The sequence below is a fragment of the Neofelis nebulosa genome, chromosome 10 (genome assembly GCF_028018385.1).
Source record: "Neofelis nebulosa isolate mNeoNeb1 chromosome 10, mNeoNeb1.pri, whole genome shotgun sequence".
In the NCBI taxonomy this organism is placed as follows: Eukaryota; Metazoa; Chordata; class Mammalia; order Carnivora; family Felidae; genus Neofelis; species Neofelis nebulosa.
The window spans coordinates 68,773,610-68,984,431 of NC_080791.1; the positions used below are offsets into that span (position 1 = coordinate 68,773,610).

The window sequence follows — 210,822 nt, forward strand, 5'->3', positions numbered from 1 at the left end:
GAAACCACTTCTTTGCTCTCTTGGCTTTTTCTCTACTGATCCACCAGCATGTGGCTAAAACTGGACATGTTTTCAGTATGGTGTCTTCATGATCATCTCTAAGTGCTCAACTTCTGACAACAGTCTCTAGCTTAGTTCAGATCCTTAACTGAGACTATCTGATTGGCTGCTCTCCAAACATTTGCCTCTTTGGGTCAGGTGAGCAGCCAGGGTCAACCAGCTGCAGCTACTTGGAGAAACACAGTTACCAATGGACTGTGTGAGGGGGGCTGTGAGAGACAGCCAGGAGAGTCCCAATGAAAACCTCAGGTGGGCCAGCACAATAAAATGTGTCTTTTCATCATTTCCAGCAAGAGTCCTTGAAACACTGAGGCTTGTGTCACTCCCCTGTTATCCCAAAGGAGTCTGGTTGCCATCGTGTTGCATTCAGTTAAGGCAGGAAAAGTTTGGGGGAGGGGGCTGTTTCACAGGAGCCCATGGTCGGACCTTCCCATTCGTGTTTCCACCAACATTTGGGATCCTCCTTTGTACAAGGCTTTGAGCTGCTTAGATGCGGGTGTCTGGTAAAAAATAAGAAGCCTCAGCCCTGCTGCGCTCATGAACTTCGAACTTTTCCGTCTCGAGAGGAGGTTGACAGCCATAGATCAGGGCAGGAACATGGATATACCTAAACACATTTTGGTTCACTCTTCCCGGAGCTGACTCACTCTTTCGTGGACACAAGACATGGGCCTAATAACCGTACAGGTAGAAATTCAGGGGGAGTGGAAGCTCCTCACCCAACAGCCCAGCGAAGACACTGGGGGGACAGAGTAACCGGTCGCTTTGCGTTACAAATCACTGAGCCCCCGATTCGTACCAGGATCTGTAAGGGGTGCAAAGGCCAGGGGCAATGTGTCCTCTAGGTTCGAGAGCTCCCAGGCTGGAAGGACACACACACACACACACACACACACACACACACGGAGACAAGGCCAACCGTCCCGCAAGGGGCAGATTTGGGGCGCCCTCCCTTCTCTGGGCAGCCAAGGGGCGCGGACACAGGCCCAAACGGCAAGGGCCCGAGCGCGCAGCTCCTTCCAGGGCGGAGGGCGGCGCGAGGGAGGGAGAGAGGGAAGGGAAAGGCGAGCGTGAGCTGCCTCAAATGCTTGGAATAATTCCGCTTCCGTTTGGAAAGCCGCAGCCTCAGTCCCGCCGCGCCCGCCCAGCGCCAGCTCCGCGTCCCGGCCGGCCCGCGCGCGGCTGCCCGCTCCGCCGCCATGGCTACGTCCCCGCAGAAGTCGCCCTCCGTCCCCAAGTCCCCCACTCCCAAGTCGCCCCCGTCCCGGAAGAAAGATGACTCCTTCTTGGGGAAACTCGGAGGGACGCTGGCCCGGAGGAAGAAAGCCAAGGAGGGTGAGTGCGGCCGGGCCTGGCGCGCTGCAGGGCCCGGGCTGAGGGGCCGGGACTCCGGGGCCGGGCGGGAGCGCGCCGCGGGTGCCCGACGCGGTGGGGGCGCGCGGCGGCGCGGGAGCGCGCTGCCCGAAATGCGGGCCGGGGCCGAGCGCGCCCCGCTGGTCGTCGCCGCTGTCCCGCTCCGGGTGTCTAGGGCCCGGTGGTGCCCCGGCAGGGCGTCCCCGGGACCCGGCGACGCCCGCGCTGGGCCGGGGGCGGGCGCCGCGTGGCCCGAGGGGGCGGCCGGGCCCCCAGCCGGAGGCGGCGTCCTCCCGCAGGCCCGCGCCCGTCGTTCCCCAAGTTCCTGCGGAAACTTTCCTGGGCGCCGCGCTCGCGCTCGTTGCCCTCGTTGGCCTTTCAAAGCAGCTGGGTTCCTGGACCCACGGAACTCTAGAAGCAGCATCGGCCCCTGGAGCCTGTGTCCGCCCCCAGGGACCAGCAGGGCGCTCTTAGTGATCGGGCATCATATGTTTGTGGAATGAATGAGTGGAAAAGCTGGCTTTCCTAGCGGTCGGGCCCTGTAATAAATGAGGAACTCGCAGTCAAGGAGAAAACTCGGATTAGACACACTTAGCATCACGCGCTGTGACCCTTCTGTGAACTCAGGAGTTGAGGGCTCTTGTAAAAAAACATTTTCTTTTTCCCCACCAGCGTGGACTGAGGTGATCTTCCCCCACCCAGGACAATTTGCATGTAAAATATTCTGTGTCATTGGCAGATTTCACCTCTCGGATTTTGGTCTGACAAATGAGGTGACAGTTCTGAAGAAGTTCTGGTGATAGATGTGTCGATAGAAGTTGCTTGATGAAAGTTTTTCATGGACTGCTTAGCGGTTTGGGAAATAATCCTTTTGAGGGCTGTGATGCTGAGATGTAAAATAAGGTCTGTGTTTCTGAGGTGTCTGAAAGGGTAAAAAAAAAAAAAGAACGTCAGTGCTGAGAATTATCACACTTAAAGAACTAAGCTGCTGTTTTCTATTTTGGAGTGAGCAAACATGGTTTTCCCCCAGTTTGGCTATTTTGGTAAACCACGGTCTGAGTAGTATATAGCCGGTAGCAAATCATGACATCTTGGCTTGGAAAGCCCTAAACTACCCTTCTAGGATTTTCCTACTGTGTTCCTGGTATGGGCTGCCTTGCCAAGACTAAACAACTCGGAATTTCTGAAGCCTGTGGCCTACTGAGAGTGCTCACCCCACCTTTGCCCACTCTTTAGAAAAGTTTATGGTAAAAATTCAGAGTTGGTCTCTCTGTATCTAGTACTGTTCATGGAGCCAGGAGAATGAGTCTGATAGTAGCCCTTCACTTCTTTCAAGTGGATTAGCCTGTTTTCTGGAGCCTTCCCTTCACCAGCACAAACATCCTCTGTTCCTCTAGTTGGTCCTCCTAGGCACGATTTTTTTTTTTTTTTTTGGCCTGCTGGCCTCCTACCCCTTCAGTTTCATTTGGGAGCTCTGCTGGAAACAGAAGGTCAACTCAATCGGGATTTTGAAAATACTGTAGTGAAGGGACTACTTTCGCAGGTGAGGGCAGGGGTAAGGGAACCCAGAAAGGACGATAAGGAACTTGGGAGCTAGCAACCGACAGGTGGAAGCTGTTACCACCTCTAGACCTGAAGGGACAGGGGGAGCAAGCCGGAACCCACAGAGAGCTGGAACTACAGAAGAGGGTGCCGTCTGACACTGGACAGAAACACAGCCACTGTCAGGAATGTGGAGACGGAGCAGGGAGACGTTGACGTTGGCACAAGAGATACTGTGTTCGTTCTCTCTTCTTGCCCCTGACTCCCTTGCTGGTGCTCCTGATTGGCTGCACCCAGTGGGACGTCACCAGGCAAGGAATCTGGACAATGCAACGTGTAGGGGTCAGCTTCCTCAGGGCACAGAGCAGTGCAGAGATCATAGTGGGGAGTGGGGAAAATGAAAATCATAGCAGACCCTCTCAAAGTGAGCTGCCCAGAAGTCCATGTAGTAGTGTGGTAGTCTGGTCCAGGTTAGAACAGGGCTGTCCCCTCCTTTGTTATGGTACAGACGCCAGGTTCCAGCAGTGCAGCGAAGGCTGTTCTTCCTTATTCTCTCAGCTACATCACACTGTTCTCTCTCACTGAGTTTCCTATCGGCTTACTCAAAGACTTTTTTTTTTTTAATGTGTCTTATTATTTATTTTCGAGAGCGAGAGAGTAAGCCGGGGAGGGGCAGAGAGAGAGAGGGAGACACAGAATCTGAAGCAGGCTCCAGGCTCCGAGCTGTCAGCACAGAGCCCGATGCGGGGCTCAAACTCATGAGCCTTGAGATCATAACCTGGGGCTCAGACTCATGAACCTTGAGATCATAACCTGAGCGGAAGTTGGACGCTCAACCGACTGAACCACTTAGGTGCACCGTGACTCAAAGACATTGTTACGTTTCTTGCTCCTGAACCATCCCCTTTCTTATCTCAGATGGACTCAATTGGGTTTTTGAAACCAGGTGCAAGATCTTATTTGTGTCTTTGGCTATGCTTAACTGTTAAGTCTTGGTTCTGTGACTCAGCCTATTAACTAATCCAGGGGATGTAAATGGTGAGTTGAAGAGCACACACTTCTTGTTAAGGGGCCCCCCCACACCCAGCCCCAGCTGCTTGCCCCACAGGTGGTAGTTCTGTGAGCTCAAAGAAGGCAGTGGGGTTGGTCTGAAATGACCTGCTCTTGGTGTGTGCGTGCTGGGTCTCAGTGATCATTGCTGTACCTGTTAAGGGCCCGCTAACCCTCACTTCGATACTGGTAAGGTTAGATCTTGCATAAACCTTCAGCTCTGTGCTTTGCAGAAACTGCTTTCTTCTATTTCCACCCTCCCAATTTTCTACAATATGATTCCTCAAGTTCACTGATATCAGTCTATCTACATATTATCTCAGTGCTTGAGCACTGAATTCTCCTGGGCCCAAGGACTGCCATTCATTCACTTGACACCTGTTGTCCCACTGTAGGACACAAAGATTGGAAAGACGTAATACATGTTAGATTATTGAGTCAATAATTTCATATGAAAATATGCTTTCCTAAGAATGCCTACTGCATACATCAAAGAATGACTGTAAATCTCAGAAGAATACATTAAAACTAGTCATCACTCCTGTGTCTTCAGTAAGAAAAAAATAACACCATAAAGAGAAAATAGAGGTTAAAACCATGATTTCTGGGACCGGACACCTTTGGGTTTGATTTCTGGTCCACCCCTTATTTATTGCTATGACTTAGGACAAGTTTCTTATCTCTCCAAGTGTCTGTTTTTCTTCATCTGTAAAATGGAGATATAATATGTAACATGCATAGCATGGTGTGAGTAATGAATGGCAGCTATTAAAATCGATAATTCAATTTGACATAGTCTTTAATTTGAGATAGTCTTTTCGTTATGGACTGCAGAAGATTCTATGGGTTTTGCAGATGACCAAGGAGCTCATGACACTATGAAGCCCTTATAATCCTGCTTTGGTCCCTTTGGAAATTAGGGATCTTTCCTTGCACGTCCACTATTCCTGATTCCAAAATGTCACATTTCAGCATTTTAGAATATCTGGGCCCATTTTCATGAGTTGTAGTTAACTGGCTTTGTTTTTCACTGTGGATCTTCTCCTTTGAGGTTCTGGTCCTCATTTATGCTATACACAGCCCTCTGGTGTAGGTCCTTAGACTAGCCTTTCAGAGTCCTTTGCCAAAGAGCCCCTTTTTTCCTCCAGATCTGTCCTCAAGACTTGCTCTTTCCAGGGACATCATCTTGAATTGTATTGGCCAGCTGAAGGTGCCCTGAATTGGGTCAGCAACAATGATTATTCCTATCATTTACCCATTTTTTTTTTATTATCCCTTAGAGTTTAGCATTTTGTCCAGTACCCGAAGTGTCCAATAAGGGCTTTAATCTGATAACTTTATAATAATTCTAGAGCTAACACCTTTGGTTATCATTGGCCTTCCCGTGTAACTGAGGAAAATCCCAAAAGTCTGCAACAGATTTATGGAATGGGGGGGACCCCCAGCCCTGCTGAGCAGTCCTCTTCTTCTCCCCTAAGCAGCATGCATTCTTATTTTCTAAAGTGCCGCCTCAAACCCTCACCACTCAAGCTCGAACTCAGACCTTGAGATAGAAAACTGTGTACCAGGTATGAACTTGTTCAATTTCCCTTCTTTGCCCCAGATCTACACCTCCTTTCATGCTCCTTTCCTGCCCCAGTCCCTTCAGAGAGGTTCCTTGTCCCCTTGTTTGTGAGAACCATCCATTTCCGCTTCCCCCAGACTTGGCATAGCTAAATACCCTTGCCCTTGTATCTTCAATCTCTTTCATAGCTACTCTACCCCTTAACATGCTGTAAATACGCTTGAGCCTTTCCCATTTAAAGAAAGTCTCCTGATGATGATTTCCTCTTAAGCTACTCAACCAGAGGTCTTGAAAGACTTGCCTGTACTGACTTTCTTATTTCCTAGTCACTTCCTGACCCACTATCCTCACTCTTTCAGTAATCATTTAGTGAGTGCATACCATGTGCTAGGCACCATGCTAGGCGCTGGGGTGTCGTGGGGGGAGAAAACAGACAAAAATCCCTGCCTTCATGGAGCTTACATTCTAGCATTGGAGACTGATAATAAACAAGATAAATTGGCAAATTATGTGTATTGTATTAGAGTAGTTATAGGGGCTTTAGAGCAAAATAAAGCAGGAAACAGAACATAGGGTGTTGAGGGATGAGAGATGATGGTTGGCGGTGTTAAATAGGATGGCTAAAACCTCCCTGAGAAGGGTTGTTTTTTTTTTTTTTTTTAATCTCAGAAGTGGGAGAGAGAGCACAAACTGGGGAGAAGGGCAAAGGGAGGGAGGGAGAGACAGAGAGAGAGAGAGAGAGAGAGAGAGAGAGAATATCCTAAGTAGGCTCCACACTCAGCACAAAGCCCGATGGGGATCTCAGTCCCATGACCCTAGGATCATGACCTGAGCCGAAATAGAGTTGGACGTTCAATCGACTGAGCCACCCGGTCGCCCCGAACAGAGTATTCTAATAAAGACTTGCGGGAAGTGAGGGAGAGAGTCATATGTGTATCTCGGAAAAGAGCAGTGCAGGCAGAGGGAATGGCGAATTCAAAGGCTCTGAGGCAGGAGTGGATGTGATGTGTTGAGAACCAGCATGGAGGTCACTGTGACTGGAGGAGAGAGCAAGCACTGTTGTGGAAGGTAGTGAGGTCTCAGTGATTAGACTGAGGGTGGGGGCAGGTTGCGCAGGACCCTGGAGGCGATTGTATGACTGGGGCCTTTACTCAGAATGAGATAGGAAGGTATGGGGGGGGGGTGGGTGGTGTTGCATAGAGAATAAGACGACTGCACTTCTGTTTCAGCGGGATCATTGGTGCTAAGTGACTGAGGGGGTCAAAGCAGGGACACGAGCTAGGAGGCTGCTCTGATGACCTGGGAGGGTGGTGGTGGCGCCCGGAGTGGAGGGGTGGACACCGAACCCTGGATGTAGTTTGAAGACGTGGTGGGTAGGGTTTCCTGCAAGGTTGGAGGGAAGACAAGCAGATAATTGAGAGCACTCCAGGGACTTGGGTTTGAACAACTGGATAGACAAGACTGATTTTAACTGAGCTGGACAAGTCCACCAGAAGAGCTGGTTTGGGGAGAAAGCACGTGGGGCCTGGTCAGTAGAGGTGCCCGCTGGACGTCGCAGCAGCCATGTTAGTTCTGAGAGGCCAGTTCAGGGGGGAGGTGTCTGGGCTAGAGAGTAGAAGAGGTCCAGGGCCTGAGCCCCGAGGCTTTTGAACACTGAGGACCTGTGGAGAGAGACTGAGTGGGAGTGGCTAGTGGGATGAAGGAAGGCAGTTATGCGTGGAGTCCTGGAGGCCATCGGGTCTCCACCTGTTCCCACTGTTCAGCTTCCCTGGCTGACGGCTCCAGGACCCACGGTCTCCTCTTCTGTCCTGATTGCACTTGGGCTGCTCCAGGACCCACGGTCTCCTCTTCTGTCCTGATTGCACTTGGGCTCTTGACATTTCTTTTTTAGCTCTCTTTTCCTTAAAACATCTTCTCCCTTGCCCTCATTCACTCTGAAATTGCTCCCTGTGTCTTTGCCTTGTCTTTCTCAGATTCCTTCTTGGACTTTTCTCGTCTGTGTATTCCCTCAGTAGCATTTCCTGGGTTTCTGACTTCGCCGGCTTTGCTCTCTGTTTTGGGGTGTGTTTATGTTTTTCTCTCCCATGGATTATCTCACTTCCATGGCTTCAATGACCATCTGCCCATTGATGATGCCCAAATCCACATTTAAATCCAGATCTTTCACCTGTAGTCCAGGCACATCTTTCCACTGTCTTTTGGGTATGCTACAGGTTCCTCCAATTCAGCACTGCCCTCGAGGGAATTACTACACTGCCCACTTGCCTCAATCTGCTTTTCCTCTCCCACCATCCCACCAGTTGCTTAAGGCCATGGTCATCCTATATTTCAGAAGTCAGCAACCTTTTCTTAAAGGGCAATTAGTGGGGCGCCTGGGTGGCTCAGTCAGTTGAGCGACCGACTTTGGCTCAGGTCATGATCTCACGGTCTGTGAGTTCGAGCCCCGCGTCAGGCTCTGCGCTGACAGCTCAGAGCCTGCAGCCTGCTTCAGATTCTGTGTCTCTTGCTCTCTCTGCCCCTCCCCTGCTCATGATCTCTCTAAGAAAGAAATAGACATTTAAAAAAATTTTTTAAAAAAGGGCAAACAGCTATTCAAGACTTTGCTGGCCCCCCACCTGTCCTCAGCTCTGCCCTTGTTACTGTAGATAATAGGTGAATGAACACATGTGGCCATGTTCCAATAAAACTGACTTATGGACCCTGAAATTTGAATTTCATGTAATTTTCATGTGTCGCAAAATATTCTTGTTTGTTTTCAGTCATTTAAAAATGTGAAAGCCGTTCTTAGCAGTTGGGCTGAACAGAAATAGATGCAGGCTAGCTACAGCCCGTGGGCAGAGGTGGGCCCAGCCCTGCTCCATGTGTCTCCATACACAACTGTCTCTGAGGGAGACCTGCCAATTCGACCTTCCCTCCTCGCCTCGGGTCAGGCCTCACAAGTGCTCTTTGTCTCCTTTGAGATTGTTTCATTTTATAAAATTTTACTGTTTTTATTTTCCAGCTGACATGTTGTACATCCACCCTGCTAGTCCTCTGGTACTTTTTTATTCAACCCCCCCTTCATCCTTTTGTCAATATACCGTTTTATTTAAGTGCAAGGATAATATCCCCTCCGGCAAACTTCTTAGCCTGGCGTTCAGGACCTTCTCAATTGCTCCTTGGTCTCCCCTTCTGGTCTTGCCTTTAATTCCCTTTCAGGAAGCCTCCATTTTAGCCACACCAAACCACCCTTTATTCCCCAGACACATCACGTTCTTGCACGTTTTAACCTCTCTACATGCTGTTCCAAATTTCTGGAATGACCTTTTTCCTTTCTCTATACAACAAACTTCTATTTAGTCATTAAAACCCAATTCAGAGCTCCCCTTCAGCTTGATCCCTTCCTTAGCTCGCCCAGGGAGCGAGGTGCTTCCTTCTCTGTGGTCCCACCCCACCTTGTCCGTGGCTCTGTTGTAGCACTGGCCGCATTGCACTGCGACCATCTGTGGGTGAGCCTGTCGCCCAACGTGGCAAGAGCCCCCTTCCTGTAGCCCTCCTGCCTCGCATAATATTTAACGCTTAACGATATTGGAGTTTCCGTGCAGTGAATTTCCCCATATTTACCTTGGTGAAAATAGTCCCCTGCTAACTGGTTGTGTAATCTCAGGCCTCTTCCTCTTGGCCCATTTCTAACATCGGCAGGTTAGGCTACATAACCTCCGAGAGCCCGTGCAGTTCTGGCATTCTATGATTTCTGAGCTCTCATTTCACCAGGCTTCTCTCAAATTCAGTTTTATTGTCTGTGTAGGGTGGTCTGGGAATGACATCATCACAAAGACCTCTTTCTTTCCTCCACTAATGAAGGCACCTCTGTGTCGGGAGGAGGAGATGGGAACCAGGATAAGTGGGCCCCAGCCCAAGGACACCTCCATATTAGGAATCGTGTCTCATGGAATATCTCTGTCTGGTTAACAAGCACAGTTCATAATTATGTTTTAGCCATTAGTACAGAAGAGATGAAATCCTTATGTAAACGTTTGTAAGCATCTAAAATCCTACTCTCTGTCATGGAAAAAAGAACGCATTTGGGGAAAGCTCTACAACAATTCCAATTATAACAAAGCTGAAAAAAAAAAAAACCTTGAAAAAAAGGTATAAGCGTTCTGTTAAGTTTTCAGTATGTTCTGCGGCCTGAAATCAGTTAAGAAAATCCGTATGACGGTTTTGTCTGAGGACTAGAGCCCTCAGGACAAGGAGGCCTCATCATCTAGCTTAGGCCCTGACCTCATCCCTTCTCTTCTTTTCCCTGTGGGCTCTGGGAGGGCAGGAGTCATGTCTGGTCTGCTCACATTTGCACCCCACGTGCCTTGCCTGGCACCAGGTACTAAACAGGTTCTCTGCAAAATGGCTAACTAACCGCCTGAATCATCAGTGGGCATCTGATTCCTACTGAGGGTGTCCCCAGGTTACTTCAAACTCTGCCGAACCTTGGATGACAATTCTGGTCCTCTGATTCCATCCAGGCCTCAAATGCTGGGCGTGTATGTGGGTGTGTGTGTGCGTGTGTGTGTGCGCACATGTTATAAAACTACCTCCTCCTACCAGGAATCTCTTTACCCTTTGTGGAAGGACTTTATCATTTATCCCTGTTCTTTGACAAACATACAAGGCCCCCCCTGGACCAGAGGTTTGGGTCCTAGGATCTAGGGGTAGTGATGATGCAGTGGAGGCTGGGAGCCTGCAAGGAGGCCCACTGGCCAAGGGCGGTGACCAGTCCGAGTGTAGAGGCCGGAGTTCTTCGTTTTCATCCAGAAAAGCTTGCCCTGTGGAAATGGTGTTGTGGGTATGCAGGACAGTGCGTGAATGATGGAGCACTGAGTGAAATAGCCTCTTGGCAAGGTTTGGGGGAGACCAAAGACCCAAACTCTGCAAGAGAGATTCTGAATTCCTGTAATTCCCCAAAGTCCGAAGTCTGCCTGTTCGCTCCCCTGCCCTGCTCATCCCTTCCTGAGCTTCTCAGCTTCCTTTACTCACCAGGTGCTCAGCCAGGGAAATCTGCAAAACAGCCAGAGCAGGGCCACTGTCCATGCTGCTTAACGAGAGAGCTCAATCACTACGAGACTCCCTACTCCCACCCGCCAACAGATAGAACCTACTAAAAGGGCAGACTGGCTCGCTGCGCAATCTGTTAATTGTAGATGCTGTGTCCTTGCTGTGGCCCGGGACGTGCATTTGCATGGAGTGCGGATCACTGTAGGACTCACCGAAAATCTGGTTCTACTAGTACGTGCTAAGTGATCATTCTGTCGCCGTGAACACACCAGCCTCCTAAAGCCTGAGAAAAACCATCTTTGTGGCTAGTGTCCTGGTGTTTCTTTCACACAGGCCTTAGGGAGAAGGTGGGCCATGGATGGAAGAAGCCGTCAACTTAGTTGAAACAGAAATATTCTTTTCTTTTTAATTTTTTTTGACATTTATTCATTTTTGAGAGAGAGAGAGAGACAGAACATGAGTGGGGGAGGGGCAGAGAGAGAGGGAGACAGAATCTGAAGCAGGTTCCAGGCTCTGCACTGTCAGCACAGAGCCTGATGCAGGGCTCAAATTCACGAAGCGTGACTTCATGACCTGAGCTGAATTCGGAGGCTTAATCGACTGAGCCACCCAGATGCCCCAAAACAGAAATATTCTTTACTATTGCACACTTTCTCAGGGGAACAAAGAATGAACCAAATTGCTTAGCATCTAATTTTTTAACAAAAGTGGGGTTTTTTTCCCATTATAAAATTAACCCATGCTTTTGGGATTTATGGGAAGATAGAAAACAGGCGTGCAAATTCCACCTCTCAAAGGCAATCACTATTGTAATTTTGGTTTACTTCTGTCTGTTCTTTTTCTTCATGATAACTTTTTATAATCATAAGTATGCCATGTATATTATACAGATAAAAATCCTATAACTGTATTTTTGGTTTATTATATAAATATAACTTGTGTTACAAATATTACTAAACATATTTTTATAGGTGCATAATATTCATTGAGTGAATGTTCTCTTGTTCACCCATTTCTTTCGGTCCTCTCCCATTCTTTTTTTTTTTCCCCTAGAAATAATGCTGCCTAAAGCTTTTTTAAAAATTAAGAACAGGGGCGCCTGGGTGGCGCAGTCGGTTGAGCGTCCGACTTCAGCCAGGTCACGATCTCGCGGTCCGTGAGTTTGAGCCCCGCGTCAGGCTCTGGGCTGATGGCTCGGAGCCTGGAGCCTGTTTCCGATTCTGTGTCTCCCTCTCTCTCTGCCCCTCCCCCGTTCATGCTCTGTCTCTCTCTGTCCCAAAAATAAATAAAAAATGTTGAAAAAAAAAATTTAAAAAAAATAAAAATAAAAATAAAAAAATAAAAATTAAGAACAATTTTCCTTGGATAGAACCCCAGAAGTACAGTTATAGGGTCAAAGGGTGCCAGTTGGCTTGTGTAACACTGATAGTTTATCATTGATGACCACAGAGAAATTTCTGCTTTGGGGTCTGGGTGGTCTTCCCAGTAGGCTGTTGGAAAGTAAAACCAACATTGTCAGGCCAGAAGTTTTTGTTTGCTTCCAGCTAGCAGGACCAGGGCACCTAAGTTGTGGGGTGTGGGGTAGGGTTATGGGTCAGGGGAGTGCAATTTCCCTCCTGGCCAGTAACATGTTCACGGTAAGCTGTAGTACAGGCAGGTCTTTATTTCAGAACATTCTCTTGGGCCCATCCTTCCATCCGTACGTGGCCTGGTATATCAACCCAAGTTGCCTGCTCTTCTAACAGGGCCCACGGTGCCTTTGGAATGGTTTTCCTTAAAGTTCCCCTGGGAGTCACAGCCACCCCCTGCCCTGCTGAGTTCTCCCCCGTTCATGTGAGAGCCAGTGAAGGTTTGATCAACAAGTCCCTCCTTGTCTTGGTCTCTTCCTCCCCACCTCCCGACTTCGGAATTCTTGGACTTGCCCCACACTCAATAACCACAAACAGGAGGTCATGACAAGACCGTGGGGAGTGCTATGGTGGACAAATTTGGGTTGCCAGCGTTGAGGACCCCTTAGGAGACATGGTGTTTGCAAGCAGGGTCTTGAAGCTGGAGGAAGAAACCCCTCCCCACCCCAGGCTGACAGAAGAGAAGGGATAGGATTCAGGAGCCTTCCGAGTTTCTGAGGGATCTTGACTGAGGGGGCTGGGCTGATGCTTCCAGGGCTCAGTTTCCTCAACCTGCATCAGGAGTCAGCAGTCAGGTGTCTCATCTCCTCTGCTAAGAGTGGATCTGAGCCAGATGGAGCATGGAATTATCACACCCAGCACCCCAGGGAGTGTTTCCGGGGAGTCGTTTATGGAGGCTGACTCCCTCACAGGGAGTGGTGTGTCAGGGCATTTATTTCATCCTTGAATCATGCTGCGTTCCCTTCACTCATTTCCTTATCTCTTTTAAAATCCAGAGGCCCCTCCCCTCTTCTGTGCTGGGAAAATCCCAGTCGGGCAATGAGGAGCCATGAATGATGCTCTTCATGAAAACGCAGTAGGTCTCCTGGGGATCATGATGGTGATGATGTGGGATGGCCTGGAGGCGAGGCTACTAGACTGTTTCTGCTCCCTCAGTGACATCAACCCAGGTCACGGGGCTCCCCAAAACACCAGGGTGCTCCATGGAGCAGGATCCACGCTTACTCCTCCTTTCTGGGATGTGTTCATCAGTACAACCAGTAATCTGCCAATTGCAGTATTTACATTGACTCTTCAATGCAAAACAATTCCTAGCCAACGTGGCTCTGGCCGTAGCCCCCGTGGAGAGGCAAAATTAGGGAGGGGTTCAGGAACAGGGTCTGCAAATTTGTGGGACAGGGAATTCCAGCTTCGTTGGGGCAGGCATTGAAGTGGCAGGGTGCAGAGGTTCGTTCTGTTCGCATCTGTTGGGTGCCTGCGTTCTGAATCAGGGAGGCTTATCCAAGTCCATGATGGGGTCTCAGATTCAGGGGCTTGGGGCAGACACTGGTAGAACTTAGCAGGCAAGTCAGGACTCCGGCTGAGCAGGTGAGGGGCAGGAGCAGGCTACAGCCTCAGTGTGGACTCGGGAGTCACTGACCCCACAAGCGGAGGTAAGTGAGGAGGCTCCTAATGTTTACACAGGAACCCTGGGTCTTGCCTCACTCATCCACCCCCCCCCCCCCCCCCCCCCCCCCGCTCCACGCCAGGCGTGGAAACAAACTTTCAGTGGAGAGGGGTTTTCCTTTTTGCCAGGGCTGAGCTGTCGCTGGCTCCCAGCCCTGGTGAGGTGACCTGTGGATGACAGGTAGTTCATAGTGACAGCCGGGAGAAGCAGGGGCAGCAGGAGCCAACAGTTTTTGATGCTGTTTGCAAAAACGCAAAAGGAGGGTGACACAATTCCATTGTAAAGCAACCCAGGACACAGGGAAGAGCCAAGACAACCCTTTGCAAGGAGTAGCAATTGCCTCTTGGCTGACAGTTGCAAGGCCTCTCTTGGTGGGCTCAGTAGCCCCTCCAGCACATGTCCCAAGTGCCTGGAGCACAGAACGATCCCTTCGCCTGCTTTTCCTCTGTGCCTGTCATTATGGTAAATTACAAGGCTCCCATGATAACTATGGAGAGGCAGATTGATTCGTTCCTTGTGATTGTCACCGTGCCGGGGTGATGGGCACCCAGATTTCACACCTTGTAATGGCCCTGCCAGGGGTGGATGTTAGCACAAGTGGGACCTGACACTTCAATAAATCTGAGACATTCTGCCGTGGAGATCAAAGTTCAGAATTGCTTAAATTGGTGTTGGAGCAGGTGGGAAACAGGAGCCCAGGGCCAGGGATTGGATAGATGGCAATTGTCGTTCCATTTGTAGGGCCCGAATGTCAGCTTTTCAAACGATATGACATCAATTTAAGTGATTTGGGCTCCCAGCTACCTCGCCCATTTAGTATTACTGGTTCTGGGAAGTGTGATTCGTGGTCTAGCTGATGCTCTAAAAAGGGGGACGTTGGAGAACCAACCCTGCTTGTATATCTGGGGTCAGAGACTTGCGTTTGTGGAGGGTTGGTAACATGGGGTTATTACTATTCATGGGAGCGTGGATGAGCGTTTCATCTCCTACCTGGATGTGTTGGTAACCTCCCAACTTACACTTCCAGCCATGACCTCTCTCCTGAGCTTTAGACTCATTAGCACGTATATGTCATGGCATTGTCATTTGCACACAGAGGTGAGCCTGGATTTTAACACAGGGCATGTAGTTCTCAAAGGCTTCGGATGAGGTGAGAATGTGCTCTGGCTTCTTCTTCTTCTTCTTTTTTTTAATATAATTTATTGTCAAGTTGGCTGACATACAGTGTATACAGTGAGCTCTTGATTTTGGGGGTAGATTCCTGTGATTCATCGCTTCCATACAACACCTAGTGCTCATCCCAACAAGTGCCCTCTTCAATGCCCGTCACCCGTTTGCCCCCTCTCCCCCACCCCATCCCATCAACCCTTAGTACGTTCTCTGTATTTAAGAGTCTCTTATGGTTTACCTCCCTCCCTCCCTCTCTGATTATAACCGTTTTGTCCCCCTTCCCTTCTCCCGTGGTCTTCTGTGAAGTTTCTCAGGTTCCACAGGAGCGAAAATGTATAATATCTGTCCTTCTCTGACTGACTTACTTCGCTTACCATAATACCCTCCAGTTCCATCCATGTTGCAGCAAATGGCAGGATTTCATTCTTTCTCATTGCCAACTAGTATTCCAGTGTATCTCACTGTGGTTCTCATTTGCGTTGCCCTGAAAGGTCATTGTTTCTTGTGCCGTTTGGACATTCGTAGATCTTCTTGGGTACACAGGCTTTTAAGGTCCAAGGAGGTCAGTGCACCTCCCCTCAGTCCTGAGCATGAAGAGAGCTCTGGCCACTAACCCAGAAAGGTACACGCCGGGAAAATCTCATCCTCCCATTTTTTTTTTTTTTTTTTTTTTTTTTTAAGTTGGCTGGGAGTGCCAGAGACTTGCCGCATCCTGTACGAGGTGCAACTCATCTCAACAGGATGACTGTATTCCTGAAATATTTCCTGCTGAGCAAATTGTCTTAATCCTGTTATACCACCAGCTTTCATTATTGAACTAGAAATTGACTGGAATAAAATTTTGGCCCCAAATTGTAAATGTGGAAATTCTTGATGGTATACCATTACTTTTCAAATAATGATACTAAAGACAATGATAATAACACAAATGCATCAGGGGCAAGTACTTTTGCAGAACTAAATGGGCCAGGCAATGTAGTAGATGCTTTAGATACATTAACTTATTTGATCTTCCTAACTGCCCCGTGAAATAGGTATTATTGGCAGCTTTGCCCCTTTACAAATGAGGAAAGTGAAGGGCAGGGAGACCAGGTAACTTGCCCAAAGTGAAGGTTAATGTATTAGTTAAGGTAGCACTAGCTGCTATAATAGATAAGCCCCAGATTCTCAGAAGGTTAACATAATAAAAGTTTATCTCTTATAGCAAAACCCCATGGCGTCATTCTTTTTTTTTTTTTTTTTAACTGATCTTTACAACCTACATGGGGCTTGAACTCACAACCCCAAGATCAGGAGTCCCATGCTTCACCCACTGAGCCAGCCAGACCTCCCCCACCCCCCTTGATTGGATTGCCTCCCACGTGGTCATTCAGGGATCCAAGTACCTTGCATCTTACTGCTCTTCATTTTTCTAGGTTCTTTGAGTCCTCACCGATCAACCAAGGGGGGCTGGTGAGAAAGAGCAAGACTTCAGTGGGAGGCTTTTACCTGCCAGGCGTAGACTTGATGCATATCGCTTCTGCCCGCTTGCCACCGGCCAGAAGTCAGTCAGTTATGTGGCCACACCTAAGTGCAAGAGAGGCAAAGAAACACAGTTGTCTGCCCAGAGGGAAAGGAAAGGGATTTTGACAAATAATACGCGTCGTTTTGCCATTGCTGGTGACGGGAAGCCATAGGATTTGAACCTGGGTAGTCTGGCTCCAGAGACTCAACTCTTGACTCGAACATTCTACCATCTCTCCAGGAACAATGGCTCAGAGTCTGAGAAAAATGTGGCAGGTTGCACCACTTTTTACTCCATTTCCCTCCCATCTGTAACTGTGTTTGGTTGCCTAGATGCTGTGCTTGGGAATTGTCTTTGTCTTTCCGTGAGAGGCTCGGTTCTATGCATTTAATCGCCACAATCACCCCCATGAGATAGACAGTTATTATTGTTCCCGTTTTCCAGGTGAGGAGGCTAAAGCAGGGAGCTTGGTTATGTGTCCAAGGCATAAGCAAATGGTGTCTCTGGGCTTCCGGAACCCTCACACCAAGCCACGGAGCAGGGTGGGGGCTGAAGGGAAGATGAGAGAAGGTGAGAAGGCCAAAGCCACCAAACCCCACCCAGCCAGAACCTCGTTTGGATTCTGCTTCTGCAAGTTTTTTATGGGACAGGCAGGGAAGTGTAAGCTCTCACTGGATATTTGATGACCCTAAGGAATCGCTGTTAACTTGTAGGGCGTGAGAAGGGTATCGTGGTCATGTTACAAAAGAAAGTCCTTATCTTTTCCAGGTACTACTGAAATGTGTAGCGGGTGGCATGATGAAATGTCTAGGACTTGGCGGGGCACCAGGGTGTCTCAGTTGGTGACGCCTCCGACTCTTGGTCCTCAGCTCGGGTCATGACCTCGTGGTCTTGTGAGTTCAAGCCCCGAGTCGGACTCTGCGCAGACAGCGCGGAACTTGGGATTCTCTCTCTCCTTGTCTCTCTTCCCCTCCCCCGCATGCTCGAGCACACTCTCTCTCTCAAAATAAATAAACATTTTCTTTCCACGTCTAGGAGTTGCCTCAGATAATGCAGTGGAGGGATTGAGGTATAGATGGACAGAAGGGGACCACAAACAGCTCCTTAGTGCAGAATGGTGATGGGTACATGGTGGATTGTCATTCTAGTCTCTCACTTTGGGGCGTATTTGAAATTTTCTGTAATAATGATAATAAAAAAGAAGACTTTAACGAGTGGACTCTCTGTAGCCCCCTAGACTGTAAATGAAGTGATGGGGACAGAACATGTTTGTTGAGGAACAGCTGAGCGGCCTGGAATGTTTTCTAAAGCAAGTCCTCAGGGACCCTGTTTGGGAGCTATTGGCCCGTGTGTGAATTCTGATTCTGAGATTCTCCCAGAGGTGGCGTTTAGTGCCTGGAGAACTGAGCTCGGGAAGATGAGCCTGGGGCCTCCGAAAGGCAGAAAGCACAGACTCCCGGGGTGAGAGGGATCCAGGCAAAGTCTGGGCTTTGCCCCGGCCCAGTGGCCTCAGCCCTGGCTAGCTGTGCAGCCCGTGACAAATATCTCGCTGAAAGGTACAGCACGGCCCCAGGCCCCAGCTGCACTTTAATTAAACACTGAAAATCCATCAAAGACTCGGCCTTCTCAGCCGGCCAGTTCTCGGAGTCCCAGGTGAAGCCAGCTCTGGGCTGGCTGCGGGCCAGGAGGAAGGTACGCCACGGGCCCTCCCAAGTCCCTGGGTAAAATCAACAGCCAGGGCTCTGCAGCCCAGCTTCTGACCTGATGCAAATTAAGCTTGGCATTTGGAGATGGTATTAAATTGTCCTAAATCAATATTCTAGTGGCAGGATCAGAACAATTAAAAACCCCGATTTCCTCCTCAGATCGTTGGAGTACATGTAATATGAATTGTCAGTTCACTTTTAAAACTCAGCAGGTTGAGAAAGGCGGAGGTCTGCTTGGTGATGCGCCGGGCATAGTTTATTCCAACCTCAGCATCTCTTCCTGGTTTTACATGTGTGCAACATATGTCAAGCGCACAGGGGCGTTCATATATGATATAACGTGTATGATGTAACATCTAATCCCTGCAGCAACCCCAGGAGGCTCTGTCATCCCTACTTTACAGAGGAGGAAACTGAGGCTCAGAGAGGTGAAGTCACTCGCCCAAGGTCTCAGCTACTAAGTGGTAGGGCGAGAATTTGAATTAATTTCTCCAAGCTCAAGGCCAATGCTTTGCCCTCTGTAACACAGCTGGCTTTTCCCAATATAGTGTTTATTTTTCATTCATCATGATAATTAATAGCGAGGAATGAATGGCAACAACAGTGACTGTTTAATAATTTTGTTTCTCTAGTCTTAAAAGTTGGTGGCAATTTTTCTAGTTTGTCCACTTGTTCAACAAACGTTTATTGAGAAGCAGCCTGGTAGGGAGGTTTCTGGGCTCGGGAGTCCGCCAGACTGGTCCCACCCACCACGTCCGGGCTGTGTGACCTGGTACAAGTTCATCATCGTCTCTGAGCCCCAGCTTCCTCATCTGTAAAATGGGATGTTACTAGTACTCACGGCCCAGGGTTGTCATTAAAATAAAAGGAGTTGGTACTAGCAAAGTGTTTAAAGTAAGGCCGGGCTATCAGTGGGCGTTCTGTCAACCTGAGCCCCTGGCAGATGCTGTCAGGGCCCTGGAGGAAGAGCTGTGTCTATGTGCTCTCAGAACTCCCCTCTTCTGTTTAGTCAGTTAATATTATTGCTTCTATTTTTATTAAACCAGCTAAACATGTTTAGGTTTATGGTAAAGAATTCAAAGAGTTGGGGCGCCTGGGTGGCTCAGTCAGTTGAGCATCTGACTTCGGCTCAGGTCACGATCTCACGGCTTGTGAGTTTGAGCCCCGCGTCAGGCTCTGTGCTGACAGCTCAGAGCCTGGAGCCCGCTTTGGATTCTGTGTCTCCCTCTCTCTGTGTCCCTCCCCTGCTTGCACTCTGTCTGTCTCTTTCTCTCTCTCTCAAAAATAAATAAAGATTAAAAAAAAACTTTTTTAAAAATTCAAAGAGGCCAGAAATAAAAACTTGAAAAGTAAGGGCTCCTTTCTACTTTCCTATAGTTAGGACTTAGATAGACTAGTGTAACCTGTGATCATAATAATGATGATGATGATAGTATATGATAATGTAATAATAGTGTGTCAGAAATGCTCTGTTGTACAAGCATACACACTTGTCTTGTTTTTATACAACTGGAATACCACAGTAAAGGGTGTTCAGCAGTCCATACTTTTCCACTTACCCACTTACCCATCTTAGGTACAGACATACCTCGTTTTATTACACTTTGCTTTATCGCGTGTCGTGAATATTGCTTTTTGTTTTGTTTTTGTTTTTTTTATAAATTGAAGGTTTGGGACAACCCTGTGTCAGGCAGGCCTGCCGGTGCCATTTCTCCAAGAACATTGGCTCACTTCATGTCTCTCGCAATATTTCAATATTTCAAACTTTATCATTGTTTGTTATATCATCTGCGGTCAGTGATTATGCCTCGCTGAAACTTGAGATGATGGTTAGCATTTTCTAGCGAAAAATATTTTAAATATTTTTTAAAAGAGGTCTAAACATTTTTACGACATAATGCTACTGCACACTGCATGGATTATACTACAGTGTAAACATAATTTTTATATACACCAGGAAACCAAAAAGTTCATTTGATTCACTTTATTGTGGTATCTGCTTTATTGCGGTAGTCTGGAACCGAACCTTCAATATCTCCAAGATATACCTGTGTCTTTCACATATGGATTTACCTAATTTTTAAGCAACTTTATGCATTGTCTGGATGTGCCATAGTTAAATTTAACCATCTCCCTATTGTTTTTACTAGGGTTTTGCTACTCCAAACAGTGCTGCATTAAACATGCTTGCAAACAAATAAGAGCATTCTGTATCTGTTTATCTGTATAATATAATAAACTCTTAGAGATGGAATTGCTGAGTCAAAAATGTGTTAGGTCTGAATTTTGTTGGATATTACCAAATTGCTTTCGAGAAGGAAATACTAGGGGGGAAAATGCTACCCACGCTTTAAAATTCATATTTCTTGTTAATCAGTTTTGAAAGAGAGGGTGGAAATGAGCAGTTAGCCTGATCTCTCATTTTATTGGAAATGCTTCTCTTTGGCCACAAATTTTTAGACATTACATTCTCTGGCTCCCCTCCTCAGTTCTTGATACAGAGAGAATGTTCTGGATTTCGAGGCAAAATCCCATGTGTGCTTCATTCTCTCTCCACTCCCAGGCCCCCTGCCCCCCATTCTCTGAGGGAAGGACTTCCGTTCTCTCTTTAAGTTTCAGGATAAATGGGGCTCGCAGAGGCCCAGATTTCTCACGGGAGGAGAGAGTCACACAGGAACATCTTCAAGTGGGTATCTGAAGCCAGTGTCTGGCTAAGCGTCTGCCAGCCCGGCCCAGGCCTTTCTGCCTCCTCGAATTCCTCCAGGCCCACAAACAGCTGGGTGCCGCCAGTGTCCTTCCTTCTGCGTCCGACAGACTGATTTCCTTTTAGGGATGACTGCCTCCACCCACCCCCAGCCAACCAGGAGCAGAAAACCCCATGACGAAGATAATAAATTGCATCCAGGGCCACGGAGGAGGGGAGAGAAATGACTCACAAGCCCCTACATCCTCCTGCCACATTCCAAGAGCTGCCTTCCTTGGGGCTTAAATCACTCCCTGGGAGCAACACCCTGAGCGGATGGTGGAGGAAGGCCAGCTGTTGTTGCTGGCCGGATGAGGCGGGTGGGGTGAGGGCCCTGGCTGGAAACAAGTCCTGGAATTTTTCTTTAGAATGGGCTGGTGATCCTGGCTCCCCCTGGGAACAAGGCACGGGGCATTTCTGCCCTCAAGGGGCTTGTGCTGTAGCCTCTAGAGCCCCCTGTCCTCTTGCCCAGTGCCCTGGAGGGAGACAGACCTAACAGTCTGGTGACCCTGGGCAAGTCACTTCATTTCCCTGAGCCTCAGTTCCCCCCCCCAACCCCTACAAAATGGGAAAGAATTCAGTACCAGTCTCCAGGGTTATTAATAATTAATGAGCTAATTCATGTCAAGTGCTTAGCATGGAGCCTGGCTCACCTTAAACACTTAGTATTACTTGCTATTATTGCTACTGCTACTGCTCCTCTCGACAATTCTGCAAATAAAAAATTAGGAAATGTGGTCTGGCCGTGGCTCTCACCCCTGCCCGTGATTTATAATAACGATTGTGAACATTTATATAGAGCTTATGGTGTTTTAGAGCTTTATGTATGTTGACTCATTTAATCCTGCCAACCCCATGAGTAGCTACGCTGTAGGTTCTGTTACTATCCCCATGTGTGAATATACCAAGGCACAGAGAGTTGAACCTCTAGCCCAGTTAGGAAATAGTGGAGCCAGGATTCAGACCCAGGTTGTCAGCTCTAGAAGTTACTTTCTTTAAATTTGATTCTTTTTAATGTTTGTTTATTTTTGAGAGAGAGCAGGGGAAGGGCAGAGAGAGAGGGAGACACAGAATCAGAAGCAGGCTCCAGGCCCTGAGCTGTGAGCATAGAGCTCCACGTGGGGCTCGAACTCACGGACCACGAGATCATGACCTGAGCCGAAGTTGGACACTTAACTGGCTGAGCCACCCAGTTGTACGTAAAAATTACTTTCTTAACCACTACGTCATCCTGCCTCTCAATATGTGTTTGTATATTTCTATAGGACAGTTTTCTAAAGATACAGCAGTCAAGTGATGTTTATCTTTTTTCTTTTTGCTTGCATTAAAAGAAAGTGTTGGTTTTAGAGGCTCCTGGGTGGCTTAGTAGGTTGAGTCTCCTGACTTCGGCTCAGGTCATGGTGTCGTGGTTCATGAGTTCGAGTCCTGCATCAGGCTCTGTGCTGACAGCTCAGAGCCTGGAGCCTGCTTCAGTTTCTGTGTCTCCCTCTCTCTGCCCTTCCCTGGCTTGTACTCTGTCTCTGTGTCTCTCTCAAAAATAAATAAACATTGGGGTGCCTGGGTGGCTCAGTCGGTTAAGCATCCGACTTTGGCTCAGGTCATGATCTCGCGGTCCATGAGTTCGAGCCCTGCATTGAGCTCTGTGCTGACAGCTCAGAGCCTGGAGCCTGTTTCAGATTCTGTGTCTCCCTCTCTCTCTGACCCTCCCCCGTTCATGCTGTCTCTCCCTGTCTCAAAAATAAATAAACGTTAAAAAAAAAAAATTAAAAAAATAAACATTTAAAAAGATTTTTTTTTAATTGTTGGTTTTTCTTATAATAGCAACATAGCATTACTTTTTTTTAATGGAAAATAGGAGTACCTGGGTGGCTCAGTGGGTTAAGCATCCAACTCCTGATTTCTTACAAATTGTGAGATTGAGCACCAAGTCAGGCTCTGTACTGACAGTGTGGAACCTGCTTGGGATTCTCTCTCTCTCCCTCTCTCTCTGCCCCTTTCCCGCTCATTCTCTCTCCATCACCCCCCCCCAAAATAAATAAATAAACTTACAAAAAATGGAAAATATAGAAGAGGAAGATCAACGCATTTGTCTACAGTACTACCACCTGACCAGTGGCCTAGATAAAGGGCTGGTTCTTTTTTATTTTCAGTGATAAAACTGTGATGTCCTCCCGTGTATGGCTGCTGTGTAGCTCGTGTAACCTGTAACTCTCCATCCCCGTTTGACAGCACTCGAGCTGGTCTATATCCTGTTTATCGGTACAATTCCATGGTATGCGTACTTGGATGTCACAGGAAGAACAAATTGCTAAAAGTTTCTGAATTATCTTCTTGTCGTGTTAGGTGACACCCCGTTCACTGACTGCTACTGGTCTGTGAATCATACTCTGAGCAGCACTGACCTAGACAAACACTATTTACAGTTTAGTGTATTTATTTCCAGCATTTTTCCAGCACGTTTTTTTGTTGTTGTTTATTTTTAGTCTTTATACACCTTTCTTTTGCTCACTACACTTCGTGTTACAAAATTACTGTAAGCAATTCTTGAGTGTAATTTTAATGACAATAATATCATAATATTCCATCTGGAAGAGGTACCATAGATTACCAGCGTATTCCCTTTTTCATGGACTTTGGTAGGTTTCCATTTATTTGCCATGATGAAAATATGATGGTAGTTTTAGTATAACTATTTTTCCATAGTTAATGTTATTTCCATAGGGTAGGTCTCCTACAGTGGAATGACTAGGTCAAACAATATGAAGTCTTTTAAATTGCTTGTTAGGTTTACCAAATACTTCCTAAAAGTGATGTGCCGGGGCGCCTGGGTGGCTCAGTCGGTTGAGTGTCCAACTTCGGCTCAGGTCATGATCTCACAGCTTGTGAGTTTGAGCCCCACGTTGGGCTCTGTGCTGACAGGTCAGAGCCTGGAGCCTGCTTCGGATTCTGTGTCTCCCTCTCTCTCTGCTCTTCCCCTGCTCATGCTCTCTCTCAAGAATAAATAAACATTAAAATATTTTAAAAAATAATAAAAAAATAAAAGTAATGTGCCAATATATGCTTCCCACAGTAGTTTATGAGAGTGCCTGCTTACATCCTTTTCTGCATTCACTATTATAATTTGATTAAGGGAACAATCTTAATTGTTTTGAGTTTCTTTGATTGCTGATGAGGTTGAATGTTTTCTGCGTGTGTAGCCATTTATATTTATCTTTTGCTTTGTACTCAGTTGGGCGCTAGAATCAAATGTTACTATCTTGCACAGATTTCACCCTACTTTAGATCAGAAGCTGAGTAAATCCATACATAAAGTCTGTACATATTGATGTATGGTATCTCCATTATTTAGATCCTTCCCTTTTTTCTGCTGCCAGAACTGGGGGACGCTTTTATGTGATCTTGATGGTGGTTTTTGTCTTTGCACCAATAATGTAGTAAGTATATGGTCTGAATATTTGTGAATATGTTGTGAACATGTTATTTCATACGTTGAAATCCTAAACCCCCAAGTGATGGTGTTAGTCTCTCGAGCCTTTGAGGGATAATTTGCTGGGGTGGGGGGGATTAGTGCTTTTATAAAAGAGACTCTAGAGAGCGCCCTTCCCCCATCCGCCATGGGAGGACACAGCAATGGGGGTGCCAGCTATGAACCAGGAAGCATGTTCTCGCCAGATACAACCATTCTGGTGCCTCGATCTTGAACTTCCCAGCCTCCAGAACTGTGAGAAACAAACATATTTCTGTTGTTTTTAAGCTACCCAGGGTGTTGTACTTTGTTAGAGCAGTACATGTGGACTAACACAGGGATTTTTCTTGAGTATTTCTGATATTTCCTCAGCTATATTTTCTCTGTTTTTTTTTTCCTTTCTCTCTCTCTCTCTCTCTCTCTCTCTCTCTCTCTCTCTCTTTTCTCCTTTTCTTTTTGGTATGATTTGGACCTATTTAGTAAGTATTGCATGCCAGCTTGAATTAATCAATTTTGAAACTACTGATCTGTTCGAATTCCAGACATACTTTTGTTAATTCTGGGAAAAGTAGGAAAAAACTTCTGAAATCTGGATGATTTTAGGAAATACTAGATGTCTGAACTTAAACATGTCACCATATTCCTCTGTATAATAGCCGTAGGGGCAGAGTGAAATACTGAGGAATGACAAGGACAACTTGGGCCTGTATTTCTCTCAAAGGGACTTGTTGAGGGCTTGTTTGCTTTTTAATAACATAGGAGATATTTGTCAATAAGACAGGGATGTCTCCCTGTGCCCCAAAGTGCTCCCTTTCAAAGTGTATGGTAAGAGCCACGTGTAGTGGTAATGGTGGGGGCAAAGTATTCCACTGCACTCGAGTCCCCCCTTAACAAGCCTCAGGTCCCCTCCCTGGGTCGGTAGATAGTTTTAAGCAATGCAAAAGACCATAATGAGAATCTATAGTGACCTTATAGGCAAATAATTATAAGTAGCTAAAGTATGGGTATTAACAATTTAGAATGAAAGTTTAGCTAAGTTTCTATTTAGGAAAGCTATTAGTAAGTGTCCACAAAAAAAGTACACCGTGTTCAAATTAGTTCAGAAAAGCTAGGTTAAAAGAGCTTCTTTTCCTCCTATTAAAGCTTGGTACATTCTCTGAATTTCCAAAGCAGCGACAAAGTAAAATATAGTTTTTGCAAAACTTCTTTTGCCTATGGGGTCCTATTTTTCAAGAGCTCCGTCCTCCTAACCCCTTGGCAAATAGTGTCTTGCAGCACACAACAGATCATGGAAAATTCTGGAAGCAGGCCAGCTTCTGTGGCACTGATGTTCACACTGGCTGTGAATCTTGGGGATTGTTGTACTGAAGTGCAGAATCATTTGCGAACGGGGAGTGATGGCTCATACCTTCTAAGGGTTGGTTTTTGAATTGTAATTCTTTGCCACCTTTATGTCCAATGGTAGATCAATAACCTTTGGGGAGCAATAGGATTGGGAAACCATGATCACAGGTCAAGTCTTGAATGGCACTGAAAATGTTTCTTTTTGTTACTAAAATAGACCACAGTCAAGACAGCCCAGTGCGTGGAGACATTTAATGCATTTTGAGTTAGAGGACAATATTGCACGGTCATTAAAGAGAATCCAGGCACGGGAGTACAACTCTTTGTGCCTAATCCAAAACCTTCCCATTGAGTGAGCTGTGTGGTTCTGGGCACTTAGTGAACCCGTCATAATCCTCAGGTTCCCCAGCTCTAGAAGGATAATTTCACCCACCAGGATTGATGTAGGGAATCAAAATGCACATTACAGTGCTCACGACCTCGGGTATCCATTGAGGTCCTGGTGGGAACAGTTGGTGCTCTTACAAAGTTGTAGGTTGAAAGGAAGCAGCGAGGGTCACACACCCCAGGGCTGACAATAGCAGAGAACACTTACTACCCCTAGGCCTTCAGGGACAAGGGAATGGGGTGCTGGCCAGCTGCTGGGGACAAAGCTGTGGCAGTAGGAGAAGAGTTGAACGGTCACTGCCAGCTCATGGCCCAGCAGGGAGGGGCCGGGGAATCAACATTCTGCCTCATCCACTGGCCGAACCCACCTGTGGCAGAGATGGCGTGTGGAGTAGCAAACAGCTCCGATAGGAAGAGCTCAGTACATGTTAACTAATTTTGATGGGTACTGCACAATTAATTTCCATTTTTTGCCTTGGTTACTTGCTTACCACCTGTGTAACTCTTGGAAAATTGAAAATTACTTGACCTCATCGTGCTTCCCACTCTGTCTGCAATGGACATACTGCCTTTCCCGTGACGTAAGATCGTGAATAAACTCTCCATTAATGTGAAGTGTAGAGCTCTTTCCCTTCCTCACAATTTCAAAGAGATTGCGTGCGCATGTCCGTCCCGCTTTGTTGCAGCTAATGCGCACATATGCGTAAGAAGGAACTTACTTTCCTCCTGGTGTGGCCTTCTGTCTGAAAGTTTAATACCTTCCTGATCTTGTGATTCAGTTGCTGAGTCCCCATTCTGGACCTCACAGCTCAGTCCCAGGAACCCAAACACATTTTTCTGATGCTCAGGGTAACTTTTCTGTAATGTACTTGGCACAGCTGAAGAGATATTTCTCAATCTCTCTCTATAACGCGTGGTTAGCTCTGCCCATTCAGTCTTTGTGCTAAAGTGCATGACATCAACCCCAATAGCACATTTCTCAGCTCCCCACCTCCCTCCCTGCACCTCCCCCCGCCAACAGAGGCCAATATGGGACATCTCTAAGGTCCAGTCTTCTTTTCTCTATTTTCCTTCTTTCTTTCCAAGGCTTCGTTATTAAACCCAGACTCCATCCTGCCTTCTCCTTTCCCCCCGCTTCCCCCTTCCTCTGCTATTTCTATTAATCATAATGATGCAAGGAGGGGAAGGAAGAATACTCTTGCTTTCCCAGCTTTGCCATGAGCAGCCTGAGGCTTTGGTGTTGAGGGCACCAGGGTATGGAGCGGGTGTCCCGATCAGTGTCCTGATGGGTGGTGGGATGCCACCTAACCCTCAGGAAGGCTGATTCCCAGGGTTTCCCCATGCTGATGATTGGAGCATCATCACCTTCCCAGTGCCCAGCCTGTGCTCCAAGCATTTCAGCTGTGCCTGAGGGATCCTGATGCGGGGGGACCCAGAGAGTATCAGCCACATACTTGAAGTATGATATTGTCAGTGTTTATGCAGTGGGGATAGGGAGAGCCTGATATTTATATAAATAAAGCTAATAAGCCTGTTTCTTTATATTCCACCTAAGGGATGACATGTTTTTATTTCATGTGAGTTTCTGAACTAAGCAAGATCTTGGAAAATATACTAAAGGAGTTAAAATTTAGTTACTCAAATACATTAGTTATTCCCATGAAGTGGCTCCAGTGTCTAGGGTGATTGTCATTTCAACATGTCAGCTAACCTGGGCCTGCTGACTTTAGCTTGCTTGTCAGCTGGCTGGTCTCAGGGTTGATGGCCCTGTGTGGCCTCTAGTCACACCTTGCACATCTGGCAGCCCAAACATGTCCATCCAACGTAGCTTCTTCAGTGGACTCTGCCTTTTTGCCCCCTCTCACCAAGCGCACTATCTTCTTTGTCAGAAGTGAGACCTATGGAAGAAGCAGAATGTGGACACCTGAGTTAACTGGTGCCATGTTTGCAATTTATTCCAGGGATGTTGTAGCATTTCTTCTAAACTTGCATCCCAGGCAGCAACCCAGCTAGCTCACCATTTAATATGGCTCTCCCCCCGCCCCCCCCCCACCCCCCCATTGGGAAATGCTTAGGTGTTTTGCCATGATCTCAGTTACGGCCTATGAATGGTGTGTTTATTCATTCATTCAGCAAACACTAGATGTTATTCCAGCCTGGATTACCACTGGGTCTTGGGATTGCAGGTTACAACGGGATGCCATGGGCACTGGTGCTTGAGGGTGAAGGGCTCATAATTTGGAGAGATCAGCCTATTTGTTGCAGAGATGCTAGTATAGTAAGGCCCAGTTGCCTGGACATGCCAAGGAGGGCATCAGGGTCCTAGGAAGAGGGTTCAGTCCTAAAGGGGTTCGAGAGTATGCTCCATCTGGGCAGACCCAGGAGGAGGAAAGAGGGACAGGCCTTGGTGCTAAAAGTCAGTCCAAGAACTTGGAAGTTGCCGGCAATGAGAATTGCTCCTAAGTCTTCCGCAGGGGGAACATCCTTTCATGGGCACAGAGACAGCAGCTGGCCAGGCCTTGAGCCTGTAATTAGGTGGAGACTGGAGAGGCTGCTGAGAGTGGAAAGAGAGCGCCGAACGTGGCCCTATTTGGGGCCGTGTGGGCGGCCCCGTGTGCTTCCAACTGTGGACAAGTGGCAGAGCCCAGGGCCTCTTCAGTCCTGGCCTCTGACCCTGCCATCCTCATCTTCTCTGGAGCTTAACGATGCCATTGTCCGAGGCCCCTGAGGAAGGCTGTAGAAGGCCAGGGAGAAGACACAGAGAAGGCCCCATACTGTAACCGACATGGAGGTCACACGGTCTGTGTGGGAGAGTAATGAATATCACTCACGTGGGCCCAGTTGTACTGTTCACAAAGGACAAACTTTGGCCTGTGTCAGCTACCACCTGGGCATCTGTGTACCAACCACTCAAACCCTCTTCGCCTCAGTTCCCTCATTTATAAAACAGGGATAACAAAAGTCACTGTCTTGCCCATCTAACCAGTTTTTCGTTCCTAAGAAGAAAGAAGGGGGGGCGGGAAGCGGAATTAGTTGTACAGAAAGGTGGGGCTGGGGCAGGCCTGGAGGAAAGGCCAGAATAAAATATTTGACTATGGTAGCAGGTGAGATGGTCTCTTGAAATGACTCTGTACCTTGTAGTGATGTTTTCCCTAACTACATAAAGAACACATGCTTTTAGTAAAAAATTTAGGAAAAAATATTAAGCATAGCGACCCACATTGAAACAAACCATGGTCTTTTCACAGTTAATATTTGGATTTGTTTTCTTTTTTTTCATTGTTCATATACCTCATATTTTAATAAAATTAGAACCGTGCTGTGTGTTCAGTTATGGGACCCAAGCTTTTTCAGTGTAATTTATGCATATATATGTTTTTAGCTTTGTTTTTACAAAATTGGAATTGTACTGTGTATCAGTCAAGGTTCTCTGGAGAGGCAAAATCAATAGGGGGTATATATATATGTATAGGTATTTATACTGTACACTTTTTAAATTTTTTTTTTCAACGTTTTTTATTTTTTTTTATTTTTGGGACAGAGAGAGACAGAGCATGAACGGGGGAGGGGCAGAGAGAGAGGGAGACACAGAATCGGAAACGGGCTCCAGGCTCCGAGCCGTCAGCCCAGAGCCTGACGCGGGGCTCGAACTCACGGACCGCGAGATCGCGACCTGGCTGAAGTCGGACGCTTAACCGACTGCGCCACCCAGGCGCCCCTATACTGTACACTTTTATACTCATATATGTATACATATTAAGAGATAAAAGTACTTGCACATATACATACATAGATTTATTTTAAGGGGTTGGTTCACATGAATTGAAAGTCTGGCATATCTGAAATCTGTAGGGCAGGCCAGCAACCTGGAAAGTCAGGTGGGAGTTAAGGCTGCCATCTTGAGGCAGAATTCCACTGTCTTTGGGAAATCTCAGTTTTTGCTTACCAGGCCTGCAGCTGATTAGATGAGGCCCACCTACATTACAACTTGTACCCTCCTTTACTGAAAATCAGCTGATTGTAGATGTTGACCACATTTACAAAATCCCTACACAGCAGCATTTGGCGTTTGATTAAATAACTGGGTACTATAACTGAACCACGTTGACACATAAAAATGACCGTCACGTACAATATACCCCAATTAGTATTTTGATTTTTTCACTTTGCATGTGATGAATATTTTTCCATAGTATGAAACATTTTATAAGAACTTGATCTTTGTTTTTTGTTTTTTTTTCACCAAATGGCTTTACCATGGTTTATTTGGAAATTTCCCTGTTGTCAGATATTTAGGTGTTAACAAGTTTTTACTTTAGCTTTAACATCATGATAAACATCTTTGGGTGCATTTTCTTTTTATATATTCCTAGAATATATCATTAATGGGGAATTGCTGAGTCAAAATGTTTGGAGATTTTAAGGCTTTTGATATACATTGCCGGGGCACCTGGGTGGCTCAGTCGGTTGGGTGGCCGACCACAGCTCAGGTCATGATCTCACGGTCTGTGGGTTCGTGCCCCGCGTTGGGCTCTGTCCTGAGAGCTCAGAGCCCGGAGCCTGCTTCCGATTCTGTTTCTCCCCCTCTCTCTGCCCCTTCCCTGCTTGCTGTCTCTCTCTCTCAAAAATAATAAACAATAAAAATTAAAAAAAAAAAAAGATATACATTGCTAAATTTCCTTTAGGACAATACTTCTCAAGCTATTATCCTTGCACCAATACCATCAGTATAATTGGGTAGCTCGTGCAAAAGACAGATTCTTCGGCCTCTCCCTAGACTACTGAATCAGAATCCGGATTTTCTTTAGACTCCCATGTGATGTGTATGCACGCTAACGTTTGAGAGGCACCACCCAAGAAAATCTGTACTGAATGTTTGTGTCCTCTCAAAATACATCTGTTGAACTAATGCCTGATGTGATGGTGTTAGCAGGTGGAAGCTTAGGGAGGGACTTAAGTGGATGGGATTAGTGCCTTATGAGAGGCTCCAGAGAAATCCCGGGCCCCTTCTGCCATGTGAAGACACAGGGAGAGGTGGCCAGCTATGAACCAGGAAGAAGGCGGTCATCAGAAAACTTGACCTCACCAGTGCCTTGATCTTGTACTTCCGGCTTCCAGAACTGTGACATATAAATTTCTGTTGCTTATAAAACATCCAGTCTTTGGTATTTTGTTATAGCAGCCTGAACGGACTAAAACATACCAGAAGTATATAGAGACTTGTTTTACTTCACTCTCATCAAAATGGGGCATTATGTTTTCCTCTTTGTTAATTTGCCATAAAACGATACTCTATGGATATTTTGATTTTTATTTTATAACAGATTGATCGAAGAGGCTGGCTACCGTAGGCATTCAGTCAGGAAAAAGCCTTTTGTTTTCCAAGCACAGCCTTAAAATATGCTCTGTGATATCTTAGGTGGATTGCATGACTTTCCGGTTGCCTCCGTCTGTAAGAGCAGTCTCATTTAGATCATTATGTAGGTTTGGCGTTCTAGTCCAATCTGAAATCAAAACTTCAGTTTCCCGTACAATTCCATGCCCTGCCCCTCCTCCTTGCTCAGCTTCCCCCACGACTCGGGCACCTGGGTGGGGCTAGAGGGAGTTGGGGGTGAGGGGGCGGCTAGGAGGGGTGGGCAGGGGGCCTGGTTGGGCCTTTCACACTTTCTCTACTGCCTCTTCCTGTATCTCCTCGCCATGGGCGGGGTACCAAGAAATCTGTTGAGAAGAGACAAAAGCCTTCCAATATTGGTGCCATTGTTATCATTCTCTCCTGATTACTGCTGGCTGGACTAGCTCATTGCTGATGCCCCATATTTGGCTCTTCAGAGGCCCGCATAAGGACTTTTTTTTAAAAGAGTTCTTCAGTGTGGTGAGCCGGGTTGGGATTTCAGTCTCCAGAGCCCATGATGCAATGGCCTTCCCGGTCATGCATTAAAATAATGGCACTCAGAGCGGCTGTTGCTATCACCCAGAGAAAAACATGATGACAGCCATTTAAACTCCCCCAAATGACAGCAAAGTGAACCAAAAATTCTGGTGTTTAAACTGTGCGTAGCTGATGATTAGACTATGGGAGGATCCACTCCTTTGCAGGTCGGAACCATCTTTCATTCCTGAAGCCTCAGCTGTGGGTTGGGTATCTTCAGGAAAAGTGGTGTGTCCGTCATTGTCCCTTGCGACTGCAGGTGTTGCGGGTCTAACTGACCCTAGGGAAAGGGAGGAATACAGGTTGTTATTCTCGGGCATGGCGGAGTTTATCCCCTCTAGGCGATATAAAGGGATAGTTTTCAGTGTTGCACTTAGAACATGCTTGGTGAATCAAAAATTCTTTCCAGCCACCTTTTCAAGCTGGTTTCTAAAATCAGGAAACTGTAAATATCCACTTTGGGGCTGGGAGAAGAGACGGTTGCTTCAGCTCCAGGTATAGGTCACGATTCCTAGGCTTTCCCAAGGGCGGGAAACCACTCCTCGGTTGTTTTCATACCCTCCCAGGTGTTCCCAGCTGCCCAAATGATCCCCAGCGTGATGTGCTCATGGCCTGGAAAGGTTGGGTTCTGCCTGCATCATCCTCACTCAGGGTGTCATCTCTCAGCCCCCCCTTGAAGACCCTTAGCACGAGGGCAGTGCTTAATCCAAGGGAGAGGAGCCCCAACAGAAGGCTTTGCGGTGTGGGGGTGTTAGTGGTTGGAAACTTCCTAGCACTCATGCCACCTAGTAGAGAGCAGGTCTTTGTGCTGTCCAATCCATGCTACCTTCCACTGCTAAAAGAAGTCTTCCTAAAACGCAGGTTCTCTCCTGCTCAAGAACCTGCCAGGGCTCCCCATCCTTCTAAAGATACTGTATAAATTCCTCAGTCCAGCTTTGAAGACCTGCGGAGTCTGACTTTAACTTGACTTTCCTTTCCTCCACTTCCTAATGGGCACCTTCTGCTGATTGCCTTCCACGTGTGGCCAGCCAGTGCTGGGCCTGTGCCTTTGCTTGCATGTTCCCATCTACCCCACCCACCTGGCCCTGCTAACTAAACCCAGCCACTGTGGCCTCCACTGTGCTGTCCCGTGTCTGGCCCTGCAGCCCTTCCTGTCAGAGCAGTGAACCCTGGATCATATGCCTCCTGGTGCATCTGATTGTTTCATGTTTTGGATTGGGTTCCTTGACTTGATTAGGCATTTCTGGTTTGCAGTGACCGTGTCTCTCCCTGTCTCATTGCCTTCCTGGCCAAACACACAGACCGTGCTCAGGCTCACTGATTGATTGGGGCATGGCAGCCTGGTCAGCAGGCCTGTGTCCCTGTTTAACTGAGCGGGGAACTGCTTGAGAGCTGGACCCTGTATTTCCACCCCTGCACCTCCCTGCTAAACCATGGGTTTCTGACGAGAAGCTTGGTGGGGGGTGGTTCCTTGAAAGGCTGGGGTGTGGAATATGTCCTGTGCTGGAATCCTAACTGATTACCTCTGTGCATTTGGGCATTATCACTTCATTTCCTCCTTTATGTAGTTCAGATTTATTCATTTAACGAGTATGTATTGAGTGTTTAATACATGGCAGGCCCTATTTTGGGAGGTGAGAGTATGCCCTGAATAGGGTAGAGATCTGAACAATGAGAGAGGGCCAGTTCTGTGAAGATCTTGGAAACAAATGTTCCAGAAGGAGGGGTCAGTAGGTGCAGCCACAGAAATTCAAGGAACTAGAAGGAGACCCACAATGGCTGAAGCAAGGAGGTCGGGGGAGGCTGGTGAGAGATGGGGCTGGGATTTGGGCCCAGGCTGGATTCCCCAGGGCTTCACATGGCCATCAGAAGGCTGTGAGTTTTTCCAAAGACATATCGGAAGCCATTAGAGGATTTTAGCAGGTGAGTGACATGATGTGGCTGATTAACAGAGCCTGCCTCATTGAACGTAAACTATAATTAAATGAGATAACATATGTAAGGTGCCTAGTCGTATGCCTGGTACATAGCAGGGGCTTGATAAGTAGTCATTATTATTTTCAGGTTTTGGAGAAAAATGATTATCTCTTACAGTTAGTCTGACCTTAAAAGATGAGGTTTGTGATAGGCTAAATAATGGTATCCCCAGAATGCCCATGTCCTAATCTCTGGAACCTGTAAATATGTTAGCTTACATGGCGAGGGAGAATGGAGGTTGCCGATGGAATGAACACTGTTAATCTGCTGACCTTAAAATAGGGAGAGCCTCCTGGATTATCCACGTGGGTCCATTGTAATCCCATGCTCCTTACAAGCGAAAGAGGGAGGCAGAAGAGAGTCGGAGGAAGGTCAGAGAGATGCAACATCGTTGGCTTGGAAGATAGCTTAGGGGCCCAGAATCAAGAAATGCTGGAGCCCGCTAGAAGCTGGAAATGGCGAGGAAATGGATTCTCCTCAAAAGCCTCCAGAAGGGAATGCACCCCTGCCACCATCTTGATTTTAGACCAGTGGAACCCAAGTTGACTTCTTTCTGACTGCCAGACTTGTGAGATAAGAAGTCTGTGTTTTTAGCCACTAAATATGTGGTAATTTGTTACAGCAGCAATAGGAAATGGATACAAGGATTTTGCGTCAAATACTCTCAATTCCGGGTTAGCGCACTCCCGTATGACCTATGACCCATGAGTTTTTAAATCTCTCTTGTGTTCAGTGCCCATTGATTGACATCTGTGCTTGTGGGAAGTTGACCAGCTAGGAGGAGGCTTGCTGGTGTTTTCTGTAACCTCTAGGGGTACCAAATTCCACGTGTGCCTCTAGGTGGCACGTTGTAACCTTCAAGCATGGTGGTGAAATGAGTCCTGCTTTTCATTGGTCTGGGAGGCCAAGAAACTCTGTAGAGCTCAAGGTAAGAGACTGGGCTCTCAACCCCAGTACCCTCTGGCTGGGGTACCCAGGAACACGCACTGCGAGGAGGGGTGGGATTGCCTTGTGCTGACCCTGAGCCTCTGCTTAAAGTCCATCTGCCTTTTCCCAGCCTTTAGAGCCCAGCCCGCAGGCCGCCTGCCTCCTCCATGAAGCACCCCAGGCTACCAGCCCATAGGAAGTATTTACTCTGAGACCTGGCCTCTCCGCTGGCATGGACTCTGGGCTAGACTGCTGCACTGTTCAGGTTGTGCTTATTTTCCCTTTGCTAACCATCAGGTCCTGTCTTTGGAGGTGGCAGACAGGGAGCCCCAGGCCAGACACACATTTACGGGCTTAGCAGTACCTGTGGTTTGATTGGCTGGGGCTGATTACAAAGGGTTCCTATGGAAGGGCTTTTTGCTTTATCCTTTTAAGGAAGTTCATTCTCTCCGGTTGGTTCTCCTCCTCCTTTTGGAGACAGTGTTAGAAAAATCTCAGCAACAGAGGCCCAGTCGCCTGCACCAGTCCAGCCTTCACGCTGCGGCTGCCAGAACGTTAGCTCCAAAACCTAACTCTGACCTAGTCCTTGCGCCTACTCACCCCATATATAGCTGTGGTTTCCAGTGTTTAAATAAGAACAGTAATAATAACAGTAAAATCACTACAGAATCTTCTTCTTCAATGAAATATCACTGTATAAAAATAAAAGTCGGCAGGATAGAGTCATCATTAAGTGTCTGGACCCTGTTATCAGACAGACTAGGTTCAAATTCAGGCCCTATCACTTGTTTGATAGCAGGCAAGTTGATTGAACATCCAGTGCCTCATTTTCCTCATCTGTAAAATGGGGATGCTGATAGCACCTAGCTCATGGGGTTGTTGCAGAAATGATATATCACAAGGTATATAAAGTACTTAGCAGAGTGCTTGGCCAGGCATAAGTACTGTTGTTCCTAGCATATACGTTGATTTTCTAAGTTCTCATTTATAGAACTTAATTATCATAAAGCCCATCAGGGACAATAGTTTGGCTGCTTGACTGAACACAGAAATAAAAAAACTTTTTTTTAATGTTTATTTCTTTTTGAGAGAGACAGAGAGCATGAGCAGGGGAGGGGCAGAGAGACAGGGAGACACAGAGAATCCATAGCAGCTCCAGGCTCCGAGCTGTCAGCACAGAACCCAATGTAGGGCTCGAACCCATGAACCATGAGATCATGACCTGAGCCGAAGTCGGTCACTTAACCTACTGAGCCATCCGGGTGCCCCAGAAATTTTTTAAAATAAATTTCACTTTTTAGAATAGTTTTAGATTTACAGAAAAATTGTGAAGATAGTACAGAGTTCCCATATACCCTGCACCTACTTTCCTCTATTGTTAACATCTTACGTTAGGGTGCATGTGTGTTATAAATAGTGCACCAATGTCCATACATAACCATTAACCAATATCTGTACTTTTTCAGATTTTTTTAAAGTTGTTACATAACAATACTCATCTTCTATTCCAGGATTCTATCCAGGATAGCATATTACATTTAATTGTCCCATCTCCTTATGCTCCTCTCCCCGAGTTCTTGGACCTCTCTTGTTTTTGACGACCTCGTCAGTTTCTAGGGAGTCCTGGTGTTTTGTAGATATTCTGCAGGATGCCCCTCTGTTGGAATTTGTCTGATGTTTTTCTCCTGGTCAGACAAGTTGAACGCAGACATTTGAAGTCATTGGGTCACGGATGGCTACTAGAGCTTTCTGTTAGCCTCAGCATCCATGAAATTAGAATCAAATGTCTGTGGGAAGCCTCAGGCACATTTTGGAAAATCACAATGGGGAAGATGAAGTCCACTATCCTGGGTGTGGCCTCCCAGGTCCTCTGTCCTCTCCGCCCACTTCCTCAGTCTCTTGGGCCTGCAGTGAGCACTCCAGCTTCTCCACATCCTCTGGAGAGGTCTGGGCTTTGGGGCATGTTCATTCTTCTACCTGGAATGCCTTCCCTCCTTTCTCTGCCTGGCTAATTCCTGGTCTCTAAGAAAAGACTCTAAGATCCAGTTAAACTCATACCCCCTCCCTGATGCCTGTCCCACTTTCCCTAAGAAGACGCACTGTCCCCAGGGTTTCTACAAGACTTGGCACATCTCTTTTCAAAGTTTGTTTGTTTGTTTACTTATTTATTAATTTAGAGAAAGAGAGAGTGGGGGAGGAGCAGAGAGAGAGTCCCAGGTAGGTTCTATGCTGTCAGTGTAGACCCTGACGTGGGGCTTGACCTCCAATACGATGGGGATGACCTGAGCTGAAACCAAGGGCCAGACGCTTAACCGAGCCACCCAGATGCCCCAGCACATCTCTTTTTACATTGTCCTTCTTGGGTCACATCTCTACCTCTTCCTCCAGATTGGAAGCTTCTTGAGAGCAGTGACTGAACCCTAATCCTTTTTCCTCATGCCCATTGTGGAGCCTGGCATACAATAGGTGCTCAAGAGATGCTCAACCAATGACTGACATGGGAGAGAGGTGCTGTATCGGTACTAGCCTTAACGTAGATCATGTTGCATTTGTCCTAAAAATGTGGGGTCCCCCAGTGAATGACGGATGCCTGCGATAAGCCCTTGGGTGGAAAGCTGCTTTGTCCCTGTCCCAAAGAGGTGTGAGAATGCGGTGTGAATACAGAAAGGACCACCAGGGGGCTCCAGGAAGCAGTTCAAAAGCCCTGCCCGAGAGGGAGGCTCAGGGGTGGTGGCTTCTGCTGCAAGCCTTGGGTCCGACAGAATCCACAAAGAAAGTGTGTCAAAAGAGAGGTCTGTTTTGCTACTGATGTGCCAGGCTCTGTACCAAGGACAGGATGTACCAGCCTGTTCTGAAAACATGTGTGGGCCCTGGTCGAGCTCTTTCTCCCAGAGGTCTCTGCCTGAAGAAATTGGGACAAAAGATACTGATAGCTAAGAAATAATGTTTGCAGAAGCAAATGATCTTGTTACAGCCACGAGCAGACCTGCACTTCATTCAGATTTCCCAATTTCTGCTTCCCTTCAGTGTTGATAGTTCTCCTTGGATCGGAAACTCTTAATCCTAAAAGCCAAGATTATCACTGAGAAGTTGGAACCAAAATTTCCAGGCTTTTTTTTTTTTTTTTTTTTTTTAATTCTATGAGGAGGGAAAAGAAATAGCTGAGTTAATTTGAGATAATGAAGGTTGAATTAGAAATTGCTCTCTGGGGTCACTAACATCTATTATTTTGTTCTTGTGGCTGATTATTATTAACAGTAGTAATAATGACAATAGGTCTCGCGTACTAAGTGCCTACCCCATGCCAACATTGGTGTGGAGATGTCTGCTCACGCCAGGCATTTGCCTTGAGGCATCTAAGGGGAATCAGACCAGCATAGTCCCTGCCCATTGTGCTACAGAGATATTAGCTCCATTTCATAGATGAGGCAACTGAGGATCAGGCACATTAAGTGATTTGTCAAGCCTTAAGATCTGATCCCTTATCAATCCCGTAAACACACCCCAAAAGGATCTGAAATATTGGCTAATCATAAAATGACGAGGGGCACCTGGGTGGTTCAGTCGGTTGAGCGTCCGACTTCGGCTCAGGTCATGATCTCACAGTCGGTGAGTTCGAGCCCCGTGTAGGGCTCTGTGCTGACAGCTCAGAGCCTGGAGCCTGTTTCAGATTCTGTGTCTCCCACTTTCTCTCTCCTCCCCCGCTCATGCTGTCTCTTTCTTCTCAAAAATAAATAAACGTTAAAAAAAATTTTTTTTAAATAAAATAAAATGACGAGAGGAAGGGAAGGGATAATAACACAAGACCAAAATATATAGACATTACATTACAAGTAAACCCATCGTTAATAATAATGATAAAAAGAATGATGTCTTACTCTTCTGGGACCATGAACTTCCTAGCATTCATGATAGACAAATGAGAAGATAGGGGGATGTAAGAATTTCATACTGTTTGTATTCAAAAGACTTTTATCCTTTAACAAAACGGTTTACTTTAAAAAACAAAGTTAGGATGGAACCTCTAAAATCACACTTTTTTATTGAAGTTTTTATTTTAACCACCCGGTGCTCATCACAGCAAATGCCCTCCATAATCTCCATTAGTATTTCACTCCTAGTCCCCCCACCTCCCCTCTGGTGACCGTCTGTTCTCCGTATTTAAGAGTCTATTTCTTGGTTTTTCTCTCTTTTTTTCCCCCCTTTGCTTGTTTGTTTTGTTTCTTGAAATGCACATTCGTCTTTCTCTGACGGACTTATTTCGCTTAGTATAATACTCTGTAGCTCCACGTTGTTGCATATGGCGTGATCTCACTCTTGTTTATGGCTGAATGATATTCTGTTGTATAGAAATACCACATCTTTATCCATTCATCAGTCAGTAGATACTTGGGGTGCTTCCATATCCTGGCTGTTATAAATAATGCTGCTCTAAACATTGGGGCACAAAAAAATAATAAATAAACATCAGGGTGCATGTATCCCTTTCAATTAGCGTTTTTGTATTCTTTGGGTAAATTCCCAATAGTGCGATTGCTGCATCATAAGGTAGTTCTATTTTTAATTTTTTGAGGAACTTCCATACTGTTTTCCAGAGTGGATATACCAGTTTGCATTCCCACCAACAGGGCACAAGGGTTCCTATTTCTCTACATCCTCGCCAACACCTGTTGTTTCCTGCATTGTTGGTTTTAGCCTTTCTGACAGGTGTGAGGTGAGATCTCATTGTAGTTTTGATTTGCATTTCCCTGAAAATAAGTGATTATTGGCAGGTTTCATGTGTCTGTTGGCCATCTGTATGTCCTCTTTGGAGAAATGTCTCTTCATGACTTTTCCCCATTTTTTAATTGGACTATTTGTTTCATGAGTGTTGAGTTGTATCATTTCTATGTTATATATTTTGGATACTAACCCTTTATCAGATATGGCATTTGCAAATATCTTCTCCCATTCAGTAGGTTGCCTTTCAGTTTTGTCAATTGTTTTCTTCATTATTCAGAAGCTTTTTATTTTGATGTAATGCCAATAGTTTATTATTGCTTTTGGTTCCCTTGCCACCAGAGATAGATCTAGAAAAAAGTTGCTACAGCTGATGTCAGAGAAATTACTGCCTGTGCTCTCATCTAGGATTTTTATGGTTTCAGGTCTGTTTAAGTCTTTAATCCATTTTGAATTTACTTTTGTGTATGAAGTAAGAAAGCGGTCCGGTTTCATTCATTTGCATGTTGCTGTCCAGTTTTCCCAACACCATTGGTTGAAGAGACTTTTTCCCATTGCATATTCTTACTGCTTTGTTGAGGATTAATCGACCATATATTTGTGGGTTTATTTCTGGATTTTGTATTCTGTTCTACTGATCTGTGTGTCTATTTTTCTGCCAGTACCATACTGTTTTGATCACCAGGGCTTCATAATATAACTTGAAGTCCGGAACTATGATGGCTCCAGCTTTGTTTTGCATTTCCAAGATCGCTTTGGCTATTCAAGGTCTTTTTGATTCCGTACACATTTTAGGATTGTTTGTTCTAGTTCTGTGAAAATGCTGTTGATATTTTGATGGGGACTACATTAAATGGGTACATTGCTTTGGGTAGAACTGACCTCTTAACGGCATTTGTTCTTCCAATCCATGTAAACTCACATGTTTGAAAAGGCAGACTCCTCCTTCTAAGGGTCTTGACCCAGCTACATGGGATCCTCCCACACCCCTCCTCTGCCCGGGCCCCCCCCGATGACGATTGTGCTCCTGTGAGGCACCCATCAGGAGGCTCCCAGAAGCTGGCACCCGTGGCTCGCTGTCCCATCACTTCTGAGGATGAGAATGCTAAGTGGTAAAGCCCAGAACCAAACTTGGAGAACGCTCGAGCCCCCAGCTGAAAGACATTAATCGTCCATGGACAGCTTTCTTAAACAAAGGAGAATTTGTAACCAGAGAGCAAAGCAGTTTTTGCACAAAGCCATGTCAAAAGGTGGATGCGCAGGAACCATTTGGACCTCTGTCCCACACGATAGCCTCCGTCCCTCTAGAAGCCGCTGTGGCTCCCAGGCCGAGGTGTGCATGGTGCCCTTGGCCGGCTCTGGGGGTGTGCGGGGCCACACGGTGGCCCTGCCTGGCAAGTCTGCTTCCCCTCGCTCGAGACTCATCTGTGCCAGCACGGGGCCGGTCATTATTTTCCTTTGTCAAACCTTTGTCAGCAACTTCGTCCCAAACGTAGTGGTTTATTTTCTCTTTGGCAGTGTTTGCGCCTCTAGTAAATAAGAGATAATTATACTCCGGTTTTAAAATTAAAACAGAAAAGCCAGAGATGCCAGTGAAGAATTATTTACATTTTACAGCAGCCTGCATCCCTGGCCAGAGAGTCCCCAGACTTAGTTTGCTGTGTTTCATACAGACTCTGAGGGGTCTAAGGGATTTACATTGTGAAGGTTTTATTTTTTGCTTCGAGTTAGTCTTCAGTCGTGTTTTAAATTCTTTTGTGTCTTAGGGTCTCTGGAGGAATTTAAGGTTCTAAAACTGCGATTAAAATGTAGACCTTGAGGAATTGCTAGATGCGATGAGAGCATGTATCAGCATTTGGAGATGGTTTTGTTGCACCGTGACCTTTCTGTGTGCATAATGCCCTGATGATTTGGCAGCGGGGGGGGGGGGGGGGGGGGGGAAGCCGATCTTGTCTTGTGGCTGCAGAGAATTTCCTTCCTTTTCTTTCTTTCTTTTCTTTTCTTTTTTTTTTTTTTTTTTTTTTTTTTTGGTTGCCTAGTTTGTGCTTGGAAAAGTGAAAATATATTCAAACGGGTCCTTCCAAACATTTGATCTTGTCCTAGGAAGTGAAAGGAATTTTTAAAAATGGAATTGGATTCCTCATGTTGTTTGGCCGGTGACCCCCTGTGGGGGGCGGAGAGGTGTGGGGGGCGGGGGGGGGGGGGGGGGGGGAAGGGGGAGTGGTGGAAGGGGGGATAGGGCCACCGAGGGATGGTGAGGGGGCTCTCTTCACTGGACCTCCAGCTTTGCTACGTGGAGGCTTTGAGAGAAGACACCTTCCCCGTGGGTCAGAGGAACAAATACTACAGATCCAAGGGCCGTGTTCTTTTCAGAGCCTAAGGAACCTGCCTAGACCCCGGCAGACTGGCCTCACTCCTTGCTTTTCACCTACACCCCAGTGCCACCCCCTTGATGGAGTAGACTGCTGAGGGCAGTAGGACCTCCCCACCTGGGGGAGAGTTTACTGGTGACAAGTGAGCTACTGGCCGCATGTATGCTGGAGGGCATTTGAGCCCTGGAAATCTCTGAATACTCTCAACGGAACAGCCACTGTAGGGCCCATGGGAGTGAAGATGGAACAAGAAACTGGAAAGCAGGTTTCCAATATGGCAGAGTGGGAAGAGTAAAGTTTTGTGGGCTAGGGCCTCAGCTTTCTCGGAAGCCTTTATTTCCACAAGTCATGGGAGAAAGCCGTATTTGGACAATCCTGCATTTATTTATTTTTTTTTTTTTCAACGTTTATTTTATTTTTTGGGACAGAGAGAGACAGAGCATGAACGGGGGAGGGACAGAGAGAGAGGGAGACACAGAATCGGAAACAGGCTCCAGGCTCCGAGCCATCAGCCCAGAGCCTGACGCGGGGCTCGAACTCACAGACCGTGAGATCGTGACCTGGCTGAAGTCGGACGCTTAACCGACTGCGCCACCCAGGCGCCCCATGGACAATCCTGCATTTAAAACATACCAACCCCTTTGACTGTTAAGTGGCATTTCCCTCCCCACCCCACCCCACCCCCCCCCCCGGTTGTGCTGTGCTAACCTGGTAACACTCCCTGATGTCATCGCTACTTAAATTTATTTGGAGGGATGAGGAGAGTTTTGGCCGATGAGAAACAACTCCCAGTGTTTACTCCCAAGGGGAGTCAGCCTTTACATCATCTGAACCTAAGACATTTTCTGGACCACAGTATATATTATCACAGATCTTAATTTGAGACATAGATGTTAGAATAATTTCATTTTGAAATATGGCGGTAGTAAAATTCAGCATTAACATGAGCAGTCAATAATTCAAACCTTTATTTGCTCTGATATCAAAGGGATATCTTTCTGCTGCCCTCAGCCAGAGGGCAAAAAAAGAGCGAAATCTAGCATTTTGCCAATAATAGTACTTTTTCACCCCAATTTAATTTTTTTCTTTCCTTAAAGAAGAGGCTTCATAATTGATTTGTTTGTTCTGTAAAATCCACGAGAGTCCTGTATAGCTTCCTGGGTCTTTGTGAAAAGGCTCTTGGCCTCTGCCACTCAGCTGTTGGCGCTAATCTATGCATGCCTTATTAGGGGCAGAAAGTTTGCGAACTTCGAACTGTTTATAATCTCTCTGTGTTTCTCCTTTCAGCATCTTAATGCCATGGTGAACTGGCTGCTTTGGCAAAGAGGTCTAAAGTGGAATGATTGAGGGGGAATTTTTCCCCTTGGTGAAACTGATCGAGTAGCCTGTGTAACCAGCTTTAGAAAACTTTTCATCTGTAGAATAAATTTGGCCATTATGAACCTAAATGGCTCTGTCACCCTTCAGCAGGCAGATGGAACATGTGTTTCATATTATTAATTCAAGGGAGCATTAGAGCTGGTGGAAGCAACTTTTAAGAAAGCGGAGTCTACACATCCCCATCTCGCTTCCAGTTCCCCTGCAAAAGGCACTCTTAAAATTGTCCGGGGTTGCAGAACAGCCCCTTCTGATGGGAATGCTGTGTGACATGAACCTTGCCAAAAACTAATGGATCATTTACAGGAAGTAAGAAGTTAAAGGGGAGGATGAGTCAGTAGACTTCAAAGCTAACCCAGTTCCACAGAACTTAAATAATGAATACCAAAAACTGAAGATTTCACAGACAGCTTACACAGCTCTCGGCACAGCTGGGACCCTCACCCAACTCTGGCACTGTCTGCTTGGAGGAAGGATCCCCACTGCCTCTGGAACGGAAAAAGAGATAGGGAAAAAGGAGGGACAGAAAGGGGGAGAGAGAAGGGATGGGATGGAAAAGAAAGAAGGGAAGTGATCTGGAAGGGAGACCGTGGGTAGTTAAGTCTGATTTTTGCACAAATATATTTTGTGTGGCAAGTATCCTGGGGCATCTGTCATGTGGATCTCTGTGTAGCTGATTACTAAAGTCAAATAAAATTGTGTATTTTTTAAATGCCACTGAGTCATTTCTGAGCTCATAGACAAGGAGTTTAAGGAGTTCTATTTTGGAACTACTTATAACGGAGAACTGCGTTTGAGAAAACCAAGGGCTGGTTCAGATTATAAGCACAGCGCAAAAGTCTGTCACTTGAAGGAAACTTGTATATCAACGGAATAGAACCGATTAGGGAGATTTATGCATATTACAAAAACATTTTGATTCAGCAATTCCACTTTTATGAGTTTATTCTTAAGAAATCATTGGACATCATGTATGATTGGATACCAATCATATGGTGTAGCCTATAGTAATATACTATGTCATTAAAAATACAATGCAGTTCTTGGGGCGCCTGGGTGGCTCAGTGAGTTAAGCGTCCGACTTCAGCTCAGGTCATGATCTCCTGGTTCATGGGTTCGAGCCCTGTGTAGGGCTCCATACTAACAGCTCAGAGCCTGGAGTCTGCTTTAGTTTCTGTGTGTGTCTCTCTCGCTGCCCCTCCCCCGCTCTCACTGTGTCTCTCTCAAAACTAAACATTTTTAGAAAAATTAAAATGCAGTTCTATATTACTGACATGGAATGATTTTCACAGTATATTAACTAAAACTTTTTCAGATTGTTTATACATGTTTATATAGATATATAGATATAGATATAGATATAGATCTTTTTTTTTTTTTTGCATTGAGAAGTCTGGGAATGTATACCTAAAACAGTAACAGTGATTAAATCTGGAAGGTAGGGTTTGAAGTCATTTTGATTTTTCTGCCTGCATTTTGTAATTTATTTTCTACAGTGAACATGTATTGCTTGCCTAATATAAAAAACAATTGGTAGGAGAGGAGGATTTTTCACTCTGAGATAGGATTTGTTTAATAAGCTTTTTCTCCGCAGAGAAGGGCCCAAGTTGAATTTGTTTACAGAGCCCCTCCCAATGTTGGGAGGGGAAGAAAACTTTCCCAAATGTCAAAATCCTGTTTCTGGACCTTTTTTGCTTTAAGGGCCTCCTGGTGCCAAGCCTTCCTTCCTACTTATAGCTTGACCTGAGTCTCCTCCAAGGGCTGGACCCAGCAGATACCCTTCTAGCTTGCGGGGTCAGGAGCGGGGCCGGGGGGGTGCACAGGGCACCCCGGGCCAGGCGGCACTCCTTTCTGTGGATTCAGGACCCCATCGCTACCAGGTTCTGATGGGAAGAGACTATAGGCCACGCAAGACCAGCTGGGGTGTTTTCAAAGGCTTAGGGTCGAAGTGGGGAGGAGAAAACATTTATTTGCAAGAAAAAAACAAAACAAAACGAAACACCCACCAAAGTGCAAGTCACTGAAACGTTCCTGCTGGCACACCCCTCTGGGCCCTGAGGAAAATCAGGAGCTGAATTCCTGCCCCATTGTCAGAAATTCCCCAAGGAAATTGGCCTGGGCCCAATGAGAGTCCAAAGTGGGAGCGGGCCGCCTACCTGGGCCTTTGTTCTCCGCGACAGCTGCTCCCAGTCTCTGACTGGGTGGCATGGACTCTGTTCCCTCAGTGTGGGCTTGGCGAGGCCGTCCCGGCAAACCCCAACCACAGCAGGCCTCAGAGGTCTCCCCTCTGGATCTCGTTCATCCGTGTGTTTGGGGGCTGTGGTGACCTCCGGGACCGGCTTCCCACTTTTGTCTTGTGTTCTGTTTCTTAGGTCCAGCTGGTCTTATCCCTGGGGCAGGATGGGTGTGGGCGGAGGGCGAAGACAGTTGGGATTCTTTCGCTGGTGGGTTGTTGGCCTGGAGTGGAACCGAGCTTCTCGGCCATCCCTACCACAGCGTCCGCCACCCCTACTTCATGGTCGGGACAGAAGCTCCACTTCTGACTTGATCTGGAGCCAATGTGATCATTGCTTATTCTCCGTAAGCCAACTGCACCTCATTGGAACCTAGTTTAATCTTTATCCTGCCACCCGCTGGCTTTGTGACCCAGGCTGATCACTTAACCTCTCTGAGCCTCTATTTCCTCATCTGTAAAATTTCAGCTATATTGGGGGTGGAGGTGGGGTTGTTGGATGCTAAATGCCGTGACAGGAAAATGCTTCCAGTGCTGCATCACACTCTGTAATCATAATAATTATTACTGCTGTGATAACTGACATTTATTGAAGAATGCTTTGTGCCAGGAACTCTTATAAACACTTCAGGTGTAGTAATTTACTTAATCCTCACAATGGCCTCTGAGGTAGGTACTAACAAATCCCATTTACAGATAAGGAAATTAAACCATGGAGAGACTGGCTGACTTGCCCAAGTGAGTCAATGAAGTAGTGAAGGAACCGGGCTGTGACGAAGGCGTTCTCTTTTTTATGTGTGTGTGTTAATTGTGGTGAAACACACGGAGCATAAAACTTCACCATCTTCACCGTGTTTAATTGTACAGTTCGTTAGTGTCAAATACATTCACGCTGTTGGGCAATTCCTCCCCGCGGCTCTTTTCATCTTGCAAAACTGAAACCCGATACCCATTAAGCAACAAGTTCGCATTAACCCTGCCACCCCCAGACCCTGGAAACCACCATTCTCTTTTCTGTCCCTATGAATTTGATGACTCTAGGTACCTCATACAAGTAGAATCTGGCAGTCTTTGTCTTTTTTGGTGACCGGCTTATTTCACTTAGCATACTATCCTCCAGGTTTCTCCATGCTGCAGCAGGTGCCAGAACTTCTTTTTTTAAGGCTGAATAATATTCCGTTGTGTGTATATACCACATCTTTTCTCTATTTATCTGCCAGTGAACAAATGTCTCGCTTCCACCTTTTGGCAATTGTGAGTAATGCTGTTATGAACAAAGGTGTATCTGTTTGAGTTCCTGCTTTCAATTCTTTCGGGTATAAACCCAGAAGTAAAATTCCTGGATCATAGGAGAATTCTTTTTTTTTTTTTTTTTTTGAGGAACTACCACACTGTGTTCCTCAGCTGCTACCACATTTTACGTTCCCACCAGCAGTGCACAAGTCTTCCAGTTTCTCCGCATTCTTATCAACACTTGCTTTCTGGTTTTTCGATAGTAGCCATCCCGATGGGTGTGAGGTGGTTTCTCCTTGTGGTTTTGATTTACATTTCCCTAATGGGTAGTAATTTCAGTGTCTTTTCCCGTGCTTATTGGCCGTTTGTGTATTTGCTCTGGAGAAATGTCTATTCAAGTCCTTTGCCCATTTTTTAATCAGGCTGGGTTTTTGTTATTGTTATTGAATTACCCTAGTTCTTTATATAGTCTGGATCCCAAATCCTTACCCGATGAACAGTTTGCAAATATTTTCTCTGCTTCTGTGGGTTGCCTTTTCACTCTGTTGATTGTGTCCTTGGATGCACAGAAGTTTTAAATTTTGACATGGTCTAATTCATCTGTTTTTACCGCTGTTACCGATGCTTTTGGGGTCCTGTCCAACCAAGGGGTTCTTCTGGAGTGATCTATAGTTGAAGAAAGCTGGAAGAAGCAAATTCTATCCAGTTTTTATGGAAAGTAAGACATGAAGACCGAGGCCACCACTCTGCATGGTGTTGAGCAGTACAGAGAGACTTAATAAAAAAGATAAAGTATAACTAAGGGAAGGCAATTTGAGGTTGGATCTCAGCCCAAAATCAAGAGAAAGAGCCTCAGAATACTCTATTACCAGACACTATTTGAGGCAGAAAAAAGAAAGGGTCCTAAAGGGCTGGGAGCCAAAAAGTCCAAATGAGAGTAAAAAATTAGAAGATGGGAAAATGATGGAGATTCGAGGATCTAAGGGGGGGGGGTGCACATTTGGGAAGGAATTACTGCATGAAATTCGAGCAGAGAAGTTGACACATTCTCCTGGCTGGGGAAAAGGGAGGTTCTTACAGACTGGGTTGAACTGGATGGTACAACTGTGCAGGGGAAAAAGCAGGACCGGAAGAAGCTGAGGTTGCTAATTAAGAGAGAGGGAGGGCTTTTCAGAGACCCAAGGAAATGACTGCAGAGCTAAATTCTTAGTCCCTTTCAGCCTTCCCCATCAGGGTTCCAGTAACAGTGAATCTGGCACAGCCAGAGCAGCAAGGGAGCAGGAGGAATGGGAGCCCTAAAGAGCATGCAAAGAAATATCTGGAGCCCATGCATGCCCTTTGGTTTCTGTTATTTATTTCAAAAATGAAGAGAAATGCACTGTGGCAGGAAGAACCCTGGCCATGTTTGCTGCTACCCACCCCTGAAAGTCCAGGCAAGCCCAACAGAGAGGCAAGCACATTAAAGCAGCAGCATTACTCAAGATTGGCTCCCCAAGCCCCCAAGCGGAGAGGAAGTTCAGTTACAAAGGCAGTGTGCTGGGAGGCAAGAGCCCTGGGGCCACCTGGCTTTGCCATGAATTTCCTCTGTTTCAGTGGTTCCTCACATCTTTTTTTTTTTTCTTCTTCCTTTTTAATATCCTCTCTTTTTTGAAGTGCAGTTGACATCCAATGTCATGTTAGTTTCAGATGCACAACATAGCCAATCGACAGTTCTGTGCATTACTCGGTGCTCACCAGGATAAGTGTAGTCACCATCTGCCACCATACAACGGTTTTATGGCAGTATCGATGATATTCCCGGTGCTGAACTTTCTATCTTCATCTAGAAAACAAAGGCTAGAGCAAGCTGATCTTAGTTTCAGAGAGGCAGAGAGCTTTATTCAAATGATCTCAGGTGGGATGCCTGGGGAGCTCAGTCTTTTAAGCATCTGACTTCTGCTCAGGTCATGATCTCGTGGTTCGAGAGTTGAGTCCCGCATCGGGTGAGCTCGTGCCCTGCTTCGAGTGAACACTAGCCCTACTTCGGGCAAAACGTGTGCCCTGCATGGGGTGAGCTCAAGCCCTGCTTCGGGTGAGCCCTGCTTCTCTCTCTCTCTCTCTCTCCCCACCCCTCATAGGATTCTCTCTCTCTCTCTCTGCCCCTCCCTCACTTGCACCCTCTCTCTCTCCCCCCCAAAAACAAAGATCTCAAGTAACGGGGGTTTACTTGAAAGACACCCATTGACAAGAGCTCTGAAAAAGCAGAAAAGTCAGACTGTGAGCTGAGCAATCACCATATCCCACCTGAGATCATTTGAATAAAGCTCTCTGCCTTTAAGCTCAACTGAAGGAAGAAGAAGGAACATGGAAGGTGTTCAGAACCTAAGGCAGCAGGAGAGGCTTTGCAGGTAGAAGTTTCTGGATTTCCAGGCTGGTGTGCCACCACTACAGTGACCCTGTCTACTCTAGATACTTTTTTCCGCCTGTGCTTCTACTTATCCATCCTTTCTACTTAACGTAATGATTGATCTGTGAGCTCAGATCCGGAGCCCAAATACTCATTTGTAGTGCGTGATGAAAGCAATGATAATGGCTAAACATTTATTGAGTGCATCGTATGTGCCAGGCCCTGTCCTCAGCACTTTACAGGTCTTCCGTCCCTCAGTCTTCTGACCAATCGTATGGGGCAAGAACCATCAGTATTCCCAGTTGATAGATGGAAAAAACTGAGACCAGCGAAGCATTTTGCTTACGGTCACACAGCTCAGGAAGCGGCATAACCAGTGTTCATTCAGGTCCAGAGCCTGTGCTCTTCGTACAACCCGCTGACTCCCAGCAAGGAGGGAAGGAGCTGGCTGCCAGAGATCTTAAATTCCTGCCTCCTTCAGCAGTCACCCGAGCAACTGTCAGCTGTCTATTCATATCAACCTGTCGAAGACTTTCAGTATTTTTCAATCTCTAGCAGCTCTGAGAAATGACGCCTTCCTGAATTTACTGGGTATTGTAGCTCGATGGACACAGGTGTTTGCCATTATGGATGGCTTGACACGGGACTGGCAAGGACGTGGGTTGGCAAGAGGGGCAACTACAAAGAGTAGCACAGATGAGGACATCCAAGCATGGGAACAGGGATTACAGACGTCTCAGCCCTAAGTACAAGTGTTTGCATTATATCCTATTAGAATATCCAGGCAAAGACATGGGACCGGAATTAGGGGTGGGGGTGGGCGTGTTCAGCTGTGAGAATGAATGAACTCTCCTAGAGAGAGTGTATGAGGTGGTGACTCCAGCTACATATGTCAGATTCTTTCCCTGCAAGTCTAAATACCAGATCCAACAACAGATTTTTTTTTTCTTTTAATATGCCTTTTAAAGTCGCCTACGTTTGTGGTAATTGCAGAAGAGCTTTGCTGAAATGGACTTCACGTGGTCTTAAGATCCCCACCAGGGCATATCTCCGTGCCCACCTGGTAAAGCCCACCTGCCGAGGCCATCCTTTATGGACAGGCTGGCGATGATTGCGAGGGCAGCGATAACACCAAACTCTCAGTGCCCTAATTGCAGTGCTTTTACTCATTCATGTATGTCAATAGGAGACAGTGACTTACTTAACTGGAATTGAGTTTGGACACTCCTTCCCTTCATTCACAAGACAACCAGAAAAACCACAAAAGGATGCATTCTAGAAAGGTTGGGACTAATGGTCACTTTTTCTGGTTGTGTTCTTTTGGAGCTAAACTAAGCTCTAGAAATACTGGAACAGGTCGGGCCTGGAGCGTTCTTGATTGAGTGCTTCATGACCACTTGATCGAATTCAGAGCCTTGCCAGGTGACTGTGCAAGCCAGATGCTGCAGCTGTAACCTGACTTCTCCCTGCATCGGAGGCTGTTCCAGCTGGGAAGGGCTTTGACTCACAGCTGTCAAGTTGTCATCTTCTCTGTCTCATTGGAAATGTTTTGCAATTCTTCCCCTTTTAGGATTCTCATGCTTGTTTTTTGTTTTGTTTTGTTTTTTTTATCTTAAAATCATTCCATATTTACCTCTCCATCCATAGATCCACTCACAGTTTTCAATAACTTCATAAAATCCCTGTGAATTGTTACATCAGGTTTACTTAACCTGTTTCCCTATGGTTGCACATTTAAACCTATTTGATTTTGGTTCTTATTAATCTGCCATTAGAAACTTGGTTCACATTTCTTGCTTTTCTTTCTGTTTTGTCTCTCTTTTCCTCTTGTGTACATCCTTGAGATGTAGTCCCCAAGAGGAATGAAGGATCAGAAGGTTTACGGCTCTTGTTCCATACTGTCAGCCAGCCTGCAGAAACCCCGGAGTAATTTACAATGCCCCAGCATGTTCCCTGCAACTCTGCCAATACTGTTTTATCATTGTCTCTTATATTGTTTTTAAATAGATGTACAGTTCTTTTGTTATTTCTTTACTGGTGAGACTAAACACCTTCCCAGGCGTTGGTTTGTCAGGTGCAGTTTCCAGTGTGCTCAGTGCATATATATATATAATGTGACTGGCACGGGCTGCCACTTATTAACATTCCTTCTCTCTCCTTCTTTTTCCTCTACCTTGTTAGCTCTTTGTCAAGTGGGGTCTCATTACTGATGACAATGTATGTTTATATCACAATGTAAGATTTCATTCCTATTTTGGATCTCACATAATTCACCCCTGTATTATATCTTAGAACTTCCTTTTGTCCCCTTTGTATTTCTGTGGTTACTTGTTATTAAGGAGATCTTAAAATATTTGAATTCCCCTTCCTCTGGTCTTATGATGCTATTCTGTTTTTCAGTAGTCATGAATTTATCCCACTGCTACAGCTGACATAAAATACACTTTTTTTTCAAATGCTCTTTGTGTTTAATTCGTTCATTGACCAATTTGGAAAGTATTACCGTATTTGGTAAGTTATGAATATAATCTGCTTTTCTTCATATTGATGATACCAGATTATTCTACTGGCATTTATTAAATAGTGATTCCTTCATCCATCATTACTGTGATTCTTTGTTTTGTTTTGTTTGCTGTATTCCAAGGACTTATCAGTGCTTAAATCCATTTCTGGAATCACGATTTGATTAGTCTTTGTCCTGGCTTTGATCCAGCAAAATTCAGTCTTGATGAAGATCACTTTATAATATATCGTTAAATTTGATTATTATATCCTCCTCCAATCTTCTTTGGTATTATTATGTATTTATTTTCCTTATTAATTTTGCTAGTGATTTATTACATTCTAGAACATTCTAGCAGGAATTCAATTGTTCATACGTTAATCTATTTTTTATGGACTAATGTTACAGATATTACTCTAATTATTTAGGTATTCTTTTATTTTTCCTATTATGATTTTTATCCTTTTTCCTTCACTAGATATCTTATTTACCTAGATACAGAATTCCCAAGTATTTCATTTTTCCCAGTATTGGGCCTAGCACCGTTGTTTTTTTGTCTTTTCTAGCTTCACATTGATGGTATGCGTTTGGTTGATCTTGCATTTTCTATTTGGTCTGTTGGATCACCTGCAAAGAAGTGATATTGCTAATCCTGCCTTTCCTATATTCTCCAATTCTCTTCCATCTTGTCTTGCAATATTTTCCAATATTACCTCCAACATGAGTGCCGAGAGATGCTTCTTAGGCTTCTGCCTGTATTTGCAGCTACTGGCTGCTCATGGCCATTTAAATGTAAATAAATTAAAAGGTAAAGTAAAAAATTCACTTCCTCAGTCACTTTAACCACATTTGAGTGTGCTCAGTGGACATATGTGACTGGTTACTACTATACTGGACAGCACGGAAATATTCCGTCCGTGCAGGACGTGTTAAGGGATAGCACTGATCTAGGATTTCCACATGAAGAATAATATTGAAACTCAGATTTAAATCTGTGATCTTTTTTACCTTAAGGTATGTGTCTCCTCTTCCTATTTTAAAGACTTCTTAAAAATAGTTAACGTTGAATGTTAATGATGGCCTTCTCAGCATCCACCAAACTAATTCTTAGATTTAAAAATTGATTTTTTTTATATGAACTGTCCTAATAATTTCCCCATCTAGTGCTGGTTCAGTCTTTGTAAAGTAGCTCATGCTTGTTTATTTTTGGAACTTGCCCCCTTGGTCTATAGGAAATGATTTAAGATTTATTAAACTACGTTCTTATATCAGGTAGTCCTATCACTCTCTCTTGCTCAGTGTTGTCCTCAGGTGTTTTAGATCAAGATCTCATTTACTCCCTAATATGACTTCTACGATATACAATCTTGTCTGTATTTTGAAACCTTTTATGTTACTGGTATTTGAAAATTTGGAGATGTTCTCTGGAGAACCCATTAGGGGCTTCTTTTAGAAATGTATGCATGGAGGGGACAGAGCTTTATGAGTTTTCCATTCAACATAATTAGTCCAGTAAGCACCACTGAATGTAAACCTCTCCTGTAGAACCAGGGGCAGAATGCTCTATGACAGGATGAACGTGGCCATATTCGAAAAGAATGAGGATTTTCACATCCCCTCTCCACTGGCTTCTTCAAGGTCCTCTCCCACCCCCCAGTTCCCCGCTGGTGGACTCCCCAACTTGAACCACCAGGTCAGCTCTCTCACACACACCCAGCCCCACTACATCGACCTCGTTCCCTCGCCCCAACCACGAGTTTCTCTTGCAGAGGAATGCCCTTTTCCTCCTCACCTCATTCACCCTGAGGACCCGCCCAAAGTTCCTGTCTTTATGATTTTTCTGAGTGATTTCTCTCTGCTCTCATTTTCATGTATTTCTTGAGTGTGTCATTCTTTTCGGCAAAGAACTATTCACAGCCTTGTCATTTTATCTGAGTATCTTCTGTGTTCTTATGTGCCTCTCCTGTGTCTAATATCCCTGTAAGGGTAGGAAGGGAGGAGGATTTCAGGTCTCTGGTTTTTTTTTTGTTTGTTTAGCACACACAGACCAATATATAGTATGTGGCAGACATTCAGAGATGCTTACTGAATAAGTGTGCTGACCACGTAAAGGACCATCTTCCTGATTTAATTCAGCTACGTGCTCCCACTCACTCACCAGGTAACTGCTGACTTATGCCCTCCTATGTGCCACAGGTGGGAGATACAGGGTTGAACAAAATAGACATGGTCTCTGGCCTCATGGTGTCCACAGTCCAGTAGCAGAGATTGGTGTTATAGAAGTAAACCACGAAATAAAGATGTTGTGACAAATTGTGCTAAAAGCTACAAAGGAAAGAGAAGGATGTGGATGAAGGTAGCCTGGGTGGCTGGGCTGGGCCTCAGTCAGATTAGGAAGTAACATTTAAGGCGAGAGCTGAAGGGTGAGATACATTATGTTCATGTGAATGAAGAAACAAGGCAGAGGAAACAGCATGTACAAAGGCCCTGAGGTGTGAAAGAGCTTTGTGGGTTTGAAAAACAACCAAAGGCCAGTATGTGAGTAGAACATGGTAAATAAGGGGTTGGGGGAATTGACATGGTTGAGGCAGGTCAGATCCAAAGGGCCCTTATGGTGCCGGATGGGGCATTTGGATTTTAAGCCAGTTCTAAGAAATCTGATGTACATTTTAAGAGATTTTTCTAAGCCAGTATACGTGCCTAGTGTCGCTCCAAGCAATGTACGTATATTATTCAATACAGAGAATATTCATATGATATAGGTACTTTTAATATGCCCATTTTCAGTTGAGGAAAGCAAGGCCCAGAGATCGTAAGCAACTAGCCTGTTATCGCATGGTATGTTTGTAAAGGGGCCAGTATATAACCAGGTTGTCTTGAGCCTCCAGAGCTCAAGCTGTGTCTGACTGCTAGGTGGCTTTACCACAACGTCACTTGGCCACTCTGTGGCTTGTGGAGTTGGGCAGCATAGGAGCGGGCAGATAAATTTGGGGTCTCTTGCAGCAGTGCAGGTAAAAGGTCGTAGCTTGCACCAGGGGGGTATGTCATTGGAGAGAAACCAATATTCTGGGGTGGAGCAAAGAAAGAGAAAGGGAAACAAACATGATACATGGGAATAAATAAGTATGATTTATTTAGACATTTTTATACTCTTTGAAGTCCCATTCTAAAGAATTTAGAAAAGAAACGAAGTAATCAGTGAAAGCACAGTATGAAAAGGAAATAAAAATAGGATCAGAAATGAAATGCAAATCAGACTAATAAAACAAGTTGGTTTTTCTTTAATTGGCAGTGGAAAGAAAAGGAGAAGCAAGAAAGGAAATACAGTTGTTATAAAAGAAATATGTCATTTGAATGGAATATTGTTTATAACTCCTTGCTAAGTTAGCTAACCAAGCTGAAACAGATAACTGAATTAGCGAGTAAGGAGATAATGCAGTTTGTCCATAATTTAGTGTCGTGAAATCAGATATGAAATCTGCTGCCCTCTGTGGTACCCGCTGTTTTCCTCCCCTCCCCTCCCCTCCCCTCCCCTCCCCGCCTGTTGAAGTCTGACCAGTCCTCATGACCCTGTTCAAGCCCTTCCCTAAAATAGAAAAATAAAACTATCACCACGAATATGTGGTTATTTTAGCCCAAACCAACAATTACCAGCAGTACAGATGGCTTCACAGGACTGGAAACAAAGGTTACGTGATGTTCAGCCTTTTCTATTGAAGAGAGCAAGGAAGGGTTTAATCTGCTTTAGAATTTTTTTTTTAAACTTTTTAAAATGTTTACTTATTTTTGAGAGATAGGGCATGAACAAGGGAGGGGCAAGGAGAGAGGGAGACACAGAATCCGAAGCAGGCTCCAGGCTCTGAGCTGTCAGCACAGAGCCCAACACAGGGCTCGAACTCAGGAACCTCAAGATCATGACCTGAGCCAAAGTAAGATGCTTAACTGACTGGGCCACCCAGGCGCCCATAGAAATGTTTTCTACCCCAACAGACACATTTTCTTTTTTTTTTTAATTTTTAATTTATTTTTAATTAATTTATTTTTTTAACAGACACATTTTCAAAAACCAAGTTTTGGAGCATAAAGGCATAAGAATTATCTAGAACCTTCTATCATGTGGATTACCAAGTGGGCTAAATAAAGTTCAGGTGAAGCATCTGTGGGTCAACTGAAGGTGTAAGGTTGTGGGGTAAAAACCTCAAATACAGCCGCGATGCTGTTAACTTTTATTCTCTTGAGAAAAGGTGAATGACAGCGGTGAGAAGTAAATGACCAGCAGGCCATCCAGCGGACACGGGAGGGAACCTGATGCTGGTTGGCAGTGAACAGGACTGTGTCCAGTCCAGGTGTGTGTGCCCCAGGAGCTCACACCGTGAGAGAGCCGGGGAAAGTAGAGGAGCTTCCAAGTGTGGCTGCCGTTCCTACCTCATGGCCGTCTTCTTCAGTACTCCCTCATCCTGGGAGCGGTCTCCCCAGCTGTGGAAAACCCAGGACAGGGCTCCCCACCAGCCCATGTGACCTCCCTTAGAGAGTGAGGGGCCCTTTTAAAGGGTAACAAGTGCTCTCTGTGAGGGCACTGGGGCATGCACAGAGCGGCAGTGGAAGGCGAGGAGAGAAATCAGCACTCTGCAGCCCTGTGCCTTACGCATTCCAGATGACAATCTTGGGAAAGCAGTCCTGCTGTCATAGGTCAGGTTTGCGTCACTGCACTTCCCTTTTCCATAGGGAGTCCCTCGTATGAAAGGAAGGAGGGTTAGTAAGGTGAGCAGGAGGAAGAAGAGAAGAAAGGGCGAGGGGGTGGATGATCGGATGCTAATACCAGGCCAGTCGTTCATCCATGGACTTGTGTGTGCATCTGGCCTTACTGAGACAGGACAGAGCAGTGTCCCGAGAACTGGAGTGACCACGGTACAGTCTCGAGGTAACGTCCTTAAAAAATCAAACGCGTGGGGGCGCCTGGGTGGCACAGTCGGTTAAGCGTCCGACTTCAGCCAGGTCACGATCTCGCGGTCCGTGAGTTCGAGCCCCGCGTCAGGCTCTGGGCTGATGGCTCGGAGCCTGGAGCCTGTTTCCGATTCTGTGTCTCCCTCTCTCTCTGCCCCTCCCCCGTTCATGCTCTGTCTCTCTCTGTCCCAAAAATAAAAAAAAAAAATAAAAAACGTTGAAAAAAATCAAACGCGTGACCACAAATACTGGTTCGCCCAGACACCCTACGCAAAGTCCTTGACGTGGCGTCTGGCGCATATTTGGCACTTGGCAAACCCAGGCCATCATCACAGAACCGTCTCCGTCATCATCACGAGGCTGTGAAATCCTTGAGGACAGTTGTTCATACAACTCGGTTCTCCGAATTGTTCTCCAAATGAGAACTGCATGAATGAGTTCTCCGAATCTGTGGCTTGTGTCTAGTGCAGAGGTCAGAGTCCATGAACGTTTGTTGACCTATTGACTACTGAATGAATAAACTTCTGAGCACCTATGCCCTGTAGGCACCTTTAAAAGGCATGGAAAAAGCCTCTGAGACTGACCTTTGTCCTAAAATGAGATGGGGCATAAATAAAAAATGTTGTAAATTGAAAAGCCAATGTGGAGGTGAGGTAGCATTTGCAGATGCCAAAAAAATGAAAAACAGAAGAAGCTTCAGGAATTGGTGGGGGAGGAGTACATTATGTGAGTTGGTAGGGAGAGTGTGAAATGTATTAATCCAGAGTCGAATCAAGTTCAGACGTTGGGAAAAGTAGTAACCCTTTAACCTTTTGGCAGTGGGAATGGAGAGAATAAACCCCTCCCCAAAGCATGAGTTTATAGACATCCTTATTCAGTTGGGTGCTGGTAAATATTTAACAACTAGCTTTCCAGAAAAAAAAAAAAAGTGTGTGTGTAAATGCATATATAAGCTTAAATTTTTCTGATCTATAGGATCTGTAGCACATAATTCACAAATAATAATAAAATGCCCAATACTTACTTCTAAACTCCATAAGCCAATTGGTTGTCACAGAATGTTTTTGTTGATTTTTTTTTTTTTTGAGCTCTTGTACCCACAGCTGACTTGTGGGTGCAGTTCAACCATGACTTGACTAGTAGAATTTCATCCCGATCCACTCACTCTTTCCCAATACGTTCATTGTTATTAAATCTGATAATGTGATCTGCTCAACTGGTTTTCACCCTGGTGCATATTCATTAAACTAAAACCTCTTTCCGCTTCAGCGCTTAGTATGTCAGAACTTACTCATTCACCAGTGACATGAACATCTTTGCTGAATCAGATAATAGCTTTCAAATACTGGGAGAGTATTTTCCTCTCTTAAAAAAAAAAAATACTACTCACAATGTAATGACTACGGATATGACTCACTTTTAAGGTTAATCTGCATTATTGCCATTTCTTCCATCTACATAAAGAAAGACCAGAAATCAAGCCCTGACTTGTAATGTTTGCTGATTTCCAAGATGCAGATACCCCCTCTGTGGCCCATTTTGTGATCTCCTTGAAGGTAGAATTGGAGAAAAATCTGTAATAGCACACCATTATGTGGTATTCCTACCATATAGATACTGTAAATGTAAATAATGTCAAGAGCGTGGATAAAATAAGTGATGAGTTTGAGTCTTTATTACCTCTGTTTTAAAGCATAATTTATTTAATTATAAGTTCATGTTTTAAGTCGTAATAATGGCTGTTTTTGACAACCGGCTCGATGAATTCCTAACAATTTAGTAATGGAGAGCTGGTAGGAGCTGGTTTCAGTATACCTGTTGCCCTCCTTCCTAATGAGGGTGAATGTCTCCTGTTTGGCGAGGAGCTGGGTACTTCTCTTCACCTTGCCGCTGCCTGCCATACAAGGCTCAGTGGCCCATGCTGCCTCGGGCAGAACTTACACAGGGGTTCGTTTCTTTCCTGAGTCTAACACCACAGCAGGCTGCAGGGAGGCTGACACGGACCTAGCCTAAAGCCGCATTACTCACCCTCATCGTGATGTTCAGCGGCTTCGCTATACTTCACATTTCACACTGATTTCCATTGTATCTTTCAAGACAAAAGAAGGAAGGATCTGTGTGGCTGTGACAGAGGACACTTATCAACAGCCCTGGGGCTGGTTAAGGCCCCCCGAGGTGTTCTTCAAAAGCTCCCTCCTGACCTGCCTTCAGAAAGAGACCCAAACCTGCCCGACAGGTTGGAGAAGTTCCCGACCTTCTGGTCTCTCCCACTCCTCCTATCACAAGCCCAAACTTTTATCGGCAAAGCAAACTTTTACTGAGAAATTGGACAAAAACAAGCTCCCCCTGGCCCTGCCCTCGGCCTTATTTTCCTTTCTTAAGCAATATTCCTTTCACACAGATGTGGAAAGGCTGCCAAGTGGGAGGTGGGGGTAACCTGACTGCCCCACTCCCCCTGGCTTACTCAATACAGTTTATTTTTGCACTGCTTGGTAAAGAGCCCATCTCCTGTCTGGGCCAGTGCCCCTCTCACCCCCTGCAGACTACCTTGCCCTTCCCCAGGCCCTGCTGGGCACCCCCACAGTCTGGCGGACGCAGGTGCCTCTAGACCCGCTCCCACATCTGACAGTGGGACAGTGCTTGGATTCTGCCCATTGTTAACTGTGTTGAGTATCACCTAGCCAGCATCCAATCACAGGTTCGGAGCCACAAAATACCCTCTGTGCTCAGCCTCTACCTCCAGATCCCAGCCAGAAGCCTGAGGCCCACCTCTTGGCTATGGGACCCTTTTTGTTTTTAAGAGAGAAGAACTCAATAACTTTGAATACAGTGAGCATCTTCAGAATCCAGGGTCCCTTCTCAGAGGCAACTGCCCTGCATTTCCAGGTTGTTTCACTCATTTATCCCCACATCCAAAATCCTTTAAAACCCTGGGTACTCTCCCTTGCACCAACCCCCCCCCCCCCCCCCCCCCCCCGCAACCAGAACCTTCTGCCTGTTAGACCTTCCATACATCTCTGCCCAACTGGGCCCTACCATGCCTGTGTCCAGACTCCCCATGCCACCTGGTACCCCACCTCACCCTCTACCGGCTTTCCTGACTCTTGTCACTCTGTGCCATCAGCGTTCAGTCACCCTGCCTCACTTGCCCATGGGGACTATCTCCTCTTCTGCTACGGGTTCCAAACCTCCCTGCTCATCTGAGCCTGGCAGTTGTTGGAATTCCCAGCTTTCCCTCTTCCAGGCACAGCCATGGCCCCTATAGAGATAAGGGGAACAGTTTACATTGGGGTCTTCTGTCCTTTGACCAAAATCATAAAAGAGATGGAAGGGAAAGGACTACACAAAGGAACTGTAATGTGATCAATATCCAATCATAATAAAATCGTTTTTCCATTAACATGAAATTTTTCCTACTTTGGGTTGCAAAATTACTACTGAAATTGAGTAATTAGATGGTGGATTTTTTTCTTTTCATTTTCTTTCTTGCCTGTTGCTTTAAAAACATTGCTCACAGATGTTTAAGAATTTATATTAGTGAATTCCAATAAGAGGCCTCTTAATTATTCAACCTCATTCAGTAATTCTTTTTAAAAATAATGTGCATGTTTAGAAACAGGAGTGTTTTCTAATTGTCATTTTGTGAGAGAAATGTGTTGGGAAATGAAGAGAGTATAAATAGATGTGAATGTCATTTTACCTAATTGAAGGTGAATGCTGACTTTTAGGAGCTCTTGTAGAATTGAGTCCTGGTTCAAACTTGCCTTGAAAGAGATTTATGATCATGGGATATGAAGCCTGGTCTCCCAAGGGCTGTCCCGGTGACCGTTAACTCCTTCAGCTCAGTACTGTGTGCATCCAGAGGGACCAGCTTGCAAGGTGGATGGGAGAGAAAGGAAGGATGTTGCAGACGGTGTGACAGGTCAACAGAACAAAACCTGAAAGCAACGGCTTCATCCTGGTCGTGGAACATAAAGTGGTTTGACAAACTAAGAGCCCCATTCTGTCCAGTGTTGGTTTTGCCAGTCGGCCATCCTTTGGGCTTTTGTGTCTTCTTTTTCTGTTCGTAACACGATTTTGCAGAATGTTGCTTGAAGGGGGAATTAGTAGCAGTTCTAGCACTGTTTATTGTAGACATTATTGTTGAAGCCCGGCATAGCCATTGTGTTTGAGCTCGTTTTCTACCTTGACCTCTGAAAACCTTTTTCCAGAAAACTGAGTGCTTATGTCTGATCTGTGGTTACACACAAAGGAGATCGTGGTTAGAAATGAGGGCTCCGTTGTGGCCGCGATACTGGAAGATGCTTCCCTGCTGGAATACGGCAAGGCATGGTTTAAAATATTAAAAGGTGTATTAAACTGAATTGTTTTGTTGGGTTTAATACCTTTAGAGGTTGCTAGGGAAAACTAGAGTTCTTAATGACCCACTTGAAGAATAAAATGGCCTTGAACCTGTGGGTCAAATGGTGAATTCCTTCTGCAGGTGGAAATGCTGCACCTTATGGGGGAGGCCAAGTCTCATTTTTGTGATGACCTTACCCATTTGAAACTTTCCCGGAATCTCTTATCATTAGCTCCCCACCCAAAGGATGAAAAACACCATCTGATTTCCAGTTTTTCCCATCTCTTATTTGAGTTTGCAACTTTCCTGAATAACAGATGGCCAGAAAAATGTGTAAGCCTAAATAAAAGCAAAGCATGGGCTTTACTGTCTTCACTGGTGTCAGTTGCTTTTTAAAATTAAAATTATGTAAATGATCCCTCGGCTTTGAGTAGGAGAGTCAGAAATGAAGGAAACAACCCCAGCGCTTGAGAGTGTTTTAGTTTGGGTTGTGTGTAGAGCTTTTTTTTTTTTTTTTTAAGCTTTTAATGTTTCCTTTTAAAGAGAAAGAAGAGAAGAGGCATTTGGTAGAAGCATTTTGCAAGTTGCTCATTCACAAAGCACACAGAGTTTCACCGGCAGCCAGCCTAGCATATCGGGGCTGGCAGAGACCATAGAGATCCTTGCTTTAATTGACTTGAGGAGGGAGGAAAAGACCAGAGGAGGGCCTGGCCGCCCCGGGCTTGGCATCTTTCTTACCTCAAGGAGTTAAAAGTCTGGGGCTGAGCGTGATCAACCAGATGGTCTTTAACAGTAACACGGTTCATATTGTTTAGATTATCCTGTTGCAAGCACCGTGCCTCGTTTACCTTTTATGGAATAAAGTGTGGAAAATTGACCACAGATGTAAGTAACCAAGAATGACGGGGAAGCTGTTGTTACCAGGCCTCCTCTTTTCTCTCCAACACTCCTGATCCCGCAGATAAAAATAAAGAGAGAAATGGGAGGCGGGCCGAAAAATAGCTTGCCTTACCTCTACAGCGCGGGTCTGAGCGCCGTCGGCCCCCTGTTCTACGTTTTCATAAATCCACGGTTGGCCTCGAGACTCACGCGCAGGCTGCCCTCAAATTCTGATTTTCCAAGTGCCCTCCAGTTAAAATATCCTACCACGTAAGCACTTTTTCCATCCTGCTCCGAGAGGCAGGGGGGCAAGGGCAGATCACTGACATGGAGCCGTTTTTGCAGCCCTGCCTTCCCGGCAGGAGAGAGAAGTGAGGGGCATTTTGTAGCCCGAGGGGCACAGATAAATTCTGCATTCCCACTGCTTCGATTACTATCTCAGCTGCGGGCTGGGCCACATTTATCAGAACTAGGCCCTCGTTATTCCCCAGAATGTATCTGGGAGCTTTTACGGAAGAGCTGGCTACCAGAATGGGCCCGGCACAGAAAGGAGCTTGTTGGGACAGGCCTGTGCGTTCCTTTACGGCATGCTTTTTAGGATTATAAAGGCATCTGTGCCTTTTTAAACCCTCAGAGGAATATTCTCCAACCAAAGTCGTACACTGGGTTTTATGATGCCCCTTTGTTTTTACTCCCTCTTTCCTCAGTTCTGTGTACTGTTTGCCAGGGCCACGTTGACTCTTGCCTCTCATCCTTCTCTGTGGCCCTTGTGGCACTCGTCTGGGACCATGGTCAGGTGACTGGGCATCTGCTTGCACGACTGGAGGCAGTGATGGCCACAATTAGCCACTTGGGTCACAAGGGGCTCTGGAAAACAGACTTCTCAGAGCGGTCTATTGCCTTGCCTTCCCTTTGTGTGGAGCCCGACACAAGATGGGGCCCAGTCCTCTGCTCATTTGTGTTTTCTGTCTTCTCATTCCCATCCGGTTCAGCTCCCTTTTCTCCTGCCAGGCCCTTCTGCTAATCTCTTCCACCAGGCTCTCCCTCTGGAGTCCGGGCTTTACTGTCAAGAAACTCGCCTACACGAGACACCCTTAACCTGTTCCTCACACACTCTCCCTGGAAACCCCGGCCTGTCTCCGGGACGCCACTTTCTTCCCAGGCTTCTGGTTCTCCATGCACACTTGTAGTTCACTGTCCTCCATGACCCCTTGGGCACCTCTGCTTTTAAGCCGAGGTGCCTGGTTAGCCCACTCCCATCTGTTACAGACTCCTGGGTGCTTCTTCATACCTGCTGAGGACTTGGCAGGTGGCTTTGTCACACACTCCTTCCTTACTCCCTGGTGGTCTTTGTAGTCCCCTACTGGCCTGTCCACCAGCGTGTGGTTCCTCTGTCTTCTCTGGTCCCCTGACTGTTCTGTCCACTCCCCCACATGACTTTGCTGCCATGCTCCCATCTGGAATCATGAGCGCTTGCCCTCTGAACTTCCCTTCCCTGACCACAACCTTTCATTTCACCACCCCCACTGCTCTGTAATTCCCGGAAGGACCTCTAGCTCCTGACCCTCTGTTCTTCCAGACCCTCTGTCCCCTCTCACCCCAGCCTGAGGGCTGTAGATGACTTCAGCCATGTTCTCCAACGTTCTCCATTTCCCCCACCCCCACCCCAACTCCATTTGTTCTTCCTCTGCTCCAACCGAGCAATCCCCAGCCTGAATCAATTCGCACGGCCTTTATCCTGAGCCTGCCACGGGCCTGCTAAGAGCTGCTGGAGATAATCACTTAATCTGTCTAAATGACTTGGGACAAACCCTTGGCTTCTAACATTACCCCAGCCCTCAGTGCCACCCCTGGCCCTCGTCCTCAGTTAGCTCCTTTTCTCCCCTTCTTCACCAAATGACGGGAAAACTCACCCCGAGTGCCACCTTTTTGTTTCCACTAAGGCATCAGACTGCCGTCTGGCTTCTGCTGCCACTGAAATTGCTCTAGCCTCGGTTACCTGTGACCCTCCAGTTTCCCAGTTTTCTTTCTTCATCTCACAGGGTCTCTCTTCAGCTGTCTGCTTCCTGGAGTGCTCAAGCCCTTCTTCCTCGGCTGTGACAGGCATCTCCCAAGGTTCCCCCCCCCGCCCTGGACACTTGTTGTTCCATTTTCCCATTTCTTTCTGCTCCTTAAAAAACTGTTGTTCCCTTAGCTCCCATCCTCTGCCCCCTGTCCCTTCACTCCAGCCAAGACCCTGATCCTGCAGCGTGGTAAGAAGCGAAGAGGGTTCACCATACCGAAGGCCACTTCTGAGAACGTCCTTTTGATTCAGCACAGATGGGAAGCGAAACACCCCAGATGACTGAATAGTGCATAGCAGTCTACTTCTGAGATGATGGGCATGAATCCCAGGACTGAAAGGTGTTCCTCTTGGTGGTAATAATGAGTGTCAGGGCCCATGGGCTCTGAGTGGGCAAGCCAGTGGCATTAGCAGAGGGTTTCAGCCGTGATGTTGGGTGTTCCCATTCTCACAGGCCATCAGGGACCATGAACAGGAGGTATCTGGAACCTGGAGAAGAGTTGTCATTTCACAAGTTGGGATGTATGATGGGAACAGGTGGAGTTTGGAATTAGACATTACATTTCAAATCTTGCTCTTCTCTTACCACTTGTGTGACCTTGGGCACTTACTTCTCTCCTGGCTGTACCTCAGTGTTTTCATTAGCAAAGTAGATAACATTATCTTCCTCTTCTTAGAATTAGGGATAATGCACATATTAAGCAGATATGAATTGCGAAGCTCAATTTGGTAGGATGGTTAAGCTGATGTAGACATATCCTCTGAGGCTAACCATAAACCTGACAAAACAGGCAACCCATCAGAAATCACTTGATCACCTCTTTCATGGCACTAGGCTCAAGAGTCACTGGAGAGAACGAAAAGTGATTTCTGCTCTCAGACTGGTTGAAACGACCTGAAGTCAGAGCCTGTTCAGTAACAATCTCTCATCCAGGTTTCACTGATTTGGAGTAGTAGGAGTTCTGGAGGTGGAGAGATGAGTGAGGGCCAGAGGAGGCAAGACAGGTGGCCTCGGAGAACCTTTGACTGCCTGGAACAGAAATGTCATGTTAGTACAAAGTAGGTAGTGAGTGATAGAGTCAGAGGCTTCTGCTAAACTTGGGTGGGAGAGTTAAAATTGATGCCAGAGGCCACTGGAAGCCATTGAATATTTTTGAGAACATGATGGAACAGTGTTTTAGGAAGATTTGTTTAGCTTCCTTATATAGAAGACATTTTTGATTGGGATGATGGAGCCATGGAGGCATTGGACAGATTGTTGCAGGAATCAGAACCTGATTAGAAGGCATACAGGGTTCGGTTGGGAAGGAAAAAGATGGAAATGCAAGAAAAAAAAAAACAATCAAAACTATTCTATTGTCATATTTTTAGTGGACACTGATTGGATGTCTTGCAGTTTCGCTCAGGTTCTCACACTATTTACCTGGAGATGCCATCAGATCCTACGGGTTAAAGGCTTAGTCCTATAAGACTGTTCCTGCCCGCCCCCCCCACTTTAAATGACACCTGTGTTTCTGACCGACTATAGATTGAATGCTCCTACAAAGCCTTCCTCAAGTTAAATTAATTGTTAGAGTGACTCACAGGAATCAGGAAAACAGTTTACTTACTAGACTACTGGTTTATTAAGAATATAACCCAGGAACAGCCAGATGAAAGAGATGCATAGGGCAAGGGGTGGGGGAAGGGGCACAAGGCTTCCATACCCTCCCTGGGGATACCACTCTCCCAATGCCTCCTGTGTTTACCAGTTGGAACCTATCTGAACCCTGTCGTTTTGGGGGACTTTATGGAGGCTTTATTACACAGGCATAATTGATAGATCATTGACTGTCGGTGATTGATTCAACCTTTAGCCGCTCCCCACTCCCAGAGGTCCTGGGATGGCGTTAAGTGCCAACCTCTGATTCCCTGGTTGGTTCCCCTGGCAACCAGCCCCCCATCCTTGGAGGTTTTCCAAAAGTCACCTCATTAACATAAATTCAGGTGTGGTTGAAAGGGGCTTGTTATGATACGAGAACATTGCTCTTATCACTTAGGAGATTCCAAGGCTTTTAGGAGCTCTGTGCCAGAAACGGGGAGGAAGACCAAATATCTCTTTCTTCTTATAAATCATAGCATCACAGAATTGAAAGCAAAAAATGACTTAAAAGCAACTCCAAAGTTTCCACTGGGATGTTACGAAAATGAAAGCAAAACTTTTTTGTGTGGTAAAATACAACATGAATTTTTACCATTTTTAAGTGCACAGGTTAGTGGCATCATCTCTATTCCCATTGTTGCACTACCATCCCACCAGAGAAGAAACTTGTATAGCAATTTGACATTGCTGCAGCCTCTGAGTACATGATCACTGTGCTTGTAGTTTTGTATGCTTTGTTATTGCAACATTTTCTGGTAATTTACTTTATCATAGATTACAAAATATCGGTCAGCAATGATTTGGAAATTAAAAAAAAGAAAAGAAAAGAAACTGGTCCTTTTCTTCAGATTGCTTTGATAAACACTCTTCTAGAGGAATGGGAAAGGTAAAGCGTCCCTGGGAAGAAGGAGGTGAGGTGGAGGAAGGATGTCCTCTCCTCTCCTCTGCCAGGCAAGAGTCTATTCATTCTCAAAGCTCAACTCCTCGGTCCCTCCCTCTGAAAAGCCTTCTTTTCCTGAGGAGGGGCCAACATGGCAGAGAAGTAAGGGGGAACCCATACTTTCCACGTCTCTCAAACAAAGAAGTGTAGAAGCCAAAGGACTTTGAACACCAACGCCTGGGAGGAAAAGAGATTGAATCTACTAGGAAGAAAATGGAAAAGCTGGAAAAAAGATAGGGCTACTCCAAGGAACAAATCAAAGCACACCTGGTGGAGGGTCCAAAATATTACTACGAGTAGGGTAATAAAATAACCAAAGTCATGACAACAGAGAGCAAGTAACAATCCCAGAAAAAACACCTCCTAAAGGGCCAGGCCCTGGACAGTGTATGACCCCCCCCCCCCTTTAATATAGCAGTGCTCACAGGTACAGAGCACACAACAAACTTTTAAAACGTATAAGGGACAGAAAACTAGCCAAAATGACTAAACGGAAGAATTCTCCTCAAAAGAAATTCCAGGAAGTAGCGACAGCTAACAAATTGATCAAAACCGATTTAAGCAATATAACGGAACAAGAATTCAGAATAATAGTCATAAAATTAATCGCTGGGCTCGAAAAGCCTTCTCTTTCCAACCCCCCCCCCCCCCCCACCCCACATCCCCAAACCTTACCAGAGACCAATCAGCCCTCATGTTGCCACTGTCCCAAGGACCTATTTCTATTGCTGCTGTTGTGGTACTGTATGAACTGACCATCTTGGCGGGATCCTCCACTAGAATATGAGCTCTGCATGGGAACAGTGGCCTCTTCATCTCTGTGTCCACATTGCCTTGCACACAGTAGGTCCTCAGTGAAGGTTTACTCAACATGAGTCAAACTGAATAGAAGGAGTAGACTTCGATGGTGGAAATATTTTATAGATAAAGGAGCATCAGGGCCATGCTTGGTATCCAAGAGTGCTGCAGGAAGGAGGCCATTCATCTGTTTTGAGTAAAACATGTGGGGAAGGCATGGAAGCCAAAGCCCAGAAGTGGATTTGGGCAGCCTGTGTGGGAAATGTGTGCTGGGGAGGCAAAGAGAAGAAAAGAGGGAAAGACAGCAGCATGGTCTTCCCATTCCCTCTTTGACCTTGTACTTCCGCTAAAGCAATCGTCAGAGTTTTTTCATCAATATCCAAGCATCAGATATACTTCAGATTCTCTCATTTATTCATTCATTCATTTACTCAACAGATATCCACTAAGCGCCTAGTTTGTGTCCAGCTTCATGCTACAGACTTTATTTGAATTATCTTTAACCTCTGAGCACTCTTTCAAGGTAGATATTGTCTCCATTTTGTAGAAGAGGCTCAGGAGATTGAGTTATTTGCCCAAACGAAGGCAGCTAGTCTGTGGCAGAATCAGATTATGAGCTCAGGGCTTGAAGCCCTCCTGCCTTGCACAGTGTCATGAGGCTGGTGCTCCGTAAATGTTTGTCGGATCTGCTCTAGGAAAACTTGGACCAAGATGGGAAGAAGAGGGACAGAAGAGACAGTTTGAGGTTAGGGATTAACTCTGCTAGTTCCCAGGAGAATCGACAAAGAATGAGGGTGGGGCAGGCACTGGGGAGCCTTGAATGACCCTGGAAAGAGAAGGGCTGCATGAGTAAGATCGTGTTTAGGATGGAAAATGAACAGGTTTGGGGATGTGACAGAGGAGACCCCCACTAGTTCTGGTCCTGGGGGAACAGTAACTCTTTTGAAGTCCCTATACTGATTTCTAAGCTGAATGTGTCCTAATGCCCTCTCCTCTCTTGGGACATGAGGATGAATGGGGGATGGGACCACTCCTTAGCCAGTGGTTCTGCAGATTCTTCTTCAGAACTGCATGGCAGGAGAGAGGGAAGGAGGGCCCAGCTGTGTCTGTAGGGAGCAGTCTTGGCACAGACACGTTTTACTGCATTCACCATTATTGCCTGTGGACTTCACTCTTGATTTAGTCCTCAGGCTTCCACTTAAGGAAGTGGGTGGAACGTGATTGAATTAACCAGTGTTGGTCTTAGCTATAATGGGGGCATGAATTAAGTAGTTGTCTAGTCTAAGTTACCTTCTTTGGGAATAGAAGCACCCAGAGGCTCCGCTGAAGGGGCAGGTGTGGGAGGCCATGCTTTAGACTTTGTTTGGATTTCTGACCCAAGACCAGCCAATGTCTGTCACTACCTTGCCTTCAACTCTAGTGGTTTCCAAGGTCCATATCATGACCTCTAGACGCTCTTTGTGTTGGCTCATGCTCTCTCTCCCCTCATTTCCTGTCATTTCCCCTTGTTTCCTCCACTCTACTCCACAGGCCTTCTGCCGGGTATTTGCATATCCTGCTCCTTTACTTAAATCCGTTTATTTTTTTAAATGTTTATTTATTTATTTTGAGAAAGAGAAAGAAAGAGAGCGTGTGAACATGAGGATGAGTGGAGGAGGGGGAGAGAGAGGGAGGGAGAGACTTCCAAGCAGGCTCCACACTCAGCCTGATGTGGGGCTCAAGCTCATGAAGCATGAGATCATGACCTGAGCTGAAGTCAAGAGTCAGACACTTAACTGACTGAGCCACCCAAGTGCCCTTCAAATCTGTTTAAATGCCTCCCTCCACACCAGGCCTTACCACCTACTTACAAAAAGCACTTCCCGTTTCCCTTTATCCTGTTGCCCTGCTCTGTTTTCCTTTGTAACCCATCATTGCTGGCATAACCTATGTAATTGCTTGCCTTTTCATTGTCTCTCCCCTTCACTAGAATGTGAACTCCCTGTGAGCAAGAATTTATCTTGTTCGTTGTTACATCCCCCGCCCCCACCTAGAATGATTCTTCATACATTGTATGTGCTCAGTTATTATGTGATGAAGGACTGAATGACCAGTGACCAGCTTCTGTCTCAGGAATCTGAATGAAGCACACAGTGACTTTCTTGGTTGCTGATAGATTCCGGCCAGGTGGGGTCAGTCAGACTTGGGACTGACAGCCATGTTCATCACATGTAAGCACAAGGAAGCTGGTCGAGGTCAAAGAGAAGCTGAGGAGAGAGAAGAGTCCAGGTATCCCTGGAAGGGGAAGAGCAGGTTTTGCTGGCTGGGGGGGGGGGGGGGGGGGAGGAGGGGGGAGGGGGGGGGGGCTTCTCTCTTTGCCGTTGTGTCCTGACCATATTCGTATTTGTTTTGCCCACTGACTTGTCCGAGTGTCTGTTGTGAGTTTTCTCTTACTGCTTGACAAATGATCACAAATTTAGCAGTTTCAGGCACCACCCGTTTATTAGCTCATAGTTCTGTAGGTCTGAAGTCCGGGTGGGCTGGGTTCTCTGCTCAGGGTCTCACAAGACTGAATTAAGGTACTGGTAGGGCTGGCCTCTTATCTGGAGGCCCTGGGGAAGAATTTGCTTCCAGACTCTTTCAGCTTCTTGGCAATCTTCAGTTCTTTGCAGTTGTAGGATTGAGGTACCTTTTTCCTTGCTGGCTTTTGGCAGAGGCTGCCCTCAGCTCCTTACCCTGTGGCCCCCTCCCCATCAAATCGCTCCTACAAGCTCTCTGACTTCCTCCTGTGCTACCAGCAGGAGAAAACTCCAGCCTTTTAAAAGGTTTATGTGATTAGGTTAGGCTCTAGGCTTGCCTGGGTAATCTATTGATGGACTCAAAATCCACTAACCAGTAACCTTAATTACATCTGCAAAATTCCTTTTGCCTCGTAACCTAACATTATCAGAGCGCAACATCTCATCATGCTTAGTCCTCGCATTAGGATAGAGAATCTTGATGGACCATTTTAGGATTCCGCCTACCACAATATTTATTTTTTTAATCTTCTTTAATTAATTAGCTTGAAGGGGGGGCGGGGGGGGTGTCTGTTGCTTGCAAATAAAGAGCAATGGACATAGTCCACAGAGGCCTAGCCTTGGGGAGTGGAGGTGGGGGATTGCAGTTATAAACTTTGTCTTCCTGACCTCTGCTAAATCACGGTTCTTTATTTTTCCTCTGGAATAGAGTTCAGAATATAGAGATGTGAAAGATTAGACCATCTGCCATACTTCAGATGCCAAAAATAATGAAAATAGCTCCTTGCCTCCAAACTCTGGTAGGAAACTTTTTTTTCTTTTTTTCTTTCTTTTTTTTTTTTTTTTGTAAATGCTTTTCCTTGCAGCTCACTCTCCAAGTGAGATCATTGGTGATCCCAAGCCTTTTCCCATGACTTAATTGATGAGGAGAGGGCCGCCCAGCTAAATCTCACAGAATACATTCTGAGGGTAATTGGCTTAAAGCCTCCAGGCTCTTGTTGAAATGAGTGGTTTTGGTTAATCCACACCATGAAGCTGAAAAGCTATTATGTATGTATATTTTTGTCCTGAGGTACTATCGAGAAATTCCATATAGAAGGAAATAAACTATGGTTTGGGAATGAAAAAAATTTTTAAAGAAAAATGTAAGACATAAACTCTGTTTCCTGTCCATGTAAATCAGAGCAAGTTTTAAAGCCTTTCGTGACTCACAGAGGGGTCACCGACCAAATCTGCTGAGGGAGGCAGGATGAAACAAAAATGGTTACATTTTTGTGATTTTCTTCCCCCCTGCTGCTGTTAGCTTTTCCATTTTTGTGATGTGACACAGTTTTCCAGAACTCTGTAGGAAAACGGAGATATGGAACTCCTCTCCAGGTCACTGCCTAGCTTCAAACACTGGATAGTAGTAGCTGAGTGTCAAACATAGCATGTGGCAAGTTGGGGGGAATAGAGAGGGGAGGCTTACTTGGCAGAAAATTGTGAGATTGTAGAATCAGAGAGCCTCAGAGTTGGAAGGAGCCTTCCCCCCTATGGGTGAGTCGTGTCCTCATTTGATGCACAAACCAACTCGGTAACGCAGAGACAGCAGGGCATCGGCTCTGCTTGATCCTACTCTTGAGAGTGAGTGAGAAGAAACAAGGAGGCAGTAACTGTGAATGACGATAAGGGGTCTTAGACCTCAGTGGCACCTGGTGCTGCAGCTGGGGGACCTGGCACATGCGAATCTCACTGTCAATTGGCGATCATGATACCTAGTGAGCAGGGCTATAGAATCCAATAAAATGTGTGTGTGCAAGCTTTGTAAACCATTAAGCGAATGGACGTTATGGTGCCATGTAAGTACTGTGTTAGTGTTGTTGATAGGAAGACACCGAGACTCTTGCCTCTGGGATGCTGGATGGTCAGTGTCTGAAGAGAAGGTGCATGGAGCCCAAGACAGGTCTAGGAAATGCAGTAGGAGACGTTGTGGGTTCAAGTAAGCAGAACACTAGGAGCTTGAAACTATTTTATTTATTTTGTTTATTTTTGTTTGTTTGTTTTGAAACTGCTTTTAGAAAGAGAGGAGAGGGGCACCTGGGTGGCTCAGTCAGTTGGGCGTCCGACTTCGGCTCAGGTCATGATCTCGCGGTCCGTGAGTTCGAGCCCCGCGTCGGGCTCTGTGCTGACAGCTCAGAGCCTGGAGCCTGCTTCAGATTCTGTCTCTCTCTCTCTCTCTCTCTGCCCCTCCCCCACTCATGCTCTGTCTCTCCCTATCAAAAAAATGAATAAACGTTAAAAAACAAACAAAAACCTGAACTCTTATGAGCTGCTCCCCAGGTTTCCTGAGAAAGCAGATGCCAAGCTTGAATGTCAGGACCTGAGGGGCCAAGAGCCTGCCCAGAAGCTTCCACAGCTCCTCAGTGAAGTAAAGGCAGTTTCCATAGCCTTTGGACAGCTGTATCCAAGTGTTCCGTGTTACATGTTGACTTCTTTAAAAGTGTCTGTCACAAACTGTCTCCTCTCTTGGGTGACCCTTTACCCCTGCAGACGTAGGATTCAAAGAGAGCTGAACTCTTGGCTTTTGGCAATACAGGGTCAAGTGTATTTGTTCATTTCTTTATTCAACAAGCATTTATTGATGCTGCTTTTGCCCAACCCTGTGCCAGGCCCAGGGCATCAGAGATGCAGCCTAGTGGGTGTCAGGTAGGAGCAGGAGTAGTGTAACCTCGGCTTTCCCTTCCCTGTGCCCTCTGCTGACAGTGCTGCTGATTTCTGTCCCTCAGATCTTGCTTCCAGACATACTTCCTCTCCTCTATCTTTGAGTAATAGGCTGAGGGGTGCCTGGGTGGCTCAGGTGGTTAAGTGTCTTACTTCAGCTCAGGTTATGATCTCACAGTTCGTGAGTTCAAGCCCTGCGTCGGGCTCTGTGCTGACAGCTCGGAGCCTCGAGCCTTCTTCGGAGTCTCTGTCTCCCTCTTTCTCTGCCCCTCCTCCATTCCTGTTCTGTCTCTGTCTAAAAATGAATAAACATCAAAAAAAATTTTTTTTAATTATAGGTGGAGCTCTGGTTCTCCTTCAAAGCCTTACCAAATCTTCTCATGCATGTGGATCACCGTTTGCTTGTTGTCTTGCCCTAAATTTACTGTCTCTGATCGCATTCCCTTTGGCCTCATCCTTTTCAGTATGATTTGATAGTCCTGGGGCTGGTTTCATGGGCTCTTGTCAAGCTGAACCTAAAGGCTGTCACTTCTAGCGCTGTGGGGCAGCTGCCGGGAGGCAGGTTTGAATTTCTTGCTCGCGGACTTCTCTCTGCTCATGGTTTCCCTGGAGAGAGGGCATATCAGTGTTGCCCTCACGTGGTACGGACTTGCCAGAAGTGGAATCCAGGTGGTCAGTGGGAACATGGAGGAAGGCATCGCGTAGTGCTGTGGATAAGGTGGGTCAGTAGAAAAAAGAGGCGTTGCAAGGTACTCCAGGTGGCACCATGAGCCAAAGTTCAAAGGCCAAGAAGAAATGAGTCTCCACTAATGGAGATGGGGGGGACCAGGAACAGGCAGCTCTAATTATCACCCATTCCTTGTGATGACTGATCCCATCCTTATGTATAATGACACTCAGCCCAGAGTGCCTTAAAGGCATTTTATAGTGTCTGCATTGTTGTTGTTCTGAAGAAAGAAGTCACTGGCTGTTGCCAACAAATTCCAAGACCTTGGCCCTGGCCTGGGGGAAGAGAAAGCAGCTGGGTTAGGATACAACCAGAACAGGAACTTCACAATTGTAAGATGGTGTGAGTGGAGGCTGCATCACAGTGCCTGTGGTCTGCCCCAGGGGGAGCCATCCTACCGTCAGTGGGTGGAATTGAGAGATTCTATCCTCCAAGGAAGGGTCTGGCAGAGCTGTTAAGGCCCGAGTGGTTACCGAAATCCAGAGACGGGAAAAATGGTGTGAGAAGGGCTACGGAGCAGACAGAGCATATGTCCTTTGGCCGTGGTGACTCCACAGCAAGGGAACCAGGAAATAAATGCCCCAAGTTCCTCTCTCTCCCCTGGTCTTCTTGGGGCACTTCCCATTGATCTGACTTCAGCTGAAGGCAGACAGCAAGCGTACCCATGAATGTGGCCATTCCTGGGCGGGGAGCAGGGTGGGGTATGAAGGAGGAGATGAATCTGGAGGGCTAACCATGGGCATTTGAAACCTAACTAATTCTGGATCCTTTTTTCTGGTGGGACTGACCCTACTGTCATCCTGCCAGCGCTAGGAAGGCTGGGCGCAGGACTCCCGGTGAGGTGACCCTCAGCCTAAAAATCTCTGGTGCTGCTTAGAGTTGACAGGAGCTGAGAAAAGAGGGCCTAGGATCTGTACCTTTAAAGTAACAGCTTGCTCCATACATACGGGGGCCATATGTCCTCAATTTTCCAGGACAGTCTCCATTTCAAATATTCTGTCCCATTTTGCCCATAAGAATACTGACACTTGTCAGATCACGTGCTCCAATTTTTGATTCAGAAAATATGGTCACTGTATCCTTATACCACAACAAATGCCAGATGGTTTAAAGAGCTAATTTTTTTTAATGGTATACTTATCCCGATTGTTGAGAAAAGACAATTTTCTGACGATTGAAGCAATCGAAGAAATTATCAGTGACAAGTGTGATGGGTTCAATTACATTTAAAAAAAGAAAAACACCTTTTTTGGTACAAAGAAAATCAACAAAACTAAGAGATAAAAAGAGAAGCAACAGGTTGAGGAAATAGTTGCAATAAAAGTACATAACCGCTAAAAACTTAATACCCAGACACTTTGGAGTTTTATATAGTCTTAAAGGACACAATCAAGACTTCATTGGACAGATGGTCAAAGGATATGAGTAGACGATTCATATAAGAGGAACATTCACTGCAAACAAACCCCAGGGAGGGATTTTAATAAATTGAGGTTAAAACAACTATGAGTTATCATATCACACCTATTACATTATCAAACATAAAAGCTATAAAATATAACGTGGGCAGGGCTTTGTGGAAACATACATTGCAGAAAGCATTATACATTATCTTTTCTTTTTCCTCCGAGAGAACAGTGTGATGATATGTAAAATAGATCACAAAAACAATCCACCACTCTGACCCAACAAATCCACTTTTGGAACTATGTCCTAGGGAAATAATATTAGTTAAGTAAATAAATCAATGTTTATTTTTGTAGAAATTAAATTTGTATGTATATTTAAGCTAGACCAAAACAACCCAAATCATCCACAATTATATATGTATATTCTTTGCCTACAGTGAAAAAACCCAAATTGCCAATAATTGTGTGATGATTAAAATATAAGAGTCTAGGATAAATAAGTATTATCGTTAAAATATCAAATATGTTCACTTTGTGAATATGAGGGAAGACGTATTTTAAAATGTTAAAATAGGGGCACCTGAGTAGCTCAGTAGTTTAGGCATCTGACTCTTAATTTCAGCTCATGTCATGATCTTATGGTTCACAGGATCAAGACCCGCATCGGGCTCTGCACTGCTTAAGATTCTCTCTCCCTCCCTCTCTGCCCCTCTCCCTCGCTCATGCTCTCGCTCTCTCTCTCTCTCTGTCTCTCTCAATAAATAAATAATTGATTATGGTAATGGGAAAGCTACTTTTGTCTAATTATAAGGACCTGATAAAAATGTAAGCAGTATAGTTCCTCGGTTTTCTATAGTAAAAGTGTATTCTGTGCTGTCTGGCAGATTGCTGCATTATTGTGGGTTTAGACATTTCAAATGTAGTCAGATTTTCTGCAAAAACAATGAGAAAAGTCAGAATAAGGCTCTGACTCTGGTCATCTGTAGATTTATTCAAGGGTGAATGCTGGTTGCTTCTTACTTTTTTTAAAGATATTTTAATTTTTTTAAAATTTTTTGTTTATTTTTGAGAGAGAGAGAGACAGAGCATGAGCAGGGGAAGGGCAGAGAGAGAGAGGGAGACACAGAATTCGAAGCTGGCTCCAGGCTCCACGCTGACAACACAGAGCCTAACCTGGGGCTCGAACTCACAAACTGTGAGATCATGACCTAAGCCAAAGTCAGATGCTTAGCTTAACCGACTGAGCCACCCAGGCACCCCAAGGCACCTAGTTCTAACAGGTGGTGAGCTTCCTTCTACGCGTTACTCACATCCTCAAGTGTAGTGGTACATACTGAACCATTAAATGTTGTCGGGTCCGTCCACATGAAGATCAATCTAGTTACCCCCACAACAAGGAAAAGCCAATATAATCTCTAGTGTATATTTTTTATGGTATTTTTAAAGCCTTAAGTGCTAATCTGTTATAGGAGGAGGGGCAGGGGAGAGGATTCTTTGTGCAAATGTGAAACTCTCAAATACCATACCCCGTGTCCCTCCTAAAAACATGCAGCCAATGCTTAGCCAACTCTTCGATCTCTGGCATACCTCTTGTCCCCAGCAGGAAGAGAGAGGCCAGAGCACATTGCTGAACCCCAAGCCCTGCAGACAGGTCTGTTGGAATGCATTGACTTCCTCTGGGAAATCCAGGCCCACTGGTACCTCGTCATTGGGGCAGTGGCTCCTATAAATGTACGAGTGCTTATATGTAGACCCCTTGAGAGTGTTTGAAATTCTACAGTTTGTTTTCTCTGTGATCTCAAGTCAAGTGCTTAACGCCTGAATTTTCATAGCAGAAACAAATCTGGGGGAGGAGACTGAGGACAGTTTGTGTGAGAGTGCTCTGAGTTCATTCAATAGCTCTGAGAGCAGCTGCCATGGATAGTATGAAATTTTATAAAAGGTGAAAGAGAAAATAGAAACCCTCTGGGGTTCCCGTTACCGATCACAAAGACCACTTCTGGTTGTCAGGGAATGAGCATAAGTTTTGAAGTCAGCAGGACCACTGTTCAGATGCCTTCCTGCCTCTTCCTCATATGGCAAATGTTACTGACCATGTCCACCTCTTGGGATGGTTGCGAGTTAAAATTAAATAATTCCGTAAAGCACATAAATGGGTCATACAAAATAAACCTTCAATAAGTATTAGTTTTTCTCTCCTTCCTTCACCTGATAGGGTGTCCGGCAAATGGGGGGTGCTCCATTTATCATGCATATACATTATCATAGAGTCACACATCAGAGCTGCTTTCTGATTCATCTACCACATGACAGAGATAACCAGACACAGAGAATATGATTCTGTGGATCACAGTGGGGCATAGACAGTTACCAAGAAAGGCAGAGAGGGATGAGATCTGGATCTGACTCTTCCCCAGTGATAGGATCGCCCTCAGATTGCCGGTCCACATGTGAGCAGTAAAGATGCAGTCTGTCCACCATCCCAAAACAACAGCAGCAATGAAGGGTCCAAAATGACATAGTAGGACGTCCCAGTGGGTACACTGAGCACAGCAGCATGAACTTGAAGGGAAGATGCTCAGATATACAGAAAACAGGTAGCAGCCTCAGGTAGTCTGACTCTAGGTGTGGTTACTTGTTCAGGGCTCTGGGATGGGGTGCTAAGCAGATTCTGGGACCGGGGTTGAGACAGAAGGTCAACAGTAAGAACCTGGGTAATGCACTGAGACTCTCCCGAGTACTGGAATAAAACGCCATACTGGAGTCAGACGATGATGTGGAGTCCAAGATAGCCTCAGGTCAAGTTGGATCCTGAAAACTGAGGCAAGAGTGAGTTGCAGAGGAGATCCAGTGGTCTCAGTCACGAGGATGAGATGGGATGCAGCATCTGGGACCCAGGGTGGACCAGCCATTACCCCTCTTTGAAAGCAGATTCTCTTGTTGCTACTAGATCACAATTTGGACTCATCTCCACAGATGTCCATGGACATTGCTCCGGAGTTCTTCAGGGGTGACCTTGAAGGTTCCGTTTCCCTTTTCCCTTCTCTTTCTTCCCTCCCCGGCTTATCTAAATCAATAAGAGCGTCTATCTTACTGATAGAGTAAGAACTTCTATCAGGATTTTGGTGGAAGAAGAGAACTGTATGTAATGGAAAATTGTACTTGATGTACTATAACTGCTTTAATTTGAGTTCAGTCGCGATGTTTAATTTGTTTTGAAATCTCAAATCTCAACGAAGTGATTTTTTTGTTTATCAAAAGGGACATTGGTTCACAGTGGTCATGAAGCACTATTTATGGCCCCTCTTCTAAGCAGTGTTCTCTGGCTTTCCGTTGACAGGCTCTCTCATTAACTGCCTGTTGCTTTTTTCCTCTGACCACAGATTCTAGCTCTTCATTGTCTGCCTTCGTCCTGGTACATTATACTTTTCAGCTGGACCAGGAGTTCTCTCTGGGGGCGATTTTTCCTCCTAGGTGACATTAGGCGATGTCCTGAGACATTTTTGATGGTCGTGTCATGACTAGGGCAGGGAGTGGGTGAATGCTCCTGGCATTTGGCAGGGAGAGGCCAGGGATACTCCTGAACACCCTACAATGCATAGGACCACCCTCCAAAACAAAGAATTATCCAGCCCACAACATAGTAGTGCTTCTATTGAGAAATCCTGGGATAGATGGTAAGCATATTACAAGCTGATGTCACCACTAGCAACTAACATTTATCAAAATCTTACTGTGTGTCAGGCATTGTTCCAAACATTTTCTATGTATTAACTCATTTAATCTTTCTTTGTTAGGAATTATTGTTACTCCATTTTACGAATGAGAGGACTGAAACACAAGGGAATTAGGTAACTGACCCACGGTCATGCAGCTGGTAACTGGTGAGGCCAGTCAGTAATGAGAATCGTAATAGCGGTAGCAGTAGAATTTGTATTAATTTGGTGGGGTGTTTGTCTGTCTGTCTGTTTGTTTTAGAGAGAGAGAGCTTGCGAGCCAGGGAGAGGGGCAGAGGGAGAGAGAGAGAATCTCAAGCGGGCTTCATACTCAGCTCAGAGCCAGACACGGGCTCAATCCCACAACCCTGGGATCATGACCTGAGCCGAAATCAAGATTTGGACGCTCAACTGACTGAGCCACCCAGGTGCCCCTCGGTATGTAGCAATATGTATCAAGCCAAGGACTTCATACTTATTGGCCCATTTCTTCATTGCCACAACCCTCTGGGACAGGTATCTGTAACACCCATTTCAGGCATGCAGAAACTAGGACTCTCTGGAGCTTGGCTGGTAATTGTGAATTTGTACATTTTTAAAATTAGTATTCGTCTCCCCCACTGCACCGTCATCCTAATCATGCAGGGATTTTGTTGCTTTCTTGCTCCTTGGAATAACCCCAGTCTTCGGCTCAAGATCTGCCACAAGGGATTGAAGGACAAGGGAACAAAGTGGCAAGGTGTTAGGTGCCCGTGGATGGACCTGTTGAGACCAAGCTGTGACTCGGCAGCTTTGCCATGTTTTCTCTGCCCTGGTGCTTTCCTGTGAGTCCTTCCCCCGACTGGAATTCAAAGCTACCCCCATGAAGGGTTCTGGTCCTTGTCACCACAGAGAGTCCTAAAAGTGGTGCAGACGGGTTCAGAACATCCACTCTCCCCTCTCCCGGCCTTGTCAAAACAAGCAACAGCCTCTGATTGTTTACAGCAGCAAAAAGATATCATGACCGTGTCAAACCCCCGATTTTCAGGCACCTTTGAAAATTTTTATGACCTGCTCTCAGAGGAGAGGTACGCTTTCTTGTGACTGGATACTCATGTCCCTACCTAATGAAATTTGATGACACATGACACTAGGTAGGAATACTTTTTTTTTCTTCTCTTCTGATATCTGGATATTTTCAGAAGTTAGATAATTTTATCCTATTTACATCAAACAGGCAGGTAACTCTAGACTTTTATATCTGTATTCTTTCTGGGGAGGTATAACATGATTATGAATGACAGTAATTGACATTACATGCTTTAATTAAATTTCCTTTGCTGTGAATCAAAACCTTTTAGTCCAGTCCTGCAGTGCTATTTCTAGACTCCTCTTTTACATGCCCTGATGCGTTAGGCAGCAGGTATGACATAAGTTTACTTTTATAGAGTCTGTATCCCCTAGATTAAATGAGATAATATGTGCGAGGTCAACTTTAATGCCAGCCACGCAATAATTATTAATCAAAAACTGTTAGCTACATTTGCATACTTTGTGCCTTTCAGGTTTGGGCTGTTTCAAGAATAATGTGCTTCTTCAAGGATCATTATAAAGCCGATGGTTGCAAAAAGACCCCGTTTTCAAATGATGATGGGTAGGTAGCATAGTAATTACATCCCAGGATTTGTCCTTGGAGAGCTTTTAAGTGGCCTGTAGGACTGTAAGGTCTTACTCTTCTCCAAACGGGAAAAGTACCCCACATAGCCTCCTGCTCCCCACAATCCTTCCCCTCCCCCAGACAACAAATACTCCACCATCTGGAGCTTCCAGCCTGGTAGAGGGGACCACAAAGGAGGGTCTGGGCCAGTTCGTCAAGCCTAAGCCCTCTCCCTTTACTTAGGTGCACAAAGCACCTTGCCTTGGAAAATGCACCTGCAGCCTTTTCCAGGTATCTGACCGCCCTGAGCTTTAAGGATCCTTGAGCACAGCTGCAGCACTATCTCTCTGCATGATCTATACCTTCGTCTTTGGGACCAGAGGGAGCAGGAAGCTAAGAGTCCCCTCTGCTTGATTAGCTATGGTGTCTCTTCCCAGCCCAGAGGTTTTCCCTAGAACTGACGCTTAGTAAGGCCAACTTTGTCTTCTTGCTTAGTCTCTCTCCTCCCCTAGGGCAAGGGTAGTTTTGGCACAGGGTCCTGAAGGATCAGCCACGGTAGTGGGCATCCCTCCCAAGTCTCCCAGGATCCGGCATCTTGGAAACCGGCCTGGAGTCTCTTCAGAGCTCTACCATAGCACAGATGAACTGGTCCCAGGATCTGAGGAATCCATTTAGCCCAGTGCCCCTGCCTCCCCCAGCAGGGTTTTGCATTAAATCACCCAGTCCACAAACTTGAAGGGCCACAGTGACAAATATTCAAATACAAGAGAGTTTTCTCCCAGTTCTTAACACTTGCCTATACGATGATGAGTTTCATGCCTAGAAGAAATGTGTATGTAGATACCCTCACACCTTCATTACCTAACTACACATTTATGTTCCCTCTCCTAAAATGATGGCTTCCCCACAACAACTGAGAAAAGGCTTCAGGGCACAGCATGGCCACTCTGTGTCCAGGGTGGCCTGGGGTCACCTAAGGAGATGCATATGACTTTGAGTCTATGAGTGGACTAAGAAATTCGAAATCACCCCAAATGAGACTCGCTTCTCCGCAGCCCCCAGCAGGTGACCTGTGGCAAATACACAGCCCAGCCTCCACGTGTGCCCGGCTCAGGCAGGTAGCTTGAGGTGTATCCCCAAGCTGAGCAGAAACAAGCAGGCCCTCCGGATTTCTAGTTGCCAAGAGGCGAGAAGCGGAATCCTGCTTGCTTTGCAACAAGTCTATGAGTCTCATGTGGCATGATATTAAATTATATAGGCAGCCACTTGTTTTCAACCGATGCACTGAGCCGAGAGTTGTATCCAGCAGGCAGCATTCTCCTCAGTAGACGGTTGAAAAGATTCTATAGCTCCGCAGACCTCCAAACCTCTGAAAATTGGCCTGACAACAGAGGGGTCGGTCAGCTCTGGGCAGAAGGTACCATGCTTGCAGCTGAAATCCTGGACCATGGGCTGTGGGGCACTCTGCCCTAAAGGTACGTCAGAGCTGAACAAAGTTGCACATGCCGCCGCTGGGGAAATTCTCTGTTGGGGGTGCCCTGGCCAACTCCTGGCTCCTCTGTGCAGCTGGGGCTTCTCAGATGGTAGGTGCCCCTTCCTTTTGCCTCTGAAGGTTGTTTATATCAACCTGCGCTGCATTAGCCTTGTTCTGTTGTTAGAGATAAACAGTAGAGGGATGGGCTGTGTGTGTGTGTGTGTGTGTGTGTGTGTGTGTGAGAGAGAGAGAGAGATTGATTGATTGATTGATTGATTGATTAGGGGTGGAGGGAGGAGGTGAGTATGAACAAAGAAGGGAAAAACTTAGAAAAGCTCTCCCTAATTTCACTGCTTGCTGTCTTCTGCTCCTGCATAAGGGTAAATCTAAGCATGCATTATGAACGCGTAGAAAGAAGCTTTTGGCCTCTCCGAGCAATTAGACTGCTAAATGCGTGTCCTAAGACCTAACAGCTAGCTCTATTCCGTAGCTGGAGCAGAGAGGGTGTTGTAATTCTCATTAGTGGCAGTAATATGAATAGGACACATATCTTACTTGACGAGCTCATAATCAATAATGCCTAATGGGCCTTTCCAATTCCCCAAATAGTTCGGGATAAATGTATTAAGACAGGAACTGAAATGGGTTTGACTGATGTGCATGCAAGTTCTTGGCAAGACTTCCCACTCGGTTTCCACCCAGATTAAACGTGGTTTGACAATTCAAGTGTTTGGGTTTACGGCTGGGCTGCAACGTCTCCCCATGGATTTTTGACAGGTTAAAGGTTAAATCAATTTGGGCTCCTTGATCCTGGTTCTGCGAAGACCACAATTAATAGAAGAGTGAAAAGAGTAGCCATGAGCCCCTTTTCGGCCACACGGAGACCCGAGGGACCACCATGGTGAATGAGCCTTCTTGGCTGCCCCCACCCTGCGAAGAAGGACAGGGGAGATGTGGCTCTTCCCTGGGCTCTTACGTCACAGCCTGCTTACATTAACAGCCTGCTCCCAACTGAGAAATGTATAAACCCCAAATTTCACTCATTTGCACTCTCTAGGAAGCATTTGTGTTGAAAGTCTCAGCCAGAGAGAATAGCCACTCTGGGGGGAAAGCAGGAGGTTTTGAGGGATCCAGAGGTTACAAGCAGACCCCTGAGATCCTAAGAAGAGCTGGTGTTGGCCCTTGGATTGATTGGGGTGGTACGTGGAGCAGACACAGAGGGAAGGAAGGTGCGGTGAGGGTTCTGGGAGGCCCCGATGGGTGTTTCACTGTTGCTTCGCTTCTCTGTGCAAACCAGTGGAGATGAATGTTTCTCCCAATATTTACAAGTTATTTATATTTTTTCCCTTCATATAAATTGCCACTTAATATAATTAATTAATTTTCCTTAAGGGCTTTGGTAGATTGTTATTATGGATTTTTATAATGAAGTTATTATATATGAAGAATATTGATCTCTGCTTGCCACATTAGCTGCATTTTTTTCCCAGACTGACCTCCTTCTCAGTTGTTTGCCCTGATCTGCCTCTTTATTTTACAAAACAAGCCTGTGGTTTCCTTCTGCTCCCCATACCCAGAATCCAGTTCTTAAGTGCCATGACAAAAACAAAAATAAGAGTTTCTTACTAGACATACACAAAAGTAGAAAGAATAGCATAGTGCATCCCAGGGAACACATCACCACCTTGAACAATGAAGCTTGTTTCATTTATACCTCCCCTCTGACCCTCAGCACTGCCCCCCCCCCAAGAAGGTTCCTTTGCAGTGAATCCCAGATAGATCATTTCAGTACATATATCTCATTTATAGCTCTTAAAAATAAGGATTCCTTTTAAAAATGCAATTATATTACATGAAAACGAGAATTCCTTAACATTCCCAGCTGTTCAATTTCATTTTGAGTATTTCACTTATTATTTTTCTCGGTTTGTTGGAATCAAGACTGAAATAAGGCCCGTGCATTGCAATTGAGTGATATCCTCTCACATCTCTTTTATTCCTTGATATTGAAGAAACCTAACGAGTTTCCCATTGACTGGAGATTGCCAGTTGCATCTGAATGGTGTCCGTGAACATGTTCCTCGGATCCCTGCATTGCCTGACGATTTGTGGGTAGTCTTTGCCTGACCACTTGTGGGCAGATCTAGGACTGATGGTGGCATGTGTCTTTGGAGGTCAGGGGAAGGGAGAGATTACAGCTGGTCGTGTCTCATTTGTGGAGAGCCACTGGCCATCAGTGCCTAGATACATTAATTCATTAGGGGTTTCCAGATGGTTATATTCTAATTCATGTATTCTATCATCATTTAATGTTAGAGTTTTCCCTTTATTTACTATTTTTCAAAATGAGTGGGTTTCCAAGCCTCCTCCAGAGGTGACTTGGGTGTTGCGTTGTTTTTTCTGGTATTATTATTAACTCGTGGGTGTAAATATATTTGATGCCTTTCAATCCATTGCCGTTATTATCCTTATTGGTGCCCCATTTTTTCTGTCTTTAGCCAACAGATGCTTCTTTGCTAGGACTGTACCTAGTAAAAAGTCATAGCTTATCAATTTCTAGCAACAAGATGTCTCAGGCTCGTCTAGAATCAACCATTTCTCCAAGAACCCTGCTTCCTTCTAGGGGGAAATGGAATTATTAGTTAGAGGCCACAGTCCAGATGCTGTGGGTATTGAGCGCTATTTTTTTCCACCTCTGGAAATTCATCCAAACCACAGTCACCACTATCATCAGCATCACCACCCGTTAGGGCCACCGTGGCTGCCACCCGCACTGCCATCACCAGAGAGCCTTCCTCTTTCCTAAGTGTCCCTCTTCCAGGCTCCATAACACCCATGAGATATTCCTTCTCCAACATGCCTTGGCATCACTATGCCATTTGTTCCAGAGTGCCCTTCTGTACTGCAAAGCACTCACGGGCCTTCTTCTGGTTCCTCTTTCACTATGCTGTCCCTTTTCATCTGTTTGAAACCCAGGGCAAGGGGATAGATCATAATTTCTTAGTCTTCTCCAATCTTGTTTTTGGAGCTCTTGCCAAAGTCATTCCTGTCTCACTAGATCATTTCTGAGCAGCCCTTCTCCCCCACGCTTACACACATTGCCAGCACACATTGGGAAAAGGTGGGGAAGCACTGAATGCTTACTAAGGCATGTTCTGCTATGCTGGGCATTTAGTGTGTGTTGTGATGTCACCAAAGCTTCATTACAAACTTGTGAGCTAAGTGTTATGATTCCCATTTTAGAGAGGAAGGAAAGTTAAATGAGAGACAGAGCTGGGATTAAGCCAAGGTCTGTCTTCCTCCAGTGCCCAGGCCAGCTCAGACTGCCTGGTGGTGGTGCATCCCAGGAAGACTTGTGCTTAGATGGTCCCACTCAGGAACTTTCTGCAGCCGTCCTGCAAACTTGCAGATCTCTGCTTTTCTTATCTTTCAGTGGCTCCCCATTGCCTTCAGTATTAAATCCACACTTCGTATGTTCTGGACCTTGGCTTAACTCTCTAAAACCCCACAGACACATTCATCTCCAGCAACCTTTCTGAAAATGTGCTTGTTCTCTTGTCTCCAGCTCTTTGATAAACCCTGCTCCCTCTTCACCTACTGAACCCCTACTTCTCCTTGAAGAGGCAAGTAAAGCGTCTCCTCTGAGAAGCCCTCCTGATTTGCACTTCCACATGAGTTCAATGATACTCCTGTGGCACTCACAGAGTACGATGCTGTACTCTGGGTAGCTAGGTTTTATTCATCCCTTTGACCCTAGGACCCAGCACAGCACCTGGCCTGGGGAAGTTACTGGCAACACTGTTGAATGCATATTTCAGCAAACGGGGGAGTGCGTGCTACCTGCTATCCCACTCTTGGCCATACGGGTGTAATGTTATCTTCTTTGGAATGGTCTTGACTGTTTCTTGTGGCCTCTTTCACTCTTTGCTTCTGTTGTGCATGTTTATTTTTTCCCATAAGTTAAATTATGCTCTGGGCCTGGAAGAAGCACTGGAAGGAGGCTAAGAACACATCGCCTTGCACGTAGTCAAGTCTCAATAATTATCCATGTAATTGAATCAAATGGAAGGTTGTACAAAAGGAAGCCACATTGGAAGTGTCAGGCAGGCAATCAGCAGAATGCCAGCCAGACAGTTAAAGCATCTCTGATTTACTACAATTTCTTTTAATAGGCTCTCTATACAGATTTGCTGTCAACATGTATTGTTGGTTTAGGAAAGCAAACAAACAAACAAACAAACAAACAAACAAACCCAGGAAGCCACTTCTAGCGTGATGGTCTCAGACTTCCAGTTTGGGACGGGACTTAGTCATTGATGTTGGGGAGATCTAAATGTAAGCAAAAATGCCTCCTACTAAATGTCTCGGATCCCCACACTCAGAACCAACACATACATGCCCTCTCTGCTCCCTCCCTTGCTGTATCCAGTTCCTTATCCTTCTCTTCTTGAAGACCAGACCCACCATGGGGCGCCTGGGTGGCTCAGTCGGTTAAGCATCCGACTTTGGCTCAGGTCATGGTCTTGCGGCTCGTGGGTTCAAGCCCTGCGTCAGGTTCTGTGCTGACAGCTCAGAGCCTGGAGCCTGCTTGGGATTCTGTGTCCCCTCCTTTCTCTGCCCCTCCCCTGCTCATGCTCATGCTCTCTCAATAATAAATGCTAAAAATTAAAAAAAAAAAAAAAAAAAAAGACCGGACCCACCCAATATGAATGTCTGGCTCTGATGTAGAAGATTATGAAGAGGTTTGTTTGGCTGTGGGACTCTCCTGGAAGGGAAGACTACTCAAGGACCAGCATTGCCAACTAGTTATTCACTCAGTAAATTCGCATTAGGCACTTGTTGTATGGCAGGTACTGGCAGTGCAGTGGTGGGCAAGGCCTTGGGCCTCTCGAAGCTCTCCACAGAATGGAGGAGACAGGTGTTCCACAGATACGCACACGGATGTGTAATTACAAATGGTGGTAAATGATATGGAAAGAAGAACAGAGATCTGTCCACAAAAGGGTCTGGCAGCGTTATCTTCGTGAAGCCCTCCCTTGTCCCTCCTGGCAGTGCAAGGCCAGCCTGGGGCTCCCTTGTCACCTGGAACCATGCCCGTATCGGCCCTTGGGCCACTGAGACTCTGGGTGTACATGACCGTGAGTTCCTAAGGCAAGGGTTCGTTCTGTCCTAGAATAGCATGTGGCATAAAGCGGGTGCCCAATCAGTGTTTAGGGATGGAAGGAAGGGAATGAACACTTTTACAAGTTCCCATTCCATCAGATAAAGGAGTCCTGGACTTCCCTAGCACTGTGATCATGAGTGTGATGTTGAACTGGTTCCAAAACTGCAGCTTTGTCCCCAGGAAGAAGGCATCTCTTCTTCTCCTGAGGATTGTAGAGGATGAATCATGAGTGGAACCCTCCACACAGGGCCTGGCCTGGGGCAGGAGTTCAGTTCAGGTTACATCTCCACCTCCCACAGGCTTCCTCAGTATGGTGTTCTGCTTCTGATGGAAGCCACCTGCCCACCTAGCAGAGTACACCTGAGCAAGGTCAGGGGCAGGACTCACATCCTGCTCATCTCTGAATCTCAGTGTGGGCATGTCAGAGTCAGGACTAAGGAGACCCTTACTGTGAATGGCACTGGCTTAGTGAATCTTAAGAACAGGATTCTGCAGCCCATTCATTCTTATTTGTGTCTTCCTTGGAGAAGAAGAAGAAGGGTATGTTCCCCTCTCAGATTTGTTCCTAGAAATATACTCTCTTAACTCCCCTGCCCCATCTCCTGGGATTTCTCTTCTGGGGAGAGAAGAGGGAGGACCCTGGCCCACTGTTCCCTGGGTGAGCTCAGCAGATGATCTTGTGCTGCCCATCACAGTTCTTGGCTACCTTTCATTTCAGCCAAGCTGTGATGGACTGTTTGGTGCGCACACAGCAGACCCCACCACAGTCTGGCACCTACACTTTTCTGTCCAGGGTTCTGGCTTCTGAAGCCCCTTGGCCAGCATCCAGCACAGCTTGCAGGTGCGGAGAGGTAGCGCCCTGTAGGGAACCTCAGCTACCGGGGAGGTCTCTTGGAGACGGTGTACGGGTTCCTCAGCCCATGCAGAGGATGGGGTCAGTTGCCCATAGGTGAGGGCTCAGTAACATGTGCCCCCTTCATCCCTGTGACTCTGTGTCGCTCTCCTTGCCCCCCCTCGCTCCCTTTCTCTGAGGTTCCTTTCTGCTTTCAAGAGACTCTAAACTGAGACACTGGGGAAAGGAGATGACTAACTCTTCACATCATTTTCTAGGAAACTTTTCAGGCACATCTCCTAAACTCTTCTGAACTTTAGTTTCCTTACCCATGAAAGAGAGACTAGCTTGTGCCCGGACTCACAGGGGGCCGCGCATCTAGCATCCCAAGGGCACCACACTCTATGCTTGCTCGTCCCGTGGCCTGAGCAGGCCCGCTCACCCTTCATAGCTGGCGAATGACTCAACCTTCCCAACTCAGGCGCCGCTCCCCACAATTGGAAACCACCTAAATGTCCGACAGTTATGGAATGATTAAGTAACGTGTGTGTGGACCTTCGATAGAAATTGAGAACACTGTTTAAAATGATATATTTTTTGATGTGCATTTATTTTTGAGAGAAAGAGAGTATGAGCGGGGAGGGACAGAAAGAGAGGCAGACAGGGGATCCGAAGCGAGCATTGCACTGACAGCAGCGAATCTGATATTGGGCTCGAACTCACAACCCATGAGATCGTGACCTGAGCTGAAGTTGGACGCCCAAACAACTGAACCACTCAGGTGCCCCTAAAGTGATATTTTTGATGGCATAAGGAAAGATAATGAGATTATGTGATATGATAAAAGCAGGTTATAGAACTATGTGCATTGTGTGTGTGTGTGTGTGTGTGTGTGTGTGTAAAACAAAAAAGCCGTAAGAAAATGTAATGTGTTAACAGGGTTTATCTCTGAGCAGTAGGATTATTTGCTCTCTTACTTGTTTTATATTTGCAAAGTTCTCTTAAATGAACCTGTTTTTCTTTTATAGCCAGAAATAAATCAACCTGTTATTTCAAACAAAACAAAAATAATGCTCATATGCCACCTCCTTTTGAATCTATTTTCACCGAGGCTGAGTCTCCATAGAGTGACCAGACACCCTTGTAGGGCTTAGTGTATGCAAGATGATGCCCCATGAAACTTTCTCCTAGCCTTATGTGGGAACGCAGAAGTGACCATGTTCTAGACATTCTCATATAAAAAAAAATAAATAAAAGCCATTATGTAAAACTGGGACAAAGTATCGTGTTAAGGATGTAAACTCTGCAGCCAGCTAGCTCGGGATCAGCTGGGTTCCACTTTCTAGCTGTGTGGCCTGCGGTCAAGTTCCATAACTTCTCTGGGTCTCACTGTCTTCATCTGTATAATAGGGATCATAATAGTAGCTACCCATTGGATTGTTAGGAAGATTAAATGTGTTAATATATGTAAAAAAAAAAAAAAAAAAGGGGGGGGGGTGCCACGTCTCCATGCCCGGTACGAAGGAAGTGCAGTACAACTGGGTGCATTCTCTCCCAGTCACCATCATTGTTCATTTGAGAGTTTCCATGAAACCCCTCAGGATAAACCACTGACTGACGTGCAGACCAATCCAGAATGAGCCCCCCAGAGAATCGGTCCAGTCAGGACACAACAATGCCTTGTTCACTCACTGGCCACACCCAGAGCTCCTTTCCACAGAGGCCACCACGTGGGAATTCAAGTGGACTAGTGTTGATGTGACGCTTTTTAAGCAGCATTGAGAGCCACTGCAAAAACAAATGATTGGCTGTTCAGTATTCCTGAAGAAGAAAGATACAGACATGAAGGTCCAAGAGCCACAGAGAATGAAATGAGGAAAGGAAGCTTGGCACACAAAGATGAATGCAAGTGGGGCACACAGGCTGTGAGGCGTCCTGGGGCTCTCCGGGCCCTCCCGTAGCCGCTGGGTCTCCCACACACTTCTCTGTTACTCCCTCCATTCTGAAAGGGCACTCTGCCCTCAGGACTTGGTTCCAAACCACATGGGGGCCCGTAACCATATCGCATTGCAGGTTGTATATATGTCTTTCCCCTCCCGTCCCCAACTAAAGCACCCTCCCAGCACGTACTGAATGCTTACTGCATGCCTGGCTCTGTGTTGGGCTCTGAGAACCACTGAAGGCAACTGCCCTTCAGGAACCTACTGACCCTAGAAGAGAAGTAATTGTTTATCTACACCAGAGATGCCCGCACCTGTTTAGAAATGGAAGAGATCATAGTGGTGCTGGTCCTGCACTGGCTGTCCAGGCTTGTTCATTGTACCCACACTTTACATGTCATTAGGCAATATGCCAGGTCAAGTTCTTTGGTCTCCCCCAGGCTGTTGTAAGTGCTTAGGGTGTATGGATGCTCACAGGAGCACACACATACAAAATGGCTTGGCGGTTTTCTTTATCAGCTCCCAGGCTGGCACATCCATACCACCTTCTGCTTAAGTAGGAGTAGGTTTCCTTTAAAACCAAGGAAATGGTTCTGGTTCTCTATCTAAAGACCAAACAGAACGTAGCATGGCAAAAGACAAGGAACAATGATGTATTGTTCCCCTGGACCCTCTGTGCCTGTGCAGTGTTTCCATTCCCATGACTTACTTGAGACCTCCACCAGTGTTTCAGTTCAGATGGCTTTGACCGCCCAAAGCCAGCCAATGGTGCATCCATCTCCCTCCTTGTTTGCTAGTAATTGGAAGGCAGCTGAATCACGTGCTTGACTGAACAATGAATAAATGTCCAGGGTCCATTTGCTTGGCAGACTTCCAATTCTGCAGAGACTATAAAACTGACCAAAACAAAGACTATGGTGGAAACTATAAGACTCATAAAGACTATAGATCTCCCTGTCAGCCCCCATCACAACACCAGCCTCTAAGTTCCCTTTTCTGGCTGTGCTCCAAGGGCTGGATTTCAGACCGTGGTGACTAAATAGCTGTGTCAAGTAGAGGGGAGTGTGTTGAGACCCTGACGGTCTGCTGAGGCCACCATGAGCTGGCTCCCATGTTTGCCTGATGCTTTATATTATGACTGCTGAAACAAGTATCCTTTTAGCTGAAAGTAATAAAACTCCTCTGGTTTAAGGGCTGGGATGGAAAGGTTTGGAATTCTGCATTTTCTTTTGGCAATCTCACATAGAGGGAAAGTGAACCCATATGTTGTACCCAAGGGTGAGTATGGAGAACAGAACCTGTCCCCTTAACCAAGAAAGCTGTTATAGGCAGAATAATAGTCCCCCCAAAGATGGCCATAACCTAATTTCTAGAATCTGTGAATATGTTTCCTTATGTGGCAAAGGGTAATTAAGGGTGCAGGTAGAATTTTGGTGGCTAATGAGCCCTAAAATAGGGAGATTGTCCCGGATTTTTCAGATGGACCTGGTGTAATCACAGGGTACTTAAAAGTGGAAGAGGGAGGTGGAAGGAGGCGCTAAGTCATGCAGTGTGAGAAGGATGTGGCCCCCAACCCCCATTGCTGGCTTTGAAAATGGAGGAAGCAGGCCGTAAGCCAAGGGGTGCAAGTGGCCTCTAGAAGCTTGAAAAGGCCAGAAAATAGATCATCCCCTAGAGCCTCCAGAAAGGAACACAGCCCTCCCAATGCCTTGATTTTGGCCCAGAGAGACCCATGTTGGACTGGTATCTTATAGAACCACAAGGATAAATCTGTGTTGTTTCAAGCCACCAAGGGTGTGGTCATTGGTTACTACAGCAATGGAAAACTAATACAAAAGCCCATGGTGTAAAAACAAACCCCCATCAGGGGCCATGGATAAAGGTAACTTCCAGAGCAGTTCCAGAGAAAATCATTAAAGTCGTTAAGGAGACCAATGTACTTTAGTGATGGTTGTTCTAGTGGGAAGGCAGAAATGACCTTGCCAGGCATCCTTAAGTACTGAGGAAGCTTTGTCTTCTCATCTCGGCCCTGGAAACAAACACATAAACTATGTACTTTCTTCCTGGAAACTTAGGTTCTCACTTGGGAATGAGTAGCTCTTGCACTTGTAGGGCTTTGAAGTGGTCTTTGTGCTTTGTCCCCTGTATAAATGCTTCTGTAGGGCGTAGCTACTATTGGATAAATTACCACTGTCTCATTGGTGATGAAAGGAAGCATATGTGTCCCATAATATCATGGATTTCCCCCTAGTGAACACTGTATTTGGTTGGGAAAATAGCAAATTTGGATTGATTTTTTAATAGGTTATTTTTACGGTAATTTTAGGTTTGTAGAAAAATTACCAAGGTAGTACAAAGAATTCCCCTATAGTTGACACCCACTTTCTCATCTTATTAACATCTTACGTTAGTGGGGTACATTTAAAATTCATGAACCAGTATTGATATGTTATTAACTAAAGTATATAATTTATCTTTAGTTTTTATCTAATGTTCTTATCTGTTCCAGGATCCCATCCAGGACTCCACATTACATGTAGCCATCATGTCTCCTTAGGCTCCTCTTGGCTGTGATTATTTCTCAAGCTGGTTTTTGATCACCTTGACAGTTTTGAGCAGTACTGACCAAGCATATTTTAGGATGCTCATCTGTTGAAATCTAATGTTTTTCTCCTGATTAGGCTGGGGTCATGGGTTTGGAAAGGAAGAACACAGAGGTAAATGCTATTTTCATCACATCACATCAAACCCCATGATTTATGACTGTGATGTTGACCTTGATCACCTGGCTTAGCTAGTGTTTGTCAGGTTTCTGCACTGTAAAGTAACTCTTTTCCTCCTTTCCATATTGTACTCTCTGGAAGGAAGGCCCACGTTGAAGGGGTCAGGGGTTCTGCCTCCCCTTCTTTGAGGACACAGGATCTACATAAATTATTGGGAATTCTGTAAGGGAGAATTCTCTCCTCTTGCCCGTCTATTAATTTATTCAGTCATTTACATTAGTATGGATTTGTGGATATTTACTTGCATGGCGTTATAATCCAATATCACTTACTTTATTTTGCTGCTCACATTGTTCCAGGTTCTTTCCTTGCTGGTTCCAGACTCATCTTGCAGATTCCTTTTCCACTCCTAGAATCAACCATCTTTTCAATGAGCTCTGGTTCCTTTTGTTGGAGAATCGTACCAGAAAAAACCCAGATCTGGTGCTAGGTATATTCACTGTTACTGGAATGTCATTACTTTTAGGACTTCTCGGCTGACAGAGCAAGAACATGTATGTGTGTACATTAACCCATGTATGTACAGCTGACCCTTGAACAATGCAGGGGCTGAAGGGCACTGACCCCCTCACAATCAAGAAAATCTGTGTATAACTTTTGACTCCCCCAAAATCTAACTACTGATAGCCTATGGTTGACTGCAGCCTTACCAATAACAGTCAACACATATTCTATATATGTGTTATATACTGTATTCTTACAGTAAAGTCAGCTAGAGAAAAGAAAATGGCTTTCTAAATTTTTTTTTAAGTTTATTTATTTTCAGAGAGGGAGAGAGCACCAGTGGGGTAGGGACAGAGAGAGAGGGGAGAGAGAATCCCAAGCAGGCTGTGCACTGTCAGCATAGAGCCTGTTGTGGGCCTTGAACTCACCAACCATGAGATCATGACCTGAGCCAAAACCAATAGTCGGACACTTAACCGACTGAGCCACCCAGGCACCTCAAGAAAAAAATTTTTAAGATGTTTGTTTATTTATTTTGAGAGAAAGAACACATGCTCATGTGAGCAGTGGAAGGGCAGAGAGGGAGGAAGGGAGAGACAGAGAAAGAGAGAGAGAGAGGAAGGGAGAGAGAGAGAATGAATGAATCCCAAGCAGACTTCTGCTGTCATCACAGAGCCAGACACAGGGCTTGATCTAATGACCGTGATATCATGGCCTGAACTGAAATCAAGAGTTGGCTGCTCAACCAACTGAGCCACCCAGGTACCCCAAGAAAATGTTAAGAAAATCATAAGAAAGAGAAAATATATTTACAGTACTCTAGGTATATTTATTGAAAAAAAAATCCACATATAGGCTGGGAGAGGGACAGGGGAGGCAGTAGTGGGCCTGGCCCAAGATGGCAATGCTTTGCAGTCTAGTGGCCTCAGCTGAGCAGTGGCAGCCACCAGGCACACCCATGGGGGGTGACAGCAGCCCAGAGGCATGCTACAGCTGCTCCATCTACCTGGAGGTATACCACCAGCCTGTGGCCTTTGGCAGCTGTGGCTACCCATGAGGCCAAAGGGCTGGGCGCTGCCACAGAGGAGTCCCTACTCTGACCAATAGGGTCTGTCCGAGGTCTGCAGCCAGCCCAGCACAGCCCTGGAACCTGAAGGATTCAGGGTGCATGAGTGCCATGGGCACGGGGTTACACGCATAGTGCTGTCATCCCTGCCCTCTGGGAATGTTCTTCTCCATCAGCCCAGCCTCCTGCCTGCCAGCCACAGGCACTGGACCGACCACCTGGTTGGCACATGGGTGATCTGCAGCCCTGCCCAGGCCTAGGGCCGTTGGGGGCTTCTAGCAGCCTTAGGAGGCATCCCCAGCTATTCAGAGGGTAGCAGATATGACTCTGGGCCAGCAGCCTTTGATCTGGTGGAGACTGGAGTGGACACTTGTAAATAAATGCCTTGTGGCTTTTGCTGTCAACTCAAAAAACAGTGCGTAAAAGTGGAGCCACGCAGTTCAAACCTGTGTTGTTCAAGGGTCAAAGATAATCATTCCTCTCGGTATTTCCATATGTAACCATCAGGATCTAGATTAAGCTAAACATGAATGCTTACTGACACCTCCACCCCTCGTCCTCTCATCCATTGCCACAAGGATCCTTCGACTCTTTGCCCCTGCTCATCTGTAACCTCCTACTCCAACAGCGAGGGACCTGGCTCCTACCATCCACCATCCATTTACTTAATTGTTCAGTTCCAGCATGAGTGTATGGCAGTATCAGAATTGTTGACCTGCACATCCCTGGGAAATAACTTTATCGACTAGAGTACATTCTCATGGGCAGTTCCTTTTGACTGTGGTTTCCCAGACACCACTCATTTCCAACAATGGTTAGGTCAGCCCCATCCCCCTAACCCCTTTCAGTGAGATTGTCTCATGCATTTGTAATACTGTTTAATTCTATCATCATGGTCTACGTTCCACCCTCAGATCCCCCAACCTCCTAAACGATTTTTTGAAATTTGCCTACATTTAGGTTTACTCCCAGGGCTTTGAAGTTCTGTGGATTTGATAAATGCACAAAATCATGTATCTATCACTACAGGATCAGACAGAAGAGTTTCATCTCCTTAAACATGTTCCGTACTTTGCCTGTTCAAACCTTCTCCCAAACCCCCAGCAACCAATGATCTTTTCATTCGTTGATCATTCATCTTTTCATTCATCTTGTCTCCATAGTTTTCCCTTTTCTGAATGTCATAGGAGTGGAATCATACATTGTATAGCCTTTTCAGACTAGCCTCCTCGACTTAGGAATTGTAAAGTTCTTCCATGTCTCTTCATGGCTTTATTATTCATTTTTTTTAAATCACTGAATGATATTTCACCATATGGGTATACCACAACTGATACAATTGTCTATTGAAGTATGTCTTGTTTGCTTCAAATTTTTGGCAATTATGAATAAAATTGCTATAAATCTTCAAATACATACTTTTGTATTAATATATGTTTTCAAATCAAGTGAATACTAGGAACATGACTGCTGGATTATAGGGTGAAACTCCAGCTTCTAAGAAGCTATCACACAGTCTTCCAAGATGGTGCTATCATTTGCCATTCCCACCAGCAATGGACAGGGGTTCTTGTTCCTCCACATCCTTGTCAGCATTTGGTACTGTTAAGTTTTGGGGATTTTAACCATTCTAATCAATGTGGCAGTATCTCATTGTTTTGTCATTCCCTCATGACAAATGATGTTGAACCTCTTTTCATATGCTCATGCCATTTGTACCCCTTCTTTGGTGACATGTCTGATTAGATTGGCCCATTTTGTAGTTGGTTTGTTTTCTTCATTTTTAAAGTTTTTTTAGATGTTTTGCAAATACTTTCTCTCAGTCTACGGCTTGCTTTTTCATTCTCTTAACAGTATCTTTTGCAGAGTAGAGATTTTAATGAAATCCAGATTATGAATTTTTCTCTCACGGATTATCCTTTTGTGTGGGATGTTAAAACTTATTGCCAAACCCTACGTCATATGGATTTTTCTATTTTTTGTTTCTAGAAATTTTATAGTATTGTGTTTTGTTCTTAGGCCATGATCATTTTGAGTGAAAGTTTGCAGAAAGCGTATGGTTTGTGTCTAGATTCATTTTTTTACATATGGATGTTCAGTTGTTCTCATACCGTATGTTGACAAGACTATCCATTCTGCATTGAATCGCCTTTGCTCCTTTGTCAAAGATCAGTTGAATGTGTTTGTGTAGATCTATTTCTGTGTTCTCTATTCTGTTCCATTGATCTATGTGTCTGCTCTTTTGCCAATTCTACACTGCATTGATTACTATAGCTTTATTTTAAGTCTTAAAGTTTGGTAGTGTCAGTGTTCCACATTTGCCATTTTTCTTTAATATTGTGTCGGCTATTCTGGGTCTTTTGTCTTTCTGTGTAAACTTAAGAATCAGTTTGTTGATAATCACAAAATAGCTTGCTGTGATTTTGAGTGGGATTGCATTTAATCTATAGAGGAAGTTGGGAAGAATCAACACCTTAGCCATATCAAGTCTTGTAATTCATGAATACTTAGTATCTCTTCATTTATCTAAATCTTCTTTGGTTTCTTACATAAGAGTTTTATCATTTTCTGCATGTCAGTTCAATATGTGTTTGTCAGATTTATACCCAAGTGTTGTATTTTGTGGTGCTGCTGTAAATAATACTGTGTTTTTAATTTTAAATTCCAATCATTCATTGCTGGTTTATGGGAAGGCAGTTGACTTATATATTTACCTTGTATCTGCAACCTTGCTATAATTGCTTACTGGTTCTAGGGGCTTGGGGTTTTTGTTCTGTTTGTTTTGGTCAATTCTTTGTTTTCTGCATAGATAATCATGTCATCTGCAAACACAGTTTTTTTTCTTTGTTCTCAAGTTCTATACCTTTTATTTCCTTTACTTGTGTTATGGTACGGACTAGGATTTTTAGTATGGTTTTGAATAGCCATGGTGGAAGGAAACGTCTTTACCTTGTTCCCAGTCTTAGGGGGCAAGCATCCAATTTCCCACCATTAAGTATGATGGTAGCCATAGTTTTCTGATAGATGGTCTTTCGGGTTGATTTTTCACATAGACAAAACTGTTGGGACTTGCTGAGCAGACCGTTGTCAAATTACTTGTCTGTTGCTGCCAAGAACTTTTGTGGGAGACCTTGATCCTTTTAGAAATTAAGGGAACTTTAGTAGCTTTCAGAAGGACCAGAGATTAATCATCAGAGTCCTGATAAGGATCTAGAGCAGCCTAAATGTCTCACTGGTGCCCACTTGCACTGAAGGAGAGAGAACATCCTAGCTATTCTCTTGTCCCCCTCCCGCCCCCCATCTTGGTATTTTTGGTTTGGTTTGGTTGTTGTTTTGTCTGTAGGGACAAAACAGGGAGCATGGTCCAGAGAGTGCTAAGTAGATGAATTCATGACCCTTGACACTCTGGACCCCACCTACCTAATTTGTTCTTCTGCTCCTTCCCTTCTTTCCCCCTCTGTGCCCCTACATTCCCAGTGCTCAGATGTAATCATTACTCTCAACACCTACCCTTTTTTTTTTTTTTTTACACACCTTTATGTGTTTTACACGAGATGTGCCTTTTGGGGGTCGTCTGTGCCAAATGAAAATATATATTTTTCAAAGTCCAGCTCAAATTCCCCCTCTTTAGGAATCCTTCCCAGTCTTCCACCCAAAGTTACCCTTGGTCTGCCTGAGCTCTCACAGCGCTGTATTCCCATGTCCCTCACCTCTGTGCGGCATCCTGCATGTTGTGGTTATGCGTCTGCCCCTCCCACCACCCATGTGCAGACTGAGGCAGATCCACGTCAAATCGCCAAACCTATATTCCCAATGCTGGCTCAAGGTCTGCTTCAGGAGAGGTGCCTAGTAATGTTTGTTGGTTGAACGAATGAAATTACTGGCTTTGCCTAAATGGACCCTTTTGTACTTGTAGAAACCTCTGTCCTTTCTTTTCTCCATACTTGTTCTCCCCGTGGTGTTCTTTGAATCCCTTTGTGCGTTCTGAAGTATAAGAGATGCCTGCAGCTATTCTGCTTCTCATGGAAAAAAAGGAAAGGAAAATGACCATTCATTGTGTCGCCCTACACTATTCCTCTATCAACTTTATAATCCTGGTGTCCTGTGTATTAATTAGGGAGTTGGAGCTCCAAGCCCCAGAAAATGCCAACTCAACTAGTTTAAACAATAAAGGAGCTTATTATATTTCTTATAACAAGACACATAAAGCTAGAGTGGTTCCAGGGATGTAGGCTAAACAGCATCAACAAGAAACCCCTTTCTTTCTTTTTTTTCTCTGCCATTCTGAGTATATTAGTTTCTTCTTTGGACTTGGGCTAGCTCACCTCGTGACTACAAAATGGCTGCAGCAAATCCAGGCATAGCATCCTCATACAACAGTGATTAGAAGGAGAAAGATACCCTCTCTTCTTTGGACCTCTCTTTAAAATGGAGGAAAACTATTGTTAGAAGCTTCCAGAAATTTCCTCTCACAACTCATCGTAGCACATGGCAGTGCTTGAGTTAGTCACTACCAAGAGAATTAAGATTATCATGATTAGCTTAAACCAATCAGGATCTCCCCTAGAACTTAGGAGGGAGAAGTGTACACACTGGAACAAAACGAAGGTTCTTTCAGCAGGGAAAAAGAGTAAAATAAATATTAGCAAGGAAACCAGCAGTGTCAGCTCCAGCGTTGTTTTATAGAGAGTTGTTTGATACTGAATTTCAGGGAAGCTAAATTTCAAGGTCGCCCAGCTGATAAAAATAGAAGTAGGATTCAAATCCTGCTCTTTCAAACTCCAAAGCCCATCCTTGCCCTTTTTCTGCTGCACAACTAGACCCAGAGAGAGCCTGCGTTTCCCGGAAAAGCCAAAACCCCCTTTCTGATGGTGAGCGCTTCAGGAGTTGAAGCAATCACCCTGCTTTCCCAAGCTCGACCTTCAGCTGGGCATTTAATCTGTTTATTAAGTTATGACTAATGGCGCCGCGAGACACGGAGGGCTGCACACTCAGACCTAGTTTTAGATTGTTAGAGGAGGTTGAAAGGATAAACATCATATTCATATTCTGTGCCGAGAAAATTCAATTGCAGCTCTTTTCTCTTTCAGAGCGCGGGGATTGGCGAGGGGCTTCTGCTGGGTCCTGCTTTGGTATAATAGAAATGAAGCCTCCAAAGCAGGCGGGCTGTTTTGGGAAAGTGGCCACTAATGCGGCCCCATGGGGCGGGGGCCAGGCCTGAACGGGGCAGTTTGCATATTCACTTTTACAAACAGTTGGCTCAGAGTCAGCAGTTAATGGGATGGGAATGATGTTCCTGTACCAAATCATTTCCTGAAAAAAAAAACATTTCCAATTGCAAACATATCTCAGCCTTTCTTGTAGGGTTTGTTATGTCTCTGTTGAGTGAATTAAAGAGGCAGGGCAGAGGGGAGTGTTTCGGACTGGGGATTTTTCATCTGAAAACATTTTTATGATGTACACATAAAAAAAGATCCTGTTGAGACCCACCTTGAGGAGTCCTTGCCACAAATAGTACTTTTCTAGTTGCATTTTAGAGGTGTAAATATCCCTATATTCATAAATTGGCTCTCGCCATACAACAGTCTTGGAACAGATGTGGCTTTTCTCTCCTTACAAAATATAAGCACACACATATGCACACACATGTGCACACAGGATCAGGCCAAAATTTTATATATATATGTGTGTGTGTATACACACACACACACACACACACACACACACACATACTTTTTTTCCCCCCTGAGAACAAGCTGGAATCTTTCTTTGCATCCTGTATACTACTTTGGCAAATTCTGGCTCAATTCATAACCTGTGCAGTTGAACGGTGGTCTTAACAGTTTTGGTTATTCGTTTACTCAACTAATAGTTCTTGAGTGCTTACTCTGCATGAGGTATTGTCTTAAGTAATAATAATAGTTATAGCATAATAGCATGCATTTATGCAGTTCTTACCAGGTACGAGGCATGCTTCTAAATCCTTAACGTAAACCCATTTAACCTTCTCAACAACCCTAGGAGGTAGGTAATATTATCACCCCCAATTTCCAGATGGGGAAACTGAGGTACAGGAGGTTAATGAACTTGCCCAAGATCACATAGCTAGTAGAACATGGATTTCAGCCTAGGCACTCTGGCTCCTATTTGGGGATCTAACAGTGAACAAAAGGGAAAAAGTGCTAGTCTTTTCTCTAGGTGGGGGACAGACAACAGACATATGAATAATTATTATTTAAGATTGTGATGAGTCCTCTGAAGAAAATAAAACATGAGAGGGAGGCTAGGGGCTAATCAGAGGGCCTTGCAAGTGTTAGTAAGGAGTCGGAGCCTTATTCTGAGTATGATGAGAGGCCAAGGGAGGGCTTAAAGCAGAAGAATGTATCATGCTATTTACATCTTTATAGATCATTCTGACTATGCTCTGGGAAGTAGACAGGGGTGCGGAAGATGCATCAGAAAGCAGTAGACCACTTAGAAGGTGGCTCTGGTTGTCCAGGTGCAAGCTGAGGGTGGCCTGAACCAGGATGGGGTGGTGTAGATGATGAGAAGTGGGTGGCATTGGATCCTCGTGTAGAGGCGGAGCCCCCAAAACTTGCCAATGCATTCGATGCAAAGCATGAGGAAGGAAGAGAAGGTAAGGGTGATTTTTTTTGATTTTGGCGTAAACCGTTGAATAAGTGGCGGTGCCATTTACTGAAGAGAAGAGGAGAACAGGGGAGTGACAGTCTTGTTTTAGGGTTGTTACGGTGGAGGCGAGAGTGTTGACAATCATTATGTTTGGGATATATACGCTTGAGACCTATTAATAGACAAAAGAGGAGACATCAAGGAAGTCTGGAATTCAGGGTCAGGCCCATTCTAGAGATTTAAATATGGACATCATCAGCATTTGGACACATGGGGTCAACTAAGATAACACCATCCAACTGAATTTCCTGTAATGATGAAAAGCTACATCTGTGGTGTCCAGCCTGGCAGTGGCCACTAGCCTGCCACACGTGGGCCATTGAGTGCTTGCAATGTGATAGGTACAACTAAGAAACTGAAGTTTTAACTCATGTAAATGTGAATATTTGCATGTGGCTGGTAGCTACCATTGACAGTGCAGACCTTAGGGAGAATGTAGGTAGAGAGGCCCGGGGCAGGAGCTGTTGTCTTCACCGGCCAGTATGCCCAGTCTCGCTCCCCCATTTAAGCATGACTCGACTTCCACTGACCAATGCTTGCACAGCAGTGCTTGTTCAGTAGTGGAAATCTTGCTTCTTTGTGAGAAACAGCCTGGAAAAGAAAACAAACTACTAGTCATAGGAGGACTATTAGAAGAAACCTAGGACTCTAATGAAATTATAGGAGTCAATTGTTTTTCACTAGAAAGCAAATGCAATCCTATACTTATTAGAATCATTTTAGCCTGGAAGGTGTGGCTTCTGTTTTTCAGTTCTATTTTTGGGGGGGTAATTATAGAGAGTGGTGGGTGTCTGAATTTGCAAATTCAAGATGGTGACTGGCTGATATCCTGTATGAATGTCAAGAGCCCACAGCGACGGGACTAAATACCAGCTTCATAATGCAAGTTGTGTCTCTTTAGGGTAGAGTGTGTTTCACGCTCTTTGTTAGGCAATCTCGTTCCCCGTCCAACTGCAAACATCAGTGAGTTTGCTAATATGAAAGAACTCTTTGTAAGTGGCTGCCTTGTGCTTAAGAGTTCTTGCAAGTATATGCTGGCAGTCAGGGAGGCCAGAGTCAATAAAAAAAATAATAAAATGGAAAGATGGGACATTGCTTTTATTAAGGTTGATTGCAGCTGCCATGTTAGCTCTTTGAGAGCCTTTTGGTGACCAACGCTTTCAGAGAAAATGGTCTTTCTGTGCTTAATTGGTAAAAAGGAATTATCCAAACTGGCACTAAACAGGGGTGAGGAGATTGAAGGCACTCATTTTAGGGGGAGGGTTATCCAAGGTCATTGCTCAGCAAGTGTCCATCACGCAGTAGTTTTGTGGTAGGAATTTGTTTTTCACTAAGGCTTCATTTGGGGGGTGGGTGCATGGAGGGGAGCAGGCTGGAAGTCTTTAGCGGTCATTGACCTCTTTTTGTTTTCCTTGAGGAAAGTGGAATTGTAGGTTTCTAGGACTTGAAAACTGTAAACGGACTCGCTGGCCATCCATCCAGTTGAGCTCTTGATGTTCAGTGGAGAGAATGGACCTAGGAGGAGAGGTGCCTGGCCCCACTGTCCCCTACTCATTAGAGCTCAAGAGACAAGATGAGAGCCCAAAGGAGGGTGGCCTGAGGCATTCTCAAGCAGTGGCTGGGGTGGGATGGGGTAAAAAGAGAAGGCAGGATAATCAGAAAAATAGTTAGGGAAGCCAAACAAATAGGGAGAGAAGTTGGCTGGAAATGGCTTACAACATAAATGTAGACTTGACCTGGTGACCTCGTTTAGCCAAGCAGCTACCGGGGGGCCACTGTGCACCAGACGGCCAACCCTTAAAGGAAGGGTGGGCAGGAGATGACAGGGAGAGACCCAAGAAAGACCTCAGTGACCACCTCACTTCTGTGTACCCTGAGATCGTGTCTGGGAACAGGCAGAGGCCTCCCTCTTTCTCTGAGGAAAGCGAGTGAGGTGGTAGTTGGAAGAGGGGACATGCAGGAGACAACTCAGTCCTTCTAGCGAGGAGAGGCAGGAAATCTATTGCAGGCTGAGTAACAGCTGTAACCTAACCTCAGTAGTTTTATTAATGTCAATCTCAAACACCGTGTGCTACAGAGCCCCTCCCTGTCATCACTGGGCTGCCGTGTGACTCTGCCTTTCTTCTCTTTGCAGTATCAGAGCTTCAGGAGGAGGGCATGAATGCCATCAACCTGCCCCTCAGCCCGATCCCCTTCGAGCTGGACCCGGAGGACACCATGCTGGGTAACTGGGTCTCTTGTTCTCTGGGTTAGCCTAACGCCTCTAAGTGGAGCCACCCACTGACTGCCTTTTCCTTTTAAAGAGGAGAATGAAGTGCGAACAATGGTGGACCCCAACTCCCGCAGTGACCCCAAACTGCAGGAACTGATGAAGGTAAGAAGAAATTAGGAGGGGCCTCAGCTGCCTCCCAGACTCAACAGGCACCTGTAGACCACCTGCTCTAGGCAGGCAGCACACATGCCCCAACAGAAGAAATAGAAAGTTACAGGCAGCTCATGGTCCCATAGGTAGACATCTCTGATTTAACAAAAATGGGACATGGCCGCCGCCCAACAAATGGTGTTGATCGTTAAGTGCCAGAGAAGTTAGTGCAAAGGAGCTCACGTTTGCCAGGATCTTAAAGTTCACACAGTCTTTCCACTGCTTTCCTCAAAGACCCTCAACAACATCCTGCGAAATAGGACTTCTTATCATCCTCATTTACAGATAAGGAAGAGGAGTCTTAGAAAAGCCAGTAGTTTGTTTATGGTCAAAGCTGAGTAGAGGAGATGGAATTCAAACAGAAGTGAATAAGATTGAATGAGATATTGTACATTGTGCCTGGCACAGGGGCTGGCTTGTAACCACCCCCTGAAAAATGTTCATTTCATCCCCCTTTGCATTCCCCGTCCTGTGTTTTTCTTCTTTAGCTTCTCCAAGCTGAACTCAAAACAGGACAAAAAGGCACTGGATGCCAGAGTGGCTCATTCAAAATGTAAATGAGATCTATCATTTTCCTGCTCAGAACCTCTGTATAGATTCCTGTCAACTGAAGTCTGAAGCCCATGCTCCTGGGGATGGTGTTTGGGGTCTCATGCTCTAGCTGCCTCTTCAGCTTCAGATTGTCCCCTTAGAGTCACCATGTGATGACTGCTTACCGCTACTCAGACACTTCTCTGTCTTCATTAAATGGTGAGCTTCTCAGGGTTCAAGCCCCCCCCCCTTTTATTCATCATCGTTCCCCCAGGATCCAGCACAGAAAGTGACTTGGAGCAGATTTTCATAAACGCTGGGTGGGTGGATAGGGGAGAGACGGGAGGGTGTTGGATGGAGGGAGTGGAGGGGAGAGGAGGGAAGCTTCTTCTATTCTAGGATAGTAGAACCATGTTCTGTGAAGACCCCGGGCTCCACCCACGTATGCAAACCCAGCCCAGCTACTACCCCTGTTATAAAGGCAATCTATTGATGCAAACACAAAAGGTGATGTTCCCTGTGGTTCCATGTATTACCAGATTGTGGTGGTTGCCTGAGGCCTGTCCTCAGGGGAGGGGACTGAGCACAAAGCCCAAAGGAACCTTCTTTCAGCGAGGGAGTTGCTTCTTATCTTGATTGTGGTGGTGGTTACACGACTGTGTACAATGACCAAAACTCAACAAACTGTATTTAACATTAGTTAATTTTACCGTACATAAATAATATCGTCATAAACAAATGAGCTGGAAAAAACGTAAGATAAAAGGCAGTGGACTTGCACAAACTGCAGTTTCCTTACCTGAAAAATGAAGTGAATGAACCCTCCCTCGAAGGGGTGTGTGCAGATTAACTAAATGAGCTACCGCAGGCTGTGCCCCTGCTCAGTGCTTCATGCTGAGGGCACTCAGGCAAGGGCAGGAGAGCAACAGGAGAGGAGAGGAGACTGCATTGGCCCACCGAGAGGTAGCTTGGGGATAAGGAGGAGAGCAGTACCTTAGAGGGCCGATGGATAGGAGTTCAATTCCTGTCTGTGTCCATGGTTAGCAACGTGATCTTGGCAGATACATTCACTTCTGTGTTTGCTTTCTCCTCCTGAACATAGGAGGGGTGATAGATGGGGGTGATAGGAACCACCTGACCAGATGTCCTAATGGGGGAGAGCTTTATTTATTAATTAGATGTACCTTTATTGAACATTCGGCCCTTGACGTACGTGATTGTTTTCTGCTACCTAAAGCAGGAGAGATTTTCCTCCTTCATCTTAGAGGTGGGGAATCAGAGGCTCAGAGCAGAAACTAGTTTGCCCTAGATTCATAGGTCACGGAGGCACACACAGAGAGGTCCGTGGATGACAGAGGTGCACAGACAGGTGCATACATCACAGAGCTACACAAATCAGTTGGTGGGTAACTAACCCCAGTTTGTAGAACTCTAAAAGCCCATATCCTTGCCTGGTACGAGCCACACACCCAAACACCGTGTGAATGTAGCTTGCCATTGGGGTAAGGAATGGTAAGGGGCCAAAAGATATTAACAGGGACACAGGTGCCACCAGAACTAGAAGCACTTACCCCGGAAAATTAACAGGGCCACTAGGGCTCACCCAGCCTTGTGTCCACATACTGAGTCACAGGGATTGTTCTCCTGCTTTCAAAATCTGAAGTTCATTTAGATTTTAATCTTCCAAGATAAGAAATCTGGCCTATGAATCTTCTCTTATTCTCTCTCTCTCTCTCTCTCTCTCTGTAGGTACTAATCGACTGGATTAATGACGTGCTTGTTGGAGAAAGAATCATTGTGAAAGACCTGGCTGAAGATTTATATGACGGGCAAGTCCTACAGAAGCTCTTTGGTGAGAAGGGGGTTGAATGTTGCAGTGAAGGTCCTTGCTCTGCAGGTGGATGGCTCTCAGGCTCCTAGTTGGGAGTGGTTCTCAGCTTACAGCCGTTCACGTGCCGTTCACACTATCAAAGTGTGGTGTGTGGGCCCACAGACTGGTGGGGCCTTTAGATGGCCTCCTGGAATCCGTTTCACATAAATGAATTGCCGAGGGAGTTCATTGGCCAGATGGGGCTGCTCCCCCTAGCAGTTGAAGGGCAGCAGCCGGGTAGATGAAAAGATTCCACTGTGTACTAGAAAACCTGCCTTACCCTCTCTAGAAAACCGTGCACTTGTGACATCTGTAGGTGTATTTACACGTGTGTGGGGGGTAAGCGTATATACATATACCTCTGTCACCTCTGGATGGGTGTATGTGTGCGTGTGCATGTGCGTGTATGCATACATCTGTGAGCTGTGGACCTGTGTGTGTGTGTTCCTCTGTGTACGTCTAAGTCAGGTGCAAGAATGTGGGAGCCTGTGCCTCTGTGATGTTCAGCCTCTTCGTGCCTAGATGTGTTGTCTCTGGGAAGGTGTGTTCCTGTGAAAATAGGCCCCCGGGGAGGAAAAGGAGAATTCAGGGGTGATCTAGTATTGAAATGACAAATTCAACCTGAAAGAATTTGGACTTTGCCTCAGCTGCTCCCCATTGTCTCTAGTCCAAACCTCTGCCCCAAGTTCTAGACTTCCATTCCTAGCTGCCCACTCAGCCCCTCCACCTGTGTGCCCCTCACGCTGAGCTCATCCATTTTTCCAAAGAGGTTTCTTGCCCTCTGAGTTAACCGCCTTCCCCTCTTCCCCGCCACGCCCCGCGTATGTGGGGGGCCTCCAGGGCTCCTTTCTTCTTGCTCACATGGTCTCCTGCAGCCACTCTCCCTGCTGTTTTCACTGGTCTGAGACAGCCTCCGACCTCACCTGCATTCCGCCTCTCTCTGCCTCCAGCCCATTCCTGGGCCACGAGCAGAGGAGGCCTTCTCAAAACGCAAGTCTAGTCTTGCTCTCCCCTGTTGGGGCGGGGGGGGGGGGGGGGGCGGTGACAGGCCCAGCAGCCCTGCATTCACACAGACCCTCATGCGACCCCCGCCTCTGTCTTTTCAGCCTCACTGTTCATCTTTCAGTCTCTAGAGTCCATAGAACGTGCCTGCCTCTCGCACCTCGGACAACAGGATCACATCTAGAAGTGATTGTCACATGCCCTTCTGTGTTCCCCCGGATACACACACACATACGTACATAAATGTACATAACACACATGCCTTTATCATACGACGTTCCAAGTTGTTTGTAGCTGTTTATGGAAATGTCTGTGGGCTTCCCAAGAGCAGGAACACCATATCTTCCTCATCGATCCAGTCCTCCAGTCCTAGCAGTTTGCCTCCTGCATGCTGCCTGGCACTTAATCAATGTCTATTGAGTGAATGAATGATATAAAATCTAGTCATTTCTAGGAAGCTACACTGATTTGGTACTCAAACGTCAATATTAGTGCGTATTAATATTTAAAGACTTGTAAATGCAACCGAACGCAGAGAGGAGAAGGCTTTGTCACATGTTCCCATGGAAAAGCCATGAGCCTCGCTGGTCATCTCTTTTAGCGACTACAGCTTTTAACTCCTCCAGCGGATTTCTGGTCAGGATCTGAAAGTGTCTTGAAACGCTCTATATGCTGGGCTTTCAAGGCGAGGGTGGAATTTAGCCATGGAGTGATGGAACAAGGTCATGAGGTCATCTTGCCTCTGTGCATGGGGAGAGAACTGCCCAACATCACACCCATGCAGCCCCGAGTCAGGACGGAGCAGAGTCAACGTTAGGTTTATTTCAGATCTCAACCTTCGCGTTGAAAAGGTGATGTTGCTTCTGTCCACCTAAGTTTAGACCGTTTGTAGGTAGATGGGGACACACGTGAAAAGGTACAGGCAGGGTGCCCAGGTGGAGAGAACCAGTTTGCAGGTAAAAATATGCACTGTGAGTGCCTGGGAGGTGTCTGTCGGGAGGCTGACTAGGATAGGCTCCAACCTTGACTTCCCCTCTATCTTCCTCTTTCCCAGCAACGTTCCTCAAAAGAATATTTGGCACTGTATCTGCTTCCTCACCACTAATCACTACCTTCTGAGGTACAGCCTGGGTATCATCATTCCATCTGCTTTCTCTTCTGAGGTCTCCAGTATCGATTCTGACATCTCCTGGGCTGTGGCATCTGACGCTAACTACCAAATGTCTCGTCCCCCTTCCCCAGCCCAGTGGTCTCTGGGATCTCATGCTGCTTCCGACGCACCCTCTCTTCCCCGTCTTCTTCATACCCTTGACTTCTCTCCGTAACGGCGGGGACTTCTCAGTCTTCCATCTGTGGCCCCTCCCTTCCCGTTTTCTCTCCTATCCTCTTCCTGGGTGACTGCATCGACTCCTGCATTTCAACCATTACCTCTCTGATAATCACTCCCTGAAGCTGTGAGGTGATGTGCTAACTGCCTTCCATGCATGCCCACCTGGGTGTCACCTAGGAGCCATGCTGCCTCAAACTGATCTGATCTTCCTCCTCCCCACCAAAGCTATTCTGCTTGCCAGAATAGAGCCAAATGCTCAGATTAGAAATCTAGGAGTCATGCCCTTTTGCTCCTTGTCCTGTTAGTCACATATCGTGACAACTGTACTCCCTTATGTAATGTGTCGAACCACCCCATTTCTCAGCCAGGGGATATGTGCAAAGCACTTAGAAAGTGCTGGCTCCCCACATGCTGGGTTGGTGGCGCTTTCTCTGATTTTCCAGCCCCTCTGCTTCCACCTTAGCTTCTCGGGCTCCAAACACCCTTTTCTCTGTGATACGCCGTTTCCTGCCTCGATACTATTTGTCTTGACACTTAATAGGCCATTTGTCAGTGGGTTTTTTGTTTTTTTACTTTTCTTTTGAATTAATTTTAGACTTAACAATATTGTCGCAGAGAGAGTACAGAGTTCCTGACCCCCTCGGGCCCAGCTCCCTCTAATGCTAACGTCTTACCTGACCATGATACAGGTACCAAACCCTAAGAAATCAACCTCAGTCCCAGAATTTATTTGGATTTTACCAGATTTTTAAATGAATGTCTTTATCAGTTCTAGAATCTGATCTGGGACTGCACACTGTACTCGATCGTATCACGTCCCTTCCAAACTGTGACTGCCTTTTCTTTCATGACCTTGACACTTGTGAAAGAGGACTGATTAGTTATTGTGTAGAATAGCCCCTAACTTGGGTTTGTCTGATGTTTTCTGATTATTAGATTAAGGTCATAAATTTGGGGGAAGGATACCCCAGAAGTGACAGGTCCTTCTTGGTGTGTTGTACCCAGGGTCCACAATGTTAACGTGTCTTATTACTGGTGAGTTCACCTGGATCACTTGGGGAAGGCAGTGTCTGTCAGATCCCTTCACTGTGAAGTTACTATTTTTCTCTTTAAGATTCATTTGTTTAGGGGGCAAGATAATTTAAGATTATGCAAATATCTTGTTTCTCCTTACATGTTTCCCACTGATTTTATTCAGTGGATCATATCTGCCTCAATTATTACTGCAGTGGTCTAGTGGAGATTTTCTATTTTCTTCATTCCTTCTACATTTATTAATTGGAATCCTTCTGTAAGGAAAAGTTGGTCCATTTACTTATTTATTCAGTATTTATATCAGTATGGACACAAGGATACTTACTTCATACTCTAGGTTATAATCTATCGGGTTTTGTTTTTTGTTTTTTGGGTTTTTTTGCTCGTATACCTCCAGCTTTCATCATTTGACCATTGGGAGCTCTTTCAGATTGACTTCTGGGCACTTTTGACCTGCTGCTCCATATTTTTTTGTTCTTAGCACTTACTTTCTGGCATCATAAGATGTTCCAGACTCCTCTTATGCTTTACTTACTCTGACCCTGGAATCAGTCATTTCTCCACGGAGCTTGGATTTTTTTTTTTTTATTAGAAAATGGTATTTTGCAATCAATATATGGGCACATTAGAGAGTGTTTGTAACCTGCTATCCGTAGCACACATAAACGTAGGCACAGTACGATGACCTGGTGGTACTACAATGAATCAGACACGATCATTTCTAAAAATCCAGTTGGGCTGGGCCCAGAGAGCAGGAACGGGCTGAGGTTGGGATTAGTAAACTGACTATGAAACACTGGTACTTAGAAGAAGATGGAAATACCACAGGGACCTCAAGGAGTCCGGATGTGCCAGGTCACACCTCAGGAGCAGGAAATGCATCTGGAATCCAGGAAACGAGGTTGATGACCTCATGAGGCAAGGACTCAGAACCTGGAAGTGAACAAGATGTGGAGGCAAGAATCTCTCAGCAAAAGGCTCTGTGTGTTTTAGGGTCATGGTGAAAGCCTGAATGGGTGAGCATCCCCAAAATGACAGATAGACTCTGCTGAGCAGCATGGCTGGGTGTTCTCTGATCACAAACCCTGTGAAGGCAGTGTCATACCTGGGTCTCCTTTGTGCAGCCAGATACTGCTTGTTTGACAGCACTGGAGCTGCTCAACTTGCCTTTCTCAGGGACCCCATGCATATCTGGAAGGGTCTTCTGACATACCTTCCCGCAGTCCTTCTTTCTGAGCTGCCTAACCCAGCTGCCTCTGTTCCCAGGGTCTTCTCTCTTGCCCTGGCTGCAGTTCTGAGTTCAGGTTTTCCCAAAAGCAGATGCCGGGACAAGGACTTGGGTGGAGGAAGTTCATATGAGAGGTGATCTTAGAAAGTAAATAGTTACGTGGGGAATGTAAGAGAGCAAGATAAAGGCCAGTGATGTTGAGTTTGCAACCAGGGTTCAGTCCTGCAGGGTTCCCTCTGAGAAACACCTTAAGTCATCCTACCCAGGACAGGGAGGGTCCTCCCATCCCCCTGTGGTTGAGGATTGCCTACATAAGAATTAAGAGCTTCTAGGTTGTACTTCTGATGGAGAAGCTCTTGTGCAGAGAAGAAGAGCTTCAGGGCCAGAATTGGAACCCATGGTGTGCTGGGCTCCAATTGGGGGTGAATGCAGGTGAACCAGGGAGCTCCAGGAAGGGGCATCCACATCACCCAGGAATATGAGAAGGTACAAGTTCTGCTGTAGGGGCTGCTCCTGCTGAGTCCCTTGGTGTTGCTGCCAGGGAAAAATCAGATGCTTATGCCGCCACCCCCATCTCCTCACAGCAACAGCTCCAGACCTTTCTACACCTCAGGACAAAAGCTTGCTGCATTTGCATCCCCAACACTTAGGCCAGAGATACTACCAAGAGAGGCGGGAGATAAAGGATTCTAGAAAAATGCCCGCACCAGATAATCATTTCAGGTGAACATAAGCTTTCCTGACTTGGGATAGCTCTGTGAGCTTCCTTAGGGTATGTTTTAGTTAACGGATTCTTATCTTTAAATATGTGCATGTACTCGCCTGTGTTGAGGGCTAAAAGTCATAAGGTTCTTTTTTCTAGTGTTCACAACGGCATATGCCCGAAACAGGCTATCTTCTTCAAGCATGAGACTGAGCAGGGTCCCTTGGGCATAAAGATTCTGCAGGAGAGTTTTTTTGTTTAGCTTTAGGGTATGTGTTTGTCCCTGGTAGACCCTAAAGAGAACATCTTACATTGACCTTACTCTTGTCGATTACTATTCATTAAGCAACAGCCATTTCGTTTGCTAGATGCTACCTGCTGAGTTAAGGGAGACGAAAGGAAATATGTTGCAGTGTAACATACTGCATAACACAGTGCCTTCAGGTAACTCACAGTCTGGTAGTATGTGTGGGATACCAAGTAGTTTAGGAAAGGTGTCGTGAATGAGGAGGCATTTTGAATGAGTCCTTAGGGAAGGAGAATTCAAACCAGATGAAGAAGGAAAAGAACATTCTAGTCAGCACAACAAAATGTAAGCCCATGTGGATTTCAGGGTGAGTGGTTGGAGAGTGTTGTACAGACAAGGAATACGTGGGTAGGCAAACTTCAGGAGTGGTTGTGTGGGACTTGTGGCTAACACAGATGAGACCCAGCACCCAGATCTTGATTTCTTACACCATTCTCCAATAATAGAAACCAGGGTATGCAGAAAATTGGCTAACTGTAGGACTGGAGCATCTTGCAGTGCCGAAAAGAGGTACTAAGAAAAAATATAGATGTGTGGGACAGCATATGGAAAGTATTCAGGACCAACCTAAAACAGCTCCCAGTGGCTAATGGTAGAATAATTTGAGCACAGAGATGAATGACAATAGTATTGGATTATAGCCCAAAGTGTAAATATCCTTAAGTCCATATTGATATAAATAGGTAAATAAATGAGAAAAGGAACAATTCTTCTTCACTGAATTATTCTAAATAATTCATGTGTTTACATTCCCCTCAAAAAAATGAAAGTTAACTCCCACCTCTTGAGTGAACTCCATTTAGTGACTAGCTTCCAATGATTATGGGATGGGGCTGGAGGAGGCAAGTAACTTTGCAGTAAAGAAACAAGATATAGACCCTATTTTGACCGAGTGATCAAGGTTAACATCACCAATGATAAGTCATGTTGATAGCATGCATCCTTGATACGATGCAGTGGAAAGGGCACTCCACCTCTGTGATCTTCCTCCCAAAACCCATAACCTCAGTCTAACCATGAGAAAAACATGGGAAAAACCCAGTGCTCCTCAAAACCGTCAAGGTCATAAAGAGCAAGGAAAGTCTGAAAACCTATTACAGAATAGAGGGCACTAAAGGTGACAATGATGAGAAGAACCCAAAGCATGGACTTAATGTCAGTTCATTAGTTGTGACAAACATACTATAGTATTATAAGATGCTAACAATGGGTGAAACCGGATTCAGAATATGCAGGAACTGTATGAACTACTATTTTAGCTTTTCTATAAATCCAAAAACCATTCTAAAATTAAAAATTTAATGGCCAACGAATCTTTGACAAAGCATGAAAGAATATCCAATGGAATAAAGACAGTCTCTTCAAGTGGTGCTGGGAAAATTGGACAGTGACATGCAGAAAAATGAACCTGGACCTCTTTCTTACACCATACACAAAAATAAACTCAAAATGGATGAAAGATCTAAATGGAAGACAGGAAGCCATCAAAATCCTGGAGGAAAAAGCAGGCAAAAACCTCTTTGATATTGGCTACAGCAACTTCTTACTCAATACGTCTCCAGAGGCAAAGGAAACAAAAGCAAAAATGAACTATTGGGACCTCATCAAAATGAAAAGCTTCTGCACAGCGAAGGAAACAACCAGCAAAACTAATAGGCAACTGACAAAATGGGAGAAGATATGTGCAAACGACCTATCAGATAAAGGGTTAGTATCCAAAATCTATAAAGAACTTATCAAAGTCAACACCCAAAAAACAAATAATACAGTAAAGAAATGGCAAAAGACATGACTAGACACTTCTCCAAAGAAAAAATCCAGATGGCCAACAGACACATGAAAACATGCTCAACATCACTCATCATCAGGGAAATACAAATCAAAACCACAATGAGATACCACCTCACACCTGTCAGAATGGCTAACATTAACAACTCAGGCAACAGCAGATATTGGCAAGGATGGGGAGAGAGGGGATCTCTTTTGCATTGTTGGTGGGAATGAAAGTTGGTGTAGCCACTCTGGAAAATATGGAGGTTCCTCAAAAAATTAAAAAATAGAACTGCCCTACGACCCAGCAACTGCACTACTGTTTCGAAGGGACACATGCACCCCAATGTTTATAGCAGCACCATCAACAATAGCCAAAGTATGGAAAGAGCCCAAATGTCCGTCGACGGATGAATGGATAAAGAAGATGTGGTATGTATATATACAATGGAGTATTACTCAACAATCAAAAAGAATGAGATCTTGCCATTTGCACCTACGTGGATGGAACTATAGAGTATTATGCTAAGCGAAATTAAAGACAAATATGACTTCACTCATGAGAATTTTAAGACACAGAACAGATGAACACAAGGGAAGGGAAGCAAAACTTATATAAAAAACAGGGAGGGGGACAAAACAGAAGAGACTCTTAAGTATGGAGAGCAAACAGGGTTACTAGAGGGGTTGTGGAAGGGGGGATAGGTAAGGGGCATTAAGGAATCTACTCCTGAAATCACTGTTGCACTATATGCTAAGTAACTTGGAAGTAAATTTAAAAAAAAAATGGGGAGCAACTTTTTGATATAAAAGCAAAAAAAAAATGGATAAAGGAATGAAATGAAAATGAAATGAAAAATTTATTTACAGAAAGAAGAGGAGCCTGCTTGACAGAGGACCTTGAACAAAGAATTGTGGACTACATTTGGTGGGTAGGCAGTGGTAAATGCTAATGGCTTGTGAGCAAAGCGACATGATCAGAAATGAGACTTCTGAAGATGACCAGGAGTAGTGGAGGAAGCTCCAGCAAAACACCTCTTTGTGCAACAGTGATGATGTTGAACTAGAGAGGGAGCAGTATTGATGGGGGAAAAGCTTCAAGTGATGTAGGGAATAAGTGGCTAAAGGAAACTGGTGGATGTTAAATAGGGTTGACCCCTTAATCCCAGGAGGAGCAACGTCTTGTAGGGTTTGATCACATTGGTTTTGATGATCATTTTCCCACACCTACAAGTACTTAGGCTAAAGTAGAAGCTGTGGTAAAACTGAAAGAGGAATGAAGACACGGACAGGAGATCTAAGATCTGCATTTCACAGCAGCTCAGATCACTCTTCTGTAAAACCAGGAAGATGGCCTATACAACCTTACAGCTGAGCTAATGCAGTTCCACTAGCCACATGTATGTAGCTAATAAAAGCAACCAAAAGTAAAAATCTACTTAGTCACACCAGCTACACTTCAAGTGCTTGACACCCAAATGTGTCAAGTGGCTACCATACTGGATAGTGCAGAAATGAATATTTTCTTCATAGCATTAAGCGCTTTTGGACAGCATGCTCTAATCTTCCTACTGGAACAGTCATTGATTCTAGAATACTTGAAGATAATGTATACTACCATTCTTAAACCGGAGGAGGAATTTTCTGGCCTCAAGCTGAATGGCACTCTTTTTATTTTTATTCTTTTATTTGTTAGTAGAGATGGGTATATATTTGGCACCCCAGCACAAAGTACTCTGGAGTCAAAGTAGACATAAGCTGGGAAATCCCAACCTCCAGGGCGCCCCATGTGCAAGTCACCGTGGGAACTCCTACCTTGTGCTCACCTTAATTCCAGCCACCCTGCAAGGGCGCCCCATGCATGGGGAAGCCCAGGACACCCCCCTCCCTCAGTCTGCATTCCAGCTTGGCTCTAGCTGCCCCGAGAGGCCACCCTCTACCTTGAGAGCCCTAGGGTATTCCAGCTTGAAGTTTTCACCCACATCAGCTTCAAGTGTCATTCCAGGGTGCCTGCTGCACAGAGAGGCCAGAGACTACACCAGCTTATGTCCACTTCAGCTGCCCTGTCAGGGCATACTCTGAGCCCCAAGACCACCCCAGCCCATAGCCACTTCATAGCCCACAGCAGGCACAGCTCCAGCCAGCCAACCAAAGTCACCAAGCACACACAGTCTACACAAGAGCATTCCTTCAAGTTTAGGAGAAGTAGCTGCTCTGCCTAATTCATAAAAACAAACACAGAAAGTTAAGCAAAATGAGGAGACAGAGGAATATGTGCCAAATGAAGGAACAAAACAAAACCTTAGAAAAAGAACTAAATGTAACAGATATAAGCAATGTGCCTGATAAAGAGATTAAAGTAATGATTATAAAGATGCTCAATGGACTGCAGAGAAAAGTGGAAGAACTTAGAACTTCAATAAGGAGACAGAAAATATAAAAAAGAACCAATCAAAATTGAAAAATATAATAACCAAAATGAAAAGTACACTACAGGGAATTAACAGATTAGTAACTGCAGAAGAATGGCAGCAATCTGACAGTGTCATGGGAAGTTCCCAAGCTGAATAGGGAGGGAGGGAAGGAAGGAAGAGAGAAAAAATTTTAAGTGAGGATATGTTAAGGGATCTCTTGGGCCACATCAAGAACAATACAATTTGCATTATAGGGGTCCCAGCAGGAAAAAGAGGGGGAGAAAGGGACAGAAAAGTTATTTTAAGAAATAATAGCTGAAAACATTCCTAACCTGGGGAAGGAAAGACATCTAGGTTCAGGAAGCACAAAGAACCCCAAACAAGGTGAACCCAAGGAGGTCCACACTACAACATGTAGTAATTAAAGAGAATTTTAGCTCACTCAGCCAGTGGAGCATGCCACTCTTGATCTTGGGGTTGTAAGTCCAGGTCCATGTTGAGTATAGAGATTACTTTAAAGAAAAATAAAATCGGGGTGCCTGGGTAGCTCAGTCAGTTAAGTCCAACTCTTGATTTTGGTTCAGGTCATGATCTCACTGTTCATGAGTTTAAGCCCCACATCAGGATCCTCACTGACAGTGCAGAGCCTGCTTGGAATTCTGTCTCCCTCCCCCTCTTCCCCTCTCCTGCTCACATGTTCTCTCTCTCTCTCTCAAAATAAACCAATAAACTGAAAAATCTTTTTAAAAATGTAAAAAGCAGCAAGAGAAAAAAATAGTTACACACAAGGGAAACTCCATAAGGATATCAGCTAAATTTTTAGCAGAAACTGCGCAGTCCAGGAGTGGCATGCTCTATTCAAAGTGATGAAAAGAGGCGCACCTGGGTGGCTCAGTCAGTTGTGTTCACCTTGAGCTCTGGTCATGATCTTGCAGTTCATGGGTTTGAGCCCTGCATCAGTCTCTGTGCTGACAACTTGGAGCCTGCTTCAGATTCTGTGTCTCCCTCTCTCTCTCTGCCCCCTCATGCTCGCTTGTGCTCACTCTCTCTCAAAATAAATAAAAAAGATTCTCCAGGGTAGATAACATGTTAGGCCGTAAGTCTTCATAAATTAAAAAAAAAAAAAAAATTAAAACCATATCATCCATCCCTTCTTTTTTATTTATTTATTTATTTATTTATTTATTTATTTATTTATTTATTTATTTATTTTTGGGACAGAGAGAGACAGAGCATGAACGGGGGAGGGGCAGAGAGAGGGAGACACAGAATCGGAAACAGGCTCCAGGCTCCGAGCCATCAGCCCAGAGCCTGACGCGGGGCTCGAACTCACGGACCGCGAGATCGTGACCTGGCTGAAGTCGGACGCTTAACCGACTGCGCCACCCAGGCGCCCCCATCCCTTCTGACCTCAACAGTGTGAAACTAGATGTCAATCACAAGGGAAAAAACTGGAAAAAACACAAGCACATGGAGGTTAAACAGTATGCTACTAACCAACTAATGGATCAATGAAGAAATCAAAAAATATGTGGAGAAAAATGAAAATGGAAACAGAACACTCCAAAATCTTTGGGACACAGTGAAAAGCTCTAGGAGGGAAATTTATAATAATACAGGCCTACCTCAAGAAACAAGAAAAATCTTAACCTAACCTTATATTTAAAGCAATAGAAAAGGAACAAAGCCCAATATTATTGGGAGTAAACAATGAAGATCAGAGCAGAAATTAATGAAACAGACTTTAAAAAAATAGAAAAAAGCAATGAAATCAGGAGCTGTTTTTTTTCAAATATGTATATATTTGAATATATATATATATATATATATTTAAAAAATAGATAAATCTTTAGCCAGACTCATCAAGAAAAAAGAGGACCCGTGTTAATAAAATAAAAAATGAAAGAGAAGTGACAAAATGAAAGAGAAGTAACAATAAATACCACAGAAATACAAAGGATTATAAGAAACTACTATGAAAACTTATATGCCAATAAATCGGACAACCTAGAAGCAATGGATTCTTAAAAACATGCAATCTTCCAAAACTGAATGAGGAAGAAATAGAAAATCTAAACAGACCAATTACTAGTAATGAAATTGAATCAATAACCAAAACAGTCCCAACAAAGGCCAGGACCCGAATGATTCACAGGTGTGTTCTACCAAATATTGAAAGAAGAATTAATCTATTCTCCTCAAACTATTACAAAAAGAAGAGGAAGGAAGGCATCCATACATTCTGAGGACAGCATTGCCCTGGTACCAACACCAAACAAAGACACTACAAAAGGCCAATATCCCTGATCAATATAGATGCAAAAATCCTCATCCAAATATTAGCAAACCACCTTCAACAATATATTAAAAGAATCATTCATGACAACCACATGGGATTTATTCCAAGGATACAAACCTGGCTCAATATCCACAAATCAATCAACATCACACACAACTTTAAACTGAAGAATAAAAATCATATAATCATCTCAACAGATGCAGAAAATCTGACAAAATTCAACATCCATTTATATATAAAAAAAGGAAACTTTCAACAGATTGGTTTAGAGGGAACACACCTCAACATAATAAAGTCCATATATGAAAAACTTTCAGCTAACATCATACTCAATGGTGGAAAACAAAGCTTTTCCTCTAAAGTCACAATCAAAATGATGTCTACTCCTGCTAATTTTATTCAATATAATAGTGGAAGTTCTAGTCCTAGCAGTCAGAGAAGAAAAAAGGCATCCATATTGGTAAAGAAGAAGTAAAAATGTCACTATTTGCAAATGACAGGATACTATACACAGAAAGTCCTAAAGATTTCACCAAAAAACCCCACAAAAACTATTAGAATAAGTGAATTCAGTAAAGTTGCAGGATACAAAACCAATACACAGAAATCTGTTGTATTTATATACACTAATAACAAAGTAGTAGAAAGAGAAATTAAGAAAACAGTTCCATTTTCAGTTGTACCTAAAAGAATAAAATACTGGGGCGCCTGGGTGGCGCAGTCGGTTAAGCGTCCGACTTCAGCCAGGTCACGATCTCGCGGTCCGTGAGTTCGAGCCCCGCGTCAGGCTCTGGGCTGATGGCTCGGAGCCTGGAGCCTGTTTCCGATTCTGTGTCTCCCTCTCTCTCTGCCCCTCCACCGTTCATGCTCTGTCTCTCTCTGTCCCAAAAATAAAAAAAAATTAAAAAAAAAAGAATAAAATACCTAGGAATAACTTAACCAAGGAGGTGAGAGACCTGTACTTTGAAAACTATAAAACACTGATGAAAGAAAAAGAAAATGACACAAATGGAAAGATATTCCATGCTCATGGACTGGAAGAATTAATATTGTTAAAATGTTCATATTTACCCAGGACAATCTACAGATTCAATGCAATTCCTATCAAAATACAATATTTTTCACAAAACTAGAAAAATCTTAAAATTTTTATGGAACCACAAAAGACCCAAAGCAGGCTTTAGAAAGAACAAAGCTGAAGGTATTACAATCTCAGATTTCAAGATACACTAAAAAGCTGTAGTAATCAAAGTGTAATGGTATTAGCACAAAAATCAACACATAGATCAATGTAACAGAATAGGGAGCCCAGAAATAAACCCATACTTATTTAGTCAATTAATCTATGACAAAGGAGGCAAGAATATACAGTGGAGAAAAGATGGTCTCTTCAATAAATGGTGCTGGGAAAACTGGACAGCTACATGCAAAAGAATGAAAGTGGACCATTTTCTCACATCATACACAAAAGTAAACTTAAAATGGATTAAAGGCCAGGGGCACCTGGGTGGCTCAGTTGGTTAAGTGTCCGACTTTGGCTCAGGTCATGATCTCACAGTTTGTGAGTTCGAGCCCTGTGCCGGGCTCTGTGCTGATGGCTTGGAGCCTGGGGCCTGCTTCAGATTCTATATGTGTGTGTCTCTCTCTGCCCCTCGCATTTGTGCTCTTTCACTCTCAAAAATAAATAAACATTAAAAAAATATATTTTATGGATTAAAGGCCTAAATGTGAAACCTGAAACCATAAAACTCCTCAAAGAAAACATAGGCAGTAGTAGGCTGGGAAGATGGCAGCAGAATAGGAGGACCCTAAGCTCACCTCATCCCATGGATACTAGATGATACTCCCATCAGCATTAATAACTGAGAAGATGACCTAAAGACTGGCAGAAGAAACTCCACTAAAGGTAGAGAAGAGGCCACATCGAAGAAGCTAGGAAAGGCAGAGACACAGTTTGGAAGTGAAACAGACCTTGGCCATCTGCAGTTAGAGGGAGCCAGGAATGTGAAGAAATAGACTATCATATCAGGGAGCCCACACAGGGAAGATGAATCCCCATATTTGGTTTTGAAGGTGAGAGGAGTGAATCTCATGAGTTTTTACAATTAGCAGGATTTAAAGCCTCCAATTTTAAAAATAAGCAAGCTCTGTTTCAGGGGAGTCCAGAGGGCATTAGGAAGCTGAGTCCTGGCCCTTAAAGAAATAGTAGGATAAATAGCCCATGGAGATACAACAGTTTCAAAAACGGGTGAGCATACAGGAGGGAGATTTATTTACTCATCTCAGAGCATGGCCCAGAGAGTCAGGGATTGTGAGGAGACACCTCCAGCCCCCTTCCCCCCAGCATAAATACAGCCACCCATGGGAACCAACACAGTACATACACTCACTACCTAACTTGCTTACACCAAATCCTGCCCCCCAACCTCTATTTCAGCAGATCCACCCTTCCTAGTCATGCTTGCCTCAGTACCAGTGCTACAGATCCCTTCCCAAGACTGGTGCAAACTCTGCCAATACCACCTCCTGACCCTCACATTTTGCAGGGCCTCAGTACCAGTGGGGGCAGGTCTCATTTCATGAACAGACTATCTCACATTTTGTTAAAATGTACCCTGCCTGGCTGGTGACCAAAAACTGGCCACAACAGGCAAAGAGAGCCTCTGCAGTTGACTAGACTGGAGGAAAAAAATGGCGAGGACATAACAACAAGGCACACACAACACATAGGAGACACTTTCTGAAGCACCAGGTTCTGGGGAACAGAGGACACTGCACTGCAGGGCACTGTAGGTCCTCTTCTTCATAACGCCATTACCATCAAGAGCAGGAGATATTAGCTGACTTTCCTAACACACAGAAACAGAGTTAAGCAACATAGAAGACAGAGGAATATGTCCCAAATGAAAGAACAGGAGAAAACCACAGTAAGAGACCTAAGCAAAATAGATGTAAGTAATGTGCCTGATAGAGAATTTAAAGTAATGATCATAAAGATACTCACTGGACTTGAGAAAAGAGTCGAGGACATCAGTGAGACCATTAATAAGGAGACAAAAAAGAACCAATCAGAGACAAAACAATCAATGAAATTAGAAATATACTTGATGGAATAAATAGCTGGCTAGAGGAAGCAGACATATTGTGATTTAATGACCTGGAAGACAGTGTAATGGAAACTAATCAAGCTGAGCAAGTCAAAGAAAAAAAAATGCAACATAAGAATAGACTTAGGGACCTCAGTGACTCCATCAAATACAATAAAATTCACATTGCAGGGATCCCAGAAGAGGAAGAGAGAGAAAAGGGGTCAGAAAGTTTATTTGAGAAATAATGGCTGAAAACTTCCCTAATCTGGGGAAGGAAACAGATATCCAGACCCAGGAGGTACAGAGGTCCCCCAACAAAATCAAACCAAGGAGGTCCACACCAAGGCACATAGTAATTAAAATGGCAAAAAGTAGTGATATGGAAAAAAAATTTTTAAGCAGCAAGAGAAAGGACAGTTACATACAGGGAAAGCCCCATAAGGCTATCAGCAGATTTTTCAGCAGAAACTTTACAGGCCAGAAGGGAGTGGCATGATACATTCAGAGTGCTGAAAGGGAACAATCTGCATCCAAGCATACTCTATCCAGCAAGGCTATCATTCAGAACAGGAGAGACCAAGAGTTCTTGGAAAAACAAAAACTAAAAGAGTTCATGACCACTAAACCAACCCTGTAAGAAAATTTTAAAGGGTACTCTTTGAGTAGAAAGGGAAGACCGTGAGAGTATGAAAAGTAGGAAATATAAAAGCAGTAAAAATAAGGATATCTGTAAAAATCAGTCAAGGGATTCACAAAAGGGTGTAAAATATGACACTATATATGTAAAGTGGGGGTGGGGGAGTAAAGAATGTGTCCAAAGTTAAGCAACCATCAACTTAATACAAACTGCTATATGCAGAAGATGTTATATAAACCTAAAGGTAACCATGAATAAAAAACCAGTAATAAATATGCAAAGAATAAAGAAAAAGGAGTCCATGTCAGTAAAGAAAGCCAATAAACCATGAAAGAGAGCAAGAAAGGATCAAAGAAAAACTAGAAAAATAACCACAAACAAAATTATAATAAAAACATTCTATCAATAATTACTTTGAATGTAAATAGACTGAATGCTTCACTCAAAAGATATAGGGCGACAGAGCAAATTTTAAAAGGGACCCATCTATATGCTCCCTACAAGAGACTCATTTAAGACCTAAAGACATCTGCAGATTGAAAGTGAGGGGTTGAAGAAAGATTTGTCATGCAAATGGATGTCAGAAAAAGCCAGGGTAGCAATACATATTGGCCAAAGTAGACTGTATAACAAAGACTATCACAAGAGACAAAAAAAGACATTATGTAACAAAAAAGGGGACAATCCAACAAGAAGATACAAAAATTGTAAATATTTTGCACCCAAATACATAAAACAGTAACGAACATAAAGGAAGTAATCAATAGTAATACAATATAATAGGAGACTTTATTTTTTTTTTTTTTTTTTTTTTAAATTTTTTTTTCAACGTTTTTTTTTTTATTTATTTTGGGGACAGAGAGAGACAGAGCATGAACGGGGGAGGGGCAGAGAGAGAGGGAGACACAGAATCGGAAGCAGGCTCCAGGCTCCGAGCCATCAGCCCAGAGCCTGACGCGGGGCTCGAACTCACGGACCGCGAGATCGTGACCTGGCTGAAGTCGGACGCTTAACCGACTGCGCCACCCAGGCGCCCCATGGAGACTTTAACACCTCACTCTCATCAATGAACAGATCATCCAAACAGAAAATCAACAAGGAAACAATAGCTTTGAATGACACCCTGGGCCAGATGGATTTAACCAATATATTCAGAACATTCCATCCCAAAAGCACAGAATGCACATTGTTTTCAAGTATACCTGGAACATTCTCTAGAATAGATCACATATTAATTAGGCCAAAAAAGAAGTCTCAACAAATCTTTTCTGACTTAGAAAGCAACCACAAGAAAACAATCTGGAAAGACCACAAATACATGGAGGTTAAATAACATGCTACTAAACAATGAATGGGTCAACCAAGAAATCAAAGATGAAATAAAAAATCACATGGGAAAGTGAAAATGAAAACACAGTGGTATAAAATGTTTCAGATGCAATAATATAGGCCTACCTCAAAAGCAAGAAAAATTTAAATAAATGACCTAACCTTACATATAAAGGAGCTAGAAAAAAAAAAAGAATAAACCCCAAATCAGCAGTAAAAGGGAAATATTGAAGATTAGAGTAGAAATAAATGATATTGAAACTGAAGCAAACAAACAAAAAAATAGAACCGATCAATGAAACCAGGAACTAGTTTTATCAACAAAATTGATAAACCTTTAGCCAGACTCATCAAAAAGAGAAAAAGAAAGGACTCAAACAAAATCATAAATGAAGGAGGAGAAATAATAAGACAGCCCAGAAATACGAAGGAGTTTAAGAGAATATTATGAAAATTTATGTCAACAAATTGGACAATTTAGAAGAAATGGATAAATTCCTAGAAACATTTAACCTCCCAAAACTGAAGCAGAAAGAAATAGAAAATTTGAACAGACTAATCACTAGCAATGAAATTGAATTAGTAATAAAAAAAACTTCCAAACAAAAGTCCAGGACTGGATAGATTCATGGGCAATTCTACCAAACATTTAAAGAAGAGTGAATACTTTTTCTTCTCAAACTATTCCAAAAAATAAAAGAGGACGGAAAATTACCAAATCCATTCTATGAGACCAGCATTACCCTGATACCAAAACCAGATAAAGACACCAACAAAAGAGAGAGAGAGAGAAGTGCAGGCCAATATCTCTGATGAACATAGATGCAAAATCCTCAACAAAATACTAGCAAACTGAATCTAACAATGTATGAGAAAAATAATTCACTGCGATCAAGTGATGCAAGGGTGGTTCAATATTTGCAAATCAATCAGTATGATACATCCCATCAATAAAAGAAAGGATAAAAACCATATGATCATTTCAATAGAAGCAGAAGAAATATTTGACCAAAGTACAACATCCATTCATCTATGATGAAAACCCTCAACAAAGTGGATCTAGAGGAAACATACCTCAACATAATAAAGGCCTTATACAAAAAAACAAAAGCAAACATACTCAGTGGGGAAATACTGAGAGCTTTTCCCCTAAGGTCAGGAACAAGACAAAGATGTTTATTCTCACCACTTGTATTCAACACAGTACGAGAAGTCCTAGCCATAGCAATCAGAAAACAAAAAGAAATAAAAGGCATCCAAACTGGCAAGAAAGAAGTCAAATTTTCCCTATTTGCAGATAACATGATACTATATATATAGAAACCCCTAAAAACTCCACCAGAAAGATACCAGAACTGATAAATAAATTTAATAAAGTCACAGGATACAAAATCAAGGCACAGAAATCTGTTGCATTTCCATACACTAAAAATGAAGCAACAGAAAGAGAAATTAAGAAAACAATCCCATTTACAATTGCACCAAAAAGAATAAAATACCTAGGAATAAATTTAATCAAGGAGGTGAAAGACCTGTTCTTTGAAAACCATAAAACATTGATGAAAGAAGTTGAATACGACACAAAGAAATGGAAACACATTCCATGCTTGTGGATTGGAAGAACAAATATTGTTAAAATATCTATGCTACCCAAAGAATCTATAGATTTAATGTGATCCCTATCAAAATACCAACATTTTCCATAGAAATTAGAACAAACAATCCTAAAATGTGCATGGAAGTACAAAAGACCCAGAATAGCTGAAGCAATCTTGAAAAAGAAAAACACAATTGGAGACATCACAATTCCATATTTCAAGTTATATTACAAAGCTGCAGCAACCAAAACAGTATGGCACTGGCACAAAAATAGATACATAGCAATGGAACAGAATAGAAAGTTCAGAAATAGATCCACAAATACATGGTCAGTTAATCTTCAACAAAGCAGGAAACAATATCCAATGGGAAAAAGACAGTCTCTTCAACAAATAGTTTTGGGAAAACTGCACAACAACATGGAAAAGAATGAAACTGGACCACTTTCTTACTCCATACACAAAAATAAACTCAAAATGGATTAAAGACCTAAATATGAAACTTGAAACCATAAAAATTCTAGAAGAGAGTACAGGGAGTAATTTCTCTGACATCAGTCATTGTCACTTTTATCTGATAGGTTGCCTGAGGCAAGGGAAACAAAAGCAAAAATAAACGATTGGGACTACATCAAAATGAAAATCTTTGTACAGAGAAGGAAACAATCAACAAAACTAAAAGGCAACCTACAAAATGGGAGAAGATATTTGCAAATGACATATCTGATAAAAGGTTGTATCCAAAGTAAAGATATGTAAAATATATAATGAACTCAGCAACTCCACGCACACCCCCAAAATAATAATAATCCAACTTACAGATGGGTAGAAGACACAAACATTTCTCTATAGAAGACATGCACATGGCCAACAGATACATGAAAACATGCTCATTATCATTTATCAGGGAAATGCAAATCAAAACGGCAATGAAATATCACCTCACACCTGTTAGAATGGCTAAAATCAGAAACACAAGAAACAACAATTGTTGGCAAGGATGTGGAGAAACAGGAACCCTCATACACTGTTGGTGGGAGTGCAAACTGATACGGCCACTCTCAAAAACAGTATGGAGTTTCCTCAAAAAGTTAAAAATAGAACTACCCTATGAACCAGCAGTTGCACTCCTGAGTATATACCCAAAGAATACAAAAACACTAATTTAGAGGGATACATGCACCTCAATGTTTATAGTAGCATTATTCACAATAGCCAAGATATGGAAGCAGCCCAAGTATCCATTGATTGATGAGTGGATAAAGAAGATGTGGCATATATATCCAACAGAGTGTTACTCAGCCATAAAAAAGAATGAAAATTTGCTATTTGCAGCAACATGGATGGAGCTAGAAAGTATAATGCTAAGTGAAATAACTCCGAGAAAGACAAATACCGTATGATTTCACTCATATGTAGAATTTAAGGAATGAAACAAATGATTAGAGGGAAAAAAAGAGAGAGGCAAACCAAGAAACAGATTCTTAATTATAGAGAACAAACTGATGGTTACCAGAGGGGCGGTGGATGGAGGGATGGGTTAAATAAGTGATGAGGATAAAGGAGTGCCTTTGTTGTGAGGAGCACTCAGTATTGAATGTAAGTGTTGCATCACTAAATTGTACACCTGAAATGAATATTACGCTGTATGTTAACTCACTGAAATTTAAATAAACACTAAAACAGACAAGCAAACAAACAAACAAGTGTTGGTGAGAATGTGGAGGAATAGGAACCCTCATACACTGTTGGTAGGAAAACTTCCTCAAAAAGTTACAAATAGAACTACCCTTTGATCCAGTAATCACACTGCTGGGTATTTATCCAAAAGATACAAAAACACTAATTCAAAGGGAAACTTCCATGCCTATGTTTATTGCAGCATTATTTACAATAGGCAAATTATGGAAGCAGCCCAAATGTCCACCGATAGATGAATGGATAAAGAAGATGTGGTATGTATATACAATGGAATATTATTCAACCATAAAAAGGAATGAAATCTTTCATTCTCTCAACTAGATGAGATAAATGTTCTCTCAACTAGAGAGAACAGTACTTAGCTAAATTAGACAGAGAAAGACAAATACCATATGATTTCATTGGTATGTGGAATTTAAGAAATGGAACAAATGAACAAAGGAAATAGACCAAGAAACAGACTCTTAACTGTAGAGAACAAACTGAAGGTTACCAGAGGGTAAGTGGGTGGGGGATTGGGTGAAATAGTTGATGGGGATTAAAGAGTACACTTATCATGATGAGCAGTGACTAATGTATAGAATTGTTGAATCACTGTATTATACACCTGAAACTAATATAACACAGCATGTGAACTATACTAGAAGTAAAATTAAAAACTTAATTTTAAAAAACATAGTAATTTCTTTGACATCAGCCTTAGCAACATTTTTGTGGAAATGTCTCCTCAAGCAAAGGAAACAAAAGGCAACCTACCGAGTGGGAGAAGATATTTGCAAATGACATATCTGATAAGGGGATAATATCCAAAATATATAAATAACTTCTACAACTCAACACAAAAAAATATAATTAATCTGATTTAAAATGAGCAGAAGACCTGAATAGACATTTTCCCAAAGACATACAGGTAGCTTACAGACACGTGAAAAGGTGCTCAACATCAGTAATCATCAGAGAAATGCAAATCACAACCACAAAGAGATCTCACCTTACACTTGTCAGAAATGGCTAAAATCAGGGGCACCTGGGTGCCTCAGTTGGTTAAGCGTCCAACTTCAGCTCAGGTCATGATCTCACTGTTCATGAGTTTGAGCCCCACATCAGGCTCTGTGCTCACAGCTCAGAGCCTGGAGCCTGCTTCAGATTCTGTGTCTCCCTCTCTCTGTCCCTCCCCTGCTCACTCTCTCTCTCTCTCTCTCAAATAAATAAACATTAAAAAAAAAAAAAAAGAAAGAAATGGCTAAAAAAAAAAAACCACACACACACACACAAGAAATAACAAGTGTTGGCCAGGATACGGAAGAAAGGGAACTCTCATGCACTGATGGTGGGAATGTAAAGTGGTACAGCCACTGTGAACAACAGTATGGAGGATCCTCAAAAAATCAGAAATACCATATCATCCAATAATTCCACTACTGGATATTTACCCAAAGAAAATGTGAACACTAATTTGAAAACATATATGCACTTCGCTGTTTACTGCAACTTCAGTTACAATAACCAAGTTATGGGAGTAACATAAGTTGCCATATCAGTGGGTAAATGGATAAAGAAAATGGGGTGTATACATACATATATAATAGAGTATTATTCAGCTATAAAAAGAATGTGGTCTTGCCATTTGGGACAACATAGATGGGCCTAAAGAGCATTGTGCTAAGTGAAATAAGAGAAAGACATTACCATAAATTTCACTTTTATGTGGAATCTAAAAAGTAAAACAAAAACAGAATCACAGAGAACTGATGATTGCCAGAGAGGAGGGACTTGGGGGATGAGAAAAACAGTTGAAGGGGATTAAGAGGTACAAACTTCCAGTTATAAAATAAATAAGTCATAGGGTTGAAGGTACAGTATGGAGAATATAGTTAATAATACTGGAATAACTTTATATAGTGACTAATGGTAAGTACATTCATCATGATGAGCATTTCATAATGTACATAATTGTTAAATCACAATGGCTCACCTGAACCTAATATGTCAACTATACTTCAATTAAAAATAGAAACAATTAAAAAATAAGTTTGCTATATTGTCAAAAAAAAAGCCCCTAGATTAAGATGTAGTTAAAAGTTATTCCAGATTATTAGTGCTTCCCAAGAAAAAAGCAAACATATGTCCTTTTAGAGGAATGAACTTTAAACCCAGGCCACAAAAAACTCCCAGAGACAAAATTCCAAAGAAAATGGCTAAAAATCAGAAATTATCAAACACATGAGAAGCCACTTTGAGCAAAGATCAACAGAACAAGAAACTGTAAATTCATCCCACAAATGCTATATAGTAGCAACTGATAAGTTATGGAATATCAAATATGTTTAATGTCAAAATAAAAGTTTAAAAGACTATTGAAAGAATGATTTTTAAAAAGTAGCTATCAAAATTGGACAAGTCAATGTGAAAGAGAACCAAACAGAACTTCTGGAAATGAAAAAAAAAAATGTAATTAAATTAGAAACCTCAATGGATCAGACACAGCTAAAGAGGAATTTGTGAACTGGAAGTTGGCACTGAAGAAATTACTCAGAATGCAATAAAGAGAGACAACAGTACCTAAAATAAGAAAGAATTAGAAAACAAAGATTTTTCTAAGAAAATCCAACATATGGCTAATTAGAATTCCAGCAGGAGAAGATAAGGAAAATGGAGCATAGGCAATATTTAAAGACATAATGAATGAGAATTTTCTAGAATTGATAAAAGATATGAATTCTCAGATTAAGGAAGCTCACAGATTCCCAGATAGGATAAATAACAAGAAATCTATACCTACGTACTTTATAATGAAACCTAAGAACCCTGAAGACAAATTATTACAAGCAGAGATTAAAAATAAATTACCAATTAAAGAACAACAGAGTGAAAGCTGTCTTTCATCAAAAACAATAATAGTCTAAAGATACGAAAATGAAATCTTCAGAATTCAGGAAAAAAATGGTCAACTTATAAGTTATCCAGGAAAAAAAAAAAAAAGCTGTTTCAAAAAATGAGAAAGTGAAGGCATTTTAAGCAAACATGAATTGAGAGGGTTTACTTCCAACAGATCCTCACTAAAAGGAATCTCTGAAGGATATGTACTCCAGGGACCAAAAAAAAAAAAAGAACCCAAAAGAAAGATCTGAAATGCAACAAAAATGATGAGCAACAGTCACCTTGGTGGGCAGAATAAAGAGCTCAGAAATAAACCCATGCCTACGTAGTCAATTAATCTGTGACAAATCTTACACCATACACAAAAATAAACTCAAAATGGATTAAAGGCCTACATATAAGACCTGAAACCATAAAAATCTTAGAAGAGAACATAAGCAGTAATTTCTTTGACACTGGCAAATTTTTCTAGATATGTCTCCTAAGGTGAGGAAAACAAAAATAAAAAACATCAAAATAAAACTTCTGCACAGTGAAAAAAATGATCAAAAAAATGAAAAGGCAACCTACTGAATGGTAGGTTAAAAATGATATATTTGGGGGCACCTGGGTGGATCAGTCAGTTAAATGTTTAACTTCAGCCCAGGTCATGATGTCACAGTTTGTCGGTTCAAGCCCCACATCAGTCTCTGTGCTGACAGTTCAGAGCCTAAAGCCTGCTTCAGTTTCTGTGTCTCCCTGTCTCTCTGCCCCTCCCCCATTTGCGCTCTCGCTCTCTCGCTCGCTCTCTCAAAAATATTTTTAAAAATTTAATGATATATCTGATGAGGGGTTAATATCCAAAGTATATAAAGAACTTTTACAACTCAATGACACAAAAGCAAATAATTCAATTAAAAATGGGCAGAGGACCTGAAAAGACATTTTTCCAAAGAAGACATACAGATGGTCAACAGACACATGAAAAGATGGTCAACATCAGGAAAATGCAAATAAAAACCACAATGAGAAATCATCTTACAACAGGGAGAATGACTGAAATAAAAAAGACAAATAACAAGTGTTGGTGAGGATACAGAGGAAAGAGAACCTTTGTGCACTGTTGGTGGGAATGCAAATTGCTGCAGCCACTGTGGAAAACAGTTTGGAGGTTCCTCAAAAAATTAAAAACAGAGGGGCACCTGAGTGGCTCAGTCAGTTAAGCGACAAGTGCTTGATTTTGGCTTAGTTCATGATCTCGCAGTTCGTGGAATCGAGTCCCATGTGGGGCTCTGTGCTGAGAGCACAGAGCTTGCTTAGAATTCTCTCCCCGCCATGCTCTCTCTTTGTCCTTCCCCCATTCATGCTCTGTCTCTCTCTCAATAAATATTTTTTTAATTAAAAACAGAAATATGCTATCATCCAATAATTTCACTACTATTTACCTAAAGAAAACAAAAACACTAATTTGAAGATACATGCACCCCAATGTTTACTGCAGCATTACTTATAATAGCCAAGATATGGAAGCAACCCAAGCATCTACTGATAGATGAATGAAAGAAATGGCACATTTATATTTATTATTTATATTTATATTTTTTATATAATGGCATATTAGCCATGGAAAATGATGAGATCTTGCTATTTGTGACAGTATGGATGGGCCTAGAGGGTATTATGCTAAGTGAAAGAAGTCAGACTGAGAAAGCCAAATATCATCTGATTTCATTCATGTGGAATGTAAAAAAACATGACAAATGAATAAACAAAAAGCAGAATCATACCTAAAAATACAGAGAACTTATGGTTGCCAGAAGGAAGGGGTAGAGGATAGACAAAATGCACAGAGGGGAATGGGAGACACAGCTTTCCGCTTATAGAATGAATAAGTCATGGGAATAAAATGTAGAGTATAGGGAATAAAGTCAGTGATATTATAATAGCTCTGTATGATGACAGATGGTAGCTATACTTGTGGTGAGCACAGCATAATGTATAGAGATGTTGAATCACTATGTTGTACACCTGAAACTAATGGAACATTGTCCGAACTGTACTCAAAACAATTTTTTTAATAAAATGAAAATCCTTCGCCTATGATAATAAAAAATCACCAAGGTAGGTAGATTGAAGCAATAATTAAATGACTATAAAAGAATCACAATAATTTCTAATTTGTTGATTTAAAAAATTAAGATAGAATCCCAGACAAATTATAGCATTTAAGTCAGGAAGAGCGTGAGAAGAGTCAAAGTATGCTGACATCTTGTATTATTTAGTATGTGGATAAAGATACTAATTAACTTAATACTCTATTAAGTTAAATACACATGATAAATTTTTTAGGGTGGCCACTAAAATAGTAAAACAAAGTATATAACCTCCCTACTAGTAATGGGGGAAAAAATGAAATGAGAGAGATAAAAACCTTATTCCAGAAGAAGGCAAGGATGGAAGGGTGGATAAGAACCAGAAAAGCAGAATATTAGAAAGTTGAAAATAAGTTGGTGCAAGTGAATCCAAGTATATTGATGAACCCAGTCAATAAAAATTGACTGTATCCATTTAAAAGACAAGGATTTTCATGAGGTCCCAACTATTGGGGCCTCATGAAGATAAAAAGCTTCCGCACTGCAAAGGAAACAATCAACAAAACTAAAAGAAACCAATGGAATGGGAAAAGATATTTGCAAATGACATATCAGACAAAGGGCTAGTATCCCAAATCTATAAAAAACTCACCAAATCCACACCCAAAAAACAAATAATCCAGTGAAGAAATGGGCAGAAGACATGAATAGACACTTCTCTAAAGAAGACATCCAGATGGCCAACAGGCACATGAAAAGATACTCAACGTCGCTCCTCATCAGGGAAACACAAATCAAAACCACACTGAGATATCACTTCATGCCAGTCAGAGTGGTTAAAATGAACAAATCAGGAGACTATAGATGCTGGAGAGGATGTGGAAAAATGGGAACCCTCTTTAACTGTTGGTGGGAAGGCAAACTGGTGCAGCCACTCTGGAAAACAGTGTGGAGGTTCCTCAAAAAATTAAAAATAGATCTACCCTATGACCCAGCAATAGCACTGCTAGGAATTTACCCAAGGGATACAGGAATGCTGATGCATAGGGGCACTTGTACCCCAATGTTTATGTATAGCAGCACTTTCAACAATAGCCAAATTAGGGAAAGAGCTTAAATGTCCATCAACTGATGAATGGATAAAGAAATTGTGGTTTATATATACAAGGGAATACTACTTGGCAATGAGAAAGAATGAAATATGGCCTTTTGTAGCAACATGGATGGAACTGGAGAGTGTTATGCTAAGTGAAATGAGTCATACAGAGAAAGACAGATACCATATGTTTTCACTCTTATGTGGATCCTGAAAAACGTAACAGAAGACCATGGGGGAGGGGAAGGGAAAAAAAAAAAAGGGAGGGAGGGAGCCAAACCATAAGAGACTCTTAAAAACTGAGAATAAACTGAGGGTTGATGGGGGGTGGGAGGGAGGGGAAAGTGGGTGATGGGCATTGAGGAGGGCACCTGTTGGAATGAGCACTGGGAGTTGTAACGGAAACCAATTTGACAATAAATTTCATATTTAAAAAAAATAAAAAATAAAAGACAAGGATTGTCAGACTAGATAGCCCAACAACATCTTGCTACATACTATTTACAAGAGACACTCATAATTTATGAGGGCAAAGAACAGTTTAAAGAGTGGGGAAAAAATGGGGCACCTGGGTGGCTCAGTCGGTTGAGCGTCTCACTTTGACTCAGGTCATGATCTCGCGGTTTGTGAGTTCGAGCCCCGCTAGGGCTCTCTGCTGACAGCTCAGAGCCGGGAGCCTGCTTCGGATTCTGTGTCTCCCTCTCTCTCTGCTCCTCCCCCACTCATGCTCTGTCTCTCTCTCTCTCTCTCCTTCAAAAAAAAACAAAAACAAAAACAAAACATTTAAAGAGTGGGAAAAATTACATACATTACACAAACACTAATTAAAAGAAAGCTGGAGTAACTGTTTTAATATTTGACAAAACAGACTTTAAGGTACTAAGCATTACTACGGAGAGTATATATTGAGGAGACTAAACCTACTAGGAAAATACAGCCATTTTAAACCTAAATGTATTTTTATGCATCGTTATATAAAAACTGAAAATGACAATCAGAATTACAAACACTTGATAAATCTGCCCTCACAGTGTTAGATTTTTAACATATTTTGGTTATGAACACATTAAGAAAATTTCAAAAGGATAGAGAAGATTTGGAGAAAGCAGTTAACAGCCATGCCCCAAAACTAGAGTCTTCTTTCCTTTCAACTGCACATGGAACACTTAAAAAGTGACTGTCAAATAAAGTAGGTCTCAACAAATTATTATACAGACCAAGTTCTCTAACCATGGTACGATAAAAAAATTTTTTCTAACAAAGCCTCTCCATATATTTGGAAATACAAATCTAATAACTCAGGAATCACTCATACTGGAAAGAGTATTTTCTGTATTCAAATTCTCTGAAGGATGTTGACATTAACATAGTATGATCTATACAGTAACTGTGTGTGTGTGTGTGTTAGAATATCCCAGTTTTTCTACCATTCAGAGTAATTGAGTTTATTCTTGCCTGTCTTGATACTTGAGAACTTGTGAATACTATTTCATTGTTTTCTAAAAATAATCACTCCAAAAGCGCACTTGGATGCTAAACTCAAAAAACAAGGGAAAGATTCACAAAATAATCCTGAGAAAATTTTCTAAATAGCATCCTATTTCAAAATCATTCCTGTGACTTTATAACAAGTTAGACTAATGGTGAACAATTTGCAGAACTATAGAAACATAAAAGGAACAATTTTGTGGGAGAATAAAATTTGAGCCATAGGAAGTTTTTGTGGAAGTTAGCCTAATAATAAATAAATAATAAAGAGCAAAAGAGGGAAACCAAGAGTCTTGAGAAAGAAATTATCTTTAAATACTTAATAACAATGAGTGAAATTACTATTTAACTACAGGAATATTTGAGTGGATCTGTTAAATTTTGAGGGTTGAATATTTCAAAAATAAATAGGGGTAAATAAATAGGGGTAGAAATAGCAGAAAGAGGTTCTCAAATCTTCTCTTTTAAAATGTCATATAAATGAAAAATAAAATAAAATATCATAAAATTGAAATAAGTGATACAAGGTTACAAAATAGAGATAACTATGTTTTACCTTATTTCCATACCCAGAGAATGCTAAAGACTCAAAGAAACAATAATAGAACCAATAAGGAGATTTGATAAGATGACTATATTTAAAAAGAAAATCTTTAAGGCAACAAACTTTTCTTTTTACCAGCAATGATCAGTTGGTAACATACACACACACACACACACACACACACACACACACACACGATGTTTATTGAAACTTTAATACAAATAGGAAAAAGGTGGCTTATAACCTGACTATATATCTACAGAGGAATAGTTGAATAAGTTCTAAGTCCTATAATGTATTATGTAGATTTTTTAAAAGAATGAGTTGTATCAATATGTACTGATGTAGAAAGATACTCATAATATGTGTTTGGGTGAGATATTTGGGACATATTTAGAAACTAAAAAGATAATAGAAAAGATCAATGAAACTAAGAGCTGGTTTTTTGAAAAGATAAACAGAATCAACAAACCTTTAGCTAGACTTACAGATACAGGACTCAAATAAAATCAGAAATGAAAGGGGAGTTATTACAACTTGTACTACAGAAATACAAAGAATCATAAGAGACTACTGTGAACAATTACACAGCAAAAATTGGGCAACCTAGGAGAAATTGATAAATTCCAGGAAATGTGCAACCTACCAAGACAGAATCATGAAGAAATAGAAAATCTGGACAAACTGATTATTAGTAAGTAGATTGAATCAGTAATCAAAAACTCCCCAATAAACAAAAGTCCAGGACCAGATGACTTCACTGGTGAATTCTACCAAAGATTTAAAGAAAAATTACTACCAACCCTTAAACTCTTCCAAATAGAGAAGAGGAAGAAAAACTTCCAGACTCATTTTACAAAACCAGCTACTAAAACCGGACAGGGATGTCACAAGGAAAACTACATTTTTCCTAATGAACACAGATACAAAAATCCTCAACAAAATGTTAACAAAGTGAATTCAACAATACATTAAAAGGATCATGCGCCATGATCAACTGGGATTTGTTCCAAGGATGCAAGAATGGTTTCACACCCACAAATCAATTGGTGTGATATGCCCATTAACAAAATGAAGGATAAAAACCACATGATCATCTCAATAGATGCAGAAAAAGCATTTGACAAAATTACACATCCATTCATGATAAAAATTCTCAATAGAATGGGTACAGAGAAAACATATCTCGACATAATAAAGGCTCTATATGACAAGCCTACATACCCAATGGTGAAAAGCTGAAATCTTTTCCTCTAAGGAACAAGACAAGGATGCCCACTTTAGCCACTTTTATTCAACAAAGAATTGGAATTCCTAGCCATAACAATTAGACAAGAAAAAGAAATAAAAGGCATTCAAATTGGCCAGGAAGAAGTAAAACTGTCACTATATATACATACATATATATATATATATATATATACACACACACACATATATATACATATATATATAATATACATATAACACATATATGTATATATATATACATATATATAATACATATAATATATAATATATAACTATATATTATATATATAACTATATAACTATATATATATATATCAAGAAAACCCCAAAGACTCCACCAAAAAAAAAAAAAAACCTGTTAGAACTAGTAAACAAATTCAGTAAAGTCACAGGTACAAAATCAATATACAAAAATTTGTTGTATTTCTATACACTAATTCAATAAACTATCAGAAAGAGAAATTAAGAAAACAGTCCCACAAGGAGTGAAAGACCCTCTGTGCTCATGAATTAGAAGAATGTTGTCAAATATTCTTCTACCCTAAGCAATCTGCAGATTCAAGACCATCCCTATTAAGTTGCTAATGGTAGTTTTCACAGAAGTATTGGGGTGGGAGAAATTGGCTTCCAGTTATGAAATAAGTCACAGAATGAAAGATACAGCATAAGGAATATAGTCAGTGAATCTGTAACAAGTGATGATGTGTCAAGACAAATGGTAGCTGCACTTGTAGTGAACATAGCATCATGTATAGACTTGTTGAATCACTATGGTGTACACTTCGTGTGGTGTGACATTTTGTGTCAATTATGCGCAAATGAAAAATAAAAATAAAGACACATTGCACAGAAAAAAAATAGGAAAAGGATCCTAAAATTTGTAAGGAACCACACAAGACCTCAAATAGCCAAAGCAATCTTGAAACAGAAGACGAAGGGGTACCTCAGTGGCTCAGTCAGCTGAGCATCTGACTTTGGTTCAGGTCATGATCTCACAGTTCCTGGGTTCAAGCTCCACATCAGGCTGTGTGCTGACAGCTCAGAGCCTGGAGCCTGATTTGGATTCTGTGTCTCCCTCTGTCTCTGCTCCTTCCCTGCTCATGCTCTAAGCATGAGAGTTTTGTTTCTCTCTTAAAAAGAAATAAACATTTAAAAAAAATTTTTTTTCTTAGGAAAAAGAAGACTAAGCTGGAGGCATCATGCTCCCTGATTTCAAACTATATTCCAAAGTTCTAGTAGTCAAAACATTACGGTAGAGCATAAAAACAGATACATATGTTAATGGAACAGAATAGAGAGCCCAGAAATAAAGCCACACATATATAGCCAATTAATTTAAGACAAAGGACCCAAGAATATACAGCTTCTGCAGTAAGTGTTGTTGGGAAAACTGGACAGCCACATGCAAAAGACTGAAAGTGAACCACTATCTTACAACATATGCAAACACTAACTCAAAATGGGTTAAGGACTTGAACATAAGACCTGAAACGATGTAACAAAATGAAAAGGCAACCTACCAAATGGGGATTTGGAAATATGTGCAAATCATATATCTGATAAGAGGTTAATATCCAATATATATAAAGAACTCATGAAACTGAATAGCAGAAAGAAAGAAAGAAAGAAAGAAAGAAAGAAAGAAAGAAAGAAAGAAAGAAAGAGAAAAGGACAAAAAGAAAATGAAAAAATACAATTAAAAAATGCACAGATCTGAATGGACACTTTTCCAAAGAAGACACTCAGATTGCCAACAGACACATGAAAATATGCTCAACATCAGTTATCATCAGGGAAATGCAAACCAAAACCACAATGAGAGATTACCTCACACCAGTCAGAATTGGCTAGTATCAGAATGACAAGAAATAACCAAAACTGGCAAGGAAATGGAAAAAAGGGAACCCTTGTGCTCTGTTGGTAAGAATGTAAATTGGTGCAGCCACTATGGAAAACAGTATGGGGGTTCTTTAAAAAACTGAAAATGGACGGGGCGCCTGGGTGGCTTAGTTGGTTAAGCATCCAACTTCAGCTTGGGTCATGATCTCACGGTTCATGGATTTGAGCCCCCACGTCAGGCTCTGTGCTGACAGCTCGAGCCTGGAACCTGCTTCAGATTCTGTCTCCCTCCCTCTCTGCCCTTCCTCATACATTCTCTCTCTCTCTCTCTCTCTCTCAAAAATAAAAAAAAATTAAAAATTAAAAATGGAAATACCATATGACCCAGTGATTCCACTTGTGGTTTTTCCTAGAGAAAATGAAAATGCTACCTTGAAAGATATGTGCACTCCTCTGTTCACTGCAGCATTATTTACAATAGCCAAATATGAAAACAACCTAAGTGTCCATCAATGGATGAACAGATAAAGAAAATACAGTGAATATACATTTATACAGTGGAGTATTATTTGACCATAAAAAAAGAATGCAATCTTGCCATTTACAACAACATAGATGGACTTTGAGGACACTATGCTAAGTGAAATACTATATGGTCATACTTATATGTTGAATCTTTATTTAAAAAAAATAAGCTCATAGATACAGAGACCAGATTGGTGGCTGCCAGAGACAGGGGATTGGGGGGTGGGCAAAGTGGGTGAAGGTGGTCAAAAGGTACCCAAAAGATGAGTTATATCCATATATATTGACATAGGTATTCATAATATATGTTTGAGTGGAAAAACAAGTAGCAGAAAAATATATACACAGTAATCTCACTTTCATTGAGGGAGAAAATGAGAGAATGCTTTCTGTTTGTGTAATTGTGTATGTGAGCATGGCATAGAAATACACCTAAAACTGTTAACAAAGTTTGCTTCAAGATCTTCTATCTACTCAAATCCACATAATACCAATGCCATTGCCTAAAATAAAATATCCAACAAAATTAAAAGCAAAAAAAAAAAAAAAAACCCAAAAAAACTAAAGTAGAAAAAAAGTCAAGCAGAATTACATTTTCTCAAAAATTAGTATGCAAAAGAAATAAACCATAGAAAGTCTTCTCCTGAATAATGCCAGATGCTAAAATACACAACTTTTTTTTAATTTTAAGAAGGCATTATAATAGCATTGTGGCAATTAAAAAATACTGGCAGAAACAGAAAAAAATGAGTATTCTAGTAGGTCATGTATAAAATCCAATTTTTAAAAAATGAGAACGGAATGGACAACAGTGCAGAAAAAGTTTTTGAGTTAATAAACAGACTCAGGGACCTAAGAAGTCCAACGTCAGCAGAAGGTTATAAATATGAAAACTTATAAGCCATGATGTAACAAAACAGGGCAGGCGGGTACGCAGTCTCCTCCCCTCTCCCTCTCCCCAAGCCCTCTCCCAAGACCGTCATCACTATCCCCAGTGATCTTTTCCTCTCAGCCAAGATAAAGCTGCAGAAATTTTCTTAACCGAGCACTTCGGGCAGCCTCTACCAAACTACCCAAACTGTGATTGCAGTATTAGATGCAAACAACTTGTCATTTCTTCAGTAGGAGAGGATCCAAGATAAGAATTTGCGGCCCAAACAATGGAAAACGCACACGTGATCTCTTCAAGTATGAACAATCAAGAGGAAGACATTTAAATATAGGCTTATTGCTCTGGAAAACAGTGTGGAGATTCCTCAAAAAATAAAAAAGAGATCTACCCTATGACCCAGCAATAGCACTGCTAGGAATTTACCCAAGGGATACAGGAGTGCTGATGCAGAGGGGCACTTGTACCCCAATGTTTATCGCAGCGCTTTCAACAATAGCCAAGTTATGGAAAGAGCCTAATTGTCCATCAACTGACGAATGGATCAAGAAATTGTGATTTATATACACAATGGAATACTACTTGGCAATGAGAAAGAATGAAATCTGGCCATTTGCAGCAATGTGGATGGAACTAGAGGGTATTATGCTAAGTGCAATAAGTCAGGCAGAGAAAGATACTGTATGCTTTCACTCATATGTGGATCCTGAGAAACTTAACAGAAGACCATGGGGGAGGGGAAGGGGGGGGAAGTTACAGAGGGGGAGGGAGGCAAACCCTCCCTTTAAGTCTTTAAGAGACTCATAAATACTGAGAACAAACTGAGGGTTGATGGGGGGTGGGGGAGAGGGGAAAGTGGGTGATGGGCACTGAGGAGGGCACCTGTTGGGATGAGCACTGGGTGTTGTATGGAATCCAAGTTGACAATAAATTATATTTAATAAAAAAAATAAAAATAAAAAATAAATATAGGCTTATTAAATCCCTGACATTTAGAAATAAAGAATGATGGCCCTGGGGCACTTGGGTGGCTCAGCCGGTTAAGAGTCTCACTGTTGATTTTGGCTCAAGTCATGATCTCACTCGTTGTGAAATCGAGCCCTACATCGGGCTCACGGACAGCATGGAGGCTGCTTGGGATTCTCGCTCTCTCTCCCTCTGTCTGTCCCTTCCCCACTTATGCATGATCTCTCTCTTTCTCTCACAAAAATAAAATACATAAACTTAAAAAAAAAAAAAAGTGATGGCCATAAGCAACTAAAGAGAAGAGAAAGATAATACTCGGGCCTTCGAGGTGAAAATAGCTTGAGCTCATTCTATCCAGGTGCAGAAAATAATTTCTTTTTTTGACGTTTATTTATTTTTGAGAGAGAGAAAGAGCATGAGCAGTGGAGGGACAGAGAGAGATTGGGACACAGAATCTGAAGCAGGCTCCAGACTCTGAGATGTTGGCTCAGAGCCCCATGTGGGGCTCAAACTCACGAGCTGCAAGATCATGACCTGAGCTGAAATTAGATGCTCAACCGACTGAGTCACCCAAGTGTCCCAGATACAATTCCTTTTTTTTTTTTTTTTAATGTTTGTTTATTTTTGAGAGTCGGAGGGTGAGCAGGGGAGGGGCAGAGAGAGAGGGAGACACAGAATCCGAAGCAGGCTCCAGGCTCTGAGCTGTCAGCACAGAGCCCAAGGCAGGGCTCACATCCACAAACCATGAGATCATGACCTGAGCTGAAGTCAGACGCTTAACCAAATAAGCCACCCAGGCGCCCTCCCCCCAAACCTGAAAATAATTCTTAAATCCATAGAAAACTGCAGAAATTCTCCAATGAACAATCTCATCTTCAAATAACTACCCAAGGCACATTTGAGCTGGATAAGATATAAGTGCAGAAAAATAAATACTATAAGCATTGGGGAAACCATTGCTGTAGGTTTAATTCTTTTGCGTGGTGCTCCTTAAAAATGTGGAGAAAAGACATTTTAAACACATTTTGGAGTGTCTGTTCTATCAATCTTGAATGGGTTGTGGAGAGTAGATTCGGTGAATCCAACAGCAGATAATACTTCCCATTATTTAACTCAAAGCTGTCCTCTTTAACAGATAAAAATGTAGACCTTTAAGTATTAAGTTATACCATTGGATGCAAGAACAATTGATTTTAAAACACACCATTTTATAAGTACCACTCAGAAAAAGAAAAAAATCATGTCAATTACTATTACTCAAAGCTTACCAATTCCTTAGAATTTTTATTTCCTACTTTTTGAAAGTGTTCTTCTAGGCTTATTAAGGTATGGAAGTGACCACACTATGAAGAGGTAGGACGCAGTGCACACACGTGGAAGCAATGAGAACCCCTGTCTTCCACCTGGCTGACAACAATTATAGAGTGCCATCCATTTTATGACACTCTTATTTCAGGGATGTTAAAAAGTGAAAAACAACAACAAAAAAGTGCGCCCTAAAATTCATGAAATGGGACACATCAAATAAGTTACATTTCCAGTGGGTTTCAAAGGAAAGAAGGTTTTTAAAACAGATATGTCTCTGGTGGCAAGGGAAATAAAAGCTAATAGGAACTACTGGGATCTCATCAAGATAAAAAGCACAGTGAAGGAAACCATCAACAAAACTAAAAGGCAACCGATGGAATGGGAGAAGATATTTGCAAATGACATATGGATAGAGGATTAGTATCCAAAATCTATAAAGAACTTGCCAAACTGGCCCCCCAGAAACAGATAATCCAGTGAAGAAATGGACAGAAGACACGAATAGACACTTTTCCAAAGAAGACATCCAGATGGCTAACAGACACATGAAGAAATGCTCAACATCACTCATCATTAGGGACATACAAATCAAAACCACAATGAGATAACACCTCACATTTGTCAGAAAGATTATAATTAACAACTCAGGAAACAACAGGTGTTGGCGAGGATGTGGAGAAAGGGGAACCCTCTTGCACTGTTGGTGGGAATGCAAACTGGTGCAGCTGCTCTGGAAAACAGTGTGGAGGTTCCTCAAAGAATTAAAAATAGAACTACCCTACTACCCAGCAATTGCACTGCTAGGTATTTACCCAAAGGATACAAACATGCTGATTCGAAGGGGCACACAGACCCCAATGTTTATAGCAGCACTCTCAACAATAACCAAATTGGAGCACCTGGGTGGCTCAGTCGGTTAAGCAACCAACTCTTGGTTTTGGCTCAGGTCATGATCTCACTGTTTCCTGAGTTTCACCCCTGCATCAGGCTCTGCACTGATGGTATAGAGACTGCTTGGGATTCTCGCTCTCTCTCTGTCTCTCTCCCTCTCCCTCTCTCTGCACTCCCCTACTCACACTGTCTCTGTCTCTCTCAAATAAATAAACTTTTAAAAAAATAGCCAAATTATGGAAAGAGCCCAATGTCCATCGATTGATGAAAGGATAAAGAAAATGTGGTGTATGAATATACAACTGAATACTACTTGGCAATGAAAAAGAATGAAATCTTGCCATTTGCAACAACATGGATGGAACTAGAATATATTATGCTAAGCAAAATAAGTCAGAGAAAGATATATGATTTCACTTATGTGGAATTTAAGAAGCGAAACAGATGAACATAGCAGAAGGGAAGGCAAAATAAGATAAAAACAGAGGGAGGCAAATCATAAGAGACTCTTAAATACAGAGAACAAACTGAGGGTGGCTGGAGGGGAGGTGGGTGGGGGATGGGTTAAATGGGTGATAGGCATTAAGGGGGTGTCACATGTAAGACAGGAATCACTGGGTTCTACTCCTGAAGCCAAGACTGCGCTGTACGTTAACTAACTTGAATTTAAATTAAAAAAATAATAAAACAGATAAATGTGATTCAGTGTGACACATACCTACACATGACACATACAAAATGCCTTGAATGAAGAGGAGTGCCAGGGGAGGCACACAAGCCTTTCCAGTCGGGGCCCAGAGTATGCTTGGAGAAGGCAAAGATGAAGAGAAGGAAAAATCCAGAATGCTGGGAAAGAGTTCAGGTAGGACAGGATGGGCTACATGCCCCGCTCTGAGCTCGCACAGCTCTCTCAATACTGGTGACACATCAGATGAGGTGGGGAGAGCAGTGTCCCTCACAGAGCAGGTGCTCAGTATATACTTGCTGAGCGAGTGAATGTGTGAGCATGTGTGTTTGTGGGAGCGAGTGAACGAGCGTGTGAGTTAGGGGTGTCTGTGGCCGGAGATAACAGCTGTTCTCTTTCCCCCCGCCCTTGTCACCCCAGAAAAACTTGAGAGCGAGAAGCTGAACGTTGCTGAAGTCACCCAGTCAGAGATTGCTCAGAAGCAAAAGTTGCAGACCGTCCTGGAGAAGGTCAATGAAACCCTGAAGCTTCCTCCCAGGAGCATCAAGTGGAATGTGGACTGTGAGTTTTACAAAAAAGGATGGAACGGTTAAATGTCCCCTGTGGCCCCCACCCTGGGGTTTCCCCACAAAGCCATCCAGGACGCTGGCAGGCGCCGGGTGGGTGCAAACCCATTTATCATTGAGTGAGATGTGCCCTTCTTTAGAGAACTTATCCTCTGTGCTGCTGGGAAAATGACAAAGTGTCCAAAGCCAGTGTGCTTTTCTGTGAAAGGCCGTTTGTAGCAAGTTCACGTGAGCTAGGGAGCAGAGGAGACTACTACGGATTGAGCTACTTCTAAGCCCCTGTACAACCTTTTGAGAAAGCCACGTGTCCAGCTCATAGAGGCTTCAAGAAGCCAAAATCCCTACGTTCAGGCAGCTGAGGAGCAGGGGAGCAAGGACTTGGCTCTGTTTTGAAGCCCATGCCCTTCCTCTCAGCCCCTCATTTTCCAGAAGGAGCAAAGGTCTGGGGCTGACATCGCAGGCCCTGGAACAGGATTTTCAAATTCGGGTTGCGCGGCTAGTGTAGCTTGAGCATCTCCAAAAGTTATAAACTGCTTGTTCTTTTGCTACCTTAAGAGCCCGCCAGGCTAATATGGACATGATGAGTCCCTAACAGAATCAGCCTTGAATCAGCAGATCAGGTGACTCCAGTGGCAACCTCAGATTTCTCAGAGGGCGTCCAGAGTTGTTTTGTTCTTTGTAATCGATGAAAATATGAATTCAGATTAATAAAATGATTTAGATCATGTTCTCTGCTTTTAAGTATTAAGGGGTTAAGTTCTAGACAAAATCGTATCCAGTTTAAACAACTTAAAATGGACACCTTCCCCCTCCCCCCAAAAAAAACACCTTTCCAACTTGGGAAAGAAAAGGAAATCTTGGGGCACCTGGGTGGCTCAGTGGGTTAAGCGTCTGACTTCAGCTCGGGTCATGATCTCGCGGTTTGTGAGTTCGAGCCCCGCATCGGGCTCCGTGCTGACAGCTCAGAGCCTGAAGCCTGCTTCGGATTCTGTGTCTCCCTCTCTCTCTGCCTCTCCCCTGCTGTGTCTCTCTCTGTCTCTCAATAATAAACAAACAGTAAAAAAAAACAAAAAAAAGGAAAAGGATATCTTTATCCCTCAGCTTAGAGACCCAGTAGCTGCCAGACCCAACCTCTTCAGCAAGTTTCTAGCAACTGACATTGGAGGTGAGACAACAGGTACCTCCTTCAGCATAATCATACCTTCGCGTGCACATCACACAGTGCTTGAAACAGGGTGACCTCTGTGTGATGGAGAGAAACACCCGGGAAGAGGGGAGGCCATGCCCTGGGTCCTGGTTGCTGCCCCAAAGGCCAGCAATGCTAACAGTGTTGGGGGAGGGGGGAGGGCGCCTGACTACTAGTGTGGAAACTGCATCTACCTTGCAGAAATCTACAATAGTCGTGAGCATTAAAGTCCTCTGATAGAGACCCCTGCTTAGTTTTGTTTCAACCTATTTCCTCCTCCCTGAATGTGGACCATCTTCATGCACCCCTCCCAACAAAACACCTTTTCACTTACCAGGGAACCCAGTTTCGGAAAGATTGAGATAGAATGGAAATTTTTTTTTTTTTTTTTTTTTTTGAGAGAGAAGGAGAAACAGAGCACTTGCACCAGCGAGGAGGTATGGGGGGCAGAGGGAGAGAGAGAATCTCAAGCAGGCTTCATGCCCAGCATGGAGCAGGAAGTGCGGGGCTGGATTTCCCCGAGATCACAACCTGAGCCAAAATCCAGAACCATCCTGAGCCAAAATCCTGAACCATCCAGGCGTCCCAGCATGGAACTTTTTAAAGCCACTTCAGGACCATGGTCTTTAGTGGTTTTTAATGATTTGTTTGGTTCATGTTTACCTTCATTTGTTTAAAAAACTTTTTTTAATGCTTATTTATTTTTGAGAGAGAGAGACAGAGACAGAGACAGAGTGTGATGGGGGAGGGGCAGAGAGCAAGGGAGACACAGAATCGGAAGCAGGCTCCAGGCTCCGAGCCGTCAGCACAGAGCCCGACGCGGGGCTCGAACTCACAAACTGTGAGACCATGACCTGAGCCGAAGTCGGACGTTTAACTGAATGAGCCACCCAGGCACACCCTTCATTTGTTATGGGGATATGTGTACGAGTAAAATAATCACCCGTGTTGCCACTCTTATCTGGCTGTTTTCATTTTTTGCCCACTACTGTCCCTATCAATGCAAATGTTTACTCACACTCCTGTGTTATTTTCTCTTAATATTATATCAGATTTTCTATATTCCCATGTAGGATTCATTATCCCATGTATTCACTATCCCAGGTAGCCATTATTTTTGATGGCTGCTTCTATTTCACTGGGTAGAAAGTCCCATAGGGATCTTAAACCCTACCTCGACGTTGATCCTATTAGGATGTTTGCTCGCCTACTGGCTACTGTCGGGGCCAAGTCAAATCTCTTAGGTTGGGTCTCTTTTTGCTTCTCTCGAGTTATTCCTGTCAGATAGATTTCCAAAACGGAGATGAATTACTAGGCCGGAGGGATCATTCTCTCAGCGGCTAGGTCCCTGTGATGACTGTTTACAAGCATGAATGGTTTCTTCCATAAGGGATGTGATGGGTCCAACTCCTGGAGAGAAGTTCTGTCCCTCCCCTCTGCTATTCTCTCTAGCTCCTAGATATCGTGTCATCTTTCCACTCAGGACGAAGGTGGCAGGGACAGCTGTGAGTTACCAAGGCTCTTGATCTAGGGCTTTAGGGAGTTCTACCTTTTCTTCTTGCTTTATTCACAACAATTTTCATGATTAAAAAGCTATAAAATGAAAACAAATTTGAATATTAACAGCTAATGTATCTATGGTGCTTACTGTATGCTTTGTACTATTCTAAACCGTTTACGTATTTTCATCCTTGTAATCCTCACTCAACCATCTGAGGTAAGAATTCTATTATCCCCATTTTACAGATGGGAAAATAGAGGCAGAGAGCGATTCAGAGACAATGAATGTAAGCTTTAAGAAGTCAGGGATTTTTGTTTCTTCACTACTGAATCCCCAGAAAGTGGAAGAGCAACTCGCAAATACCAGACACAGTAATATTTGCTGAAGGAGTGTCCTTGTCCAAGGTCACACGGGTGGTGATGGGTGTAGCCAGAACTGAAAGAGAGTCTTGCCGTGGAGCCTGTGCACTGAGCCTACGCATGTGGTCCCTCTAAGCTGCCCACCCAGAGACAGGGACTGTCAACCTGCAGTGTTCCCCTTCAGGTCGAGTGTGAGTGTGTGTGTAAGAAATAGATAAGTAAATTAAATGTGTGTATACATAATTACATATTTTTTTTACAAAGATGAGATCAGTTTATAAGATGTATATCTTCACAGATCATTAAATATTCTTCTGTCACTTTTAATATTATGTAGCAGAATATCGTATGGTTATAGTATAATCTATCTAATGAATAATGGATTTTAAGATTGTTTTCCACTTTTCCACTATTATCAACGTAGCCTGATGAGTTCTGTCTGCTGATAGCCACAATTACTTTTTTAGTACAAATACCTAAGAGTGGCATTCTAAGGCCAACGTGTGTGTATATTTCTAAGGTCATAATACGTATTGTCAAATTGTCTCCAAAAAAAATTACACCAATTGATATTTCCACCACAACTCCTATTTGGAGGACTATGCCTAACTCAGCAGCTCCTTTGAAAATGTCCACCAGCTCCTGGCACAATGGCTAAGTGCCCAATTTATATAGTAGAGCCTGGGCCCACCTCTAAATCTGCACACTGCCATCCTGACCCAAGGGCAGGACCACAGAATCCCTAGATTCTATCTGGCATCAGGGAGAAAACCAGGAGATAAGCTCAAATGTAGCAATGATGAGGGGACCCCAATAGATGAAGGTTGTTAGGATTTTCCTTAATTAAAAAGATGAGGGTTGCCTGGGTGCCTCAGTCGATTGAACATCTGACTTTGGCTCAGGTCATGATCTCACGGTTCATGAGTTCGAGCCCCGCGTTGGGCTCTGTGCTGACAGCTCAGAGCCTGGAGCCTGCTTCAGATTCTGTCTCCCTCTCTCTGCCCCTCCCCTGTTCATGCTTGCTCTCTCTCTCTCTCTCTCTCTCTCTCTCTCTCTCAAAAATAAACACTAAAGAAATTTTAAAAAGAAAAAAGATGACATACCTTTATTCTAAAAAATTTTTTAAATAAGAAACTATCATATTTTCATTTTTTTAATATTCCTTTCCAAGTCTTGGCCACAAGCGTGTGTGTGTGTGTGTGTGTGTGTGTACACACATATGTATATGTATTTACATGTATGTATATCCATAAATGTGTGTCTTTACATTGTTTCTATTATTTCTGTTTAACATTGCACTATTAATATTTATAGTTACACTGTTTCAACAGTGATTTTCAGTGTGTGGAAATTATTCCATTATGTGGATATACCATAACTTATTAAAGCAGCGATTATTAACCATTCTTGGCCCAACCTAGTGATTTGCCAGGAAGAACTCAGGCGTCACTGAGGAGAGTAGCAGCTGTGGGTAGCAGTTAGGCCTTGGGGACCAGGACACTTGTGCTTTTTTTCATCTGTTTTGCCTAATGGCTTTTAAACAAAGGGTATCTCTGCATAATAAAAAAAATGTTCTTGAAAACCACCAGTCTGAACTATCCTCTTATTATAGTGTTTTCCAGATTTTTAAATACTATATTACACAATAATTAACATCTTTGCACATGTGTGTGTGTGAGAGAAAGAGAGGAAGAGAGAAACTGTATAATTATTTCTTTTGAAAAACTTCCCAGGAGAACGGAGCACTCCTCAATAGAGACTGGCATCTGTATGGTGCTTATAAAATAGCTCTATACTGCTCAGTACAACAGTCAAGATGAAGTACAGTGTCACTGGTGGGTAAGAACAACCTTTTTGACCACATCTTCTCTAGCACTATGTTTTGTCATTAAAAGGGAGAGGCGCCTGGGAGGCTCAGTCGGTTAATCGGCCGACTTCAGCTCAGGTTATGACCTCACGGTTCGTGGGTTCAAGCCCCGCGTCGGGCTCTGTGCTGACAGCTCAGAGCCTGGAGCCTGCTTCGGATTCTGTGTGTGTGTGTCACTCTCTCTGCCCCTCCCCTGCTCTCTGTCTCTCTCAAAAATAAACATGAAAAAAAAAAAAAAGAAGAAAGGATAGAGTTAGCAAATGTCCTTACAACCCTCAGACTCTGGACTGACGTACAGCAGCTCTGATCAGAAGAGCAAACCCAATTATGCCTCTGTCTGGCTGCAAGCACACCGTGTCGGTAGGTCACTCCCGGGCCAGGAGCCTCCTCCGAGGCTGTAACTGTGGGTGAAACTTTGGACGATGCCCAAAAGCTCAGAACTGACAATGTCTTCTGGAAGACCTAAATGGGAGCAGATCATCTGCTGCTCATTGGCGGTGGAAAACCTTCTTCCAAATAGCAGTGATAACAAGTAACCCTAATGAGTTCCCAAGGAATGTCTGAGTCATTTCCTTTTCTTGGGGATTTCTTAAAGCTCCTGTTAAAGCAGACTCATCAGTCCCAGGGAAGACAGAATGACACCCTAATAATGGGCCCAGTTTGTGCTAAGTACACAAAATGAGCACTTTTGTTGTTGTTCTTTCCTTAAATGCCTCCCTGTAAGGAGGATCCCATGAGGCTGGTAGGACTGGGAAGGCATGTAAGGTACCTGGTGAAGCTTTCCTTTTATGAGACAGAACGAGGAGAAAGTTGACATGGTTTAATTGTGCCGGTGTGAAGTGTCATCTCGTAAGTTGCAATAAAAAATATCAACCGTTCTTCGTCATCTGCTATGGGCTGGAAGCTTTGTCTATACTATTTCTGGGAATTCTTACAACTTGTATTTCTGCAAAGGTACTACTATCCCCGCTTGTGAAGGTTAGCAGATTGAGACTCAGAGGCCTTGAATGGCCTACCCAAGGTCATGGAGGCAGTAGATATAGAGCTTGTCAAGTCAGAACTGAAGCTCCAGTCTGCCTGGCCCTGTGTGTACCCATTACATTACAGTCTTCTCCTCTCATCTGTGAAATCTACAACTCACCAGTTGCCCACCCTCCTCTAGTACAAATAGTTTAACATCTAGCACGTTGCTCAGGAGCTATAGAAGCCAGCTGGGTCGCACACATCCTTTCCCCGCTCTTCCCGAAGGGCATTGCCTACGCTGGCCATACACAGTACTCCAAAGAGTAACAAAGGCCTTTAGATGTCTCATGCCTTCCTCGAGGGACTGCAAGCCCTGAACAAAGGAAAGGATCCAGTGTTCCTGACTTAGTGTTTAATGAATGAGGAGTTGCTTTGGGTAGAGCCCTGGGACAAGGGTAGTGGTGATAACCCAAAGAGTTCAGAGTCAAGAGGGAAGGGAAAGATGATGCAGGGCAGACATGAATGAACAAGGTTATTAAAATAGAATGAACAAGAATATGGGGTGGCAGAGGGCTGATCTTTTGTCAAAATTCAGCAGTTGTCAGGGTCCCTACTGGAAACCTGGATTAGAGTGGAGAGGCTCTATATTGGAAATCCAGCAATAACATGACCCAAGAAATAGCTTCATGGGACTTGGCCAAGAATGAGGGGACCTAAGGGCAAGGCCTGTGAGATCCTTAGTGGGGCGATAAAAGGTGCATTGGGTGTGGTACTGCTACATTTTGAATATCTGCTTCTATTTGCCTAGAACCTGGAAGACGATTCTCTAATTTTTGATTCATCTTTTATTTCAGCTGTTCACGCCAAGAGCCTGGTAGCCATTTTGCATCTGCTGGTTGCTCTGTCCCAGTATTTCCGGGCACCGATCCGACTCCCAGATCATGTCTCCATCCAAGTGGTTGTGGTCCAGGTAAGACAGCACTACAAACATCTGCGCCCTTAAAGAGGCACGGAGGCTGAGTTCATACAGGAGCTACGGCATGCCGGGTAGCCAGATACAGGTGGAATGGTTGCTGAGTGTCCTTGATGTGCTGTGTGTTGGGAGGCGCATGCGTGTGCCCTGTGATGCATGTGGGCAGCAGTCAGTCACATGTGCAGTGGGTGGAAGAGCGTGTACTTGAGTATGGGCTAGCCTTGTGTGGGGCTTGTCCGTGGGGTTTGCAGGTTTTCGTAAAGAGGGTGTCTGTGTGCTATGTATTTGAGGGTGTGACGTATGAATGTGAGGTGTGTGCAGTGGGTCAGGAGAAAAGGTGTATCCCCTGTGTATGTATGGGTGTGCCCTGCAAGCCAGGGAGAATCATTTTTTGGTTAAACAAATGAGGGACAGATATTGGGAAGAGACAGATAACCTGTGCATGTGAAGGGGTGTGTGTGTGTGTGTGTGTGTGTGTGTGTGTGTGTGTGTGTGTGAGAGAGAGAGAGAGAGAGAGAGAGAGAGAGAGAGAGAGAGAGAAAGAGAGGGAGAGAGAGAGAGAGAGCACCCCTGACTGGCCATGCCTATACGGAGGGCATGGCTGCTTTTCACCTGCCCAGAGAAGCATGGCTGGGATCTCAAGTCACCCTTTCCAGATTGTCGGATGGAATTTCCATTCGCATATGGCTGTGTAATTTCCACGGCGAGAGTGTGCTCTCTCCCTGTGACTATCTCACTCTGCTCCTAACCCTATTACATACTCAAATTCAATTTTATTTTCCAACTTTATGCCCATTTAGGAAAGGTCAGCATTCTGTTTGCTTGTTGCTGTTCTTTTCAAATAAACATGCTGCAAGGGAGAACGCCCCTTCTAAGCAGCTCACTGGTTATCCAGCGTTCTGGAATAGAGAACAGTATGGCGGTTCTACCACCCCTTGGTGAGAAAGAGCCTTGAGGGCTGGTAGGCTTGGCCTGACCCCACCAGGCCAAGTTTCTAGGACAGAAGCTGAGCTTTCAGGGATCGGATGTCGGTGGAGTGGAGGAAGATGTGAAGGTGTTCTTCAGTCGGCTGCTCGGCCGTGCCCTGGTGATAAAGTATTTCTTCCATGCCTTCTGGGTATCTCCCTTGCTAAACGTCAAGGAAATATAATAGAAATAGTCACGTTGGCCCTGCCTGCCAGGAGACAAGACTACACCAAGGAGAGGGCGATTAGAGGGCCACAGGCGGTGAGCATGTGTGTGGTTTAGACACTAAGTGCAGCTAAAAGGACTAATTGGCCTCATGGATCGAGCAGTCAGCTGCGGCAAGCGTTTTATGTCTGCCATGGATATGTCGCCATCCCAGAGCAGCCTGGTACAAGCATCTTACTGGTGAATCCAAGCCATCTCTATTATATTATTTTTACCACTCATGTATAAATTAATTTCAGTATATTTTTTAAAACGCTGATTCAAGGTTGGGGTGGGGGGGACCCCTGTTTTGGAACAGGGGTTACTGCAAGCCCATGTCTCAAGCCTTATTTTAAGCTCAGTTATAGGCCCATCAGAAGGCTGTTGTCAGTTTAACGTCTCTGTGGACAGTTCTGTGAGCAGGAGGGTGGAAAACAGGACAAGGTACATAAAAACCTGCATGTCAGGTTTTATGGGGTGTTTTGCTTTGTTAAGTTAAACAGGCACAGAAGCAGGACTCAGAATTAGCCAGAAGTCACCGACCCAACCACAGAAATAGTCCCCGAGGCCACAAATAACAGATCGAGGTGAATCTAGGTGCTGTGTGAGGGATTATTTCACCCAGATTTCCTTTCTATTCTGTACAAAAGCACTGAATTCTGCATGAAGTTGAAGATGAGTTTTTATGTCTGTGAAGAGCCTTACAAGATCAGGACACAAATTCCATTAGCCCCTTGTAAAAACTACACATTTGTTGAAGCTGAAATGGGAAAGGCCCTTGATTTATCCTTACCGGATCCCTTAAAAAAATTTTTTTTTATTGTTTATTTGTTTTTGAGACAGAGACAGAGCATGAGCAGAGGAGGGGCAGGGAGAGGGAGACACAGAATCCAAAGCAGGCTCCAGGCTCTGAGCTGTCAGCACAGAGCCCAACACGGGGCTTGAACTCATAGACTATGAGACCATGACCTGAGCTGAAGTCAGACGCTTAACCAGCTAAGCCACCCAGGAGTCCCTGGATCCCTTTTAAATTATATCTTTATTTTTCCTTTTTACCTTTTTCACTTTGATAACCCATTCTTCCAAATCTAGTGCAGATACACTGTTGACCTTTATCCAGCTCTACCTTTCCTTCGATAAAAGTATTTTGCAAGGACACTAGTTTCTGTGGCTCTTAGGAATAGAAGAGAAGGTTCTAGAAGTTTGGGCAAGAGGGCAAGAAGGCAAGTTTCAGCTGAAACACTAACAGTTGTAGGCTCCTTTTTGACACTCTTCTCTGCCTTTGTAAAAGATGAACTTGGGGCGCCTGGGTGGCTCAGTCGGTTAAGCGTCCGACTTCAGCTCAGGTCACAATCTCACGGTCCATGAGTTCGAGCCCCGCGTCGGGCTCTGGGCTGATGGCTCAGAGCCTGGAGCCTGCTTCCGATTCTGTGTCTCCCTCTCTCTCTGCCCCTCCCCCGTTCATGCTCTGTCTCTCTCTGTCTCAAAAATAAATAAAACGTTAAAAAAAAATTAAAAAAAAAAAAAAAAGATGAACGATGTGACAGGTGCTTGCCATCCCCAGACTGCTGTCCTCATTGTGCCTGGGAACTGACTACAGAGACCTGGTCTAATGAATCTCCCTCTCCACACCTATCAGAAGGTCTTCCTGAGGGTGCCTGGGTGGCTCAGTCGGTTAAGCATCCGACTTCAGCTCAGATCATGATCTCACAGTTTGTGGGTTCAAGCCCTGTGTTGGGCTCTGTGCTGACAGTTCAGAGCCTGGAGCCTGCTTTGGATTCTGTGCCTCCCTCTGTCTCTCTCTCTGTCCCTCCCCTGCTTGTGCTCTGACTCTGTCTGTCTCAAAAATAAACATTATAAAAAAAAAAAGAAAAAAAAGGTCTTCCTGAGCCCTGACACTCCTTCACTGGCTCTCATGCCCACACAACGGGGTTTAAATTTCAAACTGGCACTCAGTTGACTCCCCATCAACTAATGGCAGCCATCGTCCCACTAATGGCAGCCACCATTAGTGGCTCCGTTCCAGTGGTGCTCTCCTGCCTCTGCCTTTTTGCTGGGGCCATCCCTTCTGCTGGAATGCCCTCTCCTCTGCATCCTGTCAAGTTCCAGCTTGAGGACCCCCGCCCCTTGGAAGGGTTCCCTGACCATCCCAGCTGAACGTGCCTGCTCCCGTCAGCACTTCTGTCTGCATGGGACCACCGCATAATTGGTTACACACGACACTTCTGAGAGTGAAAGGGGGGTCCTACTGTAATCATTGAGCCGTTGAGCCACCCCATCAGGCACAAACACTGGTACTGTTTCTTGGAAATCTTTCTCACATACCTGTTTCATCTACCCCATTGTTCTCTAAGTTCCTCAAGGTCAGAAATTATGTCAGACGTTCCATAGTATTCGCTCTTATCCAACAGAGGTGCTTGTACAGAGAAAACGCCAGTTCATGAAATAAAGAAGAAAGAGGCTAGATTGATGGGAGGAGGCAGACAGATGATGGGTGGACAGATGGACAGATGGATGAGTGGGCGGATGGGCAGATGGGTAGGTGTGGGAGCCTCCAAAGTGCTTATCCTTTTCTCAGAGAATAAGCTAGTCACCTGAGAACTGTACTGCTTAGTGAAAAGCTCCCCTATTTATCCATTAAAAACAAAAACAAAAACTCTCCCCCTGTTTAAATTTTCCAAGTTGGCCTCCGTCCTCCACCCCAGCCAGCCCCACTGTTAAATGTGTTTCTCTGCTTCCCTCCGTGGCCCCAGCTGGAGGGCAGACACGCCCTAGGCCTTCATTTCCATTTGGTTTACTGTGGATTACTCCGGGAGGCAAACAGTTTGCTTCCAGCAAAATGTCTTCCAATAAAGAAAGAAAAGATTCACCATCCAAGAAACAGCCAACTTGTTTGGAATAAACACTAATTGCTCTTAAGTATGAATGGTATGGTCCAGTCCCAGAAATCTGGGGCCTCCTTTTGCCTCTGGTAGTATCTCCTCTCCGGTTTCATTTCTTGAACAGCAGTAACTTTCTCAATATCAGGAACGCTAATCAGTTTTGGGTGGGTGTTTTTTGGTTTTTTTTTTGGTTTTTTTTTTTTTGTATTTTTCTAAAGCATATTTTTCTCTCTGCCTCCCAACCCTTCTCCCCACCCCTGTTTCAGAAACGAGAAGGAATCCTCCAGTCTCGGCAAATCCAAGAGGAAATAACTGGTAACACAGAGTATGTCAACACCATTGTTGCCAGCCATTCTGTAATGGAACACAGATGTTTCTCCGAAATTCATCCATTTGCTGATATTTAGTTTTCATTTATTGGGATTGCAAGAGGGATTAGACTTCAGCCAATGATTATAGTTTAGCCTTTTCCATGCATTCAAAACATGCCTCTCAATGCTTAAGGTACAAACTTGGGTGGGGAAGTGGGGAGAGGGAATTAGCAGTGATTGAAAAATTCTAATTTTGTGGCACTCCAGGAAAAAGTATGCCCCAAAAAGCCAACCAGCATGAAATCGTCATGCCATAAACATGGGGTTGAATTTAAATTGCGAGCCTCCAAAAGGACGTTTTCTTCCTTTTCTGAATCTGATTTATTTGGTCACGTGCCATGACCCAGAAAACCCTTTTCTACCTTAGAGTGGTGGGTTGGTGCTTGGTGTTTTTTCGTTTCCCCGTTAAGCAGTTGGCCTATCAGAATGCAGGAGGTTTGCCACGGGACAGAGAAGTTTGTTCTTAGGTAGAAAAAAGGCGGGGGTCTTGAGATCACTGGGCAGGCCTGAGCCCTGGCCACGGGCAAAGTGTGTTTTCAGCATCCCCTGAGACCCCAGCTTTCCTCTATGTTCTCTTGAACAGGAACGAAGTGGAAAGGGCAGGGAGGGACCTTTAAGCCGGCCGGACTTGAGTTCAAATCCAGGCTCTCCCGCCCGCTCAGACCTTGGTTTCTGTATCTCTGAAGTGGGGAGTGTTTTCCTAACCAGAGAGGTTGTGACGATTCACTGTGGCAATGGCTGGGCCCCCGTGACCATCAGCGCTGCCTGTCGTGGCTCTCCCCCGCCACGGCTGACCCGCACCCTCCAAGCATTGCCCGGTCTCTAGGCAATTTGCCTCCCCGGTGGTGGCTGAGGGAACTCCAGGGTGCCGCCTGCCTGGACCACAGTGTGCTTGTGCCTTAAAAAGAGCCCAGGGTAGGGCAGAGACGTGGAGTGGCGCTTCCCAAGGGGCCCAGTTTATGGCCTGTGGAGAGCCTATCGGACAGCCTCCGCATCACTCCGGGGCCAGTCCTGGCGGCCAGCAGGGCTGCTGACACACAAAGCACACTGATTCCCGGCCTTGGCTCTGTGAGGGGCAGGAGGGACGCCTCCCTGCCCCTCACCCCCCACCCTCTGCTGGGCTTGTCCACGCCCGCTGTTTCACCTTCTGGAAAAGAGAAAGACATACCTGAGAGGAGTCAGGGGACGTGACGTTTGGGTTTGCAGTGCTCTGTCGGCTGCACACCAGGCCTCCTGTGGTCTCCCTCTGCCATCTTGCCACGCAGACCTGAGGGTGGATGTGAACTCCTAATAACAGCAACACAGAACACTTCATGAAGCACTTTCGTATCTACTGACGTTCAAAATACACAAAGCAACGCTCACCCCTCCTAAAACCACACATCCCAAAGGTGAAGAAGCAACTGTCCTTGGTCTATCCAACACCTAACTCCCAAGTTCATTATCCCTTCCAGTACATTACCCACAGGTCATCATCTAGTAGGTGATAGATGCACAGTTGGAATAAACCGATACAATAGGAACCAAAAACGTATTCAGAAAAAAACGAACTGAGCACTTACTATATACTAGGAATTATGCTAAAGTCTTGCTCCATATTAAGTCATTTAATGCTCCGAACATCCTACTGGAGTATTTACCATTATCATCCTCCTTTTAAATTTTTTTTTAACATTTATTTATTTTTGAGACAGAGAGAGACAGAGCATGAACGGGGGAGGGTCAGAGAGAGAGGGAGACACAGAATCTGAAACGGGCTCCAGGCTCTGAGCAGTCAGCCCAGAGCCCGACGCGGGGCTCGAACTCACATACCGCGAGATCGTGACCTGAGCCGAAGTCGGACGCTTAACCGACTGAGCCACCCAGGCGCCCCTATCATCCTCCTTTTAGAGAGAAGAGACCGGGAGACCAGAGAGGCTCCGTAGCTTGCCCAAGGTCACACAGTGTCTCTGGGATTCAGACCCAAGTAGTCTATTTTAATGCTTGTGCCGTTAGTACTTTGAGGCTTCTTTGGTATGAGTATGGTTCTATGTCCTGCCCTATTTGAGAAACTGATTCTGAGTCAATGGCAGGTGCGATTTGGTGGGAATCACAGGATGAACTAGAGAAAGACAAAGCTGACATCCCCAAGCTGATGCAGTTCAGTGGTTGGGAATGCTGAAGCCCCGAGTCCGATATTCCTTCTCAACTATAAGCAACAGTGTGATTTTACTTAAGGCAAGAAATAGTCCTTTAAATATCACTTACACCAGGCTTTGTGCAAACACCAGTCTATCTGTATGGCAGAGGGAAAAACAGGTGGCAGTAGGGTAAAGACTACCAATAATTGGAGACTCAGTGCAGAAGAAAGTGCCAAGGAAGGAAGCTTTGTGGGCTCTTCAGTGAAGGGCAAAGAAGAAGAATCATGCTGTTTCCTTTCTCCTTTTCCTGCAGGGCTCTTTCCGGAAGGCACGGTGAGTTGCATAAGATTATCCTCTGGTGCTGGTGGCTGCCACGGGGTTTCTAGTTAATTCTGCAGCAGCTGGGAAGAACAGGCACTCAGCTTACTTCCTGCGTGTGTGTCTGCACCAGCCCGGTGACAGGGCCACTTGGTAGGGAGGGTCGGCTTACCGGTGGGAAGGGGAAATCTAACCACGGCTGCCCAGTCCACTTGTAAGTAGCCAGACCACTGACGTTGCCAGGCCCTGGATGGGTCCTGGGCATTTGCAGGGCAGTCATGCTCTAAGTTTGTTGTGGAAGCAAAGAGGTGTATGTACACGCTTGGGAAAGTCCACTGTCCCCGCTCAGTCCAGCCCTTCTAGAAGCAATCTTCACCCTCTTTCCTCATCACACGTCATCCCGCTCCAGTTTCCCGGAACTTTGGGTTTGTTTATACCGTCTGAACATTAGAGACCTCAGTCACCCTTCTGGCAGTCCCAGATTTATTCATCAGTGCAAGAGCAGGAAAAGGCAGACCCCGGGACCACCAAACTTCCCAGCCCTGGGTCCCTCCTGGACATTCTTCTCATCCCCTGCCTCAGATCCTATCCTCTATTTTACGTCTCAGTTTAGAGAATCTGGGGGCTACAGCAAGAAAAACCCCGGCAAGGGGCGTGGCTTTGCCGTTTTCAATGATCCTGTATATACTATGGATAATGTGAGAAATATCCCAGTCATGCTAACAAACTCAGATCAGCACACACTTCAAAGTTTATAGAACGACGCATGCACATGCCTTCTCTTTCGTCCTCACCACACACCTGGGAAAGGTTTTTCAGACGGCATTTTATAGAAGAGGAAACTGAGGCACAAGGGTCGAAGTGACTAGATCACTCAAGAGGAAGACCACACATTCTATCCTGGGGCGCCCAGGCTCCCTATCCGGTTATCCGTGCACGGATGTTTGTCATGGGTATCCTGGATTTGAAAATTAGCAGGCGAGGTGATTTGAGATTTGGATAACATTCTACCTCCAAAAAGCTTCAGAAACCCTTTAGGCCCATAACTAAGTCATGATGTGATGGATATAAATAGTGAAGAGAAATCCCAAGTCAATCTGGGATTCGACAGCCTAACAGAGCCCCCCACTCCCAGCCCAAAAGAAGGGTGACCTAGAGGATAGACACAGAGAAACAGAGAAAGCCCCTAAGCTAAGAATCAATCCCCAAAACCCACCCAAACCCAGTTTCCAGAGTTCCCAGCAAGGTTTCACGCACCAAAGAATTCCTGCCTATATCTGACCTGGTGGCCATCTTGGCCGGGCCCTGGGGTGGGCTTCCCCACCAGGAAGCAGGTCTTTGCTGCATTTGACATTTTCCTGTGTTTCCAGAACGTGATGCCTTTGACACCTTGTTTGACCATGCACCAGACAAGCTCAATGTAGTGAAAAAGGTGAGCAAGAGGTGCCTGGGAGGGAGGGGGGCGAGCTGCACCAAACAGTAGAACACACGCATGCAGCTTGCAAGCTTCTTCAAACTGGTGTCCTCGCCAGCTCTCGGCAAACTCGGGGCTTTCCCACCTGATGTACACTTTACCCGTCCCGTTCCCACTGGATACCTTACCCACTCCCTTCTCCCATCAGGATGACAGTGTCTCCTGGGGGTTCTGAAGCTACAAGCACCCTGTCTTCCCATCCACACTGAACCCCCAACCAACCGGGCCTCCTCACTCAGCCCTCCCTCCTCCCCAGGCACAGGGCACCTGCCCCTAGGAGGGTCTGAAGGAGGGACCCGGTGAGGTCTCTTCTTCTCTGCCCGCCCCCCAACCCTGAGCTAGGACATTGCACCTATCATTCTGCCCTCTCGGGACCCCCTGCCCCTTTCACATTCCTGAGACTGGCTATTTGAATCCCACAGTGCAGGAGACCACAAATCCTGGGGGCCGTCCTTTCCTGCGAACTCAAGGAGCTTTGCAGAAGAGCCTCATAGGTTGCTTATTCTCACCCAGCTGAGCAGTGATCCCTGGCGCAGCATCCTTGGCTGGGCCTTGTCCTGTGTTATTACACTGGTCCTCGTCCTCACAATAGGGTCACACAGGTGGCCACCAGGATCTGGCACTGGCGAGAGTCTCCATCTCACTGCCTGGCTTGTGCTTCTCTTTTAGACACTCATCACTTTTGTGAACAAGCACCTGAATAAACTGAACCTGGAGGTCACAGAACTGGAAACCCAGGTGGGTGACAGCCCTGAGCGCAGGGTGGGGGGCAAGGCCATGTTCAACAGCCACTCTTCCAAGTGCCCCATCCCTGCATTGCCAGGGTGGCTTTCCATGCTGATCCTGAAGCTTTCCCAGGAGGGAGTGAGATTCTGTCCTCCTACTCACAGGGGTGAACTGCGTTGAATGCTGATTTTTTCCAGTGTTTTATTTTGAAAAGTTGCAAGAATATCATCATGAATATTCGTATATGTTTCACCTACCTACACCAGTTTTTGGCAGTTGACCACATTCGTTTGTTTCTCTCCCTCCTAAATACTTCAGCGTAATCTCTAAGAACAAGTACTCTCCTAAATAATCACAATTATCAGATTCAAGCAATTTTCACATCAATACATTAGTCTATTTAGGTTGAACCACATGAAGTCATTGATATTTGGCTACTTAGGACAGTGTCATAGGGATCAAAGAAACAGTTGTCTTAATATTCTCAGGCTGCTTTTAATGGCCATGTCTCATTAGTCTCTTTTTTTTTTTAATTTTTTTAATGTTTATTTATTTTTGAGAGAGAGAGAGACAGACAGAACATGAGCAAGGGAGGGCCAGAGAAGGAGACACAGAATCCAAAAGCAGGCTCCAGGCTCTAAGCTGTCAGTACAGAGCCTAATTCGGGGCTGGAACTCACAAACCACAAGATCATGACCCGAGCCAAAATCAGATGCTTAACAACTGAGCCACCTGGGCACCCCTAGTCTCTTTTTAATATAGAACAAATCCTCAGCCCTTTTTTGTAGGACATTGACATTTTTGAAGAGTGCAGGCCATTAGATTCATAGGACCTCAATTTTTTCCCCCTCATGATTAGATTCAGGCTATGCATTTTCAGTGACAATTCCACCCCCATTAACACTGTGCTCTTCTCAGGCACTTTGTCCCTTAGTCCCGTTCCTGGTGACAGTAACTTTGGTCACTTGGTTAGTGTCCACCAGATTTCTCTACTGTAAAGCTTTCCCCGCCTTTATAATTAACCTTCATCAGGAGGTACTTAAAGACTGTGCAATACGGGGCGCCTGGGTGGCTCAGTCAGTTAAGCATCTGACTTCACCTCAGGTCACGATCTCACAGTTCATGAGTTCGAGCCCCACGTCGGGCTCTGTGCTGACAGCTCAGAGCCTGGAGCCTGCTTCAGATTCTGTGTCTCCCTTTCTCTCTGCCCCTCCCCTATTCACGTCCTCTCTCTCTCCTTCAAAAATAAACATTAAGAAAAATTTTTTAAAGACCGTGCAATATACCCTGTTTCCCAACCCCCTTTCATCTGTGATGAACTTCTAAAGTGTGGTTTTCTTTTGAGGATATGTGGGCACCTCCTGTTACGTTCAAAGACGATTTCTGCCACTGAGCTTTACCTGCCACTGTGTCTTGTCTGTACTCCATACTCTTTGGGAAGACAGGGAACCCTCTAGAAAAGTGATGTGTCCTCGGAAGAGCTAGAATGAGTTCTGGAATCCCCACTTAAGTTTTCACGGGCAAGGAGGGTTGCGAGGCAGCCTCTGCCAGGCACATTTGGTGCCTGTCTGCAGGTTCAACCACCAAGTCATCAGAACCAGCAGTCAGGGGTGGGGACAGTCTAAGTCAGCAGCACTCAGAGTTGTGAGCAGACCTGACCCTAACCCAGGGTCCTCCCCTGGGTAGACATATTGGATTCTTTTTATTCTCAGTCAGTTCCAGCCACTGCCAAAAAGAGGCCCAGCTAGGTCCACGGGAGGGCCTTGATTCTGACACAGACGCTGGGATCTGTTCTCCTGTTCACCCTGGCATGGCCTGAGGATGAGTCAGGGTTAGGCCCTCCCCACTGGAATTGAAGGCCAGCTGGCTGGAAGCAGGGAAGAATCTTGTTCCTAAGGTCAAGTTCGAGGCCGGGCGGGACACCCATCATGAAGCCTGAGCCACAAGCCCACCAGCTGGTCACCCAACAGACACGGTCCAGCTCACATTCCAGGCAATTCTGTCTAGTTTTGTTTTAAGTTCCCTGAGAGGATTCCAAGAACTTTGAGCTCTTAAGACCTCTTTAACAACTGGGGTTTATGCCCACAAAGACTTGGGGGCCCCACCTCCTTTGAAGGGTTCTCTAATTTTAGGTATCCATCTGACCTCTAGATCTTTTTTGTATTTAATTTTTTAATGTTTTTATTTATTTTTGAGAGAGAGCAAGCGGGTGAGGGGCAGAGGGGGGAGGCTAGACAGAGGATTGGAAGCAGAGTCTGTGCTGACAGCAGAGAGCCCGATGCAGGGCCTGAATCCACAAGCCAGGACATCATGACCTGAGCCAAAGTCAGATGCTTAACCAACTGAGCCACCCAGGTGCCCCTGACGTCCAGGTCTTTGCTCAGACCATCCTTGGCCCCTGGCATGCCTACTCCTCCCAAATGCCCCTCATCTCACAGGCCCCTCACCACCTGCATGAAACCTGTGCTGACTGCCCACTGCACATTCTCCTTGCCCTCCCGCAGCAGAAGACCCGCACCTCCCACTTCACTCAGGAGCCTACTGTCCCTCAGACCAGGTTCCCAACTGTCCTTGATGGAAGGGACCAGGCTCTATGCCTCTCGCTGTGGTCCTCAGCACACAGCTGTGCTTCGTCAACAGGAGCCAGGAAGTTGTATCCTGACTGCTTTGCTGTTGTCCCAGATAGTAATAGTGATAGTTAATGTTTAGTGTCACCTACATGCCAAACAGTGTTCTGGGCACCTTGCACATATTAACTGCTTTATCCTCATGATGAACCTCTAGAGCAAGTACTGTACTCTCATTCTCCGCACGTCACAGATGAGAAAAATGAGGCACAGACAAGTGACCTAACTTTCTCAAGTCACACAGCTAATAAGCAGGACAGCTGGAGGCCTAGGGCCAGAGCCATATACTTAACAGCTACGCCCTGCTGCCTCTCAAACAATAATACAACGAGAAGTGACAAAGGAGAAAGCCCAGGCCTGTGGAACACTAGAGTTCTTTCTCTGTTCACAGAGCAGAAGTCACCCTGCCGTGGGCTTTCAACCCCATTTCCCTCCTCCCTGTGCCCCACCCCCCCCCCCCCCACTGCCCCCACCCCAGCTAGCTCCTACTCATCCCTCAGGTCTCTTTTCAGGCTGTGCCACCTCCAGAAGCCTTCCCCATGGTCTTCAGGGGGAGTGGCCGACCTCGGTCAATCTCACACGGGCCAGTGTGCCTGCCTCCATCAGAGCAGCTACTGCCTTCCTCCACACTAGACTGTGAGCCCCTCACGGGCAGGGCCACACTGACCTCTCTCTGCGGTCCCCGGGCCAGATCAGGGCTGGGCACACGCTCAGTGTTCAATACATGCTGGATCAGCCGAGAGCCGGAGTGGGCCGTGGCTCCCGGACTGGACCAGCCAGACATGGGCTGGGCCTGCTGCACACAGGCCTTCCTGCCTCAGGCCGCTGCCACTGACCCTCTGCCAGCAGCCTGCCTGGGGATGGAGCCTTCAGGGCGCTGCCATGACAGCTGACGAGCCCCCTGGATAGGGCTTGCCTCGGGGGGCTCAGGGGTCCAGTGCCTTCACCTGGCCCTCTCCCTTCAGTTTGCAGATGGGGTGTACCTGGTGCTGCTCATGGGGCTCCTGGAGGGCTACTTCGTGCCCCTGCACAGCTTCTTCCTGACCCCGGACAGCTTTGAACAGAAGGTAAGTGGAGGAACCATCAAGGGAGGGCCCCAGCCCTCATCCCCCCATCCATCCACCCTCGTGGGGAAAAGGCAGCGGCTTCCCATCTGCCCAGAGTCTTCCATGGTTGGATGTGGGGCCCCTTCTGATGAACAGCTGGGCTGGGAAGGAGCTACCTGCGGACCACCGAGCCTCCTGAACAGCTCTCCTTCCCTTTGCGGCCTGATCCCCTAGCCATACGCTCCCGCCACGGGCACAGCCCAGCCTCCTCTCCCCCCAGACATGACAGGGAGGGTGGCGGTAGAGCCGGCCAGACCTAATGCTCACACTCAGCCGGGTTCTGATGCCTCTCATGAGTACCACGGCATGCCTGCTAGACAAGGGACGTTTGGTCCAAAGCAGAAACCCTTCTCTGCCTCTTGAACATGTTTTCCGTCTGATCCTTTCAACTGTGCACCCTGAGTGCCTAAGCTTAAAGTCCTGGCAGTTGACCTGAGAACACAGCAGGACAGGAAGAAGATCTTGAACTTCTCCAGGAACGTTTCACCAACAGCCAGCTGGGACCGGCCAACTCACACTCCACATGGCCTGCCCATCTTGGTAGTTTCATTTCTCCTTCAAATCAGGGCCTCAATTTTACTCAGCCCCTGCCCCCCTGGCTATAGTGCTGGATCCTTTGCTTTCCAGGGTCAGGTCCTGGGAGTCCCAGTGATCCAGGAATCAGTGCACAATGACACAGCCACCATGTTTCTCTTTCCAGGTCTTGAATGTCTCCTTTGCCTTCGAGCTCATGCAAGACGGGGGATTGGAAAAGCCGAAACCACGGCCAGAAGGTACTTTGCTCTTCCTTGGGTTTGTGATAAGACCCTGCACGTGAGTGTTCAGGGCACAGGGCAGGCCTCGTGTTCGACTGGTATCAGGGGAATGTCTCTTCTCTGAAGTCGTCTTTGCCATTTGCAGGGGGAGGTGGGACAGGGCTCAGCTGCTCTGTCCTAGAGATCCTTTGTGACTGCAAGTAAAGATCCCACACATGGGATTGCAGAGTAAGGCCTGAGCGGGGGATGCCGCAGGACCTGCCCTGTGCCCAGTTTCCAGGTTCTTCCGTCCCTGGACAGGCTGCTGACCTGTCAAACAGCTGCGCCCCAGCCAGGCAAGGGGAGGAAGCGGGAGTCGTCACCAGCAGCTCTGCTCTGAGCGTCATTCCCTTTTCTGTTCTTTGCTCACTCCAACTCTGCCCCAAGACGAGGCCTGATGTGTTGGGCTTGGGTCGAAAATGTAAGACTGAATAAAAACACAGAAGGAGCAGGCTGCTCATGCAGCCTTCCCGGGCTCACGCTTGGAGCCGTGTGCCTCTGTGCATATGGGAGGCACGCTTCTCCTGGGAGCCTCCTTGGTACGGACGTTTATTGACTTCCTGACTGAAATATTCCATTTTATCAGCGCTGGTGAGTCAACACTGTGTTGCAGATAATTTTCTGTTTTCCATTTGTGGGCCCTTTTGCTTGCCCCCGCCTAGTCGTTTAAAGGAAAGTGGATCAGTAGGGGCTGGCTGCGTAAGCTCCCCATTGTTAACTTGCACCTGCTCCTCCATCCACACCTCCACTTTGGGGGATGGGGAGGGTCATTCACTGACTGTCCAGTGGGCCCAAGACCCCACAGATGGTGACGTGCCAACAGGGGTGGGCTGTCCCTGACCTCAAGGCACTCGCAGCCACTCGGGGGTCACGAAAGGTGCACCCGGTAAGCACGACAGAATGACAGTTGTGGCCACTACCATGAAAGAGGGACAGCTAAGAGAGCGAGAGAATTGAGGAGGTGACATCGCTTCCAGCTGGGCAAATGACGGGTTAGTGGAGATGATGGCAGTTGGGCTAAACCGTAAAGATCAGTTAGGATAGAGGAGGCGGCATCCCAGATAGGATGACAGTGGGAGCAAAAGTCCTGCCTGGGGGATGTGGAGGAGCCCCATTTGTGAGACAGCAGAGCATGGGGCTAAGCTGGTGACAGCCCCAGATCCAGTCCCCACCCCACCAGCTAGCCGTGTGGCCTTGGGCAACTTACCGATCAATCATCTCTGAGCCTACTTGTCATGTCTATAAAAATGGAGCTCCTAGAGACACGCACATGACAAGATTCAATAGGATGACGTCTGACGCACAGCACCTGGCACCTGACCATCAACGTGAAGCGGTCGCCTATTCGTCTGGAATATGAAGGGTATGAATTGGAAAATGGTTGGTGAGGATGAAGTGAACTGGTGCTAGGTCCTGGAGGGCCCTGATGCTAATGAGGCAGGGAGTTTGGACTTTATTCTGTAGGTAGTGGGAGACATGGAAGTTTCTTAGGCAGGCAAGTGATGTGATTGAAGCTCTGTTCCAGAGAGATCATTTGGAAGGCAGTGTGAAGAACAGACACTTAGACGTGGGGCATTGGGGACCCCAGGAGGAAAAGCAGGCTTGGCAGGGGCCATAAGGATCTCAATCCTGAGGATTGACCGAGAAGAACCAGAGTTCGGGGAAAAGATCAGGGCTATGGTGATGTAACTGGAAGTCTCCCACTTAACGGAAGCTGAACAACAGGAAAGCACGCCGAGGAAAGAAAAGGGTTAAGGGCAGTATCTGGTGCAAATGCCTTTCTTGAAGCTGGAGGAGAAAGCAGGAAAACCAGAGGAGATAGGTAGATTATGAAGATGCGGGTTGTGTCCCGGTGTCATGCCTTATCACAGACCTCATTAACTCAGCTCCCGCCAACAAAAGCCAATCCCTTATTCTCATTTATTGCCACCTGTTCTGAGCGCCTGGTCACTGCCGGAGGGCTTCTAGCAAGGTTGGTCTCCTTCTAGGAGCCCTCTCCTGGCAAGGTCACTCTGGCCATCCTCATGCCATTAGGAACGGACTCTGAGCCCTGGGGCCAGATGATGGGCACCCGCTTCAGAGTAGGAGGGAAAGCAGGAGAGGAGAGATCTGGCCAGGGTTTCTCTTTCCATGTTCTCGAGCCGCTTAATATGAAACTTCCTGGTCACGGATGGGAAGTACTCCTCCTGATACGTCCATTTTCAGGCATTTATTTCTCTCGGAACAGACAGCCTTCCCAATATCAATTAACCTACAAGGCTATTTCAGCATTTAGAGGACATTTCTCATACAATTACCGACTGAACTGCTTAATATGGGACTTCCTGACCCATGGCCATGGAAAAACACATCTGCTTTATTTGTTGTTACACTGGGCATCATGCCCACACTGAAAATTTCCAGTGCGTAAAGGAGAACTGAAATGGCATTTTGTGAAATTGTACTTTGTGAGAGGTATATACCCCAGCATTCCCTCTGGTTTCTGTGCTTCTACCTGGAAAGTAGATTCAGTGGTAAATGCTGCAGACTTTACAAAAGGTGCCAGTGTGGGTAATTCTTTGAGGGTTCTTCCAAAATCAGACTGGCTGTGGTGGAGGCGTTTTTCATGGCAAATGTTTTTAAGGTCAGGAAAACTCATTCTCTGCCATACTGTTTGACATTCAAAGTTCCGTTGTACCTTGAAGTCTCTTGGGAACTGGGTTTGCATCTCAGATGACTTTTGCTGCCCAGGCTTCATAAACTTTTAGTACGCCAAGTGTTAGCATCAAGTTCACGGCCAGCGAAGCCTTTGAAACACTGGCATAAAGCTGATGGCTTTTTATTTGGGGGATTACACCACCTGTCTTCCAATGCACATGCCTACCCTGTTATTATTCAGGGAGAGGTGTCACTGAACGTGGTTAAGACTCTAGCATGATAGCCAAGTGGGGACTCAGGAGAAATCTAGTACCAGGCAGGAATGAAGGCTGTAGGTCAGCCAGCAGGCTGATGGAATATCTAAAATTTAAAGAGTCCGAAAGTTGGGGCCAGACTTCAGGCAACGCTAAAAAGCCAGGCAGGTGACAGAAGCTGAGGTCCAAGTGATCAATTCATTTGGAAAGGACTTGTTTAGTGGCTAGAAATACGGAAAATGGTTCAATTTCTCTTCCTCATTCCTTTAGGAGATAGTGTGCACACAAGACAGTGGCAAAAATTTAAAACTGATGGTATTAAGGGTTAGCAAGGATGTGGAGCAACAGAAACTATTGGTGTGACTATAAATACAACCATTCTTCTAAAGCAGTTTGTCTTTATGTTATATACGTTATATATTGTATAGTTTACTGTCTTTATGTTATGTAGTTGGAGATTTGTAATGCTTTATATGGTGGGCGGAACGATGGCCCCCAAAATGTTCACATCCTAATCCCCCGGACCTGATGATAGGTTACCTTACATGGCAAAAGGGATTTTGCAGATGTGATTAAGTTGAGGATCTTGAGACAGGGAGGTTATCTCAAAGCATCTGGATAGTTCCAGTATAATCACAAGGGAAGCAGAAAGGCTCAGTGTCAGAGTGAGGCAGCATAAGAAAGACTCAAACAGCCATTGCTGGCTTTGCTGATGGAAGGGGCTACAAGCCAAAGAATGCAGGCTTACAGAAGCTAATCCCCAGAGCTAGAAAAAGCAGGAAAACTAGTGCTCCCCGGAGTCTCCAAAAGAGATCGCAAGCCTACTGATACCTTAATTCATCCCAGCAAAGCCCATTTTGGACTTTGACCTTTAGAACTACAAGATAACAAATGTGGGTTGTTTTAAGCCACCAACTACATGATAATTTGTCACAGCAGCAATAGGAAACTAATACATCTGTGATGCAATAACTCGCTCATACATATGCATGTCCATACACCAGGAACTAAACTAGTCCAAGACTATCCATGATAGCCTAGACTGGACAGCACACCCCAACAGCCTAGATAAATTGGAGAACAGCCACACCATGGACTAATACACAACAATGACAATAAACGAACAGAGAAATTGGAGGAAAGACTTCTAGTTACTGTAGCATGAAGAGGTCAGTGATTATTCTCTGCAAAAAGGCAAGTATAAAACCAGACAAAAGGATCAAAAATGACCACTTCAAGGCACTGAAAATTGACTGTAAGTAGACAACAAATTGAGAAGCACTTATTCTTGAAAAACTGTAAAATTAGAGCTGGATAATTATAGTTCTAGCTCAATAAAACAAATTACACCTCAAAATCATTTACAAAAATGAACAGCTCAGGGGCACCTGGGTGGCTCAGTCGGTTAAGCGTCCGACTTCAGCTCAGGTCATGATCTCACAGTCTGTGAGTTCGAGCCCCGCATCAGGCTCTGTGCTGACAGCTCAGAGCCTGGAGCCTGCTTCTGTTTCTGTGTCTCCCTCTCTCTGCCCCTCCCTGCCCCTGCTCACACTCTGCTTTCTCTCTCTCTCTCTCTCTCAAAAATAAATAAGCATTTAAAAAAAAAAAATGAACAGCCCACGCAACATGGATGAACCCTACACACAGAATTTTGAATAAGGAAATCACCAAAGAATACATTAGTAGATTCCATTTATATCAAACAAGCAAAACTAAAATCTGCTATTTAAAGGTACCTATGTTGCTGGTGGAATTATGAAGAGCTAGGAAATAATCACCATAAGAATCAGGATACTGGTTATCTTTTCCAGGTGAGAGGGGCTTATGACCGGAATAAGCTCACGACCATCCTCTGACATTCAAAATTCTGTTGTACCTTGAAGTCTCTTGGGAACTGGGTTTGCATCTCAGATGACTTTTGCTGCCCAGGCTTCATAAACTTTTAGTACGCCAAGTGTTAGCATCAAGTTCACGGCCAGCGAAGCCTTTGGAACACTGGCATAAAGCTGATGGCTTTTTATTTGGGGGATTACACCACCTGTCTTCCAATGCACATGCCTACCCTGTTATTATTCAGGGAGAGGTGTCACTGAACGTGGTTAAGACTCTAGCATGATAGCCAAGTGGGGACTCAGGAGAAATCTAGTACCAGGCAGGAATGAATGTACCAGACGGGGACAGGGCTCTTTGAGGGTGCTGACGATGTTCTGCTTCTGTCATGGGTGGTGGTTACATAGGGTTTCTCTTCCAAGCATTTAACACCATACATGTAGGTTACGTGAACTTTTCTGGATGTTCGTCATATTTAAATATTTTTAGTATGTAAAGAAAAGAGCAAGAGCGCCAGATAGGTAGCAGACCAACATCAATATGGCGCATCTCCAAAGGATGGGTCCTATCCCACGGTGGGTGGGAGGGGGGGAATAGGGAGCAGACAGGAAAGTGAGGCAGGGACTAAGAATGAGCTAGATCCATCAGGAGTGGGATGGAGGCTGGCTCACCCCAGCTGGCCTGTGGCTGTCCATCTTATTCCAGCCCCCACCACCTGGTGGCACTGAGCTACCAGTGTCTTCCCACCTTGGTCAAGGGATTTGGGGACCCAGCTGGAAAACTTCTGAGAAAGGGCCTCAGCAACTGGTCCAGGCTGGGATAAGGGAGACTTGTGGCACAGATGGCTCCATGGAGGGCATGGCCATACAGGGCCCTGTCCCTCTGTAAAGACTGTGTGAAGAGAGTTCCCCACGCCCCTTTGACTTCTGCATCCTTTAGAGAACCATGAACTCATTTTGGATGGTCAGCTAATGAACAAGAAGAATTCCTAATGCCGCCGGGCGAGAGGAGCAAACATGGAGCCTTTTCCCCTTGGCCAGAGGCTATTTTCTCCCTAGAGTAGTCTTGGGTCTGATTGGTCTCTCCCTTGGCCACAGCCAGCCAGCTGACCAGCTCTGGTTGTTTCTAACCAGGAGCTCCACTGTGCAGACCGCTCCCAGAGAGGGGCCCCGGGCCAGCACACAGCGGTCATCAGAGCAGTACTGAGTTAGTAATCACACAATTTATTAGGCCAGGGCTTTCAAGAGGTTCTGTTTATATAGCATGGAGTCACAGTTCATTCCCAGGAATCCAGAGCCTCTCCCCTGGCTGACATAGCCCATCTGCTGACCTGCTTGGAACTGTGTGGTAGTTGGCTCTCTTGATAAGAACAGACCATTGTCAGTGTCTCTGACTGTAGTCCCCGCTCTTCACCAGGCCTACCTGGTGGTGATGGCCTATAGAAAGAAGGAACTCGAGTTTCCCAGGGAGTGCGGCCCCGTCTATGTAAATGGCACCCCCTGGAGTTGTGCACTACACAGACTTGGCAGCTGTACATAACAGGTGAAGACGAGAAAGGGGAAGGAAAACTACCGTGTAGGGAGGCCTTCACGTGTTCTAGATGTTTCTTGTAAACCCAGTTTTACCAGTGAGAAAACGGACTCAAGGAAGTCAAGTGACTTTAACTGGGTTACATAGCTGTCGTGAAGATGGGCTTCAAACCTCAGCAGGCATTAAAATTAAATGGTCAGCTTGAGACATTCTCCCATAGTGGGCATTTTCCTTCTCTAGAAACCTCCTAACTCACCTGTCCTTAAAAGGGGAGAACAAATCCTCCTGCATCCATCTCTGCCTCTCCTCCATCAGCCCCCAAGTTCCTCCCTTGTGCCCATGCCCACAGCCTCCATTCCTCATCTGCCCATTCTGTGGCTAACACGTGGCCTCCACCTGCACGTGGCTTTGCTCTCTGGCCAGCCACCAGTTAGAGCCATGTCCCCTGGGAACTCCTTCCAGTCTCACCCTTGTGGGAGCACGGAGCCCTATCAGCTCTCTCTTCTCCCTAGAATTTTCTTCCTTGGCTCGCATGACATTGGGCAATCATTCATTCATCTATCTATTCGTATCTTGTAAGGTCTACACATGCCAGGTACCAGATTAAGCCGCAGATGCAAAATAAGGCTGGCTGGCTGTGATCAAGTCACACACAGTCCAGGACAGAGGCAGATTTTATCAAATGAGCACCAAATCACCAATTTAGAACTGGAGGGAGTGCTATGGAAAGCATGGGGGCTCTGAGACCATAAAGCAGGGCACCCTCACCAAGGCCAGTTGTCAGGAAGGCTTTCCTAAGGAAGCAGTGCTTTGAGCTGCGATCTGCAGAAAGTTCAGGCGTTGGCTATTTGGGAAGGGTAATCTAGATGTTGCAACAGCATGTGCAGAGGCCAAGGTGATGGAGAAGCACAGCCATAGGGCGGGGGGGGGGGGGGGGGGGAGGGGGGGGGAGTGAAAGGAAGTCTGTGTGACCTGCACATAGTGAATGAGCAGGGAGTGTGGCATGAAGTGAGACTGGAAAGGTGGGCCGGTTCACATCATGCCTTGCAAAGTCGTGATTTAAGATTTTGGACCTTATCTTAAGTGAAATAATTATATGGCCATACAAGTTATGAGCTGCACAATTTCGAGGGGCGCCATTTATGCCGTGGCCTAGGGTAATGATACCGCAAAAATGTGAACAATGCACCCTGGAGTTGTGCAGTGTACATCCTGTACAACCATACCCAGAGACTGAATAGTCTACCTACAGTGGGTAGCATGGATTAGAGAGGGCAAGAGGCTTTGATGAGTCCAGTCAGGAGCCTGTTGCACTCGTTCCAGTACTACCCTACCTTCCTTTCATGCTCAGTCCCTTGCTGAGCTCACCTCTGTCCCTCTCTGCTTTCCAACAATTCCTCCCTTGACTAACTTCTTAATGATTGACTTGAGTGGAACTTAAGAACTACTCAACAGCAAGCAGTCAGGGACAAGCAGGAATTAGCCCACAGGGCATAGGACTCCTGGCAGAGGGTACCTTGGCAGGGGCAAGGCAAGGTAGCAGGGCAGAGCTGCTGGACAGGGCCCTAGATCTAGGGAGACTCTATACATGCCTGAACCAAAATGGGAGCAGAAAAGGAAGCTGAGCTCCAGGCCTCTCGAGTGGTTCCTGGGAGACCCTGGTCTATCAGCAAGAGAACTTGGAGCAGGATCCGAGCCCAGCTAGGGTGGAGCAGGATTGGTCACAGCTGGGATAAGGCCTGTGAGGAAGTTGGGGCAGCCCTAAGGAGGTGTCCCGGCCCTGGACTCGGCTTGTAGCCCAGTCAGCGTTGATCTTTGCAGAGCCTGGACGCTAGGGCCTGAGGGGGCCTAGCTGCGGCAGCCACAGCTGCAAGGGTCCCAAGGCTAAGACCTGGGAGCCACAACCCAGCCTTTTGGAGCCACTGGCCTCCTTCTCTGCCCGATCTGGAAGGATCCCTGTCCCTACTGACCCGGGCGTGGTTAGAGCTCGGATAACTTCCCCTATCCCTCCTTTCCCAGGGGTTCAGCAGAAGCTCTCCCCACTTTGAATCTTACACCATTTACCTCATCTGACCCTCTGCATAGTTCGGTTTTTAAAAATCATTCTCGTGGTGAAAAACAGCACATATACAGAAAGGTACATGCAACATAAACATACAGGTCGGCGAAATCTCAGCCAGCAAGCCACCCACGTGACCACCACCCAGCTCCCAGTTTCCTTCCAGCTACGGTGTCCTCAGCCTTTTCCCTAAATGTAACCACTCTCCTGACATGGGCTTTTGCCTTTTTCTTTCCTTTTCTTTTTTCTTTTGTTTTTCCTGATTTATTTACCTAAATACGCACTCCTAAATAGGAGGAAGAATTCTTTCTCTTGTTTGTTTTCTCTACTCCCATTCTTCAAAGGACAGCTCTCCAAGGGAGTGTGTGCAGGGGGACCAGAGCAGAGAGGGGGCCTTGTAGGACAGAGGCGGCAGCCGAGGGCTCAAGGGGCAACCAGAGAAGAAAGGGATGGGGGGAGGAAATGGTTGTACAGAAGCTGGGGAACCCGTGGCAGAACTCTCCTGAAAATACAAACTCCCGGCCGCAAAGCCAGCTGTCTTGCCCTGTCCTCCACCTGAAGCAGTCTGTCCCCTGATGACCCTTGTCTACTGCATATTCTCACCAGGTGGGCGTCTGTGCCCTCGGGGGGGGGGGGGGGCCCTCCCTGCCTAAGGAGAGGCAGCTCAGTCCTGACTCGCCTCCTGGTCCCCCAACTATAGCCCCAGGCCCTCCACTCCTCCCCACCGCTCCTGGCTGGCTCTGTGGCCGAAGCTGAAGGCAGAGGAGCCCCACAGACCAGGGAGACTCAGGGGACGGGGCAGGGGCCCCTCGTGCAGAGATGTGGCTTCTAGAGCGAAGCCTGCATGCCCTGGGGTCAGGGGAGACCCCCATGCTCGGCACCTCTGCCCCTCGCTCCGAATTCTTGCTGCGCACACTGCCCATCCTTCACCACCCACCTGCCTCTGGTGGCCTCGTGGGGGATGCTTTTTCTCTCCCAGCAGTACCAAACGCTCTTCAGGAACACAGAACGATGTCCTGTGGGTGAGGGGGGACACCCACCCCGGGACCATGCTGGGCACACAAGCGGGCAGTGGAAGGAAGGAGACCAGGAAGGATGTCTGCTTTGGGCTAGGCGGCCCCACTGAAGCAGCGTGTGTTTTGTTTTCTACGCAGACATTGTCAACTGTGACCTGAAATCCACACTGAGAGTGTTGTACAACCTCTTCACCAAGTACCGGAACGTGGAGTGAGGGGCACCCTGGCCCGTTCCCCGGCCACCTTAACCTGCTTGTTCCCGTGTCCAGCCCTGTGCTCTCCCGCCAGTCCAGCCACCGCCCGGGGAGAGTGGAGCTGAAGTTAGGAAGGAAATGACCAGTAACCCGGTGGGCTGACTCACACCTCCCAGGCAGTGGGGACTGACCCGGCCACTCCTCCCATCTGGTGCCAGCTCCAGAGTTCCTCAGTGCGATTCGGGAACCAGTTTAGGCACAAGAGACTCCCCTTAGAAGATGAAAACGAAGATAATCGTTACCATTTAATGGTTGTAAACTAGGTGCCGGGCACCACGCTAAGTGCTCTGACATCCTCAAACTCCTTAACACTCAAGGATCCCCACTGAAGCCGGTATTCTAATCCCCTTGGAAGATTATAATGCTCAGATGAGGCAACTGAGGCTCAGAGAGGCTACGTGACTTGCCAGAGGCTGGCACGTGTTTTTCTTCTTTGAACATGCTTGTTAATAACTAGCCCATCCCATTAGTCTATAGTTGTGGGGGACGATTTGGGCACCTGCACCCTCAAAGATGGCGGGAGCCCACCCATCCCCCCACCAGGCGAGCTGCATCGTGGCTTAGTGATTCACACTGAAATTGGCGAATCCAATTTAAGTCAATTAATAGTGTGTGTGTGTGGCAGGAGTCCTGTCCCTCCACTACTTTGTACAAATGAAAATTACTCTTAATTCCTTCAGATTTTTTAACAACCCCATACTCTCTGGTTTCAGGGTGATATTTGGGAAGAATTCTGTTTAAAATTAATGGAGTGGCACATTCTGCAGCCTTTTTGCTTGATTGCATGTAATGGAAGTGCCCTATATTTTCCTGCAAAATAAGTACTCAATTCATTATCGTTAGGCAAATGTACGGTAGCCTCAGGCACCACAGAGAGCTGGGCGCAGGCCCACGTGAGCGTGGCTTGGGAAGCAGGGCCCTTCAACAGGGACCCTTGAACTTTAAAGAAAGGAACTCCTTTTTGCCTTCTAATTGATCATTTAGACCATTCCTGGCTAAGTCTGCCCACATGCAATTACTGGCTAATTCAAGCGAGGAAAAATGTAAGTCATTTAGACCCAAGCCGAGCAGTTTCCTTGCGTGGGTTTACTCGCGGGCTTGCGGTTACTCGTATCCCCTCTCTGTGAACCCAACTCTGAAATATAGGTCTGGGAGTCCCAGGCTGCTGGGTTCTGTGAGAATAGAAAAGGGGCCAAAATGGGGGTGACCAGAAGGACAAGAAGCATGAGGAAGCATTTGCACACTTGCCATGGGGAGGGGGACACCCCCAGAAGAGGGGTGGGGCTTGTGGTACTTAACACTTGTACCCTTCCATTGACCAAGGCCTTGGGGTAAATAATAACTCGTTCTCATATTATATCTTCATTATAGAATTTTCCTAAACATGCCAGATGGACACCAGCCTGTAGACCCGCCTGAAGTCTGTGCCTGCTTTGGCACTACTTTCGGCTCATTGCCCAAAGCCCACCTCTAGTTTGAGGAATTAATTTTGATCTCTATCTACAGCCCACAGCCCCACCCCACCCCCAACAAGTTGGGCCTCCCATATTGTCCCAAACATTTCCTTCCAGCTTCGACGCATTTCCTGCTCTCTATCTGCAGTAACTCAGAACCCATAAAATTTAGATACACCACAATATTTCCGTGGACATTTTGCTCTAAGAAATCATTGTTACTCAGCATAATGAGCTTTTAAGATATAAATACAATGTACTCTCTCGTGCCAATTATGTAAAAGAATACAACTCTTTTTATGTGATTAATGAAATACTACGTTTTTCATTAGGAAACACTAAATAGTATAATATTTCTGTGTGTGCTCATCTAAATTCCTGACAGCAAATCAATATAAACCATTGCTTTGTCTCCTTGAGCAGTCCAGAAGCGGGATGAAATGAGAGGAATGTGTTCACTTAAACATGCTTTGCTATACGAATTTTGTCTCCTCTGTTGTCCTTTTTTCTTTATATTCATGCTGCAAATGTACAAGGTACAAGTGGCCTCATTAAGAGCCCTCCTTTTGTATTCTGCATATACATGGTATGGAAATGCATGAGAACGCTGGGCAGGTTTTCAATAACGGGGCCAATTTGTCAGAATACTATGTCTCAAGATGGAGGTCTTTGCCTCATCTTTGCCCAGACCTAGGGCCTGGGTCCGACATCTCACCTCCTCTGGAGGCTTTCCTTTAGATTCTAGAATCTCTTGCTGAATACGCGACCATGTTTTTGAAGGTGGAGAAAGGGATCAGAACAATAAATAAACCAAACTTAACCCTCACCTCTTTAAAAAGAAGAAACCAAGAATCAACTCTCTGTAGGCTTACTGCCTCTTTTTTTTTTTTTTTTTTTTTTTGGCCTTTTCTCTTCCAAACTTAAACTGATATTTTGAATAGTTTACTTACAAATGGTACAAAACTGAAAGAGCATGAATGAGTAGTAAAAAAAAAAAAAAAAAAAAAAAAAAAACACAACTCAGTCTGCCTCTCTCCCCTCCCCCAGCAGCAGATACTATTGGCAACTATTTTGATCTGTTTTTGCATATTCATTTCCAGAGCTATTCCGGCCACAGAATGCATCAACACATATATAACATCATGTCTTTACATAAATAGCATAGTATGCATACTGTCATGCACATTGCTTTTTTCACTTAACATTACATCTTGGAGATTCACACTGGATGTTAAAACTTTTTTAAGTGAGATTGTAAACACTTTATAAATCCAAATAAACATCTCTGGTCTGCTTGAGCCAGGCAAGGAAAGCCTTCCTCGAAGGAGGAGACGCTGCTGAGGTGATGATTTCAAAAGTTGAAGCTGAGATCTAGTGGGTTATGGGTAAGGGGTATGTTACCAGAGACGTTCTCATGCATCCTGAACTGAAATTTTTTAAAGGCGCGCACTGCTCCGTTCTGTCAGCAAATTCCCATTTCCCATGTGCAGGCACAGAGCTGACGTTCCCAAAATCTGGGAGAAGACCCTTTATCGGCACATCGCCAGTGTTGCCTTGAGTTGGTTGCGATTTGCAATGGCTACATTCAGTACTTTCTAATCATGAATTACTGTCAGCTTGGTTTTACCATTATCAGTTTATTTTGTTGTGGGTTGCTTGGTTAACCCTCCCTAGTATACTGAAGCTCTGAAGCTTATTTGCATCAACAGTATTCTGGAACTGTAATTTTCCAATGACCGGACTCTCAGACATGTATACATTGTGGTTCAAATATGAATTGTCCATACTCCAGTGCTAAAGCCAATGTATACATGATCCACTTCCCCCCCAATTATCACCAATTTATTTTTCCGCTGGAAAATGAGACTAGATGGAGTTGGTAGGTCAAGCAGTTTTGCCCTAAGCAGGGGCTGATCAAAAATAATTTGAGACCCAATGCATCTAATGCAGCTGCACCTCAGGAAGCCTACCTACATTAAACATCCTAACTATGCAAGAGGGATATGTCCTGAAACCTTCACTCATGCTAATATCGCATGCAATCGCCCCTCCATAAAATTCACTCAGGTCTGTTGGAAAATTCAAGAAAATACTAAGAACAGAACTGCATTGAGATGCAAATGCTACATAGGAGGTAGACTCACTCAGCCACTAAGGGACCTGTGTCCACACACCAGCTTCCCAACACTTACGGATTCAGGTCTCAGCAAAAGACAAGTCAGCGTGTACAAGTTGCTCACTGTCATAACTACAAAGATCGTATCTGCAAACACCATGTTCTATCTGCAAATGCCAAACGTCGGCTGTTTTTCCCTCTTTCCCCTGAAAAATAAAATATAAACCCAGGCTAGCTCCAGAATTTGCTCAGGCTCCCTGCTTTATTAGGGTGGTGACTGCCCACGTGAATACATGCACAGGCATCCAGGAGGGTGCTCAGCACGAGATAAGCGGCCCCCACACCCAGGCTGACGATCTTGAGTTTCAGGCTTCCCAAGTAGGAAGCCACCAGTGAAGCACATCTTAAAGTACATTTGTGGGATGTTAATCGATGTTAGATGGAAAAAAATGTCACATTCAAATACGTTTGGGAAATGTGAGGCTAAAGAAAATTAAACTCACTTCCTACAGCTTTGGTTTTATTTTTTCCCTTTTGTTTTCTTTTCCTTTGTAATTTTTTTAAGTTTTATTTATTTTTGAGAGACAGAGAGAGTGAGTGGGGGAGGGGCAGAGAGAGAGAGGAAGAAAGAGAATCCCAAGTAGGCTCCACACTGTCAGTGCTGAGCCCCATGCGGGGCTCGAACCCACGAACCGCGAGACCATGACCTGAGCTGAAACCAAGAGTTGGATGCTTAACCGCCTGAGCCACCCAGGAGCCCTAACTTTTGTTTCCTCACTGGAGCTCATTGCAGAGTCTCCTACACGGAGGCATATTATGCCCTCTGCAGGGAGACAGATGAGGGCACGTCCAGATTGCATCTGACCATGGGACTGACTTACCCCCCTGAAAATCTGCAGGATGAGCGCTCTGTGGAGCTCATTCATTCATTTAACCAGCTGGCCAGATAGTCAACAAGCATGCACTGAGTGTCTACGATGTCTTAGGCGTGCCGGGTCCCATGACAAAGGAGGCTCATTTGTGGAGCTCACTTGGGGACACACATGCACACAAAAATCACAAATCAGTGGTGCCCAGAAGCTATGGTGACCACTGAGGACAAATACAAAAACCTGTGAAAGAGGCCCCGCTTGGGTTTTGAGGTCAAGAGAGGCCTCTGGCAAAGTGATGTTTTCAAGTGACATCTCCTCATGTGAGGAGCTTGTCCTTCAAGGGAACAGCATAGGTGAGGACCCCAAGCCAGGAGAAGACTCGGCTCCCTGGAGGGAGCTGCAGAAAGCCAGCCTGGCTGGAGTGTAAGGAGTGAGGTAGGGAGAAGGGGTATCAGCTCAGAGGTGTCAGAGGCCTGTGGATTTTATGAGAAAAGTGGGAGGCAGTGTGTATTCACAAGCCTTCTGGCCACCGTGCGAGAAAACTCTGCAGAAAGCAGTCAGCAATAATGGCGTCTGAGGCTGGCCTTCCATCTACAAACCATGGTGACAGCCAGAGAGCAAAGGAGATCAGGAGAGGAGACGAGCCTCTGCCCACCCCCAATCTGGAAGCCGAGGTGTACTTAGGAAAGCCTCATCCTCCGCCTCCCTGGGGCTGCTGGGAGGGCAGGAGGTCCTAAGCCACCTCCAACCTTCCTGTATTTTCATCCCCTGAGAAGAGGTAAGGGAGCCTGAAGACCAGAGGAGGGTGTGTGCGTGAAGCAAAGGAAAGGGCTAGAGCCAGAAAGCCAATCCCTGAGGCCCAGTGTTTGCAACCTCCTCACCACAGAGGACTTGTGTCGTTGGGTCCCAGTGTGGATTCAGCGGGGTCGGGGGTGGGAGGGAGGCAGGAATGCGGTCCTCCAGCCTAGGGTCAGGTAAGGTATAGGCTTCCTGGAGGTGGAATAATAATTTTATTTTCCCAATTCATATTAGTCAGTGCAAGTGACTGTTACAATGCCCACCACATTGTATTAAGCCTACCAAAAGCGGGTCACTTCTGCTTCACGGTTAACATCTTGTGAAATATCTCTCATTCCGATGGTATATTATTTTCACTGAGAGTTTTGAAATCCCAGAAATATCCCTGGAAACCCCCGCTGGGGAGCAATCTGGTTGGAAACCAGTCCAGTGGGGGCCTGCCCCAGAATGACGCTTCTCCCCAGCAGGCTCCTGCCGCCTGAGCCATCAGCACTTCTGCCTCGACGACTCCCCTGGGCCTTCCGCATACACGTGGTCCCCAGCTTTGACGCTGGCATTTCAAAGGGCACTTAGGAAATTCTGAGAAGCCCCACAGATTAAGATAAACGATGCTTTATCGGCGAAACAGCCTTTTCATTTCTTGTTATTGATTTTCATGTTTCCACATCTTCAGATGCGATTTGTTAGCCCAGGGCCGCATTCCAACACACACAGACGTCATTAAGGCAGCCGTTTTAAAGAGTGCCATGTCTTATTGAGGTGGACAGGACAATAGATAAATATTTAATCTGTTACACATTTGCTTGGTATGGGAGACAGGGTTGGGACTCTGTGACTCTCAGGTTCGTACATGTCTTCCTGGAAACCCTGACAATGGCCTCACCGCCCGCCCACAGAAACACCGTGCCTGCCCTTTGGCAAATGACGATGTTTCTGAAAAGCTGCTCCTGGAAGCCTTTTTCCACTCAAGCTTCAGAGGTTACCCCATCTCTCCTCATTCGTCACGATATTGGAGAATACAAACTCACAGAACTGGGGGCACTTGGCTTAAAAAAATGGAAAGTAAGGGGCGCCTGGGTGGCTCAGCCCGTTAAGTGTCCGACTCTTGATTTCAGCTCAGGTCATGGTCTCACAGTGGTGAGTTCGAGCCCCGCGTCAGACTCCGCACTGACAGCACGGAGCCCGGTTGGGATCCTCTCTCTACGCCTACCCCACTCGTGCTCGCTCATGCTCTCTCTCAAAAAAATAAACAAAAATGAAAAACAATAATGGGCCATAACATGGTAACCAGTGAGCATGCGCTAAGCCAGGTTACCGAGGCCATGGTGCCCTTACCTCGACCGTGTTCTGAGTCTTTCTGCGTCTTTGGTTCTCTGGGCTAATTCCCATAATGCCCCATTCTCTCACATCAGAATTGCATGTCCAGACCCATGACCAGGTCTGTCATTGACTGTGAAAGACCAAGCCCACCAGCAACCACCCTAATCAGGGGACCTGCCAAATCGCTTTCATTCATGAAATTCACTCATCCGGATGAAATGGCTTCCTGACCCGCATACCTTCGGTGCTCTTTGTTAATAAGATACGCGGCTTCTCTCCTGTTCAGGAGGATTCCAACCCCTACATAAGTATGCCCAAGCATTGATGAGTGGGACACCAAAACACCACAGGACAACAAGAATCCTGTCAGCTCCCCCGGGCCAGGCCCCGGACTGTGCATGATCAGGATGCAGTCGAGTCAGGGAATATTCGTGGACTTCCTGTTCTGAGTTCAGCCCCTCGCTATGCACAAAATGAGATCAGAAAGTACAGAGTCCCTTCCCAAACGGATTCTTCCAATCCAGTGGAGGTAGGTGACAGACACAGCTCACTTGAAAGAATTCAGTGACACGATGAGATAGGACCAGATACGTTTGAGGCGCCCTACGTAGATTCTCCCAGAAAACAACCCAGCCCCAGCTGCCATATAATCATTAGGGGCTTTTGCCCCTAGGATCGGTGATTTCACGTTCCATACAGGTTTGCTGCTACAAGAAAACACACAACCTACCCTAACCCTAAGGCCAAACGGAGATTTACAGTCATTTGTCTCAAATCTTACTTGTTGCTGAGAAATCACTGTCTTTATTCCACAGACCGCAGATAGTGAGCCAGGACTCCAAAATCCAGTCTGGACTCCACTGCTAGTCATTTTGACTCTGTCCTTGCACTCAAAGTCTCCTTGCCTCTCCACATCCCACTAGTGGACATTTTTATTCTTGTTCCCCAGCACGGAACTGCTGCAGAAAATCACAGATTGGACACGTACCAGCTGACTCCTCAGTTGCGTTCAGATGCTCCCTGGCTTCTGTGCGTCCTCCACCATCTCTCGTGGATTCCCTTCCTCTCCCCCGAACACCTGCTCCCTATCTTCTCCCCATGCCCCTCCGCCTACTTTCTCCCCGCACCATGCCTTCACCTCTTCCTTTACCAACAACTCAAAGCTGTTGGCTTCGTGGTTTTCCCGTAGCATTTCAACATCCCACTGCGTCTCTCTTCCTCCCGCCCCAGTTCCCAGGCTGCCCCTCCCGCCGCCTGCCTCCTCCAGGACCAGCTCCCTTCTCCTCCAGCATCCTGGCTTTCACTCCAGACCATGCAGATTTCTGAGATGAAAAACAACTTGCACTTAAGCCAGTTCTCCCTCACCCTGTGCCCTGGTTCACATTTTTCCTATGACGCTTCCTCCTGGTTCCACTTCCTCCCTTTCTCCTTCCTCTCATGAACCCCCAGAAGCCACTACTAGTTTTCCAGCGGCTGAAATTGCTCTCTGCGTCGTCAGCTCTTTACCCACGGGGCTGGTCCCGACCCCTCTTTTCCTGGCTCTGCAGCATCTGACCTCACTATCCATCACCTCCTACCAGGAGCTCAGCCCCCAAGGTTTCACAGACGCCACGCTTTTCTGCTTCTCTCCCACCCGCTGGCTGCTGCCGTTTGTACCCAGGTGGGCTCTTTGCCTCTCCCCAGATGTGAACACCACCTAGGTGCATCCTCCACACTTCTTAGGTCTCTGCCCAGCTTCTGTGATGGCCTGCTCTCCCCCCAGCCCCAGTATCTCACCCAGCTCGTTGGGCATTTCCAGCTTCACATCTCCCCATGACTGGGCTACCCCAAGTGCAACTTAGCATGCCCATGCTGAATTTTTATCCTCCATACCTGCTCCTTCTTTAGACGTCCGTCGTCCCTCCTGGGGGTGCCATCTCCTACCCAGGCACCCTCGCTCTCAGAGGCACAAAGGAGTTCTGAGTTTTCTCCTCCCCCCTCCTCTGACCTTCCCCTCCACCACAGCCAATCAGTTCTGTTGGTTGCTTCTTCATGAACCACCTGTTTTGCACTGATCTCCGCTTCAGGCCCCAATCATTCCCCTAATTTAGGCCCTATCCTCTCATGCCTGGATATTGCAATGACCTCTTAACTAGATTCGCTTTGGGATAATCCATCCTGCACCTGTTCCCTGCTTCACTATCTTGAAACACAGCTCCGATAATCTCCCACTCCTCTCAAATAGTCCCAACAGCGGTGCTTACCGAGCACTTAGTGTGGACTTCCTACAAATAATCTCATTGAATCCTCTCAACAAGCCTGTGACATACTATTACCATCCTTGTTTTATAAAGGAAAAAGTAAAGGTGCAGAGGTTCGATACTTGATACAGGTCATATGCCTCGTGGGTGACAGAACTGGGCTCTGGGCAGTCTGGCTCTAGAGTTCAAGTTCTAACATCTTGAATTCACTAGATCTTCCTCAGTACCCTCCATGGTTTCCATCATCCAGAGACCAGAATTTCTATGCCTGCCCATAGAACCTGCTAGAATCCGGTTCCACGCTGCCTGACCAATCACTAACGCTTTGCATCCAGACAGACGCGTCTGCTTGCCAGAGGCCCTCTGCTTCCTGCCAGCAGCTGGTCTCCTTTGCCTTGTTTTGAAAAGGAATTCCTGAAGCCACCAGGCTCCGACTGATAAGGTTGTCATTCATTTATTCTTCATTTGTTCAAGAAAGACAGTGCCGGACGCTGTGCTAGGTACACAATACCGCAGAGAACAAAACAGGCATGCCCTCATCCCCGTGTGTGTACAGTCTAGTGACTTCCAAGCCCTGCTCCTTTCCCCTGGCCCCCGGTTTAGACCCCACACGGAACCCACGCTTCTGCTCTGCTTGACCCCCTCCAACTGCAGTCCCTGCTGGGATCCTGCTAATCCCCTCGTCTCTGGGATCAGACCCCGTCTGGTTGTGCCAGGTAGAACCCACATTTTTCCAAAGCTGAGGGTGTTGCCCGGGGACAGATGCTCCCACTCAGGAAAGCTCAGCTCCAAGCCCCTTCCTGGTCAAGAGGCTTTGATTCAGAGATGAGCCCCAGAAGTCAAGGAAAGACTGTAGACAAACCCTTGTGGCCTCCAACCATGTGTTAGGCACATCATTGGCTTTTGCAGAGAACTCAGCAGCTACTCTCATGTAGCTGCTATTTTTATCCCTATTTTTACAGAGGAGAAAACAGAGGTTCTAAAAGGCTCACTAGCCAGGACTCAAAACCAGCTCTGACTCTGAAATCTTCATTCTCCCCACAATTCCCTGCTGTCTCCATGTTCCTATAATCCCAGTTTCTCAGGGCCACACAGGCTAGAAACGGGTCAAGAGCAGTTATCGATGGGGTTTAACTCCAACTGTGTTCCTTTTAACATCTCAAATACTGTGTTTCCTCTTGACTTTATTTTATGTATTTATCTAGTTGGTTGGCAGAGGGGGAATGGTGAAGCTTTCCTTAATAGGAAACTCTGAAGCTGAATCAAGAAAGATGGAACAAAACTCCAAAGGTGTTCTTTTGAAGGTCCGTTCTGTTGTCTTTTCTTGCCAAGCACTTGGTTATGCGGGGTGCTCTGGGAAGGGGCGCAGGTGTTAACAGCTGAGGGAGCCTCGCTTTTTCTCCAGCAAAGAAGTGGCGTGCTTTTGCCCTGGAGTGGGGATTTAGGGGGACTGTCCCACTCTGGGCAGAAAGCAGGAGACAGGCTGAGTCTGGAGGGAGGAAAAGAGCCTGAGGGCTAGGGAGGCTGAGCGCTGCTGTGCCCAGAGAAGCAGCCAGAACTGCTGAGGTCTCACAGGTGAGGCTCACACAGGCTGGAAAACAGTTCAGGCAGGAGGACTCCAGCAGGTAGGGCTGAGCCCGGGCAGGAAGCGAGGCTTGAGATCAGAGGGAGTGGCATCATTCACAGAGGGGGCTGAGCAGAAAGCCTTGGAGCCCCATGGGGGGGAACCACAGGGCAGGGGTTGAGGCAGGAGCTCAGGCCTGGGAGCTGATCAAAAGAGCCAGGAGGAGGGCGCCACCATCAAAGTGCCCAGATCCTCCAACTAGACACTGGGTCTTTAATAACCACGCCTTTCCAGGGCCGCCTGCGATCCCTCCCGCCACCCTTTCCAATCTTCCTTCCCTACCCGCCCCCACCCTGCAGCCAGGGGATGGCTCTGGCATCTGCTTCAGGGAATATCTATGGGCCCAGTGGCAGTGAACTAAAGAAACGTGGTGACAGCCATCCTGGCCCACAGTCCAGGCCCGGCCTGGCCACCCTGCAGAGAGCACATAATTCTGTTGGCATCGCCTGTGCTCGTGTGTGAACGGACTCCACTGAAAGTTGCTGCTTCTTCCACTCCCAACCAGGATTACTCACACAGGCCTCTGCACGAACGCTGTTTTGATGCATATTTACAATAACGCACCGATGAACACTGACAATAACTCCGTGAAGTATTTCAAAATGGAACTCTAGGGAAAAGCAAGCAGGCCATCTAGCAGACATCTTCTTTTACATTATCCCAAAGTGTCAGGGAGTCAAGTTACACAGACCCAGGAGAGACCCAAACAGGAGTGCACAAGCACATAGTTTAGGTACAGCCAGGGGTGCCTGGCGTCTGACTTCGGCTCAGGTCATGATCTCACGGTTCGGGAGTTCGAGCCCCACATTGGGATCTCTGCTCTCAGCACAGAGCCTGCTTCAGATCCTGTTCTCCTCTCTCTCCGCCCCTGCTCCATTTGCGTTTTTTTCTCTCAATAAATAAATAAACATTAAAAAATAAATAGGTACAGCCAGAACCCCTGGGAACTTCTAGTTAGAGCACAGCACCTGGGATCAAGGCCTGGCGCTCTCTAGCTGTGTGCTATTGGGCAAGTCACTTTACCTCTCTGAGCCTCGTTCTTTGTAGTGAGATATGGGGGGGGTGGGGCTTGTCACCTGTTAAGGATGAGGCTCGGTTCTGCTTGCCTGACTCAAGTGTCTCCTTCCCACCTCACTCTCTTCAGGCTTGAAGCTGTGCTCCAACTACGTTAGTAACCATCCCAGTCTGAGCAGACCCATTGCATCACCCGGTGCTGGTCAGGGGGACTGAACGGTAGTGTTGCTGTGGACATTGGGTAAAGCTGAGTGTTCCACGTTAAATATGAATTCTTACTGCTAGGACCAGGGCTGGCAAACAACATCATGCTTACTATGCTCCTCACACACCTGTGGCAGACATTACTAATCAATCCCGCACTCTTCCCCGGCCAGTGATGTCTGCAGTGGAGTGGGAGGGAAGTGGGAGTATAGAAAGGAAAGCTATTTGCCATTGTGGACAGAATTTATAGCTTAGGACACCAATGCAGGGCTCCAAATCAGTGCCTGAATGCTAATCACTGGCTCTGTGTGGGTCAGACGCCCACCCCTGGGCCAATTAGCTGCAACTGGGGTTAAAGACCAGAGGCAGAATCTGTAAGAAGAGAGTAGCTACTGTTCAAACTCAAGAGAAACAGTTACTAGGAAAAAGCATGCGTGTTATTCTGCTCAGATAGATTTTTCTCCTCTAGACAAGCCACTACCCTAGGTTCTCAGGGGTGGCAAGCCATGTGAAAAATGAGCAAAAAACCCGAGATGTGACCAAGATGACCCTCTAGAAAGGGCTAGAACCATCCGACTCCAGTTTCTATGCTTTTTCCCTTCAGGAAGGCAGCAAGGTTTGCAAAAACCCATGTGTTAGGCAGCCAACCTCATGGAGGCCATGACCCTGCAGCCAGAGGGCAGCCCTGAAAAGTGAGACCCAGGGAGTCGTTGGCCAGGATCTAAGAGCTGAGAAGCAACCACAATGAAATCCAGAAAGCTTCTTTAGAGACGCCTGCAGTTTGGGAACAATCCTGCTAAGTCATAAATGCTTCGAATTCCTCAGCTTTTGCCTTCAGAATTTCTGGCAGCTGAGGGCGAGTGTTCAGGGACAGACACCGATTCTCCTCTGCTGGGGAAGGCCAGGCCAGGCCAGCCCGGGGTCCACGAAGCCAGCAGACCGAGCCTCTCCCCTAGACACGTCTGGGAGAAGGGAGGGCTGTTGCTGCAGGTGCTGTGGCACCCACTCCGATGCCCCTCAAGACCCGCAATCATTCCCCCCTGCCCCCCACCCCCCACAGTCGTTCCCACTGCCAAGGAAGCTGCCGGTCCGAGTCTCAGCCCCTCCCCCCAACCCGGGACACATCAACTGGTACTTAGCTTCCATCCGGGGCATCTCTCATCTCGGCGATGCTCAGGTGAGAGGGTGGAGTCCCTCTGGCAGGCCCCCGGCAGGCTGGCTTCTCTCCTCCCTCCACCAAAACTGCTGCCAACTCCCAGGTGTTGACCCTCATGGCTGTTGGTCCAGCGATCTGTGCTCCAGGAAGGTAGAGCTCATTCCCTCACAGGCGCTCCGGCCATCACGTCTGCCTCCCACCGCCCACCCGGCATCTCCAAGCCCGCAGCCCAGGACCGCGGCCTGCTGCAGCGGGAACATGGAAGGAAGATTCACGGGGTCTAGATGTCCACGGCACGGGAAAATCACCGCATCCAGCCCTGCCAGCTCGCCGGTGGACAGCCAGCCCAGGGCCACCCACAGAGCTGGCTGGTGGCTAAGCTGGCCCCAGGGGCCTTTGACCTCACGGCCCTCCACTTCTGTGGAGTTGCTAACATGCTTGCTACCCACTCTGTATGCAAGCGTTTCTCCGCATCTATGAGGGAGGGGTTAGCGGCGCCGCGTTTCACAGATGTCGTAACTGAGTTGCTCGAGGTTGCGCAGCTCAGTGGTGACGGAGGCAAATCCCAGCCCGGGTCTGTGCCACTCTCGAGCCCGTGATCTTTCTAGCCACACGGCCTCTAGCTCCTGTGGGCACGCGGGGTCTCTGGGTGGTTTATGACACAGTCATGGGGCCCACGTGGGTCCTGGGCTAAATGTGGCCCGTGTGCCGAGCCCCTCCCCTGCAGGTCAAGTTCCCGCTCATTCCTCGGGGCAGCCCTGCCAGCTGCCATTCCAGCCCAGGGGGGCCAGAGCGTGGAGTCGGGATTTAAGCCAAGTGCCCAGTGGGTCCCCAGGGATGTCCCCAAAGGGGACAGAAATAGGTCACACCCATGCTGTCTATACTAGATGAAGTTGGAATTGTTGCGACTCAGGATGTGGCTCGTTGAGGAGGCCATAGGGTCCTCCCAGGGTGACACAGGATGAGGAAGATATGAACAGAAAAGCCTCGTGGTCTACCAGCGGGGGGGAGAGAAGAGAGGGATCACCTCTGCACAGGGGAACAAGGGAAATGGGCAGGAAACCAGGAGGGCAGGCCTACCAGGCCCTGTAGGCTTCTGCTCCGCTCCCGCATGTGTAAGCACACCCCTGGGTCCTGTGCACCTCAGGCAATGAGGCCGCTACCCGCAAGTTCAGCCTCCTCAGGCCCTGGGCCCCCAGGAGACCCTCGGTGCCCCAGTGATATTACTTTACTCACGCCTAGTGGCTGAGGCTTAAAAGGCTGGGGGTCTGAGCACTGGCCTATCGCCATTCCCCCAACACACCAGCGTTCTGCCTCAGTTTCCTTTCCTGGCACTCTTATTTTCCCAGCAGAATTATTGCTGCTCATGAGTCCAACCTGCCCTCCTGTGGTTCTGACATCGCACCCAGCCCGGGCTCCCTTCTGTCGGAGTCAGGAGTAAGGGATGTCAGTATCTCTGCTCCAAAGCACAGCCACGGCTTGTGGTCCTCCTCAAGGGGATAGAGCTCCCAGAACTTTGCCACTGTGGATGATGGCAGAGCTCTGGGGATCAGTAGCCCAACCATGAAGGGTGGTCAGAGGCAGGTAGCACTGTGGCTTCTGAAGCTCAGACAAGGTGCAGGTGGGGTGGACCTGAGAAGAGCCAAGAGTAGTCCCCAAAAAGTGACCCAGGGTAGGCAACGGTGTATCCCAGGAGTGAGTGCAGGAGACCTGTGCTCAGTCTTGGACAGAAGGGTTCAGGCAAGGGGGCAGGACTGGCCCAGGAGTCCTGTGACTCCTGTTCAAAAGCCAGCTCCGCCACTCAGTTGCCAAGGGACCTTGGGTGGGTCACTTCACCTCTGTCTCAGGTGAGCCCCTGCAGGAAATGGATGGACCGCTCCAATGAGTGAGAAAGATGAACAATGGGACTGTGCATGAGAATTTAATGAAGGAATGGTTTTCAAAGTTGGGGGCAGGGCTGAGGGTCGTGACGCACTGGAATCCAGCAGCACTGGGCAACGGGTACCATGCCAGGGCCAGGGGCAGAGGGGTCTTGTGGGGACCCAACAAGATCTATAGCTACAAGGAAGGGCCGCTGGACAGGAGCTGTGGCTTCTGGTGAAGGAGTCTACTCACTACCGCCAAACTGAGGCCAGGCAGGGAGGAAGCAGGGGAGTGTGAACACTCCTCCAGCCCTACAGTCTCCTGCCCAGAGGCCAGGGGGGCCCAGCAGCTTCCTGAAGGCACAGAGAAGGAGAGACAAAGTCTGAAAGCAGACCCACAGGGGCAGACAGAAAACAGCCAACACACACTCTGGGAAAACAGGTTCTTACCCCAAAAAGAAGGAAAAGATACCTATCCTGCTTACCTCCAAGGAAGCTGTGAGGATCCGGCAGGAGGTTCAAGCTCCAGGGGAGGGGGACTGGGTGACTTCTGAAGTCGCTTTCAGCTCTCAGAGCCTAGGAATCTCAGCAAATAAAATCAGTAGTACTGAGAATCTCTGAGCAGAGCACGTGCGGCAGAAGAGAAAAGTCTGGGGAAACTCAGTAGGGCCAGTCTGGAGCCACAACAGAGTTCAAGCTTGAGTTTGAGCTTAAGTAGCCACTACGGTTGGAACCAATGTCCTCAGGAGATGGTATACGCAAAAGTATAGGTGTGGTGAAAAGGCCAGGTTCAAATTCTGACTTTGCCACTTACTAGCCATAGAAGGAAAGGTACTAAATCCTTCTAACTATCCTGAACCGTTCAAATGGGAATACACTCTCACAGGCTTGTTATAAGGATTGAATTCAAAGAGATGATATGTCACCATGCCTGGCATACAACGCATTCTCATGAAATAGGGGCTCTTTCCTTTCTTAGGGACACAGGACATGGGAGAAAACAGCACAGCCGTAGCGAGACACGGTGGAAATAAAAGTGAAAAAGCAAGTAAGCTCAGTATGTCTCAGGAAGCAGGTTGCCCATGAAACCAGTCCCCCCAAAGGAGGTCTGGGAAGGTCCCCAAGAAACCCAGAAATGCTGGAAGACAAGTAACATGAGACCACGGAGTGACCCCATGTGACTGTCCACAGATGACTCAGCCTCGGGTGGAACAGGACTGTCCGTGGTCCAAAGCACGTACCAGCCAAAGCCCTGGGTCCCCCTGGCAGCTGGCTCATCATGTCTCAGTGAACGCATGTGTCTTCAAAGGACATCCAGTGGCTTCCAGGTACCCTGGTGCTTAGGACAGGCATGGAGGGTAAAGCCCTGAGCACATGCCCTCCTCTGGGTGAGGTGCCAGCTCATTAGTTGAATGAGGCACGTGGGTACCGAAGCAGCAGCCCTGGACAGAGCCTGCAGTTCTGGGTTCAGTTCCAACTCTCCTACTAGTTGTGGCTTCTCCCTGAATCTCCTTCTCTCTTCTCTCATCTGCAGAATAAGTGGTAATAGTCTCCCGGAGGAGTCAGACAGAACACATTGCTGGGGGGGGGGGGGCAGGAAGGAGGGGGTTCCTGGGTGGCTTGGTCGGTTAAGCGTCCGACTTTTGATTTCAGCTCAGGTCATGATCTCGGGGTTCATGAATTCGAGCCCTATGTTGGGCTCTGAACTGACAGTGTGGAGCCTGTTTGGGATTCTCTCTCTCCCCCTCTCTCTCTCCTCCTCCCCCACTCTGGCTCTCTCTCTCTCCAAATAAACAAATACAATTTAAAAAAAAAAAAAAGCAAAAGAAAGAAAGAGCACATGGAACATGGAAGAGCGTACGTACCCAAGCGTGTGGCATGATCGAACCATTGCTCGCCGTTGCTTGCAGCTGTCCCCAAGACAGCTGCTGCAGAGAAGCCACAGTGAAGAAATGACTCCTCCTATCAAAGACCCCATCAAAGAGCTAACTCTTGCCCAACTTGGAGCAGGAGGGAGCACACGCTGATTGGAACTGAGAACACAGACATCCAGGCCCCCAAACTCTAAGAGCCATGGTCACGGAGAGAAAAGTCACTTGGGGATTTGGGGTGGTACCAGTGGGGCAAACGGATTAGACAGAAGTGACCTCCATGGTAACTAATTCCCCCAAGACTGTTCCCATAGCAAACCGAACCACTGCACGTCTACAGAAGGGGCATCTCAGTGATCAGGAGTATAGTCCAAGGCTTGGGATTACAGGAGCTAAAAGGAGTATAACCTGCCTGAGTCTGGTGTTCTAGAAAGAATCACTAACTGGGTGCAGTTCTCATTGCACAATGTGGGACCAGTCCTTCTCAGCAAACCTTTCTGTTACCTTGGAAGAGCTCTGGGTATTTGTGGTGAGGGGAGCCAAGTAGGTAGACTCTATCTGTAAGCTTGATGATACTATTCTCACGATAGGCTAAGTGAAGCAGCCCCCACTTCCTACTCTTTGTTGGGAAAAAAAGACATCTGAGGTAGGTTGGTTCCTCTCTGGGAGTGCTTCTTAGGACACCAGCTGCCAGAACAATTCCTGGCTCCTTTCCAGCACTCAAGAAATGTTCATGGTATCGTTCTTCCATAGGATGCATGGCCATCCACACCCAGGAAGACTGACACTCAAGCCTAATATCTGTGTCTGACTCCTTAGAGAAGGACTCCTTCTGGAAGCAGCCTGGACCCAAAGCCTTCAACAGCACCAAGGTTCCAGGCCCCAGCACATCTTAAAGGAGACGGCCCAGGACCCAGGACTTCTGGAACTCAGCCCAGGAGTCAGCAGGGGCAATCTAGACCTTTCTGGGTCTATGGCCTCCTTGCCCCATGTCCCATGCCCCATTGCTTCTATTCCAGCTCTCTGGACCCAGTTGACAAGGGACAGCTTTTCCTTCAGTTCCTGAGTGTCACAGCTGCTCCAGATACCAGGCCAGGATCTGGGGATCGAAAAAGGCTTAAGACTCAGTCCTTGCCCCCAAAATGCTATCCTAGCACCTGTAAATAGGTGTGAATGGGAACAGAAAGTACAGAGTAGGAGCAAATGTTGAAAGAACAGGAGCTGAGTCATGAAGGACCCCGAATGTCAAGCTAAGGGACTCTTTGTCCCACATTCAGGGACCAGAGACATTCTCAAAGGTTGACTAAGTGGGGAAGGGATAGGACCAGGTGTGCTCAGGCAGAGAGGGAAAGAGGGGTCCCACGCTCCCTGAGACATGGCTCCCTAGCCACCAGAAATGCCAAAGGGCATGTCAGCTTCTCCCCTCACAGAGTCCAGGTGCGAGGCTGGCTTTGCCCTTGCTCTCTGGCTTACTTTAACCCCAGGCCCCTCACCCTTCTTGCCAGCATGACCAGGGGATTTGGATCATCTTGTTGAAGACCCAGAAGTCTCCTAGACATCACAGTAATGCAAATGTTAGATCACTGGCTTGGAGACAGGTGAGTTGGGTTCTAGCACCAAATTTCCTTTCTCAATGACCCTGAACAGGTCATGACGCCTCTCTGAGCTGGGTTCTCTTTCCATAGAATAGCTTCACTCATTGCTGTGAGAGTACAACGAGATCATGTGTGTCAAGGCAGCTAGTGTGTGGCCTGGGGACCCAGAAAGAGGTCAATTAATGCTTGCTGAATGTGAACCTGTCTAGCAGTTCAGGCTGGGGTCTTTGAGAGAAGAAACCCAGCCAGGCCCAGCCCAGCAGGAGAAAAGTTCCCTAACAGGGAGAATTCCAGGGATCACCAGTATTCTGAGACCATATCAGGCAGTGCTCTGACCCCTCTGCTGTCCTGGGGTAGGGTGGGAGGGACCAGGGCTCCACTCCAAGGGTTTATAGGCTATTAATAGCTGGTGGCAGTGGGACTGCAGGCCACTGTCCAAGGGACTCCTCTTTTCCCTCTGCTCTCAGCTGTGCTGTTCTTTAGAAGCACTTAGGAAGATCTGTGTTATTTAGAAAAGCTGGTAGGGGAAAGAGCATGAAATCTTGCCTGGAAAAGACCACCACTTTCCCCAAATTGTTTGTTTCCCAACAGACATCTTTATATTTCATTTCTCTGCTTCCAGTAAGGCAAACAAATGCTTTTCATTTGCCCTTTGCTTTGTATTTTTCTTTAAAGTAATTATGTATAAATAGGAGTTCACACTGAAAAGCACATGGACGTTTCCTCATTTAATCCTTATCCTAAGGTAGGGGCTACCTTTATTCCCATTTTACAGGTAAGAACACTGAGGTTATGTGATTCAGCCAGAGCTGCAGGACTGGAAATGGAATCACCAGCACCCAACTCAGGATGCCTGCCTCCAAGTCCTGCACTCTTTCTAGTGCCCCAAACTACCTCTCGATCTCCCTGAGGAAGTCTTGCTAGCTCCCCACACTGCCTCTCCTCTCCCTGAAGAAATCCTTGCAGTGGCTTTGCAGAGCTCCTCTCTGAAAAGCACAGGAGCAGAGAATTCCAGAGTTTGAAAGAACCTGCTGCATTCCCACACAAGGCAAGAACCCCTCCCACGGTATTCGTGGCGGACGCACACGTCCTGTTTCCCGGAAGGGGAAGTGCGGTGGCCCAACATTAACAAGGCCGTGATGGAGTGGATTATCTAGGTGGCATTCGCCACTAAATCATAAGAAAAACCCATCTATGGAACAAGAAAACCAGCACCGGTTAATTCAGAGGCTCCATGATGTCATTGGGGACCCAGGTTCTTTCCCGCATTCAGCTCTGTCACCCTTAGGAGGTGGGTGTTTCTCCACAAGGGCTTGTAATGGCTGTCTCCCTTGCAGGCTTCCCAGGCAGTCTCAGCAATAGCCCGTGGATAGCAGACGGGTTTTTGGTGGTGTTGTTTTTTGGGGTTTTTCTGTTTTTTGTTTTTTGTTTTTCGTGAGAGAGGGGTGTTTGTGTGTTTAACCTACGTGTCTTCTTCTTCCTCCTTTTTAAAGCAAATAAAACTCTCCTGGCCTCCATTAGTGACATTTCCTCATGTCTCCTTGGCCAGGACTGAGCCTCATGACCACCCTCAAGCCACTCACAGGCAAAGGGAATGAGATGCCCAGAAACACCGGCCTGAAGAATGAAGACTGTGCCCTCCTGAATCATAGAGAGGAGGCTTGGAGCCCTAAGTACAACCAGGGTTCTGTCTGCAAGCAAAAAGAGGAGAAGGGCTTAGAGGAGCTCACCAACCCTCTCTGCCCTTGGAAAATGCTGTTTTCTCTGATTTGCTGGTGAAAACCACTGAGGTTGAAAAGTGACTTGGATCCTTGTCGCTGGACTTTGCCCTGCATCTCACTCACTTGTATAATCCCAAGAGGATTCAAAACAATGCTTTACATGTAGGTGCTCAACCAACCAGCTCAGTTTAATCCAAAGAACGTTTAGGGCTTGCCTCCTTCATGCCAAGTGCTTTGTGGTGTGCTGGAGATGCAAAGATGATCCAGTCAGAGTCTCTATCCTTGAGCACTACAATCTGGTAGTGCTTTTAGTTATCATTATCATTATTAATAAATAGTACTATTTATTAATGGTACAGGTACAAGAATAGTACTGTTATTATTTTCAACCAACATTTACTCAGCACACATAATGTGCTAGACATTTGGAAATATATAACATTCATGCCAGGGCTCAGGATAATTTTTATATCCCAATTGGCAGAAAAGAACACTTAGGGACAAGGAGTTACTTGCCCAAAGTCTCACAGCTCATGGGTGTCAGACACAAGAAGAAACTCAGGTGCACCTAAGTCAAAGACCACCTTCTTTCTGCCGATTGTATTCTCTGCACCTCTCAAAAATTGAATGCTCTAGCTTACCAATAATATATATATATATATATATACGTATATATATATATACGTATATATATATATATACGTATATACATATATATACATATATATACATATATATATATATATATATGTATATATATATATATATATATATATATATAACATGTTAAGCCAATATATGGATAGGTAGATCTCAAAAGTTGTTTTAAGATGTATTTTCATTAGTCTCTCCTTATCTATTTTGCTCTACTCAGTGGAGATTGCCCTTCCCCTACAGGGAGATGCAAAACTGGGCAGTTTTGTCATTTTCTTCTGGCTTCTTATACCTCACATTATGTTTCCAACAAAATAACTAAGAGGTTAAAATGTCTCCTTCCCCTGTGCTGGAGACTTATGCCAGGAAGAACCCACCATCAGGGGAGTAAGACGCTTCTTCTCTCTTTACTTTTTAGATAATGAATTTTCCTCAGGTCAGATTCACTGGGGAGTTATTTCTGGAATCCAGCAATTCCTCCATTTTGAATGCCAGACCTTTGTTATCACCAGCCTTCTGGAGCTGCCTCAGGATGATATAAAGAACCTGTTCTAAGATGCCACGGGTGAAAATAAAAGACATTTGTTAGCCAGCTGTGCTCAGAAGTGTCCTTCCTGATGCATCAGGTGGTTCAGGACATGAACACAGCTCCACTATGAACCCATGGTCCTCCTTTTCATCAACACAAGCTGCTGGATGTTGCTGAGGTGGACTCTGCTCAGAGTCCCATCTTCCTCTCTGGGTTGAGGACACTTCGTGCCCTAAACTAGATCTGCTGCCATCCTCCTGGGAGCCCAGAATTTGGGAGTCAGGCAGTGAGCCCCCATCTGGCCCAGGAAACCTATTTTAAAGAAATTATAAGAAATTCATGGGGCACCTGGGCAGCTCAGTTGGTTAAGCGTCTGACTCTTGATTTCAGCTCAGGTCATGATCTCATGGTTGGTGAGGTCCATCCCTGTGCCGAGCTCCGGGCTGACAGTGGGCTGCTTGGGATGCTCTCTTGCCTTCTCTCTCTCTCTGCCCCTCCCCTGTTCTCTCCCTCTCTCTCTCTCTCTCTGTCTCAAAATAAATAAATAAACTTAAAAAAAAAAAAAAGAAATGCAATAACCATCCCTCCCTAAGCCTGTCACTTTTTTCTACATGTTCTACCCATCTACCTCTGCCTTCTTTCTCACCAGGATCTCAGTTTCCTCCCGTTAGTTCACCTTATTTTTTCTTGTCCCAGTCTCTTTTCCTGGACTCTAAATAAAGCCTTCTTGCTCATGGCCAGCTCTAGTATAGCAAGAACCAGCAGAGGCCTGAGATTCGGGCCATAGCCAGGTTCAAATGCAGGCACTTCTACTTACCAGCTATGAATCCTAAGGTAGAGACTCAACCTTCCTGAGACCCAATTTCCTCTTTAGCAAAATAGGAATAATAGTTCCTACTTCATAGTGCTATTGGTGGATTAACTGGAATCTTTCATGTAGGAAGCCTGGCATATTGTCAGATACACAATCCCTGTTAGTCGGCATTACACCACATAGACCACGTAAGCAGACTCACTGGTGCTCAACAGAGCTTTCTTGAATTAACCTGAAATAAACATTTTCTAGATTTCCAGGCTCCCCGGAAGAATTTCCTCCACTACCCCTATCTCAGTTAAAAAAAAAAAAAAAAAATCAGTGCCTGGCTAGCTCAATTGGTAGTACACACAACTCGTAATCTCGGGGTTGTGGGTTTGAGCCCCATCTTGGATGCAGAGATTACTTGAAAAAAATCTTTAAAAATTAAAACAGTTTTTAAAAAAACAGAAGCTTGAAAAGTGGAGGAGGGATTGGAGAGAGGGCAATGAAGTAAGCCGGATGCAAGAGCCTGGATTGCCTTTGGCTCAGTCTGGGTTTGAGGGAAACCTGGAATTACTGCGATTTCATCACAGCAGCTGGTCCAAGATAAACCTGCCAGAACTGCTCAGAGGCCAGATCTGGATTGCAGTGATAGCTGGGGCCTGCTGAGAAGCAAGGAAAAACTATTTATCTGACATTTTTTCAACCCCAACCAAGAATTTTCTTTGGCTCAAGATGCCACTGGGACCGGTTTTCATTTGCATGGATCTCATATGAGGATCCATGCCTCTGACGGGGGAAGACTTCTTAGAAAGACTTCCATTCCCCAGCCTCCTTTCCACGTGTGCCTTTCTCATGATTCAGAAATAATTATCCATCCAGGAAAACTAATCCCTGAGTTACTTATGCATGGACTGTGCCAGAACCTCACATATAGGTTCGCTCTGATTCAACTCCACACACAGCCTGTGCAGGTCTGAGCATCAGCAAAGATGGCCGCCATAGAACATTTGCCCTCCTTCCAAATTGGCAGCCTTCATGTCACTGAAGCCATGTTAACTGATGTGGCACATTTTAATGCATTTCACTGTCTCAAGCTGTGGCAGCAAATTTAGAGTGTGAATCTTCTTCACAGCTGCTTCTAGAGAGGCGGTCTGGAATCTGCATCCTTGACTCATTGGTGCCAACCAAAAAAAAAAAAAAAAAAACTTGTCCATGTATCATATATGGCTTTCAGTGGCTTTAAGACAGTCCTGTCTGAACTCAAATGCCATTGTTCTTGTAATATGCTTATGAAGACCGCACTTTTCAAACAGGTAGCATTTGGGGAGTGGTATAAATGTTCTAGGAATAAAATAGTGAGTTTGAGAAGTCAATCCAGAATATGTCCAATCGGATTAGCATTATCTGTGTTCAATCAGGTACTTTATTTGAATGAGATGGCCTTACGAGCCTGTTGCATGTCCTGTTGATTTATCATCCTCATCCGTCGCAAGGCAGAGGATACTGCTTTACGAGCCCTTTGGTTTATCATCCTTAGTCAAAGCTAGGCACAAGGATGGACTTGGCTGCATTGTTGTCACAGCCAAAGACTAGAAACAAATGTATCTATCAGGATACATCCAGTCAACGGAATGGCATATATCATTTAAAAAAAAAAAAAGTGATTTCACCGAAAATGTACAACAAGTGTTGTTATGAAATAATTTCCAAGAAATAGAGTTAAATCTGGAAATATACAAGATCCTGGTCATACTGATCATCTCAGGGGAAAGAACCAGGGGCAGAGGGTCAAGAGAAAGAAGTTTCTGTAATTTTTGTATGCTCTTGAGTTTTGTACCTTGCGTTACCCATATACACCATGATAAAATGGTTGGTTTTTCAAAAACTACATTCAGGGTCGAGCCCGAAGAAAGATGGTCAAACTAGCTATATAATTCAAAGAGTTATAATCACAAGAGCTCTCATTTGCTGAGCAATTACTCTGTATCAGCCTCCTGTTAGAGCCACTTACACATTTCATCTGGTTTTCCCTTCAAAGCAATCCTGTGAAGTAGATTTTACCGTCTTCAATTTTAGAAACAAGGACACTGACTCAACGGGTTCAGGAAAGTTGCCCGAGGTTACACAACCCGCACAAGGCTAAGCTGGGATTCAAACTTAGGTCGGACTAACTTTTTCCACTGGTCCCTGCGGACCTTCTCCGATCAAACACTCAATGGGACTGTATCTCATCACTTTGTCCCCAGGGCCTGGCAGAGCACTTGGCACACAGGAGGTGTCTAATACATGCTGAACAGATAATAAACAGAAAGCAAAACAGTGAGAGCAAGACACAGCCAGCAATTCCCTAAGAGGAATTTTATACATGTTTGAGCATCTTGGAATTTGTTTTATCCCCTGGTTTCCTCTATGATTGTTGGAAAAGGCCAACAAGCTCGACCATTCATTTCAGGGTGAATTTGGGACCCAAACGGTTAAACGACCAGCCAATTTGGCTTCCTTGCGGCCTCCCAGCCAAGGAGATGAATGGAATGTTCACGAGGTCGCTTGGCAGGGGTCCACATTCCTATGGGAACGTTGCAGCAGTGAGAGCTTTGGGACACTAAGAGGCAAATGTGTGGGAGTCGTGGGGCAAACTGCAAAGGATCCAAATTCTCAGAAAAATGCATGGAGCTCCATTGGTCCAAGGATGCTCTGCAGAGGACTAGCTAAGTCTCCGCCCTGACTCAGAGGGAAAATAGAGACAGGAGCCAGCACCCATCCAGCTCTCCCCTACAGCTGCCCAGGCCTAGAATGGTACGGACCACTTCCAGCACCACTGCGGATAGGAGTTCATTAGAAGAAACTCATCAGGGAGTCCCACTCCTTTGGCTGATCTTTAGATTCCTTCCATTTTCCGTCTTCTAAAGAAAAGGACTTGAGGGGAATTTGCCCATCCCCCCCCCCCCCCCCCCCGCTTTTCCCTGGCCCCACCCTGCAGCTGCCTCTGTCCTTCCCCATGGAAGAGGACCCAGACCCAATGCATTTTCCTCAAGTACATCCTTGCCCGTAACACACACTCCAGAGACCAGGTGAGTCACTAAAATTCCACATTACAAATCCCTCCAGCTTTTAGAAAGGCCGCATCAGTGATGATGATGATGAACATTGCATTTTCTGTTTAAAATTAGAAACTAGGATGTTCACATTTTCCCTCAAACAGTAGTTCACAAGAAAACTTCTTGTCACCACTCTAAAAAAGAAGTTCAAGCCTAGAGCTGTCCAGACAGAGACTTCTGTGTGGACCCCCCAACATCTCTCATGCCAGTCATCTGGAGAAATTCTCCAGCTCTGAGGAGGGAGCCCTGCGTCCCGATTTCCCTTCCCACTTGGTGGCATTGGTACCAGGGTCTGGTAGTACTTGAGCAGACGCTGTAGTTAACTCAGGCTGTTAAGAAAAGACTCTGTTTTGGGGCGCCTGGGTGGCTCAGTCGGTTGAGCGGCCAACTTCGGCTTAGGTGATGATCTCACAGCTCATGAGTTCGAGCCCCACATCGGGCTCTGTGCTGACAGCTCAGGGCCTGGAGCCTGCTTTTGATTCTGTGTCTCCCTCTCTCTCTGCCCCTAACCCACTCGCATTCTGTCTCTGTCTTTCTCAAAAAAATTAAAAAAAAAAATTTTTTTTTAAAACATTAAAGAAAAAAAAAGAAAAGACTCTGTTTTATCCTGGCGCCATGAGGCTAGGATATGGAGACACTGGAAGCTGTTTGCAAAATGACATCTTTCCATTCCATATCCAAAGGCTAAGAGATAAACCAGTAGGTTGCTGGCTCTGTTAGTGAAGTCTTAACCTAATTAACGCTATGGAAGACAAAACTAGAAGTCTCTCCCAAGGCCAGGAAGCCAGGCTAAGAAGCTTACAAGGAAGGGACCATTCTGGGGAGAAGCAGGAGTAACTAGGGAGGGAAAGAGCATCCTGACTTTGTTGGTACCATGGGGCACCAAAACCTTACAAGCCTTTTAGGACCAGAACAAAAAGAATCAAGGAAATAACACGGCATGGAAATGACACGAATGAGCTATAATGATGAAGTCATCTGCTCTGCTCATAATCCGCCTTCCAGAGAAGCTGCTGTGTTCGCTTGGCCACAAAAGTAGCCTTTGGCTATAGCATCATCTGAACATATGCCTTGCTCCCCACCTCCAGGGATAAATGATCATAAGTGGACACCTAACCCAAATTGAATAAGTCAGGTTCTCTCTCCCAGGGGTTCAGATGTGGGATCCAGAGATGTTGGATGTACCATGTAATTACTTGAATTGAAGAGATGGCATTTGGCAGCAGTGGGTAGCCATCTTTTATCCTGTAGATAGAAAAGCCTGAAACCCCCTCTGTCAAGAGAGAAGGAGGAGAATGAATTGACCAGGTGAACAGAAACAGAGAGAAAGAACTCCTAAAAGACCCAGAGCCTGGCTCCTCAAGGTCCTTTGTTCAGGCCCGGTCACATCCTTGGACTCTTGGAGGCTTGGATTTCCCACGTATTTTTATAATAATCCCTCTCCCTGTTTTCTTGGATTAAGCTAATATGAGTGGGTTTTCATTACTTAGAAGCAGAAGAATACTGGCTAACGCAGAAGCGCAAGCCCCTTAGGCCAAAGTAGGAACAGAGGGAGTTCAGGTAAGATTTGGAAGGTAAGGTTGTCTACCTGAGCAACAGGATGGGATTGCAACATCTTACCTGGTCTGGACCGCCCTCCTCAAACCCCGAAAGGTTTGTTGCTGCTTTCTTACCCAAGTCACACACACACACACACACACACACACACACACACACACACACACACTTTGCAAAGTTTCAAATATAAAAGGATATAGAGGGGCGCCTGGGTGGCGCAGTCGGTTAAGCGTCCGACTTCAGCCAGGTCACGATCTCGCGGTCCGTGAGTTCGAGCCCCGCGTCAGGCTCTGGGCTGATGGCTCGGAGCCTGGAGCCTGTTTCCGATTCTGTGTCTCCCTCTCTCTCTGCCCCTCCCCCGTTCATGCTGTGTCTCTCTCTGTCCCCAAAATAAATAAAAAATGTTAAAAAAAATAAAAATAAAAAAATAAAAGGATATAGAATAAGTACAGAAGTCTCTTATCATACTTACCCAGTCTTAGGTCCTACCTCCAAGATAAGCTTTGCTCATGCCATATTTTATGCTCTCTGAAATGCTGTTAATTGTAAAACACATCCCAATTTTGGAAATGTTAAAAGACAGAATCATATATACTGTTCTGTTGAGTCTATTTCCAAATATTTTCTCAGTACTCCACATTATCAGTAGATTTTTGTATGGTTATTCGTTTTGATCATTAATCGGACTCAATCTAAGCACATTGTTCTGTAACTGCCTTCTGAACAACACTTCTCAGGGCCTTCTCCTGATTTCAGTAAGAGAGTCTGTTCTATCCACTACTGTATCTCCAGGGCTAGAACTGTACCTGCCACATAAGTAGGAAGTCAATGAAGAAAGAATTAACTAATGAATAACCAGCTTCCTTTGCTCTTTTAATGTCAGAGGTCTTTAGTAGTATTTATTTGGGACACCTGGGTGGCTCAGTTAAACATCTGAGTCTTGATCTCAGCTCAGGTCTTGATCTCGAGTTCACAAGTTCCAGTCCCACAATGGGTCCCACGTTGGGCTCCATGCTGGGTATGGAGCCTACTTAAAAAAAAAAAACCCAGTATTTATTCAACCTTTCCCCCATTACAGTAACCATTTTGGTTACTTCCTATTTTTTACCTTTATAAATAATACTGCTGTGAACATCTGGACTCCATTGTGTTTCTGTAACAGCAAAAGAGTTATCATGATTGGGTGCTCACTATGTTACAGATGCTAACATAAGTAATTTATATGCATTAACTTACTTAATATTCACAACAGACTTTGGAGGGTGGTACCATTCCCATTTCCATGTTTCAGATAACAAAACTGAGAATCAAAGAGATTGAATGACTCACCAAAAGAGTCAGCAGGAAATAAGTGAATGGGCAACCTTGCTCCAAAAGCAAGCCCAGGCTCATATCACTGTGTTCCTTTGTTTGGATGAATATTCTAAGGTGGAATTGTTATGTCTGAGAGAAAGAATGTTTCACTCCAAAACTTCTGCGTCAGTTTAATTCACTCTATCATCGTTTGAGAGTACCTGCTTCCCAACATCATTACCAATAATGGATGTTACCAGTTTTTAAGTCATTTAAACATACAGGTAAAAAATAATATTTCATTATTCATTTAATTTGTATATCCTGGTTTACTGGGACATTGGGTTTCTTTCCATTGATTACTGGTGACTTTTCTATGAATTGCCTGCTCATTTTCTTTGCCCATTTTTTTCTATTGGGTTCTCTGTCTTTTAGTTACTGATTTTTAGGAACACTGAATGTTATCACAAATGTGGCAGAGTTTCACCAAGGCTGTATTTTCAATAGGATACATTTTGTTACTCAAAAGTTTTAAAATTTGATATAATCTAATTCATCAGTTTCTTTCTACATATGCCTTCTGAGTTTTGTGTCCTTTCCTACTCACATTGATAAAATATTCTGTTCTTTTCGTCTAACGTTTTATTTTTATGTTTAACTCCATATTCCATCTGGAACCTATTTCAAGATGTAACTTGGGCTCTAACTTCTTAAGTGGAGACCCAGTGTTCCTATCACTACTCTTTGATGTGCTATGTTTGTCATAAATTAGATTTCCATAAATACAAGAGTCTGTTTCTAGACTTTCTATTATGCTTCATTGTCTTCATGGTCTATTCCTGAGCCATAACATGTGTGTAAAGCAGAGAGACATAGTTGTCACACAATTAACGTCAATTATCTTCTGCATCTCTTCTTAACTTCCCTGTATTTTTTTTTCTTTTTCACAGTTTCAATCTATACATTCATGCCTGTGTTGCTTTTAACCTATCTAGAATCTTTCACCCTGAATTTTAGGGTACACATCGGACTACCCTAATCTCTAATGAAGGGAGATAATGTGGTCACTTTACCAAATCATTTGTATAGTGTTATAGCTATCTATAACATAGCTCCCTCCCAGGCCTAGTAAGCCAGCCAATCTCTCCTCATCAATCAGAATAAGAAACAGTTGAATGTGTTCTTAGGATTCTTGGAGATGGAATCATTCACAGATCTGCATGTCAATCATCCTGCTGGTAGCTGAATCTGAGGTTTTGGGAAAGGATGCAGAGAGGTGATTCCCTGTCTTGGCTACAGGTGTCATTTGCGTCCTTTCTGTTGGTTGGATCCAATGGCATGATTCAATGTCTCCCCATGGCCATGTGGCCTGCCACAGAGTCCCACAGGTCTCCTGACCACCCCCAAGCTCACTGATTCTCGCTCAAGTGACCCATACTCCACCCCTGCCCCTTCTCACAGGGCTGTCTCTTGAAATAAAGGTGACTCCTCTGTCACCATATTCCAGTCCAGTTCCAGTCTCCACAGTGTCAATGATACCATGAGGTCCTCCTCAAGTAAAGAAGAATCATATCAAATTTGTTCTGTAAGTTACCTCCTTTCTGTACCTTGGTATTTCAATATTTGAGGCTACAATAATCCAGTCCCCATTCCCACTATTCCTCCATATAATGCAGTGAGACATCTGGTGAAGAGCATGGCCCTTCAATCAGTTGGCTGTGCCTGAACCTGGTTGCCTCCATGCCCAATCAGCTCAATCCTCAGCCTCCATCCATATTTTCTTCATAAGGCACATCATAACCTTATTTACTTAAAACACTAGACAGCACTCCAGCACTACACTTGGGGGCCATTTTAAACTGCAAAATCACCAACAAACAGTGCAGAAATGTGAAAAATGGGGCACTTAATTAGACCACAAAAGGGGCATTTGTTCACAGTGCAAAGGCTGAAACAAGAAAGCAGAGCATCACCTTGTTCAGCCTCAGCTGGGAACATGCAGGTGTCAGGCAACTCAAAGTTTTGCCAAGCCTTGTGGGTTGGCAAATGTCAGCCAAGGCACTGCAAGTATTGATTTGGGGTTACAAATGGATTTTAGCAAGGAAATGAATTTGTATATACAGTCTCTGTGAATAAGGATAGACTGTAGTTAGGTCCATATCTCACATGGTATTTGAGAATAAATCCTAAAAGATCAGATAATAAAAAGTAGTAGAGAAAAATAGTGGAGGATTTTTTTTAGGCCCTTGGAATAGAGAAGACCTTTCTAATTAAGGGATAAAATCTAAAAGCCACAAAAAAGGATTGTTAAATTTGACTACAGACCACAGAAAAAAATAACGAAAACAAACAACAACAAACTACTTTAAGGCAAAAAAGAATTACTATAATCAAAGTCAAATTTAACTTGCTAAATAATCAAAATAGCAAAAGATAAATGACAAATCAGGAAAATATTTGCAATTCATGAGAGCAGAAAGCTAATCTCCCTAGAATATAAAATGTCCAGACACAGATGAGAAAAAGACTAAACTCCAATTAAAAAAATGTTCAAAGGACACAAAAATTCACAGAAAAATATATAAGCAGTTCATAAAACAAATGAGAATGTGCTCAACTTGATTCATAATGAAAAGAATGGGTACTAAGTCTATACTTAGATACTACATCTCTCCTATCAGACTAGCAAAATCCAAGTTTTTATAATAGTTTTTAGAATAGCTGAGGAAACATGTATTTCCATACACTTCTACCAGAAGGTTTAGTTGGTACAACCTATATAGAGGACAAATTGGTAATAATTATGAGAATTCAAATGGACATAACCTTTGATTCAGAAATTCACTCTTAGGAATTTGTCCTATACTTGGGCACATGTAAAATGACAGACAGGGTTACTCATCGTAACATTGTCAGCATTAGCCAAAGATTGGAATGTCAATAAAATGAGAATTAAATATATCATGATTATTTATACAATGGAAAATTGTACAGCTGTAAAAACACATGATAAAGCTCTTTATGAATTAACACAAAAGGATTGCCAAGATATACTGTTAAGTGAAGAGCAAGACGCAGAAAAATACTTATGTTGTCCCTTGTGTATAAAGGGGAAAAAAGAAAAAATAATTATGCACTCTGGCTTATATATGCATAAAAGTTCAATGAAAGGATTATTAAGAAACTGATAAAAATAGATACCTATTGTGGGAACTGAGCAACTATAAGAAGGAAGTGGGAAGGGCGTTGTTTTAGAATTCCTGATCTTTAACTTGTGGGAATGTATTCCTTATTCAAAAAATTAAATAGAAAATTATATTTAAAAATGGAAGCTGGAGGGGCACCTGTGTGGCTCAGTCGGTTAAGTGTCCGACTTCGGCTCAGGTCATGATCTCACTGCTCATGGGTTCGAGCCCCGCATCAGGCTGGGTGCTGACAGCTCAGAGCCTGGAGCCTGCTTCCAATTCTGTATCTCCCTCTCTCTCTCTGCCCCTCCCACACTTACACTCTGTCTCTCTCTCTCTCTCTCTTTCTCAAAAATGTTTTTTAAACATTAAAAAATTTTTTAATAAAAAAAATGGAAGCTAGATAGATTGTATTATGAGATAAAGGCACATTATCTTTTTGCCAACACAAAACAGAAAGGTAATTAGAAACTCTAAGAAGGAAACACACAAAAAAGCTAAATAAGAAAGTCCTGGTCCAAACCGGAAGCAAACCAAACTCCATACTGCTCTCTGTAAATGGTATGCTATACGCACAGTGAATCCATCAAACCTTGTTGCCTGGGACAGGATTCTGAGTAGCCAAATCAGGTCTGCGGGTACCAATGTGAATTCAGCCCAACCTGTTACACCCTTGATGAAACTGAGTTCAATGACACTCAAAAGCAAATTTATCATAACTAGAAAATCACTATTTGGCCCAGCCTTGTAAACTATCAAAATTAAAACTAAGTCTAACTATCAAAAAAAAAAAGACTTTCTTTAAATCTTGCCCATTTTTCTAACACATAAACTATAATCTCACTTTGGTCATTGTACCAGCCCTACCAGGCTCTGGGATGACAAGGATGCTTTCAAAATCTGTGGAATAATATTATCTTCATGAAAATCTCCTTAGCCAATACCGACGATGTTCACCTTCTCTTTGCAGCCAGGCTGTGATAAGATAATAAGCGTTGTGTGCCAGAGCTCATTTTCTCTGCACTCTCGCGGAGTTCTGAGAGTTGCCATCCAGATCCTCTCTACCTGACTCAGCCTTTGAGAGTTTCATGTGTACAGTGAAAGCCTTGGTTTATGGATGCATTTATGTCAGTCTGGCATTTCATCATGGAAGGGACTTAAGAGCAAAAGGATCAGGCCCATGGCCTGATTTATAAATAAAATGTAGTTGGAAGATGGCCACGCCCTTTTATCTAGCTATTGTTTATAGCTAATTTCATGCTACAACAGCAGAATTGAGTCGCTGCAACAAAAGAACGCATGGCCCACAAAACCAAAAATATTTACTATCTTGCCCTTTAAAAATTTTGCTGAGCCTTACTCAAGAGTGTCCAGGCCTGGCATCCAGCTGATCCCACTAACAAATCAGACAGACATAATAGTATAATGTTGCCTGAATCAGTATTAAAAACCCTGCTTTGGAGATATATAAATATAGATGCAGATAAAATTATCATTATTATCATATAAATAATCAGTATATATATGTGTGTGTATGTATGTATATACGTATATACATATATATGTGGAGTTGTATCTTGAATAATGCAGGGGTTAGGGTGCTGATCCCCCACACAGTCAAAAATCTGCATATAACTTTTGACTCCCAAAACTTAACTACCAATAGCCTACTGTTGACTGAAACCTTACCAATAACATAAAACAGTCAATTAGCACATATTTTGTATGTTACATGTATTATATACTGTATATTTTTTTAAGTAGGCTCAACACCCAGCGTAGAGTCCAAAGTAGGGCTTGAACTCACAACCCTGAACTTAGATCAAGAGTTGGACGCTTAAGGGGCGCCTGAGTGGCTCAGTCGGTTGAGCTTCTGACTGCAGCTCAGGTCATGATCTCATGGTCTGTGCGTTGGAGCCCCGCGTCAGGCTCTGTGCTGACAACTTAGAGCCTGGAGCCTGCTTCGGATTCTGTGTCTCCCTCTCTCTCTGACCCTCCCCCGTTCATGCTCTCTCTCTGTCTCAAAAATAAACATCAAAATATAAATTAAAAAAAAAAAAAGAGTTGGACACTTAACCAACTGAGCCACCCAGGTGTCCCTGTATACTGTATTCTTAAAATAAAGTAAGCTAGAGAAAAGAAAACATTATTAAGAAAATCATAAGAGGAAATACATTTATAGCACTGTACTGTATTTATTTTTTTGAAAATCTGCATATAAGTGGACCCAAGCAGTTCAAACCTGTGTTGTTCCAGGGTCAACTGTATATGTATATGTATTATGTATGGTAGCACACTCTTACTACAAAATAACAGTAAGATTAGGAGCAAAATGTTCATTCAAAGAGACTATAATAATCTTACCTTTATTCTTTCTCACAAGAATCCAATGTGCTCTACACATCTGAAAGGCAGCATAGTTTAGTGGAAAAAAATAGATAGATCCAATTAAAATCAGCTCTCTTACATTCCCTGAGCTCTACATCTCTTCTCTGGACCTTGGGGATACTACTACCTTCCTAAAGGAAGGGTCAATGAGACACCACATGTAAAATGCCTTGCACATAGTCAGCACCCAATAAATGGTGATTATTAGTTTTATTATACCTATGCTCATCTGCCTGACCCCATTCCTCTTTTCTCACTTTTTTCATTCCCTGGGCCCATTACCTGAACACCATTTCCTTTAATTACTGACATCTTTATTAATATCCTTTCTCTTACCTGTATTTAGACACTTATTTTTTAACTTCAAATAACTGAAGGTTGGAAGCCTCCATAAGTTTTGCCACTAACTAGGAATCAAAAAGAAAATATATAATTATCTCAAAAGAGTGTGTGTGTGTGTGTGTGTGTGTGTGTGTGGTTAAAACCATAAAATAGTTTAAACATATACTTTTTTAAGTATCTAACACCATAAGAAAGAAAGAGAAATTTCCACATGCTAGGAAACTGAAAATTGGAATAATAAATATGGGAACTGATTTTAGAGAAAGAAAAGAGATGTTATTTTTAGTGATCTAGGGATTGGGGTTTTAACACTCTTGTGAGGCTACAAAACCCCCTTAATGCTAGGAGTTAGAAATGAAATATCACCGTCTAGTGGAAAAAAACTATCAGCATGCAAAGATCATAAGAAAGTTTGTCAGTCTTTTCTTAGGCTCTGGATTGAAAAAGAAAGGTCTCTCTTGACAATGCAAAAATGTGGGCCCACACTGTACATGGGTTTGGACTTCAACTTTACATTCTCCATGTGATCTGAGGACACCAGTGATGTCCAGTGTCTAAAAACAATTATTTTGCATATTTTGTGAGCTCATCTTTTAATGGCACTTTATCTGTGGGAACATTGTGCAGCTGAGAAATTAACATAATCTAGTAAAAGAAAACAGAAAACTATCTGGAGGGATACGCTCTCAACACAGGCTGCACTAGATTCTGACAGAAAAAAAAACCCACAACTGAAAATGAGCTCATGACAACAAATAACAATGTGAAACACTTGAAAACATAATTCACTGTGAATAAACAACAGTATGCACCACATAGAACACAACATAATCACCAAAAACCTTAGATACATAAAATAGATACGTCTGAAGTTATTAAAGATAAAAACGTCCACTTAGGGCAATGTGGAATAACAGAAAATTGGATTTGCCCTTCCATCTGAAATGACCAAAAAAAGAAAAAAAGGACAAAATATATTAAACAATCGTTTGCAGACATAGAACATTTGGCAGCTCTGGACAGTGACACTTAAGAGAGGGGGAACGTAGAATAGAAACCCACCAACTGCCACAGATTACTTCTTGGAGGGAATTTCCAGGCCACAACACGGGAAGGGAGAATTGAGTTGGAGGTTTGCAGACCTTGTGAGTTGAGAAGAGAGAGCTAGGAGAAAGGGAGGCCTGAGCAGCTAGAGCTCACAGGACAAGGAACAAGAGAAGAGAAAAACACACCAAGAGTGAGCTCTAGAGATCATCAGAGCCTCTTGAGTCTTCAGCTGAGTACAGCTCAGAGTGTGCTTGTGAGGAAACTACACAAAAGTTGGGGAAAGAATCAACCAAAAGATCAGAGTGATCAATCCCCAAAGCTCACACGGAGCCAGGAATAGTTCATTTTCCTGCCAGCCAGCATGAAAACCCTCACAATTCAAGGGAATTGAGTAGAATACTTAGAAGGATGATACATCAGTAATGATATCAAGATGTAGAACAAAGAATATTGCCATGGATACAAAAAGGACACTTAATAATGATAAAGGGGTCAGTTCATCAAAAGGAAATAATCCTTGAGTTAAGGAGATATAGCTGAGACCCTGGGGAAACTAAGGTGACTTGTATTGATGGACATAGTACAAGAGAAAATGGAGTAACACAGAGAACTCAGGGATCTGCAGAGGGGTCCCTCGAGTTTTCAGTGGACTATAAGTACGTGTGTGTGACAAAACTAGCCATCTCTAGGGAAAGAACTTTCTAAAGAATTTAGAAGTAACAATGCCCAGTGCTCACTTATAGCTAGGAATGGTGCCTGATCCCACCACCTAGATTGAGAAACTTTATGATTCTCAGAATGTGAGGTAGGATATACAGAAGTCTCTTGTCTCAATAGTGGAGAATTATTAGTCCTCTACTGTGTACTACTTCAGTTTTGCCTAATAAATTTTATTGTTTTTATTTTTTACGTTCATTTATTTATTTTGGTGAGGGGAGTGGTGGTGGCAAGAATTCCAAGCAAGCTCTGCACTGCCAGTACAGAGCCCTAAGCAGGGCTCAAATTAACAAACTGTATGATCATGACCTGAGCTGAAATCAAGAGTCAGGTGCATAACGGAGTGAGCATCCAACTTCAGCTCAGGTCATGATCTCACAGTTCATGAGTTCCAGCCTCGCATCAGGCTGTGTGCTGACAGCTCAGAGCCTAGAGCCTGCTTTGGATTCTGTGTCTCCCTCTCTCTCTGCCCTCCCCCCACTCACGCTGTCTCTGTCTCTCAAAAATAAACATTGAAAAAAAATGCTTAGAAGCAAAACCTGAAAAGCTCAAATTGTTCCAAGTGTCTTAAGTGTGCCCCAGAACAAAGGGCAAGAACAAAAATATTCAACATGCATTACGGAAAAATTTATGATGTCTATAATCCAACCCCAAATTCCCGAATATAAAAGAGGAAGGAAACAGGACCCACATTGAGAAATTAATTAATTAATAGAAACAAACCAGATGTAACACAGATATTAGAATTAGCAAACATAGTCATTAAAACAGTTACTATAATGGGGCACCTGGGTAGCTCAGTCAGTTGAGTGTCCAACCTCAGCTCAGGTCATGATCTCATGGTTCGTGGGTTCGAGCTTCATGCTGGGCTCTGAGCTGACAGGATGGAGCCTAGAGCCTACTTTGAGTTCTGTGCCTCCCCCTCTCTCTGCCCCTCCCCTACTCGCACTCAGTCTTTCTCTCTCACAAATAAACATTAAAAATTAAAAAAACAGTTATTATAACTATATTCCTCATGTTAAGAAAAATTAAATGAAAGCATGAAAGATACATGAAAAAAAACAACCAACTAAAAATTCTAGAGAAGAAAACTATAACGTGTGTTGGAAAATACACTGGATAAAAGTAATGGCAAATTAGATTTTGCAGGAAAAAAAAGGTTAGTGAACCTAGAGATGGAACAATAGAAACTATCCAAAAGAATAAAAAGAAAATGTTCTTAATAAGCTGTGGGAAAATGGTAAGTGGCTAATGTGTTTGTAGTTAAAGTCCTTGAAGGAGAGAAAATGTGATAGTAGAAAAATATTTACAGAAAAAATGGCCATAATCTTTCAAAATTTGATGAAAACTGTAAGTCAATAGAGCCAAGAATTTCAACAAACTCCAAGCACAAGAAATTTGAAGAAAACTATACCAAGGTCCATCATAATCAAATTTGTTCAAAACCAGTGACAAAACTAAATAACCTAAAAGCAGCCAGCTTAAAAAAATTAAAACAAAACAAATATGACATATATGGAAACAAAGATAACTTGCCAGAAACAATGTAAGTGAGAAGACAACAAATAACATCTTTAAAATGCTGAAAGAAGGGGCACCTGGGTGACTGACTCTTGGTTTCAACTAAGGAGATGATCTCACAGTTCCTGAGATCGAGCTCCACATAAGGCTCTGTGCTGACAGAGTGGAGCCTGCTTGAGATTCTCCCTCCCCCCCCCCCAACTCTCTCTCTCTTCTGCCCCTTCTCTGCTTGTGCTGCTTCTGTATGACTCAAAATAAATATTTTTTTAAATAAAATAAATAAATGAATAAAATGCCAAAAGAAAATAAACTGTCATCCTACAATTCTATACCCAGCAAAAATATCTTTCAAAAAATGAAAGTAAACTAGATGTTTTTCAGATATTAAAAAGCTGAAAAAATTCTCTACCAGCAGAACCACACTACAAGAAATATTTTAAAACATCCTTCAGGCAGAAACAAAGAGTTATCAGATGAAAATGTGGGTTTATACAAAGGAAGAAAGAGTATTGCAAATGGTAACTACATACATAAATATATAAGATTCCTCTCGTATATCAATGCCTGTAATGGTAATTGACTACAGACAAAAGCAATTACTATTTAATGTGAGTTTAACAACATAATATAGGACAACAATTGCACAAAGTTTAGAAGGAAAGAAGTGGAAGCATACTATTGAAACGTTATGTTACTATATATGAAGTGGTATAACATCATTTGAAGCTAGAATGTGATAAGTGAAAGATGTATATTATAAACCCTATAGTAATTTCTAAAACAATAAAGAGTTATAGCTAATATTGTAATATAGGAGATGAAATCACAAAAAAATATTCAATTAATCCAAAAGAAGGGTGCCTGGATAGCTTAGTTAGTTAAGCATCTGACTCTTGATTTCAGCTCAGGTCAGTTCATGATCCCATAATCATGAGGTTGAACCCCACATCAGGCTCTGCACTGATAGCATGGAGCCTGCTTGGGATTCTCTCTGTCCCTCCCTCCCTGCCCTTCCCCACCCCTCAAAATAAATAAATAAACTTTAAAAAAAGTTTAAAAAATCCAAAAGAAGTTAGCATAAGAGGGGAAAGGTAACAAAGCATAGAGTGCACAAATAGGAAAAAAAAAAAGATGATAGACTTAAATCTAACTGTATCAGTAGTCATATTAAATATAAATAATCTAATTGCCCTAATTAAGAGGTAAAAATTATCATTTTGGATAAA

General features: G+C 44.9%; 1 protein-coding gene and 1 long non-coding RNA gene across 9 annotated transcripts; one reads left to right on the forward strand and one right to left on the reverse strand.

Annotated features, from left to right (window-relative positions):
- Positions 1-1,056: 1,056 nt before the first annotated feature.
- On the forward strand, positions 1,057-193,712 carry PARVA (parvin alpha). Of its 7 annotated transcripts, none has more exons than XR_009249773.1 (15): positions 1,057-1,395; positions 102,472-102,561; positions 102,641-102,711; positions 105,040-105,142; positions 142,457-142,597; positions 149,333-149,448; positions 153,770-153,828; positions 156,308-156,327; positions 157,683-157,744; positions 158,456-158,524; positions 162,105-162,206; positions 162,946-163,018; positions 189,904-192,036; positions 192,239-192,628; positions 193,539-193,712. XR_009249773.1 is itself a non-coding variant. In XM_058688275.1 (13 exons), exons 1-13 carry the CDS (start codon positions 1,260-1,262, stop codon positions 172,578-172,580), a joined length of 1,119 nt encoding a protein of 372 aa, XP_058544258.1. In that variant the 5' UTR covers positions 1,070-1,259; the 3' UTR covers positions 172,581-174,555. The 7 variants fall into 7 exon arrangements, 1 of the variants encoding a protein (XP_058544258.1); XR_009249774.1 differs by having other exon boundaries at positions 192,295-192,628; XR_009249772.1 differs by having other exon boundaries at positions 189,904-190,748; positions 191,521-192,628.
- On the reverse strand, positions 100,706-181,590 carry LOC131487489 (uncharacterized). 2 transcript variants are annotated; one of them, XR_009249777.1, is made up of 3 exons: positions 181,052-181,590; positions 155,043-155,161; positions 106,409-106,575 (listed from the first exon to the last, which is right to left on the reverse strand). It is a non-coding gene; the product is annotated as an uncharacterized LOC131487489 (long non-coding RNA). The 2 variants fall into 2 exon arrangements; XR_009249778.1 differs by lacking the exons at positions 106,409-106,575; positions 181,052-181,590 and adding an exon at positions 100,706-100,928 and having other exon boundaries at positions 155,043-155,489.
- Positions 193,713-210,822: the final 17,110 nt, after the last annotated feature.

Excerpts from the sequence above, each read along its gene's own strand:
- PARVA (XM_058688275.1), top strand. The coding sequence starts at position 1,260 with ATGGCTACGTCCCCGCAGAAGTCGCCCTCCGTCCCCAAGTCCCCCACT. Across the intron at positions 1,396-102,471 it reads GAGGAAGAAAGCCAAGGAGG|TATCAGAGCTTCAGGAGGAG; the intron begins GTGAGTGCGGCC and ends TTCTCTTTGCAG. Across the intron at positions 102,712-105,039 it reads AACTGCAGGAACTGATGAAG|GTACTAATCGACTGGATTAA; the intron begins GTAAGAAGAAAT and ends CTCTCTCTGTAG.